Below are 252607 nucleotides of genomic sequence, written 5' to 3'. Positions count from 1 at the left end.
CTCTCTCTCTCCTCTCTCTCTCTCTCTCTCTCTCTCTCTCTCTCTCTCTCTCTCTCTCTCCTCTCTCTCTCTCTCTCTCCTCTCTCTCTCTCTCTCTCTCTCTCTCCCCCCCTCATTCTCTATCTCTCTCCCTCACTCTCTTTCTCTCTCTCTCTTTCTCTCTCTCATTCCATTTATCTGCCTCTCTCTCTCTCTCTCTCTCTTTGTCTCTCTCTCTCTCTCTTTGTCTCTCTCTCTCTCTCTCTCTCTCTCTCTCTCTCTCTCTCTCTCTTCTCTCTCTCTCTCTCTCTTTGTCTCTCTCTCCCTCACTCTCTCTCTCTCCCTCTCTCTCTCTCTCTCTCTCCCTCATTCTCTCTCTCTCTCTCTCTCCTCTCTCTCTCTCCCTCATTCTCTCTCTCTCCCTCTCTCTCTCTCTCTCTCTCTCTCTCTCTCTTCCCCCCTCATTCTCTATCTCTCTCCCTCACTCTCTTTCTCTCTCTCTCTTTCTCTCTCTCATTCCATTATCTGCCTCTCTCTCTCTCTGTCTCTCTCTCTCTCTCTCTCTCTCTCACTCTCTCCATCTCTCCCTCATTCCATCTCTCTCTCCCTCTCTCTCTCTCTCTCTCTCTCTCTCTCTCTCTCTCTCTTGCTCTCTCTCTCTTTTTCACACTCTCTACCTCCATCGTCTGAGCTGCTATCATTGCCATTGGAACACATTACTTAGACAGGTGGTGGGTCCATCCAGTGTGGTATAGTTCATCATTATCCCCCTGTAATGGCCCTATCCTCCAGGCTCAGTAATGGACAGTACGGTGAAGCCCATCCACTCATCTGAGGCTTGATGGTGATGTCACACCTGCACAGGTTGCACATAAAGCCAGTCATGGAGGAGCAGGAGCAGCATCTGGACTGCCTGGAGGTAGCTGCCTGACAACCTGTCTGTTTGTCTGTCTGTGTATCTGTCTGTGTGTAGATGAGCTGGTTAGTCTAGACATCCAGTATTATTGAGCTACAATGCTGTGAGTACTGAAGAGCAGGCATAACGGAATATTTCAAAGTAGTGTTCTTCTGCATTTTAGTGGTAGTGTGTGTGTGTGTGTGTGCGCGCGAAACACACACACACACACACACGAACGAACGCACGAAGGGTGGCCCCTTCTGTGTTCTGAGGCAATGGAGGTAAACACCTCTCCTCCCTTCCTCTGTCTCCCCTTCAACTCTCATCTCTGTGTGCACTGAATCGTAAAGCAGAAGTGTGTGTATGTGTGTGTGTGTGTGTGTGTGTGTGTGTGTGTGTGTGTATGTGTGTGTGTGTGTGTGTAGTGATCCTTGAAATAACACTTGGCCTCCCCTTCCCTTCGTCTTTCTCTTGCTTTTCCTTCTTGAAAATAATGTTAATTATTATGTTAATTAGTCAGGTGAACCTTTGGAGTTTAACCGACTATGTATTCATTCCTCTGGTTCGATTTCCTCACTGAATAGAAATAACAGGCGTAGAAAGGGATGGGGTGTTTGTCAATGATCGAAAGGATCAATAACAGGTGGATAAAAGTGTCACGGTGCTCACAAACACGGCACGGGCACGCGCACCACACACACACGCACACACACGCACACCACACACGGCACACCACACGCACAACATGCACACCACACACACACACACGCACACCACACACGGCACACCACACGCACAACATGCACACCACACACACCACACACACACACACACACACACACACACACACACACACACACACACACACACACACACACACACACACACACACACACACACACACACACACACACACCACGCACACACACACACACACACACAGGGTTGGGGATTAGACAAAAGGTGTGCACTCTTCGCAACAGTGATTTTCCCATCATCAACAATACACACCCACGCTCCTCTCTCTTCTCAGAAAGGGTAGAGAGGAAGAGAGAATGGATGTATATATAAATACATCTCACTATAACAGAGAGTTATAGTGAGAGAAAGAGAGAGACGGGGAGAAATGAACAGATGTGTGAAGTGAGCTGAAATAGCTCCTGAGAACATTTACTGTATTAAAACAAGGTCAGTACTGGGAGAGGGCTGGGTCAGTACTGTATAGACAGACTGTGTGTAGGAGAGGGCTGGGTCAGTACTGTATAAACAGACTGTGTGTAGGAGTGGGCTGGGTCAGTACTGTATAGACAGACTGTGTGTAGGAGTGGGCTGGGTCAGTACTGTATAGACAGACTCTGTGTAGGAGAGGGCTGGGTCAGTACTGTATAGACAGACTGTGTGTAGGAGTGGGCTGGGTCAGTACTGTATAGACAGACTGTGTGTAGGAGTGGACTGGGTCAGTACTGTATAGACAGACTGTGTGTAGGAGTGGACTGGGTCAGTACTGTATAGACAGACTCTGTGTAGGAGAGGGCTGGGTCAGTACTGTAAAGACAGACTGTGTGTAGGAGTGGGATGGGTCAGTACTGTATAGACAGACTGTGTGTAGGAGTGGGCTGGGTCAGTACTGTATAGACAGACTGTGTGTAGGAGTGGGCTGGGTCAGTACTGTATAGACAGACTGTGTGTAGGAGTGGGCTGGGTCAGTACTGTATAGACAGACTGTGTGTAGGAGTGGGCTGGGTCAGTACTGTATAGACAGGACTGTGTGTAGGAGTGGGCTGGGTCAGTACTGTATAGACAGACTGTGTGTAGGAGAGGGCTGGGTCAGTACTGTATAGACAGACTGTGTGTAGGAGTGGGCTGGGTCAGTACTGTATAGACAGACTGTGTGTAGGAGTGGGCTGGGTCAGTACTGTATAGACAGACTGTGTGTAGGAGTGGGCTGGGTCAGTACTGTATAGACAGACTGTGTGTAGGAGAGGGCTGGGTCAGTACTGTATAGACAGACTGTGTGTAGGAGTGGGCTGGGTCAGTACTGTATAGACAGACTGTGTGTAGGAGTGGGCTGGGTCAGTACTGTATAGACAGACTGTGTGTAGGAGTGGGCTGGGTCAGTACTGTATAGACAGACTGTGTGTAGGAGTGGGCTGGGTCAGTACTGTATAGACAGATGTGTGTAGGAGTGGGCTGGGTCAGTACTGTAGACAGACTGGTTAGGAGTGGCTGGGTCAGTACTGTATAGACAGACTGTGTAGGAGTGGCTGGGTCAGTACTGTATAGACAGACTGTGTGTAGGAGTGGGCTGGGTCAGTACTGTATAGACAGACTGTGTGTAGGAGTGGGCTGGGTCAGTACTGTATAGACAGACTGTGTGTAGGAGTGGGCTGGGTCAGTACTGTATAGACAGACTGTGTGTAGGAGAGGGCTGGGTCAGTACTGTATAGACAGACTGTGTGTAGGAGTGGGCTGGGTCAGTACTGTATAGACAGACTGTGTGTAGGAGTGGGCTGGGTCAGTACTGTATAGACAGAATGTGTGTAGGAGTGGCTGGGTCAGTACTGTAAAGACAGACTGTGTGTAGGAGTGGGCTGGGTCAGTACTGTATAGACAGACTGTGTGTAGGAGTGGGCTGGGTCAGTACTGTATAGACAGACTGTGTGTAGGAGAGGGCTGGGTCAGTACTGTATAGACAGACTGTGTGTAGGAGTGGGCTGGGTCAGTATGTATAGACAGACTGTGTGTAGGAGTGGGCTGGGTCAGTACTGTATAGACAGACTGTGTGTAGGAGTGGGCTGGGTCAGTACTGTATAGACAGACTGTGTGTAGGAGGGGCTGGGTTCAGTACTTGTATAGACAGACTGTGTGTAGGAGTGGCTGGGTCAGTACTGTATAGACAGACTGTGTGTAGGAGTGGGCTGGGTCAGTACTGTATAGACAGACTGTGTGTAGGAGTGGGGCTGGGTCAGTACTGTATAGACAGACTGTGTGTAGGAGTGGGCTGGGTCAGTACTGTATAGACAGACTGTGTGTAGGAGTGGGCTGGGTCAGTACTGTATAGACAGACTGTGTGTAGGAGTGGGCTGGGTCAGTACTGTATAGACAGACTGTGTGTAGGAGTGGGCTGGGTCAGTACTGTATAGACAGACTGTGGTAGGAGTGGGCTGGGTCAGTACTGTATAGACAGACTGTGTGTAGGAGTGGGCTGGGTCAGTACTGTATAGACAGACTGTGTGTAGGAGTGGGTTGGGTCAGTACTGTATAGACAGACTGTGTGTAGGAGAGGGCTGGGTCAGTACTGTATAGACAGACTGTGTGTAGGAGTGGGCTGGGTCAGTACTGTATAGACAGACTGTGTGTAGGAGTGGGCTGGGTCAGTACTGTATAGACAGACTGTGTGTAGGAGTGGGCTGGGTCAGTACTGTATAGACAGACTGTGTGTAGGAGTGGGCTGGGTCAGTACTGTATAGACAGACTGTGTGTAGGAGTGGGCTGGGTCAGTACTGTATAGACAGACTGTGTGTAGGAGTGGGCTGGGTCAGTACTGTATAGACAGACTGTGTGTAGGAGTGGGCTGGGTCAGTACTGTATAGACAGACTGTGTGTAGGAGTGGGCTGGTCAGTACTGTATAGACCGACTGTGTGTAGGAGTGGGCTGGGTCAGTACTGTATAGACAGACTGTGTGTAGGAGAGGGCTGGGTCAGTACTGTATAGACAGACTGTGTGTAGGAGTGGACTGGGTCAGTACTGTATAGACAGACTGTGTGTAGGAGTGGGCTGGGTCAGTACTGTATAGACAGACTGTGTGTAGGAGTGGGCTGGGTCAGTACTGTATAGACAGACTGTGTGTAGGAGAGGGCTGGGTCAGTACTGTATAGACAGACTGTGTGTAGGAGTGGGCTGGGTCAGTACTGTATAGACAGACTGTGTGTAGGAGAGGGCTGGGTCAGTACTGTATAGACAGACTGTGTGTAGGAGTGGGCTGGGTCAGTACTGTATAGACAGACTGTGTGTAGGAGTGGGCTGGGTCAGTACTGTATAGACAGACTGTGTGTAGGAGTGGGCTGGGTCAGTACTGTATAGACAGACTGTATGTAGGAGTGGACTGGGTCAGTACTGCATAGACAGACTGTGTGTAGGAGTGGACTGGGTCAGTACTGTATAGACAGACTGTGTGTAGGAGTGGACTGGGCCAGTACTGTATAAACAGACTGTGTAGGAGTGGACTTGGTCAGTACTGTATAGACAGACTGTGTATTACCACTGAGAGGATGGAAGGTGAGAGGAAAGATATGACGGGCATGAAGGAAGAGCTCAAGGACTTTCTGAACAGAGGAGTCGGCTAGTAAATCTCTTAATTAGGACGTGTTGTGTGTGAGCAAAGGATCGGAAAGAGAGGAGAGGAGAGGAGAGGAGAGGAGAGGAGAGGAGAGGAGAGGAGAGGAGAGGAGAGGAGAGGAGAGGAGAGGAGAGGAGAGGAGAGGAGAGGAGAGGAGAGGAGAGGAGAGGAGAGGAGAGGAGAGGAGAGGAGAGGAGAAAATGAGGAGTGTGTCAGTACTGTATAGACAAACCTTGTAGACATTTGGGTAGAGATTTGGGCATTGGTGAGGAAACTTAGTGATTAGATGTCTCTTAGCAGTTTTAAGAGTGTCTTTAGCAGTATGAGGTTATTTTATGGGTGTATGTGGAGGGGAGGTGAGGTGCTGATTTTTGTCTGACTCTTTCCTGCTATTCCCTGAGTTTGATGACAGCTTCATGCCCTGTTGATCTACAATCTACAACCTGCTACCATGGGGTGTTCCAGAGGTAGGGGATCGCCTGAGGGATAGGGGTGGGGAGGAAAACACTGGTGGGGGAGGGTGTATGTGTGTGGAGGGGGTGGGGGGGGGGGGTCAGTGAGGGCTGATGGAGGATGCAATTGAGACTGAAAGAGTGAGAGAAAGAGGAGAGAGCAAGTGATTGACAAGCTTTTAAGTGAAGGAGTGAAAATACCCAAAAGCACCCGATGATGCATGAAGATGTTATTCAATCAGAACTCACAGAACACGGGAGAAAGCAACATAAAGTCCCTGTTGGGTTGGGGAGAGGAGGTGGGTGGAGCGGAAGGGAACACGATTTAGAAAAGTGCTCTTAAAGGACAGTGGCAAAGTAGAGATGGGAATACAAAAGAAGAGCAGGATGGATAGAAACATAGCAGCTATTTCAGTGCACTTCATACATACAGTAAATCCAACTGAGGAAGAAACAGAACAGTTTACAGTTGAGTTACATAGAGGAAGGTAGAGAACAGAGAAAGCAGATGGACGAGTGACAGTGTGAGGGGGAGGCAGTAAGATAAAGCAGGAGGTTTGTTTTTCGGAGGAGTCAGAAGGCTACTTCCCTATGGTCATATACTGTAGTTCAGATGAATGTTCCCCTGTCACGTCCCAGGCCACCACCTCTCAAACACACTGTCCCAGTTACATACAGTATATCACCTCCAGCCCACTCACAACACTAATGAGACTGTGACAAATTATTGTAGAGGAACTCCCTCCCTCCCTCCCTCCCTCTCTTTCTCACCCTCCATTTCTCTCACTCGCTTCCCCCCTTTCTCTCTCTCTCCTTCTCTCACCCCCCTACCTCCATGTCTCTCTCTCCTTTCTCTCACCCCCCTACCCCCATGTCTCTCTCTCCTTTCTCTCACCCCCCTACCCCCATGTCTCTCTCTCCTTTCTCTCACCCCTACCCCCATGTCTCTCTCTCCTTTCTCTCACCCCCTTCCTCCATCTCTCTCTCTCCTTTCTCTCACCCCCCTTACCCCATGTCTCTCACTCCTTTCTCTCACCCCCCCTACCCCCATGTCTCTATCTCCTTTCTCTCACCCCCCTTCGGTCCATCTCTCTCTATCCTTTCTCTCACCCCCCTACCCCCACTGTCTCTCTCTCCTTTCTCTTCACCCCCTACCCCCATGTCTCTCTCTCCTTTCTCTCACCCCCCTCCCCCAATGTTCTCTCTTCGTCCTTTCTCTCACCCCCTACCACCAATGTTCTCTCTCTCCTTTCGTCTCACCCCCTTCCTCCATTCTCTCTCTCTCCTTTTTCTCTCACCCACCCTACCCCCCATGTTCTCACTCCTTTCTCTCACCACCCCTACCCCCCATGTCCTCTTCTCTCCCTTTCTCTCACCCCCCTTCCTCCATCTCTCCTCTCTCCTTTCTCTCACCCCCCCCTACCCCCATGTCTCTCTCTCCTTTCTCTCACCCCCTACCCCCATCTCTCTCTCTCCTTTCTCTCACCCCCCTACCCCATGTCTCTCTCTCCTTTCTCTCACCCCCCTACCCCCATGTCTCTCTCTCTCTCTATGTGGTAGTGACTCAGTGCTCTAGCTGCAAGCTGCAAGCTGGATTAGCCCTTGGCTCTGCTGTCGGCTGCTCCAGAATCTTACAGCTTCAGCCTCGGACAGCAGGATAGTTCAAGAGGAGAGGGATGGGTGGAGGGAGGGAGGGAGCTTTAAGCATTTCTCTGGTCTTCTGCTTGAGGAAGTTTGGGAACAAGATGCACCGTCTTTCCTCTCAAAGCAATATCCTTAGCTATTCTATTTACTCCAAAAATTGTGCCAATGCTATTCTGAAGCGCATAGTTGGGAGAGGAACATTTCCCCTCCCCTCCCCAACAGTAGAACATGGTTGTTTCCCCAGAGAGAAAGCCCTCACATGGGTCTAATGGTCAGCCTGGCTCCCTGTCGACTCCCAGGGTACACAGCCAATCAGATCACCCTGAGGAAACGTCAGGAAATGTCAGGTTCTGTGGGGTACTGTGGTAAATGTTAGAGTCCTCCATGTGAGACTGAAACGCTAGCGTGTCTGCCTCAAAGGCCATACCATCCAGTTTAGGTCCATTATACTGTAGGAAGTGAGGGAGGGAGGGAAACAAGATAGAGACAGACAGACAGAGATAGAGAATGACAGATACATAAGACAGTTGAATTACTGAAGCTGAAATGCGACACTATATAAAGAACATTTGTAATCTTTGAGTGTATGAGTGTGTGATGGGTGTGAGTGTGTGTGCGCATGTGCGTGTGTGTGTGTGTGTGGCCAGAATACTCAATACGATTCCCAGACATCAGTAAAAGCGTGTAAGCAGTCAAAACTAATCAGCACTTCACAGTATTCATTTCAACTTCTATCTGCTTGCCTGATTGATTGTGAGAGCTTTAATTTTGTGGAGGGAAGAATGGAGGTGAGGTGACTGCTGCACCCTGCTGTAGTAAGCCTCTGTGCAATTATTCATTTCTCCCACCTAGACAGAGTACTCTCCTCCATTTAGGAACAGACTGATAGATCAGAAGTAGGCTGCGATGGCTACAGGGCAGTTCAGGGACTGCTTTCTGTTTGACTCGGTAGCATCAAGTATGATTTATATTGACCTTTCAACAAAAGGATATGGTATTAACTAAGGGTGTGGTATTAACTAAGGGTATGGTATTAACTAAGGGTATGGTATTAACTAAGGGTGTGGTATTAACTAAGGGTATGGTATTAACTAAGGGTATGGTATTAACTAAGGGTGTGGTATTAACTAAGGGTATGGTATTAACTAAGGGTATGGTATTAACTAAGGGTGTGGTATTAACTAAGGGTATGGTATTAACTAAGGGTATGGTGTTAATTAAGGGTATGGTATTAACTAAGGGTGTGGTATTAACTAAGGGTGTGGTATTAACTAAGGGTATGGTATTAACTAAGGGTGTGGTATTAACTAAGGGTATGGTATTAACTAAGGGTATGGTATTAACTACGGGTATGGTATTAACTAAGGGTATGGTATTAACTAAGGGTATGGTATTAACTAAGGTTATGGTATTAACTAAGGGTATGGTATTAACTAAGGGTATGGTATTAACTAAGGGTGTGGTATTAACTACAGGTATGGTATTAACTAAGGGTATGGTGTTAATTAAGGGTATGGTATTAACTAAGGGTGTGGTATTAACTAAGGGTGTGGTATTAACTAAGGGTATGGTATTAACTAAGGGTGTGGTATTAACTAAGGGTATGGTATTAACTAAGGGTGTGGTATTAACTAAGGGTATGGTATTAACTAAGGGTGTGGTATTAACTAAGGGTATGGTATTAACTAAGGGTGTGGTATTAACTAAGGGTATGGTGTTAACTAAGGGTATGGTATTAACTAAGGGTATGGTATTAACTAAGGGTGTGGTATTAACTACGGGTATGGTATTAACTAAGGGTATGGTGTTAATTAAGGGTATGGTATTAACTAAGGGTGTGTTATTAACTAAGGGTGTGGTATTAACTAAGGGTATGGTATTAACTAAGGGTGTGGTATTAACTAAGGGTATGGTATTAACTAAGGGTATGGTATTAACTACGGGTATGGTATTAACTAAGGGTATGGTATTAACTAAGGGTGTGGTATTAACTAAGGGTATGGTATTAACTAAGGGTGTGGTATTAACTAAGGGTATGGTATTAACTAAGGGTATGGTATTAACTAAGGGTGTGGTATTAACTAAGGGTATGGTATTAACTAAGGGTGTGGTATTAACTAAGGGTATGGTGTTAACTAAGGGTATGGTATTAACTAAGGGTATGGTGTTAATTAAGGGTATGGTATTAACTAAGGGTGTGGTATTAACTAAGGGTATGGTATTAACTAAGGGTATGGTATTAACTAAGGGTGTGGTATTAACTAAGGGTATGGTATTAACTAAGGGTATGGTATTAACTACGGGTATGGTATTAACTACGGGTATGGTATTAACTAAGGGTATGGTATTAACTAAGGGTATGGTATTAACTAAGGGTATGGTATTAACTAAGGGTATGGTATTAACTAAGGGTGTGGTATTAACTAAGGGTATGGTATTAACTAAGGGTATAGTATTAACTAAGGGTGTGGTATTAACTAAGGGTATGGTATTAACTAAGGGTATGGTGTTAATTAAGGGTATGGTATTAACTAAGGGTGTGGTATTAACTAAGGGTATGGTATTAACTAAGGGTGTGGTATTAACTAAGGGTATGGTATTAACTACGGGTATGGTATTAACTACGGGTATGGTATTAACTAAGGGTATGGTATTAACTAAGGGTATGGTATTAACTAAGGGTATGGTATTAACTAAGGGTATGGTATTAACTAAGGGTGTGGTATTAACTAAGGGTATGGTATTAACTAAGGGTGTGGTATTAACTACGGGTGTGGTATTAACTAAGGGTATAGTATTAACTAAGGGTATGGTATTAACTAAGGGTATGGTGTTAATTAAGGGCATGGTATTAACTACGGGTGTGGTATTAACTAAGGGTATAGTATTAACTAAGGGTATGGTATTAACTAAGGGTATGGTATTAACTAAGGGTATAGTATTAACTAAGGGTATGGTATTAACTAAGGGTATGGTATTAACTAAGGGTATAGTATTAACTAAGGGTATGGTGTTAATTAAGGGCATGGTATTAACTACGGGTGTGGTATTAACTAAGGGTATAGTATTAACTAAGGGTATGGTATTAACTAAGGGTATGGTATTAACTAAGGGTATAGTATTAACTAAGGGTATGGTATTAACTAAGGGTATGGTGTTAACTAAGGGTATGGTGTTAACTAAGGGTATGGTATTAACTAAGGATATGGTATTAACTAAGGGTATGATATTAACTAAGGGTATGGTATTAACTAAGGGTATGGTAGTAACTAAGGGTTTGGTATTAACTAAGGGTATGGTATTAACTAAGGGTGTGGTATTAACTACGGGTATGGTATTAACTAAGGGTATGGTATTAACTAAGGGTATGGTATTAACTAAGGGTATGGTATTAACTAAGGGTATGGTATTAACTAAGGGTATAGTGTTAACTAGGGGTATGGTATTAACTAAGGGTATGGTATTAACTAAGGGTATGGTATTAACTAAGGGTATGGTATTAACTAAGGGCATGGTATTAACTAAGGTTGTGGTATTAACTACGGGTATGGTATTAACTAAGGGTATGGTATTAACTAAGGGTGTGGTATTAACTACGGGTGTGGTATTAACTACGGGTATGGTTTTAACTAAGGGTGTGGTATTAACTAAGGGTATGGTATTAACTAAGGGTATAGTATTAACTAAGGGTATAGTATTAACTAAGGGTATAGTATTAACTAAGGGTATGGTATTAACTAAGGGTATGGTATTAACTACGGGTGTGGTATTAACTAAGGGTATAGTATTAACTAAGGGTATGGTATTAACTAAGGGTATGGTGTTAATTAAGGGCATGGTATTAACTACGGGTGTGGTATTAACTAAGGGTATAGTATTAACTAAGGGTATGGTATTAACTAAGGGTATGGTATTAACTAAGGGTATAGTATTAACTAAGGGTATGGTATTAACTAAGGGTATGGTATTAACTAAGGGTATAGTATTAACTAAGGGTATGGTGTTAATTAAGGGCATGGTATTAACTACGGGTGTGGTATTAACTAAGGGTATAGTATTAACTAAGGGTATGGTATTAACTAAGGGTATGGTATTAACTAAGGGTATAGTATTAACTAAGGGTATGGTATTAACTAAGGGTATGGTGTTAACTAAGGGTATGGTGTTAACTAAGGGTGTGGTATTAACTAAGGGTATGGTATTAACTAAGGGTATGATATTAACTAAGGGTATGGTATTAACTAAGGGTATGGTAGTAACTAAGGGTTTGGTATTAACTAAGGGTATGGTATTAACTAAGGGTGTGGTATTAACTACGGGTATGGTATTAACTAAGGGTATGGTATTAACTAAGGGTATGGTATTAACTAAGGGTATGGTATTAACTAAGGGTATGGTATTAACTAAGGGTATAGTGTTAACTAGGGGTATGGTATTAACTAAGGGTATGGTATTAACTAAGGGTATGGTATTAACTAAGGGTATGGTATTAACTAAGGGCATGGTATTAACTAAGGTTGTGGTATTAACTACGGGTATGGTATTAACTAAGGGTATGGTATTAACTAAGGGTGTGGTATTAACTACGGGTGTGGTATTAACTACGGGTATGGTTTTAACTAAGGGTGTGGTATTAACTAAGGGTATGGTATTAACTAAGGGTATAGTATTAACTAAGGGTATGGTATTAACTAAGGGTATGGTGTTAACTAAGGGTATGGTGTTAACTAAGGGTGTGGTATTAACTAAGGGTATGGTATTAACTAAGGGTATGATATTAACTAAGGGTATGGTATTAACTAAGGGTATGGTATTAACTAAGGGTATGGTATTAACTAAGGGTGTGGTATTAACTACGGGTATGGTATTAACTAAGGGTATGGTATTAACTAAGGGTATGGTATTAACTAAGGGTATGGTATTAACTAAGGGTATGGTATTAACTAAGGGTATAGTGTTAACTAGGGGTATGGTATTAACTAAGGGTATGGTATTAACTAAGGGTATGGTATTAACTAAGGGTATGGTATTAACTAAGGGCATGGTATTAACTAAGGTTGTGGTATTAACTACGGGTATGGTATTAACTAAGGGTATGGTATTAACTAAGGGTGTGGTATTAACTACGGGTGTGGTATTAACTACGGGTATGGTTTTAACTAAGGGTGTGGTATTAACTAAGGGTATGGTATTAACTAAGGGTATAGTATTAACTAAGGGTATAGTATTAACTAAGGGTATAGTATTAACTAAGGGTATGGTATTAACTAAGGGTATGGTGTTAATTAAGGGCATGGTATTAACTAAGGGTATGGTATTAACTAAGGGTATAGTATTAACTAAGGGTATGGTATTAACTAAGGGTATAGTATTAACTAAGGGTATGGTATTAACTAAGGGTATGGTATTAATTAAGGGTATGGTATTAATTAAGGGTATGGTATTAACTAAGGGTATGGTATTAATTAAGGGTATGGTATTAATTAAGGGTATGGTATTAACTAAGGGTATGGTATTAATTACGGGTATGGTATTAATTAAGGGTATGGTATTAACTAAGCGTGTGGTATTAACTAAGGGTATGGTATAAACTAAGGGTATGGTATTATCTAAGGGTATGGTGTTAATTAAGGGTATGATGTTAATGAATGTATGGTGTTAATTAAGGGTATGGTATTAACTAAGGGTATGGTATTAAGTAAGGGTATGATATTAACTAAGGGCATGGTATTAACTAAGGGTGCTAAGGGTATGGTATTAACTAAGGGTATGGTATTAACTAAGTGAAGGACAAATGTACAGTCATGTGTTTGTCGGATTGAAGTAACAGGTGCATGTGTCACACCCTGACCATAGTTTGCTTTGTATGTTTCTATGTTTTGGTTGGTCAGGGTGTGATCTGTTTGGGCATTCTATGTTAATTGTCTAGTTTGTCTAGTTCTATGTTTGGCCTGATATGGTTCTCAATCAGAGGCAGGTGTTCGTCATTGTCTCTGATTGGGAACCATATTTAGGTAGCCTGTTTGGTGTTGGGTTTTGTGGGTGATTGTTCCTGTCTTTGTGTTTGCACCAGATAGGGCTGTTTTGAGTTCTCACATTTCATTGTTTTGTAGTTTATTCATGTATAGTTTTTCCGTTATTAAACAAACATGAATCATCATCACGCCGCATTTTGGTCCGCCTCTCCTTCAACTAAAGAGAACCGTTACAGCATGACAGAAAGGACCATATTGACAATTCGATTGTTCCACAATGTTGCTGGTAGTTCTGTTGTAGTTGTGTTGTGTCAAATCAAATTAAAATCGATGTTATTTGTCACATGCATTGTAGGCAACAGGTGTAGACTAACAGTGAATGGCTTACATATGGGTCCTGCCCAACAATGCAGAGAGAAAAAAATAACACGAGAAATAACTACACAATGAGTAACGATAACTTGGTTATATACACAGGTACCAGTACCGAGTTGATGTGCAGGGGCACGATGTAATTGAGGTAGATATGTATTATGTTGTTGTAGTGGTAGTTGAGGTAGATATGTATTATGTTGCTGTAGTGGGAGTTGAGGTAGATATGTATTATGTTGAGGTAGATATGTATTATGTTGAGGTAGATATGTATTATGTTGAGGTAGATATGTATTATGTTGAGGTAGATATGTATTATGTTGCTGTAGTGGTAGTTGAGGTAGATATGTATTATGTTGAGGTAGATATGTATTATGTTGAGGTAGATATGTATTATGTTGAGGTAAATATGTATTATGTTGCTGTAGTGGGAGTTGAGGTAGATATGTATTATGTTGCTGTAGTGGTAGTTGAGGTAGATATGTATTATGTTGCTGTAGTGGGAGTTGAGGTAGATATGTATTATGTTGAGGTAGATATGTATTATGTTGAGGTAGATATGTATTATGTTGAGGTAGATATGTATTATGTTGAGGTAGATATGTATTATGTTGAGGTAGATATGTATTATGTTGAGGTAGATGTGTATTATGTTGAGGTAGATATGTATTATGTTGAGGTAGATATGTATTATGTTGCTGTAGTGGTAGTTGAGGTAGATATGTATTATGTTGAGGTAGATATGTATTATGTTGAGGTAGATATGTATTATGTTGAGGTAGATATGTATTATGTTGAGGTAGATATGTATTATGTTGAGGTAGATATGTATTATGTTGAGGTAGATATGTATTATGTTGAGGTAAATATGTATTATGTTGCTGTAGTGGGAGTTGAGGTAGATATGTATTATGTTGCTGTAGTGGTAGTTGAGGTAGATATGTATTATGTTGCTGTAGTGGTAGTTGAGGTAGATATGTATTATGTTGAGGTAGATATGTATTATGCTGCTGTAGTGGGAGTTGAGGTAGATAGTATTATGTTGCTGTAGTGGGAGTTGAGGTAGATATGTATTATGTTGCTGTAGTGGGAGTTGAGGTAGATATGTATTATGTTGAGGTAGATATGTATTATGTTGAGGTAGATATGTATTATGTTGAGGTAGATATGTATTATGTTGAGGTAGATATGTATTATGTTGCTGTAGTGGTAGTTGAGGTAGATATGTATTATGTTGAGGTAGATATGTATTATGTTGAGGTAGATATGTATTATGTTGAGGTAGATATGTATTATGTTGCTGTAGTGGTAGTTGAGGTAGATATGTATTATGTTGAGGTAGATATGTATTATGCTGCTGTAGTGGGAGTTGAGGTAGATATGTATTATGTTGCTGTAGTGGTAGTTGAGGTAGATATGTATTATGTTGCTGTAGTGGGAGTTGAGGTAGATATGTATTATGTTGCTGTAGTGGTAGTTGAGGTAGATATGTATTATGTTGCTGTAGTGGGAGTTGAGGTAGATATGTATTATGCTGCTGTAGTGGTAGTTGAGGTAGATATGTATTATTCTGCTGTAGAGGGAGTTGTGTCTTGTGTTGGTAGTGTCAGCATGAGGTTATCAAACTCGTCATCACTTGTCCTCTCTTAGCCAACTGGCTGCTCTCCCCGTCCCACATCACCACAGAAACCCACGCGCCCATCTGTGAGTCTGCCGCACCCCTTCTTCCTCCCACACGTCACCGGTCCCACCGGGCTCCCCCAAACACACGCACAGAGAGAGAGAGAGATGGAGTGATAGAAATAGGAAAGGAAGGACGACAGGAAGAAGGATAACCTACAGTACATAACGGACCTTGGAGCGTCTGTCCAAGCTGCCGAGCCTAATGCGCTAATACAACAACGCCTATGTGCCAAGATCAATGCCCCACCGATCAATGAACGGAACAAACTGTGTCTAAACACACACACACAGACAGAGCGGTGTGGCTCAGATTACAGCCTGCCGTTAGCGTCCAGGCTAATGTACTGGATACAAGGAGTAATGATCGGGCCCGGGGGGCAGCAAGGGGGCGAGAGCACTGAGCCCAGGGAATGATGGACAGCAAGGGAGAGCCAATGATGGTGCTCTGTCAGACAGGCACGTTCTGGTATTGGCTTCTCTTGGGTCTTTTAAGGACACAAGAAGGTCAGGGAGGGAGGGGGGGGTACATTCCAATGCGTAAAGGAAAAGTGCTTCTACAACTCTGCCTCTAATGTCTCTACCCAACTAGTTGGAAGTTCCAGTTTGCTACCAAGAGCGGTTGAACACCTGCCCATTCTAAAGTGTGTCAGTGAGAGAGAGAGAGGGAGGGAGGGAGGGAGGGAGAGAGGGAGAGAGGGAGAGAGGGAGGGAGGGAGGGAGGGAGGTAGGGAGGGAGGGAGGGAGGGAGGGAGGGAGGGAGGGAGGGAGGGAGGGAGGGAGGGAGGGAGGGAGGGAGGGAGGGAGGGAGGGAGGGAGGGAGGGAAAAGAGAATGAAAGATGAAAGGCAGTGGGTGGGACTGCTGTTTTGCAGGAGTTTACAGACCGCTGCAGCCCATTTTGAGCATGTCTCTGGGGATGCTGGAAGAGGCAATTACAGAGACGCCCCACTAGGGACTGTAGTTTTCTACGGCTGCTCCTCCCTCCATCCCACTGTGTTGCTCCCTCTGCACAGCTCTGCCATGCAGACACAAACAATCCTCTTTCATGCTCAGAAATACATCTCTTTCTCTCGAACAATTCTCTCTGTTTTTGAAATTCTTTCGAGATTTCTCCTCCAGTAAATTTTGAAGCGCTACAGTACCCCCGGGTTAGCATTCCATCTAGCTTGCCTTTATGAACCAGGATATAACCTCCATTCCTTCAGACACCGTCGAGAGCAACATTCAGTTCCTCCTCCAGTCCCGTATTCCTTCCTCTCAGGGTAAATCCTGCTTTTGACGGACGACAGGAATCATGTTTTAGCACATGACAGTGCCAACATCATGACACAGTGCTAAGGCAGGTTCAGCCTGCCTTGTGTAATCTGCCTCCCCTGACACACCTCAACCTGTCAGCATGTATGTCCCGAATGCATACTGCATACTGGGTGTGTGTAGCAGCGTAATGTGCATATTGTGTGTGTGTGTGTGTGTCTCTGAGCCTTCAGTATGCTGGGACATGATGACTGGAGAGTGGGGGGGGGGGCAAACTGCAGACAGCTGTTGGAACAGCTGACCCATTGCCAAGGCAACCAATCTACAGACAATATCGCCATTCACTCACCTCCCCTAGCAGCTAAGGACTTTCTGACTGATTGAATGTTTGATTCCTATTATTGTTCTTTTAATTGACCTTATTCTTCGAGGTGATTTTCTCATCTTTTAATTAAAAAAGTTCTGGCAAACACCATTCCAATTATGCATGCAGACCGACTGGAGGAGTCATTACTGTAGGGGAAAATATCTGTCTTTATTTAGTGTGATTAGAGAGAAAATCAGCATTTATTTTCTGTACATTCTGTCCTTTGAAGGTTGACGGTAGGGAGGTTGACTAATTCATCACAGTAGCATGAAGACCAGACATTTAACCACATATGTTTTAGCTAACAGTTGGGGGGGAATAAAGATGGTCTAATCCAGGGGTTTTCATATTTCTCCTCAGGGACCCCTAGACAGTATTTGAACCATTCCACAGCTAGCACACCTGATTCAAATGGTCAACTAATCATTAAAAACCCTTGAGTAGGTGAATCAGGTGATGTAGTTCAGTACCACGACAAAAGTGTGAGTCCCCGAGGAGAGGTTTGAGAACCACAGTCCTTATCATTGCCCAGGTTTATTAGATTATTTGTCTGGAAGACTTCCTTGTAGCTCACTCACCAACCCTTTCCCTACCTGACTCGTTATGTATCTTGTTTGCTTCCTCCCTTCTCTCTCCATCACCTCATTCCTTTGAAAAGATGCTCCTCTCTGTGAACCACCTGACATCTCCCCTCACATCCATGAGCCCCAGCTGGCGCTCTGTTTGAAGTGCTGATCACTATGTTCCAGGTTACCGTCACCACTTGGTCCACCTGCCACACACACACCTCAGCCACCTGTCACATAACGTGCCTAAGGTACCTCAGAGACCAGACTGTCTTTTCCATCGCTCTTACTTTCTCTCGTTTTCCTTGTCTTCAAATGGTCTTTATCTCTCCCTCTTCACCTTTGGACACCTGCAATGTATTGGTGATACGCACTCTTTCCTTGACAGACTGACAAGGTGAATCCAGGTGAAAGCTACTATCCTTATTCATGTCACCTGTTAAATCCACTTCAATCAGTGTAGATGAAGTGGAGGAGACAGGTTAAAGAAGGATTTTTTTAGCCTTGAGGCATTGAGACATGGATTGTGTGTGTGTGCCATTTAGAGGGTGAATGGGCAAGAATAAAGGTTTAAGTGCCTTTGAACGGGGTATAGTAGTAGCTGCCAGGCGTTCTGTGTGTGACGCTCACACTCAAACCAGGCTCACGCTCAACAGTTTTCTGTGTGTATCAAGAATGGTCCACTGCCCAAAGGACATCCAGCCAACTTGACACAACTGTGGGAGTCAAGAGGGGCCAGCATCCCTGTGGAACGCTTTAAACACCTTGTAGAGTCCATGCCCGACTGAATTGAGGTTGTTCTGAGGGCAAAAAGTGGTGCAACGCAATATTAGGAAGGTGTTCCTAATTTATTGTACTCAGTGTATTTTAATATCACATTAACTACGTTTAATTATATAAAACGGTCTGTTCTCGTGGAAGAAAAAACCCTACACGCTAAAGGTGTGTTGTGTTGCCTGTTGCATTTGTTTCCTGGGCCTGTCTCTAATGAGAGATGAGCAGGACAGCAGGTGGTCTAGTCAGCATTGTAAGGCACAGTAAACCGCCTGGAATTACCCCTACTAACCAGCTGCTTTAACCTGCATTAGATATCATTACACCATCATTAGAACAGCCTCAACCATGATCCAATCTCAACAGCACAAAACAAACGGCCTACGGCTCGTTAGTGTGAGTCTTACTCCAATCAAATGAAATAATAATCGTGTTTACGCCATTATTCATGCTCAGTGCCTAATTAGTCAAATATAAGGCAGACACGCTACTCAGTTAGAAAACAATTAAGGTAGAGCTGTGTTTCCAATATGGCGGAGGATCCTGACTGAGAGAGAGAGACAGCTAGCGGTGGCTGCTAGGTTTGGCTTTACTTTAGCAGTGGTACCCCTGTTTGGATGGTTGTCTTGTAAAACAAGCTCAAATTGGGTCGATTCTTCTGCATGGCTGGCTGTCAGGCTCTAGTCTAAATGCAAAGGGATGTGCCGTAGCAATTTGTTTGACCTGGCAGAACGCGGAGGACTTCTAGAGCTGGGAGTTGGAGGGGGAAGAAAGTAGCGGGTCGCTATCACCCAAAATAACTGTGTTTCTGTCTTTGGGATGTTGGAGACAGCTGTGGGTTTGCGGTACAGTTGTATAACAGCTCTGGGTGCTGCAGTAACTGGATACAGACCGGCTATAGGTCAAACTGCCTGTCTGTCAGCAGCATCTGTCAGCAGCAACAGGGATAAAAGTATGGGGTTTTCTCTCTCTCTTCCTTTCACATCTTCCTTTATTTCAACCAACAACCTTTTCTGTTTTCTGCTTTAGTCAAACTTGTTGAGGCCCCATTCCTCCTACTGCTCTTCAGTGAGGGAAGGGAGGCTCGCTAGCTGTGAAGTGCTTCCAGCAGAATTAGACTGACTACTTTACTCCTGGGTGCATTTGACGGCACGTAGCACTTGGAAACAGGGAGGCTGCGACATGAATGGTATTTTTGTTCCGTACTGTATTTACCTTGGAACTTCTCTTCTGGGAAGGCCTCTCTATGGAACCGTGCCCATATTAGGATGTTCTCTCATCAGGCTGATGCTGTCACTGCTCTTAGCTGGCCTCTGCTCTGGCTGCTGTGGAGGAGATAAACAGGCTGTTAACAGACGCTGCTCTGCTGCTCTGACCTTCTCCTAATGGACCAGGATCTGATATATGCTTCTCAGCCCTAAATAGACGAAGGAGGTAATGAGAGCGAAATCACACACACACTCGCGCAGACATGTACAGATGCACACACCCCAGCCGTCTCCCCCTTTGCTCTCGTCTCCCCCAACATGACAATATTAAGGAGGCTTCCAATTGCGATGTGATTTATAACTCCCCCTCCACCCCCGTGGCCTCCACACTGTGCCAGTCTGTGTCTGTGTCTGTGCTGGTGCCTGTGCCCGTGTTTGTCTGTTCCTGTGCTGGTGCCGGTATCTGTGCCGGTGCCGGTGTCTGTGTCTGTGTCTGTGTCTGTGTCTGTGTTGGTGCCTGTGCCTGTGTCTGTGTCTGTTCCTGTGCTGGTGCCGGTGTCTGTGTCTGTTCCTGTGCTGGTGCCAGTGTCTGTGCTTGTGCCCGTGTCTGTGTCTGTTCCTGTGCTGGTGCCGGTGTCTGTGCCTGTGCCCGTGTCTGTGTCTGTTCAGGTGCTGGTGCCGGTATCTGTGCCTGTGCCTGTGCCCGTGTCTGTGTTTGTTCCTGTGCCGGTGCCTGTGTCTGTTCCTGTGCCGGTGCCGGTGTCTGTGCCAGTGTCTGTGTCTGTGCCTGTGCCTGTGTCTGTTCCTGTGCTGGTGCCGGTGTCTGTGTCTGTGCCTGTGTCTGTGCCCGTGGCTGTGTCTGTTCCGGTGCTGGTGCCGGTGTCTGTGCCGGTGCCTGTGCCTGTGTCTGTGCCTGTGCCCGTGCCCGTGCCTGTGCCTGTGCCCGTGCCCGTGCCTGTGCCTGTGCCCGTGCCTGTATCTGTGTCTGTGCCTGTGCCCGTGCCTGTATCTGTGTCTGTGCCCCCTCACACTCATAATAACCACCTCACTCAACTCCTGAATATGCAGTCACAGCCCAGAGATGGAGTGCTTCTTAAATCCTCCGTTTATGACTATATATCTTCATATTTTTGTCAAGTGTTCATCCAAGGTCTTTAATTAAAACTCTGTTACATGGCCTAACGCATTTAACATGCCCCGTCTGAGAGTTAAAGTGTGTGTAATAATGTATGTGTAACACATTAAAAGCTCATTACCTGGTCTTGAATGCTTGCCTGCCATAGTGTCAGCAGGTACAGGCTATAAGAAGGGACAGCATTGTTGCTTTGTGGTCTGTACTGTAGTAGGGCTTGCTACCAGTATCGCCCCCTATCTGATGGATTAGGAACAACACCTGACTCCCTGATATGATTCCTCCTCATGGTGTGTGTGTGTGTGTGTGTGTGTGTGTGTGTGTGTGTGTGTGTGTGTGTGTGTGTGTGTGTGTGTGTGTGTGTGTGTGTGTGTGTGAGCATACCACCATTATGCCCTTGAAGTGATTGTGAATACAGTGCAATGTGAAAAGATAAATGCCGTGTGACTGTGGTTAGGAATAGCATAGCGTTTATGTGTGTGTGTGTGTGTGTACAGATGACACAGCTGGCTGGTCCTGATAGGGCCTGTGTGTGCCCACCTGCCTCCACCAAGGCTGTTTATTTTTCATAAACGGCGATTTTCTCCTCCCTCCTCCCTCCCCCAGAAAACCCTCACCATCCTCTAGCTCGCTCTCTCACCCCCCCCTCTCTCCCTCTCTCTCTCTCTCTCACCCCCCCCACTCTCTCTCTCACCCCCCCCCCTCCCCTGTCTCGCTCTCTCTCTCTCTCTCCCTCTCTCTCTCTCTCTCACCCCCCCCTCTCTCCCTCTCTCTCTCTCTCTCTCTCTCACCCCCCCTCTCTCCCTCTCTCTCTCTCTTTCTCCCTCTCTCCCTCTCTCTCTCTCTCACCCCCCCCCTCTCTCCCTCTCTCTCTCTCTCTCACCCCCCCCCCCCCCACTCTCTCTCTCACCCCCCCCCCCTCCCCTGTCTCTCTCTCTCTCTCTCACCCCCCTCTCTCCCGCTCTCTCTCTGACACCAAATTACCTTGTTTGCTCAACCGAGGTAATGATTTCATTATAATTAACAGCTGCTTGTCAGGGCCTTTTTGTGCTTTGTTTGGTCAGAATAAATGAATATATTTATCCTGGAAGTGGGAGAGATGGTTTTCAGCTTTAATGCTTTGTTTTGTAGCTGGTTTCATAAGCAGAGTGCTGCTTCACTGACCCGATAGAGAGAACTCTAAACACACACAGGTGGATAGGGTTCTCTATATCTGCCTCACAATGGGTTGGATGAAATCAGTTGTATGATTAGTTAGTTGTTGGGTGTTTGTGTGTGTTTGTCACGTTTGTTTTGTTTGGGAGTGTGTGGTTGCGTGCGTGTTTGTGTGTTTGTGTGTGTTTGTGTGTTTGTGTGTGTTTGTGTGTGTATGTGTGTGTATATGTGTGTGTACTGCAGCCCTAGCCCATTGTAATGAAGAGGTAATAACTCATGTGCAGTGTGTCTCTGGGGGAGAGGAGAGGCTGTGGCTAACTGACAGGAGGGGGAAATTAGAGAGATCGATCAGCTACACATCTATCAGGCCAGGTAAAGACTGCATAATTACCCTGTCGCCATTCCTCTAGGGATGCTATGTATCTGTCATGGATATTTGTGTGTGTGTGTGACTGTCAGCTAACCAAGCACCTAACAGAGGCTCAATCACTTTGCGTGTGCTTTGCATGCTTGTCAAGGCAGTGACCAGTGGGGCAGGTAGCAGCAGGCCAGCTAGATCATTAGAATGCCCAATGATATGCCCTCTCTCTCTCTCTCTCTCTCTCTCTCTCTGTCTCTCTCACCTCTCTCTCTCTCTCTCTCTCTCTCTCTCAAATTCAAATTTCAAATTCAAGCTGCTTTATGTCTCTCTCTGTCTCTCTCTCTCTCTCTCTCTCTCTCTCTGTCTCTCTCTGTCTCTCTCACCTCTCTGTCTCTCTCACCTCTCTCGCCCTCTCTCTCGCACCTCTCTCGCTCTCTCACCTCTCTGTCTCTCTCTGTCTCTCTCTGTCTCTCTCACCTCTCTCTCTCTCTCTGTCTCTCTCTGTCTCTCTCACCTCTCTGTCTCTCTCACCTCTCTCTCCCTCTCTCTCGCACCTCTCTCGCTCTCTCACCTCTCTGTCTCTCTCTGTCTCTCTCTCTCACCTCTCTCTCTCTCTCTCTCTCACCTCTCTCTTTCTCTCTCTCTCTCTCTCTCTGTCTCTCTCTGTCTCTCTCACCTCTCTGTCTCTCTCACCTCTCTCTCCCTCTCTCTCGCACCTCTCTCGCTCTCTCACCTCTCTGTCTCTCTCTGTCTCTCTCTCTCACCTCTCTCTCTCTCACCTCTCTCTTTCTCTCTCTCTCTCTCTCTCTCTCTCTCTCTCTCTCTCTCTCTCTCTCTCTCTCTGTCTCTCTCTCACCTCTCTCTCTCTCACCTCTCTCTCTCTCGCTCTCTCTCTCTGTCTCTCTCTGTCTCTCTCTTTCTTTCTCTCTCTCTCTCTGTCTCTCTCTCTCTCACCTCTCTCTCTCACACCTCTCTCTCGCTCTCTCCCTCTGTCTCTCTCTCACTCATCAACATGTTATATCTAGAAAGCAGCAGGGTGCCTCTCACTCATTTGCATATACGGTTACTGCAGCGCTTCACAGTTCTAAATGGATACTGACGTGTGTGTGTGTGTGTGTGTGTGTGTTAGTGTGCACACACATATGTATGCACATTCGAGCAAGCTGCTGCTGTGTGTGCATTTTAACACATAGGATTTTGTGATCTTGTATGTGTGCACTGAACACTTCCTCATTACCATACGCTGCAGAAATCTTCATCCTCCCTCTCTCCCAGCCTGGGGTGTGTGTGCGTGTGCGTGTGCATGTGTGTGCGTGTGTGTGTGTGTGCGTGTGCGCGTGTGTGTGTGTATGCGTACGTGCTCAGCATCAACCCCTGTGTAGATCAGAGGTACAGCCCCCTTGATGCAGGAGATTAATCTCCTTTCAACAAGTGGCTCGACGGCTGCACGGGGTCCATCTCTCTCAATACATCAATTTAAATTCCCCTCCACATAATGATGCAGTATTACTACCCATATACCAATCTCTGATACAGTATTACAGCACTAACCCAGTATACCTTTTTCTGTGATGAACTGTGATGAACTGTGATGAACAGTATATATTGAAATATAATCAGGTGCTGGAACTTAGTGTCACTGTCTTATTTGAAGTCAACGGCAGTAGTAGTAATTGTGGTGGATGGCCTGGCCGGTAGGAACCTATTAGATAAGAGGATCTCCGTCCCTGTCACAACTGCTGCTGTGATGGTGGCGCCTGTTGTTAATGTGATGACATGATGAGAAAGATCTCTCTCTCCCTCCCTCTGTCGAACACACATACACTCACTCCCGCCTCAGTTGGATACACACTAACTGATTGTAGTTACAGCAGACGCTGTGAGACACACCCAGGGAGCCTGTAGCTCTCTCTAATTGTCTCTGTACAGGCCGTTGTGTGTTAACCGGCGCTCTGTCGGATCCGCACTACTGCAGCCATTCTAATTTGACTTCTTCCACACGATTCCCCCCCCCCTGCCGCCGGGACAGCTGAGTGAATTTGAAGGGCGGGACGGGGGAGAGAGGATGATGATAGAGGAGAGAAAGGCTCTAGATTAATTAAAGAGGCGAAGTGTTGCCTTCACCTGTGGGGACCAGCAGATTGGGCCTGTCTGTCTGTGTGAGTTGGGCTTCACTCGCTTTAAATCACTCCCATCTTATTATCATGTCCAGCACTGAGTCTGTCTGACACACCCGGGCCTGACTTAGACTGCTCTACTGTTGACCTTCTACTGAGGCATGTCACTTTCTCTCTCTCTCTGTCTCTCTCTCTCTCTCTGTCTGTCTGTCTCTCTCTCTCTCTCTCTCTCTCTCTCTCTCTGTCTCTGTCTCTATCGTTTCCTTTCACTCATATCAGAGCTCGGCGGAGTCTCAACTCTCAGCACTCACAGCTGACCTTAATGGAGAGAGAACAAGTTGAATCAGCCATTACCCATTCACATCATCAGAGAGTGTGTGTTTATGTGTGTTACAACTACATCTGTAACTACATCTGGTATCTTAATTGTATGTAAATGTATGTATTTATAAGTGTGTGTGCGTGTGTGAGCCTGCGTGCGTGCGTGCGCGCGCGTGTGTGTGTGCGTGCGTGCGCGTGTGTATGTGTGCGTGCGCGTGTGCGTGTGCGTGTGCGTGTGCGTGTGTGTGTGTGTGTGTGTGTGTGTGTGCGTTCGTCAATCACAGTAAATGTCCTCTACAGAGCAATAGAGTGTGGAGTGTTCTTGTTACCCAGTCAGTTGATGGCTCCCTGTTGATGTATAGTAATTATACAGCGGGGAAGGTACTTGTGGCAGTGGTATAACAGAGAGGCTGCACACACACACTCAAACACACTCACACACACACACACACACACACTCAAACACACTCACACATACACACACACACACTCAAACACACACACACACTCACTCAAACACACACACACTCACACACACACACACACACACACACACACACACACACACACACACACACACACACACACACACACACACACACACACACACACACACACACACACTCAAACACACACACACACACTCACTCAAACACACACACACACTCACTCAAACACACACACACACACACTCACTCAAACACACACACACACACACACACACACACTCACTCAAACACACACACACACACACACACTCACTCAAACACACACTCCCTCACTTAAACACACTCACACATACACACACACACACACTCACTCAAACACACACACACACACACACAGACAAACACACTCACACATAAGTATCTGCGCAATAGATGTTGCCCATAGCTGTCAACTTCTTCTATTGTGACCAGCAGACAGGGCCTGATTAGTACATTTGATCTTACTTGATTCTGTTTCCCATCTTCTTCCCATCGTCTTGTGTAAACTGCTCCCTGAGGAGTGGACCTGTGAGTAATGGCAGCCAGCGGCTGTGGGCCTGATTGGATATTTTCCTGCAGCCTGCAGTCAAATGGATGTGCCAGATTTGCAGTGTGCTGTTTTCCTTTACTTTTCACTGAACAGGGATTGTGCCTGTCATCTTGTTCCTCCTCTCTGGTTTAGTGGTTGTTACTCGCCCTGTGTTGCCATGGTGACATTGAATCTCCCAGTGGAGCAGTGACAGACCCACAGTAAATTAGCCTGTCCACTGGGACCCACTGGTGTCAGACTGGGGTCAGACTGGGTCTGGATCTAGCTTCCCCCTCCCCCTCTCCATCTCTCCATTTCCTCCTCAGTGGCATATATTCATGAATTCCAAGGGAAGCCAGGCTTCCCCCCCAAAAAAATGTACTAACAAAAAAAAACATTAAATAATGTTTATTTCGTCTCTCTTTGTTTCATAATTTTCCTTCAATTCACAAGAGGCTGAATGTATCTCACTGGAGGAAGCATCCGAGCAAGCGAAACAGCGCCCCTCTGTCTCTGTATGTGAAGCTCATCTATCTGATGTTTTCTGGTCAAAAAGAGTATGACATTGTTGCTGCCCGTAGCATTGAATGCAAGGGAAGCCAGCGCGCATTTGGCCTCCCTTAATCTTTTTTTTTTTTTTTTTTACAATAGTAGCCAATAAGCGTTGAGGTAAACTGAGTGAGCTTAACTGTGAATGGTCCTGGTGCACCAAAAAAAGTGTCAAGAGAAGCCATTTTGGATTTGGCATCACACATATCTGTCACGTTCTGACCTTTATTTCCTTTGTTTTGCCGTTATTTAGTATGGTCAGGGCGTGAGTTGGGGTGGGCAGTCTATGTTTGTTTTTCTATGATTTTGGGATTTCTATGTTTCGGCCTAGTATGGTTCTCAATCCGAGGCAGGTGTCGTTAGTTGTCTCTGATTGAGAATCATACTTAGGTAGCCTGGGTACCACTGTTTGTTTGTGGGTGTTTGTTTCCGTGTCTGTGTTTGTCGCCACACGGTACTGTTTCGGTTTGTTCACGTTTATTGTTTTTGTATTCATAGTGTTCAGTTTATGTTTTTAAATAAACAACCATGGACACTTACCACACCGCATCTTGGTCCGATCCTTGCTACACCTCTTCAGACGAAGAGGAAGAAATCAGCCGTTACAATATCATCCAAAATACCATGACCATCACAGCCCTATCATCTCCCCCTATCCATCTCCCTCTCCTTCTTCTCCTCTACATCTCCCCGTCCTAATTTCCCGTCTCCTTCTCCCCCTCTCCCCTCTCCATCTCCCCCTCTCCATCTCCCCCTTGCCATCTCCCCCTCCCCATCTCCCCCTCTCCATCTCCCCCTATCCATCTCCCTCTCCTTCTTCTCCTCTACATCTCCCCGTCCTAATTTCCCGTCTCCTTCTCCCCCTCTCCCCTCTCCATCTCCCCCTCTCCATCTCCCCCTTGCCATCTCCCCCTCCCCATCTCCCCCTCTCCATCTCCCCCTATCCATCTCCCTCTCCTTCTTCTCCTCTACATCTCCCCGTCCTAATTTCCCCTCTCCTTCTCCCCCTCTCCCCTCTCCATCTCCCCCTCTCCATCTCCCCCTCGCCATCTCCCCCTCCTCATCTTCTCCTCTCCATCTCCCCCTTACATCTGTATATAGACAGACAGGTCAGCAGGCAAGGCCAACCCAGCTCTGGAGAACATGATGCCTTCTGTTGATGTGAGACTAGCCAGGTTCCCTCCTCCTCCCCACCTCTCTGTCTCCACTTGTTTAATATCCTCAAATACAGGCTTCCTTCCTCCTCGACATCCATTTAAAATCACCCCTCCCCCTTTCTCTTCATTACTCTCTCTCTCTCCTCAGTGGCCAAACCATATGCTCATTATGAGCTCCCCGGATGCTCCATCCCTGGTGCAGTGGTGCCTGGCAGTTCAGCGGGAAGGCTGGGGAGAGATGCCCCCTTAAGGTGTGTGCCGCTGGGGCAGGCAGCTGTGGTGTAAGAAGTGGTGGTGGTGCAGGGGTTGAATAGAGGCCTCTGTATAAGTAACACATCCCAGGGTTCTTTGAGCAACACTGAGGCTCTGCCAGATTCCGTATTACTGCATACAGCTCCAGAAAAAAGCCCTGCTGCCTGTCAGAAAAGATAGTTCATCCAATACATGAACAATGATGTTTGAGTATTGCTCTGTGTGATCTTACATTCCTTTTCTCTGAGCCTCAGGCGTCTCAACTTGCCTACCGCAGCTGAATCTGTTTGTTTTGCCAGTTGAATGCTCTTGAACGTACCCTCTCTCTTCTGAGGAAAAGCAGGCGCCTCATTGGCTCAGTTCAGAGGTCAGCTCTTTGCTATCTTTGCGACCAATCCACCATCACTCTCTCTCCAGGAGCGTTACTTTACTTGGCATTATGTGACTTTGCAGTAGACTCACTCAATCCATTACGTCTGACAAGCCACGCACAAGATGAAGTACTGTTCTGCAGCCGTCCTCTCCATGATGCCTCTTTTATGGGGTTTTAAATGGTGACGCCCCTGCGTGGGTCTTGCACTGATTGTTTTGCTTGTCATGGTCATTGTTTGCAAGCTCATGTGGAAATATATTGGCTGTGACAAATAAAGACGAATAACCTGTCTTCCTGTTTCTATTATTATCCTCCTCCTTCCCACTGAACTAGTTAGTAGATCTCTAGTAGATAGTCATATCACTGAATGACTAGTTAGTAGATCTCTAGTAGATAGTCATATCACTGAATGACTAGTTAGTAGATCTCTAGTAGATAGTCATATCACTGAATGACTAGTTAGTAGATCTCTAGTAGATAGTCATATCACTGAATGACTAGTTAGTAGATCTCTAGTAGATAGCCAGGTAACTGAATGACTAGTTAGTCGATCTCTAGTAGATAGTCATATCACTGAATGACTAGTTAGTAGATCTCTAGTAGATAGTCATGTAAACTGAATGACTAGTTAGTAGATCTCTAGTAGACAGTCATATCACTGAATGACTAGTTAGTAGATCTCTAGTAGATAGTCATATCACTGAATGACTAGTTAGTAGATCTCTAGTAGATAGTCATATCACTGAATGACTAGTTAGTAGATCTCTAGTAGATAGCCAGATAACTGAATGACTTGTTAGTAGATCTCTAGTAGATAGTCATGTAAACTGAATGACTAGTTAGTAGATCTCTAGTAGACAGTCATATCACTGAATGACTAGTTAGTAGATCTCTAGTAGATAGCCAGATAACTGAATGACTAGTTAGTAGATCTCTAGTAGATAGTAATGTAAACTGAATGACTAGTTAGTAGATCTCTAGTAGACAGTCATATCACTGAATGACTAGTTAGTAGATCTCTAGTAGATAGTCATATCACTGAATGACTAGTTAGTAGATCTCTAGTAGATAGTCATATCACTGAATGACTAGTTAGTAGATCTCTAGTAGATAGTCATGTAAACTGAATGACTAGTTAGTAGATCTCTAGTAGACAGTCATATCACTGAATGACTAGTTAGTAGATCTCTAGTAGATAGTCATATCACTGAATGACTAGTTAGTAGATCTCTAGTAGATAGCCAGATAACTGAATGACTAGTTAGTAGATCTCTAGTAGATAGCCAGATAACTGAATGACTAGTTAGTAGATCTCTAGTAGATAGTCATGTAAACGGAATGACTAGTTAGTAGATCTCTAGTAGATAGCCAGATAACTGAATGACTAGTTAGTAGATCTCTAGTAGATAGTCATATCACTGAATGACTAGTTAGTAGATCTCTAGTAGATAGTCATGTAAACGGAATGACTAGTTAGTAGATCTCTAGTAGATAGCCAGGTAACTGAATGACTAGTTAGTATATCTCTAGTACATAGTCACATCACTGAATGACTAGTTAGTAGATCTCTAGTAGATAGCCATGTAAACTGAATGACTAGTTAGTAGATCTCTAGTAGATAGCCAGGTAACTGAATGTTAAGGGAATTTTTATCAATAATTACTAATTATGTATACATTTCAATCAGGACTGACTAATCAGAATACTATTATGTTACTGTATATGTACTAATCAGAATACTATTATGTTACTGTATATGTATGGATTTTCTTTTAATCCTAGTACTGAATATAATGTGTGTAAATATAATCAAGAATTAGAACAATGACTGTCTGTACCATGGTAGAAATGAATGAACTTATAGCCAGACTGGCTAGAATGCTTATCTACACCAGCTGTCCTAAGCTCAAGTCATATATCATCTTAATAGGGAAGACGATGTGAGAAACATACAGCCTTTGTATTAGAGCGGAGATGGTACGGGTTGGTGCTGAAACTAATGACGTCATTTTCAGTTTATAAACTGTGGTAAAATGTGTAAGGGGCAGTACTCTCGTGAATAAAATCTGCTGTTTGACTTTAAGACTGGGCTCTGTCCATTACTATAAAATAAGGGTCTTACAAATCCTTATGAATTGACAGAGTGTTTAATTTTAATTGGGTGTTAAAACATAGAGCAATTTAATTCCTGCAACACTGAATGACTAGTTAGTAGATCTCTAGTAGATAGCCAGGTAACTGAATGACTAGTTAGTAGATCTCTAGTAGATAGCCAGGTAACTGAATGACTAGTTAGTAGATCTCTAGTAGATAGCCAGGTAACTGAATGACTAGTTAGTAGATCTCTAGTAGATAGCCAGGTAACTGAATGACTAGTTAGTAGATCTCTAGTAGATAGCCAGGTAAACTGAATGACTAGTTAGTAGATCTCTAGTAGATAGCCAGGTAAACTGAATGACTAGTAAGTAGATCTCTAGTAGATAGCCAGGTAACTGAATGACTAGTTAGTAGATCTCTAGTAGATAGCCAGGTAACTGAATGACTAGTTAGTAGATCTCTAGTAGATAGCCAGGTAAACTGAATGACTAGTTAGTAGATCTCTAGTAGATAGCTAAGGTAAACTGAATGACTAGTTAGTAGATCTCTAGTAGATAGCCGTGTCACTGAATGACTAGTTAGTAGATCTCTAGTATGGTTTGTATTGATGCCTTGCAGCCTTTTCATCCTTGACCATTACAAAAGCTATAACAGTTGTATCTCTCCCAAAATAATAGATTCCTAAACTCTAGTGGATGTGTGATGAGTGAGTGAACGATTGAGTGTCTGAGTGATGGTGATTATATTGATGTACTACTGTATATTCAGCTCATTTGGTTGTTCAGGGCCCTGGCTAATCAGCCCGTTAATATGGCTGACTGTGGCTGATGCTCAGGCACATCATTATGCTTCTCTAGGGGGCCCCGCCTGACCAGCCATTAGAATGCATATGGGGCTCCTTAGTCAGGGCCAGGACACAATAAGCCTCCATCTAATGAAGTGTACACCACAGATCTGGGGGGCTAAATGGACACATCCAGCAGTATGTACTGTAGTAACTATCTCCGCCAGAGTGCTCAATACTAATGCTGTTACCCAAGTAGTCAGTCCATTTAGCCTCACCCCTGCCCAGCCCCAGTCTATCGGTGCTCCCTAACACAGCGCTATGGAAGGGGACGAGTATTTAAAGAGATCATTAGAATCAGTGTGCTGTGGTACCGTGGTACCTGAAATTATCAGGTGAAGAGAGAGGGGTGTGGTTATGGTTGTGAAAAGGTTGATTCCAGGAGAGGAGAGGTTGTACAGTTTGTCTACTTGATGACATGGGATCACATAGTCATATTAACACCTGAACAGCCCATATGGCCCGGCCTCCCTCCCTTTCTCCCCTCCCCCTTCCTCTCTCTTGTCTCTTCTCTTCAAGTGGTTGTCTATCCATAGACTGTGTGTCCTTTGATCCTCAGGTGGCCCTACCTGTCGTATACAGCCTTGGCAGCTCCCTCCCTCCCTCCCTCCCTCCCTCCCTCCCTCCCTCCCTCCCTCCCTCCCTCCCTCCCTCCCTCCCTCCCTCCCTCCCTCCCTCCCTCCCTCCCTCCCTCCCTCCCTCCCTCCCTCCCTCCCTCCCTCTCTGTCTCTCTCTCTGTCTCTCTCTCTCTCTCTCTCTCTCTCTCTCTCTCTCTCTCTCTCTCTCTCTCTCTCTCTCTCTCTCTCTCTTCCCCCCCCAAGCTCTATGTGGTAATTATCAGTTGATTTGATACCTCTACCTTGAGGAGCCCCACGCTGCTCTGCTCCCTTCATCCCTCCCTCAGCTCAGCTACATCAAAATGACCCTGGTGAGGCTTTAATGTGCAGATGCTCCACTTCATTCAGCTCAATTAAGCCTGACTACTTTTCACAGTTTTTTTTTTCTTCTGTGCCTTTAGTTTAATCAATGTTTTTTTTCTTCCCTAACTGCTTTTGAATTATTTATTTTTGTACCTGTTTTGAATTGAATGATTCTAATTAGATCCTGCCAACTGTTGTATTTAAAAGTGTTTGGGTATCTGAACCATTTGGGTAATGATGGATGTTGTATAATACCATCTATTAGCCTGCTGCTAGTGGAATATAAATGTTAATATCAAACCATGAGGATTTATAACAACCTTTATAAATGCATACACATACAGTCGAAGTCGGTAGTTTACATACACCTTAGCCAAATACATTTAAACTCAGTTTTTCACAATTCCTGACAATTAATGCTAGTAAAAATTCCCTGTCTTAGGCCAGTTAGGATCACCACTTTATTTTAAGAATGTGAAATGTAGCATTGCCTTTAAATTGTTTAACTTGGGTCAAATGTTTCAGGTAGCCTTCCACAAGCCTCCCACAATAAGTTGGGTGAATTATTGCTCATTCCTCCTGACGGAGCTGGTGTAACTGAGTCAGGTTTGTAGGCCTCCTTGCTCGCACACACTTTTTCAGTTCTGCCCACACATTTTCTATGGGATTGAGGTCAGGGCTCTGTGACGGCCACTCCAATACCTTGACTTTGTTGTCCTTAAGCCATTTTGCCACAACTTTGGACGGATGCTTGGGGTCATTGTCCATTAGGAAGACCAATTTGCAACCAAGCTTTAACTTCAAGACTGATGTCTTGAGATGTTGCTTCAATATATCCACATAATTTTCCTACCTCATGAAGCCATCTATATTGTGAAGTGCACCAATCCCTCCTGCAGCAAAACACCCCCACAACATGATGCTGCCACATCCATGCTTCACAGATGGGATGGTGTTCTTCGGCTTGCAAGCCTCCCCTTCCTCCAAACATAACGATGGTCAATATGGCCAAACAGTTCTATTTTTGTTTCATCAGACCAGAGGACATTTCTCCAAGAAGTACGATCTTTGTCCCCATGTGCAATTGCAAACCGTAGTCTGGCTTTTTTATGGTGGTTTTGGAGCAGTGGCTTCTTCCTTGCTGAGCAGCCTTTCAGCTTATGTCGATATAGGACTCGTTTTACTGTGGATATAGATACTTTTGTACCTGTTTCCTCCAGCATCTTCACAAGGTCCTTTGCTGTTGTTCTGGGATTGATTTGCACTTTTCGAACAACAGTACGGTCATCTCTAGGAGACAGAACGCGTCTCCTTCCTGAGCGGTATGATGGCTGTGTGGTCCCATGGTGTTTATACTTGCGTACTATTGTTTGTACAGATAAACGTGGTACCTTCAGAGGCATTTTACAATTTATTTTCTGAGGTCTTGGCTGATTTCTTTTGATTTTCCCATGATGTCAAGCAGAGAGACACTGAGTTTGAAGGTAGGCTTTGAAATACATCCACAGGTACACCTCCAATTGAATCAAATGATGTCAATTAGCCTATCAGAAGCTTCTAAAGCCATGACATAATTTTCTGGAATTTTCCAAGCTGTTTAAAGGCACAGTCAGCTTAGTGTATGTAAACTTCTGACCCACTGGAATTGTGATACAGTGAATTATAAGTGAAATAATCTGTCTGTAAACATTTGCTGGAAATAATTACTTGTGTCATGCACAAAGTAGATGTCCTAACCGACTTGCCAAAACTATAGATTGTTAACAAGAAATGTGTAGAGTGGTTGAAAAACAAGCTTTAATGACTCCAACCTAAGTGTGTGTAAACTTCCGACTTCAACTGTACGTATTTCATTCATAATCCATTACACAGGTGGTACATGGACAGTGGGACTGTGTCAAAGGTATGTGTGTGTTTATGTTTGTGTATGGTCTGTGCACACACAGATTAACCTTGGGCATGTTTCTTCTTTTAGCCAACGCTGGGGCCTGTTATCCAAAACAAGGTAACTGAGTGGGCGAATGGCACCCCTGTTGTTCTCATGCTTTAAGCTCATTGATCCCCACTGTCACCCATTTTGTGTGTCACCGACCCCCCCCCCCCCCACAGGGAGTGGTGCAGCTGCCTCCCCAATTTTGTAGAGGTAATTTTTCTCTCTCTGTGTCTTCAGAAAGCAATGAAAGGCACTTCAGATGACAAATAGGAGCAGAGAAATGGAATATCCTACAGAGAAAACTCTGCTCCATTCTTTTCTTTGATCTATTGCAGGAGCATCCCCCCCTCTAAAGTTGAGATCAATAATCCTGCAGGGAGACGCTTTTCTCTCTTCCGTTCTGTTCTGTTCTGTTCGGTTTTGTTCCGTCTTGGTGACAATGAGTCTAACATCCCATCCCACTCTTTCTCTCTCTCTCTCGTTCCTTCTCTCTGTCTCTCTGTCTCCTTTATCACTTTCCTCTCCTCTGTGTTCATCTCTCTGTGGACGTCTGTGTGTCTGACTGCCTCTGTCTGTGTCTCTGGATGTTTGTGTGCATTCATCTCCACATCTGTCTCTGCCTGCCTGTCCTGTGTGTGGCGATCCACTTTCCACCTGACCTGCTACCCCCACCCTCCCTCTATCCCTCCTTCCGTCCATCTCAGATCCCTCAGAGCGTGGTGGCGGTCACATGATCTCGACGGATGACCTGGAGTACCCGCGGGAGTACCGGACGCTGGGGAACGGGACGCGGCGTTTCTCCAACGTGGGTCTGGTGCACACCTCGGAGCACCGCCACACAGTCATCGCAGCCCAGAGCCTGGAGGCCCTTACCAACCTGCACAAGGTGGACATGGAGCGCAAGAGGGATGCCTTCATGGACCACCTGAAGAACAAGTACCCGCCCCAGCTGCAGCACCCCGGGCATCAGCACCACAACCCCCCCTCGCCCTCACCCTCCCATGGCAGCATGAGGCAGCCTGACAGAGAGCGAGCCGCGCGCGAACAGGTAAACACTACCTACGGGTACTTACATGAATATAGTGTATTGGCATACACACACACGCACACACACGCACACGCACGCACTTGCACGCACGCACGCGCACACGCACACGCACACGCACACGCACACACACACACACACACACACACACACACACACACACACACACACACACACACACACACACACACACACACACACACACACACACACACACACACATAGACACACACACACACACAGAGAGAGAGAGAGAGATTTGTCTGATGGCCCAGCATCACCTTGTTAGCAGTGTTTAACAGGCTGTCACAGCCCAGTGTGTATGTTTGTCTGGACTGACAAAGTTTAGTCACCCAGCCTGTAGACCTCCTCATAGAGGGGCAGGGCGGCCCCACTGGAGCATGAAGCTGACACACAATACACTCTCACCTAAGTAGCAACATGGGAATGCTCTCTCTCTCCTCTCTCTCTCTCTCTCTCTCTCTCTCTCTCTCTCTCTCTCTCTCTCTCCTCTCTCTCTCTCTCTCTCTCTCTCTCTTCTATCCTCTCTATCCCCCCTCTCTCTCTCTCTCTCTCTCTCTCTCCCTCTCTCTCTCTGTCTGTGTGCATAAAGAGGCAAAGCCAAAGTAATCACAAGAGCATTGGGAGAATGGGAGGGAGAGAGAGAGAAAAGGGGAGGGTGGGTGAGAGAAAGGTGGAGTCCATGGTTGCCACAGCAACCTCTCCCTAATATGGAAAGAGATGATATCACATTGCAAAGGTCAGGCTGGAGAGAGGTAGGGATAGAACAAGAGAGAGAGAGAGAGAGTGAGAGAGAGTGAGAGAGTGAGAGACACGGTTACAAATCCTAAGTCGCCAGGATATCGTCATCAGGGCACAGGGGAGAGAGCAGCAAAGTCTGGAATTCCTTGTCATCTACTGGTTGTGCATGCGATCGTCTGGGTGAAACATGGACAGGGGGGAGGAGGGGGACAGACAGAGAGAGAAAGAGGGGAGCAGCAGAGGAACCAGTCAACCAGCCTGCTAGTCAATTAGCCAGCGCCAGCGGGAGGGAGACAGCCACCCATCTGCGAAGGAGTTAATCGCCTGGTGTTGTAATGAATTAAATAAAAGAGTTTCCGCCGCATGTGCCGGAGAGAGAGAGGGAGGGGAGGGGAGAAAGAGAGAGCCAGAGGGAGGGAGAGTGACAAAGCGGTATGAGGATCCTCTGCACCTGACGGAGGGAAGGGACAGCCTGGTGTGACTGGAGAGCAGAGAGGACAGGAGGTGAGAGCAGGGGGAGGACGGGGGGTGTTTAGTGAGGGAAGAGTGTGTTTAGGTCTGGGGCAGGGCTGGTCTATGTTTGTTGTGGTTGTTGTGGGGACAGGCTCCATATGTTTGGCTGGTGTAAGGCAGGCATTGTGGTAGAGTGTATGTATGTGTATGTGTACAGGTGTGTGGGTACATGTGAATAATAGTGAGAGATTGAGGAATAGAGCGAGAGAGACTGACTGAGTGAGAGAATGACGGAATGAGAGGGGGGGTGGAGGAGGGGTGTAGGAAGGAGAGGAAAGGAGAGAGACACAGGCAGACCTGGCAGACCTGCTTTGCATGCAGGTCAGGCAGTGCGGCGCTCCAGTCTGTGAGTGTGAGTGTGTGTGCGTGTGTGTGTGTGTGTTTACGCTGGACAGTGAGGCAGGGATGCTGTTGGGGTTGTGGTGTATGTGTGTGTGTGTGTGTTTCTTTTTGAGTTGGTGTGTGTATGCTGTGGCGGTGGAGAGGGAGGGGAGAGGGAGGATGAAGGGTTAACAGCATACATTTAACCCCAGGTTCCTCACCTCTAATTATGCATGGAGGTGCAGGCAGATCTGTGACCTGAAACACATTGGGTAGTAAATATGTAACGCAGCAGGAGTATGTATTACATGGGGGGTTAAAGATGTTTCAGCTTAGTACTAGGGATGCTGGTGGAGTTATACTGTATGTATTAGCTAGTATGGTAGACTGGTGTGTGGTGACGATAAATCTGGAGCTGAGGAGGTGGATGCAGAGTGTTGACTCGCCTGGATATGCTGAGAGGGGTTTGGCACAGAGTAGGATCTTTTGGGGGGTTCATTTATTTTCAATTAGTATACTGTATATAAAGGTTATGATTGGTCAGAAACTATACTTCTAGGTAAACAAAACGGCTTTGTATTACTGAACGCGTAGTGTTGTCGCTACCTTAGAATCCACTGACCTGTGCTATCTATCACACGGTAGCAGTATTCACGACTCAAAGGCCAATCTGTAGGATGGCCAATCACGATGCAGTTCAAACATTTCACTTTGAAAAACGATTTTCATAGTTAAATGAATGTCGCTCATCTATTCTAAATTGCTACGCGGGGTGAGAGACAGATGGGGAGAGGATAAAGTAACAATCAGTTGCAAATGAACTCTTACTGATGTCCATAATAAAAATATGATGAGGCGATATCGAAAGGAAACACTGAGAAAGAAAAACTAGCCGACGATGATAAATCAAATGAAGAAAACCTAGGCTACCTGTCATTTTGTCTTACCCTCACGCGGTGGATATATGGCAGCAGGGAAACCGGTCACTCCGGTAAATTATCTGGAAATTGCCTGCAGATAAGAACAAGGCACTAGAACAAGAGTTTAGATGTGGGATCAAAATTCATGAATTGCCGCCATCTTTTTAATTTACATATGATCGTGAGGTGTTTCCAGACCGTTGGAAGCCTGGCCTGGTTTATAACACACCATGGTTATTATGTTTTAATGGAACTTCCCCTGGTCTAGACTAGCATGTGTCACAGTAGAGAGGGGCAAAGGGAGGGGGGGTTCATTTTCAATTAGTATACTGTATATAAAGGTTATGATTGGTCAGAAACTATACTTCTAGGTAAACAAAACGGCTTTGTATTACTGAACGCGTAGTGTTGTCGCTACCTTAGAATCCACTGACCTGTGCTATCTATCACACGGTAGCAGTATTCATGACTCAAAGGCCAATCTGTAGGATGGCCAATCACGGTGCAGTTCAAGCAACAACAGGGGCTGAAGTGGTGGAGAAAGAGAGTCTGTTTACTCTGACCGTAGATCTGTAAACAAGACTCATTACACCACAGTCCACAGAACAGGCACATGCCCAATAAACATTCACACATTACTAGTCTGTGAGGGGGAAAAATCATTCGAGAGTTATTCACTTGTAGAAATGCTCCCGCTGAGCCTCTGTCTGTCTGTCAGTTCCAGGGTTGTCAGGGGCAACCTTATAGAGCCCAGGCAGGCTAGACTGAATGACTGACTGACTGACACATGAGCAGGTAGAATCTAACCCAGCCCATCCTCAGTGAATAGAGCCTACCTCCTATTCCAGTCATGACCTACTTTCCACATGGACACACACACATTTCCATCCTGCCGACACACACAAAGGCACAAAGCTTTGGTTCACCTGACCTCCAACACAAAACCAGTAGAATAGACTAGAAGTCACTTACAGAACAGAGAGAAATGAGAGAGGCCAAGAGAGAGGAGTTTAACTCAATGTGTTCTCTAGTAGACTTTAGTGACATCTCAACATTCTCTTATAGAGATGTGTTTTCATGTTAGTAACATTCAGCTCCCCAGTAAAGGAAGCAGAGGGTTTGGGCCGATTCCCATTTATTTTGCGTCAGTGTAAGCAACACTCTGTCTTCCTGAATCTGATCGTTCTAGCCAGTTCTGACACTGCTAGAAATTACAATGAACTCGATCCCAACATTTAATTTCAGCTCATGCCCCATCCATCCTGCAATGTAGAGAAAAGGTGAACTGATCAGGGAGGCTCATCTGCATATATAATCAGCAGCCACCTATGTGGTTCAGAGAACCAGAGAAAGTTCCAGACTGTTGCTGTAGTTGTTTAGCCTGGTTCCAAGCATGTGTGCGCTGTATAGCTGATTCCTGTCACAAACAGGTCTGGTAACAGGCTAGTTGCTGTTGCCATGGCAAGGCATTTTGCCCCTGTCCTGTGGGCGTACATTGTCCCTCTCTCCGGGTTCTACAGGGAAAACAGAGAACCGTATACAGTGGACAGAACACGGTGATACAGGGTCAGTCTGAAGCTGTGGGTATAGGTGTTGCCATGGCAGGGAGTCATGGCGGTGCCACCCGGTGCCCTGTGGTGGTATATTGCCACTCTCTCCAGGTCATCACTTTAGTCTGGACCGGATCATTAAAAATTCAGCTCCATTGATCAGCATGGGGTGTAGAGGTAGCTACTATTGTATCAGTGTGCCTGCCTGCCCTGTACACCAGGCTGCCTCCTTAATCTATAGCTTGGCCCTGCAGGACTGGTTAACACGGTGTCAATGAGAGAGATAGAGGGAGGAACACCTTAGGCTTAGAGAGACTGGCATCGTGTAGGTCAGGCAGGATTCCCACCAGCCATAACCAGCTCTCCAGCTAGCTAGCTGCCTCGGTTTTCATAGTTAAATGAATGTCGCTCATCTATTCTAAATTGCTACGCTGGGTGAGAGACAGATGGGGAGAGGATAAAGTAACAATCAGTTGCAAATGAACTCTTACTGATGTCCATAATAAAATATGATGAGGCGATATCGAAAGGAAACACTGAGAAAGAAAAACTAGCCGACCATGATAAATCAAATGAAGAAAACCTAGGCTACCTGTCATTTTGTCTTACCCTCACGCCGGTGGATATATGGCAGCAGGGAAAGCGGTCACTCTGGTAAATTAACTGGAAATTGCCTGCAGATAAGAATAAGGAACTAGAATAAGAGTTTAGATTTGGGATCAAAATTCATGAATTGTCACCATCTTTTTAATTTACATATGATTGTGAGGTGTTTCCAGGCCGTTGGGAGCCTGGCCTGGTTTATAACACACCATGGTTATTATGTTTTAATGGAACTTCCCCTGTCACAGTAGAGAGGGCAAAGGGAGGGAGAGGAGGACAAAAAGAGAGGAGGGAGAGGCAAAGAGGTAGTGGGTTAGGTAGAGAATATCAGATGGATAGAGACAGAGGCAGGTGGAGTGAGGGAGCAAAAAGGAAGAGAAAAGGAGGAAGAGATGGGGCCTGTCTGCAGATGGATGATGGAGAAGTCTGGGAGACAGGCCAACATCTGAACGACTGACAGAGTGGCCTGTTTCATTCAATTTAACTTCTTTCATTTAATCCTGTCAAAAGGCACAGCCTGTAACTAGTTCCTACTTGGTTTGAGTTGCAACACTATGTTCACAAACAGATCCCTCCCTCACCCTCTCCTGCCCACATCCACATGCTAAGAACATTGTAACCTTCTTGTTGTATTAACCATTCCCTTAATGGTCTGTCAATATTCCCTGTGTCGGCTCTGACGGAGGATAATGACATGATGCTTGGGATAGTGCGTGTTTGTGTGTGTTTGTGTCTGTATGTCTGTGCTCGGTATGTGTGTGTGTGGGGAGTGGGCTAGGTAGTGTGTATCTAGCATGTTTTGGTCTGGGAATGGTGCCACTTCTAAGAGCATTTGATGCTGGTGTGTCACTGTCAAGGGCCTTTGGGTTACCTATTTCAGCCACTCTCTCTACCTCTCCTCTTCTGTCCATCTCTTTCAACATCGCTCCCTCTGTCTCTTTTTCTCTCTCTCCCTCACCCAGCATGAAATTTCTCAGAGAGTTGCTTTTATTGTTAGCTGTCAGATACTTGAGAGTAAATGTCTAACACCTTCTCTCTTTACTTTTCTCTCTCCCCAGCAACAACCCAACTACTGGAGCTTTAAGGTCAGTGCTGTAAGTGACAGTGTCGCTGTGTCAGTTTGGTTTCTCCATCCAATGTGGTGTGTTCTTGTTGTGTGTATTTTTGTCTTTGTGTGTGTGTGTGTGTGTGTGCGCGTGTGTGCGTGTGTGTGTGTGTTTGTGTGTGTGTGTGTGCATGTGTGTGTGTGTGTGTGTGTGCGTGTGTGTGCGTGTGTGTGTGTGTGTGTGTGTGTGTGTGTGTGTGTGTGTGTGTGTGTGTGTGTGTGTGTGTGTGTGTGTGTGTGTGTGTGTGCGCGTGTGTGTGCGCGTGTGTGTGCGCGTGTGTGTGTGTGTGTGTGTGCGCGTGTGTGTGTGTGTGTGTTTGTGTGTGTTTGTGTGTGTGCGCGTGTGTGTGTGTGTGTGTGTGTTTGTGTGTGTGTGTGTGTGCGCGCGCGTGTGTGTGTGTGTGTGTACCACCCCAGGCTACTATGACACGGTGGCACATTGCTCTCTCTGCCTGGTTTCCGTGCCCGTCGCACCGCTGGCACACAGACTCTCAGTTGGCATCTCTCTAGTCTCAGGCGGCAGCAGCAGCTTAAAGGCTTCAAGCTCCGTTTAATCTGCAGGAAACGATTCTCCCAGGATTACTGCCACCTCAGTCAGTCAGCTAGCGCCTAGCGCTAATGGCTAACATCCATGTGACCTTGCTAGAGTATTACTCAGGCTAACTGAGACGTTAAGAAGAAATTACAGTGCCTTGTTGCATTGTGGAAATGTTACTTTGACATTTCTCAGACGTCCTTCGATATTACTGACAGGCTTTGAGGTAACTTTGCGGATACATCCGTGAGGGTTAGATATTCTGTAATTAGGAGAAATGTACAGTAATATGGCATGTATTATTTCTGCTCTGTCTTGCCTGCGGATACATCCGTGAGGGTATATCTGTCTTGCCTGCGGATACATCCGTGAGGGTATAGCTGTCTTGCCTGAGGATACATCCGTGAGGGTATATCTGTCTTGCCTGAGGATACATCCGTGAGGGTATATCTGTCCTGCCTGCGGATACATCCGTGAGGGTATATCTGTCTTGCCTGCGGATACATCCGTGAGGGTATATCTGTCTTGCCTGAGGATACATCCGTGAGGGTATATCTGTCTTGCCTGCGGATACATCCGTGAGGGTATATCTGTCTTGCCTGCGGATACATCCGTGAGGGTATATCTGTCTTGCCTGAGGATACATCCGTGAGGGTATATCTGTCTTGCCTGAGGATACAGCCGTAAGGGTATATCTGTCTTGCCTGCGGATACATCCGTGAGGGTATATCTGTCTTGCCTGAGGATACATCCGTGAGGGTATATCTGTCTTGCCTGTGGATACATCCATGAGGGTATATCTGTCTTGTGTGCGACACAGAGGTACATGGAGTAGATGGAGTTTATGTGTAAGTGTCATGCTGTGGATCTATGTGAGCTGGCATGGTTCACGGTGTGTTGAGGGTTATGTTTCATAGATGTTGTCCGGAGGCTGCTGAGGCACAGCATGGATCTACACAGAGAGGCTTACAGGAAGTATTGCCATCTGTGTGGGTAGAGGCCTCTCCTGAGGTTTACGCTTCCCTGAAATATCATCCGGACAGGGTGGAAATGCAACCAGATATCAATATCCAGATCCCTGACCCATCTACCCCAGAGCTATGTAATTATTACGAGGAGCGTAATAATGTCCAAAAAGCTTTAAAAAACCCTTCTCAAGTGGTTTTCTTGGATTGACTGCCTGCAGCAACTGAACAGTCATCAAATCGCTGTCACAATATTCGATTTTCTCTTCATTTTTCTACTTCCATGACTTTGTGGAAATTTTATTTTCACGCCCTTGATCAAGTGCTGGCCTAATAACGCTTGCCCACTTTTCCAGCGCTCCTCCACCTAAATGACATCACGGTGTCTAAATCTGGAGATTAATATAATTAAAAGCCTACTGAATGAGTCACATTCTCAACAGGCTGAATTAGACCGAATTAAAGTGAAGGAGGAGAACAGGTGATAAGAAGAAGAGGTAGAATCCAGCCCGATGGAGATGATTCTGCTGTATGTATCAGACCTGGGTTCAAATACAATTTCAAAACAAATCTTCAGATAACCTTTTTTAAACATTAAATTTAATTTAAATCAAGCAGTTGAATATTGGAATGCATTTGGAAATACATTTGGAAAGTATTTGAAAATGCTCAAATACACTGACACAAATACACTCCCATGCGTTTAACCCAGGTATTGGAACATATTATTTCTCAAGTAAAGGTACTTGTTTGGGCAGTGTATTTGAAAATACTCAAATACACAGAAAAAAACTATTTGAATAACAAATACTCAAACACACATGCATTTGAACCCAGATCTGGTATGTATATATTCTACTGGCCTGGCCCCTTTTCTATTTTTCCTCGGCAAAGAAGACTACCAGCCATCTCAGGTGTCATCCCCCCTCCCCAGAGTACGCCATTTTCTTCACTCTCCTGCCTAGCGAGCAGATCGCATCAGCGAACAATCCAGCTCAATTTGGCAGAGCAATTTCTTCCATGCATTGACGACTCCCCATATTATGAAGAGACTGAGCTCGGCCAAGGAGAGAGAGGGGGGAGGGGGGCTGAGAGATAGACGGCGTGAGTGAAAGCCAGAGATAGAGGGAAAGAGTAAGTGAGGAGTAAGAGGGAGGGAGACGGATTTATTAAGGGGGTTAATTTTTGTTTCCAATTTTTGCGGAACAGCCGTAGGCTTGCTTGTTTTCCAGGCTCTTCTCTCCCTGTTAGGTGAAATAGCACAATGTGTGGGGAGAGAGCGAGTGTGTGTGAGAGCAGGGCTGTACAAACAGACATAGATTGCAGCAGGAGAAGGAGTAGAGGGGTGTAGAGGGGTGCTCGGCTGCTTTGAGAGCTGTCCAGAAACAGAGGTGTTGACATAGAGAGACACAGACAGCCGGAATGAGAAGCTACTTTTGAGACGGATGAAAAACTGATGACACTTGAGGGGTGTGAGGGACAGAGTGGGAAAGGAAGGGGAAAGATGGCACAGAGAGAGAGAGAGAGAGAGAGAGAGAGAGAGAGAGAGAGAGAGAGAGAGAGAGAGAGAGAGAGAGAGAGAGAGAGAGAGAGAGAGAGAGAGAGAGAGAGAGAGAGAGAGAGAGAGAGAGAGAGAGAGAGAGAGAGAGAGAGAGAGAGAGAGAGAGAGAGAGAGAGAGAGAGAGAGAGAGAGAGAGAGAGAGAGAGAGAGAGAGAGAGAGAGAGAGAGAGAGAGATGGGGAGGGGAGAGAGAGATGGGGAGGGAGGGAGGGAGGGAGGGAAAGAAGAAGGACATACACTGAGAATACAAAACATTAAGAACATCTACTCTTTCCATGACATAGAATGATCAGGTGAATCCAGTTGAAAGCTATGATCCCTTAATTTCACTTGTTAAATCCACTTCAGTCAGTGTAGATGAAGGGGAGGAGACAGGTTTAAGAAGGATTTTTAATCCTTGAGACAATTGAGACATGGAGTGTGTCTAAGTGCCACTCAGAGGGTAAATGTGCAAGACAAAAAAGTGCCTTTGAACAGGGTATGGTAGTAGGTGCCAAGCGCACTGGTTTGTGTCGAGAACTGCAACGCTGCTGGGTTTTTCCACTATCAACAGTTTCCCTTGAGTATCAAGAATGGTCCACCACCCAAAGCACATACAGTCAAATTGACACACCTGTGAGAAGCATTGAAGTCAACATGGGCCAGCATCCCTGTGGATCCCTTTTAACACCTTGTAGAGTCCATGCCCCAATGAATTGAGGCTGTTCTGAGGGCAACTCAATATTAGTAAGGTGTTCCTAATGTTTGGTATACTCAGTGTATGAAAAAGGAAAGGTGACTGAAAGGTGGTTGAAAAGTCCAGAGAATATGAGGACAGAAGAAGAGAGAGGTGTGAGGAGTGTGATGTAAGTCAGTTAAAACCACCTAAGATTGATGTCCGTGCCCTCGCCGACATCTAATTTGCATAAAATAAAAATAAAAATAGACATTACAAAAATCTGTTTAAGCTAGAGATATCTGTTTATTTTTGCATTGGATGTGTCTCAATCCACTGCATCCGCCTATGTAACACGTCCGCATCTGTGGTGAACGGTGACAGAGCTGGAGCGGTGTTGATCAGACCATGAGACATCCCGAAAATTGGTCTTCTCACTCAATCATTTGTTTTGCTCGACAACCCCCGTAAGCGTATTGGGGCTCGTCTAAAGTCGGTACAGCCCATCTGCCAACTTCTGTCTGTAGCATCCCAACAGTAATGACCCCTCTGTGGAAAGGTGAGACTCTCGCAAACACGTACATGTTGGTCATTTCCCTCTACGACGCCCACGGGCCCCACAAGACTTGTCTGAATGTCCCCTGGTACCCGTTGAAAAAATGTATAGAAGTACTTATGAAGACTGTTTAGTGCCAAAAATAATATGTTAGATACATGTGAAAAAATATATATTTTATAATAATGTTTCCTGATCTTTCTTATATCTCTCAGATATAGGACCTACACTTCAGAACAATCTTCCTTTAGATTTGTTTGTACACTGTAATGCAATGTACAGTATGGGCTAATAGCAGTAATGCCAAATAAAAATGTTCAACAAATAAAACATTTTGATATTTTTTTGATACATCAAAGCGTCTTAAAATTCAATGTATGACCTTCTTACAACAATTCCATATAGCTTAGTAACACATCCTTTACACTGACCTTAAACGTGACCCACTCTGGGAATGTACTCTGGACGTTTCTGACTTGTGGACAACTACAAACACCTAGGTGTCTGGTTAGACTGTAAACTCTCCTTCCAGACTCACATTAAGCATCTCCAATCCAAAATTAAATCTAGAATTAGCTTCCTATTTCGCAACAAAGCATCCTTCACTCATGCTGCCAAACATACCCTCGTAAAACTGACTCTCCTACCGATCCTTGACTTCGGCGATGTCATTTACAAAATAGCCTCCAACACTCTACTCAGTAAATTGGATGCAGTCTATCACAGTGCCATTTGTTTTGTCACCAAAGCCCCATATACCACCCACCACTGCGACCTGTATGCTCTCGTTGGCTGGCTCTTGCTTCATATTCATCGCCAAACCCACTGGCTCCAGGTCATCTATAAGTCTTTGCTAGGTAAAGCCCCGCCTTATCTCAGCTCACTGGTCACCATAGCAGCACCCACCCGTAGCACGTGCTCCAGCAGGTATATTTCATTGGTCACCCCCAAAGCCAATTCCTCATTTGGCCGCCTTTCCTTACAGTTCTCTGCTGCCAATGACTGGAACGAATTGCAAAAATCACTGAAGCTGGAGACTCATATCTCCCTCACTAACTTTAAGCGCCAGCTGTCAGAGCAGCTCACAGATCACTGCACCTGCACATAGCCCATCTGTAAATAGCCCATCCAACTACCTCATCCCCATATTGTTATTTTATTTTATTTATGTTTTGCTCCTTTGCAACCCAGTATCTCTACTTGCACATTCATCTTCTGCACATCTATCACTCCAGTGTTTAATTGCTAAATTGTAATTATTTCACCACCGTGGCCTATTTATTGCCTTATCTTACCTCATTTACACACAGTATATAGACTTTTTTTCTCCTGTGTTATTGACTGTATGTTTATTTATTCCATGTGTAACTCTGTTCTTGATTTGTGTCGCACTGCTTTGCTTTATCTTGGCAGGTCGCAGAACTTGTTCTCAACTAGCCTACCTGGTTAAATGAAGGTGAAATAAAAAATAGAAAAAATGTATAAGAGACAAAATAAGAGAAACGGAGAGGGAGGGAGAGAGAGAGAAAAGCGGGAGAGATTGGGTTTGTTGTGGGATTTAAAGCAGTTCATAGTCCTAGGTATGTTGGAGCCCGCTATGTCCTCCTTTCCGTTCAATTATATTTCCTGTAAGATCATCTTGTTTTCTTCCTCTGTGGTATTATAAAATTGTGGGCCCCTCACAGTAACTGAGCGCTATTGAAAAAGCCTGGATTGACAACATAGGGTGATAGGGAGAGGGAAGGGGGCGATGAAAAGGTGCAGAGAAGAGTGGAAGAGGTGCAATCACTGTTTTCCTCTGAAGAGAGTGAGCGTGTATAGCATTACTGATCTCCCAGCAGATGGTGAGTGATTTTATCTGCCCATGATAACGCGCAGGAGGAAATGGTTCTAGGAACGCTCCTCGTGTTCTATTCCACTGGGCACCTTCTGGTTGAATCAACGTTGTTTCCACGCCATTTCAATGGAATTACAGTGAACCAAAGTGGAATAGACGTTGAATTGATGTTTGTGCCCAGTGGGATATCACTTTGACACCTTTACATAAAGTATCTACCGCAACAACACCAAGTCGATATGGTTTCTTTCCTCCAACACATGGAGAGAACATATTTTGTTCCACTGGGGGAATCTACCTTTGTTTCTTAAGTGTTTACTGTTTCTCCAAGCTACTATAGAATGACTCACACCTGTTTTTCCAACAACAGTCAAAGTGAAAGATTCTCATTAGGTGAGTTGCTGGAGTTTGTTGACAGATCTCTCCTGTGTGTGCGAGAGAGACGGAGCTAGTTTCCCTCTCTTCACTTCGTCCTGAGTTCTGTTTGATATTTTGCATGGTCTCCCCGGTTCGGTGTGATTTGTTGAAAAGATCCTCTGTTATGTAGACACACAAACTCCAGGGACTAGTGCTAGCTCGACGTCAGCTCGCTGACATGTTGGAGACACTAGAGGCCTCCTTTGATTATTGGTGTGATTAGAGATGTGGCTCACTCCTCTATAGGATATGTATATTTTAGCTCTGCTGTGCTGAGTCAAGCTGATGGCTGTGTTTTATCCATCTGCGCTCTGGCTTTGTTTAGCCCTGGAGCTCTGCTTGGCTCACTGGAGCTGGTGTTTGTGTCTGTTGTGTGTTCTGTGTGTACAATATATGTGCTGCTGTGTGGTACTATGGACTGGGTTGTTGTGCTCCCTGCTCAGTGTGGTCGTTGCTTAGATAAATGACCCCATTAGAAAGCACAGTGGGGGCGATCGTTCAGAGCCACCCTCTCCCTGGGTGCTCAGACACTGTCTGCCTGCCCACCAAATCAAATCAAATCACATATGATTTGTCGCACACACATATTTATCGCAGGTGTAGCGAAACGCTTATCTTCCTAGCTCAAACAGTGCAGTCATTTAAGTGCCACAACTCTGTTTTGGGGCTGTGTGTGTGACTACACTGTGTAAATGTTTGTGGTTGCAGTATGAACAGTGTGTGTGTGTGTGTGTGTGTGTGTGTGTGTGTGTGTGTGTGTGTGTGTGTGTGTGTGTGTGTGTGTGTGTGTGTGTGTGTGTGTGTGTGTGTGTGTGTTTGTGTGTGTGTGTGTGTGTGTGTGTGAGTGCATGTGTGCGTGCATGTGTGTGTCTGTGAGTTTGTATGTGTGTCACAGGAGGTTGGTGGCACTAATTGGGGAGGACAGGCTCGTAGTAAAGGCTGGAGTGGAATGGTATCTAATACATCAAACACATGGTTTCCATGTGCTTGATGCCATTCCATTTGCGCCGTTCCATCATTATGAGCCATCCTCCCCTCAACAGCCTCCTGTGGTGTGTGTGCATGCATGTTGCGTGTATTTGTGAATGACCCCAAAGCGAGCACTGCTGGGAGTCAATGAGAACAGCACTCTGTGAGGCTGCGTCTCGCCTTCCTAAATACAAAATGAATGAGAGCCTCGGAAACAAACATGCTGAATTCTTATTAAACCAGAATGAGGGATGAAACAACAGAAAGAGCAGAGGAGAAGTTGTTTTCTACTAGCGAGAGGCGCAGGCACTGTACTGTAATGTAACGTGGGCTCGATGTGTCTGGCTGGCTATGCAATCCTAACAGTCGTCAGCGAGCATTCTGGGAGCTCATTAACGGAGTCTGGGAGCTGGAGGAGACCCGGCGGTGGGGATAGGGGAGCCAGTTCACTGAACAGAACACAGCAGCCTACCAGAACACAGTCTAGTAGCAGCTGCAGCAGAGCAGCTGAGGAAGAAGAGATGCTGCCTGGGCCCAGGCCAGGTCCAGGCCAGTAGAATAAACCCAGAGTGACAGCCCTGATCTGGATCTACATGGCCTTGTCTAATCCAGACAGCCCTGGCCTGCACTCATTTAAGGTTGGCCAGAGGCCAGCAGGGCCCCAACCAATAGGGAGAGGATGCAGGTGTAGGGGGAGAGAGAACTTTACATAAGCGTTTAAACATTAAAACAGGTCTCAATGCCCACCAGGTTATTTTGTATCTTCCCCATTCCTACCTACTGGTCCTCAGTGGATCCTTAGTTCTGAAGGTGTTGTGTTCTGGACCTCTGCCTTGCTGTATCCCTCTGCTGTCAGCATTGGTGAACCAACAGGCACCGTTACATGATTCCATCCCACCCAATCAGAAAGAGGAAAGATGGCATCAGTTGTATGAATGTTGGTCCTGACATGCTGATACATTATGCCAATCTTAATTGTGTTTGTTTGTCTTATAGTCTGTTTATTGTTTGTTACCTCTTTCACGTTTCTCCGTACTCCTCTCTGTCAAATCCATTCTTTCTGCCTCTCTCTCGCTCTCCTCTCGCCAAACAAACTCTCTCACTTTCTCTCCTCCAGAGTCGTAGCCCACGTCACTCCCAGTCCACCCAGTCTGGGCTAGCTGACCAGGCCGCTAAGCTGTCCTTTGCCTCGGCTGAGTCTCTGGCTGAGACCATGTCTGAGGCTGACATCCCCCTGGGGTTCAGCCGAACCGACCGCTTCCGCCAGAGTCTGCCCCTGTCCCGCTCGGCCAGCCAGAACAAGCTGCGCTCCCCAGGTGAGACCCAACCACCACACTGGAGCTGGACATGACCCAGACAGTACAGAAACTATACATGATGTGTACATGATCACGTCTTAACCTTTACCAACTACTGCTACAGTAAGACTGTGCAGAGAATATACATTACATCAGTGGAGGCTCCTCAGTGGAGGAAGGGGAGGACCATCCTCCTCAGTGAATTCCACAAAAATAAAAAAGAGTGAAACTTTAAAACAGTTATACTTTTTAGATAAACCTATAGTAAATATATTCACATGTCACCAAATAATTGATTAAGACATACTGTTTTGCAATGAAGATCTACTGTAACCTCAACAGCACTCTGTAGGGTATCACCATTGACTTCAATACAAAACCTAGGAGGCTCACGGTTCTCACCCTCTTCCATTGACTTACACAGTAATCCGGAGGACGTCCTCCAACCTATCAGAGCTCTTGCATCATGAACTGGCATGTTGTCCACCCAATCAAAGGATCAGAGAATGAATCTAGTACTGAAAGCATAAGCTAAAGCTAGCTAGCACTGCAGTGCTTAAAATGTGGTGAGTAACTGACTCAAAGAGATAGAAAGAAAATAGTTGAACAGTTTTGAACAAATTAATTTCTTAAAATATTAAGGAGAAGCAAGAGAGATGCTGTTGAATTTTTTGCCTGGTAACAAACAGCTGATGTGTTGTGCACTGAAGCCCACAAGCGAATGGAAAAGGTGAGAGGACAGCACGTAGATGCGAGAAGGAATTAACAAGCAAAGTGATCAAGCTGTTTACATGTGGCTGATATGCAAGTGAACTGTTTTTGCGTGTGATCAGGGGTGTATTCATTCTGCCGATTCCGTTGAAAAACATTTCTTAAAAGGAATCAATATGGAACGAAATGGGGATAAACATACCTGAATTTGTCCAATAGGAACTCATGATGGGTATAGGCCAAATTAAAGTATCATGTAGTAGCCTAAATCTATTGATGTTACATTGAGCTGGGTGAATGAGAATATGAATGACAGTCATCCAATATGCTGTCATAGAAATAAGGCCATGCTCATAAAATAAATGAACATCCTCCCTCATCTTAAACGTCACCGACTGCCACTGCATGACATATACATGACCATGTAGCAGCCTTTACCAGCTACATAGCTGAGGCAACATTTTCCTCATCCCAAAGCTTTTGTGGACTTCAACTTACTCATCTAATCAGAACGGCTTCATGCCATTTTCATATTAACATTTACCTAGTTTATCTGCTATCTTATCAAACCTTATCCACTTACATAGTAAATAATTATTCCCATTCCCAATTCCTTTCGCGTTTTGCGGTTTATTTGCATTCACTATTCCATATGAATTATTGCGAAGTGATTGAATCGTGATTACATTTGCATGTTTTGTAGCCATTTCAGAAGCGTAAGTTATGCACTACTGGCTGGGTGTTTTATCAGGCACCAATCACACAGCTCCTGGGTTAGTCATGTAACCTACAGCCTGGTGTCTCTTCGCACCCTCAGATGAGTGTGATGATTCTCTGCCTGCCTGCCCTGTGGTGCGTTACTGCTTACACAACACTGGATCATCCACACCTCACTTTACATATCTGGGACACGACAACCATATACAGCCATACACTGCACTGCATTTCATTATTAGCACAGGGATCATATGTTCATAGACATGAAGTTATGATTCAAATCCTGACCTATTATTCATTTATTTCTGCTACAGAGTCATATTGAGTGAATTCAGCATTGGGACAGCTTTACAGTGTGGACTACAGTATCATAAGTCTGAACTCAGTGTTGGGACAGCTTTACAGTGTGGACTACAGTATCATAAGTGTGAATTCAGTGTGGGGACAGCTTTACAGTGTGGACTACAGTGTCATACCTGTGAACTCAGTGTTGGGACAGCTTTACAGTGTGGACTACAGTGTCATACCTGTGAACTCAGTGTTGGGACAGCTTTACAGTGTGGACTACAGTATCATAAGTGTGAACTCAGTGCTGGGACAGCTTTACAGTGTGGACTACAGTGTCATACCTGTGAACTCAGTGTTGGGACAGCTTTACAGTGTGGACTACAGTATCATAAATGTGAACTCAGTGTTGGGACAGCTTTACAGTGTGGACTACAGTGTCATACCTGTTAACTCAGTGTTGGGACAGCTTTACAGTGTGGACTACAGTATCATAAGTGTGAACTCAGTGTTGGGACAGCTTTACAGTGTGGACTACAGTGTCATACCTGTGAACTCAGTGTTGGGACAGCTTTACAGTGTGGACTACAGTATCATAAGTGTGAACTCAGTGTTGGGACAGCTTTACAGTGTGGACTACAGTATCATAAGTGTGAACTCAGTGTTGGGACAGCTTTACAGTGTGGACTACAGTGTCATACCTGTTAACTCAGTGTTGGGACAGCTTTACAGTGTGGACTACAGTATCATAAGTGTGAACTCAGTGTTGGGACAGCTTTACAGTGTGGACTACAGTGTCATACCTGTGAACTCAGTGTTGGGACAGCTTTACAGTGTGGACTACAGTGTCATACCTGTGAACTCAGTGTTGGGACATGTTTACAGTGTGGACTACAGTATCATAAGTGTGAACTCAGTGTTGGGACAGCTTTACAGTGTGGACTACAGTATCATAACTGTCAACTCAGTGTCGGGACAGCTTTACAGTGTGGACTCCAGTATCATAAGTGTGAACTCAGCATTGAGACAGCTTTACAGTGTGGACTACAGTATCATAAGTGTGAACTCAGTGTTGGGACAGCTTTACAGTGTGGACTACACTATCATAAGTGTGAACTCAGTGTTGGGACAGCTTAACAGTGTGGACTACAGTATCATCAATGTGAACTCAATGTTGGGACAGCTTTACAGTGTGGACTACAGTATCATAAGTGTGAACTCAGTGTTGGGACAGCTTTACAGTGTGGACTACAGTGTCATACCTGTGAACTCAGTGTTGAGACAGCTTTACAGTGTGGACTGAAGTGTCATACCTGTTAACTCAGTGTTGGGACAGCTTTACAGTGTGGACTACAGTATCATAAGTGTGAACTCATCGTTGGGACAGATTTACAGTGTGGACTACAGTATCATAAGTGTGAACTCATCGTTGGGACAGCTTTACAGTGTGGACTACAGTATCATAAGTGTGAATTCAGTGTTGGGACAGCTTTACAGTGTGGACTACAGTATCATAACTGTCAACTCAGTGTCGGGACAGCTTTACAGTGTGGACTCCAGTATCATAACTGTCAACTCAGCATTGAGACAGCTTTGCAGTGTGGACTACAGTATCATAAGTGTGAACTCAGTGTTGGGACAGCTTACAGTGTGGACTACAGTATCATAAGTGTGAACTCAGTGTTGGGACAGCTTTGCAGTGTGGACTACAGTATCATAAGTGTGAACTCAGTGTTGGGACAGCTTTACAGTGTGGACTACAGTATCATAAGTGTGAACTCAGTGTTGGGACAGCTTTACAGTGTGGACAACAGTATCATAAGTGTGAACTCATCGTTGGGACAGCTTTACAGTGTGGACTAGAGTGTCATACCTGTGAACTCAGTGTTGGGACAGCTTTACAGTGTGGACTACAGTGTCATACCTGTGAACTCAGTGTTGGGACAGCTTTACAGTGTGGACTACACTATCATAAGTGTGAACTCAGTGTTGGGACAGCTTTACAGTGTGGACTACAGTATCATAAGTGTGAACTCAGTGTTGCGACAGCTTTACAGTGTGGACTATAGTATCATAACTGTCAACTCAGTGTCGGGACAGCTTTACAGTGTGGACTACAGTATCATAAGTGTGAACTCAGGGCTGGGACAGCTTTACAGTGTGGACTACAGTATCATAAGTGTGAACTCATCGTTGGGACAGCTTTACAGTGTGGACTACAGTATCATAAGTGTGAACTCATCGTTGGGACAGCTTTACAGTGTGGACTACAGTAAAATAAGTGTGAACTCAGTGTTGGGACAGCTTTACAGTGTGGACTACAGTATCATAAGTGTGAACTCAGTGTTGGGACAGCTTTACAGTGTGGACTACAGTGTCATACCTGTTAACTCAGTGTTGGGACAGCTTTACAGTGTGGACTACAGTATCATAAGTGTGAACTCAGTGTTGGGACAGCTTTACAGTGTGGACTACAGTGTCATAAGTGTGAACTCAGTGTTGGGACAGCTTTACAGTGTGGACTACAGTGTCATACCTGTGAACTCAGTGTTGGGACAGCTTTACAGTGTGGACTACAGTGTCATACCTGTTAACTCAGTGTTGGGACAGGTTTACCGTGTGGACTACAGTATCATAAGTATGAACTCAGTGTTGGGACAGCTTTACAGTGTGGACTACAGTATCATAACTGTCAACTCAGTGTCGGGACAGCATTACAGTGTGGACTCCAGTATCATAAGTGTGAACACAGTGTTGGGACAGCTTTACAGTGTGGACTACAGTGTCATACCTGTGAACTCAGTGTTGGGACAGCTTTACAGTGTGGACTACAGTATCATAAGTGTGAACTCAGTGTTGGGACAGCTTTACAGTGTGGACTACAGTATCATAACTGTCAACTCAGTGTCGGGACAGCATTACAGTGTGGACTCCAGTATCATAAGTGTGAACTCAGCATTGAGACAGCTTTACAGTGTGGACTACAGTATCATAAGTGTGAACTCAGTATTGGGACAGCTTTACAGTGTGGACTACACTATCATAAGTGTGAACACAGTGTTGGGACAGCTTTACAGTGTGGACTACAGTGTCATACCTCTGAACTCAGTGTTGAGACAGCTTTACAGTGTGGACTACAGTGTCATACCTGTTAACTCAGTGTTGAGACAGCTTTACAGTGTGGACTACAGTATCATAAGTGTGAACACAGTGTTGGGACAGCTTTACAGTGTGGACTACAGTGTCATACCTGTGAACTCAGTGTTGGGACAGCTTTACAGTGTGGACTACAGTATCATAAGTGTGAACTCAGTGTTGGGACAGCTTTACAGTGTGGACTACACTGTGTCATACCTGTGAACTCAGTGTTGGGACAGCTTTACAGTGTGGACTACAGTATCATACGTGTGAACTCAGTGTTGGGACAGCTTTACAGTGTGGACTACAGTGTCATACCTGTGAACTCAGTGTTGAGACAGCTTTACAGTGTGGACTACAGTGTCATACCTGTTAACTCAGTGTTGGGACAGCTTTACAGTGTGGACTACAGTATCATAAGTGTGAACTCAGTGTTGGGACAGCTTTACAGTGTGGACTACAGTGTCATAAGTGTGAACTCAGTGTTGGGACAGCTTTACAGTGTGGACTACAGTGTCATACCTGTGAACTCAGTGTTGGGACAGCTTTACAGTGTGGACTACAGTGTCATACCTGTTAACTCAGTGTTGGGACAGGTTTACCGTGTGGACTACAGTATCATAAGTATGAACTCAGTGTTGGGACAGCTTTACAGTGTGGACTACAGTATCATAACTGTCAACTCAGTGTCGGGACAGCATTACAGTGTGGACTCCAGTATCATAAGTGTGAACTCAGCATTGAGACAGCTTTACAGTGTGGACTACAGTATCATAAGTGTGAACTCAGTATTGGGACAGCTTTACAGTGTGGACTACACTATCACAAGTGTGAACACAGTGTTGGGACAGCTTTACAGTGTGGACTACAGTGTCATACCTGTGAACTCAGTGTTGAGACAGCTTTACAGTGTGGACTACAGTGTCATACCTGTTAACTCAGTGTTGAGACAGCTTTACAGTGTGGACTACAGTATCATAAGTGTGAACACAGTGTTGGGACAGCTTTACAGTGTGGACTACAGTGTCATACCTGTGAACTCAGTGTTGGGACAGCTTTACAGTGTGGACTACAGTATCATAAGTGTGAACTCAGTGTTGGGACAGCTTTACAGTGTGGACTACAGTATCATAACTGTCAACTCAGTGTCGGGACAGCATTACAGTGTGGACTCCAGTATCATAAGTGTGAACTCAGCATTGAGACAGCTTTACAGTGTGGACTACAGTATCATAAGTGTGAACTCAGTATTGGGACAGCTTTACAGTGTGGACTACACTATCATAAGTGTGAACACAGTGTTGGGACAGCTTTACAGTGTGGACTACAGTGTCATACCTCTGAACTCAGTGTTGAGACAGCTTTACAGTGTGGACTACAGTGTCATACCTGTTAACTCAGTGTTGAGACAGCTTTACAGTGTGGACTACAGTATCATAAGTGTGAACACAGTGTTGGGACAGCTTTACAGTGTGGACTACAGTGTCATACCTGTGAACTCAGTGTTGGGACAGCTTTACAGTGTGGACTACAGTATCATAAGTGTGAACTCAGTGTTGGGACAGCTTTACAGTGTGGACTACACTGTGTCATACCTGTGAACTCAGTGTTGGGACAGCTTTACAGTGTGGACTACAGTATCATACGTGTGAACTCAGTGTTGGGACAGCTTTACAGTGTGGACTACAGTGTCATACCTGTGAACTCAGTGTTGAGACAGCTTTACAGTGTGGACTACAGTGTCATACCTGTTAACTCAGTGTTGGGACAGCTTTACAGTGTGGACTACAGTATCATAAGTGTGAACTCAGTGTTGGGACAGCTTTACAGTGTGGACTACAGTGTCTTACCTGTGAACTCAGTGTTGGGACAGCTTTACAGTGTGGACTACAGTATCATAAGTGTGAACTCAGTGTTGGGACAGCTTTACAGTGTGGACTACAGTGTCATACCTGTGATCTCAGTGTTGGGACAGCTTTACAGTGTGGACTACAGTATCATAAGTGTGAACTCAGTGTTGGGACAGCTTTACAGTGTGGAATACAGTGTCATACCTGTGAACTCAGTGTTGGGACAGCTTTACAGTGTGGACTACAGTATCATAAGTGTGAACTCAGTGTTGGGACAGCTTTACAGTGTGGACTACAGTGTCATACCTGTGAACTCAGTGTTGGGACAGCTTTACAGTGTGGACTACAGTGTCATACCTGTTAACTCAGTGTTGGGACCGCTTTACAGTGTGGACTACAGTGTCATAAGTGTGAACTCCGTGTTGGGACAGCTTTACAGTGTGGACTACAGTATCATAACTGTCAACTCAGCATTGAGACAGCTTTGCAGTGTGGACTACAGTATCATAAGTTTGAACTCAGTGTTGGGACAGCTTTACAGTGTGGACTACAGTATCATAAGTGTGAACTCAGTGTTGGGACAGCAATACAGTGTGGACAACAGTATCATAAGTGTGAACTCAGGGTTGGGACAGCTTTACAGTGTGGACTACAGTATCATAAGTGTGAACTCATCGTTGGGACAGATTTACAGTGTGGACTACAGTATCATAAGTGTGAACTCATAGTTAGGACAGCTTTACAGTGTGGACTACAGTATCATAAGTGTGAACTCATCGTTGGGACAGCTTTACAGTGTGGACTACAGTATCATAAGTGTGAATTCAGTGTTGGGACAGCTTTACAGTGTGGACTACAGTGTCATACCTGTGAACTCAGTGTTGGGACAGCTTTACAGTGTGGACTACAGTGTCATACCTGTGAACTCAGTGTTGGGACAGCTTTACAGTGTGGACTACAGTATCATAAGTGTGAACTCATCGTTGGGACAGCTTTACAGTGTGGACTACAGTATCATAAGTGTGAACTCATCGTTGGGACAGCTTTACAGTGTGGACTACAGTAAAATAAGTGTGAACTCAGTGTTGGGACAGGTTTACAGTGTGGACTACAGTATCATAAGTGTGAACTCATCGTTGGGACAGCTTTACAGTGTGGACTACAGTAAAATAAGTGTGAACTCAGTGTTGGGACAGGTTTACAGTGTGGACTACAGTATCATAAGTATGAACTCAGTGTTGGGACAGCTTTACAGTGTGGACTACAGTATCATAACTGTCAACTCAGTGTCGGGACAGCATTACAGTGTGGACTCCAGTATCATAAGTGTGAACTCAGCATTGAGACAGCTTTACAGTGTGGACTACAGTATCATAAGTGTGAACTCAGTATTGGGACAGCTTTACAGTGTGGACTACACTATCATAAGTGTGAACACAGTGTTGGGACAGCTTTACAGTGTGGACTACAGTGTCATACCTGTGAACTCAGTGTTGAGACAGCTTTACAGTGTGGACTACAGTGTCATACCTGTTAACTCAGTGTTGGGACAGCTTTACAGTGTGGACTACAGTATCATAAGTGTGAACACAGTGTTGGGACAGCTTTACAGTGTGGACTACAGTGGCATACCTGTGAACTCAGTGTTGGGACAGCTTTACAGTGTGGACTACAGTATCATAAGTGTGAACTCAGTGTTGGGACAGCTTTACAGTGTGGACTACAGTGTCATACCTGTGAACTCAGTGTTGAGACAGCTTTACAGTGTGGACTACAGTGTCATACCTGTTAACTCAGTGTTGGGACAGCTTTACAGTGTGGACTACAGTATCATAAGTGTGAACTCAGTGTTGGGACAGCTTTACAGTGTGGACTACAGTGTCATACCTGTGAACTCAGTGTTGAGACAGCTTTACAGTGTGGACTACAGTGTCATACCTGTTAACTCAGTGTTGGGACAGCTTTACAGTGTGGACTACAGTATCATAAGTGTGAACTCAGTGTTGGGACAGCTTTACAGTGTGGACTACAGTGTCATACCTGTGAACTCAGTGTTGGGACAGCTTTACAGTGTGGACTACAGTATCATAAGTGTGAACTCAGTGTTGGGACAGCTTTACAGTGTGGACTACAGTGTCATACCTGTGAACTCAGTGTTGGGACAGCTTTACAGTGTGGACTACAGTGTCATACCTGTGAACTCAGTGTTGGGACAGCTTTACAGTGTGGACTACAGTGTCATACCTGTTAACTCAGTGTTGGGACCGCTTTACAGTGTGGACTACAGTGTCATAAGTGTGAACTCCGTGTTGGGACAGCTTTACAGTGTGGACTACAGTATCATAACTGTCAACTCAGCATTGAGACAGCTTTGCAGTGTGGACTACAGTATCATAAGTGTGAACTCAGTGTTGGGACAGCTTTACAGTGTGGACTACAGTATCATAAGTGTGAACTCAGTGTTGGGACAGCTTTACAGTGTGGACAACAGTATCATAAGTGTGAACTCAGGGTTGGGACAGCTTTACAGTGTGGACTACAGTATCATAAGTGTGAACTCATCGTTGGGACAGATTTACAGTGTGGACTACAGTATCATAAGTGTGAACTCATAGTTAGGACAGCTTTACAGTGTGGACTACAGTATCATAAGTATGAACTCATCGTTGGGACAGCTTTACAGTGTGGACTACAGTATCATACGTTTGAATTCAGTGTTGGGACAGCTTTACAGTGTGGACTACAGTGTCATACCTGTGAACTCAGTGTTGGGACAGCTTTACAGTGTGGACTACAGTGTCATACCTGTGAACTCAGTGTTGGGACAGCTTTACAGTGTGGACTACAGTATCATAAGTGTGAACTCAGTGTTGGGACAGCTTTACAGTGTGGACTACAGTATCATAAGTGTGAACTCATCGTTGGGACAGCTTTACAGTGTGGACTACAGTAAATTAAGTGTGAACTCAGTGTTGGGACAGCTTTACAGTGTGGACTACAGTATCATAAGTGTGAACTCAGTGTTGGGACAGCTTTACAGTGTGGACTACAGTGTCATACCTGTTAACTCAGTGTTGGGACAGCTTTACAGTGTGGACTACAGTATCATAAGTGTGAACTCAGTGTTGGGACAGCTTTACAGTGTGGACTACAGTGTCATAAGTGTGAACTCAGTGTTGGGACAGCTTTACAGTGTGGACTACAGTGTCATACCTGTGAACTCAGTGTTGGGACAGCTTTACAGTGTGGACTACAGTGTCATACCTGTTAACTCAGTGTTGGGACAGGTTTACAGTGTGGACTACAGTATCATAAGTATGAACTCAGTGTTGGGACAGCTTTACAGTGTGGACTACAGTATCATAACTGTCAACTCAGTGTCGGGACAGCATTACAGTGTGGACTCCAGTATCATAAGTGTGAACTCAGCATTGAGACAGCTTTACAGTGTGGACTACAGTATCATAAGTGTGAACTCAGTATTGGGACAGCTTTACAGTGTGGACTACAGTATCATCAATGTGAACTCAGTGTTGGGACAGCTTTACAGTGTGGACTACAGTATCATACCTGTGAACTCAGTGTTGAGACAGCTTTACAGTGTGGACTACAGTGTCATACCTGTTAACTCAGTGTTGGGACAGCTTTACAGTGTGGACTACAGTATCATAAGTGTGAACTCAGTGTTGGGACAGCTTTGCAGTGTGGACTACAGTGTCATACCTGTGAACTCAGTGTTGGGACAGCTTTACAGTGTGGACTACAGTGTCATACCTGTTAACTCAGTGTTGGGACAGCTTTACAGTGTGGACTACAGTATCATAAGTGTGAACTCAGTGTTGGGACAGCTTTGCAGTGTGGACTACAGTGTCATACCTGTGAACTCAGTGTTGGGACAGCTTTACAGTGTGGACTACAGTGTCATACCTGTTAACTCAGTGTTGGGACAGGTTTACAGTGTGGACTCCAGTATCATAAGTGTGAACTCAGCATTGAGACAGCTTTACAGTGTGGACTACAGTATCATAAGTGTGAACTCAGTGTTGGGACAGCTTTACAGTGTGGACTACACTATCATAAGTGTGAACTCAGTGTTGGGACAGCTTTACAGTGTGGACTACAGTATCATCAATGTGAACTCAGTGTTGGGACAGCTTTACAGTGTGGACTACAGTATCATAACTGTCAACTCAGTGTCGGGACAGCATTACAGTGTGGACTCCAGTATCATAAGTGTGAACTCAGCATTGAGACAGCTTTACAGTGTGGACTACAGTATCATAAGTGTGAACTCAGTGTTGGGACAGCTTTACAGTGTGGACTACACTATCATAAGTGTGAACTCAGTGTTGGGACAGCTTTTCAGTGTGGACTACAGTATCATCAATGTGAACTCAGTGTTGGGACAGCTTTACAGTGTGGACTACAGTATCATAAGTGTGAACTCAGTGTTGGGACAGCTTTACAGTGTGGACTACAGTGTCATACCTGTTAACTCAGTGTTGGGACAGCTTTACAGTGTGGACTACAGTATCATAAGTGTGAACACAGTGTTGGGACAGCTTTACAGTGTGGACTACAGTGTCATACCTGTGAACTCAGTGTTGGGACAGCTTTACAGTGTGGACTACAGTATCATAAGTGTGAACTCAGTGTTGGGACAGCTTTACAGTGTGGACTACAGTGTCATACCTGTGAACTCAGTGTTGGGACAGCTTTACAGTGTGGACTACAGTGTCCTACCTGTGAACTCAGTGTTGAGACAGCTTTACAGTGTGGACTACAGTGTCATACCTGTTAACTCAGTGTTGGGACAGCTTTACAGTGTGGACTACAGTATCATAAGTGTGAACTCAGTGTTGGGACAGCTTTACAGTGTGGAATACAGTGTCATACCTGTGAACTCAGTGTTGGGACAGCTTTACAGTGTGGACTACAGTATCATAAGTGTGAACTCAGTGTTGGGACAGCTTTACAGTGTGGACTACAGTGTCATACCTGTGAACTCAGTGTTGGGACAGCTTTACAGTGTGGACTACAGTGTCATACCTGTTAACTCAGTGTTGGGAACGCTTTACAGTGTGGACTACAGTGTCATAAGTGTGAACTCCGTGTTGGGACAGCTTTACAGTGTGGACTACAGTATCATAACTGTCAACTCAGCATTGAGACAGCTTTGCAGTGTGGACTACAGTATCATAAGTGTGAACTCAGTGTTGGGACAGCTTTACAGTGTGGACTACAGTATAAGTGTGAACTCAGTGTTGGGACAGCTTTACAGTGTGGACTACAGTGTCATACCTGTGAACTCAGGGTTGGGACAGCTTTACAGTGTGGACTACAGTATCATAAGTGTGAACTCATCGTTGGGACAGATTTACAGTGTGGACTACAGTATCATAAGTGTGAACTCAGCATTGAGACAGCTTTACAGTGTGGACTACAGTATCATAAGTGTGAACTCAGTATTGGGACAGCTTTACAGTGTGGACTACACTATCATAAGTGTGAACTCAGTGTTGGGACTGCTTTACAGTGTGGACTACAGTATCATCAATGTGAACTCAGTGTTGGGACAGCTTTACAGTGTGGAATACAGTGTCATACCTGTGAACTCAGTGTTGGGACAGCTTTACAGTGTGGACTACAGTATCATAAGTGTGAACTCAGTGTTGGGACAGCTTTACAGTGTGGACTACAGTGTCATACCTGTGAACTCAGTGTTGGGACAGCTTTACAGTGTGGACTACAGTGTCATACCTGTTAACTCAGTGTTGGGAACGCTTTACAGTGTGGACTACAGTGTCATAAGTGTGAACTCCGTGTTGGGACAGCTTTACAGTGTGGACTACAGTATCATAACTGTCAACTCAGCATTGAGACAGCTTTGCAGTGTGGACTACAGTATCATAAGTGTGAACTCAGTGTTGGGACAGCTTTACAGTGTGGACTACAGTATAAGTGTGAACTCAGTGTTGGGACAGCTTTACAGTGTGGACTACAGTGTCATACCTGTGAACTCAGGGTTGGGACAGCTTTACAGTGTGGACTACAGTATCATAAGTGTGAACTCATCGTTGGGACAGATTTACAGTGTGGACTACAGTATCATAAGTGTGAACTCAGCATTGAGACAGCTTTACAGTGTGGACTACAGTATCATAAGTGTGAACTCAGTATTGGGACAGCTTTACAGTGTGGACTACACTATCATAAGTGTGAACTCAGTGTTGGGACAGCTTTACAGTGTGGACTACAGTATCATCAATGTGAACTCAGTGTTGGGACAGCTTTACAGTGTGGACTACAGTATCATACCTGTGAACTCAGTGTTGAGACAGCTTTACAGTGTGGACTACAGTGTCATACCTGTTAACTCAGTGTTGGGACAGCTTTACAGTGTGGACTACAGTATCATAAGTGTGAACTCAGTGTTGGGACAGCTTTGCAGTGTGGACTACAGTGTCATACCTGTGAACTCAGTGTTGGGACAGCTTTACAGTGTGGACTACAGTGTCATACCTGTTAACTCAGTGTTGGGACAGGTTTACAGTGTGGACTCCAGTATCATAAGTGTGAACTCAGCATTGAGACAGCTTTACAGTGTGGACTACAGTATCATAAGTGTGAACTCAGTGTTGGGACAGCTTTACAGTGTGGACTACAGTATAAGTGTGAACTCAGTGTTGGGACAGCTTTACAGTGTGGACTACAGTGTCATACCTGTGAACTCAGGGTTGGGACAGCTTTACAGTGTGGACTACAGTATCATAAGTGTGAACTCATCGTTGGGACAGATTTACAGTGTGGACTACAGTATCATAAGTGTGAACTCATAGTTAGGACAGCTTTACAGTGTGGACTACAGTATCATAAGTGTGAACTCATCGTTGGGACAGCTTTACAGTGTGGATGGATCAGTCTTATAAACATTGGTGGGTGTAGGCAATGCTAAGCACGCAGGGAGAAACAGAGCGCTGTAAAAGCAGTGACAGTGACGGATGATGAGCCCTGTGGAAGAGGACTTTATGCAGTGCTTTAGAACAGTGGCACTCTCTCTCCCACCTCCTCCTCCTCTGTTTATCAACCAGACCTTCCCTTTATTTCTCTCTCCTTTTCCTTTGACTTTCGTCACCCCTTCCTCTATTGTTCTATTATCTCCTGCGCAACCTTCATCCTTGACTTTAAATCCTCTCTCTGTGGCCTAGTGTGGTCAACACATCTACGCTGTCAGTATAGGTTCAAATCCGGCCTGCTGCCCTTTGACCCAGCCTCTCTCTACCTTTTCCCCACTGTCATAATCTCTCTCTAGCTGTTCAGTAAATTTAGAAAATATCTTAAAAATATATGATCAATTCTCTCCCCCTCTCTCTTCATCACTTTCCTTCTCCAGGCGTGCTGTTCCTGCAGTTTGGGGATGAGACGCGGCGGGTGCACATCACCCACGAGCTGAGCAGCCTGGACACGCTGCACGCCCTCATCGTGCACATGTTCCCCCAGAAGCTGACGGCGGGGATGCTCAAGTCCTCCAACACGGCCATCCTGATCAAGGACGAGGCGCGCAACGTCTTCTACGAGCTGGAGGACATCCGGGACATCCAGGACCGCAGCATCATCAAGATCTACCGCAAGGAGCCCATCTACGCCTCCTACCCCGCAACACACCTGGTCAACGGGGACTTGAGGGTGAGACAGGGAGGGGTGAGAAGGGTGAGGGGGGGGGGGTGGAGCTGGGCTGGGCGTCTGATAGGGAGATAGGTGGATGGAGGGCTCTGGATTCTACTATAAATACTGATACTGTCACACTACTGTTGGGCGTTGACCTTTGAAGGTGCAACAGCTCTTTTGTGTTTATGTTGCAACAGTAAGTTTGACAGGTTGTGGAGGCGTATAGGTTATTTCTCCAGATATTCCTGCTGCGCAGTACTTTTATCTTCAAGAGCACCATATGCTGCCTGGACACTAAATAACAATGTTTCCCAGGGAGATGAGCTTGTTTCACCCCCTGTGCATGTCTCTGTTTTGGTTGAGTTCAAGGAACCTTGAAGTTGTCCTGTTTTCAGTCCCTTCCATCTGTAATAGTCACACTACATTGCGGATGAATCAGCCATTACCTATGCAAATAATTAGAGAGAGTGTGTGTGTGTGTGTGTGTGTGTGTGTGTGTGTGTGTGTGTGTGTGTGTGTGTGGGGGGGGGGGGGGGTCTCTGTCTGTGCGTATGAGTGTGTTTTTGTGAGTGCGTGCATACTAAAATCCCTAAATTGTGTATGGAGGAACACCAAAATATCCCAGATGAACTAGATTCAATTAAATCATAGAGAGTTCTTATTTCCAGGAGGGTAAAGCCAGGCCTTTGAAGAACATTCAAGTTGCTGGCTCTTTGCTGGCTCTTTGTTCTATGACTGTGTGTGTGAACTGCACACCCCCTCCTAGTTCAGTGCTGTGCTGGGGACTACCCTGCATGTTAACTAACATCTTGACATTGAACTGCTCCCGGGTGTACATTTTTGGGTTTGGATAGTTGGTTTTAACTGTGTTTTCAGGGTTTTATGTAAGTATGTGTCCCGACACACTGTGTGTGTGTGTGTGTGTGTGTGTGTGTGTGTGTGTGTGTGTGTGTGTGTGTGTGTGTGTGTGTGTGTGTGTGTGTGTGTGTGTTTGTTTGTGTTTGTGTGTATGATGCCCTCCCTCTGCAATGGCTCTTATACACGGTCCTGTCCATCATCACTTTACAGTATACTGTATGGGAAGATTAGGAGAAAGGAAAGAGGATATTTAAAAAAGGATGAGGAGGCAAAGACACAGGGATGACTAGAGGAAGGAGAGTAGGAGAGGTTGAGGAAAGAAACAGGTGAGAGATAATTACTGTAGATTGAGGAAAGACATAAACAGGAGAGAAAGGTAATTACTGTAGATTGAGGAAAGACAAACAGGAGAGAGAGGTATTTACTGTAGATTGAGGAAAGACAAACAGGAGAGAAAGGTAATTACTGCAGATTGAGGAAAGACAAACAGGAGAGAAAGGTAATTACTGTAGATTGAGGAAAGACAAACAGGAGAGAAAGGTAATTACTGCAGATTGAGGAAAGATAAACAGGAGAGAAAGGTAATTACTGTAGATTGAGGAAAGACAAACAGGAGAGAAAGGTAATTACTGTAGATTGAGGAAAGACACAAATAGGAGAGAGAGGTAATTACTGTAGGTTGAGGAAAGATAAACAGGAGAGAAAGGTAATTACTGTAGATTGAGGAAAGACAAACAGGAGAGAAAGGTAATTACTGTAGGTTGAGGAAAGACACAAACAGGAGAGAGAGGTAATTACTGTAGGTTGAGGAGACATAAACAGGAGAGAGAGAGGTAATTACTGTAGGTTGAGGAAAGACAAACAGGAGAGAGAGATAATTACTGTAGGTTGAGGAAAGATAAACAGGAGAGAGAGGTAATTACTGTAGGTTGAGGAGATATAAACAGGAGAGAGAGGTAATTACTGTAGGTTGTGGAAAGACAAACAGGAGAGAGAGGTAATTACTGTAGGTTGAGGAAAGACAAACAGGAGAGAGAGATAATTACTGTAGGTTGTGGAAAGACATAAACAGGAGAGAGAGGAATTAGTGGGAGATGCAGAGTAAAAATGAGGCAGAATATAAAAGTTTGGTGGAGGAGGTGGAGGAGAGAAGAAAGAACCTGTGGTGGATGAGGAAATTCCTCACATTCATTCCAATGAACCAGGAGTGGTTTAGTCTCCTGCTTTCTCTCACTTCTCTTCAATAGAGAAGAAATGGATATGTGCAGATATGGAGAAGTGCTTAATACCAGCTCTTTGTAATCCAGTGGGTTTAGTTGGGCTGGTTAAAAGGAGCTCAGAGGTTCTCTTAGACGAGTGGAAGGAGAAGAAAGAAACAATAAGGCTGGACTAGGCCCCTTTTTTAAGCTCTTTCATTTTCAGTTATTACACTCTAAGGTGACAGTCAATATATGTAGGTAATCCCATATCCTATAAGCCTTACTGTACTCTTGGATAGAGCCATTACTATAGACTTCAATCACACGTGTTGATTGTGTGCTGGTATTTGATGTGGGCTTGCGATGATGAGCCCAGGCTGCCACAGACTGTCCAATGTCAGTTTGATTTCCTATCCTCTGATTGTCAGCCTGGCACAGAGGGGGAGCACAGCGTTTTCATCCACTGGTATCCATGGTAACCTACCCTCCACCCCCGTCCCTGATGTCGTTTCAGAGGGATCTGGTGTACACATCCCGAGAGTCCTCCCCCACCCGCCGCCTCAACACCCTGCCCTCCTCCTCCGCCTCTCCCCCATCCGGCTCCCCATCCCGCTCCCGTCTGTCTTACAGCGGGGGTCGGCCCCCCTCCTTTGCCGGGCCGGGTAGTCACCCCCAGCTACAACAACACTCCCAGCACCAGCAGCACCCCCAGCAGCACCAGCCCCAGCACTCCCACCACCCTGGAGCCGGCTCCCACCACGGGGGCCCCAACGCCGGCCTGTCCTCCTCCCCTAGCGCCATCCTGGAGCGCCGCGACGTCAAGCCCGACGAGGAAGTTTCTGGGAAGAACATGATGCTGGTGAAGGAGGGGCTGTATGCCGACCCCTACAGCCTGGTACACGAGGGCCGCCTCAGTATCGCCTCCACACAGTCGCTGGCTGCCATCGGAGACCCCTTCGGCTTCCCCGTGTCTGGTGGGCTGTATCGCCGCGGCTCTGTGCGCTCCCTCAGCACATACTCTGCTGCCGCCCTGCAGGGGGAGCTGGAGGACGCCCTGTACAAGCCTGGAGGTCCCCTATACTCCGACTCCTATTCCTCAGCCACACTGGGCATGGGCTTCCGCATGCCCCCCTCCTCCCCCCAGAAGATCCCTGATATGCAGCTGAGGGACAGGGGGGACTCGTACTCTAGCTCCCCCAGCCGAGCCTCTCCGGTCAGGCAGACCTTCCGCAAGGACTCAGCCTCCTCTTCCGTGTTTGTGGAGAGCCCCAAGTCCAGGCCCAGTTCCAGCTCTGACCCTCTGGTCCTGCAGGCCGGGCCAGGAGGGGACGGGAGCAGGTTTGCGCCCGGATACAGCTCCCCACTCCCTGGAGAGACTTCTGAGTCCAGGTGAGTATGTGTGTGTGTGTATGTGTGGTTTGATATTTCATGCTTCCTCTACACAGTACGTGTTTCACTAGGTGTTTTCTAGTGTATACTAGTATGTTTTGACATTACTGTGGGATGTGTGGGTGCACCAGCTTCCATGTTTGTGTGTGTGTGAGTGAACCTAACTGACCAGCGTGTGTTAACCTACTGGCTTTCTCCAGGGAGCGTCTGGATCGTCTGGATCGTATGGAGGCCATGGAGAAACAGATAGCCAGTCTGACAGGCCTGGTTCAGAGTGTACTGACCAAAGCACCCGACAGTGACAGCACGTAAGACCCCCTTAAGAGCCCAAACACACAGAGCCATTCACAGACGTACAGTTGAAGTCGGAAGTTTACATACACCTTAGCCAAATACATTTAAACTCAGTTTTTCACAATTCCAGACATTTAATCCTAGTAAAAAAATCCCTGTTTTAGGTCAGTTAGGATCACCACTTTTTTAAAGAATGAATTATAGTAGAGGGATTCTATAGTAGAATTATAGTAGAGGGAATTATTTATTTCAGCTTTCGTTTGTTTCATCACATTCCCAGTGGGTCAGAAATTGACATACTATCAATTAGTATTTGGTAGCATTGCCTTTAAATTGTTTAACTTGGGTCAAACGTTTCTGGTAGCCTTCCACAAGCCTCCCACAATAAGTTGGGTGAATTTTGGCCCATTCCTCCTGACAGAGCTGGTGTAACTGAGTCAGGTTTGTAGGCCTCCTTGCTCGCACATGCTTTTTCAGTTCTGCCCACAAATTTTCTATGGGATTGAGGTCAAGGATTGTAATACCTTGACCTTGTTGTCCTTAAGCCATTTTTCCACAACTTGGAAGTATGCTTTGGGGTCAATGTTAATTAAGAAGACTCATTTGCGACCAAGCTATAACTTCCTGACTGATGTCTTGAGATGTTGCTTCAATATATCTACATCATTTTCCTTCCTCATGATGCCATTTATTTTGTGAATTGCACCAGTCCCTCCTGCAGCAAAGCACCCTCACAACATGATGCGGCCACCCCCGTGCTTCACGGTTGGGATGGTGTTCTTCGGCTTGCAAGCCTCCCCCTTTTTCCTCAAAGCATAACAATGGTCATTATGGCCAAACAGTTCTATTTTTGTTTCATCAGACCAGAAAACATTTCTCCAAAAAAGTATGATCTTCGTCCCCGTGTGCAGTTGCAAACGGTAGTCTGGCTTTTTATGGCGGTTTTGGAGCAGTGGCTTCTTCTTTGCTGAGCGGCCTTTCAGATTATGTCAATATAGGGCTCGTTTTACTGTGGATATAGATACTTTTGTACCTGTTTCCTCCAGCATCTTCACAAGGTCCTTTGCTGTTGTTCTGGGATTGATTTGCACTTCGCACCAAAGTACGTTCATGTCTAGGAGACAGAACGTGTCTCCTTCCTGAGCGGTATGATGGCTGCGTGGTACCAAGGTGTTTATACATGCGTACTATTGTTTGTACAGATGAACGTGGTACCTTCAGGCGTTTGGAAATTGCTCCCAAGGATGAACCAGACTTGTGGAGGTCTACAATTTGTTTTCTGAGGTCTTGGCTGATTTATTTAGATTTTCCCAAGATGTCATGCAAAGAGGCACTGAGTTTGAAGGTAGGCCTTGACATACATCCAAAGGTACACCTCCAATTGACTCAAATTATGTCAATTAGCCTATCTGAAGTTTCTTAAGCCATACCATCATTTTCTGGAATTTTCCAAGCTGTTTAAAGGCCCAGTCAACATAGTGTATGTGAATTTCTGACCCACTGGAATTGTGATGCAGTGAATTATAAGTGAAATAATCTGTCTGTAAACAATTGTTGGGAAAATTACTTGTGTCATGCACAAAGTAGATGTCCTAACCGACTTGCCAAAACTATAGTTTGTTACCAAGAAATGTGTGGAGTGGTTGAAAAACAAGTTTTAATGACTCCAACCTAAGTGTATGTAAACTTCCGACTTCAGCTGTATATACTACTAGAGCAGTAGACCATGACAGGACGAATGGACAGAAATACATGACTGGTCTCAGGATACTATATCGTTGTTTAACAGACCAGAATACGTTCAAGTACATTATTGCAGTATAGTAGTACTGTACATGATTATAGTACAGGTGTTTGCATTAGCACTGTAATTGGCTGGTAATAATGACCTTGCCCTGTGGACAGTATAAAGCAATCTGTAGTATAAGTAGATCATGCGTAAGTATAGTACAGGTGTTGGCATTAGCACTGTAATTGCCTTGCCCTGTGGCCCTGGTTGATCCTCAGATGCGGCCTACTGCGTCTCTGCATGATGGCGGGCTGCCCTCCGGACCAGGGCTCGGAGTTCTCACGGCCCTTCCCTTTCTCTTCCAGCGAGAAGACCGAATCCAACAGCGACGGCTCCGCCACTGGAAGTGAGTACCACGCCTAAAGTTCTAGCTTAAACTAGATTGAGGTGAATTGAGTTTTAGTTTGATCTTGTAGTCAGACTGCGTCCAGTCCTGCTAACCATTTACAATAGTTCAGGTTGAGCTTAGTTTTCAGGTCCATTTACCCACTGGGCCAGGCCTAGACCAGTTATTTAACAGATAAGATGGCTACTGGTCTTTAAACCACAACAGACATAGAATGACATCTCCCTCAACTCGCAACCTAGACACAAACCCATCCCTCTGTCCCTGCTTCCTCTAATATCTCTCTCTTACTCTCACATTTCCTTCCCTTTCTTCTTCTGTTGTATTTCTCTTTTCTCTCACTCCCTCTCTCACTCCCTCTCTCACTCCCTCTCTCTCTCCCTCTCTCACTCCCTCTCTCTCTCCCTCTCTCACTCCCTCTCTCACTCCCTCTCTCACTCCCTCTCTCTCTCCATATCTCTTTCTTCCCCTGTTCCTCGTGCCTCTGTTTAGCATGAGTGAGTCTGCATAGACTTGCTGTTCAATGGCCAGACCTTCAAAGGGCCAGCGAAAGGACACGACTGCCTTTGATGCCTCTCCTTGACATGAAATAACACCAGAAAATAAAGCTGTTAAATTAGCCGTTTTTCTCTCAGCAATAGTCGATAGAGGAAGAGTCCAGGGGTCCTCATTTGCCTCTGGCAATGTAAACCTTGAAGATTACTCCCAGTTTTCCTCCACTCTCTCTTCTCTCTCTTTATCTTTGGTAACTGGCTCACTGCTTCTGTGTTACAGCTGGACGGCTGAAGCGGAAAGGTAGTTTCACTCTTCTTCCCTTCCCTTCTCCTCTTCTCTTCTATCTCTCCTCTCATCTCTCTGCCCCTGGGTGGGTGTCTGGTGTTGTCACAGCTCCGATATTGGTGGTGGTGTGTCTCTTCTCTTATGTACCCTTTGGTTGTCTATAATCCTCTCTACCCCCCCTCCCTGTCTCTGGTTTTGTGTTGTTGGGTCCTTCTGGGTCTGTCTGGATGTTCATACATCTGAGATTCAGAAGGATATTCTCCTCGCACCATCAATATACTCTCTCTGTTCGTTTTCAGTCTACCTCTGTCCAGGAACTGAGCTGGGATCCTTTACCTGTGCTCCCAAGACTGCATGTGGAAGTGTGTGTGTGTGTGTGTGTATATGTGTGTGTGTGCGTGCATCTATCTGCTGTTGTGTGTCAGATGTCTTTATACATACAGCATTGTAATTAACCCAGTTTCCTCTAACTTCCTCATAACCTGTGTTCTGTCCTGTGATTGTCAGCTCTGACGCCGTCGGCCCCGCTGGCTCTGATGCCCCCCCCTCCCTCCGGAGACAGCCAGGTCACCACCGTCACCCGGCTGCAGATGCAGCTTCACCTCCACGACCTGCAGCAGAACGCCACCGACCTGCGCAAACAGCTCTCCCAGCTCCGCAAGATGCAGGTGAAAACGACCGAGCCTACTCTCAATGCATCTATTAGTACGACTGTTTACACAAACGCGCAGGCACACAGGCACACACACACACACACACACACACACACACACACACACACACACACACACACACACACACACACACACACACACACACAATAATGAACAAGATGTCTTATTCTACGACACATTTAGGTCATAGTATGCTTTGCGAGACAATGGAAGATTAAAGTTGTCGTATGTGTTGGTACTAAGAGTTTGAAGCTGTAGTCGTTAAGACCCGAGCCTAGTGGATATCCCTGTGAAGATGGACGCAGCATCAGATAATGGAAAGAAATGAAACCATTCAACGTTTTCCCTGTGACTCTCTGCGGTACCATGGTTACAGGCTGAGGAGAGAAGAGAATGGTCCTGTGATTTAACCCTCTGTGTGTGTGTGGGGGGGGGGGGGGGGGTCTAATGTGATGTGCTCTAACACATCAGATCAGTGGGGAAAATAAATTAAGAAGTGTAGAGGATATGGCGTATGTGATTTAGGGACAGCGCAGGGCCGTTTAACAGTCTGCCCTGTCTGTCTCTTCCTTTAGAGAGAGTTTATGAAACATAACAGTGGACACAGTCAGTGGTCCAGTCCACTTCATGCATCGTTAAGCTCTCCCTAGGGCCCAGCTCAATGGCTCATGACTCCTGGGTTTTGTAGTTTTATAGCCTGTGATTTCCTCAACATACTGGTGCGCACAGAGAGGCACAGCAGCAGGTACCTGCACCAACTCTCTTCTGATGAGGAACTGGGTTTAAGTGGTGGGATTTATTGTTGGAGAAAGAATACACTGAGCATACAAAACATTATGAATACTTGAACTTTACACAACATAGACTGACCAGGTGAATCCAGGTGAAGGCTATGATCCCTTATTCATGTCACCTGTTAAATCCACTTCAATCAGTGTAGATGAACGGGGAGGAGACAAGTTAAATAAGGATGTTTAAGCCTTGAGACGATTGATACATGGATTGTGTGTCTGTGCCATTCAGAGGGTCAACAGAGGGGCAAGACAAAAGAAGTGCCTTTGAACGGGGCATTGTAGTACTGTAGGTGCCAGGTTTTTCACGCTCAACAGTTTCCCATGTGTATCAACAAAGGTCCACCACCCAAAGGACATCCAGCCAACTTGACACAACTGTGGGAACTATTGGAGTCAACATGGGCCAGCATCCCTGTGGAACACTTTCAACACCTTGTAGAGTCCATGCCCTGATGAATTGAGGCTGTTCTGAGGGGGAAAAAAAACAGATGGAGAGGAGTCAAGTGGTAAATGGAGCCAAATGCAGCACAGTGGGACTAAATAGTAGTAATAATCTCAGTCATTTACCTGTGTGGGAGCCCAAGCCTGACTCCTAACCTCTGACCCGCCCCGTTGCCCATGGAGACGGACCCAGGCCTGAATAATACATGATGCTCATGAATTATGTAGAGCGAGAGAGAGAAGGGAGAGGGTGAACGTGGTAGAGGTAGCGTAATGCAGAGAAAGAAACAGAAAGAGAGTAGAAATGTTTTCATTGTGAGAAGTAATGCTGCAGAGCACATTGTTTATACTGTTGTTCAGTTTGATTCCCTGGAACATAAAAGAAATCCATGATTAACTAACTTCCCTTGCTAAGCGGGTGCTTTCATCTCAGTAGTGGTTGTATTGCATACATTCTGACAGATTGCATTCATAGTTCTGGATGTGTCTTGAATTTTGATTGAGTGCTTTGCAGTAGGATTTAGAGGTCCCTGCTAGTGCAATTCACTAACTGCAAACCCTGTTGTTGTCTGCTGTGTGTGTGAACCTTATTTTCCTCTGAGTGAGAAACACACACACACACACACACACACACACACACACACACACACACACACACACACACACACACACACACACACACACACACACACACAGAGCTGTGATGGGTTCCATCATCAACTAATGACATTCTGTGACAGGTTGGCTCAGAATATCTAATATTATAATATTTTAGAACTAGAAATCACAAAAATAAAAGCTAAAGCAATGAAACCAATATAATGAAACAATGAATTTAGGAGAAGTTGTTGCATGTCTGCATTACCCACCGGACACGCAGGACACATGCTCAGGGGCCCTGATTGGGGTCCCATTGATTTTGTTTTAATGTTTAAGCATGAGAACACAGAATAAGCCATTGGACAGAGTAGAATTGCAGGAAATTAGCTTTTTTGATATGCTAATAGCACAACTGCTTGATAATATGGTATGCTAATAGCACAACTGCCTGATAATATGGTATGCTAATAGCACAACTGCCTGATAATATGGTATGCTAATAGCACAACTGCCTGATAATATGGTATGCTAATAGCACAACTGCCTGATAGTATGGTATGCTAATATAACAACTGCCTGATAGTATGGTATGCTAATATAACAACTGCTTGATAATATGGTATGCTAATAGCACAACTACCTGATAATATGGTATGCTAATAGCACAACTGCCTGATAATATGGTATGCTAATAGCACAACTACCTGATAATATGGTATGCTAATAGCACAACTACCTGATAATATGGTATGCTAATAGCACAACTACCTGATAATATGGTATGCTAATAGCACAACTGCCTGATAATATGGTATGCTAATAGCACAACTACCTGATAATATGGTATGCTAATAGCACAACTACCTGATAATATGGTATGCTAATAGCACAACTACCTGATAATATGGTATGCTAATAGCACAACTACCTGATAATATGGTATGCTAATAGCACAACTGCCTGATAATATGGTATGCTAATAGCAGGATGTTGTCACTGTGATTCCTTTGCTATCTTGACCTCTACAAACTACTTACTGCTCTGGGCAGGACCACCGTAGGTGTGTGATACCAGATTCAGAGGGAGGCTTATTGTATTGCAGCAGATGTGCACCATTAATGATCTGCAGAATTCTCTACTGTTTTACCTCAGACACCTGTAACCTCTATTACCTACACAATTTGGATACACTGATTTCTGCTACAAGGGCTATCATTCAGAACACTATTAGTTACACAATATAATCTTGTTTAACCATTCAGTATTGTGTGTGTGTGTGTGTGTGTGTGTGTGTGTGTGTGTGTGTGTGTGTGTGTGTGTGTGTGTGTGTGTGTGTGTGTGTGTGTGTGTGCGTGTGTGGTTGTGTCTGTTTGTGTGTGCGCGTGTGTGTGGTTGTGTGTGCGCGTGTGTGCGTGTGTGGTTGTGTCTGTTTGTGTGTGTGTGTGTGTGTGTGTGTGTGTGGTTGTGTGTGTTTGTGTGTGTGTGTGTGGTTGTGTGTGTTTGTGTGTGCGTGTGTGGTTGTGTCTGTTTGTGTGCGTGCGTGTGCGTGCGTGTGTGGTTGTGTCTGTTTGTGTGTGTGTGTGTGTGTGTTTGTGTGTGGTTGTGTGTGTTTGTGTGTGCGTGTGTGGTTGTGTCTGTTTGTGTGTGCGCGTGTGTGTGGTTGTGTGTGCGCGTGTGTGCGTGTGTGGTTGTGTCTGTTTGTGTGTGTGTGTGTGTGTGTGTGTGGTTGTGTGTGTTTGTGTGTGTGTGTGTGGTTGTGTGTGTTTGTGTGTGTGCGTGTGTGTGTGTGTGTGTGCGTAGCTCCAGAACCAGGATAGTGTGAAGACGCTGCTGAAAAGAACGGAGAAGGAGCTGAACGTGCGTGTGAGTGACGCTCTGAGGAAGCAGGAGGACCCTCTGCAGCGACAGCGCCTCCTGGTGGAAGAGGAGAGACTCAAGTACCTCAACGAGGAGGAGTTTATCATCCAGCAGCTCCAGTCAGTACTCACCTGGTCACGGAATCATTCCTTCCTTAAGATCCGTTTGTTGAATGACTGGTTAACTGACTGACTGACTGATTGACAAAATCTATTCACATGATTATTATTATTGTTATTATTTGTAGGTCATTAAGATCATTGAGGTTCTAAGGAGGTCCTATGATAATAAGATGGTTGTACTAAGGCAGTAATACAGGCCTTCCTACTGGTAACACAAACAATCCCCATGCGTTACCCAGACACTGCCTGGTTTAGCAGAGTGTGTAACTTTATATGAGTGGACATTGTTGAATGAATCATTTGCCTCGTTAGATCATCGCTGTTAATCTAGGCTTGTTATTAACCGTTGCTAATAGCCATTTTATTTCATTTAAATATTCATACCATTTTGATTGGCCGTATGGCTTCAGGCTGATTTACTTGACATCGTTAAGTTGGATTTTCATTAGTGGTTTAGCTTCGTCAGCATGTGTGTGTGTGTGTGTGTGTGTGTGCCAGCGTTTGTATGTACATGTGTGTGTCCAGACTGTGTGTATGTCTCTCCATCGGTCTTGTGGTTCTCTCGCTTCGACACACACACCACAGTGTTCTCAGTGGAACATTACAGGCTTCATAACATGAAGGTTTTTATGTTAACTGTGAAGGCCTTGTGTTGACACGTCTCTCCTGTGTTGTCTCTCCAGTGACCTGGAGAAGTCAGTGGAGGATATCCAGAAGGGTTCGTCTGTCAATCACAAACTGGTGACGGTTCAGGAGCTGGAGGAGAAGGCTTCGCTTCTGAGGAAACTAGGAGAGACACTCACAGAGCTCAAGAGTAAGTCACTCACTGATACACTGATCACTCACAGACACACTAACAGGGTCTCATCACAGGAGTCTGAGTCTGTTAACAGCTCGTAATAATGGAACAAATAAAACGCCTGCCAACCATGTGTTTGATGTATTTGATGCCATTCCACTAATTCCGTTCCAGCCATTACCACGAGCCTGTTCTCCCCTATTAAGAGGACACCAACCTCCTGTGGGTCTGATACACTTATCACTCACAGACACACTGACACGGTCTGATACACTGATCACTCACAGACACACTGACATGGTCTGATACACTGATCACTCACAGACACACTGACACGGTCTGATACACTGATCACTCACAGACACACTGACACGGTCTGATACACTGATCACTCACAGACACACTGACACGGTCTGATACACTGATCACTCACAGACACACTGACACGGTCTGATACACTGATCACTCACAGATACACTGACACGGTCTGATACACTGATCACTCACAGACACACTGACACGGTCTGATACACTGATCACTCACAGACACACTGACACGGTCTGATACACTGATCACTCACAGACACACTGACATGGTCTGATACACTGATCACTCACAGGCACACTGACATGGTCTCATACACTCATCACTCACAGACACACTGTAGGCACTGACTTAGATAGTCAATCACAGACACACATCACAATCACCGCTCTCAGAATCAGACTCCCGTTGTAACTTCTGAGATGTGAATATGTAGTGTCCTCTCTCTCATTGTCTCCCTCCAGACCAGTTCCCCAGTCTGCAGAGTAAGATGTAGTGTCCTCTCTCTCTCATTGTCTCCCTCCAGACCAGTTCCCCAGTCTGCAGAGTAAGATGTAGTGTCCTCTCTCTCTCATTGTCTCCCTCCAGACCAGTTCCCCAGTCTGCAGAGTAAGATGTAGTGTCCTCTCTCTCATTATCTCCCTCCAGACCAGTTCCCCAGTCTGCAGAGTAAGATGTAGTGTCCTCTCTCTCTCATTGTCTCCCTCCAGACCAGTTCCCCAGTCTGCAGAGTAAGATGTAGTGTCCTCTCTCTCTCATTGTCTCCCTCCAGACCAGTTCCCCAGTCTGCAGAGTAAGATGTAGTGTCCTCTCTCTCTCCCTGTCTCCCTCCAGACCAGTTCCCCAGTCTGCAGAGTAAGATGTAGTGACCTCTCTCTCTCATTGTCTCCCTCCAGACCAGTTCCCCAGTCTGCAGAGTAAGATGTAGTGTCCTCTCTCTCTCATTGTCTCCCTCCAGACCAGTTCCCCAGTCTGCAGAGTAAGATGTAGTGTCCTCTCTCTCTCCCTGTCTCCCTCCAGACCAGTTCCCCAGTCTGCAGAGTAAGATGTAGTGTCCTCTCTCTCTCATTGTCTCCCTCCAGACCAGTTCCCCAGTCTGCAGAGTAAGATGTAGTGTCCTCTCTCTCTCATTGTCTCCCTCCAGACCAGTTCCCCAGTCTGCAGAGTAAGATGTAGTGTCCTCTCTCTCTCATTGTCTCCCTCCAGACCAGTTCCCCAGTCTGCAGAGTAAGATGTAGTGTCCTCTCTCTCTCATTGTCTCCCTCCAGACCAGTTCCCCAGTCTGCAGAGTAAGATGTAGTGTCCTCTCTCTCATTGTCTCCCTCCAGACCAGTTCCCCAGTCTGCAGAGTAAGATGTAGTGTCCTCTCTCTCTCATTGTCTCCCTCCAGACCAGTTCCCCAGTCTGCAGAGTAAGATGTAGTGTCCCCTCTCTCATTGTCTCCCTCCAGACCAGTTCCCCAGTCTGCAGAGTAAGATGTAGTGTCCTCTCTCTCTCATTGTCTCCCTCCAGACCAGTTCCCCAGTCTGCAGAGTAAGATGTAGTGTCCTCTCTCTCATTGTCTCCCTCCAGACCAGTTCCCCAGTCTGCAGAGTAAGATGTAGTGTCCTCTCTCTCTCATTGTCTCCCTCCAGACCAGTTCCCCAGTCTGCAGAGTAAGATGTAGTGTCCTCTCTCTCATTGTCTCCCTCCAGACCAGTTCCCCAGTCTGCAGAGTAAGATGTAGTGTCCTCTCTCTCTCATTGTCTCCCTCCAGACCAGTTCCCCAGTCTGCAGAGTAAGATGTAGTGTCCTCTCTCTCTCCCTGTCTCCCTCCAGACCAGTTCCCCAGTCTGCAGAGTAAGATGTAGTGACCACTCTCTCTCATTGTCTCCCTCCAGACCAGTTCCCCAGTCTGCAGAGTAAGATGTAGTGTCCTCTCTCTCTCATTGTCTCCATCCAGACCAGTTCCCCAGTCTGCAGAGTAAGATGTAGTGTCCTCTCTCTCTCCCTGTCTCCCTCCAGACCAGTTCCCCAGTCTGCAGAGTAAGATGTAGTGTCCTCTCTCTCTCATTGTCTCCCTCCAGACCAGTTCCCCAGTCTGCAGAGTAAGATGTAGTGTCCTCTCTCTCTCATTGTCTCCCTCCAGACCAGTTCCCCAGTCTGCAGAGTAAGATGTAGTGTCCTCTCTCTCTCATTGTCTCCCTCCAGACCAGTTCCCCAGTCTGCAGAGTAAGATGTAGTGTCCTCTCTCTCATTGTCTCCCTCCAGACCAGTTCCCCAGTCTGCAGAGTAAGATGTAGTGTCCTCTCTCTCTCATTGTCTCCCTCCAGACCAGTTCCCCAGTCTGCAGAGTAAGATGTAGTGTCCTCTCTCTCTCATTGTCTCCCTCCAGACCAGTTCCCCCAGTCTGCAGAGTAAGATGTAGTGTCCTCTCTCTCATTATCTCCCTCCAGACCAGTTCCCCAGTCTGCAGAGTAAGATGTAGTGTCCTCTCTCTCTCATTGTCTCCCTCCAGACCAGTTCCCCAGTCTGCAGAGTAAGATGTAGTGTCCTCTCTCTCTCCCTGTCTCCCTCCAGACCAGTTCCCCAGTCTGCAGAGTAAGATGTAGTGACCTCTCTCTCTCATTGTCTCCCTCCAGACCAGTTCCCCAGTCTGCAGAGTAAGATGTAGTGTCCTCTCTCTCTCATTGTCTCCCTCCAGACCAGTTCCCAGTCTGCAGAGTAAGATGTAGTGTCCTCTCTCTCTCCCTGTCTCCCTCCAGACCAGTTCCCCAGTCTGCAGAGTAAGATGTAGTGTCCTCTCTCTCTCATTGTCTCCCTCCAGACCAGTTCCCCAGTCTGCAGAGTAAGATGTAGTGTCCTCTCTCTCTCATTGTCTCCCTCCAGACCAGTTCCCCAGTCTGCAGAGTAAGATGTAGTGTCCTCTCTCTCTCATTGTCTCCCTCCAGACCAGTTCCCCAGTCTGCAGAGTAAGATGTAGTGTCCTCTCTCTCTCATTGTCTCCCTCCAGACCAGTTCCCCAGTCTGCAGAGTAAGATGTAGTGTCCTCTCTCTCATTGTCTCCCTCCAGACCAGTTCCCCAGTCTGCAGAGTAAGATGTAGTGTCCTCTCTCTCTCATTGTCTCCCTCCAGACCAGTTCCCCAGTCTGCAGAGTAAGATGTAGTGTCCCCTCTCTCATTGTCTCCCTCCAGACCAGTTCCCCAGTCTGCAGAGTAAGATGTAGTGTCCTCTCTCTCTCATTGTCTCCCTCCAGACCAGTTCCCCAGTCTGCAGAGTAAGATGTAGTGTCCTCTCTCTCATTGTCTCCCTCCAGACCAGTTCCCCAGTCTGCAGAGTAAGATGTAGTGTCCTCTCTCTCTCATTGTCTCCCTCCAGACCAGTTCCCCAGTCTGCAGAGTAAGATGTAGTGTCCTCTCTCTCATTGTCTCCCTCCAGACCAGTTCCCCAGTCTGCAGAGTAAGATGTAGTGTCCTCTCTCTCTCATTGTCTCCCTCCAGACCAGTTCCCCAGTCTGCAGAGTAAGATGTAGTGTCCTCTCTCTCTCCCTGTCTCCCTCCAGACCAGTTCCCCAGTCTGCAGAGTAAGATGTAGTGACCTCTCTCTCTCATTGTCTCCCTCCAGACCAGTTCCCCAGTCTGCAGAGTAAGATGTAGTGTCCTCCTCTCTCTCATTGTCTCCCTCCAGACCAGTTCCCCAGTCTGCAGAGTAAGATGTAGTGTCCTCTCTCTCTCCCTGTCTCCCTCCAGACCAGTTCCCCAGTCTGCAGAGTAAGATGTAGTGTCCTCTCTCTCTCATTGTCTCCATCCAGACCAGTTCCCCAGTCTGCAGAGTAAGATGTAGTGTCCCTCTCTCTCTCATTGTCTCCCTCCAGACCAGTTCCCCAGTCTGCAGAGTAAGATGTAGTGTCCTCTCTCTCTCATTGTCTCCCTCCAGACCAGTTCCCCAGTCTGCAGAGTAAGATGTAGTGTCCTCTCTCTCTCATTGTCTCCCTCCAGACCAGTTCCCCCAGTCTGCAGAGTAAGATGTAGTGTCCTCTCTCTCTCATTGTCTCCCTCCAGACCAGTTCCCAGTCTGCAGAGTAAGATGTAGTGTCCTCTCTCTCTCATTGTCTCCCTCCAGACCAGTTCCCCAGTCTGCAGAGTAAGATGTAGTGTCCTCTCTCTCATTATCTCCCTCCAGACCAGTTCCCCAGTCTGCAGAGTAAGATGTAGTGTCCTCTCTCTCTCATTGTCTCCCTCCAGACCAGTTCCCCAGTCTGCAGAGTAAGATGTAGTGTCCTCTCTCTCTCCCTGTCTCCCTCCAGACAGTTCCCCAGTCTGCAGAGTAAGATGTAGTGACCTCTCTCTCTCATTGTCTCCCTCCAGACCAGTTCCCCAGTCTGCAGAGTAAGATGTAGTGTCCTCTCTCTCTCATTGTCTCCCTCCAGACCAGTTCCCCAGTCTGCAGAGTAAGATGTAGTGTCCTCTCTCTCTCATTGTCTCCCTCCAGACCAGTTCCCCAGTCTGCAGAGTAAGATGTAGTGTCCTCTCTCTCTCATTGTCTCCCTCCAGACCAGTTCCCCAGTCTGCAGAGTAAGATGTAGTGTCCTCTCTCTTCTCATTGTCTCCCTCCAGACCAGTTCCCCAGTCTGCAGAGTAAGATGTAGTGTCCTCTCTCTCATTTGTCCTCCCTCCAGACCAGTTCCCCTAGTCTGGCAGAGTAAGATGTAGTGTCCTCTCTCTCTCATGTGTCTCCCTCCAGACCAGTCCCCAGTCTGCAGAGTAAGATGTAGTGTCCTCTCTCTCCTCATTGTCTCCCTCCAGACCAGTTCCCCAGTCTGCAGAGTAAGATGTTAGTGTCCTCTCTCTCTCATTGTCTCCCTCCAGACCAGTTCCCCAGTCTGGCAGAGTAAGATGTAGTGTCCTCTCTCTCATTGTCTCCCTCCAGACCAGTTCCCCAGTCTGCAGAGTAAGATGTAGTGTCCTCTCTCTCTCCATGTGCTCCCCTCCAGACCAGTTCCCCAGTCTGCAGAGTAAGATGTGAGTGTCCTCTCTCTCTCATTGTCTCCCTCCAGACCAGTTCCCCAGTCTGCAGAGTAAGATGTAGTGTCCTCTCTCTCTCATTGTCTCCCTCCAGACCAGTTCCCAGTCTGCAGAGTAAATGTAGTGTCCTCTCTCTCTCATTGTCTCCCTCCAGACCAGTTCCCCAGTCTGCAGAGTAAGATGTAGTGTCCTCTCTCTCTCATTGTCTCCCTCCAGACCAGTTCCCCAGTCTGCAGAGTAAGATGTAGTGTCCCTCTCTCTCATTGTCTCCATCCAGGACCAGTTCCCCAGTCTTGCAGAGTAAGATGTAGTGTCCTCTCTCTCTCATTGTCTCCCTCCAGACCAGTTCCCCAGTCCTGCAGAGTAAGATGTAGTGTCCTCATTCTCTCTCATGTCTCCTCCAGACCAGTTCCCCAGTCTGCAGAGTAAGATGTAGTGACCTCTCTCTATCCTGTCTCCCTCAGACCAGTTCCCAGTCTGCAGAGTAAGAGTAGTGTCCTCTCTCTCTCATTGTCTCCCTCCAAGACCAGTTCCCCAGTCTGCCGAGTAAGATGTAGTGTCCTCTCTCTCTCATTGTCTCCCTCCAGACCCAGTTCCCCATTCTGCAGAAGGTAAGATGTAGTGTCCCTCTCTCTCTCATGTCTCCCTCCAGACCAGTTCCCCAGTCTGCAGAGTAAGATGTAGTGTCCTCTCTCTCATTGTCTCCCTCCAGACCAGTTCCCCAGTCTGCAGAGTAAGATGTAGTGTCCTCTCTCTCTCATTGTCTCCCTCCAGACCAGTTCCCCAGTCTGCAGAGTAAGATGTAGTGTCCTCTCTCTCTCATTGTCTCCCTCCAGACCAGTTCCCCAGTCTGCAGAGTAAGATGTAGTGTCCTCTCTCTCTCATTGTCTCCCTCCAGACCAGTTCCCCAGTCTGCAGAGTAAGATGTAGTGTCCTCTCTCTCTCATTGTCTCCCTCCAGACCAGTTCCCCAGTCTGCAGAGTAAGATGTAGTGTCCTCTCTCTCTCATTGTCTCCCTCCAGACCAGTTCCCCAGTCTGCAGAGTAAGATGTAGTGTCCTCTCTCTCTCATTGTCTCCCTCCAGACCAGTTCCCCAGTCTGCAGAGTAAGATGTAGTGTCCTCTCTCTCTCATTGTCTCCCTCCAGACCAGTTCCCCAGTCTGCAGAGTAAGATGTAGTGTCCTCTCTCTCTCATTGTCTCCCTCCAGACCAGTTCCCCAGTCTGCAGAGTAAGATGTAGTGTCCCTCTCTCTCTCATTGTCTCCCTCCAGACCAGTTCCCCAGTCCTGCAGAGTAAGATGTAGTGTCCTCTCTCTCTCATTGTCTCCCTCCAGACCAGTTCCCCAGTCTGCAGAGTAAGATGTAGTGTCCTCTCTCTCTCATTGTCTCCCTCCAGACCAGTTCCCCAGTCTGCAGAGTAAGATGTAGTGTCCTCTCTCTCTCATTGTCTCCCTCCAGACCAGTTCCCCAGTCTGCAGAGTAAGATGTAGTGTCCTCTCTCTCTCATTGTCTCCCTCCGACCAGTTCCCCAGTCTGCAGAGTAAGATGTAGTGTCCTCTCTCTCTCATTGTCTCCCTCCAGACCAGTTCCCAGTCTGCAGAGTAAGATGTAGTGTCCTCCTCTCTCATTGTCTCCCTCCAGACCAGTTCCCCAGTCTGCAGAGTAAGATGTAGTGTCCTCTCTCTCTCATTGTCTCCCTCCAGACCAGTTCCCCAGTCTGCAGAGTAAGATGTAGTGTCCTCTCTCTCTCATTGTCTCCCTCCAGACCAGTTCCCCAGTCTGCAGAGTAAGAGTAGTGTCCTCTCTCTCTCATTGTCTCCCTCCAGACCAGTTCCCCAGTCTGCAGAGTAAGATGTAGTGTCCTCTCTCTCTCATTGTCTCCCTCCAGACCAGTTCCCCAGTCTGCAGAGTAAGATGTAGTGTCCTCTCTCTCTCATTGTCTCCCTCCAGACCAGTTCCCCAGTCTGCAGAGTAAGATGTAGTGTCCTCTCTCTCTCATTGTCTCCCTCCAGACCAGTTCCCCAGTCTGCAGAGTAAGATGTAGTGTCCTCTCTCTCTCATTGTCTCCCTCCAGACCAGTTCCCCAGTCTGCAGAGTAAGATGTAGTGTCCTCTCTCTCTCATTGTCTCCCTCCAGACCAGTTCCCCAGTCTGCAGAGTAAGATGTAGTGTCCTCTCCTCTCTCATTGTCTCCCTCCAGACCAGTTCCCCAGTCTGCAGAGTAAGATGTAGTGTCCTCTCTCTCTCATTGTCTCCCTCCAGACCAGTTCCCCAGTCTGCAGAGTAAGATGTAGTGTCCTCTCTCTCTCTCCCTGTCTCCCTCCAGACCAGTTCCCCCAGTCTGCAGAGTAAGATGTAGTGTCCTCTCTCTCTCATTGTCTCCCTCCAGACAGTTCCCCAGTCTGCAGAGTAGATGTAGTGTCCTCTCTCTCTCATTGTCTCCCTCCAGACCAGTTCCCCAGTCTGCAGAGTAAGATGTAGTGTCCTCTCTCTCATCATTGTCTCCCTCCAGACCAGTTCCCAGTCTGCAGAGTAAGATGTAGTGTCCTCTCTCTCTCATTGTCTCCCTCCAGACCAGTTCCCCAGTCTGCAGAGTAAGATGTAGTGTCCTCTCTCTCTCATTGTCTCCCTCCAGACCAGTTCCCCAGTCTGCAGAGTAAGATGTAGTGTCCTCTCTCTCTCATTGTCTCCTCCAGACCAGTTCCCCAGTCTGCAGAGTAAGATTGTAGTGTCCCCTCTCTCATTGTCTCCCTCCAGACCATTTCCCCAGTCTGCAGAGTAAGAGGTAGTGTCTCCTCTCCTCTCTCATTGTCTCCCTCCAGACCAGTTCTCCCAGTCTGCAGAGTAAGATGTAGTGTCCTCTCTCTCCTTGTCTCCCTCCAGACCAGTTCCCCCAGTCTGCCAGAGTAGATGTCGTGTCCTCTCTCTCTTCATTGTCTCCCTCCAGACATTTCCCAGGTCTGCAGAGTAAGATGTAGTGTCCTCTCTCTCATTGTCTCCCTCCAGACCAGTTCCCCAGTCTGCAGAGTAAGATGTAGTGTCCTCTCTCTCTCATTGTCTCCCTCCAGACCAGTTCCCCAGTCTGCAGAGTAAGATGTAGTGTCCTCTCTCCTCCTGTCTCCCTCCAGACACAGTTCCCCAGTCTGCAGAGTAAGATGTAGTGGACCTCTCTCTCTCATTGTCTCCTCCAGACCAGTTCCCCAGTCTGCAGAGTAAGATGTAGTGTCCTCTCTCTCTCATTGTCTCCCTCCAGACCAGTCCCAGTCTGCAGAGTAAGATGTAGTGTCCTCTCTCTCTCATTGTCTCCCTCCAGACCAGTTCCCCAGTCTGCAGAGTAAGATGTAGTGTCCTCTCTTCTCATTGTCTCCCTCCAGACCAGTTTCCCCAGTCTGCAGAGTTAAGATGTAGTGTCCTCTCTCTCTCATTGTCTCCCTCCAGACCAGTTCCCCAGTCTTGCAGAGTAAGATGTAGTGTCCTCTCTCTCTCATTGTCTCCCTCCAGACCAGTTCCCCAGTCTGCAGAGTAAGATGTAGTGTCCCTCTCTCTCTCATTGTCTCCCTCCAGACCAGTTCCCCAGTCTGCAGAGTAAGATGTAGTGTCCTCTCTCTCTCATTGTCTCCCTCCAGACCAGTTCCCCAGTCTGCAGAGTAAGATGTAGTGTCCCTCTCGTCTCTCATTGTCTCCCTCCAGACCAGTTCCCCCAGTCTGCAGAGTAAGATGTAGTGTCCTCTCTCTCTCATTGTCTCCCTCCAGACCAGTTCCCCAGTCTGCAGAGTAAGATGTAGTGTCCTCTCTCTCTCATTGTCTCCCTCCAGACCAGTTCCCCAGTCTGCAGAGTAAGATGTAGTGTCCTCTCTCTCTCATTGTCTCCCTCCAGACCAGTTCCCCAGTCTGCAGAGTAAGATGTAGTGTCCTCTCTCTCTCATTTGTCTCCCTCCAGACCAGTTCCCCAGTCTGCAGAGTAAGATGTAGTGTCCTCTCTCTCTCATTGTCTCCCTCCAGACCAGTTCCCCCAGTCTGCAGAGTAAGATGTAGTGTCCTCTCTCTCTCATTGTCCTCCCTCCAGACCAGTTCCCCAGTCTGCAGAGTAAGATGTAGTGTCCTCTCTCTCTCATTGTCTCCCTCCAGACCAGTTCCCCAGTCTGCAGAGTAAGATGTAGTGTCCTCTCTCTCTCATTGTCTCCCTCCAGACCAGTTCCCCAGTCTGCAGAGTAAGATGTAGTGTCCTCTCTCTCTCATTGTCTCCCTCCAGACCAGTTCCCCAGTCTGCAGAGTAAGATGTAGTGTCCTCTCTCTCTCATTGTCTCCCTCCGACCAGTTCCCCAGTCTGCAGAGTAAGATTGTAGTGTCCCCTCTCTCTCCCTATCTCCCTCCAGACCATGTTCCCAGTCTGCAGAGTAAGATGTAGGTCCCTCTCTCTCATTGTCTCCCTCCAGACCAGAGTTTCCCCCAGTCTGCAGAGTAGATGTAGCTGGCCTCTCCCTCCTCTCCCTCATTGTCTCCCTCCAGAACCCGTTTCCCCGTCTGCAGATAAGATGTCGTGTCCCTCTCTCTATCATTGTCCCCTCCAGACCAGTTCCCAGTCTGTCCAGAGTAAGAGGTATTTGTTCCCTCGTCTCTCATTGTCTCCCTCCAGACCAGTTCCACAGTCTGCAGAGTAAGATGTAGTGTCCCTCCTCTCTCTCATTGTCTCCCTCCAGACCTAGTTCCCACGTCCTGCCGAGTAGATGTAGTGTCCCCCTCCTCTCATTGTCACTCACTCCAGACCAGTTCCCCAGTCTGCAGAGTAAGATGAGTGTCCCCTCTACTTCCATGTCTCCCCTCCAGACCAGTCCCCAGTCGGCAGAGTAAGATGTAGTGTCCCTCTCTCTCTCCTGTCTCCCTCCAGACCAGTTCCCCAGTCTGCAGAGTAAGATGTAGTGTCCCTCTCTCTCCCTGTCTCCCTCCAGACCAGTTTCCCCAGTCTGCAGAGTAAGATGTAGTGTCCCTCTCTCTCCCTGTCTCCCTCCAGACCAGTTCCCCAGTCTGCAGAGTAAGATGTAGTGTCCCCTCTCTCTCCCTGTCCCCCTCCAGACCAGTTCCCCAGTCTGCAGAGTAAGATGTAGTGTCCCCTCTCTCTCCCTGTCCCCTCCAGACCAGTTCCCCAGTCTGCAGAGTAAGATGTAGTGTCCTCTCTCTCTCATTGTCTCCCTCCAGACCAGTTCCCCAGTCTGCCAGAGTAAGATGTAGTGTCCTCTCTCTCTCATTGTCTCCCTCCAGACCAGTTCCCCAGTCTGCCAGAGTAAGATGTAGTGTCCTCTCTCTCTCATTGTCTCCCTCCAGACCAGTTCCCAGTCTGCAGGATAAGATGTAGGTCCTCTCTCTCGTTGTCTCCCTCCAGACCAGTTCCCAGTCTGCAGAGTAGATGTAGTGTCCTCTCTCTCTCATTGTCTCCCTCCAGACCAGTTCCCCAGTCTGCAGAGTAAGATGTAGTGTCCTCTCTCTCTCCTGTCTCCCTCCAGACAGGTTCCCCAGTCTGCAGAGTAAGATGTAGTGTCCTCTCTCTCTCATTGTCTCCCTCCAGACCCAGTTCCCCAGTCTGCAGAGTAAGATGTAGTGTCCTCTCTCTCTCATTGTCTCCCTCCAGACAGTTCCCCAGTCTGCAGAGTAAGATGTAGTGTCCTCTCTCTCTCATTGTCTCCCTCCAGACCAGTTCCCCAGTCTGCAGAGTAAGATGTAGTGTCCCTCTCTCTCCATTGTCTCCCTCCAGACCAGTTCCCCAGTCTGCAGAGTAAGATGTAGTGTCCTCTCTCTCTCATTGTCTCCCTCCAGACCAGTTCCCCAGTCTGCAGAGTAAGATGTAGTGTCCTCTCTCTCTCATTGTCTCCCTCCAGACCAGTTCCCCAGTCTGCAGAGTAAGATGTAGTGTCCTCTCTCTCTCATTGTCTCCCTCCAGACCAGTTCCCCAGTCTGCAGAGTAAGATGTAGTGTCCTCTCTCTCTCATTGTCTCCCTCCAGACCAGTTCCCCAGTCTGCAGAGTAAGATGTAGTGTCCTCTCTCTCTCATTGTCTCCCTCCAGACCAGTTTCCCCAGTCTGCAGAGTAAGATGTAGTGTCCCTCTCTCTCTCATTGTCTCCCTCCAGACCAGTTCCCCCAGTCTGCAGAGTAAGATTAGTGTCCCCTCTCTCTCCCTGTCTCCCTCAGACCAGTTCCCCAGTCTGCAGAGTAAGATGTAGTGTCCCTCTCTCTCCCTGTCCCCCTCAGACCAGTTCCCCAGTCTGCAGAGTAAGATGTAGTGTCCCTCTCTCTCCCTGTCCCCCTCCAGACCAGTTCCCCAGTCTGCAGAGTAAGATGTAGTGTCCCTCTCTCTCCCTTGTCTCCCTCCAGACCAGTTCCCCAGTCTGCAGAGTAAGATGTAGTGTCCCCTCTCTCTCCATTGTCTCCCTCCAGACCAGTTCCCCAGTCTGCAGAGTAAGATGTAGTGTCCCTCTCTCTCTCCCTGTCTCCCTCCAGACCAGTTCCCCAGTCTGCAGAGTAAGATGTAGTGTCCCTCTCTCTCTCCTGTCTCCCCTCCAGACCAGTTCCCCAGTCTGCAGAGTAAGATGTAGTGTCCCCTCTCTCTCCTGTCCCCTCCAGACCAGTTCCCCAGTCTGCAGAGTAAGATGTAGTGTCCTCTCTCTCTCCCTGTCTCCCTCCAGACCAGTTCCCCCCAGTCTGCAGAGTAAGATGTAGTGTCCCTCTCTCTCTCATTGTCTCCCTCCAGACCAGTTCCCCAGTCTGCAGAGTAAGATGTAGTGTCCTCTCTCCTCTCATTGTCTCCCTCCAGACCAGTTCCCCAGTCTGCAGAGTAAGATGTAGTGTCCTCTCTCTCTCATTGTCTCCCTCCAGACCAGTTCCCCAGTCTGCAGAGTAAGATGTAGTGTCCTCTCTCTCTCATTGTCTCCCTCCAGACCAGTTCCCCAGTCTGCAGAGTAAGATGTAGTGTCCTCTCTCTCATTGTCTCCCTCCAGACCAGTTCCCCAGTCTGCAGAGTAAGATGTAGTGTCCTCTCTCTCTCATTGTCTCCCTCCAGACCAGTTCCCCAGTCTGCAGAGTAAGATGTAGTGTCCTCTCTCTCTCATTACTCCCTTCTTCCCCTCCAGACCAGTTCCCCAGTCTGCAGAGTAAGATGTAGTGTCCTCTCTCTCATTGTCTTCCCTCCAGACCAGTTCTCCCAGTCTGCCAGCAGTCGATGTAGTGTCCTCGTCTCTCTCTATTGTCTACCTCCAAGCTTCCCAAGTCTGAAGATGTAAGATGTAGGTCCTCTGCTCTCTCCCTGTCTCCCTCCCGACAGTTTCCCCAGTTGACAGAGTAAGATTGTAGTGACATCGCTCTCTCCCTGTCTCCTACCAGACCAGTTCCCCAGTCGCAGAGTAAGATGTAGGTGATCCTCATCTCCCTCACTGTCTCCTCCAGACACAGTTCCCCAGTCCTGCAGAGTAAGATGTAGTGATCCTCTGCTCTCTCCTTGTCTCCATCCAGACCAGTCCCCGATCTGCAGAGTAAGATGTATTGTCCTCTCTCTCTCATCGTCTCCCTCCAGACCAGTTCCCCAGTCTGCAGAGTAAGATGTAGTGTCCTCTCTCTCTCCCTGTCTCCCTCCAGGACCAGTGTCCCCAGTCCTGCAGAGTAAGATGTAGTGTCCTCTCTCTCTCATGTCTCGTCTCCCTCCAGACCCAGTTCCCCAGTCTGCAGAGTAAGATGTAGTGTCCTCTCCTCCTCTCATTGTCGCCCCTCCAGACCAGTTTCCCAGTCTGCAGAGTAAGAGTGTAGTGTCCTCTCTCTCTCATTGTCTCCTCCAGACCAGTTCCCCAGTCTGCAGAGTAAGATGTAGTGTCCTCTCTCTCTCATGTCCTCCCTCAGACCAGTTTCCCCCCAGTCTGCAGAGTAAGATGTGTAGGTCCTCCTCTCTCATTGTCTCCCTCCAGACCAGTCCCCAGTCTGCAGAGTAAGATGTAGTGTCCCTCTCTCTCTCATGTCTCCCTCCAGACCAGTTCCCCAGGTCTGCAGAGTAAAGATGTTAGTGTCCCCTCTCTCTCCTTGGTCTGCCTCCAGACCAGTTCCCCAGTCTTGCAGAGTAATATGTAGTGTCCATCTCTCTCCTGTCTGCCCTCCAGACCTGTTCCCCAGTCCTGCAGAAGTAAGATGTAGTTTCCCCTCTCTCTCCTGTGCCTCCCCTCCAGACCAGTTCCCCAGTTCTGCAGAGTAAGATGTAGGGTCCCCTCTATCTCCCTGTCCCCCCATCCAGGACCAGTACCTACCCCAGTCTGCAGAAGTAAAGAGTAGGTGTCCCCCTCTCTCTCCTCCCTGTCCCACTCCAGACCAGTTACCCCAGTCTGCATAGTAAGATGTAGTGTCCCCTCTCTCTCCCTTGTCTCCCTCCAGACCATGTCCCCCAGTCTGCAGAGTAAGATGTTAGTGTCCGCGCTCTCTCATCCGGTCCTCCCTCCAGACCAGTACCCCGTCTGCAGAGTAGATGTATGTTCCCCTCTCTCTCCCTATCTCCCTCCAGACCTGTTCCCCAGTCTGCAGAGTAAGATGTAGTGTCCCCTCTCTCTCCCTGTCTCCCTCCAGACCAGTTCCCCAGTCTGCAGAGTAAGATGTAGTGTCCCCTCTCTCTCCCTGTCCCCCTCCAAACCAGTTCCCCAGTCTGCAGAGTAAGATGTAGTGTCCCCTCTCTCTCCCTGTCCCCCTCCAGACCAGTTCCCCAGTCTGCAGAGTAAGATGTAGTGTCCCCTCTCTCTCCCTGTCTCCCTCCAGACCAGTACCCCAGTCTGCAGAGTAAGATGTAGTGTCCCCTCTCTCTCCCTATCTCCCTCCAGACCTGTTCCCCAGTCTGCAGAGTAAGATGTAGTGTCCCCTCTCTCTCCCTGTCTCCCTCCAGACCAGTTCCCCAGTCTGCAGAGTAAGATGTAGTGTCCCCCTCTCTCTCCCTGTCCCCCTCCAAACCAGTTCCCCAGTCTGCAGAGTAAGATGTAGTGTCCCCCTCTCTCTCCTTGTCTCCCTCCAGACCTGTTCCCCAGTCTGCAGAGTAAGATGTATTGTCCCTCTCTCTCCCTGTCCCCCTCCAGACCAGTTCCCCAGTCTGCAGAGTAAGATGTAGTGTCCCCTCTCTCTCCTTGTCTCCCTCCAGACCTGTTCCCCCAGTCTGCAGAGTAAGATGTAGTGTCCCCTCTCTCTCACCTGTCCTCCCTCCAGACCAGTTCCCCAGTCTGCAGAGTAAGATGTAGTGTCCCCTCTCTCTCCCTGTCCCCCTCCAGACCAGTTCCCCAGTCTGCAGAGTAAGATGTAGTGTCCCCTCTCTCTCCTTGTCTCCCTCCAGACCTGTTCCCCAGTCTGCAGAGTAAGATATAGTGTCCCCTCTCTCTCCCTGTCTCCCTCCAGACCAGTTCCCCAGTCTGCAGAGTAAGATGTAGTGTCCCCCTCTCTCCTTGTCTCCCTCCAGACCTGTTCCCCAGTCTGCAGAGTAAGATGTAGTGTCCCTCTCTCTTCTTCCCTTGTCTCCCCTCCAGACCAGTTCGCCCCAGTCTGCAGAGTAAGAGTGTAGTGTCCTCTCTCTCTCATTTGTCTCTCCCTCCAGACCAGTTCCCCAGTCTTCCAGAGTCAGTAAGATGTAGTGTTCCTCTCTTCTTCATTTGTCTCCCCTCAGACCATTCCCCACGTCCTGCCAGAGTAAGCATGTAGTGGTCCCCCTCTTCCAATTGTCTCCCTCCAGACCAGTTCCCCAGTCTGCAGAGTAAGATGTTAGTGTCCTTCTCTCTCATTGTCTCCCTCCAGACCAGTTCCCCAGTCTGCAGAGTAAGAGTAGTGTCCTCTCTCTCTCATTGTCTCCCTCCAGACCAGTTCCCCAGTCTGCAGAGTAAGATGTAGTGTCCTCTCTCTCTCCCTGTCTCCCTCCAGACCAGTTCCCCAGTCTGCAGAGTAAGATGTAGTGACCTCATCTCTCTCATTGTCTCCCTCCAGACCAGTTCCCCAGTCTGCAGAGTAAGATGTAGTGTCCTCTCTCTCTCATTGTCTCCCTCCAGACCAGTTCCCCAGTCTGCAGAGTAAGATGTAGTGTCCTCTCTCTCTCCCTGTCTCCCTCCAGACCAGTTCCCCAGTCTGCAGAGTAAGATGTAGTGTCCTCTCTCTCTCATTGTCTCCCTCCAGACCAGTTCCCCAGTCTGCAGAGTAAGATGTAGTGTCCTCTCTCTCTCATTGTCTCCCTCCAGACCAGTTCCCCAGTCTGCAGAGTAAGATGTAGTGTCCTCTCTCTCTCATTGTCTCCCTCCAGACCAGTTCCCCAGTCTGCAGAGTAAGATGTAGTGTCCTCTCTCTCTCATTGTCTCCCTCCAGACCAGTTCCCCAGTCTGCAGAGTAAGATGTAGTGTCCTCTCTCTCTCATTGTCTCCCTCCAGACCAGTTCCCCAGTCTGCAGAGTAAGATGTAGTGTCCCCTCTCTCTCCTTGTCTGCCTCCAGACCTGTTCCCCAGTCTGCAGAGTAAGATGTAGTGTCCCATCTCTCTCCCTGTCTCCCTCCAGACCAGTTCCCCAGTCTGCAGAGTAAGATGTAGTGTCCCCTCTCTCTCCCTGTCCCCCTCCAGACCAGTTCCCCAGTCTGCAGAGTAAGATGTAGTGTCCCCTCTATCTCCCTGTCCCCCTCCAGACCAGTACCCCAGTCTGCATAGTAAGATGTAGTGTCCCCTCTCTCTCCCTGTCCCCCTCCAGACCAGTTCCCCAGTCTGCAGAGTAAGATGTAGTGTCCCCTCTCTCTCCTTGTCTCCCTCCAGACCTGTTCCCCAGTCTGCAGAGTAAGATGTAGTGTCCCCTCTCTCTCCCTGTCTCCCTCCAGACCAGTACCCCAGTCTGCAGAGTAAGATGTAGTGTCCCCTCTCTCTCCCTATCTCCCTCCAGACCTGTTCCCCAGTCTGCAGAGTAAGATGTAGTGTCCCCTCTCTCTCCCTGTCTCCCTCCAGACCAGTTCCCCAGTCTGCAGAGTAAGATGTAGTGTCCCCTCTCTCTCCCTGTCCCCCTCCAAACCAGTTCCCCAGTCTGCAGAGTAAGATGTAGTGTCCCCTCTCTCTCCCTGTCCCCCTCCAGACCAGTTCCCCAGTCTGCAGAGTAAGATGTAGTGTCCCCTCTCTCTCCCTGTCTCCCTCCAGACCAGTACCCCAGTCTGCAGAGTAAGATGTAGTGTCCCCTCTCTCTCCCTATCTCCCTCCAGACCTGTTCCCCAGTCTGCAGAGTAAGATGTAGTGTCCCCTCTCTCTCCCTGTCTCCCTCCAGACCAGTTCCCCAGTCTGCAGAGTAAGATGTAGTGTCCCCTCTCTCTCCCTGTCCCCCTCCAAACCAGTTCCCCAGTCTGCAGAGTAAGATGTAGTGTCCCCTCTCTCTCCTTGTCTCCCTCCAGACCTGTTCCCCAGTCTGCAGAGTAAGATGTATTGTCCCCTCTCTCTCCCTGTCCCCCTCCAGACCAGTTCCCCAGTCTGCAGAGTAAGATGTAGTGTCCCCTCTCTCTCCTTGTCTCCCTCCAGACCTGTTCCCCAGTCTGCAGAGTAAGATGTAGTGTCCCCTCTCTCTCCCTGTCTCCCTCCAGACCAGTTCCCCAGTCTGCAGAGTAAGATGTAGTGTCCCCTCTCTCTCCCTGTCCCCCTCCAGACCAGTTCCCCAGTCTGCAGAGTAAGATGTAGTGTCCCCTCTCTCTCCTTGTCTCCCTCCAGACCTGTTCCCCAGTCTGCAGAGTAAGATATAGTGTCCCCTCTCTCTCCCTGTCTCCCTCCAGACCAGTTCCCCAGTCTGCAGAGTAAGATGTAGTGTCCCCCCTCTCTCCTTGTCTCCCTCCAGACCTGTTCCCCAGTCTGCAGAGTAAGATGTAGTGTCCCCTCTCTCTCCCTGTCTCCCTCCAGACCAGTTCCCCAGTCTGCAGAGTAAGATGTAGTGTCCTCTCTCTCTCATTGTCTCCCTCCAGATCAGTTCCCCAGTCTGCAGAGTAAGATGTAGTGTCCCCTCTCTCTCCCTGTCTCCCTCCAGACCAGTACCCCAGTCTGCAGAGTAAGATGTAGTGTCCCCTCTCTCTCCCTATCTCCCTCCAGATCAGTTCCCCAGTCTGCAGAGTAAGATGTAGTGTCCTCTCTCTCTCATTGTCTCCATCCAGACCAGTTCCCCAGTCTGCAGAGTAAGATGTAGTGTCCTCTCTCTCATTGTCTCCCTCCAGACCAGTTCCCCAGTCTGCAGAGTAAGATGTAGTGTCCTCTCTCTCTCATTGTCTCCCTCCAGACCTGTTCCCCAGTCTGCAGAGTAAGATGTAGTGTCCCCTCTCTCTCCCTGTCTCCCTCCAGACCAGTACCCCAGTCTGCAGAGTAAGATGTAGTGTCCCCTCTCTCTCCCTATCTCCCTCCAGACCTGTTCCCCAGTCTGCAGAGTAAGATGTAGTGTCCCCTCTCTCTCCCTGTCTCCCTCCAGACCAGTTCCCCAGTCTGCAGAGTAAGATGTAGTGTCCCCTCTCTCTCCCTGTCCCCCTCCAAACCAGTTCCCCAGTCTGCAGAGTAAGATGTAGTGTCCCCTCTCTCTCCCTGTCCCCCTCCAGACCAGTTCCCCAGTCTGCAGAGTAAGATGTATTGTCCCCTCTCTCTCCCTGTCCCCCTCCAGACCAGTTCCCCAGTCTGCAGAGTAAGATGTAGTGTCCCCTCTCTCTCCTTGTCTCCCTCCAGACCTGTTCCCCAGTCTGCAGAGTAAGATGTAGTGTCCCCTCTCTCTCCCTGTCTCCCTCCAGACCAGTTCCCCAGTCTGCAGAGTAAGATGTAGTGTCCCCTCTCTCTCCCTGTCCCCCTCCAGACCAGTTCCCCAGTCTGCAGAGTAAGATGTAGTGTCCCCTCTCTCTCCTTGTCTCCCTCCAGACCTGTTCCCCAGTCTGCAGAGTAAGATATAGTGTCCCCTCTCTCTCCCTGTCTCCCTCCAGACCAGTTCCCCAGTCTGCAGAATAAGATGTAGTGTCCCCTCTCTCTCCCTGTCCCCCTCCAGACCAGTTCCCCAGTCTGCAGAGTAAGATGTAGTGTCCCCTCTCTCTCCCTGTCCCCCTCCAGACCAGTTCCCCTGTCTGCAGAGTAAGATGTAGTGTCCCCTCTCTCTCCTTGTCTCCCTCCAGACCAGTTCCCCAGTCTGCAGAGTAAGATGTAGTGTCCCCTCTCTCTCCCTGTCCCCCTCCAGACCAGTTCCCCTAGTCTGCAGAGTAAGATGTAGTGTCCCCTCTCTCTCCCTGTCCCCCTCCAGACCAGTTCCCCAGTCTGCAGAGTAAGATGTAGTGTCCCCTCTCTCTCCTTGTCTCCCTCCAGACCTGTTCCCCAGTCTGCAGAGTAAGATGTATTGTCCCCTCTCTCTCCCTGTCCCCCTCCAGACCAGTTCCCCAGTCTGCAGAGTAAGATGTAGTGTCCCCTCTCTCTCCTTGTCTCCCTCCAGACCTGTTCCCCAGTCTGCAGAGTAAGATGTAGTGTCCCCTCTCTCTCCCTGTCTCCCTCCAGACCAGTTCCCCAGTCTGCAGAGTAAGATGTAGTGTCCCCTCTCTCTCCCTGTCCCCCTCCAAACCAGTTCCCCAGTCTGCAGAGTAAGATGTAGTGTCCCCTCTCTCTCCCTGTCCCCCTCCAGACCTGTTCCCCAGTCTGCAGAGTAAGATGTATTGTCCCCTCTCTCTCCCTGTCCCCCTCCAGACCAGTTCCCCAGTCTGCAGAGTAAGATGTAGTGTCCCCTCTCTCTCCTTGTCTCCCTCCAGACCTGTTCCCCAGTCTGCAGAGTAAGATGTAGTGTCCCCTCTCTCTCCCTGTCTCCCTCCAGACCAGTTCCCCAGTCTGCAGAGTAAGATGTAGTGTCCCCTCTCTCTCCCTGTCCCCCTCCAGACCAGTTCCCCAGTCTGCAGAGTAAGATGTAGTGTCCCCTCTCTCTCCTTGTCTCCCTCCAGACCTGTTCCCCAGTCTGCAGAGTAAGATATAGTGTCCTCTCTCTCTCCCTGTCTCCCTCCAGACCAGTTCCCCAGTCTGCAGAATAAGATGTAGTGTCCCCTCTCTCTCCCTGTCCCCCTCCAGACCAGTTCCCCAGTCTGCAGAGTAAGATGTAGTGTCCCCTCTCTCTCCCTGTCCCCCTCCAGACCAGTTCCCCTGTCTGCAGAGTAAGATGTAGTGTCCCCTCTCTCTCCTTGTCTCCCTCCAGACCAGTTCCCCAGTCTGCAGAGTAAGATGTAGTGTCCCCTCTCTCTCCCTGTCCCCCTCCAGACCAGTTCCCCAGTCTGCAGAGTAAGATGTAGTGTCCCCTCTCTCTCCCTGTCCCCCTCCAGACCAGTTCCCCAGTCTGCAGAGTAAGATGTAGTGTCCCCTCTCTCTCCTTGTCTCCCTCCAGACCTGTTCCCCAGTCTGCAGAGTAAGATGTATTGTCCCCTCTCTCTCCCTGTCCCCCTCCAGACCAGTTCCCCAGTCTGCAGAGTAAGATGTAGTGTCCCCTCTCTCTCCTTGTCTCCCTCCAGACCTGTTCCCCAGTCTGCAGAGTAAGATGTATTGTCCCCTCTCTCTCCCTGTCCCCCTCCAGACCAGTTCCCCAGTCTGCAGAGTAAGATGTAGTGTCCCCTCTCTCTCCCTGTCCCCCTCCAGACCAGTTCCCCAGTCTGCAGAGTAAGATGTAGTGTCCCCTCTCTCTCCCTGTCCCCCTCCAAACCAGTTCCCCCGTCTGCAGAGTAAGATGTAGTGTCCCCTCTCTCTCCCTGTCCCCCTCCAGACCAGTTCCCCAGTCTGCAGAGTAAGATGTATTGTCCCCTCTCTCTCCCTGTCTCCCTCCAGACCAGTTCCCCAGTCTGCAGAGTAAGATGTAGTGTCCTCTCTCTCTCCCTGTCTCCCTCCAGACCAGTTCCCCAGTCTGCAGAGTAAGATGTAGTGTCCCCTCTCTCTCCCTGTCCCCCTCCAGACCAGTTCCCCAGTCTGCAGAGTAAGATGTAGTGTCCCCTCTCTCTCCTTGTCTGCCTCCAGACCTGTTCCCCAGTCTGCAGAGTAAGATGTAGTGTCCCCTCTCTCTCCCTGTCTCCCTCCAGACCAGTTCCCCAGTCTGCAGAGTAAGATGTAGTGTCCCCTCTCTCTCCCTGTCCCCCTCCAGACCAGTTCCCCAGTCTGCAGAGTAAGATGTAGTGTCCCCTCTATCTCCCTGTCCCCCTCCAGACCAGTACCCCAGTCTGCATAGTAAGATGTAGTGTCCCCTCTCTCTCCCTGTCCCCCTCCAGACCAGTTCCCCAGTCTGCAGAGTAAGATGTAGTGTCCCCTCTCTCTCCCTGTCTCCCTCCAGACCAGTACCCCAGTCTGCAGAGTAAGATGTAGTGTCCCCTCTCTCTCCTTGTCTCCCTCCAGACCTGTTCCCCAGTCTGCAGAGTAAGATGTAGTGTCCCCTCTCTCTCCCTGTCTCCCTCCAGACCAGTTCCCCAGTCTGCAGAGTAAGATGTAGTGTCCCCTCTCTCTCCCTGTCCCCCTCCAAACCAGTTCCCCAGTCTGCAGAGTAAGATGTAGTGTCCCCTCTCTCTCCCTGTCCCCCTCCAGACCAGTTCCCCAGTCTGCAGAGTAAGATGTATTGTCCCCTCTCTCTCCCTGTCCCCCTCCAGACCAGTTCCCCAGTCTGCAGAGTAAGATGTAGTGTCCCCTCTCTCTCCTTGTCTCCCTCCAGACCTGTTCCCCAGTCTGCAGAGTAAGATGTAGTGTCCCCTCTCTCTCCCTGTCTCCCTCCAGACCAGTTCCCCAGTCTGCAGAGTAAGATGTAGTGTCCCCTCTCTCTCCCTGTCCCCCTCCAGACCAGTTCCCCAGTCTGCAGAGTAAGATGTAGTGTCCCCTCTCTCTCCTTGTCTCCCTCCAGACCTGTTCCCCAGTCTGCAGAGTAAGATGTAGTGTCCCCTCTCTCTCCCTGTCTCCCTCCAGACCAGTTCCCCAGTCTGCAGAGTAAAATGTAGTGTCCCCTCTCTCTCCCTGTCCCCCTCCAGACCAGTTCCCCAGTCTGCAGAGTAAGATGTAGTGTCCCCTCTCTCTCCTTGTCTCCCTCCAGACCTGTTCCCCAGTCTGCAGAGTAAGATGTAGTGTCCCCTCTCTCTCCCTGTCTCCCTCCAGACCAGTTCCCCAGTCTGCAGAGTAAGATGTAGTGTCCCCTCTCTCTCCCTGTCCCCCTCCAGACCAGTTCCCCAGTCTGCAGAGTAAGATGTAGTGTCCCCTCTATTTCCCTGTCCCCCTCCAGACCAGTACCCCAGTCTGCAGAGTAAGATGTAGTGTCCCCTCTCTCTCCCTGTCCCCCTCCAGACCAGTTCCCCAGTCTGCAGAGTAAGATGTAGTGTCCCCTCTCTCTCCCTGTCTCCCTCCAGACCAGTACCCCAGTCTGCAGAGTAAGATGTAGTGTCCCCTCTCTCTCCCTATCTCCCTCCAGACCTGTTCCCCAGTCTGCAGAGTAAGATGTAGTGTCCCCTCTCTCTCCCTGTCCCCCTCCAGACCAGTTCCCCAGTCTGCAGAGTAAGATGTAGTGTCCCCTCTCTCTCCCTGTCCCCCTCCAGACCAGTTCCCCAGTCTGCAGAGTAAGATGTAGTGTCCCCTCTCTCTCCTTGTCTCCCTCCAGACCAGTTCCCCAGTCTGCAGAGTAAGATGTAGTGTCCCCTCTCTCTCCCTGTCCCCCTCCAGACCAGTTCCCCAGTCTGCAGAGTAAGATGTAGTGTCCCCTCTCTCTCCCTGTCTCCCTCCAGACCAGTTCCCCAGTCTGCAGAGTAAGATGTAGTGTCCCCTCTCTCTCCCTGTCCCCCTCCAGACCAGTCCCCCAGTCTGCAGAGTAAGATGTAGTTTCCCCTCTCTCTCCTTGTCTCCCTCCAGACCTGTTCCCCAGTCTGCAGAGTAAGATGTAGTGTCCCCTCTCTCTCCCTGTCTCCCTCCAGACCAGTTCCCCAGTCTGCAGAGTAAGATGTAGTGTCCCCTCTCTGTCCCTGTCCCCCACCAGACAAGTTCCCCAGTCTGCAGAGTAAGATGTAGTGTCCCCTCTCTCTCCCTGTCCCCCTCAGACCAGTTCCCCAGTCTGCAGAGTAATATGTAGTGTCCCCTCTCTCTCCCTGTCTCCCTCCAGACCAGTTCCCCAGTCTGCAGAGTAAGATGTAGTGTCCCCTCTCTCTCCCTGTCTCCCTCCAGACCAGTTCCCCAGTCTGCAGAGTAAGATGTAGTGTCCCCTCTCTCTCCCTGTCCCCCTCCAGACCAGTTCCCCAGTCTGCAGAGTAAGATGTAGTGTCCCCTCTCTCTCCCTGTCTCCCTCCAGACCAGTTCCCCAGTCTGCAGAGTAAGATGTAGTGTCCCCTCTCTCTCCCTGTCTCCCTCCAGACCAGTTCCCCAGTCTGTAGAGTAAGATGTAGTGTCCCCTCTCTCTCCTTGTCCCCCTCCAGACCAGTTCCCCAGTCTGCAGAGTAAGATGTAGTGTCCCCTCTCTCTCCCTGTCTCCCTCCAGACCAGTTCCCCAGTCTGCAGAATAAGATGTAGTGTCCCCTCTCTCTCCCTGTCTCCCTCCAGACCAGTTCCCCAGTCTGCAGAGTAAGATGTAGTGTCCCCTCTATGTCCCTGTCCCCCACCAGACAAGTTCCCCAGTCTGCAGAGTAAGATGTAGTGTCCCCTCTCTCTCCCTGTCCCCCTCCAGACCAGTTCCCCAGTCTGCAGAGTAATATGTAGTGTCCCCTCTCTCTCCCTGTCTCCCTCCAGACCAGTTCCCCAGTCTGCAGAGTAAGATGTAGTGTCCCCTCTCTCTCCCTGTCTCCCTCCAGACCAGTTCCCCAGTCTGCAGAGTAAGATGTAGTGTCCCCTCTCTCTCCCTGTCCCCCTCCAGACCAGTTCCCCAGTCTGCAGAGTAAGATGTAGTGTCCCCTCTCTCTCCCTGTCTCCCTCCAGACCAGTTCCCCAGTCTGCAGAGTAAGATGTAGTGTCCCCTCTCTCTCCCTGTCCCCCTCCAGACCAGTTCCCCAGTCTGCAGAGTAAGATGTAGTGTCCCCTCTCTCTCCCTGTCCCCCTCCAAACCAGTTCCCCAGTCTGCAGAGTAAGATGTAGTTTCCCCTCTCTCTCCCTGTCCCCCTCCAGACCAGTTCCCCAGTCTGCAGAGTAAGATGTAGTGTCCCCTCTCTCTCCCTGTCTCCCTCCAGACCAGTTCCCCAGTCTGCAGAGTAAGATGTAGTGTCCCCTCTCTCTCCCTGTCCCCCTCCAGACCAGTTCCCCAGTCTGCAGAGTAAGATGTAGTGTCCCCTCTCTCTCCTTGTCTGCCTCCAGACCTGTTCCCCAGTCTGCAGAGTAAGATGTAGTGTCCCCTCTCTCTCCCTGTCCCCCTCCAGACCAGTTCCCCAGTCTGCAGAGTAAGATGTAGTGTCCCCTCTCTCTCCTTGTCTCCCTCCAGACCTGTTCCCCAGTCTGCAGAGTAAGATGTAGTGTCCCCTCTCTCTCCCTGTCTCCCTCCAGACCAGTTCCCCAGTCTGCAGAGTAAGATGTAGTGTCCCCTCTCTCTCCCTGTCCCCCTCCAGACCAGTTCCCCAGTCTGCAGAGTAAGATGTAGTGTCCCCTCTCTCTCCTTGTCTGCCTCCAGACCTGTTCCCCAGTCTGCAGAGTAAGATGTAGTGTCCCCTCTCTCTCCCTGTCCCCCTCCAGACCAGTTCCCCAGTCTGCAGAGTAAGATGTAGTGTCCCCTCTCTCTCCTTGTCTCCCTCCAGACCTGTTCCCCAGTCTGCAGAGTAAGATGTAGTGTCCCCTCTCTCTCCCTGTCTCCCTCCAGACCAGTTCCCCAGTCTGCAGAGTAAGATGTAGTGTCCCCTCTCTCTCCCTGTCCCCCTCCAGACCAGTTCCCCAGTCTGCAGAGTAAGATGTAGTGTCCCCTCTCTCTCCTTGTCTCCCTCCAGACCTGTTCCCCAGTCTGCAGAGTAAGATGTAGTGTCCCCTCTCTCTCCCTGTCTCCCTCCAGACCAGTTCCCCAGTCTGCAGAATAAGATGTAGTGTCCCCTCTCTCTCCCTGTCCCCCTCCAGACCAGTTCCCCAGTCTGCAGAGTAAGATGTAGTGTCCCCTCTCTCTCCCTGTCCCCCTCCAGACCAGTTCCCCAGTCTGCAGAGTAAGATGTAGTGTCCCCTCTCTCTCCTTGTCTCCCTCCAGACCAGTTCCCCAGTCTGCGGAGTAAGATGTAGTGTCCCCTCTCTCTCCCTGTCCCCCTCCAGACCAGTTCCCCAGTCTGCAGAGTAAGATGTAGTGTCCCCTCTCTCTCCCTGTCTCCCTCCAGACCAGTTCCCCAGTCTGCAGAGTAAGATGTAGTGTCCCCTCTCTCTCCTTGTCCCCCTCCAGACCAGTTCCCCAGTCTGCAGAGTAAGATGTAGTGTCCCCTCTCTCTCCTTGTCTCCCTCCAGACCTGTTCCCCAGTCTGCAGAGTAAGATGTAGTGTCCCCTCTCTCTCCCTGTCTCCCTCCAGACCAGTTCCCCAGTCTGCAGAGTAAGATGTAGTGTCCCCTCTCTCTCCCTTTCCCCCTCCAGACCAGTTCCCCAGTCTGCAGAGTAAGATGTAGTGTCCCCTCTATCTCCCTGTCCCCCTCCAGACCAGTACCCCAGTCTGCAGAGTAAGATGTAGTGTCCCCTCTCTCTCCCTGTCCCCCTCCAGACCAGTTCTCCAGTCTGCAGAGTAAGATGTAGTGTCCCCTCTCTCTCCCTGTCTCCCTCCAGACCAGTACCCCAGTCTGCAGAGTAAGATGTAGTGTCCCCTCTCTCTCCTTGTCTCCCTCCAGACCTGTTCCCCAGTCTGCAGAGTAAGATGTATTGTCCCTTCTCTCTCCCTGTCCCCCTCCAGACCAGTTCCCCAGTCTGCAGAGTAAGATGTAGTGTCCCCTCTCTCTCCTTGTCTCCCTCCAGACCTGTTCCCCAGTCTGCAGAGTAAGATGTAGTGTCCCCTCTCTCTCCCTGTCTCCCTCCAGACCAGTTCCCCAGTCTGCAGAGTAAGATGTAGTGTCCCCTCTCTCTCCTTGTCTCCCTCCAGACCTGTTCCCCAGTCTGCAGAGTAAGATGTATTGTCCCTTCTCTCTCCCTGTCCCCCTCCAGACCAGTTCCCCAGTCTGCAGAGTAAGATGTAGTGTCCCCTCTCTCTCCTTGTCTCCCTCCAGACCTGTTCCCCAGTCTGCAGAGTAAGATGTAGTGTCCCCTCTCTCTCCCTGTCTCCCTCCAGACCAGTTCCCCAGTCTGCAGAATAAGATGTAGTGTCCCCTCTCTCTCCCTGTCCCCCTCCAGACCAGTTCCCCAGTCTGCAGAGTAAGATGTAGTGTCCCCTCTCTCTCCCTGTCCCCCTCCAGACCAGTTCCCCAGTCTGCAGAGTAAGATGTAGTGTCCCCTCTCTCTACTTGTCTCCCTCCAGACCAGTTCCCCAGTCTGCAGAGTAAGATGTAGTGTCCCCTCTCTCTCCCTGTCCCCCTCCAGACCAGTTCCCCAGTCTGCAGAGTAAGATTTAGTGTCCCCTCTCTCTCCCTGTCTCCCTCCAGACCAGTTCCCCAGTCTGCAGAGTAAGATGTAGTGTCCCCTCTCTCTCCCTGTCCCCCTCCAGACCAGTTCCCCAGTCTGCAGAGTAAGATGTAGTGTCCCCTCTCTCTCCTTGTCTCCCTCCAGACCTATTCCCCAGTCTGCAGAGTAAGATGTAGTGTCCCCTCTCTCTCCCTGTCTCCCTCCAGACCAGTTCCCCAGTCTGCAGAGTAAGATGTAGTGTCCCCTCTATCTCCCTGTCCCCCTCCAGACCAGTACCCCAGTCTGCAGAGTAAGATGTAGTGTCCCCTCTCTCTCCCTGTCCCCCTCCAAACCAGTTCCCCAGTCTGCAGAGTAAGATGTAGTGTCCCCTCTCTCTCCCTGTCCCCCTCCAGACCAGTTCCCCAGTCTGCAGAGTAAGATGTATTGTCCCCTCTCTCTCCCTGTCCCCCTCCAGACCAGTTCCCCAGTCTGCAGAGTAAGATGTAGTGTCCCCTCTCTCTCCTTGTCTCCCTCCAGACCTGTTCCCCAGTCTGCAGAGTAAGATGTAGTGTCCCCTCTCTCTCCCTGTCTCCCTCCAGACCAGTTCCCCAGTCTGCAGAGTAAGATGTAGTGTCCCCTCTCTCTCCCTGTCCCCCTCCAGACCAGTTCACCAGTCTGCAGAGTAAGATGTAGTGTCCCCTCTCTCTCCCTTTCCCCCTCCAGACCAGTTCCCTAGTCTGCAGAGTAAGATGTAGTGTCCCCTCTCTCTCCTTGTCTCCCTCCAGACCTGTTCCCCAGTCTGCAGAGTAAGATGTAGTGTCCCCTCTCTCTCCCTGTCTCCCTCCAGACCAGTTCCCCAGTCTGCAGAATAAGATGTAGTGTCCCCTCTCTCTCCCTGTCCCCCTCCAGACCAGTTCCCCAGTCTGCAGAGTAAGATGTAGTGTCCCCTCTCTCTCCCTGTCCCCCTCCAGACCAGTTCCCCAGTCTGCAGAGTAAGATGTAGTGTCCCCTCTCCCTCCTTGTCTCCCTCCAGACCAGTTCCCCAGTCTGCAGAGTAAGATGTAGTGTCCCCTCTCTCTCCCTGTCTCCCTCCAGACCAGTTCCCCAGTCTGCAGTGTAAGGTGTAGTGTCCCCTCTCTCTCCCTGTCTCCTTCCAGACCAGTTCCCCAGTCTGCAGAGTAAGATGCGGGTGGTGTTGAGGGTGGAGGTGGAGGCTGTCAAGTTCCTGAAGGAGGAGCCACACAGACTGGACGCCCTGCTGAAACGCTGCAAGAGCGTCACTGACACACTGACCACTATGCGCAGGTATGACGCAACACACTGACCGCCATTGCGCAGGTACGACCCAACACACTGACCGCCATTGCGCAGGTACGACCCAACACACTGACCGCCATTGCGCAGGTACGACCCAACACACTGACCATCAGTGAAACATCGACACTGATCCAACATCACAGGTACATGAACAATGTTTAACTCAGAGCCTGCATTGTCTAGCCACAGCCCACCAGCACTGACCACATAACGGCCGATATACAGACGTTACTGGCATCGCCTGACACTGGCTGTGTTTGTGTGGTCAGGCAAGTGAACGAGGGCGTGTGGAAGAAGCAGGAGGACTTCCCCAAGCACAGCAGTGAGGACTTCCGTAAGAGTTCTGACTTTGACATGCCCACCAGCCCCCCTCTCAACCTCAGTGACCTGAGGGGCGGCAGCAGCCTGTCTAACTGGAGCCCCCACTCCAGCCACAGCCATAGTCACAGTCATGGTCATGGACCCAGCCACCCCTCCTCTGGCCCTCACAGGGACAATCATCCCCCTGTGCCTCACAAGGGCCGGGCCCTGGAAGAGCTGGCCAACCGCGCTGCCGCTGATAAGGCTGTGTCTGTGGAGGTTCGACTGGTAAGGAACCCTTCTGTTACTCCATTCTTGTGTTTAGTCTGTAGTTGTCCTAGTGTAACATTGGTATGATGATACGGTATGTATAGGTTTTGGAGGAGAGTGTGCGTAGGCATGAGTGAGTCTGCAAGTGTGGATGTCTGCACATGTGTGAGTGAGTGTCAGTGGATTCTGCTGAGGGGAGGACGGCTCATAATAAGAGCTGGAACGGAGCGAATGGAATGGTATCAAACACATGGAGACACATGTTTGATGTATTTTATACCATTCCACTGATTCTGCTCCAGTCATGACCACAAGCCCGTCCTCCCCAATTAAGGTGCCACCAACCTCCTGTGGTGAGTGTGTGTGTGTGTGTGTCTGCGTGTGTATACAATATCCCTCCCTGTGCTATATCTCTCTATGGTTCCCCCTCCCCAGGCAGCAGAGAGGGACTGGGAGGAGAAGCGGGCCAGTCTGACCCAGTACAGTGCTCAAGACATCAACCGTCTGCTGGAGGAGACCCAGGCTGAGCTGATGAAGGCCATCCCAGACCTGGACTTTGCCGCCAAGCAGATCAACAAGCCCTCCTCCAACACACCCTCCCAGTCTCAGACCCCCCAGAGTGGGGGAGGGACCACAGAGCACCGCCCTACCAAGCCCCAGCACGCCACACACAAGCTCTCGGGGAAGGAACCTGGCTCCAGACGTGGTTCTGGTAAGGATACATCAGACCTCTCCTCACCCAACAGAGGTAACAGTACTGCGTTGTTGTTTTTTTGATGTACTGATGGGAAGCAGTGTTTTGTCACATACTCAGCTCCTGAATGTGTCAGGGTTGGCTGTGGTGCCAGTATGAAGGTACTGTGTCCGGTATCTCTAACGGGTGCCCATGGTACTGCCCTGCCTGCCACAGATGCAGAGCAGCTGACAGTGACTCGCTATCGTACAGAGAAGCCCTCGAAGTCGCCCCCTCCCCCACCACCTCGACGCAGCTTCCCATCATCCCCGGCTGGCCTGATCACCCGCAGTGGAGAGACCCTTATCCCCGGCAAGAGCATGAAGGTGACAGAGCATGAGGCATGGATGTATATTCACACACACACGCACCTCCTGCCTAGTTTCTGATCTCCACTATGTATGTGTGTAAGTCGGAGGTGGAGGAGGCAGAAGCACAGAAGCCCTATGTGAAGCTGCGACGGACGGTGTCTGAAAACCTGCGTCCTGCGTCCACCCCTCCCACCATCGCCTCTGGAGACAAGGAGGAGGGAGAGGAGGACAAGATCGCTGCTGAACTGGAGGTACTGGTATACCAGCTTCGGAAATAGTGGATTAATAGTGTTTGCAGAGTTGATATAGTATTAGTAGAAGTGGTCCCTGAAGGATTTTAGGTAAGGGTGGACGGAATGGGAAATGTTGCTGAAAAACGGCACTTCCTCTGCTTCCCTAATTTTGCCCCTAATTTGGCCTAGAGCTTGTAGCTATATACACACACAAACACACACACACACACACTCACGACCGTTGTAGGCCTCATTAGCTGGCTGCTTGGTGTGTTAGAGAGGATGGTCAGGTCAAAGCAGCAGGTGCCATATGTCCTCCACACCCCAGGCCTCCTCATTGAGACAGAGAGTCCATTCACTGTGGGCCCAGATTACTGCTGATCACACAGCTTAATCACACACACACAGAGTGTCACCCAGAGCTCACAGACCAACCCAGCCTGGCCACGTGGACCCAAATGAAGTGTTGAGTTGTGTGTTTGTCTTTCTGATGCCCTGCTGGAAACAGTAAATTGGACTGATAATTCTTTTTTTTTACTGTCATTTTGATAGACCCGTTATAATAATTGATCTTGATATCATGGATAATTTATACTAATTTAACCATTATTTACATTATTTCAACCTCCCCTCCCTCCTACCCTTCCCCTGGCCAGCTGTTTCAGAGAACACCCCTCAGGCTCAGCCACCCCCCTCCCCTGTCCCTGCCCAGTGTCCCCCACAGCAGGACCAGCGTGCCCCCCTCCAGCCTTGACCTATGGCCCCCAGGGGCCCCGGGCACCAAGGTAACGCCCTCCCTGACCTCACGAGGGCTTGTGTGGACTGCTGCTTCCTGAGACTGCCCTCACCTTCCTCCTCGAACTAACACTTCCACCCTTCTATCCCCTCCCTGAAATACACACTCCCATGTTCCATCCCTGATCTCTACACCCCCTCCCAGAGTACACAGTCCCATCCTCACCTTTTATCTCTACCTGCAGAGTGCTCTCCACAGGGTCTCCTGTCAAACACAGCAGCTGGTCACCAGCACACAGAATGTACACTGACCGTATTCTGCTTGGTGCTGTAGGGAAAGTAAAGGAGTTTGTACTATTGTTTTAAATGTAGCCCTTTGGTCCAGCACTCCCCTTGTTCTACACTACCAGCACACACCCCTAAACACACTGTCTCCAGACGACACACACACCCTATACCAACACACACTCACTCCCTGATGGAGTGATCACTCTTCCTTACACACAAACACTCCTGTGACTAGTCACTCTCTGTGTTGGTTGCAGTGCTCTGAAGTGCATGGATGTGCGTGTGTGTGTTAGAGTGTGCCAGTGTGTGCGTGTGCGTGTGTGTGTGTGAGCAGTTGTGAAACTCTACACTGTGTCTACCAGCTGTCTAGAGCATCGTTGGACCGCTCTGGCCTACAGTGGAAGCAGGGCAGCTCAGACTGCACTGCCAGCATACTGGCATCACACTCACAGGTTAGTGTCCTAATGAACCAGTCAATTACCATTACACTGTTTAGAAAACAATCCTATTTTATCTTATTGAATGTATGTTGGACTATTACTTCTAATCACCCATTTTGTTTAACAGGCACAGAGCACGGCCCTTCCTGGTCCATCCTTCTCTCCTGTCCCCCGGATTGTGCTGACAGAGTGTGTGTCAGTTTCACTCTCTCCCTCAGAAGGCTTTGTCAGAGACTTGACACAGGACCATCAGATGTCCCCAACAGTGGACCAGTCCCAGAGCCAGACTGTTCCTCCCCAGACAGTCCCCCGGATCCAGGAGGTCTCTAAGGGGAAGGATCCCGTCAGCCAGCCCCAGAGGAAGCCCTCTCGGCGGGGGGAGCTGAGAATCCTGGACTCCTTTGAGAAGGAGGAAGAGAGGGAGGAGAGAGAAGAGCTGTCCTTGGTGCTGACTGAGCTGGGGGTGATGGTGATGTCACCCTCGGAGGCCCAGAAGCTCAGCAGGACCTGGGGAGAGGCTCTACAGACACTCACCATCCCACCTCAGCCTTTAGAGGAAAGCACGGAAACCCGTCTGTGTGGGGCTCCACTACTGGTACTCTTCAGGGAGACTGTGACGGTCAGAGAGGCCTACAGGAAGCTGCAGTTACTGCTGGGCAGGGAGGAAGACACAGGGTCAACCAAGGTGGACCCCAAGCCCAGAGCAGGATCTTCTCACTGCAGCCTGAGCAGCAGCCTCGGTACCCTGGGTTCCAGGATAACTCTCGCCCCTGAGCAGCAGGACTCTCTGAGAGAGGTTCTGAGAAGAGGGGTGGAGACAGGGGCCAGGAACCTGAAACTCCCTCACAGCACTGGAACAAAGAGCATTCTAGCCACCCTTCCAGAGCCCAGTCAGGACTCTGCAGAAGCAGCAGTGAAACCCAAAGGGTTTGCAGGTTGTAAGGAGAGCCAGGCCAGGGAAGAACAGGGACTGAACCCCTGGAAGCAGGGAGAGGACATTAGGAGCAGCACCTACAGCAGGCTGGACAGCCTGGATGAAACCATCCGTGAGCTGGAGAACACCCTGCTGGAGCTTAGTGGCCACCCCACCACAGTGCATCTCTCCAACCGCACACTCCCCACTGACACTTCCTTGTCAGAGGCTCCAGCCCCAGCCCAGATGCCTGGCACCAGCACCTCAGAGACCAAGAAGCCCCCAGTCCCACCCAAGCCCAAACCCTCCTACACTCCTGCCACGATGACCAAGGTCTATAACATGCACCCCTGCATAGACTCTGCTCTTTAGAGGGAATGCACTCACTTCTCTCTATCCTCTTCTGTCTTTTTGGCTTTAAGTGTTGGGGTTGCTGTTTCTGCTGAAGCTGAGGCTTTATCTCGTCTTCCTCCTATTGACTTCAGAGGGAATCTGACTGCACATAACACACCAACCTCACATGGAGTTATACCTCACACCTCCGTTGAACCACTCAACTTGCCAATTCCCACATAGAAGTAATCTGTCGTCTGCTCCCTGTGAAAACGGGTAGATTTTGTCAGTCCAAACAATGTTTTAAATCCTGAAGGCTTTAAATCTTTAATCTGTTCAACTCCAAGAGGCCTGCAGCAGATGCTCTCCTTCTCTGTACTGTGATTAGTTATGTGGGGCTACTGTCCACTTGGAGACGGGCTGTTCATTGTCTTTTCATTGATCCTCTGTTTCTACTCTGTAAACCAGGGCAAGTCCAATCTCTGCTGCAATAAACTGTCATTTCTCTTTCTCTCCCCTCTTGATTTCCCCCCTCTCTTCACGTCTTTGTCTTTGTCTTGTCTTTGTCCTTCGCTACTTCTCTCGTCTCTGTAATCAATTACCAGTTACCTGCATCCTACTATTATGGCTTTACCTTGAACTTTCTTTCGGCTTATCGACAAACTAAATGTTGAAACTTGTTTACAAATTGGTCTGAAACTGAATACAGACACACACTGTTGTTTTCATTATCCCATAGTAAATCATTAGCATAGGGCAGACCAGACCTCGGAGGGCTCATTGCATGCTGGGAGTCGGAGTTTGTCATTTCACCTTTAGGTCAACTCTCCTTGTAAAGCTCCCAAAATGAAATACATGGTTGAATAATGATGATAGATAGAGAGTTAGAGATAGACAGGCGAAGAGGTAGACTGTAGCATGGACCACCATGTTGTTTCAGTGTGTACATGGACTTTCATTCAGTCCAACTGCAGTGGAGTGCCAAGCTACAGTGGGGCTGACTGTCAGGGACTGTTTCTCCTCTCGGCCGTTCAGCTGGAGAAACAGCTTCCGTGGGCTTGACGTGGGGTTTCGTGTGGAGTTGCAGCGTTTTCACGCCTTGTTGCATCGCCCTTAGCACTGTAACCACCACTGCCTTTGACTGGGTCTCATTAGGCCAATCAGATCCTTCACCCAGGTTCCCTACTCTACCCCTGAATGATTCATATTAGCATACCATACTGGGCGCTCCGTCTCCTGTAATCATATGCACTGCCTTTCCTATTAGCCCATGTGCGTGTGTGGAGGAGGTTGGGGAGTAGATAGGATGTGTGTTGGAGTGAGTGAGTGCATATTTACTTTTTGCATATTAGAGGCAGAGAAAATGGTTGAGCCGACTACATCGTATGATGGAGCCCCTGGTGCAGCCACGCTACGCAAACACCACTTTGAATTTTCCATTTCCATATTCACCTGTTTGTCAGATCTTCTGCAGCCAGTGTGTAATGATGTATAGAAAGTCAGTGGGGCGGATAGCAGGGAGGTGTTTCAGCGAGGGCTAGAGTGAGGACCCTGATCTTAGGGCTTTCAGCAGCCGGCGGGGGTACTGGGTGAGAGCTTCTATTGAGTTGGTATATGTCTGATTAAAAGGAATGAAATGTAAATCTGTTCGTCCTCTGTGACACTAATACTCACATCTCTCCCCTCTTCTCCTCTCCTTGTCTCCTTCTCCAGGGAGGCAACAGCTCTTCAGCTGTGGGTAAAGTCCACTCCTCGGCTGCCTCTCGACTGAAGCACCTGCAGCAGAGCAGCACAGAGAAGACCAAAACTGGCAAGAGGGAAGACTTCCTCAAGGGCCAGCAGCAGGTACTGTATTCTAGTGAGACTGATCATCTACTACTGACTGCCCCTACCTAACTGACCCCACACCTCAATCTTCTGCACAAGGTAGCCTATTCCACTGTTGTACTAGTGTACCTCCATATCTTGGTGTGACTTCTTAGTCCATAGACTGTCGATGGATTAGCCAGAGCCACTAGTACTACTAGGGTCCTGTTTGATAAAGGGGATATAGATAGTGTATGGAATAGATAGTGTAGTGCACCAGGGCATCTGAAGGTTTTGGAGGATGTTGGGTTATAAGTTGGGAGATGCAAGGGGACCCAGGGGAGACGGGGAAATGGAACTGATCAGCCGTGTCAGAACAAAGTCATGCTGAGAGAGAACTTTCTTCTCTGGTGCAGGCAGGAGTCATGTCAATGAAATAAGCTTTAATGTCAATGTTACTTGAAAAATACCAGAGCACTGAAGTGCACCTAAACCCCCTCTACATGCTAAAAATACTTTGATTGGGAATTCAGAGAGGGAGCCATTCATGTGAATCAAGAGAGAGAGGTGTGTGTGTGTGTGTGTGTGTGTGTGTGTGTGTGTGTGTGTGTGTGTGTGTGTGTGTGTGTGTGTGTGTGTGTGTGTGTGTGTGTGTGTGTGTGTGTGTGTGTGTGTGTGTGTGTGTGTGTGTGTGTGTGTGTGTGTGTGTGTGAGTGAGAGAGTTTTAAAAATTATTTTTAAATCATCTTTATTGGGTCTGGGAGTCCACAACACAATAAATTCTAATACAAAACCATAGTTACACATCAATTAAAAGCACAACTCCAAATCCTCCTCCACAGTAACTAAACACAACAGCCTCTGAATACCCCATATACTCATAAACAGATCAATATTGTTGACAAGTTTATAATAGGCAAACTCAACCCTCAGTCTCGCTGCCAACATTCCCTCCAGCATTCCCACCACATCCACAGACCCCTGTCCCCGAATACTGTTCTTTCGGGTCTTCCATATCTCTAATTTTGCAGCCCCTAACACAAAATTAAGCAACACAACTACACCCTTTTGACTATACCTGTACTTTGGCCCCAATATATACAGTTGGGAAGGGACCAGCTAGAACCGTCACTGTACAACAGTCTCTGAGCTGCTTGAAGCCGGAAAGCCATGATCCTAGAGGAAATCTCCACCAGGCCTTGGCCACCCTCGTGCAGTGGCAGGTACAGGGCTGCAGCTTTAATCCAGTGTTGTCCAGACCAGCAGAAATTTACAAGGGTCCTCTGAAGCTCTTGTACCAGACCCTTTGGTGGCTGCAACATCATTAGTCTGTGCCACAGGGTAGAGGCAGCAAGATTATTAGCTACCAGGACCCGTCCCCTATAAGACAGCTGGGGCAGCACCCATTTACATCTTGACAGTCTGGCACACACTTTCTCCACTACACCCTCCCAGTTCTTTTTCTGAAAGACATCGGAGCCTAGAAAAAAAACCCAAAGTCTTCATCCCATCTCTGCCCCACTGAAGCCCCCTGGTAACCGTGGAGTGGACCCCATCTGAAGATGACCTGTCCACAGAGCTTCACTCTTTCCCCAATTGACTCTAGCTGAGGAGGCCCCCTCATACACCTTTAAAGTGTTTGAGAGAACCTTAACATCCCCCCCTGTAATAAAAACTGTCACGTCATCTGCATACGCAGACAGTGCGACCCTTTCATTACACCTGGCACAGAGAAACCAGTAAGCTTCGCTCTTAAATAACAAAGCATTGGTTCAATCACCAGACTAAATAAATTCCCTGAAATTGGGCATCCCTGCCTGATGCCCCTTTGGACAGGGATGGTGCAACTCAAACCACCCCCCACCTTCACCATACACGAGGCCCCAGCATACAGTAAATTCATCCAAGACAAAAAAACATCCCCAAACCCAAAGGCTTTCATCGTTTTAAACAAGTACTGTGGTCCACACGATCAAAAGCCCTCTCCTGATCCAAAGAAAGTAAACCCACATTTACATCAGACAGTTTACAAATGTCTAAAACATCTCTTATCAGAAACAAGTTATCAACGATAGAGCGATCAGGTACACAGTAGGACTGGTCCTTGTGGACCAACAATCCCAGATACTCTTTCAACCAGTTTGAGAGACATTAAGAAACAATTTTGTATTCTGCGCACAGCAAAGCAACAGGTTTCCAATTTTTAATGAGAGCCAAATCCCCCTTTTTGTCAACAGTGAAAGCACCACACGTTGACAGGATACAGGAAGAGAACCCTCATGAAAGGATTCACACACCACTTCATAAAAATCCTCTACAATAGACCCCCAAAAGTGCTTATGAAACTCAGATGGTAAACCATCAATGCCTGGGGCTCGGCCTGTTGAGAGCTGCATAACTGCTGTGGACAGCTCTTGCAGTGTAATGTCAGAGTCCAATGCGACTCTCTGCTCAGGTCCCAATTGAGGAAGACCGTGTAACAACTGTTCAGTACACAGAGAGTCACAATCCTCCGACTTATAGAGGGCCGAGTAGAAATCCACGGCATGTTGATGCATTTCACTGTCATCCGTGGTCACCTTCCCACCAGGGAGACGAAGGCAGACCATCTGTTTACGTTGCAATGTCGACTGTCCTAGTTAATTTTTTTAAGCGCTAGGAGAATCCATATCCTTGAGGGAAGCGAAACGAGACCTAATCAAGGCACCCTTCACTCTTTCATGCAGAAACGACCTCGGTTCATGTCTCTTGTCCTGTAAGTTCATGACTAGTCCAGGGTCGTTCTGAGTGAACAGCTTCAATTCAATAGACTTGATGGCCTGTTCAAGGGCCTTGATTGGTGGGAGGCCTTCCCAACCTCCCACCATCGTCTCAAGGAATCAAAATTCCCTTTTGTAACCCTCCATTATTCCCAAAACAACACAAACCTTTCACAAAACATGACATCATGTAACAATTTAACATTAAAATACCAGTAAGGTGATGACCTTCATGAACAGGACAAGTGAATATCAACAGTAACAATATGATGATCAGAGAAACCCACAGTAGTAATGGCACACCTTCCAACCCTACTACAGTAGTGTTCAGATACATACAACCTGTCTAACCTTCCAACCCTACAACAGTATTGCTCAGATACTTACAACCTGTCTAACCTTGCTGCACTGACACGACCTTCATTAACTTTTAGCCATGTGTACTGCTTAACTTTTGCATTCCTTACTCTCCACACAGAAGAAAGCTCAAACTCAGTTAATAGTCCAGACAGGCAAGTGGCTGACCGCAGGTGAGGTTCTTCAGCGGTGCGATCAACTGTACAGTTCCAGTTCCCCCCTAAAACCATACACCCCTCTTGGTCACACTGTCTTAAGGTTTCCTTTATTTGATCAAATACAGCAATACGCTCTGTACTCTTATTAGGAGCATAAACATAAAAAAGAAAAAAGAAAAAGAAAAACATAACATCCACCTTGACAGTCACTCCTAAACCTGAGGAAAACAAGATTGCCACCCCAGCACTGAAATTAGCACCATGACTGAGTATATGCTGCCCCTCCCACCACATACCCCAGTCAACCTCATTTCCCTCATCACTATGTGTCTCCTGTAGGAAAACTACATGAAGCCTTTTCTGTTTTATTACTTCTAATACCCAAGCCCTCTTATTCCTGTCCCTTCCCCCATTCATATTGAGAGAGCCTACCCTTAGTGCCTCCATATAGAAAAGAGAAAAGAAAAGCAGAAGAAACCACAGAGAAACCAACGAGAAAAAATACACCCTATGAAGCATGATCATCATCATTATTTTAATCTTCTCTTATTAACCTGACCACGTTTCCCACCACCTTTTGCTGCTGTGACAGCAGTAACAAATTTCCTCAAGCGAAACAGCTTCTTCTCACTCAATTGGTCTAACCCCACTGTCTTCTGTAACATCACAGCTGACCTCACAAATTTATCAACGTCAAAATAATCTGCCAATTTGACAGATTTCCCAAAAGTCTGATCCAGAAACCCATTTACCTCCTCTAGATCGTAAATTGAGTCCTCACCAGCTGCTATCATATCAAAAGAGATATCCATATCCTTCTCCTGATCCTCAGCTGAGACCACAGACAACTGACTCCCCTCTACCACACCCCTTTCAACACTCCCCACTTGCACCTCATCATTCGTACCAGGCATCTCCTCCACTACCTGGGAGACTAGCCCCACCTGAACCTCATTACTCATAGTGGGCATCTCCTCCACTACCTGGGAGCCTAGCCCCACATGAACCCCAGCACTCGTAGTGGGCATCTCCTCCACTACCTGGGAGACTAGCCCCACCTGAACCTCATTACTCATAGTGGACATCTCCTCCACTACCTGGGAGCCTAGCTCCACATGAACCACAGCACTCGTAGTGGGCATCTCCTCCACTACCTGGGAGCCTAGCTCCACATGAACTCCTTCCTGTACCCCATTACTCATAGTGGGCATCTCCTCCACTACCTGGGAGCCTAGCTCCACATGAACCCCCTCCTGTACCCCATTACTCATAGTGGGCATCTCCTCCACTCCCTGGGAGCCTAGCTCCACATGAACCCCCTCCTTTACCCCAGCACTCGTACTGGGCACCTGCTCACTAATCTGAGGAACTGGCTCTTCAGATACATCCTTAACTTCTACAACAATATTTTTCTGCTGCATAACATTTCCCTCTAATACAAGTTGCAACTCCGGATAACTTGTTCCTCAGCAACTGGTGCTTGTGGCTGTTCTACCGCTATCGATGACCACCTGCGCCCCTCCCTCTGCCTTCTCCCTTTTCGGGCAAACATGTCGCTTATGACCAACATCCCCACACTCAAAACACCGTTGACTACCCGTACTAACATAAGCCATATACATTCTATTGTCATACTTGATTTTAAACGATAACTCCAAAGTCTGCTCCGGTGAGTCCAAAAACATAAACACCTGTCGCCGAAATGACATAACCTGTTTCAACACCGGGTGTTTGCAACCCAACGGGACAACCTTAATTGAACTGGCGAACTTCCCAAAGCGCAATAACTCGCGCTCCAATAGCTCATTTGGAATAAACGGTGGTACATTTGAAATCGTTACCCTTGTTGACAGAGAAAAAAAGTGGTGTTACTTGAATAAACATTCCTTTAAGAAGTACACCATGCTCAACCATACAATCAACCAGACACTCTTCTTTAAGAAGTACACCATGCTCAACCATACAATCAACCAGACACTCTTCTTTAAGAAGTACACCATGCTCAACCATCCGATCAACCAGACACTCTTCTTTAAGAAGTACACCATGCTCAACCATCCGATCAACCAGACACTCTTCTTTAAGAAGTACACCATGCTCAACCATCCGATCAACCAGACACTCTTCTTTAAGAAGTACACCATGCTCAACCATCCGATCAACCAGACACTCTTCTTTAAGAAGTACACCATGCTCAACCATCCGATCAACCAGACACTCTTCTTTAAGAAGTACACCATGCTCAACCATCTGATCAACCAGACACTCTTCTTTAAGAAATACCACCGCGCCAAAATCAGGGTAATTTCGATACGAAAAACAAAATACTTAATTCTACCACAACAAAAATAATAACCTTAATCATGCACAGAAGAAAACCAAAAAATGCCACCAAGAAATAGCAAACCGAAAGAAAGTTGTGAATATCTAACTCTCCACAACACACGACTCCTTCACTCAAACAATTCCCAGCATGTACCAACCACTCCCAGCATGCAGAGAGAGAGAGAAGCCAATTAAGCCATTTGAATTGAAGAGAGAGAGCGCGTATGAGAGAGAGAGAGAGAGAGAGAGGGCTGGGCAGAGAAAGATGTAGGGAGAGACCGAGAGAGAGATGCATATATAATATATAGAGAGAATGTGTTATGAGACTGGGCTGACTAGTAGCTATGTAGGTAAACATCTCCCAATGTAGGCTGAGGCAAATCAGTAACCAGTTGTGTCAGTGCAATCACTGATTATTCAATATGAAGAGCTCAGTGCTTCCCCCAGTGTGCTCCCTTCAGCTGTCACTCGCTTTCTCTCTCTTCCTGCGTTTTATTCATCACTCCTTCCTTACTGCCCAATCTTTTTCATCCTTATTATTTATTGTTCTTTCAATTTGGCTGTCTCTCTTTTCCCACCTGTCTTTCTCTCTCTCCCCCTGTGTCTCTCTTTTCCCACCTTTATCTTTCTCTCTCTCCCCCTGTGTCTCTCTTTTCCCACCTTTATCTTTCTCTCTCTCCCCCTGTGTCTCTCTTTTCCCACCTGTCTTTCTCTCTCCCCCCCTGTGTCTCTCTTTTCCCACCTGTCTTTCTCTCTCCCCCTGTGTCTCTCTTTTCCCACCTGTCTTTCTCTCTCTCCCCCTGTGTCTCTTTTTCCACCTCTGTCTTTCTCTCTCTCCCCCTGTGTCTCTCTTTTCCCACCTGTCTTTCTCTCTCTCCCTGTGTGTCTCTTGTTCCCTCCCTCTTCTTCCCTGTTTTTGGAAAGCTGTAGGGGTGGAGTGGCCTCCTTCCAGCCCACATTATTTCAGTATGAGGACACAGGATCTCAGCGTGCTCCCTTTGTCCACAGACTGTTGCAAATAATTACACTGAAAATAGGCTGTGTGAAAACACTATCCCCTCGCCCAAAGGAAAGACACCCAAAACAATCTCTCTCAGAGTCGGCACCAGGCCATAAGTTAAGATAGCACCAACAACAACAGTAACAAAGACATTACTAAACCCATACTCAATGACTGACAGTAGGCTGTTTGTATTGACATAACATGCCATGGATGTCGGTCTTATCTCATTACTCCACCTCAAGTTATAAGTTAGTTTCCCCACTCTCATAGAGTTATAAGTTAGTTTCCCCACTCTCATAGAGTTATAAGTTAGTAGCCCCACTCCCATAGAGTTGTAAGTTAGTAGCCCTACTCCCATAGAGTTGTAAGTTAGTTTCCCCACCCCCATAGAGTTGTAAGTTAGTAGCCCTACTCCCATAGAGTTGTAAGTTAGTTTCCCCACTCCCATTGAGTTGTAAGTTAGTAGCCCTACTCCCATAGAGTTGTAAGTTAGTAGCCCTACTCCCATAGAGTTGTAAGTTAGTAGCCCTACTCCTATAGAGTTGTAAGTTAGTAGCCCCACTCCTATAGAGTTGTAAGTTAGTAGCCCCACTCCTATAGAGTTGTAAGTTAGAGTTAGTAGCCCCACTCCTATAGAGTTGTAAGTTAGTAGCCCCACTCCTATAGAGTTGTAAATTAGTAGCCCCACTCCTATAGAGTTGTAAGTTAGTAGCCCACTCCTATAGAGTTGTAAGTTAGTAGCCCCACCCCCATTGAGTTGTAAGTTAGTAGCCCCACTCCCATAGAGTTGTAAGTTAGTTTCCCCACTCCCATAGAGTTGTAAGTTAGTAGCCCCACTCCCATAGAGTTATAAGTTAGTAGCCCCACCCCCATAGAGTTGTAAGTTAGTTTCCCCACCCCCATAGAGTTGTAAGTTAGTAGCCCCACCCCATAGAGTTGTAAGTTAGTAGCCCCACTCCCATAGAGTTGTAAGTTAGTAGCCCCACTCCCATAGAGTTGTAAGTTAGTTTCCCCACCCCCATAGAGTTGTAAGTTAGTAGCCCCACCCCCATAGAGTTGTAAGTTAGTAGCCCCACTCCCATAGAGTTGTAAGTTAGTAGCCCCACCCCCATAGAGTTGTAATTTAGTTTCCCCACTCTCATAGAGTTGTAAGTTAGTAGCCCCACCCCCATAGAGTTGTAATTTAGTTTCCCCACTCTCATAGAGTTGTAATTTAGTTTCCCCACTCCTATAGAGTTGTAAGTTAGTAGCCCCACCCCCATAGAGTTGTAATTTAGTTTCCCCACTCTCATAGAGTTGTAATTTAGTTTCCCCACTCCTATAGAGTTGTAATTTAGTTTCCCCACTCTCATAGAGTTGTAAGTTAGTTTCCCCACTCCCATTGAGTTGTAAGTTAGTCGCCCCACTCCTATAGAGTTATAAGTTAGTAGCCCCACTCCTATAGAGTTGTAAGTTAGTTTCCCCACCCCCATAGAGTTGTAAGTTAGTAGCCCCACCCCCATAGAGTTGTAAGTTAGTTTCTCCACTCTCATAGAGTTGTGAGTTAGTAGCCCCACTCTCTACTGATGGTGTTGTTTTGACTCACACCCACCCAGACATGCCCACCATGGGTGTCATTTCTACTGGAGCCACAGCTGAAGGTAAAGAGATCTCTTCTCCCCAGAGATGACCCCTGACCCCAAACTCTTACATTGACCCTCTCTCTCTCTGGTCATCACGCTTTCCTTTAATCTTCCTATCCTTTCTCTGTTTGTCTCTTTTCTGCTTATATCCTCAGTGGTGTTATGAATTGACGTTATCGGTGGTGCGAAAGCTTTCATATTTGCGTTATCTGTCTGTACTGTGTGTGTGTGTGTGTGTGTGTGTGTGTGTGTGTGTGTGTGTGTGTGTGTGTGTGTGTGTGTGTGTGTGTGTGTGTGTGTGTGTGTGTGTGTGTGTGTGTGTGAGACTGAACAGTGCATTGTGAGATGATACTCAGTGCCGTTGTGCCGCTTGTTATTAGGCACTGCTACAGTACCAGGAGACGTCAGAGCCATCCAGGCATGAGAGGATTTTTTAAATCACTGAGCTGTTATAAGAACAGACAGTTCAAAGCCACCATTTCGGTTCGTTGGCCTTGGCGCAGATCAAGGAGGCCATGACAATGTGAATCCTTTTCATACCACAATCCTCGATTTCCATTTCCCATTTCGCTTCTTATTACTTCTGGCTGTGAAGCAGGCTAGTGTGTGTGGGGGGGGGGGGGGGGACGACGACGACGACGACAGTCCCACGACACAGTCTTTTGGCAGGCAGCTCTGAGCTTCTGGAGATGAGAGGAGGCTATCTTACTGCACTAACAGAGCGGAATAAATGTTGCGGTAGACAGGCTTGAGAGAGAGGAGAGAGAGGGTGTCCTCAGGCAGAAGGAACAGCCCCTCTCTCTGGGAGCAGACAGCAGCAGCCAACAGAGCAGGTTAAAGCCTCACAGGCCACATAACACGCACCTGCTGTCCGACCAACCACACAGACCAAATCCCCTCTGTCTCCACACTAACACCCTCCAACCAATCAACATGCAGGGCAGAGTAGAAACCTCTCAGAAATAGTGGGTTGCCTTGTGGAAGAGAACTTTTGACATATTTATGTACAAGAGTTATTCAAGAGCAAATGATTTGCAATCCTGGTTTTAATCAAAGTCACCTCTAAATAAACAATGGCCTTTGATATAAAACCTGGTATTTCTCTCTCCCAGTGTCTGTCTGACTGATGATACAGAGTTGGGATAGTCACATCAGACTCTTCCTCTTCCTCTTATCCCCCAGCCACAAGCACTGATGACACCTGTGCCAGCATTCAGTCTCTCTCATAGAGGAAGGCTGGAGGCGAGTGTCAGTGCCAGGGCATGGGCAGGAGACAGGCAGTGCCAAACGCTAACAGAGCTATGCCAGAGCACGGGTGTGTGAGGTTCCCCTACTCTGTGATCAGTCCTACTTCGGAAACCAGTGGTTTCCCGGCATAGCTCTGTTAGCGTTTGGCACTGCCTGTCTCCTGCCCATGCCCTGGCACTGACACTCGCCTCCAGCCTTCCTCTATGAGAGAGACTGAATGCTGGCACACTGCATTTACAGAGAATACACCCCCTATACGGTATAATGTGTACAGCGTTACCACAATGTCTCACTGCCAACACAGTGTCATCTACTGGTGTACTCTAGCATCACACAAAGGGGAAAATGCGTGATGCTGTTCATTTAATGTGTTTTGCATTTTTAATGACTCGGACAGCCATTAAAAAAACGGTCAAAACCGTAACGGACAACAGCAGTGTAACCCCTGTACACTTCTGTTACATTTTCACTTCAGACTGTTGGTATCATAATACAAAAAAAAGAATGTATTGTCTCATTCTGTGTATTTGGCGCTCTTGGCTAGCATCAACATTAGCTGATACTAACCTGAATTTCCTGTGTTTGTCTCTTGTTCTCATCTCACCCCTCCTCCCTCACCCCCCACCTCTCACCCCTCATCCCTCACCCCACCCTGCCTGTGCCTCTCAACACCACCTGTTCCTGGGGTGCCACCACCACCTCACCCACCACCCTGTCACCTGTGTGATCCTCCTGGGCCATCCTGTACCACCCGGCCCGCCCCTCCACCTGCGCCTCTGTGACCTCTGACCCTGCACAGTGAGGGACCAGCCCGTGCCTGTCCTCTCGAGACTCCTCCTCAGCACCAACCACCTGACTACAGAGCTGCATCTGACCCCCACCCCATCCCCTGCTACTCCTAGTCCATGCCCTTAAGCCCCCCTACCCTCTGTTGGCTTAACCTGGGTATTAGCAGTCTCTGACTCCTGTACCCTCTCATGTCCTACATTGACCCCACAATGCACAAGATATCTACCACTCTCCCCTTGGTGTGTTTGCGTGTGTGTTCTGTATGTTTGTGTGTGCGCATGTCTGTGTGAATGGAAGGGTGCTGTCGGGGACCACTACCAACTATATGACTGTACTCTCTTTTTTCATTTCTCTTTTTCCCCCTGAAACCTTTCCAATTTTCCCCAATTCTCCATGTTCCTCCTCCTGTTCCTCCTCTTCCTGGTCTGTCCCTGGGTCTGACCCATAGGCCCATGGGAACAGCAGCAGCAGTATTGAGCCCCTCCTGTCAGGCACCAAAGCTGCCAGTTTCTCCGGCCGCCTGTCCTCCTCCAGTTCGGCCTCGACTGTGTTCGCCCCGGGTCTGAGGAAGTATCCACAGGAGGGGGCGCTGTCTTCCCTGACAGTCTCCTCCAGCCAGGCCAAAGCACTGCTGGCCAGCCTGTCAGCCTCCAGCCTGTCAGCCGCCAGCCTATCAGCCTCCAGCCTGAGCGCCGAGGCCCTGCTCCTCTCCTCCACCTTCCGCCAACACCGCCTCCTCCGCGAGCAGCAGCGCGCCTCCTCCCTGCCCCTGCCCAACGGCCGCTCCTCCAACTCCACCACCACCTCAACCACCACCTCCTCTTCCTCCTCCTCCACCTCCCCCACCTCCACCACCTCCACCCCCTCCTCCTCGCCCTCCTCCCCAACCCCCCTGACCTCCCTCAACCTCTCCTCCATGGGGCTCAAGCCCAGCGGCCGCAGCCTGCAGTACTCCGGCTCCAACAGCTACAAGGAACGTGGCAGCAAGACCCTGCCTAAACCTGTCTCCCCTAGCAACTCACAGTGAAGTACAAGAGGGTGGTTGAGAGGAGGAGGAGGTGGAGGAAGAGGAGGAGCGCAATCAAAGCACCATCACATGCCAAAAATGAAGAGGAAAACAAACACACTAGCCCCGCCCTCTACCCTAGCCCTCAATTCCAAGAGTCACATGCAGCAACACATATTAGTGGGGAGTTCCCCAGAGTTGACTTTCTGAGTGTCACTTTGCTGCCCTTGGTCTCAGTCCAGAAGCCAGAATCTTCACATATCTATAATTATACAGTACAAGAGTTGATGGTGGTTCCTCTCTGGCTCTCCCACTCAGTAGTACTGACAGTTCCCCAGACCCCCAGAGAGAGAGCTCAAAGATGGACCTCGGCCTCCACTCCCTCCCACTGCCTTGTCTAGTCTGGTCTGATCCGGCCTAGTCTGGTCTGGTCCGGTCTGGTCTGGTCTGGGTGGACAGAAAAACAGTGCCAGTACATTATGAACCCTCAGTTTATCATCGCACCATTTGCCAAATCTTACTGGATGGAACCTAAGTGGAGTAGATGTGATATCTAGACTGTGACTTATATTATACAAAGTAGAGTTGCAATAATCAACGAGTACAGTACAGTAGCCGTGTGTGTTCAGAGCTATAGCAGTCTTATTCCATCACCTGGCACAATGTGAATCTGTAGAGAAAAACAAAGCTAAACCAAGGTGGTGGTTTCCATTCTGAGACCGTTTTCTGTTTGTTCCTTTCTTTATTTCAGACTTATTGCATCGCCTGTGTAGAAGTCGAAACTGGTGCTATAGTTCTCCCTGTTTTGTAAAGAGTTTACATGAATGAAACGGCTCCCATTCAATGTGACTGTACATTCCACTGTTTATCTAATGCTACATCCCTGGAGTGGCTTAAGGTTTCTTCTCTCCGGCATCTGATTCCGTTCTTACCCTCGTTCTCTATGGCCCCACTATTAACACAGCAGTTTGGCAATGGAAGAAAAGGCCAGGGAGCTGCTTTTGTTGAGGTCCTCTGGTTTGAGAGTCTGCGCACAATTGTATCGCCCACAATAGCACATTATAGGAACAGTAATGTGATGTTACAGTAGATCAGTTATTTAACGACTGAACTGGTGCAATGAAGAAGGGGGAAAAATAAAATATATTTAAACATTGAAATTGATCGTTAAAGAATGTAGAATGTGTAGACATGAATGTTGCACGACAATCAGGACGTATCCACAGTGGACGGGTTTTGCCTTGGACTGGAGTTCCCTGCTGCAGTGATTACACTCTGAACTCAACACACGCTCGCGTGACCAGGCACCGGCATACAGCAGTAGATGCACGCACAGTCTCCGACACGCCGGTGAGACGGAGATCCGCCAAACTGCTTATGAAAAGCACAGTCTCCAGTTGTTTTGAGTCAGAACTCTTGACTAGATTGCCCATTTCTCTATTTCATGACTGTGGAACCACTGATCATGAATTAACCCACACCGGTTTGATAATGCAGTCCTCTAGGTAGTGATCGATTTGAATGGTTAAAAGGAACCGAATGTTCGAGAGAGAGAAACGACGGCACAAATGAATTCCATTTCAATTCAATTCCCGGAGATGTGGACCAGCTGATTATTATTTAGCTGATAATTTACAAGACATGCGGCACAATGACTTTCATTTTGGCCTGTGTGTATTTTCAGCATTTGCTCGAGACAAAACCCACAATGAGTTTATCTGGACCTCCCCCGACACAGAAGCGGGCTTAGCCCACAGCTGTTGGTTTTGCAGTAGTAAGGTTGCCACTGGAAATGGCTGCTTTTGTTCTGTGATATATGTTACGGAGAATAATTCGGTTCATGTACGAAGGCAGCTCCAGGGTATATGAGTGTTCTCCCCATAAACCGGAGTGCTTACGCAGATCACTGGCTCCATTCCTCGCAGCTGACTTAAGAGCTTGGAAGTGTTATAAGGATAGAAACACACTTTCATCAAAGACGTGTCGATGGTTTCCCTGCTGTTAATCTTACGCCAGCAAACACTCTGAAGCTCTCTTTCTTCTGTGATGCGTCACCAAGGCGACCTAGGGGGTTATGGCCGTGTGTAGTCCTCGTTCATTCTTCAACTGTTCAGGAGACAAGTGCGTGAAATCGATTCTTTGTGGCATTGAGATGAAAACAATTGCTTGTGAAAGAGGCCGGTGTCAAGTGCAGACAGCTTGAGGTGGGGAGATTGGTTGTGGTTTTCATGTTTGAAGGCTAGTGTAATAACAAAGTGCTTTAACTCTTCTCTACTGGGTTCATGAGGTGTAAAAGGGCTGGTTAGACAGGTTTATCTGGACATCAATGTTTGACACCCTTTTGAATTTAAGAAGGCTATTATTTTTTGCAACTTGCTATCTGTGCTGTCCTTTGGGGGAGATGTGTCTATGAATCAAACCCTTCTTGGAAGAGGTTCCCACTGGACCTGTATGTCTGACTGCCATGGTACTGTTATAATTGCACAAAATGATCGATGTTGCAATTTCCCCATGAGAGAACAGAGTGGACCTATCTGCTGGAACCCTCTGGAACTTTGGTTTCATTGGAGACTCACCAAAATACTGTTCTTGTAGGCTTATTGCAGTACAGATCATGTGCACGTTTGTGTTTTTCAGGCCGAGGAACCTTGGTATGATGGCCCAAATCACATCAGCGGCTCCGACAACACATGGTTGTAAAGATCAGAACAAAGGGGTACATTTTGGCCCACACACACACCAGAGTGTGTCAGAATGTGGCCGTGGCATCGCAATAAGCACACCCTCTGTTCTGTCAGTGAGGAAACGGCAAGCTCACGGCGCAGCGAGTTAGTTAAGCCTCACGCTGGCTGCACTGTAGCGATGCAGGACTCAAGCCCTGGGTTTTATGAAGTGAAAGCCAAATGAAAGAAATTCACTTACTCATTCAACTCCACACTCAAATCCGTAACTCCCAGCGATGCTTTTGCGTCTGGCAGGGTGATGGGGAGGAAGTGCGGGAGGTCTTCACACTTCACTGCTTTTACACAGGAAAGTCCAAGATGAGAACCCCAAGACTGCGTGACAATGCTTTTTTGAGTCACCATAGCACGAGTGTTATTGGACAGGAGATTTCAATATGGCTGAGTCTTGGAGGGGTTTATTGGTCATGGGGATGAGGAGAGGAGAGTGGAAGCACTCGTAGTGAAAGCCCCTGGCAATCAGAGAGAGAGTTCATTGCAAACTTGAAATGAAAAGTAAAATAATTATACATATATAAATATATATTCGTTAAGATGTTTGTGTATGATATTAATATAATTGTGAAGAAAGTGTGACACATAGGTCTGGATTCAATTATTATAATGTACAATTTAAATCATCCTCTTTTGGGGATTTATATGAGTAGGCATTTTGTACAGTTTTCAATTCTTCAAGAGAGATAATGTAGTTCACATTAGCAAATTATTTATTCATAAGCAGAACATTTTTATATTGATTTGAAAATATTTATCTGTATAGAAGACAGGACAGGTATGTAATATACAGTGGAGCTCATTTTTAATTCTGGGATATTTTTATTAGCACTATTTTTAACAGTTGTGTGAGTTTCCTCTTTTGTTGGCCTGCTGGCCCATGCTACTGGTATGTTAAGGGAGAGGTTGCCCCTGAGCTGGTCCAGTACAATGTCTGCTCCCAGGCCTCCACTAGCTAACATTCATTTTGAGGTAAGAGGAGCTGTTCCTAGACCTGTTCTTAGGGGCGTGCCTTTTCTTTGTAACTTCTGTTGGTTTACTTAGTCCTCTTCTATTCTCTGTCCTAGTCTTTGTATTACATAGCGCTCCCTATACCTGACTGATGTGTTCTTCACCCTTGGCTAAAATGAATAGCCCATACTAGAAACCCCTATACTGGTATTACATCAGCATGGCCCAAAGTTATTAACGGAGAAGGATCTCAGCATTGAAACGTCATTTAGGTTTCAATGACAAACCAAGAGCCAGTAACGTGGATAGATATTGAACATTAGCTTTTTCTTCATCATCATAATCTTTGTCTATTGAGACGTGTTTGGTTCTGTTTTTAATAAATGAAAGAGACATATGTCTATTGTTTGACCTGCTGTCTGTGGTGTGTACAGAACTGTATGAGGTTCTGACATGAATGTGTGGATGTTCCAAAATCTTGGCATCGAGAAGAAAACAAAACAAAATGATATGTAAATAGACTGAGTAATTCCTAGAAAGTTCAACAAAATATTATGTCCAAAATGATGTTATATTCATTCAAAGATGATGGATTACAAAGGTATATTATAAAACAATGCATGAAATATCGTCAAGCAATCGCACGGTGCAGTTGAAAAGTGTTGTCTACATGTTTTCTTAAAAAACAGAGCGAGATAGAAAAAGCGGTGTACCACTTTCAAGGTTCACAACGGTAGAGAACCAGACCTTTTTACTTTGGATCTTTCTGTGACACAGGCATGCTCAGTCTCACTGTGATCAGTGATGCTACGGTGATGATGGCTAAGAGTGAGGAGTGTTCCCAACAATCCAGAACGATCCAGGGACGCTTCAACGCACCTTCACCAGAAAAACACACCAATTACGATCTCCCACTTGTAGAGTAGCGTGACATAATCAACAATACGAGAAAAAAAATTAGATCTATATAAATACCTACTGATACTGGACATTCTCATTTATCAATGCGGATGCCATGATATTCTGTGAGAAATGTGATTTTTCTTTTTTTTTCTGTGAGAAGACTGGCAGTTGAACCTGCTTCCTTTTGTACATACTTGCTGTGGTTGTGTGTCTAATAAAGTGCAGCTCTCTTGTGCAGTCGGAGTCCGGGTTTCGCTTTGTCGTAGACAGTAAGTTGATCTTCTCTCCCTTTTGGGATTGATAACGTATCATGCCAGTAGGTGGAGGCTCTGCGACGGGTCCAGCGACAGCCCTCGGATGGGTCATTGTAGTATTGTTAACTGGGTATGGAATGCTCTCACCGCTCATCTTCCCTGGGGCTAGGAGGATGTCTCATTTGCCTACATAACGTGGACACTCCGATGTGATTACAGGGCAGATAGACTTTCTAATGGCTTGGCAGGTCACGGACCCACTCTGGGGTAAGCAAGTACTTGAGTCATGAATTTAGAGTAATGCAGTAATGTGAATCTTGTTTTTTTTTATTTAAAAAAATGTACTCATTCAAAGATGAACGGGAAAACAAAACATTCAAAGTTATTTTAAAAAGCTAAATGGATAAAAACGCACCAATGTATTTCTATGTTACACATTTGCTCATGACGTATAGCTTAAACTCTGTTCTATTTACAGAGTCAATTCATACTGTTGTTTAAATGTGTATTGTTAGGTAAAAGGCCATATAATCTTCAGTGCTAATGTAGGTGTATTGTGTATGTATAGTACAGGTATGTATTTGTGTTCTGTGTATGCACACACTTTGACATTGAGTGTGTACAGTCATCTCAGTGGAGTTGTGGGGTCTCGGGGCTGGGGTTGTTCAGGTGTCGTGACGCTGTGCTGGTCTCCGTCCATCTGTTGCTCTGAACGGTGAGTTCCTCAGGTCTGGGACAAAGCACATAGACACAACCACTGGGACTTAGCAAGGGATATCGATCTCCGATTGTACCGGGGGAAAAGTGTGGTAACGCTTCATGATTTACATACATATGAAGCATTCATGTATTTATATAGTGCCGTATAGCCCACTTATAATGTGCTATGGCATTGACTATAAGCGTTCTTAACTCTGTTTTATAGATCAAACTACAATGTAAGACTATAGTGCATAATGTATTCTACCCGTAGTGGTTTGTCATACCTGTGATGATGTCCTCCAGGGCCCCATCCTTCACCTGAGGCTTCACCTGCCTCTTCTTCAGCTCCGCAATCAGGTCCATCTTGGGCATCATGGGAGACTGGCAGGGGTCAAAGGGTAAAGCTGACACACTGGCATATGTAGTATGGACCACCCTAGAATGACTAGTCACTGGTCGATCAGTCATAAGGGGAAGCTACAAAACGACAGTACTCCACCTCCTTTTATAACTGGCTGCATGGAATGTAGAGACTGTGGTGGATTGAGTTGGTATGGGTCTATAGTCTGTTGTCCTACCTTGTGTCCTGCAGCCTCTTTCTTTCTAGGGGAGGGAGACTCTGCTTGGTTCTCACTGCTCTGGGCCTCCAGTCTCTTCTTCTGTTCATTATCCTTCTCTGCTTGCTGTGTGGGACACACACAAAATCCGGTCATTAGAGGCCCAATGCAGCCGTTTAATCTCAATATCAAATCATTTCTGAGCAACAATTAAGTACCTTGCTTTGATTTGTTTTCAATTCAAACAAAAATAGCTTCTTAGCTAAATGCTATTCCTCATGCAAGAATTGTGCTAGGACTGTCTAGACATGGTCTGAGAGAGGGCCCTAACTGGAGCAGCCTAATAGGAGGAATGTATAACCTGAAAACTAGCTGTTATTGGCAGAAAGGAGGGCAAACTTTCTTTGTTATTGGTCTATTAACTTACCAGGTGGTCCGAAAATAACACCCCACCCAGCCAAACAGCTCTTACACCAAAAGTGCATTATCAGAATTTTCACAATTTCACAGTATTATTCAAACCTCATAGTGTGGAAATATATATAAAACAGGAAAATCACGTTTTTGACTGCACTGCTCCTTTAACAAACATGCATATAAATACAAAATGCACCCACGATAGACACAAGTTAAACATAATGAGCTCTTTCCTTATCCTTTCCCATTACGGGGGCACCACCTCACCTTATAGGCCTTCATGAAGCGGACAAACGGAGGGAAAAACATGGAGGGTTGTGTGGTCTTGGGGTTCTCTCCAAAATACTCCACCACCGAGCCATACGCCTCCTAGTGGAGGAGGTGAGAGAGGAAGAGGAGGAGAGATGATGCTCACATTAAAATATGCATTGAACATCTTCTGTGGAATTATGTGTGTTGGATGTGTCTATTAAGTTCAAATGTTATGGAATTCCAACCTGAGCGGTCTTGCTGTCTTTGAGTAATGAGTCCAGTAATTCACTGTTTGTCTTGACAAAGTCCTTCAGCACTGTGTTGTCTTCCTGCACCAGGAACTCCTTCTTGGTCACTTCCATTCCCCTCTCCAGAGAGCGGATATCCTGAAGAATACTGTCCAGAGACACTGAAACACACAAACACAGGAGAGAAATAGGGGGTCAGATATTCTCACTATGAAAGGCTGCATTTTTTAAAAGCTGTGTGTGTGTGTGTGTGTGTGTGTGTGTGTGTGTGTGTGTGTGTGTGTGTGTGTGTGTGTGTGTGTGTGTGTGTGTGTGTGTGTGTGTGTGTGTGCAACCGTTGATTGCATTCCCGTACCTAGGCCAGCCTTGTCCACAAAGTGCAGCTCAGTGTGGAAGTTGTTGAGCTCGGGGTATTTCTCCTGGACGATGCTGGAGATGAAGTGTAGCAGGGTCTGGGACCGGTCAGTAGACTTGGTGTCCAGCAGCTGACAGGACAGAGACAAAGCGAGGAACAGATGGAGTCATCTCCCAACGATGGACTGGCCTGCCTGTCACGATACCATAGCGCCCTCAACAGTCCAAAACCTTGCTTTAGCTAATAGCGACTTATTTATCGTTATAGAGTTTAAGCCATCCTATTTCAAGCCAGTTAATCTCTACCTTAGTGATGATTATATTAATGTTAAACAAGGGAAACAATTTTGCCTCAAGAGCAGAGGGGTACTCACCAGGTCCAGACTCTGCAGGCGGAACCCATAGGCTGCACCCCTCTTACTGCTGTTCATGTAGTTCCCAAAGGCTAGGATGATCTGGAGAGGAGGAGCCAGATGCAGAATGTGTTACATAGACAGTGCAGGCCTGTTTAAAGAAGCTCTCTGATTGGAGGTTAGCAGCGACGGACAGGGATGCCCTCCACTCACCTCTAACATCTTCTTCAGCTTGGCCGAGGACTTAATGGACATGGATGCTGTGATCATGGAGTTCAGTTGCTGTAGGTGAGATTATGAATGACTACAGTATCAGATTCTGAAGAAAGTCATTGTCATACAGATACAATTTCATTGTCTCTCCTGAGCAACTGACTTACCGGCTGCAGACGTTTGACACTCTCGGGGAAGTTGCCCATGAAGGTGAGGGTGCTGATTCGCTGGGCCAGACGGGGGATCTTCCCAAAGCGCATCATGAAGCGGTCCTCCTCTGCCAGATCATCCAGCGGACGGCCCTCCTTCTCATAGTTCTGGAGGAGCTTCAGCTCGTAGTCTGACGGGACAAACCTCTCCAGCAGCTCCAGGAAGTCCAGCCCCAACGCCTGCTGGTCATACCTGGAGAGGAGGAGGGAAAGAGGAGGGAGGGAGGGAGAGAAGTAAGATAGTAAGGAAGGGACAAAAGAAGAGTGTTGGGGAAGGTGGGATGAGGAGAAAGAGAACCAAGGGATTAAAGAGAACAAAAAAGGCATAGAGAAATAAGTTCCATACGTCTCTATAGCTGTGCAGATGTCTGCGGGGCTCCGGCCTCCCTTGCGTAGCGTGATGGCCAGGTTCTTGGCCTTGTTGCCCTCGATCAGGTTGACCTTGCTGGGGGCCTTCTGGGCCACCTTGACCTTAAGAGTGGACAGAGCTGCTGGAGGACCCTGGGCCTTGGTCTTAAACTGCTCCTCAAACGCCTCCATGTTCAGCTCCTGACACAACACACATAGAGATGGTTAGAGAGGGAGGGTAAGGAGGGGAGAGAGAGAAAGGGGGAGAGAGAGGAGGGAGGGTAAGGAGGAAGAGATTTATAGAGAGAGAGAGAGAGAGAGAGGAGTAGAAAGAGGGTCAGGAAGAGGGGAGGAGAGGAAAGAGTGGAAAAAGGGGGTCAGAGGGAAGGTGAGAGAAGGGAGAATGGAAGAGTAGAGTTCAGTCAGCACTAGTATCTGTGTGGAGGTTTGGTCTTACCCCTAAGACCTGCTCGTCGTCCAGCTCGTGGAAGACCGTGCCAGTCACCTGGTTGGGCTTCAGGGCCTGCCAGTTGAGCAAAGGCATCCGGAACTTAGTCTGGATGGGTTTCCTGCTTTTACCTCCTGAGTGAAAGAGAGAGAGTAGGAGAGAGAATCAATCACAGTTGTCAATCACCAGTGCACTCATTTTACCCTTCAGCAAATTAGACGTATACAAATTCATGAGATTGACTGACAATCTGATTAGCATAGAGCTCTCTCCTATTTGACCTCTCACACCCTAATCTCTCCTCTATATTCATGATCTCCCCTCTCAATTTTCTAATCTCTGCTGTAGATCGCTACTGGAGCGGAATAGGTGGAATGGTATCAAATACATCAAGCACATGGTTTCCACATGTTTGATGCCATTCCATTCGCTCAGTTCCAGACATTATTATGAGCCGTCCTCTCCTCGGCAGCCTCCACTGATATACACATGTAACTGCCAGAATAATGGAAACACTTAAGATACAAAGTATATTGAATTCAGCAATGAACTTACTATTATGCTTATGGTCATATATAAAAATGCTGGGCAGGCCATTATTTTGGCCATTATTTTGGCTACCATGGCTATGCCCTCATATGATGACAATGCCCCTATCTACAGGGCACGAATGGTCACTGAATTGTGTTGATGAACAATGCAAATCATATGCCATGGGCTTTTCAGTCTCAGATCTCAACCCAATTAGACACTTATGGGAGATTCTGAAGTGGCTTCTAAGACAGCATTTTCCACCACATTAACAAAACGCGAAATTATGGAATTCCTCGTGGAAGAATGGAGTCGCATCCCTAATAGAGTTCCAGACACTTGTAGAATTTATTCCAAAGTGCATTGAAGCTGTTCTGGACCTATTAAGACACTTGATGTTGGTGTTTCCTTCATTTTGGCAGCTACCTGTATATCTCTAATGAAAAGAGTCACCTTACCGGCTTGGCTGTCTCCAGAAGGCGGAACTCCTGGTGGGGGCGGAGGACCAGCGCCGGGTGGAGGAGGAGGTGGGGGCGGACCTCCACTGGGAGGAGGGGGAGGTGGGCCACCAGAGCCATGTGGGGGAGGAGGAGGTGGTGGAGGGGGTGGGGGAGCAGGTCCACCAGGCCCAGGAGGTGGAGGGGGAGGAGGAGGGGGGACAGAAGAGATGGCTGAGGAGGGAGTGGCATCAGGGACGTCTAGGCCAGGGGCAGTGGGACCAGTGGAGCTGAGCAGGGGCTCAGAGGCTGGGGCGGGGGCGTACTCGATGATGGTGACAGGCACCACCTGGAGGTCTAGGGCCCCAGAGGGGGTGCGTCCCAGGCGGATCAGCCCTCGGTCCTGCAGCTCCTGCACCTTGAGTTCCAGCTCAGAGGAGGGCTGGCTTAGACGCTCTCTGTCCCGGTCCCTCTCCTGGCTCATCTCCCTCTCCCTCTCTCTCTGCTGCAGAGAACTGACCTGGGAACAGGAGTCCCTCAGGCTCTCCTGTCAGTCGCACACACAAAGGCAAGGAAAAGTTATTATCACAAAACCACACACATACCTTTCTGTCTGATACACTATATTGCAAACAGTCCACAGTTCATTGTACAGTGCAGACCTTGAGCAGCTCTGTCTCCTTGGTGGCTTGGAGGAGCTGTTTCTCCAGTTCAGCCATCCTCTCTGCAGACTGGCTCTCAATCTCCTCTAGCCTGGTACTCAGCTACAAAAACACAACACGACACAACATGCCAACACAACATGACAACACAACATTCGGAGGTCACAGACAGAGTCATAGAGTAATTGCTGGCCTTTTTTAGATGTGTGATTTGAATGAATCAGACTGTGTGTGTACAGTATGTACCACTGACCTGTGAGTTGTGCTCCCGCAGTTCGTCCACATGATCCAGCACCCCGCCCCTGTTCTCTGCATCCTCCAGCAGAGCCCCCACATCAAACACGTTGTCCAGGTAGGCCTGAATCTGAACCTGCAGCTTCTCACTCTCTGTCAGCTTCAGAGACTGACACACACACACACACGACCATCGTTATCCTGGCGGTTTCATTTCCGTTTGAAGGAGTTGGTTTTGCGGTTGTGACGGTTCCATTTCCAACAATGAGACGAGAAGGATAAATGGAGCGTTTACCTCTAGGTACTGGTCCAGTCCGTGGTGAGTGAACTCATATTGCAGGTGCACACGGAAGTTCATATTCTCCACCGAATGCACCACAATGTTAATGAACTGCATGCAGGCCACCTGACGAGAGGGATCATCATATTTGATCTTTAACCTTTCAGAACTACATTGTGAGTAAAATGCAAAACACATCAGCCAAGGAGACATAAAGCCGTTTTGTGTCCACGTACCATGAAGTCAATGTTGCTGTCATCGTTGCTAAAGTACTCCATCAGTTTCTCAAAACGGTTCTTCTCTCCGCTCACCTGAGGGAAAGGACGTTCCTGGTTTCAGTAACACAGTCAACAGATGTCCACACGAGTGTGTACGTTTCACTACTTGGTGAAGTGTGTGTGTTTTGTATTCATAGAAAGCTGATCAAATTGGTCCACTTCTGCTTTAAACATTTCTAACATTAAATCTATTGTTGGTCGTGATGGTCACCAACATGGAGAGTCTATGTCGATATCAGTTGAATAATTTCAGACTACATAACAGTTGTATAAAAGGGGCCCTTCAGTATGGTGAGGACTGGTTACGCACTCACAACATGATGTCTTCGTGTGAGTGTGTGTTTTAGAGTTCTAAGTGTGCTTGGTGTGACTAAGACAGGGTGTGTCGTGTATCAGTCGTGAGATTACTTAGAAGAGAATAATCTTGGTCCCGAGAACACACGAATGAGTAGACTAAGGTGAGATTATACAGTACATATTGGTAAAGTAAAGTCTGCCATAGTGTGGCTAAGATTGGTAAATTCCTTCACCTCCTTGAGGTTGTCGAAGGCGGCAAGAATGATGTCATGACCATCCCTCACAAGACACACAGCAGCCAACAGCTCCAACACCAGGGCTTTGGTTCTGTAGAGACCAGGAATATAATACCACATCACACACACACACATCACACACACATACACAAGCATGCACACATGCACACACAGGTGTTCATACCTGGGGTTCTTGTTGTTGAGACTGAGAGTGATCTCGTTGACACAGCGTGGGTGAGTCATAACTTGGTTGAAGCCCGACTGAAAAAGTGATAATTAGCATTGGAATTTCACAATTTCACACTCCATATCACAGTCATGCCCACACACCACACAACACACACACACACACCTGGTAGTTCATGATGGCACGCAGACACATGATGCACACATGGACGTCGTCCCTCTGACTGGCCAATCGAGAGATCTTCTGAGTTTTCCTACTCTGGGCCAGAGAGGTTATTCTGCTTAGGAGATATTGAGAGGATGGAGGAGATGGTGGTCCCTGGTCAGAAGGTCCCACTTTGCAGTAGAATATTTTTTGGTGAGATTTATCCTGTGGCCTCTAAGGCTTGCTGGGTGAGACTCGGATCTCATAACGGCTGATGGTTCTTACCGTACGGTCAGGGCGCGGGCTGCTCTGGTCATGCCGTGTGTAGGGGAGCTTCCTGCACTCGTATTCAGGTCCTCCATGGACCTCTCCGCTGGCTTCCCTCTCTCTGACAGTGTTCCCCCATTCTCAGCACCCTCCAAGTCAAACCTATTGACACATTCCCAAATACACAAACATATAGTCACGTATAGATAATCAAACATTAAATCTACAGGACCAGTCAAAAGTGTGGACACACCTACTCATTCAAGGGCTTTTCTTTATTTTTACTATTTTCTCCATTGTAGAATAATAGTGAAGATATCATAACTATGAAATAACACAAATGGAAACACCCTTTGCCTTGATGACAGCTTTGCACAGTCTTGGCATTCTCTCAACCAGCTTCATGAGGTAGTCACCTGGAATGCATTTCAATGAACAGGTGTGCCTTGTTAAAAGTTAATTTGTGGAATTTCTTTCCTCAATGCGTTTGAGCCAATCAGTTGTGTTGTGACAAGGTAGGGATGGTATACAGAAGATAGCACAATTGGGTAAAATACCAAGTCCATATTATGGCAAGAACAGCTCAAATAAGCAAATAGAAATGACAGTCCAGCATTACTTTAAGACATGAAGGTCAGTCATTACAGAAAATGTCAAGAACTTTTCTTCAAGTGCAGTCGCAAAAACCATCAAGCGCTATGATGAAATTGGTTCTCATGAGGACTGCCACAGGAAAGGAAGACCCAGAGTTACCTCTGCTGCAGAGGATAAGTTCATTAGAGTTAACTGCACCTCAGATTGCAGCCCAAATAACAGACACATCTCAACATTAACTAGTCAGAGGAGACTCCGTGAATCAGGTCATCATGGTCGAATTGCATCAAATAAACCACTACTAAAGGACAACAATAAGAAGAAGAGACTTGCTTGGGCCAAGAAACACGAGCAATGGACATTAGACTGGTGAAAATCTGTCCTTCGGTCTGATGACTTCAAATTTGCGATTTTTGGTTCCAACCGCCATGTTTTTGTGAGACGCAGAGTAGGTGAATGGATGATCTCCGCATGTGTGGTTCCCACCGTGAAGCATGGAGGAGGAGGTGTGGAGGTGTGATGGTGCTTTGCTGGTGACACTGTCTGTGATTTATTTAGAATTCAAGGTACACTTGAACTGCATGGCTAACACAGCATTCTGCAACGATGCACTATCCCATCTTGTTTGAGCTTAGTGGGACAATCATTTGTTTTTCAACAGGACAATGACTTAAAACACACCTCCAGGCTGTGTAAGGGCTATTTGACCAAGAAGGAGAGTGAGGGTGCTGCATCAGATGACCTGGCCCCCACAATCACCCAATCTCAACCCAATTGAGATGGTTTGGGATGAGTTGGACCGCAGAGTGAAGGAAAAGTAGTCAACAAGTGCTCAGCATATGTGAGAACTCCTCCAAGACTGTTGGAAAAGCATTCCTCGTGAAGCTGGTTGAGAGAATGCCAAGAGTGTGCAAAGCTGTCATCAAGGCAAAGGGTGACTACTTTGAAGAATCTAAAATATATTTTGATTGGTTTAACACTTTTTTGGTTACTACATGACTACATATGTGTTATTTCATCGTTTTGATGTCTTAACTATTATTCTACAATGTAGAAAATAGTAAAAATAAAGAAAAACCCTTGAATGGGTAGGTGTATCCAAACTTTTGACTGGTACTGTATGTCTCATTGATACTGTACGGGATTGTGTTAAGACAGAAGGGGAGAATGCAGGGATACTCACGAAGCGTCACACTGGGCGTAGGACAGGTAATCCACCAGTACATCCAAACCCTGGTTCTCCTCATTCAGAAACTCCTGGGCCCAGCTATAGAGAGAGAAAGAGAATTAGAACCCGATAGTACTTTAATACTTTTAAGGACACTTGAGTCAGTCGTACTGACTGATGGGATAACTATGGGACCAGTCCTGGTCAAACCTAACATAGCAGGCGTAAAAGAAAAGCCTGAAACTAGATCCCCTACATACTGGTCTTGACGAGAAGAAGAAAGAAAAAAAACTGTCAGGGGAGGTTCTCATCTGCACTGTTCAACCAATCCAGTAAATGTGGAGGAGGAGTTAAGATAGAGTGTCGCCTTATTAACGTCCGAAAGCGGAAGTTGCGTCACAGGCTCTCTTTCCATTTCCCATGAAAACCAGAACATCTGTTTGTTGGGGACTCGGCAGAGGCTTATCCTGGTCCAGTCACTCACCCAATATGATTAGTGCGGAGGGAGATCTCCAGCTCTCTCAATACCTGGGTGGACTCCTGGACCCGCCTCTTGAACTGAAATAGGCCAAAACCATACAAAGAAGCTCTATGAATGAAGGAAACGCACAAACCTTTATATCAGTAGTTCAGAAGTTGTTCTAATGAGACTGGCCTTATATTACTGGCTTAATGGCTTTGTCATAAAATGCAAAGACATACTACTACTGTAGATGTAATATTGTTATCCCATTGTTCCAAAACACGCATTACTTCTTAAAATCCCTGGCTACGGTGAGAATGACTAGAAGCTCTATGTACGTGAGCGGGGGGTACTGAACACCCACCCTGCGGGTCACTCCTCCTTGGTCCTGATAGAAGCTCTTGATCTTGGTCAGATAGGTAGAGGGAGGGTTCTTCACCTGGAACCGCTCCTGACCACACAGAATGGAGGGAGGAAGGAGAAGGGGATTAGGGGAGGAGGGGGTGTGAGAAGACAAATGACAACGAGCACCGCAAACCACTCTGTTACCATGCCAAACTGCTGAAGGGAAACGTGCTTACCACAGGAACCCATCAGAGGTGTCGTGTTTTGCTAGAAGACTTTATGACCTTTTTGCACTCTAACCTACATTACATATCGGCAACCGGACAACAGCAATACACATTCATTTTTCTTCACGGTTATATCCGTATGCTGTGTCTTTAGAACACTTCATCTCAGATACAATCAGGGGTTACTCTTTATTTTAACGGTTGGTAATAAACCATTTATAAGGCATTTACAAAAAGATTACACACCATTTATGGTTAGGGTTAGGTATGGGTTAGGGTTAAATAGTGCTCGCTTTAGATTAGGGACTGCAAAAATACCTTACTCATGATTAGTAAATGGTTTATAAATGTGGGAGTAATGATTAATAAATGGTTTATTATGGACCGTTGAAATAAAGCATTACCCAATCATGTAGAACTGCGTATGTACTAGTGCATGAACCAATCACCCCATGTAAGGCTCCCAACAAGAGGTAATGTTCTTACCTGATCACAGATCAGCTCCCACTTCTTGTCATTGTCATACTGACTCAACAGTTTCAGCTTGTCTGGAGGCAAGTTCATATAGCTCTGAGAATAGAATAAGGTGCACTTCAAAAACCTACATCAATAATGACATGAAACTGTTACTGTGACTACAACGGGGGCCTTTGGGGATCTTGTTTTTAAATTAACTCTGAGCGGTCTACAATGGCATGTTACTCAGTAGACTTACATTAAGCAGTGCCTGCATAATAATATAATCTTAAATAAGACTTTTCTTTCAATTCTTTCTTCACTGCCAACCTGCCAATGCTCTTGTGCACATTGTCATAACGCTTCCTGTTCATGCCATGCTGTTCAAATGTGATCAGAAACCACAGATGTCCCCACCAGAGGTATTAGTGAATGCTATCATCATCCTACACCAAGGAGATGACTCACTGTTTACATGTATTGCTGGTAACTAATGGAAACCATTTGTGAGCATGTATCAGGTCTAGTCATGAGCATTTTCAAACACATACAGATAATGCTTCTCCATTCATCATTGAACGTAGCGGGCCTATACAGTAGTCGTTTAGCCAGGATCTGTTTGAGTGAGTTGGAAGTGGATTTAACCTGATTGATTCAATAGTTATTAGTCGGTATGACAGGTGAACCACGTGGCACCTTCTAAAAGGTGAAGCTGATTCAACTCTGTCATGCCTATTGATTAACATGGGAAAATAAAAAATATATTGTAAGCATCATTCTCATGTGACACGACACACACAATTACCCCATAGATGTTGCCGGCCAAACTAACCGCTAATGAAAGTTGTTTATTTAAGGCATCTAAGACGAGCGATGTTTAAGTTGAGGCAGTCTTGGGCCTACTAAGAAAGGGTGTGGACTGTGGTTAGATACGCAGAATTGAATGTTCTCAAGCGACAGTTTGTGGCTTCCTCTTTACACTTTAACAAACCCTTGAGGTTTGACATGTGTGCCCCAGTTAACGTGGGCTTTGCTGGGGACATAGCTATAGGGTTTGGGTGGGGTACAGTATGGGAGGGACCGATGGTAGATTATGAAGGACAAAGACTAGCAACAGAAAACGAAATGTACTCAATGTGTATGTGAATATTTGCTGTACATACACATGAGGTTGCTCATACACACATACCCACTCAGAAAGACATATAGTCTTGTACACATTAACGCACGCGCACACACATTTTTGAGTATGTGTCGTTCCATTTGAGGCCGATTGGATGTACTGCCAAATTCTGTATAACGACGTTGGAGGCGGCTTATGGTAGAGAAATTAACATTAAATTATTTGACAACAACTCTGTTGGACATTCATGCAGTCAGCATGCCAATTACACCCTCCCTCATAACTTGTGGCATTGTGTTGTGTGACAAAACTGCACTTTTTAGAGTGGCATTTTGTTGTCACCAGCACAAGGTGCACCTGTGTAATGATCATGCTGTTTAATCAGCTTCTTGATATGCCACATCTGTCAGGTGGATGGATTATCTTGGCAAAGGAGAAATGCGCACTAACTGCTTGCAACCCAACTTCTTACAAGTTCTGTTAAATCCAGCGATATAAAAGGGATCTCTATTGCTGACAGAGATATTATCATCAGTCAACTTACAGATGACACCACCCTTTTTTTGAAAGATGCTGACCAGATTCCTAGAGCAGTCGATGTGATCAATATTTTTTCCAAAGCATCTGGTCTTTGCCTAAACCTTAATAAGTGTGAATTGTTTGCTGTTAACGACCGTGTGATACCCTCTATATGCAATATTCCAGTCAAGGAAGAAGTAACATACCTTTGGATTACCATATCTAAGGATCAACAGGAAAGATGCTCATAAAATTTCATACCTATTATGGAAAAAAACAAAAAGAAGTTGAACCATTGGTTGCAGAGGGATTTATCCTTGAAAGGTTGAGAATTGCTTTCTAAAGCTGAAGGTATCTCCAGACTTACGTATGCAGCCCAGTCCCGACATCTTGACAACAAAATAGGTAAAGCTGTTGACCAGATGCTTTTCAACTTCGTCTGGAAAAATCGTACACATTATATTAGGAAATATGTCGTTATGAACACATATGAATATGGTGGTGTCAATTTCTTTGATTTTCCTACTTTGAATAATAGTGATAAATTGGGCAACACATTTCTTAAAGAATTCTTAAGGAATTTCATCCCTCATTATATCTTCTCCCATTTTGGTGGCTTCAATTTTATGTTACTTTGTAACTATAACATTGATAAGATTCCTACAAAATGTGTATTCTTCCCGTGGTCGTTAATATATAAACATCATTTTTCATCGCATAGGTATTTCATTTGGAACAATAGGATATTTTTTTAAAGAACTGGTTTAATAACAGAAACAGACATTTGCATCCTGCAGCACAAACTCCAAAAAGTTCTGGGACACTGTAAAGTCCGTGGAGAATAAGAGCACCTCCTCCCACCTGCCCACTGCACTGAGGCTAGGAAAGACTGTCACCACCGATAAATCCACGATAATTGAGAATTTCAATAAGCATTTTTCTATGGCTGGCCATGCTTTCCACCTGGCCCTACCCTGGTCAACAGCTCTGCACCCCCCACAGCAACTTGCCCAAGCCTCCCCCATTTCTCCTTCACCCAAATCCAGATAGCTGATGTTCTGGAAGAGCTGCAAAATCTGGACCCCTACAAATCAGCAGGACTAGACAATCGGGACCCTCTATTTCTAAAATGATCAGCCGAAATTGTTGCAACCCCAATTACTAGCCTGTTCAACCTCTCTTTTGTATCGTCTGAGATCCCCAAATATTGGAAAGCTGCCGCGGTCATCCCCCTCTTCAAAGGGGGAGATACTCTAGACCCAAACTGCTACAGACCTATATCTATCCTACCCTGCCTTTCTAAGGTCTTCGAAAGCCACGTTAACAATCAGATCACCGACCATTTCGAATCCCACCGTACCATCTCCACTATGCAATCTGGTTTACGAGCTGGTCATGGGTGCACCTCAGCCACGCTCAAGGTCCTAAACGATATCATAACCTCCATCGATAAGAGACAATAGTGTGCAGCTGTATTCATAGACCTGGCCAAGGCTTTCGACTCTGTCAATCACCACATTCTTATCGGCAGACTCAACAGCCTTGGTTCCTCAAATGACTACCTCGCATGGTTCACCAACTACTTCTCAGACAGAGTTCAGTGTGTCAAATCGAAAAGCCTGTTGTCCGGACCTCTGGCAGTCTCTATGGGGGTGCCACAGGGTTCAATTCTCGGGCCGACTCTTTTCTCTGTATACATCAATGATGTCGCTCTTGCTGCTGGTGATTCTCTGATCTACCCCTACACAAACGATACCATTCTGTATACTTCTGGCCCTTCTTTGGACACTGGGTTAACTAACCTCCAGAAGAGATTCAATGCCATACAACTCTCCTTCCATGGCCTCCAACTGCTCTTAAATGCAAGTAAGAATAAATGCATGCTCTTCAACCAATCGCTACCAGCACCTGCCCGCCATTCCAACATCACTACTCTGGACGGTTCTGACTTAGAATATGTGGACAACTACAAATACCTAGGTGTCTGGTTAGACTGTAAACTCTCCTTCCAGAGTCACATTAAGCATCTCCAATCCAAAATGTAATCTAGAATCGGCTTCCTATTTTGCAACAAAGCATCCTTCACTCATGCTGCCAAATATACCCTCGTAAAACTGACTATCCTACCGATCCTTGACTTCAGCAATGTCATTTACAAAATAGCCTCCAACACTCTACTCAGCAAATTGGATGCAGTCTATCACAGTGCCATCCGTTTTGTCACCAAAGCCCCATATACTACCCACCACTGCGACCTGTATGCTCTCGTTGGCTGGCCCTAGCTTCATATTTGTTGCCAAACCCACTGGCTCCAGGTCATCTATAAGTCTTTGCTAGGTAAAGCCCCACCTTATCTCAGCTTACTGGTCACCATAGCAGCACCCACCCATAGCATACCCTCCAGCAGGTATATTTTACTGGTCATCCCCAAAGCCAACACCTACTTTGGCCACCTTTCCTTCCAGTTCTCTACTGCCAATGACTGGAACGAATTGCAAAAATCACTGAAGCTGGAGACTCATATCTCCCTCACTAACTTTAAGCACCAGCTGTCAGAGCAGCTCACAGATCACTGCACCTGTACATAGCCCATCTGTAAATAGCCCATCCAACTACCTCATCCCCATACTGTTATTATTATTTTTTGCTTCTTTGCACCCCATTATCTCTACTTGCACATTCATCTTCTGCACATCTATCACTCCAGTTTTTAATTGCTAAATTGTAATTATTTTGCCACTATGGCCTATTTATTGCCTTACCTCCCTTATTTTATCTCATTTGCACACACTGTATATAGACTTTTTTTCTATTGTGTTATTGACTGTATGTTTGTTTATTCCATGTGTAACTCTGTGTTGTTGTATGTGTCGCACTGCTTTGCTTTATTTTGGCCAGGTTGCAGTTGTAAATGAGAACTTGTCCTCAACTGGCCTACCTGGTTAAATAAAGGTGAAATTAAAAATAAAAAAAATCATATCCTGCTGGTGAGTCAACTTTTTAATGCAGAAGGACCGTTACTCAATTATGAGGATTTTTTTTCTCATTACAACATCCCTGTTACACCTAGAGAGTTCACCATAGTCTTTGATGCTATTCCATCTGGAACTCTTATGTTGTTTAGAGGTGTAACCAGATCTCACCTTGACCTACCCTCGCTTAATCCAGTTGACTCTCCAATGGGAACAATGTGTTTCTCCTTGCTCCCTCAGAACAACAGATCTATACGTGCTTTATTTCAAAGGGATATTGTATCCATTCCTTATTTCACAACTTACTGGAATACATTTGTCAATAATAGCTGTTAGAAAAAAGTCTGGTTATTACCACACAAATTCCTGCTTGGAATTTCTCCCTGGTCTCTCCCTGTGAATGGAACTTATAGATTTAAATGAATGATTAGAATATTCCACCCTGAAATCATATAATTGTATGAAATTGAGTAGTCAGTAAAAGTATATATCTGTGAGAGTAGTTAGGGTAAAACAATATATCTGTACAATATGTCTTTATAGTATCTTAAACACAGACTGTCTGAGCAAAATTCGAACCTGACTAGAGATTTGGGAGAGGACAGCGAGTACGTCTCAAGGTCCCAAGGTCTCCCTAATCTCTGTCGGCTGGGTAGTGAGACAGTATGTGCGTAGGACACCTTCTGTTTGTGTGTGAAAGTATGTGTGTAAGAGACAGTATAAAATGAATGGTTTTGTACAACGAACCATCATTTATTTTGGAATTGTCTACATGTAAAGAAATTATGGCAAGACATTCATAGTTTATAATTGTTTATATTCTTGATTACTTTTTTTTTTTTTAATTATGGGAGAATGTGCTGCTCGGTTTCCTGAACTATAATCAAATTTCATATTCATGAATGTAAATTCACTAATAAAACAAAACACACTCCTCCGTGTTTTCTATAAGGAATTCGAGCAGTACATTAAGACCATTCTACATTCTTCTAATAAGAAAGCTGTAAAAACAATCAATTTGTTTGTATGTTTTAAGGTCTTTGTATAATATATCATTTGTTGTTATACCTAGCATATGTTATCATTGTCTGTTTGTATACTTCTTGTATGTATACTGATTTTTCTGCCATAAAAATTAATAAAAAAGACATGCTCACTAACAGGAATGTAAACAAATTTGTGCACAAAATATGAGAGAAATAAGCTTTTAGTGCGTATTTCTGGGATCTTTTATTTCAGCCCATGAGAAATGGGACCAAAACTTTACATGTTGCGTTTATGTTTTTGTTCAGTATAAAAATGCTTTCATTTTCGCATATGTTGTATCTTAGATCCTATTTTACATAATCTGAGGTGTTTGTGTCGTGCCCGCCATTGGTTGAGGCACAGCATACTCTTAAATATGTTTATAATCACTCATAAAAATAAATCAAGAAATTATTAAATAGTTACAATCCCTGTTTGTAAGCTTTTAAATGATTTCAAATGCAACTGTTTATCTTTTCCAGTGAGGAAGACATGGATTTCTCATGGTAGGGTGGGGTATGCAAAATGGGTCAACTTTGAGCTCTTCCATCTCCTAAATGTTTTGGCACTCACCACTTCTACCATAGGAAAATATGTATAGAAAGTTTAGTTGAAATCAACAGGGGTGTGGTCAAAAGTAATTGAAATCAAATAGAACGACCCATATCTCAATTTAGGGACCCTATACGGGTACCACAGTATGAGTAATAATACCCATAAAAATTATCAGTCAAACAAGGAAATGGTTCCAATCGTTTTTACACTATTCATTTTTCCCATAGGGGATTTTAGAAACAGTTTAATGCTAATTAGCTGCTAATTGGGCTATCATACAGAACTACAAATGCCATGATGGTCTGGACGAGACCGCCAAATCGAGGCAAAGGTAAGAATCTCTGGATTAACTATCTAATGTTAGCTACATTTTCAAATGAATAAATAGCCTACATTTCGTTAAATTGATAATTATTTGAATTCTCTTGTGCAAGTTTTAAATTGACACAATAATTGTTCGCAAAAGTGTCAGCTAGAGATGAAGTGCAGGAGCTTGCTGGGATTTGTAGTCTTGCATGATGTCTACTTTGATGCTAATTAGCATTTTCTGATCTGAGAGTAAATAGAGCCGAATATATTGATAAAAGTCCCCTTGTCCGAGAGAGATTTACATGGTTATCAAAACGTCACGTCAGGGTAAACCTACACGAAACACAGCCCTTATTTTGAGTGTTTCTAAAATTCCCTATGAGAAAAATGAATGATGGAAAAATTATTTTGCTGTTTGATCCCTAGGTTTTATGGGTATTATGACACTTCCGCTGTGGGGCTCTATTTAGAACCCGAGGGGAAGTCCTGTTCTCAGTTTCAACAGGTTGTTCCATTCTTACTGTCACCCTGAGCCCGGACACTCCTCTCAAAAAAGAAACAGTATTACCTAATATCTCCTCTCACACATTGCCACATACCTAAACATATCTGCTTGTGTGAGTGCTCTAAGTGCCGCATTAGGTCTGTTTGAAATCTAGACTAGAGAATGTAGCATTTACTGTTTGAAAGAAAGAGGAAGTCAGGTCATGCGCTGAAAGAGCAGGCTGGTAGAGAGGACAGTGGGCAGGAAATGGCTTAGGCTAAATAAGTGTCTGTACCACAGACATATTAGCTAATAGTTATCACACTGCACAGACAGCCTACATGCATCAGACATAAAAGGTGTATGCATGAAAAGATAGTTTTACTGCCAGGATGCCACGTCTTTCGTGTGTCTTCCATATCTAGTGCCTAAATGTGGGATTCAAACTGCTTGCGCTACTCATGATTTACTAATAGTTTCTACAGATAAGGCCTCGTTCCCCTGAGATGACCTGCTTCTTCTGTAGAAACAGCCGTGCTTCTAGTATTGGATTGATAGCATTATGTTGTCCTCCATAGGTGTTAAATGATGGGAAAGGACATGTTGAAATATTTGAGAAACATTTGCCTTCCTGTCTTAGTCTGTTGTCTCTTTCGTGCAAACTCTATTGCTCAATCCAGCACTGTGCCCTTATGGTGTCTCCGGTTCATCTATGAGGGAGGACTGCAGTCGAAGGTCTATGAGATCATTTGAACACAGGCTGAGCAGAGAGGCCGATTTCAAAATATCTAAAAGAGGATGTGAGCTTTTGGATGGGATTGAGGCCAACAAAATGTCAGCTCTCTTTACTAACATGACTGGCTGCAGTGAGAGAGACAGCATTGTTTTTTAACAGGAACAAGCATTACCTTGACAGAATAATTCAAACGTGAAGCTGAATCTATTTTCTCTCAGACATTTGGCACCCAGCATATTTTAAGTGAGTGATTTCACCTGTTCCTTTAGATATCAGTGCAATACATACAGTAGGTGTGTGATGCATCTAAAGTCCTGTGTGATTGTGTCTGTATTTCTGCGTGTTGGTATGCATGATGTTTCTCCCCTCCTGTCCTGCCACTCACCAGAACCACACTGAAGCGCTCCTCCAGCTCGTCCTCTGGGGGCACAGGCAGCTTGGGGGGAGCAGGCTGCTTCTTCTGCAGGGTCGGGGTGGGGTCACTCAGGCCCGTTCCTGACCCCACAGAGTGCTTGGCCTCCCTGCCATCTGCCTGTTCTATTCCCCCCGCCACATTCCCCATCACCAACCTGAACAGGTAATCCAGGGGAAAGGTTAAAAAAAAACTATTTTATCTGGAAGTGCTAATAGGCCTGACTCCAAAACAGACTGAAACTTCAACGCAGATGTCTGCAAACCTGTCCACACTGAAAAAAGTAGCTAGTTAGTTCCAATGTAGGGCAGTCCAATGAATTTCCCCCCAAAAAGAGAAGGTGAATAAAAAACGGGTCTTGGAGTCCTTGGTCCTTCAACGTCTCTAGGAGATTAGGCGGGTGGATAGAACAGTCACTGGCCTACTGCAATTGTCTTGGTCCTGAGGTGAGGATGTTTGATGGAGCAACATCTTTCCTCCTAATCCCGTATCTCCTCCACTGTCCTCACTCTCTGCTGGACAACAGGTGTTACTAGGGAAAAAAATCGGAACAAGTTGAAACCTGAAAAGTGGCGCCTGTTGAAGCAAGATGGTGTTTTTACTATTTAATTGTTCATAGTTCCTACAGTGAGCTCATCACAGACAGGCGGGGCACGGGTGTTACAGGAAGGAGAGGGGAGTTTGACGCAGTCGTTGCAACAGAGGCAGAAACCGCATAACGAGAAAAAGCAGAAGAGTAACTTCCTGCTGCGTGTGAGAGAAACAAAACTACAAGGGGGTGGAGAGAGGAGACTGAGGGAGAAGCAGAGAGGGTGTGGTTGGAGAAGATGGACAAGAGAGTAAAGTGGAGGGGTGGAAAAAAGAAGGGATAACGGAAGACTACTACGTAGGTGTATTGGGCCCATAGTCATATGAGCTAGGAAGTAACTACACATATCTGTGTAGTTGGTCTGTGCATGCGAAATGGTAGAGGGTGGATTAAGTAAGGTGTTTTTATCATTACTTTCCATTGTTAGGAAACCACTACCAGAACATAGCTTGTGGGAATGTGAGTGCAGTTGCTTTTTACGCAGTGTACCCTCAAAGAACATTCCAAGAGCGCTACCCTGTGTCAGATATTCACATTGCTACCCCTAGTGAAGTCAAGGCAAAATTGCCCATGTTGTTACCATGTGGTGGTGAATCAATTGCTGACAATCAGAACACCAACAAGGTCTTAGTAGACACTTTCTACCAGACCTAATTGATTAATGTCACTGACTGGCCACTCACCAGTGTTGCAGAGCAAAATCAGTTACTGGTAAAAAAAAAAAAAAAAACGGCAGCAAGCCTACTTCCAGATATGAGGAGCCTATGACTGCGTTCAGACAGGCAGCCCAATTCTGATATTTTGGCCAATTACATCAGATTTTCATCACATCAGATATTTTTCAGGGCTGATCTGATTGGTCCAATTAGTGAAAGCAATATCAGAATTGGCCTGCCTGTGTAAACGCAGCCATATGCCGCGTTCAGAAAACGGGAAATTCTCCGACTTCCGACATGAGTACGTTCAAAACAACTGGGAACTCTGAGAGAAAAAAAATCTCCGAGTGGGAAAATCGATTTGAACGGTCATCCAATACGGAAATCCAACTTTGGAACCCGGGCATCTTTCTATATATTCGACTTTCCGACCCTAAGATCACTGACATCATGATTTGACCGAGTTCCCCGTTGTTTTGAACGCGGCAATAGATCCCTATGTCCTATAAACATGCTCACGTTCTTGAATTTATTTGAGGCCGTATGTCATACTGTGTGAACCAGCAGAGGGCGTAGTTCCCGTTCTCTAAATTGTTTTTCCACCGCATGACGCTCTCGAACAGCTGCTGATTCCAAGATGACGGATCCTACAGCATCGCCGGAGGATCACTGGAACAAAGTAAGTTTGCTAGTTTAGACAAATGAGACGTGAGGACAAATACGCGGTGTATGACACTGCCATATGTTCGTAGCAAGAATACAGTGTTTGTAATTTGTTACACTTTGCGTGTGTTAGCTAGCTAACAGGTAGCTAGCTAGGTACTAGCGCTTTTGTTTGACTCTTTTCAAGCTTCTTCCCCTTTCGTTACGGTTCTGTTTTGGTCAACTGCTGGCTAGTTGGCCAGCTTGTAGCTTAGTCCTAGTGGACCAGACGGGGGAATTTGTCTGGATTGACAGTGTTTAATTCTGCAAATGGTACTCCCATTATATATCCACAGTTAAGTTACTAAATAAACTTTACAAAACGCTGTTGGTGTGTACAGTTTACGTACACGTCACGATGTACATGTACGCAACGCATGTTTGCAGAGGTTGTGTACATGTTTTTGTCAAGAATACTTGCCCTATTTCAGCCTTGTCTGCACTGGCCGCGTAGGGGCTACTAGTAACTAGCTGCCACCTAGCAGTGGTGTAAACATACTTTAAAGTACTACTTAAGTAGTTTTGGGGGGGCATCTGTACTTGACAACTTTTTTACTTTACTACATCCATAAAGAAAGTAATGTACTTTGTACTCCATACATCTTTTCTGACACCCAAAAGTACAAGTTACATTTTGAATGCTTAGCAGAACAGAAAATTGTGAAATTGACGCACGTATCAGGAGAACATCCTTGTTTATCCCTACTGTATCCGATCTGGCGGACTCACTAAACACACATGCCTCATTTGTAAAGATGTCTGAGTGTTTGCGTTTGGCCCTGACTATCAGTAAAGAACATGGTGCGGTCTAGTTAGCTAAATATGAGGAATTTTGAAATCATTTATCATTTTACTTTTGATACTTAAGTATATTCAAAACTGTATAATTTTAGACATTCTGCTTACATGAATCAAATCAGTGGTGTATTCATTCCGCTGATTATGTTTCTTAAACAGAAGCAAACGAAACTGGGAGGAACCTACCTGTATTTGACCAATAAAAACTCGTTTTAGTTGCAGAACATAACTGTTTGGACAAATGATTACACCCCAGGACTACTGTCAATGGATTATGTTTTATGCATATTGCTGTGTTTGTCTGGGGATTCGATTAAAGTGAAAGTTGATTGAATCAGTTTCTGAACCGGTGCCCTGTGCAAAGTCCACGGCGAAGTCTAGAATCCTACTCTACTTTTCAGCTAATCGGAACTAGGAAACTCGAAAATGTCTGAATTGCTAACTTGTTGAACGCGGCACGTTTTGAACTAAAACCAGGTAGCAAGTCTGACATTATCGAGTTTCCTAATTCAGACTAGCACGTGAATGCGGCAGAAGTCGGCTGAAAAGTATAGAAGGATTCTGTTTCCACATGCAAAAGTGATTGCTTTTGATTTAAATAAAAATCATTTTATCTGCCTTCCCAATAAAAACTAGTTTGACAATTCGAACATATTTGAAAATAATTTATAGGAAAGAGAATTATGTTTCTGGACAATGCATCAATGCTGCCTTGTTGACATGACCAAGCAGCACAGATTACTGTTCCATTTGAGAAGGGAGCTCCTTCACTGCTTTTACCCGTTCATGTCACCGGTTCCCTGTGGTTCAGCATAATCGCATCTGCCCATTGAGTGAGACGGGAAAGAGCCTGTTCTCACCTCCTTATCCACTGTCTTATTCTCTCCTGTCAACACCTGCCATGACTGAACAGAACGACGGGTCTTTCAGTGACAACGGATTTGATCCCAGTGAGTAGTATCCTTTGTCCTAATTGTTCTACCAAAACGTACATTCTATAGCTAGTAGGCTACCAGTCCTGTGGGTAACTGTTGATTAGTAATTGAATGATGTCTGAGCTCTTCATGTTCTCCATTAAGGTTTCTTTGCTGAGAATGCAAGGAAGGATACTGTGGTCTCCAGGGCTAACAGCATTGGGTCCACAAGTGCCTCATCAGTACCAAATACAGGTACTGTGTTTGTCATTTATGTTTCGACAACATGTGTTAGGGAATATTTTTAATCGGCGACGTGGTGTGTGTACTGGATGACTAAACGGTTTGTGTATGTGAGGCAAAGCTGCATATTTTGTGTCCTGATTCAGAAACGACTATTTTATTCATTGTCTTACTCCCTACCCCAACTCTCACTCACACTCTATTCTTTCTTGTTTTTTTTCTATTGCATTTCCAAGTGACCTAGTTTGGTTGGGCGTTGTCCTGTGCTTTATTCTAGCTTGATGTCGGCCTTGAGCCCTAGGGAGGTAGACTGAAACACCTGCTCTTCCTCTCCTCACTGTAGATGATGAAGACAGTGACTACAGGCATGAGACCACATACAAGGAGTCCTACAAAGACCGGAGGAGACAGGCACACACACAGGCCGAGCAGAAACGACGGGATGCTATCAAGGTTTGGCCTCCGATGGGGAGCGGAACAACAGGAGTGTAGATCATTGGGAGGAGGGTAGTTGTGAGAAGGTTGAAAAATATAAAGGATTGGGAGACTCTGATCTCTTCCAATAAATTAAGAGGTTTCTTAGGTGTCCAAATGTAATACTTTTGTAAATTCTAAAATCTGTTTGTCGTGTATGTTTGACTCCACAGAAAGGTTATGATGATCTCCAGTCCATAGTGCCCACCTGCCAGCAGCAGTCTGAGTTTGCCGTGGGGACACAGAAGATCAGCAAGGCCACAGTGCTGCAGAAAAGTACAGTATTCTATATAGATCATTGTACTTCTCAACCAGAACTGTACATTTTATTACTGCAAATTGGCATTCCAGCCAGCCTTTTTATAATGTCAACATACTATAAATATTTATAAAGGATCCCACCCTAAGCTGCAGTTTTCCTCCCTGATAGAAATGCTTTAAGTCCAGAAATCCCTGACTGGTTGTTTCTGTGCCTCCTGCTGCAGCTATCGACTACATCCAGTTTCTGCACAAGGAGAAGAAGAAGCAGGAGGAGGACATGTCTATGCTGAGAAAGGAAGTGATGGCACTGAAGATCATGAAAACGTTAGTCGCCAGCCCAATAAATCTGTTACTACAGTGTGATACTGTAAAGTGTCAAAGCAGAGAGGGAGAGCTGCAGGGTGAATATTAAAGATATTAGCTGTGATAGATTAAATATGTATAAGTTAGGTTTCATTTACCTGATAACTCATGCATGTGGGTTCATGGTGGATCGCATAGGCTATTTCAGGTCAGGCCTGGCAGACGGGCCTTATCAGAGGGGGAAATGCCTCAGCCCACGCTCTGCTCCAGCAGAGATAAGTCCAGGAGAGCAGTCAACGGGGTTGGTTTTACCCAAACAACAATTGGGACATGACCCTCAGAGCGTTTTACTGCGGAGGGAGGCCCCTCATACAGGAACATCTGAATGGCTTGAACTGCTGTCTAATCCATTTATTTTCCTGAAGAGACACAGAAGCCTCATTTTATAAGTTTTGAATTGTGCAGTCATTTATGTTATTATTTGACAGCATCAGGGTTCTATGCTGACCACATTTTTTTTCTTTTTTTTTTTACAAGGAGCACGTGTGCGCCTAAGTTGAAAAATGTAAGTGCACACAGAAATTTTAAGAGCATAATGAAAAATGAGGTTTTAAAGCTAAAATCCTACATTTTTCTAGGTGCACTGGTGTGCCTAAATTAGATTACATTTATGTGCATATGCGAGTAAAATGGTCGCACTGTAGAGCCTTGAATATGTGCTATCATAGTTGTGTAAATATATTAGCACGGTCAGTAGCTAGGTTTCCATCCATTTCATGCAAATAAACTATGCACATTTTCCCACCAGAGATGTTTTTCCACCATATAAACTTGTTGCGGATAAAAGGCTGTGCGTGATGACGTAGTGCACATACAAACACCTTTGAGGTAAAATTCCGATTGAACTGAATAGAAAATACAAGTTAAATGGGTTTCCATCACATTTTCAACTCTACTGATGGGTTTCTCCAAATAAATTGTTAGTGAGGTTCCACTCAGGTATTGGCAGTGGTCTCTAGCCAACAGCTCGCAGATACAGTGAGGGTTTAGCCTTCATGGCAGCTTTGTCAAACGGCAGCTGGATATTAATTGGAAAGGAGCATCAGGCTCATCAACTTGCACTTTCACCACCCTGTGAAGTTCATTAATCTGTAGTGTAATAAACGGCATACTTTCCCAATGCGTTATAGTGGGACGACCACACGTCATCGCGTGACAAGTTTACTTCGATATGATGGTTATTATATTGATGTTTGCTCATTAAAAGCTTTTCCACTGACATAATCAATTTTAGACACAAAGATCCCACCTTGTCTGGCGTATTGTGTTTTGTCTGCATTTTGGAAAGCTTACCGACACTTTCTGTTTCAATCAAGCCTGTCGTGACTTAAAAAAAACTTTTTTATCCGACATGTACTTTACACACATAAAAAGTTGGATGGAAACCTGGTTAGAAATGGTCAGCTGTAGTTGAACAGGTTACTTAAACAATAAGGCCTGAGGAGGTGTGGCACAGTGCCTGGATCCAGCCCTTCGTGGTATACAGTGTCTTCAGAAAGTACTTGTACCCTTTGATTTATTCCATAGTTTGTTGTGTTAGAACCTGAATTCAAGATGGATTAAATTATATAGTACCAGTCAAGTTTGGACACACCTACTTATTTAAGGATAATAGTGGAGACATCAAAACTATGAGAAAGCAGTAACCAAAAAAGTGTTAAACAAATCTAAATATTATTTAGATTCCTCAAAGTAGCCATATGCTGAGCACTTGTTGGCTGCTTTTGCTTATCTCTGCGGTCCAACTCATCCCGAACCGTCTCAATTGGGTTGAGGTTGGGTGATTGTGGAGGCCATGTCATCTGATGCAGCACTCCATCACTCTCCTTCTTGGTCAAATAGCCCTTCCACAGCCTGGAGGTGTGTTGGGTCATTGTCCTGTTGAAAAACAAGTGATAGTCCACCAACGCAAACCAGATGGGATGGTGTATCGCTGCAGAATGCTGTGGTAGCCATGCTGGTTAAGTGTGCCTTGAATTCTAAATAAATCAGTGTCACCAGCAAAGCACCATCACACCGGCTCCTCCATGGTGGGAATCACACATTGCGGAGGTTAACCGTTCACCTACTCTGTGTCTCACAAACCAAAAATCTCAAATTTGGACTCATCAGACAAAGGACAGATTTCCACCGGTCTAATGTCCATTGCTCATGTTTCTTGGCCCAAGCAAGTCTCTTCTTATTGGTGTCCTTTAGCAGTGGTTTCTTTCCAGCAATTTGATCATGAAGGCCTGATTCACGCAGTCTCCTCTGAACAGTTGTGTCTGTCACTTGAACTCGGAAGCATTTATTTGGGCTGCAATGTCTGAGGCTGGTAAGTCTCTAATGAACTTATTCTCTGCAGCAGTGGTTACTCTGTGTCTTCCTTTCCTGTGGCGGTCCTCATGAGAGAGCGTTTTATCATAGCGCTTGATGGTTTTTGCGACTGCACCTGGAACTTTCTTAAAATTGTCCGTATTGACTGACCTTCATGTCTTAAAGTAATGATGGACTGTTGTTTCTCTTTTCTTATTTGAGCTGTTCTTGCCATAATATGGACTTGGTCTTTTACCCAATAGGGCTATCTTCTGTATACCACCCCTATCTTGTCACAACACAACTGATTGGCTCAAATCTATTAACAAGGGGAAAAAATCCACAAATTCACTTTTAGCAAGGCAACCTGTTTTTAATTGAAATGCATTCCAGGTGACTACCTCATGAAGTTGGTTGAGAGAATGCAAAGCTGTCAAGACAAAGGGTGGCTACTTTGAAGAATGTCAAATATAAAATATATTTTTATTTGTTTAAAACGTTTTTGGTTACTACATGATTCCATATGTGTAATTTCATAGTTTTGATGTCTTCACTATTATTCTACAATGTAGAAAACACTTAAAACCCAGGAAGGAGTAGGTGTGTGTGTGTGTGTGTGTATATATATATATATATATATATATATATTTAAAAAATTCACCCATCTAAACACAGTACCCTAAAACAGCAAAGCGAAAAAAAAATTGTTGAAGGTTTAGCAAATTTATTGAAAATTAAATACAGACATGTCTAATTTACTTAAGTATTCACACCCCTGAGACAATATGTTAGAATCACCTTTGGCAGCTATTACAGCTGTGAGTCTTTCTGGGTAAGTCTCTAAACAGCTTTGCACACCTGGATTGTACAATATTTGCACTGTCTAATTGGTTGTTAATCATTATCTATATCATTATCATTATCTATATCAATTTAATCTATTTTAAATTCAGGCTGTAACACAACAAAATTGAAGTCATGGTGAAGTATCATAACTTTCTGAAAGCACTGTATTGGCTGCATGCCATAAACCACTAAGGTGCCTTATTGCTATTATAAACCGGTCAACAACATGAATATAGCAAGAAATATTTATTGCGTCAAACCCATGGTATATTGTCATATATACACACGGCTGGAATTCTGTTTCAGCCAATTAGCATCCAGTACCCAAACTACCCGGTTTATAATATGTGTTTAACCTGTGTGTTGTAGGAACTATGAGCACATAGTGAAGGCCCACCAGAACAACCCTCAGCAGGGGGAGGAGCAGGTGTCGGACCATGTCAAGTTCAGCGTGTTTCAGAGCATCATGGACTCCCTGTTCCAGTCCTTCAGCAGGTCTGTGTCTGTGGCCAGCTTCCAGGAGCTGTCCGCCTGCGTCTTCAGCTGGATCGAGGAGCACTGCAAGCCTCAGGTAGGACACTCAATATACGGTACTGCTGGGGGATTCTCGCTGCTGGTGGATGGATGACGCACCAAATCATGTAAGGTTTTATTTAAGGTAATGGTCTTTATGTGATAATCATGGCATTTTGGTGTATTTTCTACTCAAGGATGGTATTTTGGACTTCCGTCTGACTCCAACAGGTCAAAACTATCACCACTGTAGGCTATAATTGACATGCCAGCCACCCTGTCTTGCTCTGAGGATGGATGACTGACTATGTTGAGTTGACAGCTGTGTAAGGTAATCCATATTTGTCCTCTTTTCCTTCCCAGTCATTGCGTGAGTTTGTGGTGGGAGTTCTCCGGCAGCTCAACAGCCAGCTGTATTAATGCAGCCAAGGTGTAAACTCAGGACAGGAATCTCCCCTCAGGGATGGAGCCGGGGCCTACCCTGGGTTCTCAGGGTCTGGTAGAGACCTCACATATCAGTCTATCGTGTTCCCTCCTGGCCTGCAGTATTTAAGTTGTTAACGCTTACTCAACTCACCACCAGTCTGCAGCAGGGTTGGGTGTTTCCTGTCTAGTCAGGTCAAATCCAGCCCAGCATTGTCTGTGGTTTTAGACATCAGGGTTTTTTATTGCGTTCCCTAATGTTTACATTCACCACAAATCAGGGGTTGGAACCACTTTTTTTTATTTTTTATTGTTCCATTCCAAACCTGTTTTTTGTTTTGTTCCAGTGTTCAAATCAGCATAAAGCTCTGAACGGGTCAAATCAAATCCAAGAGTTGTGAGTTAAAATATTCTATTCAAACAAGTTGTGATGGTATGAGAATTGTTAAATGTTCATCATTGATTGCTGTTGTGTCCATGCTGTGACAGAATCAAGCATATCTGTAAGTCTGTTACTGCAGCTTTTTGCCTTTTCATCTTTATTGGCAAAAAAAGATACGGTAGAATAGTGATTCATAAATAGTTCTGTATTAAAACAGAATCTCTGGCCAGGATTCAATCAGATTAGTGGTAAATGCATAGCTGATCATTACTTTTGTTTAGGTGGTGTTGGAGGTGTAACGGCGTTTTATTAAATGTATTTAACTGACTTGCCTAGTTTAATAAAAGTTAAGAACAAATGATTATTTACGATGAAGGTGTTAGAGCTGTCAAATCTACAAGAAGCTCCTGGCGTTGCCATTGGATGCAGCACCAAGTCACATTCGTAGAAATCTCTTGCAGAAGTGTTACAAATTATAACAGTGAACTGTGAGAAATCCCGATGTAATTTCTATGTAGCCGACACTTTCTTGTTCTGAACTTGTAAGGTGGCTGGGATATAAGGACGGGTGTGGTTTCATGACAACGACCACAAGAGCAGCCGCTTAACAATTTGACAGCTTCAACAGTTACACCACCTAAACAAAAGCAATGTGTTTGTCGGCTGATGCAGGTTGCTGCAGATCTGATTGAATCCTGGCCTCAAACAGTCAATCATGTAAAAATGTAATGTGAAGAATTTGGTGATTGATTTTGACAATGTGCTCAGGAGAACTTGTACCAAATGTTTCAGGACCTTCTGGTAAACCTAACCGATGTGAATGTTTAATCAGTGTAATCACCAGACTTTAAAAAGGGATTTTATACGACAAGTCTTTGTGCTGGCATCAATAAATCAGGTCTACTGTTACGTTTTTTTTGTTGCTGATTTGGACAAGAATTTGATGAAAGTATTTCATATGAATGATTTTTAATTGCAAAATAAACTAAAGTATACACCTGCACAAGGTATTTTATTACAAAACATTACAAATTTACAAATTGTAATTAGTTACTCCTGAAATGAGTTTTGATGGCATAATACTCCCTCAGAATTGACATTCAAGTCAAAAGTAAACAAAGATCCTCCAACATTGTCAGGTACTTGGCATAGCAACTTTACAGTCCTCATCAGTCTCCACACCAACTTCTTCCTAAACAGAACACAAAGATGCTGACATCTCAGGTTGACAAATAGAGTTAACATTTGTCTGCCTCATGGTGATGAACAATATCTCGTTTCCCAAATAAAAACAATAGAATTGATGTGTAGAACTGTCACTGTAGAGCTGTATGTTTTGCAGAGCATCTTACCAGAAATTGCTTCTTGGTCTTGGGGTATCCCTCCAAAATGGAACCCATCATATCAGATGCCTGAGAGGAACAGAGACAGAATCTGACTATTTGTTCTGGTTTCCTTCTCTGGCACGAATACTCTTATGGCTTTGATCAAGTAAGGGCTCTATTCAATCCAAATTGCGGAAGTACAGCGCGTAAGGCAATGTTCCTGCGTTTAGCGGAGACTGCATTCACGGTAAATGGTGCATGTCTGCTTGATCGGGAATGACCTTTACATTTTATCACACAATCTGTAAATCTTCAGCAATACAGCTGGAATAGAGCCCTAAAATAAATAAATCACCAGTCTCTTCCTCTTCTTCCACTCTTTCACGTAGAGATGTCTCTCCTTGTAAACCTGAAGGAAAGACGCATGAGCACAGTATATGGGGGGGGGGGGGAGTGTTTTGTATTTGAACCCAGGTCTGATTGTGACCCATACCATCTCCTTCTGCTCTGGTGTGACATGATTGGTCGCCGACTTGATCTTCTCCAGGTGCTCCCTGTAACCAGAACACTCTGCTTTCAGCTCCTTGATCTCTGACATCATTTCCTCTGTGGTCAGGGAGCTGTTGAGCTCCTTCAGCTCTGCAATCAGAGATAAGAGTATGTCAGATTGTCCAGTGTGTGGGTAGGGTGCTGATAGGGCCAAAGAGGGGAGCCCTACCTGTGTCCAGCTGTCTGCAGCCCTGAGAGATAGCCTGCACCTGTGTGCTGAGGTCAGAGATGTGACTGTCGATGGCCTTCAGATCTGCCTCACTCACCTCTGCAAACTGGGCCTGTTGGCAGTCAAATATATTCTGGTAGTTACTTTTACCGGTTAGTTTTTTAATTGCTTTGGTGCAATTTTCACAACTCTTAGTTCAAAACAGATCATCAGAGGCAGTTAACACATTTTCAATTGACTATAACACATATCAGTCACTTTTTCATCAAACTTCACACTGCTTTACTACAATTGTATTGGCCAATACAGAACTGTAATAGCCATAATATATACGTTTACATAGACACTTATCCAAAGTGACAAAACTCCACACATTTTGGTATGTGTCCCCAGTGGGAATCGAACCCACAACTCTGCTGTTAGTGCCACGCGCTTATGAACTGAGCCACGTACAGGACCACTACAATACTTAAGTACAAAACTATGAAATACTTGATTATACTTAATACAACACAGGTGGAAGATGTATGCTTACCATCCCCATGTGAGAACCACCCTCATTCAGGCCATGGATGAGGCATGCAATGATTTAAATCCAGACCTACAGTACCAGTCTAAGGTTTGGACACACCTTCTCATTCAAGGGTTTTTCTGAATTTTTACTATTTTCTACAATGTGGAATAATAGTGAAGACATCACAACTATGAAATAACACATATGGAATCAAATAGTAACCAAATAATATATTTTATGAGATTCTTCAAAGTAGCCACCCTTTGCCTTGACAGCTTTGCACACTTGGCATCATCAACCAGCTTCATGAGGTAGTCACCTGGAATGCATTTCAATTAACAGGTGTGCCTTTTAAATATAATTTGTGGAATTTCTTTCATTCTTAATGAGTTTTAGCCAGTGGTGTTGTGACAAGGTAGGTAGGTATACAGGGTATACAGAAGATAGGCCTATTTGGTAAAAGACCAAGTCCATATAATGGCAAGGACAGCTAAAATAAGCAAAGAGAAATGACAGTCCATCATTACGTTAAGACAGGAAGGTCAGTCAATATAGAACATTTCAAGAACTTGGAAAGTTTCTTCAAGTGCAGTCGCAAAAACCAAAAGGCGCTACGATGAAACTGGCTCTCATGAGGACCGTCACAGGAAAGGAAGACCCAGTTACCTCTGCTGCAAGAGGATAAGTTCATGAGTAAACTGCACCTCAGATTGCAGCCCAAATAAATGCTTCACAGAGGCCAAATAACAGACATCTCAACATCAACTGTTCAGAGGAGACCGCATGAATCAGGCCTTCATGGTCGAATTGCTGCAAAGAAACCACTACTAAAGGACACCAATAAGAAGACTTGCTTGGGCCAAGAAACACAAGAAATTGACATTAGACCAGTGGAAATCTGTCCTTTGGTCTGATGAGTCCAAATGTGAGATCTTTGGTTCCAACCGCTGTGTCTTTGTGAGACGCAGAGTAGGTGAATGGATGATCTCCACATGTGTGGTTCCCACCATGATGCAGGTGTGGAGGTGCTTTGCTTTTGACACCATCTGTAATTTATTTAGTATTCAAGGCACACTTAACCAGCATGGCTACCACAGAATTCTGCAGTGATATGTCATCCCATCTGGTTTGCTCTGAGTGGGGCTATGATTTGTTTTTCAATAGGACAATGACCTCCAGGCTGTGTAAGGGCTATTTGACCAAGAAAGAGTTTGATAGAGTGCTGCATCAGATGACCTGGCCTCCACAATCACCCGACCTCAGCCCAATTGAGATGGTTTGGAATGAGTTGGACTGCAGAGTGAAGAAAAAACAGCCAAAAAGTGCTCAGCGTGGGAACTCCTTCAAGACTGTTGGAAAATCATTCCTCATGAAACTGGTTGAGAGAATGCCAAGAGTGTGCAAAGCTGTCATCAAGGCAAAGGGTAGCTACTTTGAAGAAACTCAAATATGTTTAACACTTTTTTGGTTACTACCTGATTCAATGTGTTGTTTCATAGTTTGTAGAAAATACTAAAAATAAAGAAAATCGCTTGAATAAGTAGGTGTGTTCAAACTTTGGACTGGTACTGTATGTGAGGTTTGGATAGAAAATTATCAATTTTTATGGGTAGTACAAGTGTATTGCCTAATGTGAAAACAGTGTACTGTAATTTACAGTACTGTAGCATACTACATTCAAAGGGCAATTTTGAAACATCTTACATTTTCTGCCATTGGAGTATGTTAAAATAAGAAAATATGTTGTGTTTTGGTGATCAAACCAATGTACTAATTTCACAGTAAACTTATGTTGGATCAATGGTTGTGTGGTGAAAGAGGTCTCCAAACAAAATGAATGAAGGGTATTGAATGGAAGACTGGAAAACAGTTGAGTTTTTTTTTTTTTTTTTTTTTTTTTTTTTACAAATTCCCCACATACTTGTGAAAATAGCACCAAAGAGAGAGAAAAAAACGAATTACCAAAACAGAAAAGATTCAGATCAGCAGTGGCTACATATTTCCATCAACATATACAGTACGCATTAACGTGCTGCTCTGATACTCAGCCTGGATCACCTGATCAGCAAAGTAGATCTTTTGCTTCCCATAGGTTTTCTCTTTGATCTTCCCTTCCAGTGCCAACTGTTCCATGGCTTTAACCACAGCCTACCAGGATAGGAATGAGTAATCAAATATACATTTGAATTTATACATGCTGAAAATCGTATCACTGGCTCAGAACAGTTTAGCCTTTCTCACCGTCTTTCCCAGGCCGTGCTGCTTCTGTAAATTGTTAAAGACATCTTGGGCACTGTAAGGGCGGTTCTTCTCGTTCAGGTAAGCAAATATGACTGTTAAACCTGACAATAAAAACACAAAACAGTGACCTGTATAACTTCTAGCTGTTGTATGGATTTATCAGTGCAGATCAGTATGCTAGGTTGCTGTACTGGTTCTAACTTGGCTAACGTTAGCTAAATCGGTTAGGAAAACCGTCTGTCGTGTTTGGCAACATACCAGACGCAATCAATGTAGCAACCAGGTAAAATAAAAATATGAAAACTCATACCTCCGTTGTCTTTTTTGCTCATTTTCTTTATTCTGTGAGCTATAAGCTATCGCTAACTAACTTGTGCTAGCTAGCGGTGCAATAACTATTTATCTATCTTGAGTTTCGCGCGCCGTGATGCATTGTGGGTGTCCAGGCTTTACATACGTCATATCAAAACAAAAGCTTGTTTTCGTCACCCTCCGCCTCTGTGCAACACAGCCCTGGGACAGCTTGAGTATGTATGGACTCTCGAGTAGTGCATGAAATAAGCGCCAGCAGCCAGCCAAATGTCGGCAAAAAGGAGTCCCAAGTGAAAACGTATTATTATTTTTAATCTACCAGCAACACTGGCAAGTGGACCAAAAGGATGTCAAAATTGTGTTTTTGGATCTGTGGAATATTGCATTGTTTATAAATAACAAAATAAAAATTTAATCCAGACTTCATATTTAATAAGATTTGCACATCAAAACCAATGTCAGAGAGAGAAAAAAAAAAAATGAACACATTTATAGAACATAATACTAAGGATGAAGAATTGCCTGGCCGTCTTCATGAACCAATACTGCAACAAGCCCTATTTAAACTAAAGTTTTCCAAAACAAGTCATGTACATTCACTCTTTTTGATTAAAATCCCAAACCTTTTCAGATCAGACAGATTGTTTTCTGGGCCATGTCAATGAACAGGGGATCTAGAAGTTCTATTGTAGGTAATCCCACAGTCATGATTTTCTATACAACACAAATAGCGTTATTGGGCAATTTGTCATATATATATATATATATATATATAAAAAACAGCATCGTCTCTTTCTGATTGTTTGATCCAGCTACGTCAGCAAAACCCACCTGTGGGTCATTTCAGTTTCATTGACCAAGAATTAGATTTATTAGATTGTGTCCATGAAAAGACAAAAGCAGCAGGAGCTTGTTTGCCCATCGCAGGTTAATCATGCTGACCTGCACACACACACAAAAAAAAAAGGCTAACATTTACTGCACCCTAGTTTTTAAAAGACAAGCATATTACATATTCACACTTTAAAAAAAGGCTAATCGGGTTGAGTTTTGTATACCAGCATTTTGTTCACCCATCAATGTAAACATGTTTTCCTGATGATTTTCTTAAGACGTTTACAAAATGTGGTTCATGCATGAGTTTAGAGGTTAAACTAAAAGGTTTATATTCTGTACTTCTTACATATGCATGTCTATTCTACAGATTCTCCTCTGAGAAGGATCGGCAAAAATGAGTGAAGATGGTGATAGGGATTGGGAATGCCACGGGAGAAGGGATACAGGGCGCAGGTTAACTTGATAAAGTTACTTATTGTGATGACAAAGACAAAAATATCTAAATAGCCCATGACTGCTCATTCAAGACACATGGAGAACACAGGAGGCAACCCCACGTTCACGGATCTACCCAGAAGTACAGCAAACAAAACAGGACCAATGGTTTGGGAAGAAACATTCAGGGGGGGGACAGTAAAACACAACTGAAATGCCAATCCCCTTTCTTTAAAACAATGATTTCAGACTCTAAACAAATTAATGTCTCAATCAAGAATGATCAAAAAAAAAAAAAAAAATCACCATTAATATTTACTTGCTTTCTAATAGAGAATGAGTGTCTTAAAATTAAAGCAGTGGTTTTTACTAAAAGAGTACTAGTCAGATATTGCTAAAACTATTCAAAACAAGGTCATTGCAGTTGTAAAACTTCACTAATCAACAGGAATGTCATACTTGGTCCCATATTAAATAGCCCTGTGTGTCTAGCATTTTAGGAAATGTGTATACTACCTAGTGGTCGACTTAAAAAAAAAAAACGTATTACTCACTCGGGCATACTGGATGACAGGACAGAGAAGTGGTTCTGTAATGCTGTTTCAAAAACAGATGGATTTTTTTTACATTGCGTTTCCTATTGCTCAGCCTGCAAAAGAAGACTTTCTGGATGATGGTGGCTTACACATACAAGCTACAGACTAAAGGAAGACATTGAAAAGTGAGATAGAAATCAGAAGTACTTCACAGTGATATCAACTGAGGCCAATCAGGAGCCTGGCTGCTGGATCCTACAATTAAATGACTCACACATACACGCAGTCAGAACAATCCATAAACATTCCAATCACTCAATCACACACAAATACTTAGTTTGATTGTTATGCACAGGTAGAGGCGCCTCACTGTGGTTTCCCCAGTAGGTTGGAGAGGAAGCTGGAGCCCTGTCCCCCACCCTGCCCTGCTCCCCGTCCTCCTGCACCCCCAAAGGAATCCATCTGGTTCAGCTCCGACTGGTCCAGCATCTCAAAGTCCTCTCCGTCCAAGTCCGTGTCCAGCTCCGAGCTAGACTGCTTGCGGTAGCCCCTATGGGCCCCTGCTCTGGGCCCCACCCTCTCTCTGCGGGCGGCAGGGGGACGAGGCTGCATGGCACCAGCCAATGCCACCTGAATCATGTTGCTAGCGATGATTCCAGCCAGGTCACCTCCGAGGAAGTCAGAAGCAGGGGGGAGGCCGCCGAAGGAGAGCTCCTCGTCCAGGTCGTCCTGGTCAGAGTCCAGGTGGGATTCCACATCCAGCAGCTCGGCCGTGGTTCGGGGGCCAGTCCGCCCAGACCGAAGACCCAGGCTGGGCAGCCCGATGCAGGAGTCGTCGTCGTCGTCCATCAGGGTGGCGTCTGGGTTGATGGAGGGGAAGTCATTGAGGTCTCGTGCAAACGACTCCTCATTGTCACTGTGTCTATCAAAATCTGAGGGTGAACGGAGAAGGGGTTCAAGATGTTAGAATGTCATTTGTAATTTAAAAACACAGACAATCACCCTGCACAACATGTCTTACCAGAGTAGGCAGTCATGCCACAATACAGAACACAGTGCAGTGCCTTATGACATGCCATACAGGCTCTAATCTTAGCTACAATTCACAGATACGCATCGGTCCCTGATTCAAATGTTTAACATACGACCCAGCTGTACCCAGCTTCATGCACTGACCTGCGCAAGCACAGCAGTCTGTTCGTGATCTTGCACATCTGCGCAGCACCTTCAGCATTCAAAAGCTAAAATGGCTTGCGCGATATTAGGCTTCGTTAGTTGAGTGACAACCTATGTAATTTGCTATGTTATTGTTATCTATGCAATGTTGAAAATTGTGTTTTACCGGAATAAAAGCTCACTAAACTTCAAAAAAGGTCAAAACCATTAGATTTTGAGATGGGGGTGAAATCCAAAGTTGTGTTCATTGGCTATGTCATAGCCAATTTGTAAACAATAAATATTGGCACATTACTAAAAAATGAAAAGTTAATTAGTGAGTGACAGTGATTTCAGAAGCAAAGTGGGGGATTAAACAGAGGCTATATTCTCCCCTCCCCCCCTATAATTTGAGTGTGGGGTAGTAGATGACCAGTCTCCCTTATGGCTCAGATGTCTACATAGTATACACCATAAACATACAGTTGCGATTTTAGCAAATTGGTTTTAGCACATACCCGCTCGACTGTCGACCAGGCTAGTGATTGCTTTGCAATTCTTGAAGTTAGCCACTGATTCCTTCCAAACCACTCATTGTTGTGTAATGTTTATGTCCAATGGCCAAGGAGCACCGATACATTTTATCTATACATTTCTCTATATCCATCATGACATGGATATTGAAAAGGATTTGCCAGTAGATGGTCGACTTGACTCATGCTGATGACTGCTAGCTTGCTAGCTACGATTTTGAAAGTAGGGTGTTGACATGATCAGTCCAATCAAAGTTACTGTAGATATAATGTGATTTTATCTGTGGCAAATGACCTTGAGCCTTCTTGGATAGGCATTTCTAAAGTAACTATGGCAGCACCCAAGGGTCTTGAATGTTCGAGCTCTACCCGTAGAGTTTGCGGTGACGTAGTGTCCCCATGAGTGATAGAACACTGAGCCAATCACATTACCAACCCCTACGCTCTGTATTTTCCACTGGCTGCACTGAGCTAGGCTGAAACACCTGCATTTTGGAGCTGCCTTACTCAAGAAAGACAAAAAGATACCATGCTTGCATGTGGCTTTATTAACGAAACGATTGTTTGCAAACTGATATGTGACACGTATTAATGCCAAAATAACATGTAAAACATGCACACACAAAAAAGCTGGTGGGGCTCATGATTTAGAAAGGCACACACCTATCTATACAAGGTCTCACAGTTGACAGTGCATGTCAGAGTAAAAACCAAGCCATGAGGTCGAAAGAACTGTGCGTAGAGCTCCGAGACAGGATTTTGTTGAGGCAAAGATCTGGGGACGGGTACCAAAACATTTCTGCAGCATTGAAGGTCCCCAAGAACAGTGGCCTCCATCATTCTTAAATGGAAGAAGTTTAGAAGCACCAAGACTCTTCCTAGAGCTGGCCACCCGGCCAAACTGAGCAATCGGTGGAGAAGGGCATTGATCAGATAGGTGACCAAGCAGGCCTTTATGGTAGAGTGGCCCGACAGAAGCCACTCCTTGGTAAAAGGCACATGACAGCCCCCTTGGAGTTTGCCAAAAGGTACCTAAAGGACTCTTGAACCATGTGAATCAAGATTATCTGGTTTGATGAAAGTCTTTGGTGTGAAAACCAAACGTCACGTCGGTAGGAAACCTGGCACCATCCTTACGGTGAAGCATGGTGGTGGCAGCATCATGCTGTGGGGATGTTCTTCAGCGGCAGGGACTGGGAGACTAGTCAGGATTGGGGGAAAGATGAACGGAACAAAGTAGAGAGAGAACCTTGATAAAAACCTGCACAGGAGCTCTCAGGACCTCAGACTGGGGCGAAGATTCACCTTCCAACAGGACAAGAACCCTAAGCACACAGCCAAGACAACACAGGAATGGCTTCGGGACAATCTTTTGCTTTGTCATTATGAGGTATTGTGTATAGATTGATGAGGGGAAAAACCTATGATACATTTTAGAATAAGGCAGTAACGTAACAAAATCAAGGGGTCTGAATACTTTTCGAATGCACTGTACACACACACCAGCTCAGACAGATCAAGCCCAGAAAGGCCCAGCTCATGATCTCCATCAGCAGCTGATTTTAAATTAGAATGGAAAATGTATGTTTGCATCGAACTGCAGCAATTCGTTCTCTAATCAAAAACAAAGTGTCAAACTAAAATGTATCGTTCCTGTATCATAGCCCATGTATCTAGATACGTATCCAATCATCTTGAAAGGGAAAGATGCACATCCCTATTAGCTACATTGGATCTGGCTCTAATTCTCGTGACTCCAGAGTATGTGTGCCTGGAGGTGCAGACTCAGCGGGTGGGTGCGTACTGTACCTTCTGAGCCCTCTGTGAGAGGAGTCTGGCCACGGGACAGATTAAAGGTCCCATTGTCTGTGTACGAGACCTCAGCGTCAGAGTGCTCAGAGTCCGTCATCGCAAGTTCTTTGGCCACTATAGCATCGTCAAACTGAAAGAAAGGAAAGACATTGAACCGTGTTAGTCATTCATAATATAGTAGGTTTCCTTGAATGTAGTCCATATGTCACAGATGATGTGGCCTGATATAAATATCATATCTCTAAAGGGGTCAGGTTATTGTAAAGACCAGCTGCAGTCTTAAGCTACATATACCACTCCTGGCCATCTAACTGAGTAATAACCAACACAGGAAACAAGTAGGCCCATTTCAATAACCATAACAGTCAGATAGATGACAACGTGACTATGCTTTTGGACTGCATGTGAAATACATCAGGTGAATTACCGTCGGGCAGAATGCAGCAAGCTCCTCCTCACTGTCACTGGCATCACCGGATGCTGCACCTCGAATTGGCTTGCGGAGGACTGCAGAGCAAACATGCAAACACAGGCCACAGGTTACAATGACTGAGTTACTCCCTTGATCCAGTCAAGGTAGAAGGAGATACAGTTTGCATGGACAAACCTAAACCAGTGTATCAATGCCAATGCAACTAACAGACACACTGTACTCACACTGGTTGTCGATGGGCTTTGACATCATATACCCGCGAACGCTGAAGTCCAGCCACTGCAGGGCCGGCTCCAGCTTCTTGCACACACGCTGCCACACTCGGTGGTACGCTGCCAGGGGGCACAGCAGAACAACCAGCACTGGGACAAGAGAGAATGGCTTAATGTTAGTGGAAACATCACTGGGCATAAACAAACAAAAAAAAGACAAAAGAACTATGGCTGCATTCATCTGTGCTATTAGTTAGGCTCTCGCTCACCCAATCCCCAGCCTCCGAGCTACTCTCCTCAGCCCAGACACACCCATGGGCTTCAGCCCAACTAATCTCGCCATTCAACGGAGAGCGGAAGCTCTAGCAGCCAAGAGATTATGAAGTACGTCAGAGGGTCCTGGCAAGGCTTCCCTGATCTTGGCTCTCCGGTAGATCGGTCGCTCTACATTGGTTAGAGGTGTTGGGATTAGGCATGTCTCAGCCTGACCTCCCGCCATTCCTGCTTCCCCTCTTCCTGAATCCCCCCTGCCTGCCTCAGCCCAGCCAGGAGGTAATCACCTCACAGACAGAACCCTGGTGCCGGGGACACGGATCTGGTTTCACCAGCAATGCATTTTTAACAAAGGCAGCCAGCTTCCCACCATTAGGGAGCTCTGATTGGGGATGGTGTTTGGGAAACAGGAGGGTGGGGTATGTGGGTTGTCTCGCACTGTACTCACCTGCAGAGTAAGAGAGCACCAGTCCAGGAATGTACCGTCCAACCATGACCAGACAGGTCAAGAGGGCACAGGTCAGGAGGCAGAACTAGACACAACAGAGTTCAACTTACTGATTCAGAGTCAAGTTACTGATTAGTTGTATGTTCACAGTAGGCTGAGAGTAGACAAGACATTGTATTAGGGTTTATATAGGAAACCCTCCATACTAGTACAAGGGGAGTGCCAAGGCCTCACCTTGCCAGGGTTGTGGCGTTTGAACTGCACCAGGCTGGATGTGAAGGCCAGCCCAGAGACCCAGACCTCAGCAATGTGGTGACACAGCTCTGGAACACTGAGCACCCCTGGCTGCACCAGGCCCCAGCTGCAAGATAGAAGTACAACAACATCAGTGACATCCTCTGTCGGTGACCACTGCCAGAGTGTGACGATAGGATACAAATTGTATATTTTTAAGAAGTAGGCCTACCTTTCATTTTCAGACTCATCAGGTTTTTTAACTGTGGGAAGAGACAGAAAATGCACTTAACACCCGCATTTAGCAACAATCCACATCACTACATGCACTACACTTGAACACTCTACACCACATGAGTTTAAATGAGGACTGGCATGACAAAGGATATCATTCATTATACAGGGTCTAATGAATAGTACAGACCAGGGCCAGTAGGGACTGGATCTAAGAACCAAGTCAGGTGTAATTAGCACAGTTGGGCAGAGGTACTCAGCAGGGACAGACCAAGACACAGTGGGGCATGAGGCGTTGGGTGCAGAATAAGGCAGACTACCCAGAAATAAATGTACTTTATCCTCCTCACCTCTGATCTCAGGCCAGATCTTGTTCCTCCAGCTGTCAACGCAGATGAATACAACCAGGCCAGAGGACAGCAGGAAGAGCAGGCGCAGCGAGGTCAGGGCAAAGAACCTGGAACAGAACACTAAGATCAGCTTCAGAACAGCTGACGTTTCCTTTTGTTTAAGATGTCACAAACACACGCCGTGTACTCCCGTGCAAGTGGCAGTTACGCACAGACTCGGGTTTCTGTGTGTGGTGCCTCGGTTACTGACAAAGGTGGGTCGCTGACTGAATGTGACGGAAAAGGCTGACAAATACTGTGGTGATAGTTTGTGTGTACATGTGACTTTGATCTCTACTTTGAATACAGGCGTTTCCTGCGTTTGTCACCTCCTGAGTAAAATGTTGTCAGACTGACAGCAGACAATCTAGACATTAGTTCAAATGAAGACATAAGTTTAGAACTGCATTCACTTCAAGCTCACCAAGAGGCAAACATACTCTTTCCCATTTACAGGCCAGCATTGTAAATAAGATTTTGTAATATCTACATGCAGACCACCATAGTCCCTGTGCCAAAGAACGTTAAGGTAACCTGTCTATGACTATCGCCCCATAGAGCTCACAATCTGTACCCATTAAATGATTTTAAAAGGCTGGTCATGGCTCACATCAACACAATCATCCCAGACACATCCGCCACACAACCTCAACACGGGGGTCCCTCAGGGGTGCGTGCTTAGTCACCTCCTGTACTCCCTGTTCAACCATTACTGTGTGGCCGCACACGACTCCAACACCCTCATTACGTTTGCTGATGACACGATGGTGGTAGGCCTGATCACCGACGACGATGAGACCGCCTATAGGGAGCAGGTCAGAGAACTGGCAGTGTGGTACCAGGACAACAACCTCTCAACGTCAGCAAGTCAAAGGAGCTAATCGTGGACGACAAGAAACGGAGAACCGAGCACACCCCCATTCACATCGAAGGGGCTGTAGTGGACCGGGTTGAGAGCTTCAAGTTCCTCAGTGTTCAAATCACAAAGGATCTATCATGATCCAAACAGACCAACACAGTCATGAAGAGGGCACAACAATGATTTGGCATGGGCCCTCAAATCCTCAAAATGTTCTACAGCTGCACCATTGAAAGCATCTTGACTGGCTGCATCACCGGTTAGTATGGCAATTGCTTGGCATCCGACCGTTAGGTGCTACAGAGTGTAGTGCAAACGACCCAGTACATCACTGGGGCCGAGCTCCCTACCATCCAGGACCTCTATACCAGGCGGTGTCAGAGGAAGGCCTTAAAAATTGTCAAAGACTCCAGCCACCCAAGTGATAGACTGCTATCGCACGGCAAGTGGTACCGATGGACCAAGTCTGGAACCAACAGGACCCTGAACAGCTTCTACCCACAAGCCATAAGACTGCTAAATAGTTAGTCCGGATAGCCATTTGGTTATCTGCACTGACCCTTTTTGCACTAAGTTTTTGACTCATCACATACGCTGCTGTTACTGTTTACTCCCTGCCACTTTATTCCTAGTTATATGTACATATCTACCTAAATTACCTGCACATCGACTCTGTACTGGGACCCCTTGTGCATAGCCAAGTTATCGTTACTCATTGCGTATCTATTATTACTTTTCTATTGTTTATCTTTTTTTTGTCTCTGCATTGTTGGGAAGGGCCCATAAGTACACACCTGTTGTTTACAAAGCATGTAACAAAAAAAATGGTATTTGTTCTTAATTGATCTGTCTGGTAAAATAAAAGGTAAAAATTAAATCAAGCCTAGAGTAGCCTACAGATTGGTTTCAAAAGCGGTGTTGGAATTCAGGACTATGTAATCTAGCTATGCAAACAGCTGGCCCCAAAATAGATAACTAGATGGCAGCTATTACACGTGGCTCCATTGCCACTTGGTTTAACACATCTAAAAAGACATTTAGTGGCCACAATAACAGCAGAGTGAAATGTTGCTGATAGCCTACATCATTAAATATTAGAGAACTATTGGCTGATAAGAAGCTGTATGCCATGCATTATTAGTAGTACTGAGATAGATAACACATTCAGAAGGAAACAAAACCCTGACCCCCATTTCTTAGGGACCTCTGTTTAAAGTAAAAAGTACACACATACCCATTGGTAATCATGTCTATTGATTGTGTGCAAACTAAAGCACACAACAGAATTATCCAATTCCTATACCACACACCAGTACTGGTACTGTTAGGGTGGGCTTACTTCCTGTACACTTCTCACCCAAAATACACGTGACTTGTGTCATTTCATGCATTACGATGTATCACTCTGGGCCTATATAGACTATTTGTTCACCACAGCTGGCTGACTTCTTGACATCGATTGATTGGGGACATGGTGGCTGTTTGCAATGGCACATTGGATATTGACTCTGTAATACAAAGTACATCGCCTCTGTAGGGGGACATAGCCTTATATGACTTTTACTATCATCACATCACTAATTAATTTCACAGATTCTGTTTTACACTCCTTGTAGACATTTGACATATAGGCTTAACTAGAGTAGTTGCAGATTCAACATACTAGGCCTATTTCCATTGAAAGATAATGTCAACCCCCAGAGTAGATAGTGTTTCTAATGCCACCTACAGAAGCACAGTGGTGCTTGGTGGTCTATTAATAGCAGCTCTGGTGAGCCATCTGTCTCATCTTAAATTGATGGGAGACGTTTTCGTTGTGCAAAAGCTTCTGATGGTACAGTAGATATGATTACTGTACATGGATATGATTTATGTAAGGCATGAATTATACATTGTACAAATATGCTTGTCATTACTGTATACCATTTATAATTTCTCTAAAACTTACCAGAACACAACGTTGACCACTGTGAAGAGTAGCACACTCTGAAACGGCCTTTCCCACACCAGAACAGACTGTAGGTAGGTCAACACCGGCTCGTAAGGTCCGAGTCTCTTCTGAAGCGAGGCTTTAACAACGCGGACCTGGCCATCTCTTTCGCTGGAGCATGGTCGACTTCTCAGGCCAAGAGTCGAGCCCTGTTTTCCTGAACACTCTCCCATTGCATTTTCCAGTCCTTCCGTATGCGCCATCTCTCACGTTAAATGTTGATTATTAAATAACCCTGTAAAATAACACCTCGGTATAAATATGGAGCCAACTAAAGAAAGTGTCGTGTCCCAGATCGTGTCTTCCACTTCAGAACAACCGAAACCGCTTTTAGCCGACTAGAAGACGATAGCTGACTTATCTTGTCACTCTCAAACAAAGCTACAGTAACTGTCAAAAGTCCCTGCCAGAACAAACACGTCAGTTAACAAAAATACGCTAACATTCCTGTATCTAGTCAAATTTTCCACGCAGTGTCGTTTCACCTGGCTAAGTATTTTGTTAGCTAACTAGCCAAAAAGCTAGCTGTATTTGGCAAGCTAGCTATGTGCTAAATGAATACTAATAATAGCTGTAGCTAACGTTAGCTAGCAAAGCAACTGTACGATGCTATCGATATCTTTACCAACTATGACTAGAACATATATCAATTATTTGTAAAATAGCACACAAAAGGGACACCTACTATGACACTATTGCAGAAAATTATGTGGTATTGACAATATGGCGTTGCCCTAAACCTAGCTAATTGAAACACTTTTTTTACAAAAAAATAATCGTTGTCAACTGGCTCACCAATCAGAAGCAACAGCACTACTTGTCGTTTATTGTGGATTTAGCTGTGGACAGACAGGTTGCGGACCAAAGTATGTGAATGACATTTCAATAACCTATATTGAGGTCATATATAAATCAGTCAATTGTTTAAAATATCCTGTATTTACACTTTACTATCAGACATCACACTATACAGCAGTTGCAATGAAATCATGCATGCAGTATGCCTCATATTCTATAATTACAGCTAGATCTTCATGAATGAATGAGTTATAACTGAAGTTGCTTTTAAAATACATTTGAAAATAGCTCAAATCATTTCGATACAATTTAGAAGATGTATAGAAAACCCAAATGGAGCAGTTTGTATTCTGCAACAATTCAGATGCCACGTAAATGAAGAAGTTGTATTATTACGAGTAACGTCATAAGGATAATAATGTCAGTGCAGTTTTTGTTCGTACCGGAAGCAAACGGAACGAAGTGGGCGGGACCTACCTGAATTTATCCAATAAACTCTCGTTTCGTTTCGCAATTGTTTGGACTAATGATTACACCCGTAATCCCCTGTTGAAAACTCATAATTCCCCTAAATGTGGGGAACTGCTCATCGTAAATAACATACATATGTATTATTTGATGAGGTTTAACGGAGGTTGGCATCCAATAAATGTTGCATTACCGCCACCTACTAGAAGGGAGTAAAACCCCACTAAACCTTGCTTGAGAATCAATTTTAAAAAAGAAACAAACAAATACCGTTACCATCTAACCAAACACTAAAAAATCCACCACCCTACTACGCTATTTAAATCTATATAGTCCTACCTCAGGCCAACAGTCTGAAAGGACTGGACACCACCACTCAACACATCCTGTAACTCTTCTGACGTCAAGCCTGGTACACCCAAATACCTCTCTGTGCCACCATAACCTTACTTTTCTGCGACTTACGTTCCATCCCTCCAGTACAGTTGATAACCATTGCAATAAAAGCTAAAAATGCAATCTTACTGAAACATATCACATATTGGTATTTCCCTCTGTACTGGTACAGATCTACTAGTAACAACACTACTCATCTCAGGATCCATCCCCGTTGACCCCATCTTCCTAAACTTTCTTCACTGCCTCAGCATACGAGGCAGTGTCCTCTACACTACCCTGGAAACCTCAACCTGCCTTTCTCACATCAGACATTTCTGATCTCCAGTCCCATGGGCACCCCTAAAATTAACACATACCACTACTTTCCCCAATGTTACACATTCCTTTCCCTCATGTCCTTCTGCATAATTCTCACACCTAGGAACCTCACTCCTACAACATGCCCATAAGCTTGACACCTGTAACAACGAAATGGATTTCGGCACAAAAGCTCGTACAGGATAACATATCCTAACATCACTTTGTCGGGCAAAGACTCAACATCAAAACTCAAAAGAACAGACAACGGCTCTACTGTTTCACCACTCACGCCACCCGGTCTGATTCGCACCAAACAAACATCCCCTTCAGTTGGTCAACTTTCACATTTACCGCTACTTTAGTAATCACTCCTTTCAATTGAGCCCTTCAATTGAGCCCTTTTATTGAGAGTAAAACAATTCACATCTCTTGTCCCCATTCATTTAACACCGAGCACTTGCTCCCTCTGACCAACAGAAACACAAACAATTATCAACAGACCACTTTTGGTTACTCTCACCGATTCCACAGCAACCAACTCTGTTTTCACCCACACTGAAACCACAAATTGATCAGCCAAACCGCAAGGCTCCACTTTTTCCAAAAATTGCCCTCCTACCGTCACAGACTCTTCTTTATCCTGACCTTCCGTCACGCAGTGTTGACAATTTAGCGACTTTGTCGCTATATTTAGCGATTATTCAGACCCTTCTAGCAACAAATCTAGCGACTTTTCTGGTGTTATTGGAGACTCTGACGTGAAAGCACGTGTCGTTCTTACTCTTCTCAACGAGAAGCGGGTGCTGCCGTGGGCCCCACCCCAGTCCCTAAGCACTCACAGGCGGCCCAGTCCTCGCGTGGCAGTCCCTCCAAGCTGCAGTCAGAGCAGGAGATGTTCACCCCTCCGCGTCCAGACTGCAAATGAATCGCGCATGCGGGATCTTTGTCTAAAATAAATCACTGCACAAAAATAAATCACTGCATTTGATTCACACAGCCTCAGTCACTTACTCACCTAGTCCACTGTGTGTGTGCCTCTCTGTGACAGAAGCTAAACATCTAGCTGGCTAGCTCATCATGTCTCAGTCTAAACTGTACACTCAAAAATACAGAAAGGAGTGGGAATCAAACCCTGAATTCAAAAGCTGGTTGAAGCCTTTTATTGGAGATGATACACGGGCATACTGCCTGTATTGGAAGGCTGATTTCTACGCCAAACTTAGTGACGTAAAAAAACACATGACAACTCAAAAACATACTCAAAGGGCAAAGCCTTATAACAGTTCCACTACTGGTGTTCTAGCACCTTCTAGCACCATACTTTCTGAAAAAGTTGGTTGCAGATGTGGGTGACCACACATTCAGCCTCCTCCTCGATGAGTCCACCGATGTCAGTGTTTCTATGTACCTGGGGGTTGTGATAAGGTACTTTAGTGACACCAAGCAGACAGTTGTATCAACATTTCTGGGGCTTGTTGAGTTGGAGGGAGAAGATGCCAAATCTATATCCCGTGCTGTTGTGGCTTTCCTCGAGTAGTGTTGTCTTAAAAAAGAGAAACTCCTGGGGATAGGGACTGACAATGCCTCTGTTATGACAGGGATTAACAGTGGGGTCCATAAATAAAGTGCTGAAGGAGGAGTATGGCCTCAAATATCTGGTTCTGCAGCTTGCTGTAAGTCAAGCATCCAATGACACCATCCCCCGTAGTGTGGAATACTTGGTATGAGAGACTTATAACTGTTTTTCAGTGTCTCCAAAGCACAGGGAGGCCTACAAGGTCATATATGAGACAATCAACTTTGGGGAGAAACCTTTACAGATAACCAAGGTTACTTCCCTGCGGAGATAGATAACATTGTTCAGCAATGGCGTGCCATCCATCTTAGTAAATGGAATGAGACAAAAAAAAAAAACACACTGGGCTTCTGGAGTGAGATTTGGAAGTTCAGGGATGCAGCTGATATCAACCCGTTTCAAGAACTTGCCATGGCTGCTGTGTCTGTGTTATCCTTGCCACACTCGAATACTGAAGTCCAGAGAGTATTCAGCCAGATGAGTGTGGTAAAAAACAAACTTAGAAATCGGATGTCCTTGCAGACCCTTAACTCCATCCTGTACATTCAATATGGACTGAAGCTGTCTGGTGAGGGTTGCTATGAGCACCAGCTGCCTGATAATGTTTTGCAGCTTTTTGGCACATCAGCTGTTTACTCATTTAAGTCAGCTCCCTCAGCTGCTGAACCTGGATTAGAGAGCCTTGACCAAAATGACGATGACCCACTCTTTCTGTGAGCCAGCACAGCCTGTGTGTGTGTGGAGGGGGGTCTGGAAAAAAAACAATTAACCTGAATTTGGGCCAGACTAGTTACCATAATTTTCATTCATTGCCATTGACAGTTTTTTCTATTGTCTCTTTTTGGTCCATTTAGATTGTTAATGTAGATTGTATACACATTTTTTTTATTGAAATGTTATGGTAAAAAATTGTCATATTTTACTGTGACTTGTTGTAGGCTCCTAAATTGACCAGAAGGTTAAAAACCAAACCAAATTAAGAAAACTAAACAAAAAATAAAAATAAAATAAAAACCTAAGTAACTCCGCCAGAGTCTCTTTTGGGTCACTTTTACCAGTCCCAAGCCCAGATAAAGGAGGAGGGTTGGAATTGTGACATTAAAAAAAATAAAAAAATTGACAGAAGAAAGTTCATTTGTAGTTCTAAACATATTTAGGGTGTTTTTTACTCACTTTTTGTCTCTCCCATGACGTTATTCCTCTCTCCTACAGCGTCCATCACAATTACATGCACACGGACAATTAGGCAAATTGGGCGATGACGTCATTTAGAGACTTCTAGCGACTTTTAGGACAGCCAATAGCTACTTTCCTTACTGAGGAGTTGACAACACTGCTTCCGTGCAAGCCCGGACTCCGAGAACTTCACCACACCTACCCCTCTCTGCGTCCTGCACAATGTCTGCGTAACATTGATGTTTCACTCTGGTCACACATAATGAAATAGCCTAATTTAAATACGATTTTAGAGATATGTAATTATTCCAGACAATTTCGAAAAAGTCAATTATTTCTTTAATTGTAGTAAATAATAATGTACTTCTATTCACAGCCATTTTTCCAAACTATTTTACTCAACTCCTACTATTTGTTGAATGCAGCCCTAAAATGTGAGCATGCAGGATTTGATAGAAGTTATTAGGGCTCTTTAAAAAAAAATCTTAGTAGTACAGGATTAGATAGGATGTTTTAGTTTCTCTTAATGTTTGGTTCTTTATTCATTATTCTCTGAACTGTGATTGACTACACAATCCAGTACAGTAGGTAGCGGCATGCCCCTAAAACGTATGTTTGCGGAACGCCGTAATATTATAGAAGAAGAAGAAGAAGAAGGATGTGAGCCTGCGCATTGTCGCAAATGCCGTTTGGCGTTGTGACTCCATTTATGCGGTATTTCGTGTTGTTTCCAAGCGGGAAGTAGCAATCAGGTCAGTAAGATTAATACAGTGGTCGGTTAGACAGCAGTCTCTCCGATTATAAACTTCGCTGGTAGGGGATCTACTAAAAGAGGAATATGCCCCGAGAAATCATAACACTTCAACTTGGCCAATGTGGAAACCAAAGTACGGTGAAGTCTTTCCTTTGCTACAAATGATTAGCTAGCTAGCACATATACCTAACGCTAACCAACAGCTACGCTAGTAGTAAAATAACAACTACTGGACATGCATGGGTTTAGTGTTGTAATTAAATGCATCTTATTTCCTCTCTATTGCAGTTGGTTTTGAGTTTTGGAAACAACTCTGTGCAGAGCATGGCATCAGTCCGGAGGGGATTGTGGAGGAGTTCGCCACAGAGGGCACTGACAGGAAGGATGTCTTCTTCTATCAGGTACAGAACATCATTAGCTGGCTAGATCAGTGGGTCAGGTTCCTATCCCGGATATAGACTTATGAGGAGACAGTGCATCTAGGCATCGCATCTTATCACCTTGTTGTATTCTTCTCAACCGTATTGGAGAAGTTCGAAGGTCCTTCCCCTCAAACCGTCTTCTCCAATGTGTTTTGAGAAGGAAACAAGGAGCAAGGATGTGAGGAATCAAGAAAATATTAGCTGAGAAAGGGCGATAGACTAGAGGGAATCCTCGCCTCTCTGTCTTGGTCCTGATGTGGGCTAGGCAGGTTGCCAGATTTGGCTTCAAACTAAAGTACAGTACATGACAGTTATCCACTGACTACACAGACAGGGCAAGTTTAAAGGTAAAAAATACATCTTCCAATGGTGGTGGAGTGGCAATCTTTACCAAGGTACACCTTCAGTGCTCTGTTGTCTCCTCCAAGTCTGTCCCCAAACAATTTGATTTGCTGTTTTTTAGCGGTAAACTTTCAAATAGCTCTTTGTTGACTGTTGCTGGGTGTTATCGTCCTCCATCAGCACCGGCCTTTACCCTACCTGCACCCTACCTGCCCGAAGCTCTCTCCTGGCCTCTTACACTATAAGTCTGAATTTGTCCTGCTAGGTGACCTAAACTGGGCCATGCTTAAACCACCTGACCAAGTCCTAAAGCAATCTGATTCCCTAAATCTTTCTCAGATTATTACCAATCTCACAAGATATGACTCCAAACACCTAGAAAAGGCTACTCTCCTTAATGTTATCCTCACAAATAATCCTGATAGGTATCATTCTGATGTTTTCTGTAATGACCTTAGTGATCACTGTTTTACAGCCTGTGTTTGTAATGGCTGCTCAGTGAAACGACCTGTCCTGATTTCTCATAGAAGCTTGCTAAAAAATAAATAATGCGCAAGCCATCCGACATGACCTGGCCTCTGTAAATTGGTATAGAATCTGCTTGATTCCCCTCTGTCGAAGATGCTTGGACCTTCTTTTTTGATATTTTCAGTGGTATTGTTAACAAACATTCACCTATAAAGAAAATGAGAATTAGAAACCGGTTCAGCCCTTGGTTTGACCGTGATCTTGTAGAGTTACTCCACCTTAAGAATTCCATTTGGCGAAAGCCTCGGCATACTCATACTCAGACTGACTGGCTCTTGTTCAGGCAAATGAGAAATAAGTGCACTCGGGCTATCCGGAAGGATATGAGTTACTTTAAGCAGATGTTCTCTCTCTTTGGGTCTAACCCCAAGAACTTCTGGAATATGGTTAAAGACCAGGAGAATAAACCCTCTTCCTCACAGCTGCCCATGTCCCTTAATGTTGATGTGGTTGTTACTGACAAGGAGCACACGGCTAAGCTTTTTAATCACTTCATTAAGTCAGGATTCCTATTTAACTCAGTCATGCCTCCTTGCCCGTTGAACATTTCCTCATTTCCAAACACTTCTAATGCGAGTAGCCCCGATGCTCCGCCCTAATTTCCCCCTGCAGGCGGTCACGGAGTCCGAGGTGCTATAAAGGAGCTCCTAAAACTTCACCCCCAAAACACATCTGGGTCAGATGGTTTAGACCCTTTCTTCTTTAAGGTTGCTGCCCCTTTCATCGCCAAGCCTATCTCTGACATTTGTAACGTGTCTCTCCTCTCTGGGGAGGTTCCCATTGCTTGGAAGGCAGCCACGGTGTGTCCTTTTATTTAAAGGGGGAGATCAAGCTGATCCTAACTGTTATAGGCACATTTCTATTTTGCCCTGTTTATCAAAAGTGTTGGAAAAACTTGTCAATAATCAACTGACTGGTTTTCTTGATCAAATCAAAGTTTATTTGTGTGCCGAATACAACAGGTAGACCTTACAGTGAAATACTTACTTACAGGCTCTAACCAATGGTGCGGGGGAAAAAAGGTGTGTGTGTAGGTAAGTAAGTAAAGAAAGACATTTGAAAAAAGAGTAGCAAAGCTATATACAGACACCTGTTAGTCAGGCTTATTGAGGTAGTATGTACATGTAGGTATCGTTAAAGTGATTATGCATATATGATGAACAGAGAGTAGCAGAAGCGTAAAAAGAGGGGTTGGCAGGTGGTGGGACACAATGCAGATAGCCCGGTTAGCCAATGTGTGTACATGTAGGTATCGTTAAAGTGACTGTGCATATAAGATAAACAGAGAGTAGCATCAGCGTAAAAGAGGTGTTGGGGGGGGGGGGGGAACACAATGCAAATAGTCCGGGTAACAATTTGGTTACCTGTTCAGGGGTCTTATGGCTTGGGGGTAAAAGCTATTGAGAAGCCTTTTTGTCCTAGACTTGACACTCCGGTACCGCTTGCCATGCGGTAGTAGAGATAACAGTCTATGACTGGGGTGGCTGGGGTCTTTGACAATTTTTAGGGCCTTCCTCTGACACCGCCTGGTGTAGAGGTCCTGGATGGCAGGCAGCTTTGCCCCAGTGATGTACTGGGTCGTACGCACTACCCTCTGAAGTGCCATGCGGTCGGAGGCCGAGCAATTGCCGTACCAGGCAGTGATGCAACCGGTCACGATGCTCTCGATGTTGCAGCTGTAGAACCTTTTGAGGATCTCAGGACCCATGCCAAATCTTTTTAGTTTCCTGAGGGGGAATAGGCTTTGTCGTGCCCTCTTCACGACTGTTTTGGTGTGTTTGAACCAATCTAGTTAGTTGTTGATGTGGACACCAAGGAATTTGAAGCTCTCAACCTGCTCCACTACAGCCCCGTCGATGAGAATGGGGACGTGCTCGGTGCTCCTTTTCCTGTAGTCCACAATCCTCTCCTTAGTCTTGGTTAAGTTGAGGGATAGGTTGTTATTCTGGCACCACCTGGCCAGGTCTCTGACCTCCTCCCTATAGGCGGTCTCGTCGGTGATCAGGCCTACCACTGTTGTGTTGTCTGCAAACTTAATGATGGTGTTGGAGTCGTGCCTGTCCATGCAGTCGTGGGTGAACAGGGAGTACAGGAGGGGACTGAGCACGCACCCCTGGGGAGCTCCAGTGTTGAGGATCAGTGTGGCAGATGTGTTGCTACCTACCCTCACCACCTTGGGGTGGCCTGTCAGGAAGTCCAGGATCCAGTTGCAGAGGGAAGTGTTTAGTCCCAGGTTCCTTAGCTTGGTGATGAGCTTTGAGGGTACTATGGTGTTGAACGCTGAGCTGTAGTCAATGAACAGCATTCTCACATAGGTTTTCCTTTTGTCCTGGTGGGAAAGGGCAGTGTGGAGTGCAATAGACATTGCATCATCTGTGGATCTGTTTGGGCGGTATGCAAATTGGAGAGGGTCTAGGGTTTCTGGGATAATGGTGTTGATGTGAGCCATGACCAGCCTTTCAAAGCATTTCATGGCTACGGACGTGAGTGCTACGGGTCTGTAGTCATTTAGGCAGGTTGCCTTTGTGTTCTTGGGCACAGGGACTATGGTGGTCTGCTTGAAGCATGTTGGTATTACAGACTCAATCAGGGACATGTTGAAAATATCAGTAAAGACACCTGCCATTTGGTCAGCACATGCCCGGAGCACACGTCCTGGTAATCCGTCTGGCCCCGCAGCCTTGTGTATGTTGACCTGTTTAAAGGTCTTACTCACGTCGGCTACGGAGAGCGTGATCACACAGTCATCCGAAACAGCTGATACTCTCATGCATGCCTCAGTGTTGCTTGCCTCGAAGCGAGCATAGAAGTGATTTAGCTCGTCTGGTAGGCTCGTGTCACTGGGCAGTTCATGGCTGTGCTTCCCTTTGTAGTCTGTAATAGTTTGCAAGCCCTGCCACATCCAACGAGCGTCGGAGTCGGTGTACTATGATTCGATCTTAGCCCTGTATTAACGCTTTGCCTGTTTGATGGTTTGTCGCAGGGCATAGCGGGATTTCTTGTAAGCCTCCGGGTTAGAGTCTCACATCTTGAAAGCGGCAGCTTTTCCCTTTAGCTCAGTGCGAATGTTGCCTGTAATCCATGGCTTCTGGTTGGGGTATGTACGTACAGTCACTGTGCGGACGACGTCCTCAATGCACTTATTGATAAAGCCAGTGACTGATGTGGTGTATTCCTCAATGTCATCGGAAGAATCCCGGAACATGTTCCAGTCTGTGATAGCAAAATAGTCCTGTAGTTTAGCATCTGCTTCATCTGACCATTTTTTTATAGACCAAGTCACTGGTGCTTCCTGCTTTAATTTTTGCTTGTAAGCAGGAATCAGGAGGATAGAGTTGTGGTCGGATTTACCAAATGGAGGGCGAGGGAGAGCTTTGTACGCGTCTCTGTATGTGGAGTACAGGTGATCTAGAATTTTTTTTTTCCCCTCTGGTTGCACATTTAACATGTTGATAGAAATTTGGTAGAACTGATTTGAGTTTCCCTGCATTAAAGTCTCCGGTCACTAGGAGCGCCGCCTCTGGTTGAGTGGTTTCCTGTTTGCTTATTTCCTTATACAGCTGACTGAGTGTGGTCTTAGTGCCAGAATCTGTCTGTGGTGGTAAATAACAGCCACGAAAAGTAGGCAAGTAGTGTGGCCTGCAATTTATCATAATATACTCTACTTCAGGCGAGCAAAATCTAGATACTTCCTTAGATTTCGTGCATCAGCTGTTGTTTACAAATATGCACAGACCCCCCCTCGTCTTACTGGATTGTGCTGTTCTATCCTGCCGGTGCAGTGTGTATCCCGCTAGCTGAATATCCATGTCCTCATTCAGCCACGATTCTGTGAAGCATAGGATATTATGTTTTTTGATGTCCCGTTGGTAGGATGTTCGTGATCGTACCTCGTCTAGTTTATTGTCCAACGATTGCACGTTGGCGAGTAATATTGACGGTAACGGCAGCTTTCCTAGTTGCCTTCTGCGGGTCCGGACGAGGCATCCGGCTCTTCGTCCTCTGCGTCACTTCCTTTTGCGAATAATTGGAATGTCTGCCAAGTGGGGTGTTTGGAGAATATCGTGTGAGTCCTGCTAATCCGAGGTGAGTAATCGCTGTCCTGATATCCAGAAGCTCTTTTCTTCCATAAGATACGGTTGCAGAAACAATATGTACAAAATCATTTTCAAATATCGCGAAAAAAAACACATAATAACACAATTGGTTAGGAGACCGTAAAACGGCGTCCATCTCCTCCAGCGCCATTTTGTCTATAGTATTCTCTCTGGTATGCAATCTGGCTTCCGCTCAGGTTATGGATGTCACTCCAACCTTAAAGGCCCTCTGATGTCACCATTGCCCTTGATTCTAAGCAATGTTGTCCTGCTATTTTTATTGACTTGGCCAAAGCTTTTGATATGGTAGACCATTCCATTCTTGTAGGCCGGCTAAGGAGTATTGGTGTCTCTGAGGGGTCTTTGGCCTGGTTTGCTAACTACCTGTCTCAAAGAATGCAGTGTTTAAAGTCAGAACATATGTTGTCTCAGCCACTTCCTGTCACCAAGGGAGTACCCCAAAGGTCAATCCTAGGCCCCACGCTCTTTTCAATTTACACCAACAACATAGCTCAGGCAGTAGGAAGCTCTCTAATCCATTTATATGCAGATAATAGTCTTATATGCAGATGATAGTCTCAGTTGGCCCCTCCCTGGATTTTGTGTTAAACGCTCTACAACAAAGCTTTCTCTGCCCTTAACCTTGTTATGAACACCTCCAAAACGAAGGTCATGCGGTAAGAAGAATGCCCCTCTCCCCACAGGTGTGATTACTACCTCCTGAGGGTTTAGAGCTTGAGGTAGTCACCTCATACAAGTACTTGGGAGGGAGTATGGCTAGACGGTACACTGTCCTTCTCTCAGCACATATCAAAGCTGCAGGCTAAGGTTAAATCTAGACTTGGTTTCCTCTATCGTAATCGCTTCTCTTTCACCACAGCTGCCAAACTAACCCTGATTCAGATGACCATCCTACCCATGCTAGATTACAGAGATGTAATTTATAGATGTTCTTTACCATTCGGCCATCAGATTTGCCACCAATGCTCCTTATAGGACACATCACTGCACTTTATACTCCTCTATAAACGGGTCATCTCTGTATACCTATCGCAAGACCCACTGGTTGATGCTTATTCTACTGCAGCCGCCATTCTTCACATACAACACCCGTTCTGCCAGTCACGTTCTGTTAAAGGTCCCCAAAGCACACACATCCCTGGGTTGCTCCTCTTTTCAGTTCGCTGCAGATGGCGACTGGAACGACCTGCAACAAACACTCAATCATGGACACTCTTACTGACAGTTGTGGCTGCTTCGCATGATGTATTGTTGTCTCTACCTTCTTGCCCTTTGTGCTGTTGTCTGTGCCCAATAAATGTTTGTACCATGTTTTGTGCTGCTACCATGTTTGGCTGCTGCCATGTTGTGTTGCCACCATGCTGTGTTGTCATGTGTTGCTGCCATGTTGTGTTGCCACCATGCTGTGTTGTCATGTGTTGCTGCCATGTTGTGTTGCCACCATGCTGTGTTGTCATGTGTTGCCGCCATGCTGTGTTGTCATGTGTTGCCGCCATGCTGTGTTGTCATGTGTTGCTGCCATGCTGTGTTGTTGTCTTAGGTCTTTACGTGTCTCTTGTCGTGATGTGTGTGTTTTGTCCTATATTATTATTTTATATATATTTTTAATTCCTCGTCCCGCATGATACCTTTTGGTAGGCCGTCGTTGTAAATAAAGATGTGTTCTTAACTTGCCTAGTTAAATCAAATCAAATATGCGGTGCAGCAGCTGCTGTATTGATGGCAAACTAAATAGACATGCATCACAGACTGTACCATTATTCCCCACTAGATGGAGCAGTCTAATAATTTATGGCAGTCAGCATTCACCATTTTTCTGCGATCAAATCACATTTTATTGGTCACATACACATATTTAGCGGGTGCAGCGAGTTGTTTGTGTTCCTAGCTCCAACACAAAGGTAAAATAATGGAATTAAGAATGATATAAATATTAGATTGAGCAATGTCGGAGTGGCATTGACTAAAATACAGTAAAGTATATACATATGAGATGAGTAAACATTATTAAAGTGGCCAGTGATTCCATGTCTATGTATATAGGGCAGCAGCCTTTAATGTGCAGGGTTGTGTAATCAGGTGGAAGCCGGCTAGGGATGGCTAATTTAACAGTCTGATGGCCTTAAGATCGATGTTTGTCAGTATCTCGGTCCCAGCTTTGATGCACCTGTACTGACCTCGCCTTCTGGATGATAGCCGGGTGAACAGGCCGTGGCTCGGGTGGTTGATGTCCTTGATGCTCTTTTTGGCCTTCCTGTGACATCGGGTCCTGTAGGTAGTCACCAGACTACAATTATTATTGTGTATGCTTGCTTTCTGTGCATCAAGTAGGAGTAAGCCCTACCTCTCTCTCTATATGGTCCACAGGCAGACGATGAACATTACATCCCCCGTGCTGTTTTGTTGGATCTGGAGCCCAGGGTGATCCACTCTATCCTCAACTCCCCCTACGCCAACCTGTACAACCCAGAGAACATCTACCTGTCGGAGCACGGAGGAGGTGCAGGGAACAACTGGGCCAGCGGCTTCTCACAGGTGACTATGTGGACCATGTTGTTGGTTGTAGCTGGGCCAGAGGCTAAAGGATACGGTCCATTTAGAGAACAAAGCTTTAGCCTTGAGGCTATATTTAGTAGAAGTTTGGCTATGTTATTATTCAACTTTTTTTGTAACTACGTTCACCCAAATAACAATCTGGAATAATGCATGTCTTGTCGTTTGCAGGGTGAGAAAATCCATGAGGAGATCTTTGATATCATAGACAGAGAGGCGGACGGCAGCGACAGCTTGGAGGCAAGCCCACTCTTTCTCAGTCTCTGATTGGTCCACAGAACGTATGGGGTGAATGCTAAGGAGTCAGCAGGCCTGAGTTTGGAAGCATACACACACTGCACTGACTGCATATCTTGCCTCACGTGAGGTTAACTTTGGAGGGAGAACCTGAAAATGGGAGGGGACTATCCAGAGTGAAACACTTCCTGATTCTCTCCATATGTAACTGACTGACATGTGAAAGGAATATAGGTTTTTCACTTATTTTTTTTCTCTTTCCCTTCAGTTGTGCTGTGGTGGAAAGCAGGCTTTCTTTGGCGACTTATAATTGGTAACTTAATAGAGAGTACACCATAAAATGGGAGCCACACATGTCATCTTAAAACTAGTAAATGCTGTTATTTCAAGCCTTTAAAAAAAAACATTTTCCTCCCAAGGTTTCCTCCCTTAAAACAACATGACTTTCCCCATAGAAGTCTGTGTAATTTCTGTTGCCCCTACTCTTTATGACCCAACATTATTATTTAGTGTGTGTGTGGAGGGGGTGTGTGAGAGAGAGATAGGGCGTGGCATGCCGTGTTGGGTGGTAATAGCTGGACTGGAGTAGAAGACAGGTATTACATGGCTGTCTAGGCGAAGGAGAGAGCCTATTTGTGGGCTTGGCCTGCCCTCCCATCTCCAGGCTGGGTGGAGAGTGGGAGGCATAAACACAGGTCGTATATACTGGCACAGTACAATAAATACTACTACTTAACCTGATAGATGTAATCTAAAATGTAGATTTCTGCCTAAATAGACATACTCAAAAGTAATTATTTATCATGAAAGAGCCATAAACGACTAGTAATGCTGTATACTCCAAGAAAGATAATCTCACCTTTCTGGTATAAATAGTTATATGTTTCTGAGGTGTAGTCATTTTTTGAGGTAACAAGCTCAAGTACATAGTAAAAATATGATGAAAATATGAAATATACACTGAGTATACTAAACATTAGGAACCTTCCTAATATTGAGTTGCCCTCAGAACAGCCTCGATTTGTCAGGGCATGGACTCTACAAGATATTGGAAGCGTTCCACAGGGATGCTGCATGTCCTTTGGGTGGTGGACCATTCTTGATCTACACGGGAAACTGCTGAGCATGAAAAACCCAGCAGTGTTCTTGACACAAACCGGTGAGCCTGGCACCTACTACCATACCCTTTTCAAAGACACTTACATGTTTTGTCTTTCCCATTCACTCTCAGATTGTGTGTGTGTGCCATTCAATGTCTCAAGGCTTAAAAATCGTTCTTTAACCTGTCTCCTCCCCTTCATCCACACTGATTGATTGAAGTGGATTTAACAAGTGACATCAATAATGGATCATAGCTTTCACCTGGATTCACCTGGTCAGTCTATGTCACGGAAAGAGCAGGTGTTCTTCATGTTTTGGACACTTGGTGTATGTGATGGAGTTCCTATTCAACAAAAGTTGATGAATCGGGCTCGAAATGACTGACGTGATTTCTAAATATAGTAACAATCAAATTATAAATCGACTAACTAGGATTTTACTTTCCTTATACCTGTAAAATAGATTTGATAATATTTAGTAATAGTACAACATTACTAACAACATGGTTATTATAGAACTAGACAGATAATATTCTGCCCTGCGTCCTCTGAGCAACGCACAGACGCCACTCAAATGCCTGCCGACTCCATTACACCTTCATCAGCAGTGGGCACTAACTGATTTAGTCCGCCTGTGGCCAAGAGAAAGTGGTTTGTTTCTACCAAGAGAAAGTGGTTTGTTTCTACCAAGAGAAAGTGGTTTGTTTCTACCAAGAGAAAGTGGTTTGTTTCTACCAAGAGAAAGTGGTTTCAATTCTACAAAATGCTTTTGTATTGTATTTTCATGTCGGGAGTTTTAAATCCCTGTGTGACCATCACAACGAGATGAAACCCACATCAATTGAAGCGTATGGGTATCAGCTGTCAGGAAATATGTGAGGGGTAGTGACGCACTGAGCCAGAGGAAATGACTCATTTGTCTGGATAGGCCCAAACATTGGAGACGTTTTTAATCTTTTCACCCAGAGCAGTGGAATTAAAGAATTAAGATGGTTCTGTTTCTCTGTTGCAGGGTTTTGTCCTTTGTCACTCCATCGCTGGGGGAACCGGGTCCGGGCTGGGATCCTACCTGCTGGAGAGGCTCAATGACAGGTCTAAACACACATACACACACACACACACACACACACACACACACACACACACACACACACACACACACAGGGAGGCTGAATTTCCACATCGAGATGAGGTGGTCTCTCCTTCTGTTTGACTGCTGTAAAGTTAGTAGGTTTATAATTTATGGAGTAGAAACACTCTCCTAATTGTAACCATGATTGTCCCAGCCTCCATTGGAGAGGTAATATTCTCTCCCTGGGGGCAGCTTTTAGTTTTCCACTGTTGGATGTTTTTCTGTGACCTGGTATGTGCTACTTTTCTATTTTCTTCCTGTGTGTGTTGGCCAGGTACCCTAAGAAGCTGGTGCAGACCTACTCTGTGTTTCCTAACCAGGATGAGATGAGTGACGTGGTGGTGCAGCCCTACAACTCACTGCTCACACTCAAGAGGCTCACCCAGAACGCAGACTGTGTGGTGAGCAAGAAATACACACATCTGCAGACACACACATTCACACACACACACACCCTCTCTCATCTGTGCTTTTTGCCTTCAGCTGGCTACCGTTGGGGTAATAGACAAAAGGTTCTTTCCTGGAATTAAATCCATGCACATAAACTCTGATGTTGAATGGTAATTTTTTTGAGAACGTCCCCTTGTGCTGTTTAAAATGTGATTTTTTTAAAAAGAAGGAAAAAAACAGGTTCCAGTTCCACACTGTCTTGTTGTTCTGTTTCTTCATCCCCCTAAACACCACAGGATGGGGACGGACAAGCCTTACCCCCCCCCCCCCCCCACACACACTCTCAACATGCTCCGTGTGGTGTCAAAAGCCATAACTGTCGCTCTGCCTCATGCAATCTCCACGGCCAAGTCTTCGAGAGAGGGAGGAAGTTGAACTAGGAGCCACAGTGCCTGTATATCATGAATCATTTTTTATGACCATCGCTGCCCCTGGCTGCTGGTGTGTATGACTGGTAATGAGGCGGTGTTGGTGGACATTTACATCTCTGGATGATTACATCTTTGCTGCCTGGGATGGATGATTGTATTAGTTCCCGAGATGCTCTGACGGCCTAATGTTTCTCCTCTCCAATATCTACTTCCTCCTGCAGGAGTTTACGTAAAGGCCTCTACACAGGCTTATTGGGTTAGGCCCCACAGCTAATAGAATCTATGTGGAGAAGAATTGGTTCCCCTGTTAGTGACGCACAGTGTTTGCCTCAATGCTTCAGTCTTCACACAGCAGCACACTGTCTACTCTGCTTTACCCATCAAGACTGACTGGAGGATTGGCTCAAAGCCCACTGTTAACTAGTCTCTACCACACAGCATCTCTCTCTTGCTTCTCTTTCCCCTAATTCTAAAGTCAAACCTCCCCATTGACATATCCACAGAAAGACAGCAATCTTCTAACCTCACATCTACACATCCCTCTCATTCTGTTTCTCTTTTTGACTTGTGTGTGTCAGGTGGTACTGGACAACACTGCTCTGAACCGCATCGCCACCGACAGGCTGCACATCCAGAACCCCTCCTTCTCCCAGATCAACCAGCTGGTGAGTGATTGACACCTGCCACTCAGGTGCAAGCTCCACCTCCTTCCCTAATGGTGTTCTCAATATCCAGGTTCTAGATCACCAGACTCCTGAGAGGAGAAAGTGTTTCTATACAGAGGTGTCTTGATAGCCTGGTCCCAGATCTGTTTGTGCTGTCTTGCCAAGTCAGTAATACGGCACAAACTGAACTGGGACCAGGCTACTGTTTATAGCCTACTGACTGTGACCCAGAAATTATTAGGCAAGTACAGAGAGTGTATGGGTGAAGTAAACCTCACACTGTTAGCCAGAATGTCCTGAGGATTGAACAAACTAGTTAGACTAGTTACTCCTCACACTTTAACTGTCAAACTGGATCTCACACTCCCTAGCAATTATTTTTGAATGAACACCCAGTGGTTGTCAAAAAAACAACTTGTGGTCAAATATGTCTATATCCCTAGGGCTGTGGCGGTCATGGGATTTGGATGACTAAATGGCCACACAAATGAACGCGGGCACCGTAATAACTGGTCAAATGTTATGTTATTTTTTAATTTTTTTTAATTCCTCTGTGGTCCTGACTGCATGTGCTGCCAAAGAAATAGAATAAATAGAACAATCGCCCCCATTCAAGTCAAGGGTGGCATAATGGGTGGACTGGCAGCTATTGCGAGTGTACCCTTAGGAACAAAGGAGGAAGTAAAAGCAGGAAGTGTACCTGTCAAAATGGGCTGTGATTTGTTGATTCAACTCAACTGACGTTACAAAAAATACATTCCATTGTATGAGCCACATCATTTGAAGGAACATTGCCATGGAAATTATTGTAAGTGTACCCATGAGTTTACCAGTCAAATTGCCAGGGTCAGAGGTGCCATGTCTGTTCTATTCGTTATATTTCTATGTTTGCCACTGCAGGGAGGGGGACACTGTCTAGGCAACTCCTTGCTTGTTTCAGCAAGGAAGAGCAGTTTCATCACGTTAAGATTCCATGTTACTGCAGAAACAGACTATATCTCACGATTGCCCGGCAATTCTGTCTTCAGTCAGCTGTTCATTCCACCCCCAAATAATATTTAAACGGTTATGCCAGTTATTTATTTTCATGATGGTCTTCATCTGTAATCGTGGTTTATACAGTAATTGTGGCAGCCCTATATACCCCTCTCTATATACCCCTCTCTATATACCCCTCTCTATATACCCCTCCCTATATACCCCTCCCTCGTCTAACCATACAATCTCATATAGCATGTCTTCTTTTTAAACATTAAATACTGTCAAAACTCTAACAGCCCCAAGTGATTTTAATTTTGGAAATCTGTTCCAAAGTATTCTCATGCATAATAGAGACATACTATATATGTGATTGTATACAAATGTAAATAAGGTTTGAAACTATTATATTTTAGTCAAATATTATATCTATTTGGGTTTCTTGCAGTCAATTTGCAGTCTACAAATGATTTGTAATTATTTTCCGTCTCCCTTACCATCCACTCATGAAAAAATTGTCCCACGGCTGAATCTAGGTGATGATCCCTGTCATATAGGCTGCATTTCATATGACCACTCCTGGTGATTGCCCGACCAGAAATTGACAAGATTACGGAAATAAAAACATCCACGAGTAATTATGACGACTAAAGGTTCTTTCTCTCCACAGGTTTCCACCATCATGTCAGCCAGCACAACCACCCTGCGTTACCCTGGATACATGAACAACGACCTGATTGGTCTGATCGCCTCTCTCATCCCCACGCCCCGCCTTCACTTCCTGATGACTGGCTACACACCGCTCACCACTGACCAATCGGTAAGTAGTTCTCAGTGACCGCGTAGTACGTCTTGGCGCTTTCAAGACAGCTGGGAACTCTGAAAAAAATCATGAAGTCAGTGATCTTCAGGTCTGAAAGTTGGAGCTCTTTAAAGATGCCAGAGTTTCTGACTTGGAATTGCGAGGTGGATGACCGTTCAAATAAATTAAACCCAGTTGGCGCTCATTTCTTTCCTGAGTTACCAGGTTTTTTTTAACACACTGAAGTCTTTGTCAAATGTATTTGTATTATTATTCTTCTGCATGCTACTCCTGTCAGAGGAACGCCCTAAAAATAAATAGTCAGACTCCAGCCACCCTAGTTGTAGACTGTTCTCTCTGCTACCACACGGCAAGTGGTACCGGTGCGCCAAGTCTAGGTCCATGAGGCTTCTAAAGAGCTTCTACCCCCAAGCTATAAGACTCCTGAACATCTAATCAAATGGCTACCCAGACTATTTGCATTGCCCCCCACCCCCCTCTTTTATGCTGCTGCTACTCTGTTATTATCTATACATAGCCACTTTAATAACTCTACATGTACATACTACCTCAACTAACCGGTGCCCCCTCCACATTGACTCTGTACCGGTACCCCCTGTATATAGCCTCCACATTGACTCTGTACCGGTACACTCTGTATATAGCCTCCACATTGACTCTGTACCGGTACCCTCTGTATATAGCCTCCACATTGACTCTGTACCGGTACCCCCTGTATATAGCCTCCACATTGACTCTGTACCGGTACCCCGTGTATATAGCCTCCACATTGACTCTGTACCGGTACCCTCTGTATATAGCCTCCACATTGACTCTGTACCGGTACCCCCTGTATATAGCCTCCACATTGACTCTGTACCGGTACCCCCTGTATATAGCCTCCACATTGACTCTGTACCGGTACCCCCTGTATATAGCCTCCACATTGACTCTGTACCAGTACCCCCTGTATATAGCCTCCACATTGACTCTGTACCGGTACCCCCTGTATATAGCCTCCACATTGACTCTGTATCGGTACCCCCTGTATATAGCCTCCACATTGACTCTGTATCGGTACACCCTGTATATAGCCTCCACATTGACTCTGTATCGGTACCCCCTGTATATAGCCTCCACATTGACTCTGTACCGGTACCCCCTGTATATAGCCTCCACATTGACTCTATATCGGTACCCCCTGTATATAGCCTCCACATTGACTCTGTATCGGTACCCCCTGTATATAGCCTCCACATTGACTCTATATCGGTACACCCTGTATAAAGCCTCCACATTGACTCTGTACCGGTACCCCCTGTATATAGCCTCCACATTGACTCTATATCGGTACACCCTGTATAAAGCCTCCACATTGACTCTATATCGGTACACCCTGTATAAAGCCTCGCTATTGTTATTTTACTGCTGCTCTTTAATTATTTGTTTTATTTCTTACACACAAAGTGTTTTTCTTTAATTACATTGTTAGTTAAGGGCTTGTAAAGTAAGCATTTCACTGTTGTATTCGGCGCATGTGACAAATGCAATTTGATGTGATTTGAACAGTAACTATTGAACCATTCAAGCTAGAGACACCAAACCAACTTTCACATGTTCAGGGTATCCTAACTTTTCATTTAGCTACTTGTTTAACTATAACCTGTCCCCAACATTACTACTGTGGACACTACCACTGCTATAACGTATTTCAAAACCATACATACTCCAAAACAAGCTAGCAAACACATCACATTTTCTTCAGGAAATGTACTTTTTCGATTTTACTGTTAGCCTAAAGAGTTGGTTTATTAGAACTACAGCTAGCTATTAGTAGGTCTAGATACAAACCTGTTGTACGTAGTTCAACTACCATCAAACTACTTTTAAAGAGCTGTCGTCACTAGATGCACCATCATATTTCTTTCCCCAAGTAATAGCCTAGAACTTTCTAATCGTTACATCATCATTCAACTAAAATCCAACTTAATTTACACTGAATGTTTTACAAAATTAAATTAATCTATTTATCTGAAACCCGGTTGCTTTGCTTTCCTAAAAGAGTGTTGTCCACATGCGCCTGCTTTTTGATCCCATATTCTGGACAGAACCATTTTGTCTGTTTCTTTTTAGTTTCACACTCAACAACTGTAGTTTAGACATTTTTGTGATCGAACTGCCCTACAATTCCAAGTAATAGACTACCATGTCAACTATATCAAAGTAATCAGACCAATTATTTTACTGCATTTAACTTTGACTATATTTAACTGCTTTGCTTTAAATAGTCAAGTTAACCTTTTTTAAACTACTACCCCTACCACAAAAATACTTTTTAAAGAGTTAAAGCCAGTCCCACCAATTGTACTAGTTTAGCTTTAATCTCTGTTCTTGAAAACGCCGATCTTGACTGAGTTATCCAAGTATCTGCCGATTCATCTTCTTTTAAAAACATTTGGTGAACAAAGCCTTCCTGTCATATATGATTATGCGTGTTTATACATGCCCTCTCCTTTGTTTCTCTCCCAGGTGGCCAGTGTGAGGAAGACCACCGTGCTGGATGTGATGCGGAGGCTGCTGCAGCCCAAGAATGTCATGGTGTCCACGGGCAGGGACAGACAGACCAACCACTGCTACATTGCCATCCTCAACATCATCCAGGGAGAGGTGGACCCCACCCAGGTGTGTGCGTGTGTATATTTTGAATGAGAATGTGTGCTAGCTCAGTGTTTTTTAATTTAAAAAATGATTTAAAAATATATATGTATGTGTGTTTAAAAAAAAAAAAGTTCTCTAATCAAAGAGAAGTCCTTAACTATGGACATTAAAAAATAAAGTTCTGTATTAGTTCATGAGCTGACTCCTCTGCTTATTCTGGATGTTATGAAGGAGATGGCTGAAGACCAAGTGGATATTGTAATGTCCTTGTGGTGCTGTGTGTTAAACATATTGGTCCAAATGTTTTAGCAATATCAATACTTTCCATAAGTTGATACAATCCTGTTTGTGTGAGTGCAGGTCCACAAGAGCCTGCAGAGGATCCGGGAGCGTAAGCTGGCCAGTTTCATCCCCTGGGGTCCAGCCAGCATCCAGGTGGCTTTGTCCAGGAAGTCCCCGTACCTACCTTCCGCCCACCGCGTTAGCGGCCTGATGATGGCCAATCACACCAGCATCTCCTGTGTAAGTTCCACCCCTCATTCTCATTACAGGTTCTAAAGGTTGGCTACTTGGGAGTAGGTTGGCTACTTGGGAGTAGGTTGGCTACTTGGGAGTAGGTTGGCTACTTGGGAGTAGGTTGGCTACTTGGGAGTAGGTTGGCTACTTGGGAGTAGGTTGGCTACTTGGGAGTAGGTTGGCTACTTGGGAGTAGGTTGGCTACTTGGGAGTAGGTTGGCTACCTGGGAGTAGGTTGGCTACCTGGGAGTTAGGTTGGCTACCCGGGAGTTAGGTTGGCTACCCGGGAGTTAGGTTGGCTACCCGGGAGTTAGGTTGGCTACCCGGGAGTTAGGTTGGCTACCCGGGAGTTAGGTTGGCTACCCGGGAGTTAGGTTGGCTACCCGGGAGTTAGGTTGGCTACCCGGGAGTTAGGTTGGCTACCCGGGAGTTAGGTTGGCTACCCGGGAGTTAGGTTGGCTACCCGGGAGTTAGGTTGGCTACCCGGGAGTTAGGTTGGCTACCCGGGAGTTAGGTTGGCTACCCGGGAGTAGGTTGGCTACCCGGGAGTAGGTTGGCTACTTGGGAGTAGGTTGGCTACCTGGGAGTAGGTTGGCTACCTGGGAGTAGGGTGCCTTGTGCAAAAATATTTTAAAATGTGACAAAACTATAATCCTTAGCTAACATTTCAATTGAAAAACACTTCATGGGTTGGTAATAAATGTCAAGAGTAATTTTTTGTATCCTCCTAACCCACAGTCAGTGACTGAGGGAATGGGCAGAAAGTGACTAATACGAGGTATATGTAATGTAATTATGTAATATATTCACTGCTACAAGTTCACTGGATGCCCTTTCTCTTCCTCTTTTGCAGCTGTTCGAGCGGACTTGCAAGCAGTACGACAAACTGCGAAAGCGCGAGGCCTTCCTGGAGCAGTTCCGCAAGGAGGACATCTTCAAGGAAAACTTTGACGAGCTGGACAACTCCCGCGAGGTGGTGCAGCAGCTCATCGACGAGTACAGTGCTGCCACGCGGCCCGACTACATCTCCTGGGGAACTCAGGAACAGTGAGGACAGATGGGATATACACCCCTGTCACATGACATGGGTCTGGTCCACCTCTACAGCCCAACCAGGGAAAGATGGGGCTGAGCTAGTTGCCTCCTGTGCCATCCCTATGGAGAAAAGTGTTCAAGTTCATCCCTACTGCTTTTCTTCCCTCTTCTGTCCTTAAGCTCTGTTTGGGAGTTAAACCAACGCTTCAATCTGTGTGCCTGTATCCAATCCCCACTGATGGTTATGAATAGTAGTGAATGACTAGTCTTCTCTGTCTCTCATGCAGGATTCCAAAACGACCCCTACCACTAGACACTTCATAGATAGTAGATCTGAAAGGATCAAATGGGTATCAGCTCCATCTTGTTCTCTGACAGGTGGAATGTATGATATTGTGCCCAGTGGGTTTGGGTTAGAGGTTGATTTGGAATTTTACGTCACTCTTTCTCTATCCTCTCTTCCTGTTCTTGTTGCCCGTCAGCAGAACTTGTAGCCTCGTTTGGCACTATTTTATACTGTATAGTACTACTCTGCTTTTGTGCTGTTCCTTTTGCAGTCACACCGACTAACATACCAGCCGGAGAAACACTCCAGCGTCCTTGAATGGGGACAGAATAACATGCCTGGTGTGACTTTGTCTTCGTACATTTCTGAGAAGTTTGTGTTTTGACACCAGAGCCCATGATAATCATAGGCCTCAGATCAGTTGCTGCTGTCCAGTATGTACTTAACCAAAACATCTGTTTTGTAAGTATGGCAATGGTCATTGTTATAAAATTTGATCTATTACATTGTTATTGCAGAGGACAGCCTACTTCTCTACTCTGGTGCCTGAGTGTAAATCCATACTTTCTCTTACTCTATGTGCATCAAGAAGCTTGTTAAATTGCATCGCATCTACAGTTTTCCTGTTTTTGTAGCCATCCAAATGTATATACTTTTCATGTTGAGCTTTGTTGTGAAATTATACAATTATTTAAAATATTCTTCATTGCCGTTGGTGGATTTAAGTATGAGTTGTATGCTGCTGTTCATATAAATAATTGTAATACTTTTAGGATATATTTGTTCATTACTGCATCATGAAGTACAATCAGTGACATGCAGTCCTTAGAAGTTAGTCTTTGAAGTGGGCATTTTCAGAATACTAAACTTTTCAAGGGTGCACAAAATAATGCTAGATAAAGCTTTACTACCCCCCCCCCCCCCCCCCATCAAATTATACTACGCTACTTCAGGCCTCATTACCAGAAAGAAATGCAGGCTCACTCAGCGATGCCCGCTCAGTCAAGCAGGTCACGTCCATTGTGTCAACCTAAGATGCTGACTATTCAGAAGGAGAGATTTTAGAAACCTGTCTGGTTGCTGGCACCAAAATCCATCCCCTCTGCCAGGCAGCTCTGGTTGAGAACCTAACTGTGGACTGTAACTAGGGCATCAATGAGAGTGGCTTTGTTTTTCAGGAATACTGAGCCTTAAAACAATAACAAACAGTATGGTACAATGGTGCTGCTTTTTAATGAATTACATAGTCCTTATAGTTTACTTATTGCACATCCAAGTTAGTTAAAAAACAATAGTGCAATTGACTATACACACATTACATACAGAAGGTACCATGCGGTGTACAAACAAGCTTTAAACAAAGCCAGCTTTAGGTTGGACTCGGTCTTCCTTTTCATAGTTACACGGAGGGAGGGATCTCTGAGACCGTGAGCGTAGCTGCCTGCAGCTGCAGTATAAAAAGCGACGGCTTGACTGGACAGTGACTGCCTGCATATCGTATGGGCAGGAGGCAGGGCTGGCTGTGCCATGGTGGGTCCTTCCTCCTGAGGAAGACCAAGTCTGGCTGCCAGGTATAAGGGGCAGGCGGGTTAGGGAAAATGAAAGCTCACCACAGCCAGGGTTCCTAATAGACTTCTGTATTACAACATAACTAAAACTTATATTGGTCTAAATGACGTTGGGGTGTAACATTTGAGGTGCAACTATCTAACGTCTGGGTATATTCTCTGGAGAAAGCTTACAGCAGAACTTATCTTTGGTCCATGCTCAAAACACAACTTTTTGGTTACTTTAATGAACTTGGACAAAGTCTACCAGCCAAGTAGTGAACACAGAAGGGCAATGTGCTGTGGGTTTGTGGCAATAAGGTAGCTTAGGGCTTTATTCAATCTGTCGCTGAAGTGTTACAGATGGTACGATAGAAATGTCATTTCCGATTGAGTAGACTCATGCAGCGTTTACCGTGAATGCAGTCTCCGCTAATGTGGGAACGTTACATTTCAATCACGCTGTAACGCTGAACTTCCACCATACAGATTGAATAGAGCCCTTAAGCTTTTATAGGATCACATGGCTGATCAGTACAGTGACCTAATGGATCTAGATGAGACATTAATGGGATCATTTCAAAGCCATACTAAAAAAAACTAAAAAACACAAAAACAGCTAGGTCCTCATTTAAGACATACAAAATGGATGAAATAAAAAGACTACACCAAACAATGTGTCACAAAGTGTGTACATAAATAATACTAAGAACGCATCAATAGTCAGGACAGCATTGGTTCTGTGTGTCGGCACAGCAGAGAAAAGACAGGGGTCTGCATTGTGGTTGTGATGGTCCATGTTACTGGCTGGGGGTTAGGTTAGTACATCAATTCTTCAGAGTGCAGACTTAAAACAGCTAATTTCCATCCACACCGAATATGTTCCCCACTGAAACAGAGACTGGGAAATAACAGTTCCACCCTTAAATTGTAGGTATAGGCCTAGATATAAGATCAAAATTGGATCACTTAACTATTAAAAATGAACAGACAAGACATTTAAAATGCTCCTATCAAGTATTAGCCAAGTGTTAGCCATAGTTTCATGTTGGGGTGATAGCTCGGGCAAGCAGCAAGTTGACAAGGGGGGGGGGGGGGGGGGGGATCAGAGTGTTTGGTAGAACCAACAGACAAGTCATAGCCCAAGATCCTATAGTTTCTGTTACACAGCATTAGGCTGGGTCCTTTATAACATCTCGTCCAATCAAAGTGTCCCATCCTGTAGTCTCGTCCAATCAACGTGTCCCATCCAGTAGTCTCTCCACCCAGCAGACAGTACCAGCAGGAGCAGTTCTGTCCATGACAGCCAGAGTGACTTACTGAGCTCCATCATCTGGTTCAAGTTCCAGTTCACATGGCTTGCTACATCGACAGTTCTAGGTAACGCAAGCCTGGCTGGGGTCTTTATGAAAACAGACCCTTTCAGAGTGTGTGTGTGCGAGAGAGAGGAGGTGAAAGTGTGGGTGTGAGTCAGTCAGTCTGATTCCACCCCCCCCTTTCTATTGCATGAGGGATATTCTAGGAAAGGGCGATAATCTTCTAGGAAAGGCAGAGCACGACATGTAGAACAACATAGCAGAGGCACGTTCACAGCGCTCCCTCAAGCAGTTTGTTCTCTGCTCTGCTCCGTGTCTCTTGGTGAGCGGTGTAACTGGTTGGGGAACTGTAGATGAACTCTTGTGTCTAGGCAACAGTGTGTCTCCCTGAAGTATGGCCCTGCGAGATCTAGGAGATAAGGAGCCACAGCTTCGGGTCCCGTGCCTCACGTTGTCGGGGTGCCGGATCTCCCATGTGAGAACAGAGGTTGTGTGGCAGGATGGGGGAGGTGGTGACACCTCATCAGCACCCACATTGGGTTCTGTGCGTTTCTAGCCTCACTTACAAAACAGGCTCCTCCCCTTCTCGCTCCTTCAGTTGGAACTCTCAGCGAGGTTTATTTTCACGGATGAGGAGTAAAAACAGCCCTCTCTTTGTTTTGGCTGTGGTGCTGTTCCCAGTGGAGGAGGTGGAGGAAGCAGGCGCAGGGTCCACTAGGCTGGGGCTGGGCTCCGAGGAGGCTGCGTGTGAGCTGAGGACAGGGGGAAGGGGCGCTCTTCACACGGGGTGCGAGGGCAGCTCCAGCAGGGTGGGGGTGGGTATCGGGGGGAGGTGGTGGAAGCCCACCTCGATGGCAGTGCCCTCTGTGATGCTCACCACGTCGTCGCCCCTCCCACGCTGGCGACGGATGGCACTGAAATAGGCATTCATCAGCTGCATGATCTCAGTCAGCTGTGTGTGAGAGAGAGAGAGAGAGAGAGAGAGAGAGAGACAGAGAGAGAGAGAGAGAACAGAGGCAGGGGGGAAGAGAGAGAGAACAGAGAAAGGTGGAGAGAGAGAAAGAGAGGGAGAGAGAGGGAGAGAGAGAGAGAGAGAGAACAGAGGCAGGGGGGAAGAGAGAGAGAACAGGTTGAGAGAGAGAAAGAGAGGGAGAGAGAGAGGGAGAGAGAGAACAGAGAAAGAACGAAAAAGTGAGATAGAACAGAAGGAGAGAGAGAGAGAGAGAGAACAGAGAATCAGACTGGTGACAGTGTGAGGAGTGGCTTTCTCAATGTCTGTGTCTGGCACCATCACGGGAGGGAGGGGATAGATGATGTCATCCAGCTGCTGCTGGAACAGACACAATCCTCCAGGGATGGTCAGAGCGTGATGTGCCTTGGCACATTCTGCAGCAGCACCAGCACTCACACCACTGGACTGAACTTCAGTAAGACACAACCCTAACAACAACAAAGGCAGATGGGTATTGCATTTCAACATATCATGTCTGTGTTTCAGCTGGGGTTTATATCTGTCCTTAAGGTCACAGCAAAATATTGCATTAGCTCATGATCATATGTTGTTGTGTTGGCCACCGGGTCCTAACCCCAATTTATCCAACTACCATCAGTGCATATCTGGCCTTACACCTTACCCCTAACACTAACTTCAACACGACCCCAGTCCAGTTGTCGGCACCAATTTTAACCCTTACTTCAGCTGCTAACTTTTCCTTAACCGTTGACTCCTAGCTTAACAATATCCCCCTTCAAACCAGCTCCTGGTGAACTCTGCCCAATCCACTTAAATCCTCTAAGTTTAATACAGAGCAATGTGAGCCCCATAGTTCAGAAAAGTATCACCCTCCTTTAGCTGGCCTCCAATTTGCCTGTTCTGCTGCCCCAATAAATAAATAAAAGCCACTCTTGTGCCCCGTGAGAGAGAGATCACAGAGAGGGCTTTGTTCCGCGTGGGAAGATGCAAGCAAATCTGCAGGATGAACGGATGATTTGTTCTCACAAAGAAAAAAATAATTAGCTGTTTGGGGAAATATCCAGGTTTCTGGGAAATGTTATGGGCTAATATTTTAGTCTAACACTGCAAAGAAAAAAACTCACCCCGCTTAGTATTTAATAACAGGAAGTAAGACTCTTGGTGGTTGATTCTGGTGGCAGAGAGAGGCAGGCTGTGTACTCTCGTTTAAATCGCGATTAATTACTGTTTTTGCACGTGGGTCAGGGAGCTGTGGGTGGAATAACATCATGAGCAGGCAGAGTGGCTGTTTCAATGACTGTGCACAACGCGTCACTGTGATCAGGAATAGAGGCCATTCACCAGGCACAATAAAGAGGCTCACTGCTGTGTGCGGCCCGAATGAGGAGAACAACTGGAGTCAATCAAAGACCTTTTCAGGTTTAATTCCACCTACAGACTCTGCTATGTGTCTATGAATGACAGATGTATCATTAGAACACACAATGCCTCCTGCTATGAGCTTTTGTTCGCCCACCTTGGTAGTTTCAAACAGCAGGTCTCGGTCGCCGGCGGTGATCTTGAAGGTGTTGCTGTCGGAGACGCCGTAGGAGCAGATCTGTCCGTAGGGGAAGGACTCCAGAGCCTCTGCCTCGCCCTGCCTGTACAGAGACACACACGTCGCTGCCACACCCAGCCACAGCTTCTGAGAGAAACTACCTGTCGAACTCTGGAGTGAGAGAGGGAGATAAAGAGAGAGAGAGAGAGAGAGAGAGAGAGAGAGAGAGAGGGAGATAAGAGAGAGAGAGAGAGGGAGATAAAGAGAGAGAGAGAGAGAGAGAGAGAGGGAGATAAAGAGAGAGAGAGAGAGAGAGGGAGATAAAGAGAGAGAGAGAGAGAGGGAGAGGGAGAGGGAGAGGGAGAGAAAGATAGAAAGAGAGAGGAAGAGGGAGAGAGAGGGCGAAAGAGGTCAGTACTATAATCTCTCTTTACGCTCAACTCACTTATCTGTGTAGACGGAGAAAGGAGTTATACTCACAATATAGAAGTCCACCTCATAGAGTGTGCAGCCAAAGCCAGACCACTGGCGTGCGATGGTGAGGTAGGCAGTCATACTGTCCCTCCTGCTGTACCCGGCCAGGCCCTTCCAGCACTCCACAATGGTGCTCATGATGGCCGCAGCCTCCTCCTTCAGACGGCTGCGTAGCCGCAGGTTCTGCTCCACCTTCTGCTTGTGGGCTGCAGTGGCCGTATGGTTCCACAACGCCCCTCCCAGGAGACCCCCGGGGAAGCGCTGGGGCAGCCCTGGCCCGGGGGCTGGGTGCCGGGGAGGAGGGCGGGGGGGGCACAGGGGGGCATGAGGAGCCGTGCCTCCACCATGTGGCCGGGGAAGAGCTCGTCCAGAGGGGGGCAGGGGGAGTGGGTGCTGAAGTCCCCGATCACAGACTGAAGCCGCAGGGCAGCCAGGGTCTGGAGGTCCTCCTCACAGGCTGGGAGCTGACCTCGCACCACCATCTCATGGCACTGCAGGGAGAGAGAGAGGGGGAGGGAAGAAGAGAGACATAGAGGAGGATAGAGAAAGAGAGCATGAGTGAGATTTAAGAAAATGAAGAGTGGAGAGTGGAGTGGAGGGGGGGGTTTAAAAGAGAGAGAAAAATAGAAAGGGGTAAAGAGATGGGGACAGTGTGTCAGTAATGCTCTCCTTCCATCCGTAATAGTTGTACCCCACCCTGTTTTACTCAGGCCCATAACTATTTTATAACTGTCCTCAGGAAGAATGTACTAATGGACTCTCAGCAGTGCAGCCTGGGCTCTCAGCAGTGCAGCCAATGGCCTTACTCATGTTTTAAAGCATTGTGTTAAATTACTATTGTGCATAGCAAGACTTTAACGACTGTTAAGTGAAACGTAACAACGCAGTGAAATACTAGGAATGAGTCACTGGCCAAAGCTATTAAAATGTCTCGTTATCATTATTGGAACAGCCACTAAAGTCTAATTTAACATTGACAATAACACAGGAAATAGAGGCGCCGATCTCCCCCCCTCTTTCACTCTCTCTCTCTCTCTCTCTCTCTCTCTCTCTCTCTCTGTGAGGTTTGTTACCTGTTCAAAGAGGAAGAGGTACTCGATACTGTCAACAGATATGGTGTCAGCATCCAGAAGGCAGTAGAGTTTGAAGCAAAGCCTCCACTGGGAGTCTGAGTCTGGCTCTTTGGCAGACAGGCTGGAGAGGGAGAGAGAGAGAGAGAGAGAGAGAGAGAGAGAGAGAGAGAGAGAGAGAGAGAGAGAGAGAGGGGGGAGAGAGAGGGAGAGAAAGGGAGAGAGAGAGAGAGGGAGAGGGAGAGAGAGGGGGGAGAGAAAGGGAGAGAGAGAGAGAGAGAGAGAGAGAGAGGAGAGGGGAGAGGGAGAGAGAGAGAGAGAGAGAGAGGGAGAGAGAGAGGGAGAGAGAGGAGGAGGAAGAACATAAGGGGTTAGCAGGGGTGACGGGTGGGAAACTACACGTGTGAGAAATTATACACACGTTCACACACACTTGCATGCATGAGAACTCCCCAACTGGCTGGCCAGGTCAATATCCCACCACCCCATTGCTTCCTGTCTGTGACATCACCATGTGCTGCAGTGGATGATGACTAACAGTGACTAGCTACATTTGGTATGTTTACCCTGTCACTCTAGCTCTGTAGACTGTAGACACACGCGCACCTCTTAGAACAACACTGAGCCCTTCTATTCCAGCTGAATTCACTCCTTATCTGCCACACTGAGACTTATCCTTACACAAGCACATGACATCGGTGTCACATTGAGTGTACAGTGGGTGCCCTGACTGCAGAGAGACAGACATGGTGACACAAGCGCACTACTTTCCCAGCATGGTGTCAGTTTGTGTTTGACAAATGAGACAGCAAGGTCAGCAGTTACCAGGGACTTGGTTCATTTACAGCATGAGAGCTGGACCACAGGAGAAGAAAAACACAAACGACACTATCTATCTGTAGAAACTAGGAGAATAGAAAAGTTCTGAACTTTTGTGAAACATTACAGCACAGTTGAGAAATATATGTCAATTAGAAATCAAAACGGGATGGTAAAATATACGTCGGTGTGTATATGTCGGTAAAATGTAACTAGTATGTATAAGCTGGAAGTAGAAGCCTAGGTGTTGTTGTTTATTAGTTTACTCTAATTTGGGGAGGGGTGGTAGGGTCAGGGGAAAATAATAATGATACAAATTAGAAATGATGCAGACAATTACATTGCACCCCCTAAAAACTAAATAAATCAAATTAAAATTAATCAAATTTAAAAAATTTAAATTACACTATCTATCGATCAAAGACTTCAGATTCCTCTGTCTGTTGTTCTACGGGACATAGCTTGGATTCTTGGCACATACATATAATAGATGAGTTCTCATTCAATTCTGGAGTAGGCCAACTTTTCTAACCTCGTATTGATGTCTGCCTGCCTGTCTGCCTGTCTGTCTGCCTGTTTGCGCAATATTTACTTTTCAAACCTGGTGAGGATGTCAGCGATGATGGTGCTGCCCCCTACAGCTCTCTCCCAGTGGGCGTTCTGCTCAAACAGGGAAAATGTGTTTCTGCTCTCCTTCAGACCCAGCTTCTCCAACATCCTCCTCACCACCTAGCAGAGGAGAGAGAGAGAGAGAGAGGGAGCGAGAGAGCGAGAGAGAGAGAGAGTGTGTCTTGAGGAGTACAGGCAGTTCCCAACTTGCTGGGTCTGGTAGGGAGTAGGGACAACACTTTACAGTGCAAGTCTCCACAAAGGTCAACTAGATTGGAGAGGGTGTTCGTAGATCTTGGTAGAGACAGAGATGATAGAGAGATGATAGAGAGGTCCCCCCTCACCTCGTTGGCGGTGGTGTGTGAGCTGATGTGGAGCTGACAGGAGCCTGGTCCTGGGTAGTGAACTGTACACAGCATCTCCTGTCTCCCCATCAGCACCTGGATCTCCTCCCAGGAGGGAACACATTCCCGACACCGTGTCTTCTCCAGAGCCTCCCCGATGAACGACGCATAGTTATCCATCTCAGACTCCGGAAATTGGCTCTGGATCCTGGACCGCGGGAGGGGAGAGAGGAGACATGGGAGTGAGCCGGGTGAGTGTGTGTGTGTATGACTAAAGGAAGCTCCACTACATTTCAAAAGGCAAACTGAAGCACGTCAGTGATTCAAATATTGATAAAGCGAGGCCTGTAAACCGTTATATTATTTGAACTGGATTTGCGTCATCCTTTCAGTTCAACACAAGCCATCTTTATTTTCTTTCGCGTTGCCAATACTGAGAAGTCAATGAGGCGAGGAACGACCAGTGTTCTCACTTTGGCTCTCAGAGACTTAAAAGGCTCTCCTCCCTCCATCCTTCAAAGAGAATGTAAAAAGGGAAAGAAAACATGTTTGACCTTCAGCAGAGCTCTTTACAGGAAAAGGTGTTTCCGCTCACGTGAACCAGAGTGACCTGCCACTTCCTCCCAGCGGAGTGGCCAGGGATGGTGAGGGGGGGGGGGGTCAATCTTCAATGGGCCCAAAATCTCCAACACACGCAAGAATGTCAGAGGTGTGAAAGATGACCTGACCGAGCCATGAGCTCACCCCAGCACAAACAGGGAAGGGTAGAAGTTGGGGAAGGAAGCAATTATACTACAGTGTCCATCCCAAAATATACAGCACAGAGAACAGAGAAGAGCTGGAGAGAGAAAGGGGGCGAACGAGTGGAGTCTCAGACACTCCAGACAGCCAAATGGAGAGAGAGAGAAGGCCCTCTCACTCCCCTCTCTGTTCCTCTGTCTCATTACGGGGCACAGGGTGGGTTTTGTCCTGCTGCTCAAACATAATTAGGAATGTTCCACTGAGGGAGGCTGTGCTGTGTGATCCCTTTCCGTCTGCCCCCACCCCCACCCGCCAGCCCAACCTCCTCTCCTCCACCCACGCAGGGCTCATGCCGACCCTTCTCCGACTGGGGACATTCCCTGGGGGTAGACACACCATGGGGGTAGAGGGGGAGGGGGGCTCAGTCTCTGGGCCCTCTGCCCAGTGTGCAGCTCCAGTTCTGTCCAGCTGTGGGGTCAGCCTCAACACTCTCTCACAGAGGTCTCAGGGAAACACTGACCCTATCTCTTTATAGCAGCGCTGCTGCATAACCCACCACCTTGTATTTAGGCTGACCCCGGAGGCTGCTAGCTAGCTATACTGTGAAAATACAACTGCCATACTTACCCATGCCAAACATCGGAAAGTATTCAGACCCCTTGACGTTTTCCACATTTTGTTAGGTTACAGCCTTCTTCTAAAAAGTATTAAATAGTATTATTTTCCTCGTTAATCTACACACAATACCACATAATGACAAAGCAAAAACAGGTTTTTAGAAATGTTTGCATATTTATTTAAAATAAAAAACAGAAATATGACATTTACATAAGTATTCAGACTCTTTATCTTTATCAGACCCTTTGTACTTTGTTGAAGCACCTTTGGCAGCGATTACAGCCTTGAGTCTTCTTGGGTATGACGTTACAAGCTTAGTACACCTGTATTTGGGGAGTTTCTCATTCTTCTCTGCAGATCCTCTCAAGCTCTGTCAGGTTGTCTCTTCAGAGATGTTTGATTGAGTTCAAGTCCGGGCTCTGGCTGGGCCACTCAAGGACATTCAGACAACTCCTGTGTTGTCTTGGCTGTGTGCTTAGGGTCGTTGTCCTGTTGGAAGGTGAACCTTCACCCCGGTCTGAGGTCCTCGAGCAGGTTTTCATCAAGGATCTCTCTGTACTTTTCTCCATTCATCTTTGCCTCGATCCTGACTAGTATCCCAGTACCTGCCACTGAAAAACATCCCCACAGCATGATGCTGCCACCACCGTGCTTCACTGTAGGGATGGTGGCAGGTTTCCTCCATAACATGACGCTTGGCATTCAGGCCAAAGAGTTCAATCTTGGTCTCATCAGACCAGAGAAACTTGTCTTTAGGTGCTTTTTGGCAAACTCCAAGCTGGCTGTTACATGCCTTTTACTGAGGAGTGGCTTCCGTCTGGCCACTCTACGATAAAGGCCTGATTGGTGGAGTGCTGCAGAGAAGGTTCTCCCATCTACACAGAGGAACTCTGGAGCTCTGTCAGAGGGACCATCGGGTTCTTGGTCACCTCCCTGACCAAGGCCCTTCTCCCCCGGTTGTTCAGTTTGGCCGGGCAGCCAACTCTAGGAAGAGTCCTGGCGGTTCCAAACTTCTTCCACTTACGAATGGTGTAGGCCACTGTTTTCTTGGAGACCTTCAATGTTGCTGAAATGTTTTGCTACCCCAGATCTGTACCTCGAACCAATCCAGTCTTGGAGCTCAATCAAGTTGTAGAAACATCTCAAGGATGATTAATGGAAACAGGTTGCACCTGAGCTCAATTTCGACTTTCATAGCAAAGGGTCTGAACACTTATGTAAAGAAGGTACTTCTGTTTTTTGTTTTTAATACATTTGCAAAAATATCTAAAAACCTGTTTTCGCTTTGTCATTATGGGGTATTGTGTGTAGATTGCTGAGGATTTTTTCAAGGGGTCTGAATACTTTCCCGACGGCACAGTACATACAACCCCTACCGTGAGAGACAGTGTGTTCTAGCTCTGAGTGGTGGATGCCTCAGTGTGTTGTATATTGCAACTGTTCCATTAGCTTTGGCCTGATACTGAGTCGCAATGTAAACATGGGCATCATATATAGTGCTTTATGACTTGCAGTCCAACAGAGGCTTCAGGCCAAAGATTAACACTGTTAATATAGCTTAGCATGTGGCTAATTCAGAGCTGCAAATCCACTCCTAAAACACTGGATCTGTCTGGGGTCGTGCAGTAACAACGTGAGGGCATATCACACTACTATATGTAACTGGTGGTTAGCAGGCTTGTCTCCTGTCTCCTCCCACGGTGGGTCCCCATGCTACTGGCACCCTTCTGGCCCACAGCCTGACCCCCATTTCTCCCTCGTACCGCAGCCCTATTCCCCCCTCACCTCTCCAAACATTTCTGTGACAGGGTACAGACACACCTGCCAACACCAAACACTTTCTATTGTTGGTGAAACCAGCTGATGCCTTAAAGTTTTCCGCAAGCTACGACAGAGCGAGGTGGATGGGTAGAGGAAGAATTACACCTCCTGTTGAGGGCGTTGTGTAATATGTTGTGTGTGTCACCTCTTGAGGTGGAAGCGCAGGTATTTAAGCACGGCGGGGCCGGGCAGGAAGGTGCAGCTCATGCAGGTGAGGAGCTGCCAGTAGCGGAGGTGTGCGGCGGTGTGGGGCTGCGGCGTGCAGCTGGTCTGCTTCACCAGCTGGCAGTAGACCTCGTCCCGGAGCGGCCGCAGGTCCAGACAGGTCTGCAGCACGCCCTGGATCAGAGGCACCGGGTCCCGCGCAGACTCCAGCTGCTGCAGACAGTTGAAGAGCTTCACCGCTTCCTCCCGCACCGTGGCATAGCCCTTACCACTGTGGTCTGTGGGGGGGGGGATTAGGAATTAGACCAGACTAGACCAGTCAGCATGTTTGAGAATAGATGATCCTGCTTCTGTGATGTCTATTGGTGGAACGACTAAGCTTTAGTGGCCGTCTCTCATCATGCCTTATCTAAGCTGTCTCACTCACCGGCCTTGACTTGGCACGCAGGCAGGTAGGACTAACTCAATGGTAAGTCTATATGTAAGTCTGTTACAGTGTATGATTACTGGGCATGTCAATGAGCATGTGACAGCATTACTCATATGTGAGTGGGTGTGTGTGTAACTGCTCGTGTTTTACTGCAGAGTTTACAGGCATGACACTGACCACAGGGACTGGTGGTAGCATGGTAGTAGTACTTACAGGTGTGTTCCAAGCTGCCGTAAGGGAAGGGCAACAGGGGGGCATACAGGGGGCTCTGGGTGTGCTTCAGGATGGGGTTGTGCTGGTAGATATTATCTACCACCTCAGGGTTAAACTTGTTCTCCTGGAGAAGAAAGACAGAGAGACAGACAGACAGTTAAAGAGAGAGAGAGAGTGACAGATGAGCTTCCTTGACATTCCAGCTGACCTGGGAGCAGCCCCAAGCACGGCTGCTATGAGAGAGAGTGTGTTGGGTAACAGGGGTGACTAGGGTCAGTGGGAGTCAGGCCATGGAGCAGGAGGACAGCTATGACCGCGTTTTAAACACCTGGGGACCCAACAAAACACACCGCCATCATTGACACTATTTACAGTTGAAGTCGGAAGTTTACATACACTTAGGTTGGAGTCATTAAAACTCGTTTTTCAACCACTCCACACATTTCTTGTTAACAAACTATAGTTTTGGCAAGTCGGTTAGGACATCTACTTTGTGCATGACACAAGTAATTTTTACAACAATTATTTACAGAGATTATTTCACTGTATCACAATCCAGTGGGTCAGAAGTTTACATAAACTAAGTTGACTGTGCCTTTAAACAGCTTGGAACATTCCAGAAAATGATGTCATGGCTTTAGAAGCTGATAGGCTAATTGACATCATTTGAGGAAATTGGAGGTGTATCTGTGGATGTATTTCAAGGTCTACCTTCAAACTCAGTGCCTCTTTGCTTGACATCATGGGAAAATCAAAAGAAATCAGCCAAGACCTCAGAAAATAAATTGTAAGTCTGGTTCATCCTTGGGAGCAATTTCCAAACGCCTGAAGGTACCACGTTCATCTGTACAAACAATAGTACGCAAGTATGAACACCATGGGACCATGAAGCCGTGGAAGGAGACACGTTCTGTCTCCTAGAGATGAACGTACTTTGGTGCAAAAAGTGAAAATCAATTCCAGAACAATTTTTTGGAGAAATGTCCTCTGGTCTGATGAAACAAAAATAAAAGTGTTTGGCCATAATGACCATCGTTATGTTTGGAGGAAAAAGGGGGAGGCTTGCAAGCTGAAGAACACCATCCCAACCGTGAAGCACGGGGATGGCAGCATCATGTTGTGGGGGTGCTTTGTTGCAGGAGGGACTGGTGCACTTCACAAAATAGATGGCGTCATGAGGACAGAAAATTATATGGATATATTGAAGCAACATCTCAAGACATCAGTCAGGAAGTTAAAGCTTGGTCGCAAATGGGTCTTCCAAATGGACAATGACCCCAAGCATACTTCCAAAGTTGTGGCAAAATGGCTTTAGGACAACAAAGTCAAGGTATTGGAGTGGCCATCACAAAGCCCTGACCTCGATCCCACAGAAAATGTGTGGGCAGAACTGAAAAAGTGTGTGCGAGCAAGGAGTCCTACAAACCTGACTCAATTACAGCAGCTCTGTCAGGAGGAATTTAAAGGCAATGCTAGCAAATACTAACTGAGTGTATGTAAACTTCTGAACAAGTGTGATGAAAGAAATAAAAGCTGAAATAAAAAATTCTCTCTACTATTACTCTGACATTTCACATCCTTAAAATAAAGTGGTGATCCGAATTGACCTAATACATTGAATGTTTACTAGGATTACATGTCCGGAATTGTGAAAAACTGAGTTTAAATGTATTTGGCTAAGGTGTATTTAAACTTCCGACTTCAACTGTACATGTCTGTGGTATCTCGCTACAGATGCTACTCTCATTGACAGAAACACATTTTACATAACATTTGAGTCATTTAGCAGACGCTCTAATGCAGAGTGATTTACAGGAGCTCTAATCCAGAGTGATTTACAGGAGCTCTAATCCAGAGTGATTTACAGGAGCTCTAATCCAGAGTGATTTACAGGAGCTCTAATCCAGAGTGATTTACAGGAGCTCTAATCCAGAGTGATTTACAGGAGCTCTAATCCAGAGTGATTTACAGGAGCTCTAATCCAGAGTGATTTACAGGAGCTCTAATCCAGAGTGATTTACAGGAGCTCTAATCCAGAGTGATTTACAGGAGCAATTAGGGTTAAGTGCTTTGCTCAAGGGCACAGACAGATTTTTCACAGAGTCAGCTCGAGGATTCAAACCAGCGAACTTTTGACCAGCGACTGGCCCAACCTCTTAACCGCTAGGCTTCTTGCCGCCCTACGCAGATGGCATCTACTACTGCAATCCTTGCCTGCACCTGTTGACCATTAGTAATGTTGCCACTGCTCTCGCTCCTTCCCCCAATACACCCTCCTTTGTGTGGCAAAGTTGATACATTCCTCTGAAATGTTTTGGTCTATCTGAACTGGGACCATGTGGAACACTGGCAGACTGTCTATTGGACAGACACATACAGCCTACATACACAACACATTACCATAGGCGAACATACAGTGCCTGTAGAGTGCTCAACACTGGGAAACACATTGCAGTCTATGTAGAGGTCGCAAGAGGACAACGGGATTCATTTATAATCTACAGGATTCCGACAGAACATCCATCCTCATTATGTCCTAAAAACGGACATGTTCCCTTGTCCTTCTCACTCTCCCCCCCCCTCCCCCGCCTCACTACCTCTCCCTGTCCCTCTGTCCCACTTTCACACGAAACAGAGACTGGAGGTCCAAGGCTGAAATGGTCATCTCTCTTCACCTCCATGTCTGGTGGGACACACATCTACACTCAGAGATAAGCACTTCTCTCACACAAAGAACTCCTCTATTCATTCTCTCCCTCTCCCTCTCTCCCTCCCTTCCTCCCTCTCCCTCGCTCCCTCGCTCCCTCCCTCCCTCCCTCCCCCTCTCCTGTAGTGTCAGTTCTGTTCAGTAGAGTTCTCCAGCCTTCAGTGGGATTCAGCTAGGCTTTGTGTTAAGTGTGAGAAAGAGTGTTGTGGAAGAGGTGGAGGAGGATTGGAAAGGGGGAGGAAGAGAAGACAGGGGCAACTCTTTAAAAAGCGGGCCCCTCTCTTCCTCCTTCCGTGACCCGGCCTCCCGTTGGCTGAGCAGGGGCCCGGCAGGGCAGATGGAAGGAGACAGATTAAACTCTCTAGACCAGATCACAGACTCTCGCTGGGAGATTAGGGACCCTCGCAGTGAGATTAGGGACCCTAGAGGCCAAATTGGGGAGTGCTTATCTGTGCCTCGTCACCCATCCGTCTGCTGTATGAGATTCCAGCATGCTCTGCTTGCTAGCAACCACTCCTCTACAAATCTGGGTGTTCACATGCACCCACACACACACACACACACACACACACACACACACACACACACACACACACACACACACACACACACACACACACACACACACACACACACACACACACAGGGCTACTTTAAACACCTTCTCATGTGATAAGAGTTCAGGCGGAAGTCAAGTGATCGAAGGCACATTTACAAGAATACACACACAACAACACACAAACTCAGAATAGCAAACAAGCAGAGACTAAACACCACTGGGTGAATTCCAAAGTGATGGCAGAGCGTGGTCTGGATTCTTCTCTTAGACTTTGTCTTTGTGATGAATGAAATCATACTTAAAAAATGAAAGAACTTGCTGTGCCTCATTCAACTGTTTAAGTGAGGCATGTTTCTGTGGGCACACACACGTACACACCCCAGGACCAGGTCCAAATATGAGGCTTTGCCTTGCACACCCTCTTCATCCACCCTTTTGCCTCTAAAAATGACACGTTCCTTAAAATAGCGCAGAACATTCCAGTGGAACTTTTACGGGGTGCCTCCTCTCCTCTCACAGCTTGGCGGAATAAGATAATTCCCTGAAAGCAGCAGCAACGACAGTTGGAGGACACTTTGGACTCGCAGCCCAGTCTGGTCGCGCGGTTGCCGTGGTGACAGAGCGGAGGTATAATGTCCGTTGTGTTGCTGCGGTCCGTGTTTGGTGACCCTTGTCATCGGCAGCTTGGCAGTGGTCTAGTCTGGGGCGGGCAGCGAGATGCTGTGAAGCAGTGTGTGTGTGTGTGTGTGCGTGTGTGTGTGTGCATATGTGTGTGTCTCACCTCGATATCTCGGATCAGGAGCTGAGTGGGCGTCTCCACGGGGGCTTTTGTGTCGATGACCTTCTGGACAGCGCAGGCCCAGTGCACAGCCTCGTTGAAGTGCTTGGTGTACAGCCTGTAGCAGTGCTTACGCCCATACACTGTGATGCTCCAGTACCCTGAAACACACACACACACACAGGCACAGGGAAGTCAGTCATCAGTGTATCGTGTACTGAAAGCATGAGTAAACATGAAAAAACAGAAACTGAACTTTCAAAGAACAATATAGCTATAGAGAGCAGAATCGAAGGCCTATACTTATATAATAACTGTGGTTTCAGAAAATAAGGAAGCCTGCTCCACTCTCCCTCTCATGTGGTCTGAACATGGGACATTCCACATATCTGGTGTGACTCCTGCTTCCTCACTTCCTCTCTGGGTTTCACGGAGGTCAGCGATCATCCCGGGAGGGTCCCCCAACTTTGTTAGCCACTGAGCCCAACCGAAACGACTAAAACCAAGTCAGGACAGAGGTGTGTCCTCTCCTGGCACAACACCTGGCCTAACCTCCTGTAAGAACTGAGAAAGTGCTACAGGAAGTGTGGACCCATGGGCCAATCATACCCTGAGTTTGTTACCATGTGATCTCCTGCTAGCTACGTGACTTGGCATACTGATTTTTCTTTGTTTCGATTGGTCAATTGAGGCTAAAAGCCAAGTGAGGCTAAATAGTGTGTGTGTGTGTGTGACCCCATTCATAGCTATTTCACAAGTGAGAGATAGAGAGGTGGAAGGAGATACTGGGCCTAAAAGGGGACTAGTATTGTATTGTATGGTAAAGCCATTAGGTCCATACCACTCTGCTGGGATAGACTTACTCAGAGGCTGATAGAGGAACACAGACAGAACACACAGCCACCAGTGAGCTGTACTTAGACTAAGGGCAGGACAAAACCGAGTACACACTTCTCTGCAGGAAAGTCCCAGAGCAGATTTAGGGAATGTTTGGGTTAGCTTTTTTTTCTCCTGGAGGTTTTAAGTGGTTGTCTAAAGTCAGCAGGCGAAGGTACAATCCCCTCCATACAGTCACAGAGGGCCTTGTGTGTGTGTGTGTGTGTGTGTGTGTGTGTGTGTGTGTGTGTGTGTGTGGTGTGTCTTCACACAACAATAGCATTTCACCTGTATTTCCTTTCCGATTCCTGTCATTCAGGGTGTTAAATGGTAAAGGGTCATTCTGGTGCTGATGACTCAGAAGGTTCCAGACAAACACAAGTTGTGGAGAGAAAAGTGGACTGGGTTTTCCAGACTTCCTCTGGGTGTACTGGGCTCACAGGAACTGAGAGGAGACCGTAAATCCTCACATTATGACCGCTTTGAGATCTTTACCAATATTTGATCATTGAACCGCTTAAGGATAGGGGACCAATATGGAACTCATTATCTGGGGCTTAGTTATCCAAAGAGGGAATTCTGGATATACACGCCGGTGCATGCTCATGTGTCTCTGTGTGTGTGCGTGAGTGGCACTCACCCGTCTCCTTGAAGGTCTGTTTGTCTGGCCAGATGACAGAGCAGAGGTTGGTGAGCACCAGTGTTCCCAGTCTGCGGGCTCCTCTCTCTGAGCTGCTGTAGTAGTCTAAGGAGTCCAGGCTCAGTACAAACCAGTAGCACCTCTGCTTGATCCAGCTTCCACACACCTCCCGGAACAGCCAGCCTACACACACACACACACACACACACACACACACACACACACACACACACACACACACACACACACACACACACAATGAATGTGGGAGAAAGATCAAAAAGGTAGCCAAAAAAAGATCTGCACATGATAGACTGTGTGTGTATGTGTGTGTTTGCACATGTGTGTGTGTGTGTGTGTGTAAGTGTGCGTGTGTGTGTGTGCGTGTGGTGTGTGTGTGTGTGTGTCTTATTTGGTTGAATTTAAGGGTTAATTGGTTTGGGCTGAACATAATCACTAAGAGGTTGAACCCATCGGACATAAAATATGTCTGTAACATGCAGAACAGGTTAAAAATAACGGCAGCTAATGGTATAGTCAGACATTAAGGCCTGTGTGCCTGCCACCAGGATAATTACAGCTGTAAAAAACACACAAAGAAGAAAGCGGGAGGTTGGAGAACAGTCGCTGGTGGTGGAGATGCAGGAAGAGAACTGGTGGACTGATCTGTCATTAACGCCCAGAGAAGGAGGCAGGGAGAGAGAAAGAAAGAAAGGCTGATACATTCTCCTGGCTCCCTTCACCATTCCACCCCTGTCACATAACCATGGTCCTCAGAACTGGGTGGTGTTCAGTAGGCATAGAACGAGACAAAACGGTGTGAAACTGACCTGAATTTGTAAAAATAAAAATGGTAATTTTCCATTTCATAACTGTTTGTGTTTGGTCTCTACTGAACAGGATCCTGGTCTGCAGTGTCCAGCTTTACATGAAGGGGATGTACACTACATGGCCAAAAGTATGTGGACACCAGCCCGTCGAACATCTCATTCCAAAATCTTGGGCATTAATACGGAGTTGGTCCCCCCTTTGCTGCTATACCAGCCTCCCCTCTTCTGTGAAGGCTTTCCACTAGATGTTGGAGCATTGCTACGGGGACTTGCTTCCATTCAGCCACAAAAGCATTAGTGAGGTCAGGTACTGATGTTGGGCAATTAGGCCTGGCTCACAGTCGGTGTTCCAATTCATCCCAAAGGTCAGGGCCCTGTACCACTTCGTGGCTGAGCCATTGTTTCTCCTAGACGTTCCTATGACAGTGCCACGTTGAAAGTCACTGAGCTCTTCAGTGAGGCCATTCTACTGCCAATGTTTGTCTATGGAGATTGCATGGCGGTGTGCTCGATTTGATACACCAGTCAGTAATGGGTGTGGCTGAAATAGCCAAATCCACTAATTTGAAGGGGTGTCCACATACTTTTGTATATATAGTCTACTACCCGTGTCCAGAAGGGAAAGTGGCTGTAGTGTTACCAAACACCAGCCATGCAGCAACCCACAGAGTGTGTCCCAAACGACACACTGTTCCCTGTATAGTACACTACCTTTGACCAGGGGACCATGGGGCTCTGGTCAAAAGTAGTGCACTATATAGAGAATAGGGTGGCATTTGGGACACAGAATATGTGTGCAAACTGTTCCTTCTAAATATTTAATCTCACAGAGCTGAGGGTAAATAAACCGGGTTTGGCCAAGCTCTGGCCAGGGGCTGCCCAGAGAGAGAGAGGAAGAGGGAGCAAGGGATGGATAGGGGTGGCGGTGAGAGGGAGGGGTAAAACATGAGAGAGCAGTCAGAGTTCACAGTGAGGGGTGATGGATAGGCTGGCAGAGGGCCCTGGCTGGTCACCTGGCCCAAAGCTGGAGCAGGGCGCTATGGTGAGGGCGGGGGCAGGGTTATGTGGCTGTGCCATCCGTTGAGTGTGTGTGTGTGTGTGTGTGTGTGTGTGTGTGTGTGTGCGTGAGTTTATGGGAACAGCAGTGCCATGTTCATTGGGCTAACTTCATAGAACAGCTCTGACGACCGAGCCAGCGTCACAGCTTCCTCTGTGGTTAGCAAGCTGCATGCCACCTGTCAGCTCTCCCTCGCTTTCCCTACAGCTCTTTTCTCTTCGCTCAGTCTCTCCCTCTTTCATCTCTCCCCCGGCACCAACTCCCCTTTTTCCTATGGTAAAGTGGTTTTCCCTACATGCAGAGCCCCCATTGCTACCATCCCCCATGTTACAACCCATAGACCCGGAGGGGGGCAGTCGAAGTGGGAGTCTACACACGTCTCATTCTGTTTCCCCTTTCCCTAGTGGCAGCCTGGAACACACCATAAACCCACCCAATACAGTCCCCAGGTACTTAACACCACATCAACAGGAGCATAAAAACCAACATGAAATGGATAAATAAAAAACGATGAGGTAAGACAGGACAGGATTGGGTGGGTGGATGATTGGGTTGGGGGTAGGGGGGTGGAGGGGTGTGGGTGGACTGGTTAGCGGAGAGCTGGGAGGCAGGTCGTCTGTCAGTCACACAGGATGTCCTGCAGCTGCTCTTTTTGAGACAGTGGGATAGAGAGACGGCCTACTTTGGATGGAAAGAGGGAGGAGAGAAAGAGAGAGAGAGAGAGAGAGTGAGAGAAGTAGAGAAAGAGAAGGAAAGGCAATGAGTGGGAGAGAGAGAAAGGGTGAAACAAGAGTCCCGGTCAGGACCCCCTGCCTACCCCTCCCCTCCCCCCCACGGCCCTCCATCTGGATCCCATCTCCCTGGCCTGCTAATGCGTCCCCTGGGGGGCCACGGCTCGCCCTTAATTTGTTTCATTTGTGACCCCAGACCCCTAACGCTGGCCCTGCCCCTTGAAACACAGACTGAGCAAACACCGGAGTCTGTCTCCCTCTGGTTCTGTTCTGTCCTTCTATCTCTGTGTGTACCTTCTGTTTGTTCTGGAGATTTGGAGGAGATTAAAAAGCATCTGATAACAAACAGTCATCCATAAGGGAGCAGAGCTTTAATGAGCTTCAACACTAGGATTATGGGCTGAACTGAATTAGACAGAGATCCAAACAGAAAGGGAAACGATTGCAATTGAGTAGACTGAATCACTTTCCAAATGACTGGAGTACTAAGTGATATGTAGCTAAAAATGAACAAACAGAGGAATGTAATTTAAGCTCGTCACTGCATTCTGTCTAGGAGTTTCTCACTCCCTCGCTACGTCAATCTCTCTCTCTCTCTACCTTTTCCCCTCTGTCTGTCTCTCTCTCTCTGTCTAAGGCACGGTTGATGGCCTATTTTAGACTGCGAGGCGACACTTGGCCCCAGTTGCCTGAGGATGTCCCATTGTAAACCACACCAAACCACACCAAACAGCTAGGGACACCCTAGCACCAGGACATTTGATATATCCATGCACACAACAAGGGCATGAACAGAGCAAGGCCTTCACATGTCCTGGAGCGTCAGTGGTGCTGGAGATGGTGGTGGCTGGTGGGGAAGACGGCCCGACTGAAGAGAAGAAATGCCAAGGCACACAGCCACCCCAGGGGCCCAGGGGAAGTATCCGTCCTCCGATTGGGAAGGAATGCACCCCCCCCCCCCCCCCCCCCCCCCCCCCCCAACCCCATCGCCTGCCCCTCTGCCCGGTCTCAGACGTCGGAACAGAGGGAGGAGGGGTGCAGCCAGCCAGTCGGCCAGGGGTGCTGCATGGTAACTGCTGTCCGAATTAGCCGATCAGGCTGCCGCCATCCCAAAGAGGACGTAACTTATCCAAGCGCTGGCATTTTACTGCAACCGTTTCGGTAGCAGGAAAAGCACACATGAATAGCCTGTGAGATCACACCTCAAAAAGCGTCAGGCTCGCAAGGCTCTTAATGCCGCTGATGGTCATCATTACATGATTACTGGGGGTAGTGTGTTGTGTGTGTGTGTGTGTGTGTGTGTGTGTGTGTGTGTGTGAGGGCTTAGCTGTGGACAGTGAAGTGTACAGTACAGTAGTACAGTATGGTCTACTTATTCAGCGATAACACCGCAAACATGCACAGAGCTCAAGCTCGGCTAACACTCTCGGATGAGTGAACGTCATCATCCCACAGACTGTTATTACTGTACATGCAAATCACTGGGACTGGAACACATCAGCTACACAAAGAGAAAGGAGAGAGAGAGAGAATAGAGGGATGGTGTAGAAGTGTGTCGGGCAGGCAGGCTCACCTTTGACAAGCAGCTCGGGGTCTTCTTCCAGGCCCATCTTGCTCTTCTCTATGATCAGACTCTTCATCTCATCAGGAACCTCTGACAGACTGTGTCTGGGTGAGACAGAGAGAGAGAGAGATGTGGTAAATAGCAGCATCATACACTCCCACAGTGAAGGCACCCCCCCGATACCCTATTGGCTCTGTGTCGAGGGGAGGAGGGTAACCCCACACAACGTCTGCCAGCCCTAAGCCTCTCTGACACCCTAAGTGAGAGAGGAGAGGGGGACAAGTTGAAGTGCTGTGAATATCGTTCCCTCCACCCCTCCTCCACAGCTGCATGCATACCACGCCACCGTGGACAGCTCGTCTCTCTTTAATTGGTTTGGCTGGCGGGCACAGCGGAGTGGAGAGAAGAGGAGGACTGATTCAAAGCCAGCCAGCCAGGCAGTCCCAGGCCAGAGAAAGAGTGAGGACTGACTCAAAGCCAGCCAGCCAGGCAGTCCCAGGCCAGAGAAAGAGAGAGGACTGACTCAAAGCCAGCCAGCCAGGCAGTCCCAGGTCAGAGAGAGAGAGAGGACTTACTCAAAGCCAGCCAGCCAGGCAGTCCCAGGCCAGAGAAAGAGAGAGGACTGACTCAAAGCCAGCCAGCCAGGCAGTCCCAGGCCAGAGAGAGAGAGAGAGAGTTCAAAGGGTTACACTGTTGTCAGCTAATCGAAAACCCATAACAAACATCAAAAACATCTGGGAATCATGGGGAAACTGTTGTGAAATGCTCTCTCTCCTCTCTCTCTCTCTCTTTCTCAAGGGCCACTGTCAAAGAAGCCTTGTAAAAAGAAAATCCACCACATGCAGTCATGGTGGTGGCGAGGACCTTGGACTGCAAAGTGACATTCGTTTCAGACATTTGGCCAGGCAATGTTTTGGACGACTGAGAGCTCAGCTTGTTATCTCTGGTCAAGGCCCATTTCCAGCCCATTCAATTGTTTATAAGGTTTATCTATGCTCATTTATTTATCTAATTACTAGTTTATTTTCTCTATTTCCTGCGTCAAACTAGCGTGTGAGGTATGAAGGGACAAACCCTCCTTCCTTCCCCTGAAAACACCAGGCAGGAAATGAGTTTTGGCAGGCGGCCATCCCTCCACCATGTACAGTCTCAGATAGCGTTTCTCTGGGCTGTGATTATTGATCAGATGATTGTGGAAGGTTATTCCTTATGGAAGTCAGACCTAATCAATAAGTCTGAACATACCCTATCCTGCTCAACTCAGACTGTTCATCTACAATACATGACATCTGTTCAAAGTATCTCACTATCCCAACATCCACTAGTTGACCCTTGTGTCAATACGTTTGCCTGTTTCAGACTGTACAGTAGTTGGAAAATATGTGTGTGTATCAGTCTCTAATTTAGGCTGATGCTCAGACACACAGGGAAACCCTACAGGAAAACCACATTGGCCCTTACAGAGTGTATGACTGATTCGGCCGGGGAAACTTCAGAGAGACACCAGAGGGCCAGAGCCCTGTCCTACTACAGCCAGTCTACCTCTGCAGCGAAGCCCAACAGCGGCGGCAGCATTCAAACAGTAACGTCATCTGGGACCTTTCCAGTGTATCGTCGCATATCCCTCTTCTCTTAAATACGTAAAAATACATCCGGAAATCTGAGGACGGCTCTTTTGGAGTCCGCGAATAACCCCTTGCTGCAGAAACAGATGCAGACAGACCTATATGCAGTCATTTAAATGGAGAACTCAATGCACTGATGGGGAATTTGGATCTATAGAAAACTGCAATGCTGTCAGCTAGGGGATAGCGTGTTGGTATGTGGAGGACTTGATATCAAAGCCGAGGATCATTTTGTGATGTTGTCTGAGCGGGGGCACACGTACAAACTCTGGAGAGCACCAGTATAAACCAGCCCTGGATTGGTGCCTCTATAGTTTGGGCCTTGCTCAAGGGTACAAAAGCAATGTTAGCTATGTTCCTCGCAGAACTTAAACCAGAAATCTTCTAGCCGTGAAATGGGTCAAGTTCCTACCTAAAGCTATCGGCTACTTTATGTACAGTATGCACCAGGGTTTTCCCATTTTAGTTTAGCAGCCATTCGAGAAATTTACCACACACATATGCATTGGGTGTTGGGTGTGTAAACCCACTATGAGCGTCCACCCACGGTGCTCAAAAAGTCCCCACATTTAGATTATGGTAATTCCTCTTAACAAAACATGTAACTCCTGTAATGAAGTAGCCAATAAAATGACATTTTCAAACATTTGCCAAAATGCAATTTGCGGGAAAAAGGGAAAACACCATTCTAAATAGCGCATCTGACGCAAGCGGTATATGACAGAGATTCAAAGAGCGTGAATCTAAAGACACAACGACTAAGATGTGTTGTTAATACTGTATGACTAGGATGGTGCGTTTGACTTCTGGACAATGGAAGAAAGTTGATATGAAAACCAATAGAACAGGAGAGAAACGGCAGCTTGCGTGGCAAAAGGCCTAGCTGATTGAGTAGCGGCTGTCAGTGAAAAGCATCTAAAAATACCTTATGTGTGAACCTAATGTGTAGTGAGTTTTACTTAAAATGTTGAGACAAGAACAAGGGGAGGGGTGTGTGGCGAAGATAGCCTATAGGCCGTCTCTCTCCAAAATGCATGCTCTCAACTCTCCAGAATCTTGCGCATTCATTATTTCTTGTGAACTGTATGCTTTAAGATTGTTTATTGTTATCAATTCCCCATTACATACAGTTGAAGCCGGAAGCTTTAACTTCCTGACTGATGTCTTGAGATGTTGCTTCGATATATCCACATCATTTCCTTTCCTCATGATGCCATCTATTTTGTGAATGCACCAGCCCCTGCTGCAGCAAAGCACCCCCGTGCTTCACCGTTGGGATGGTGTTCTTCGGCTTGCAAGCCTCCTCCTTTTTCCTCCAAACATAACGATGGTCATTATGGCCAAACAGTAATATTTTGGTTTCATCAGACCAGAGGACATTTCTCCAAAAAGTACCATCTCCATGTGCAGCTGCAAACCGTAGTCTGGCTTTTTTTTATGGCGGTTTTGGAGCAGTGGCTTCCTCTTTACTGAGCGGCCTTTCAGCTTATGTTGATATAGGACTCGTTTTACCGTGGATATAGATACTTTTGTACCTGTTTCCTCCAGCATCACAAGGTCCTTTGCTGTTGTTCTGGGATTGATTTGCACTTTTCGCACCAAAGTACGTTAATCTCTAGGAGACAGAACGCGTCTCCTTCCTGAGCGGTATGATGGCTGTGTGGTCCCATGGTGTTTATACTTGCGTACTATTGTTTGTACAGTTGAACGTGGTACCTTCAGGCATTTGGAAATTGCTCCCAAGGAAGAACCAGACTTGTGGAGGTCTACAATTGTTTTTCTGAGGTCTTGGCTGATTTCTTTTGATTTTCCCAGGATGTCAAGCAAAGAGGCACTGAGTTTGAAGGTAGGCCTTGAAATACATCTACAGGTACACCTCCAATTGACTCAAATGATGTCAATTAGCTTATCAGAAGCTTCTAAAGCCATGACATCATTTGTATTACTAATTAGGCCTACAATAATTTACCGTTCTCATTCTCGGTGTGTAAATGTTGTTGAGAAGCAAGTTTTGGTTTTATTTCATAACCATCATTTACGAGTTGTCCCTTTTTTTCATTGTCTTTTGTTTGGAGTGCTCCATGTGAGCGATGAGCACGGTTCTTGTTAATGTTGAGGGAGCTCACATGTCTGAGCAAGCATAGAATTAGCCTACCTGGCCTGCTGTGCAAGTGCCCATTTGGGGATGTATGATTTCTGCTTGTCTTAGTCATCGCCTTCACCACTAATAAGCTCATCTTCTCAGTAATATTTTCTTCACCTCACACAGTAAGTCAACGAAGTCCGTTGTTTTAACATCCATTGCAAATGACAGACTAATAGTTCCTCACAAAAATCTCCCCCTCGATAATCACCAAGCCTCGGTGTGAAAGAGCAAAATATAATAATCTGATGATCCCATATATCCAGCGGAAACGTCATAAAATACTTATCCTTTCCCTTGCGCAAAAACAGCTGTCTGTCCCGAGCTCACTGGTGCCTAAACTCTGAGTTCTGAATAGGCTAGTTGATACAATGTTGCACGTTAGGGCCGATCCAGTTGATTGATTTGATACAATGTTGCACTTCACAAGCAACAGCTCAAGTCAAGACAAATAGAAAGGAAGGCAGACAGGCTGAGAAGAGAAGTTAATGTTATTGAATTTTCATCAGTATATTTTCTACTGTTTTTATGTATGTTTACTTTGTTGACAATGTAAGTTATAGGTCAACAGCTGCATTGGCCATTTCGGAGTTCCATGCGCTCATTTAGGCTATTTAGCCGCCAATGATCACTGTGTCACATGGCAGAGGCTGGTCCTCTCGCATTAGTTGAATTTTACATTTGTATAATTATCCACGTGGCAACAATTTTGAGAACCGCAAACATTATTATTGAAATGAAACTGTTCCATCAAGATGCACATATGAAAATCAGAACTGACCAACAGATTGGTAGAAATTGTAGGATAAATTGTAGGCTTATGCTTCCTCAAACTTTAAACCTATAAAGTCTTTATGAAATAATTGCCTCCACCTTTCTACGGTCAGATTTTCAAGCAAGGTAAGACATGCCTCATAATATGAAGCAAAACACTCAGGTTTCAAACAATGAAATATCTTTTCAAAATGCATACTACCTCCAGCTCACATTGTAAAGTGGTGGGTAGCCTTCCTACCATTGTTTTTTCACCAGGTTCATTTGGCCAGCCAAATGTATATTTATCTGCTTAAATTTGTTTTATTACAGCCAAAAGCCCGCAATTACCGGCTAATGGAAACCCAGGTATGCACATGACAACCCTGAGGAGCAATATTGTGTGGGATGATAACCCTAACCACTAACCAGATGTAGAAAATGACACATTTCAGAACAAGCATGAGGCAGGATTCAAGAGAGATCATTTGAAAGATTTGAGTGGAGGGAAACGAGGGAAAAGTGGAGGGAAACAGGATAAAGAAAGGAGAGGGAGGGCCGGGCTAAAACCCTCCGGTTGACCTTTTATTCTGTCTCTGTTCAAACAAGCCTGACCTTCAGCTTCAATGGGCCCTCAGCGAATCAGAAGGCCTATCTGGGTCCACAGGCCTTCAGCTAACGTCTAACACACAATCTGCCTTTGTGACTTACTGTAGACACAGGCTTCACCAAAAGTCACGTCAAAGACAAAACCATACGGGAAGACACTGGGGCTTGATCTAACTTTGAAGTCCATATGCTATAGGTTTGGGAGTTAGGCTACTTTGTGTCGAGGAAAAGAAGTCGGGTGGGTGGGTGTGAGTCTATGATATTTTGGTAAGCTGATCCAGAGGGGGCTGTCCAACACACTTCTGTTAGAAGTTCAAACAAGAGGATGAAGAACTGAGCATGTCGAGAACCAGACCAGCAGAAAAACTGTTCAAGAGTCTGTCAGAGAACAGAGAGACAACAGGCCTAGGCTTTGTGTCATGCTACCTTGAATAATTCTTCATCAAGCGTCTATTGACGCACTCATGCATCAATCTAATTAACATAATACATCTGTCAGTTTAAGCTAGAGATATCTATTTCATCATATATATATATATATATATATATATATATATATTACATGGGCTGCATCTCAATCCGCCTATGTCGCCCTTCTGCATCTGAGGTGAAATGTAGCAGAGATACAGCGCTGTTTGTCAGACCAGGAGACATCCCGAAAATCGGTCTCATCACAAAAACGGACTAATATGACCACTCTATGGAAAGATGAGACGCTCACTAACAGTGTTTTTGCTCGACGACCCCCACAAGCGTCTAGACTTGTCTGAAGGTAACCTGTTACCGGTTTTTAAAAATGAATGGAAGTATGGAGGTAGTTTTGTGCCAACAAAAAAAAGGGGTTAAATGTAAAAAAATATATACAGTAGCAGTCATAAGTTTGGACACACCAACTCATTCAAGGGTTTTTCTTTCTTTTCCCAATTTTTTTTTACATTGTAGAATAATAGTGAAGATATCAAAACTATGAAATAACACATAGAATCATGTAGTAACTGAAAAAAGTGTTAAAATATATTTTACATTTGAGATTCTTGAAAGTAGTCACCCTTTACCTTGATGACAGCTTTGCAAAATCTTAGCATTCTCTCAACCAGCTTCATGAGGTAGTCACCTGGAATTCATTTCAATTAACAGGTGTGCCTTGTTAAAAGTTTATTTGTGGAATTTCTTTCCTTCTTAATGCGTTTGAGCCAATCAGTTGTGTTGTGACAAGATAGGGGTGGTATACAGACGATAGCCCTATTGGGTAAAATACCAAGTCCATATTATGGCAAGAACAGCTCAAATAAGCAAAGAGAAACGACAGTCCATCATTACTTTAAGACATGAAGGTCAGTCAATCTGGAAAACTTCACAAACTTTGAACGTTTCTTCAATTGCAGTCGCAAAAACCATCAAGCACTATTATGAAACTGGCTCTCATGAGGACTCCAACAGGAAAGGAAGACCCAGAGCTACCTCTGCTACAGAGGACAAGTTCATTAGAGTTACCAGCCTCAGAAATTGCAGCCCAAATAAATGCTTCACAGAGTTCAAGTAACAGAACATCTTAACATCAACTGTTCAGAGGAGACTGTGTGAATCAGGTCTTCATGGTTGAATTGCTACAAAGAAATCCCTACTAAAGGACACCAATAAGAAGAGGAGACTTGCTTGGGCCAAGAAACACAGGCAATGGACATTAGACCGGTGGAAATCTGTCCATTGGTCTGATGAGTCCAAATGTGTGATTTTTGGTTCCAAACGCTTTTTGAGACGCAGAGTAGGTGAACGGATGATCGCCGCATGTGTGGTTCCCACCGTGAAGCATGGAGGAGGTGTGATGGTGTGGGGGTGCTTTGTTGGTGACACTGTCTGTGATTTATTTAGAATTCAAGGCACACTTAACCAGCATGGCTACTACAGCATTCTGCAGCGCTATGCCATCCCATCTGGTTTGCTCTTAGTGGGACAATCATTTGTTTTTCAACAGGACAATGACCCAACACACCTACAGGCTGTGTAAGTGCTATTTGACCAAGAAGGAGAGTGATGGAGTGCTGCTTTAGATGACATGGCCTTCACAATCACCTGACCTCAACCCAATTGAGATGGTTTGGGATGAGTTGGATCGCAGAGTGAAGGAAAAGCAGCCAACAAGTGCTCAGCATATGTGGGGACTCCTTCAAGACTGTTGGAAAAGCATTCCAGGTCAAGCTGGTTGAGAAAATGCCAAATGTGGAAAGCTGTCATCAAGATAAAGGGTGGCTACTTTGAAGAATCTCAAATATAAAATATTTTTTGATTTGTTTAACACTTTTTTGGTTACTACATGATTCCATATGTGTTATTTCATAGTTTTGATGTCTTCACTATTATTCTAAAAATAGTAAAAAGAAATAAAAACCATTGAATAAGTAGGTGTGTCCAAACTTTTGAGTGGTACTGTATATATTTCCTGAGCTTTCTTTTATCTCCTAGATATAGGACAGACACTTCAAAACCTTATTCTTTCTGATTAAGTTTTTTGAGTGTCTGTTTTGCCATTTATGAATGCATTATTCAATGCGTTTCTATAGTGGTAGCCAAATTCTAGAATACTTTTACATTTTTTAAATATACAGTATCTACAAGGGTCCTAAAATTCCAAATCAAATAGCTAAATGATCCATGGTATGACCGTCTTAAAACAATTTCATATGTTTGCTTAGTAGAACCCCCTTCCCCAAAGGCTTAGACTTTAGAGGTTTTAACAGGCAAATCTGCGCCCAGCTGCCCACACAGGCCCAAAGTAATGCTTAAACTCTGCTAATTGAGTAAAGAGGGGCTTGTGAATGAGTGCTGTAAAACAACTAGTTTGGAGTTTGGGGGTGTAGCTGTAGTGCAGCTGGGGTCACATGTTGGCACTCTGACAGATGAGGCTCTGGGGTTTCCACAGCTGTCCAGTAGCCCCCCCCCCTTCTCCCCCCTTCTCCCCCCGCCCCCGTATTCCCAGAAGCCCCGGCTGAGGCCGTGACAGAGGGGCCTTGAGTGCTGACTTCCTGTGGAGGCCAGGAAACAATTTTACACAGGGATTAGACGACTTGGAGGGAGAGCAGACCAACAGAACCCCCCCACCTCCCCACCACACACACACACACACACACTACACTACACCCCCCTGGAGAGACCATGACACAGTCAGGGAGGGATGAAGCTGGGAGAAGAGACAAGACACTCCCATATTAACCTGCTGTTTCAGGTTTGTGTTTAATATTCAAACGTTTCAATTGATCTGTTGTGAGTAAGCAATCTATGGTCTGACGTGTAAGTCACCACTTCAGCGTTGTCCCGAGGAGGTTTTTGTGTTTGAGATGTCAGGAATTTGGTGAGAGAAGGAAAAATACCCTTGTGGTGCTTTGTTTACGGAAGTGTAAGGGAACACATGGAAAAGTCCTGCAGCTCAGATGGCATATATCTCCTTCTCCCTAAATCTCTCCCTCTCTCTTTCTTTTTCTCCCCCTCTTCACTCCGGTCTTTCCACTGTAGGCCTAACACCAGCACGCTAAGCAAAACCATCTGTTTGCCCCACATAAACGGGAAGCTAGCTAACAAAGAAAGAGAGAGAGGCGGAAGTAGAAAGAGTAGGAGAGGGGGAGTGCCAGAGGGAGAGAGAGAGGGGGAAGTAGAAAGAGTAGGAGAGGGGGAGTGCCAGAGGGAGAGAGAGAGAGGGGGAAGTAGAAAGAGTAGGAGAGAGGGAGTGCCAGAGGGAGAGAGAGACAGGGGGAAGTAGAAAGAGTAGGAGAGGGGGAGTGCCAGAGGGAGAGAGAGAGAGGGGGAAGTAGAAAGAGTAGGAGAGGGGGAGTGCCAGAGGGAGAGAGAGAGAGGGGGAAGTAGAAAGAGTAGGAGAGGGGGAGTGCCAGAGGGAGAGAGAGAGAGGGGGAAGTAGAAAGAGTAGGAGAGGGGGAGTGCCAGAGGGAGAGAGAGAGAGGTGGAAGTAGAAAGAGTAGGAGAGGGGGAGTGCCAGAGGGAGAGAGAGAGAGGGGGAAGTAGAAAGAGTAGGAGAGAGGGAGTGCCAGAGGGAGAGAGAGACAGGGGGAAGTAGAAAGAGTAGGAGAGGGGGAGTGCCAGAGGGAGAGAGAGAGAGGGGGAAGTAGAAAGAGTAGGAGAGGGGGAGTGCCAGAGGGAGAGAGAGAGAGGGGGAAGTAGAAAGAGTAGGAGAGGGGGAGTGCCAGAGGGAGAGAGAGAGAGAGAGAGGCGGAAGTAGAAAGAGTAGGAGAGGGGGAGTGCCAGAGGGAGAGAGAGAGAGGGGGAAGTAGAAAGAGTAGGAGAGGGGGAGTGCCAGAGGGAGAGAGAGAGAGGGGGAAGTAGAAAGAGTAGGAGAGGGGGAGTGCCAGAGGGAGAGAGAGAGAGAGGCGAAAGTAGAAAGAGTAGGAGAGGGGGAGTGCCAGAGGGAGAGAGAGAGAGGGGGAAGTAGAAAGAGTAGGAGAGGGGGAGTGCCAGAGGGAGAGAGAGAGAGGGGGAAGTAGAAAGAGTAGGAGAGGGGGAGTGCCAGAGGGAGAGAGAGAGAGAGGCGGAAGTAGAAAGAGTAGGAGAGGGGGAGTGCCAGAGGGAGAGAGAGAGAGAGACTGAGGGAGATGGAAATTAATAATTATCTTTTGGGTGAATACAAATATACACATGCCCCATTTACTGTACTTATGATAGACAATTTAACTGTACACAAATCTTATCAAATCAAAAATAAAATACAATTGTATTTGTCACATGCTCCATGCTACAGGTGTAAACCTTACAGTGAAACGCTTACTTACAAGCCCTTAACCAAAAATGCAGTTAAAGAAATAGAGCTAAGAAAAAAAAGTACAAAAAAAAAGTACAAAAATAAATAAATAATAATAATAACAATACAGATGCTATATACAGGGGGACCAGTACCGAGTCAATGTGCGGGGGTACAGGTTAGTTTAAGTAATTTGTACATGTAGGTAGGGGTAAAGTGACTATGCATTGCATTGATAATAAACAGCGAGTAACAGCAGTGTAAAAAGAAAGGGGGGGGTCAATGTAAATAGTCCGGGTGGCCATTTGATTAATTGTTCAGCAGTCTTATGGCTTGGGGGGTAGAAGATGTTTAGAAGCCTTTTGGACCTAGACTTGGCGCTCCGGTACTGCTTGCCGTGCGGTAGAAGAGAGAACAGCCTATGACCAGGGTGACTGGAGTCTGACAATTTTTCGGGACTGGGCCGTACGCACTACCCTCTGTAGCGCCTTATGGTCGGAGGCCGAGCAGTTGCCATACCAGGCGGTGATGCAACCGGTCAGGATGCTCTCGATTGTGCAGCTATAGAACCTTTTGAGGATCTGGGGACCCATGACAAATCTTTTCAGTCTTCTGAGGGGGAATAGGTGTTTCTTCACGACGGTCTTGGTGTATTTGGACCATGATAATTTGCTGGTGATGTGGACACCAAGGAACTTGAAACTCTCAACCCGCTCCACTACAGCCTGTCGATGTGAATGGGGGCATGTTTGGCCCTCCTTTTCCTGTAGTCCACAATCAGCTCCTTTGTCTTGCTCATGTTGAGGGAGAGGTTGTTGTCCTGGCAGCACACTGCCAGGTCTCTGACCTCCTCCCTATAGGCGGGCACTATGGTATTGAACGCTGAGCTGTAGTCAATGAACAGCATTCTCACATAGGTGTTCCTTTTGTCCTGGTGGGAAAGGGCAGTGTGGAGTGCGATCGAGATTGCGTCATCTGTGGATCTGTATGTGAATTGGAGTGGATCTAGGGTTTCCGAGATGATGATGTTGATGTGAGCCAGCCTTTCAAAGCACTTCATGGCTACCGACGTGAGTGTCAATGGGCGGTAATCATTTCGGCAGGCTACCTTCGCTTTTTTGGGCATAGGGACTATCTCTGTGCATTTGTGTGTCCGTGTGCAAATACTTGGTGTGTGTGTGTGTGTGTGTGTGTGTGTGTGTGTGTGCGCGCGTGTGTGTGTGTGTTGTCTCATGTGTCTGAGTAAGAGAAGGCTGACAAATCAAACAGTCTGACTGCTCAATATTCTAATTTATCCATGATTATCACCCCCACTGGGCTCTCTCTCGCCTCCTCTCTGCGTGGCCTAGTTTCAATCTCACGCTCACGCTCACTTTCACAATCCCTCAACAGGGAAGGGAAATAAAGCATCTGACCAGATCCAGCTGACAAGGCATCCTCATTTCTGACCAGAGTGGACAAAATACATCTCTGTTATGCTTCATATTGATGGAAGACACATGAACACACATGGAAGTGCAGAGAGGCCATATGAATAGAAAAAGTACCATCTCGTTATGTTGAGATCGTTACTTATCTGATGATTACGGCACAAGTTGTTTTGCCGAGATCAGAAGATCATTCTCTCATGATCATGATATAACAAAAAATGTTTTGTCGAGATCACGAGATAAACTCTATAAATAGGAGTGGACGTATTGATGCTAGATTGACAGTATGGCGGAGGAGGCAGAGCCCACGGTGGATCAGCGCATATGTTTTTATTGATTGCTACACTAAAGTATGGTACATTTTGTGCTATTATTCTTTCATTTTTGTTTGGAGCTCATTATCAGCTGATAAATTAGAATAGTAACAAGCTAAATGTTCCTTAACGTGAGCTAAGAGCTCATGGGGCATCTAAGCCCTGAACAATGCCTGACAGGCAAACATGTCTCCCGCATGTGAGCAACAACGCAGCTAACTTGGCTAGTCTTATGAGCGAGCGAGCTAGTTAGCTATAGGTGAAGTCGGAAGTTTACATATACTAGTTTTTCAACCACTACACAAATTTCTTGTTAATACAAACTATAGTTTTGGCAAGTCGGTTAGGACAATTCACTCTATCACAATTCCAGTGGGTCCAAATTTTACATACACTAAGTTGACTGTGCCTTTAAACAGCTTGGAAAATTCCCGAAAATAATGTCATGGCTTTAGAAGCTTCTGATAGGCTAATTGACATCATTTGAGGCAATTGGAGGTGTACCTGTGGATGTATTTCAAGGCCTAACTTCAAACTCAGTGCCTCTTTGCTTTACATCATGGGAAAATCAAATATTGTAGACCTCCACAAGTCTGGTTCAACCTTGGGAGCAATTTCAAATGCCTGAAGGTACCACGTTCATCTGTACAAACAATAGTACGCAAGTATAAACACCATGGGACCCCGCAGCCGTCATACCGCTCAGGAAGGAGATGCGTTCTGTCTCCTAGAGATGAACGTACTTTGGTGCGAAAAGTGCAAATCAATCCCAGAACAACAGCAAAGGACCTTGTGAAGACGCTGGAGGAAACAGGTACAAAAGTATCTAAATCCACAGTAAAACGAGTCCTATATCAACATAACCTGAAAGGCCGCTCAGCAAAGAAGAAGCCACTGCTCCAAAACCGCCATAAAAAAGCCAGACTATAGTCTGCAACAGCAAATGGGGACAAAGATCGTACTTTTTAGAGAAATGTCCTCTGGTCTGATGAGACAAAAATAGAACTGTTTGGTCATAATGACCATTGTTATGTTAGGAGGAAAAGGGTTTGAAGCAACATCTCAAGACATCAGTCAGGAAGTTAAAGCTTGGTCGCAAATGGGTCTTCCATATGGACAATGACCCCAAGCATACTTCCAAAGTTGTTGCAAAATGGCTTAAGGACAACAAAGTCAAGGTATTGGAGTGGCCATCACAAAGTCCTGACCTCAATCCTACAGAAGATTTGTGGACAGAACTGAAAAAGCGTGTGCGAGCAAGGAGGCCTACAAACCTGACTCAGTTACAGCAGCTTTGTCAGGAGGAATGGGCCAAAATTCACCAAACTTATTGTGGGAAGCTTGTGGAAGGCTACTCGAAATGTTTGACCCAAGTTAAACAATTTAAAGGCAATGCTACCAATTACTAATTGAGTGTATGTAAACTTCTGACCCACTGGGAATGTGATGAAAGAAATAAAAGCTGAAATAAATAATTCTCTCTACTATTTTTCTGACATTTCACATTCTTAAAATAAAGTGGTGATCGTAACTGACCTATGACAGGGAATTTTTACTAGGATTAAATGTCAGGAATTGTGAAAAACTGAGTTTAAATGTGTTTGGCTAAGGTGTATGTAAACTTCCGACTTCAACTGTAGGTAGTCTTGTTAGCTAGCTAGCTTGTTATTTATGCTGGTTGTTAGCTAGCATAACTGATATGTGTATAATTGTAAGGGACACTTATGGATAATATTTACATTTACAGAGTGGGTGAGCTCCATTCTTGACAGGCTGATCAAATTCAATAGCAGCCTCAGAGGCTGGGCTCCTGAGTGGCACAGTGGTCTAAGGCACTGCATCTCAGTGCTTGAGGTGTTACTACAGACACCCTGTTCAAATCCAGGCTGTATCGTAACTGGCTGTGATTGGGAGTCCCATATGGCGGTGCACAATTGGCCCAGCACTGTCTGTATTTGGCCGGTGGAGGCCGTCATTGTAAATAATACCTTTTTTTTAACCGACTTGCCTAGTTAAATAAAGGTAACAAAAACAAAAAAAGAGGCTGTCTGCAAGGAGCCTTACATATGAAACATCTTACAACGCAGCATTTTGATTTATCAGCCTCTGAGGCTGCTATTGAATCTGATCAGCCTGACAGGAATAGAGCCCACCCCTGGATCAGATAAGCATCTATCTATAAAGCACTTTGACAGCTAATCTGCCTGCAAGGAGCCTTGCCTATGAAACAGCCTACAAGGCACCCAACTTATTTCTAAGCCTCTGAGGCTGAAATTGAATCTGATCAGCCAGTCAGATTAGTTAGTCTAGCTAACAATAGCAACTAACAAGACTACCTAGCTAACTAGCTAGCCAACAAGACTACCTAGCTAACTCACAAGACAAGACAAGTTAGCGGTGTTGTTGCTTGCATGCGATTGACTGTGGTCTTGGGGGTGGCACGCAGCCTGGGAAACAGTGCAGCCTGTCAGGCATCGACGAGCGCATTGTGATCAACGCAGTCACAGGGCTCCTTGATGAGGTGGTTGTCGTGAACAAATGAATGCGTGGTACTTTTGATTATCTCGTGATCTCGAAAAACCTTTTGTTATGTCGAGATTAGGAGAAAAATAAGTTGTGATCTCGACCTAAGAAGGAATTCATTTTTTTCATTCATATGTCCTCTCTGGACTAAATATATGAGGGATTGGCCTTTCAAAGTCTGACTTGAGTCTACCAGTCAGTCAGACTCACGGTGGCCAGAGTAGCTGAGCTGATGAGTAATTGATTTTGGTTGAGATCAAATTAAAGCAATGAGACGTTAATTAAAGTTGTAAAAACACAGTGTCCTTGCTCTGAGGCTTGGAGGACCGTGGTCAGAGCCAGACTGCTGTTATGTTCAGACAGACATGCTTCAGAATACAAAGTACGCCTTCCTGAACATGGCTTGCATCCCAAATGGCACTTTATTCTTTATTGTAGTGCACTGCTTTTGACCATGGCCCATAGGACTTTGTTGAAAAGTAGTGCACTATATAGGGAATACGGTGCCATTTGGGATATATCCATGGTTGCCCGATCAAAGCCCTCTCATGCAGGGTTATGTTACATCAGTCGCTGAGTAACCAGCCCAGGAAATGACATGGGAGTTGAGATTTGTGATCCGAGGGGTCAAACGTCCAGATACGGCTAACTGGGGGCGTAAAAACAGCTTAATCGCACAACACACACGGCTATGATGAGCTCAACCAGGAGGTCAACGTCCAGCTTTAAACCATGGCTCATATACAGAGGTGAAAGCTATGTAAGTTACCCAGACTTCATTAGACATCTGAACAAACACACAAGCAACTGTCATATAACACAGAGGCTTCTTAGACAAACACCGGTCTCTGGGGAAACCTTCAAATACAACACATACTGTAGGTAGGTAATGAGCAATCACAGACCACAGTCTCATTGTGGAATCTGTGGAGGGAGGGAAGAGGCCCATATTTCTCTCAAGTCCCCATCCTATCCTCCTCCCATCCCCCTCTCCGTCTCCAGTGTGCCTGGCTGGGCCTCTGTCTGAGCTGAGACGGAGGGGGCTGGTGGGAAAATGGGAATGTGGTGATTAAGAGTGGGCCTATATGACCTCCCAGCTCTAAAAATACACTGTTTACTCAAGACCACTGCCAAGGAATTCTGGACTAGGCAGAGGGGAGTGCATAAATGTGTTTTGGGGGGGAACCGGAGAGAGAGGACAGGAAGTGTGTCTGTGTGTGAGGGCATGTGTGTGTGAGGGCATGCGTGTGTGTGAGGGCATGTGTGTGTGTGTATGTGTGAGGGTGTGTGTGTGTGGTGTGTGTGTGGGGGGGGGGGGGGGTACGTGACTTTGACAATGTGCGTGTGAAGGAAGGGAATGTCTTGAAAGGAGGAAAACAATGCATTTCAGGAGCACTGACACACACAGGAGATTACCACACAGATCACATCCAAGGACTTCTTGGAACACACACACACACACACACACACACACACACACATACATACACTTCCAAAGACCGTTGTAAACACTGTCTCTTTCAGTCTCTTCCAGCCATCATTGTCTGGCATCCCACACCAAGAGTCATGCTCTTGACAGAGAGTGTGTTTCATAGAATGGAGAATAAAGAGAGGGACAGAGAGAAAGAAACCGAGAGAGGGGGGGGGGGGAGTTAGCGAGAGCTTCCCTCAGTGGTCCCACTGTGTTCTGCCTCCTGTGTGTCTCCTACCCTCCCACTCCTCTGTCTGTCCCTGGGCTGTCAACGAGGGGCTCGGTTGAGGCGGGAGAGGGAAAGAGTTGGGAGAAAATAGAGATGATGTGAGACAGATATGGATGCATGGGAGCGAGAGGCTCCTGTCCTGTTTGAGGGGCAGGCAGTAGGCCATGAAGGCATTTCATAAAGGCACCAGCCAGACTGTATGGGTTGGGGTTGTATGACAGGCCTCTGTTAGACATCATGGCCCTGACTGCTGCTGACACTGAGCTTGGCACCACATGCTGGAATGAGGGGACGACTACGGTCTGTCTACTGACTGCCTACTGACTGCCTACTGTCGGTCTGCTGATGGTCTACTGACGGTCTACTGTCGGTCTTCTGACTGCCTACTGACTGTCTACTGACTGTCTACTGACGGTCTACTGTCGGTCTTCTGACTGTCTACTGTCGGTCTGCTGTCGGTCTGCTGACGGTCTACTGTCGGTCTACTGTCGGTCTTCTGACTGTCTACTGACTGTCTACTGTCGGTCTACTGTCGGTCTACTGACTGCCTACTGTCGGTCTACTCTCGGTCTACTGACTGTCTACTGACTGCCTACTGTCGGTCTACTCTCGGTCTACTGACTGTCTACTGACTGCCTACTGTCGGTCTACTGTCGGTCTACTGACTGTCTACTGTCTACTGTCGGTCTACTGACTGTCTACTGTCTACTGTCGGTCTACTGTCTGTCTATTGTCGGTCTACTCTGTACCAGACAGGCACCATGGGTGAGCTGCCACTCTGGGTTAGTAGGTCAACGCAATGGGAAACTAACACACAACACCTAACCTAAAATGGACATATGTTGCCCATATGGGCATATGCCAGCCCTCCCATCCGATCCCACACCTGTCTCCTCTCTCTCTCTCTCTGCAGTATCACATCTTAATCAACCTAGCTAACCAGAGGCTTTTGTTCACTAGACACTGTGGACGTGAATACACATGTAACTACGCCCACTGAGCTGCTCAGGAGAAGCTCTCTATCCGCAGAACAGAACGTGAAGCCTGCAGGGCTCATAATGAGCAATAACGACTACATGACATGACTAATCATGTTCAAATGAAGGTGCTATAAAGGTTAGTGCACACAGACGGAGGTGTGGGATGACCTGCTGGAACTTATACTCTCCTATTCCGAATGGACAGAAATCTACGAAGATCACTTTCAGAATAGCACAAACTCTCAACATCCCTTCAATATTGCAGTGCTTTTCAATACAGATCTACTCTGCTTAGCCTGCATTCACTTGTGACTGAATTTCATGCCTTGAATTGTCTAACTTGACTCTAAATGGGCCCCTAAAAAATGAATTAAACTGGTCTAATCTATGCCAATATATCTGAGATAAATGTGACTATACGTCAGTGTCTCCTCCCTGCTTTGTAATGGGCCATTAGAAAGGTGTGGCCAGTGGCCATGTAATGGTTATGTAGCACAGCATCTAATTCTTAGTGTGATGATTATAGTCAGTCAGTTATTTGACACACTCCCTCTAGCACCAACAGTAAATCACCTGTGTGACAGCTCTGAGGCCTATCGCTCTTCTCTGCCCTGTGGAGGTGGCAGCACACACACACACACACACACACACACACACGCTTGTGCCAGCCTCGCCCCTCTAGGGTGTGTCCCTGAAGTGAGATTGAGTCACCTCGCTCACCCTGTCCTCCCTCCCTTGCTCCCTCAGGAGGCTGCATGTCCCGTCTGACTTGAGGCTTCAGAGAGCCTCAGCTCACCGCTCCCTCAACGCCCCCACCCTCAGCCCTCCTCCCTTTCCTGTTTGAGTTGTCCTCTTGAAGCGAGTTGTGACATTATCAGACATGTATACTGTTCATCAGCTACGTTATATAATTCTAGGACTTTTCACCACGCCGTCTGTGCTCTGAGAGGACTGAGACTTAGATTGCCTGGGAGTGAGGTGGGAGAGAGGAGGGGGTAGATAAGGATATGATGCCTGACTGATAGTGTGATGCAGGCCTGAGATCACTCATCTCCCCCTCAACCACCACCATCCCACACTCACGTCATGTCTTGGCTCCCGAGTGGCACAAGGGGTCTAAGGCACTGCATCACAGTGCTAGAGGCATCATCAGGCTGTATCATAACCGGCTGTGATTGGGAGTCCCATAGAGCGGTGCACAATTGGCCCAGCGTTGTCAGAGTTAGGATATGGCTGGAGTAGGCCGGCATTGTAAATAAGAAATTTGTTCTTAACTGACATGCCTTGTTAAATAAATAAGAAATTGATGTGTGTGTGTGTGTGTGTGTGTGTGTGTGTGTGTGTGTGTGTGTGTGTGTGTGTGTGTGTGTGTGTGTGTGTGTGTGTGTGTGTGTGTGTGTGTGTGTGTGTGTGAGATCTTGCACCCCGGTGTGAGAGTCCCGCTGACACATGGCCTGCGAATCTGGTAGTGGTATTGGCGCATCCTACAGATATAGAATCTTAATTTGATCACCCTGTTGTAGGAGAACTTGTAGTGTATTTGAGGTTTAAAAGGCTTCTGAAGTTTGTGATTTTCCCTTACAAAAAATGTATCAAACCCTACAAAAATGACCATTAATTCACATTTCTTGTCGCTGCAGGATAACTTTTATGTTGTAGCAAATTGGCTCAAATTAAGATCCTACGTGTACTTCTGCATGTGTGTGTGTGCATGTGTGGTCAGGCATACTATGAGTCTTGTGGTGAGAAACCCCATGACCCAAGCTCTGTAGAGGGAAGTAAAAGATAAAAAGATTGAGTACTAATGATGTCCGTGCTTGGTGACACATCACGTACACAGAATCATACATGAACATCAAGAGCTATAGAGGAACTGGCTTCCTAAAAGCAGCACAACGTGTGTTCACTCACTCACACACACACATCCACGAACACACACACAAACAACTTACCCGTTTGTCCCATTGGCTGTGCGAGTCGGCTGAGAGAGAGTCACCTCAAGTGGACCCTGTGAAAAAAGCAACAAACAAAAAAAACACTTAACCCAGCTAGCACATTTGGTTCCTTGAATGTCGTGGACACGTACGTTTTTGGTTTCCCATTGGTTCTGGGAATGAAGCCATACGTTTCCTGACCGGTAAAACATTCTGAGAACGAAAGTGAACATTTCGCCTGTTCTGGGAACATTCATATTTTGGTTGAAGGGAGGTTCTGAGAACGTTTTACTATGGTTCCCTGAACGTTTCCTGAGAGGTTTTATTAATGTTCTGAGAATGGAAATTATAGGTTATTTGAAGGCAATAAAAATAAGGTTCTGTGAACATGTTTCAACAAGACTTTTAATAACACTGTTAGCTTAGTTGAACTGTTTTGAACTCCAAGCACAAAATCAAAATGTATTTGCTTAGGCATTAATCATGTAAACACATGTATTCTTTTATTGTGGCACATCAGTGAGATTTGAATCTATGACCTTCTGTTCTGTATCCATGGAATTAGTCCACTGGGCCACCAGGATGGAGCTAGCATGCCATGTATTTTAACTCATTCAAAGCTGTTCATTTGAGTCTATTCAAACAGACTCCATTTCAAAGGAAACAAGCACTGATTAAGATCCGGTGTGGCCAATTAGTAGGCGCAACCCACACAGCTGAACAAGCTTAACAAGACAGAGGATAGAGATAGTTTTGTTGATGCTACAGAACATTGTTATTTTTTAAATAACATTCTTAAAAAGTTCTCTGGACGTTACAAAACATTTCTTGTGGTTTTTATGGATCTTATTTGTATGTTCTCTGATCTATTTGAGAACATGACTTTAAATAGAACCATGATTCCTCATGTAGGAAACGTTATGCTGAAACTACTGAAAGTCCCAGAGAAGAATGTTGTTTCTTAACATACTCAGAACAATGTAAGCACATGACTTTAAATAGAATCATGAGGAAGCCTATAGGAAACGGTATGCTGAAGTACTGAAATTCTCACAGAAGAACGTTGTTTCTTAATGTTCTCTGAACTATTTGAGAATATTCTCAATTGTTAAACCAGTTGGAGAACGTTCCTAGAATATTACCAACATTTTTATTAAATGTAACCATGTTTGAACTTTTAGGAAACATTCTGTTCAAGTAGTGTAAATGAGCTTTGAATGTTCCAAAGCCAAACAACTATCCTGCACCATTCCAAAAAGGTTTTGGAAAGGTAGTATGTAAAATAACCATAGGACCAACACCCTCTCACCAATATCTAAGAAACGTATGGTTCTCATAACGTTATGTGCTAGCTGGGAAGAGTCTGCATCCTGATTACAACATACATGTGTAATGAGGGGTGATCTGAGAGAGCTATGGGCCCATCAGTTCAAGGTAGATAACCCTGTGGAGATTTGATGTAGGCTAGTTAATGTGGTATGACAGTTAGCATGGTAGGTTCCCAGGTAGGTTCCCAGGCAGTCTAGATGGGGTGATTTCACCCCTGAAGGTTTGCCCCCCAGCCAACCCTGTGTGTTAAAGTATAGCATTCTGCCTGCCTTTCCTGGCAGCCACACCAGGCACATAGCTGCTCTGTTCTTGTAATGGTTGGCTTTCACATGCAAGGGTGAGATGGTTGGGAGAAATATGGCATTCAAAACAGGCTCATTTAACATAAGAACCAGGACCAGAGGATTATTTTGTGCTTTAGCTCAACACACACCCCCACGCCCTTTTATTCACATCCAGTCGTTTCTGTGAAAAAGGCAACTAACATCAAATATTTGTGGTCGGTCGCACTCCTATCTCACATAGCTGTATGTGTCTTTATTGGTTTATTACTGTTATATAAACACACAAATGAGACAATGATATATTCAAGTCCCATAAGACTAATGTTGGTACAGTGTCAAAATAAACCAACAGAAATAAATCACTATTTTTCTTAGCAAACACTTCTAGCCAGAGCACTTGAACCTTTAGGTCACTAGACCAACCAAGGCTGTAACACAGTATAGCCTACCCTCACATACTGCTGGCACTCCTCTTTCAGAGAGAGAGAGTGAGACAGAGTGAGTGAGTGAGTGAGTGAGTGAGTGAGTGAGTGAGTGAGTGAGTGAGTGAGAGAGAGAGAGAGAGAGAGAGAGAGAGAGAGAGAGAGAGAGAGAGAGAAAGAGAGAGAGAGAGAGAGAGAGACCAGACCAGGGAGACAAACAGACTAGGCCCATAAATGAGGGTGTAGAGACAGACTCCTGTTTCTACTTTAACTGCACTGATGATTAAGCAGAGGGCTTTTTTTCATTTCCTGGAAAATCACAACGAGGGGCCAACATCATTTCCCTGTACAGTACTTTTCCTCTTAAACAGCCATCTATCCCCACCCCTCTCTCTGCTGCACACTGAGAGATGTGTCAACTGAATACCCGGAGCTCCTGCTAGCAGTCAAGTTGGAACAGTGAACTTTTTATTCTGGATGCCCTGCAGCCAGGGGCTGGAAAGGAGATTTACCTTTTACTGCGTATGGGACCTTGGAAAACCTCATCAGAGCTAGCCTGTGATCCAGTCGGCCCGTGTCCGTGGTGCGCTGTGTGTTTCTGTGGCCTGTGATGTTGTCTCTGAGGAGTCACAGCCTTGAGGGAGGCCCTGCAGCGGCCCGGCCCGGGGTTCCGGCCTACCTGAAACACTATCCAGGTCAGCTCTGGGCCCCTCGCTGTTCAAACACCACATGTTACTGCTGGGTCTGCTAAGTTTAGGACTCAGCCTCTGCAAAGTGCTTCAGAAAGTTTTTTTTTTTAAGTGAAAAGAAAAATCCAACTACTAATGTACAGTACGCGCTCTGTATGAGGGTAGACGCCGGGCGGAGGGCCGGAGGTCAAATGAAAGGATAAGAAGAAGGTGTGAGTAATGTGATTGAGTTCAAGTTTAAACCAGGGAGAGGTACTGCAAACGTCAGACGAGCCCGATAGGAATGACTGAATGGTGTCGAAAAGCAATTTGTGAATGAGGCTCGGGCGGGCTGTGGCCCTCCCCTGCTCCTGGCTCTGCTTGGCCCTCGTCGACCCTCAACCAACTGGCCAAGTCCCGTTCCCTAGACATTCTGCTCACACCAGACACAGCCTGAGCCTGCCATGTCTGACTGAGAGAAAACTGGTGATGGAAATGATTGCCAATTGCCATATGGGAAGTCTGCTTATAAATCCAATAAATAAATCCTCCCCAGTCTTATTGTGAGTAGGTACTCTCTACGAAAAGAACACTGTCACTGAACATTATCTCCCCTGTCTGTTTATCTAGGCCAGAGATTCCCAGACTTTTTCGCTCACACTTATTTCCTGCAATTCTACACATTTTGTCATGGGGTGCAGAGAAAATGTTGCAGTTTTAAAGCTAATTTTCTTGCAATTCTGTACATTTTGCCTTGTCTAATGTGTATTCATGTGACATTTGAATGACTCAAACATTACAACAAAATCTATGGGCTAGTTTATCTGGACAAGTGATAAATATCTCTCTAATGTATACAATGACTGATATGACAAGAGGAAAACTGATGATGCACTACCCAATTTCAAAATCTCACTTTGTGCATTCCACTATTACAACTTTCAAGAGTATGTTGAAAGCCCCTGCCGATCCCTCGCCCCCGGTTTGGGAACCACTGATCTAAGCTACCTCTTTAAATGCATAGTCCCAAAGATGATAGAAGGAGAAAAGAAGGAGGGAACGGCGTGCTTTTCAGAAGTCTGGAGGAGTCGATCTCGAATGGAGAGAGTAGACAGAGTGGAAGAGAGGGCAGGCAGGGGATGATTCATCCGGACTGGAGCCGGGGCTAGGGAAGGAGGGAGAGAGAGATGCCGTGATGTATTCGTTCCGTGGCTCACTTCCGCTCTCCTCTGGCACCACCACCACACCCTCCTCCCTCCTCCCCCTGCCTGGCCCTGCAGCTCTCCTGGGAGGCTGAGTAACCAGGATGAAATGCTCGGGCTCTGCCAACGTCAGCCTGAGGACCAGATGTGTGGCCTGAAGGTGGTGAGGCCGCGACGCAACGGAAACCAAATATAAACCAGTGTACCGTAACACCTCTGAAGACTCTTTTCTAATAAAGAGGGAGGAGGGGAGGGCAGAGGCATCGCAGTTAGCCGGTTAACGGGACCCACTTTCAGGCAAGCCAGGACTGGACCTGTTTCTTCCTGGTAATGCTGGCAGCTGTTGTAGACGGGCACAATGCCCGGTGGCAAACATAGCTAGGCCTAACTTCATATTGCATCTAGCAGAATGCTGAGATTTAAGTGGAAACATGGAAGGGAGAGAGAATGACGGATGTCCTCTCCTAAAATTAGTGCCCTGGCTAACTCAACACTGGAGGCATTCATCTCAGCCTGCCTGACTGTTTGGGCAGCTGTTGGGAGAGCAATTTCTTTGAATCCGGATTGTAAACATGCATGGGAAAGGTTCTGAACTGGCCTAGGCAGGGACCGCTCTGCCAGCCAAGCCTGCACAAGCGTCACAACTGAGTCATGCCTCCAACCTCAGCTGGAGCACAGGCCGGGCACAAAGCATCACTCCATAGTTTCAGTATTATGGCTGTTACGCTTCACAACCCTTCTTGGCACCGCAGAGGACAACGTTGACGTAGTAGATGGTGGTGGTGGTGAAGATGTTTGGTGGATGTATCTGGAGAAGAGGGGAGACTCGTCAATCCTCCACCAGGCCTGTGGGTAGCTGTGGTCACCCCTGGCAGCAGCAGGGACCATTTAGCTAACAAGCTTTTAGAGAGAAAATGTTCCAACACACACGCACAGGGAGGGCTGGGAGGTCTGACCTACTGCCTCAAAGTGCGGCTTGTCAAACGCTGGACGTAACTGAGGCTACTGTGTAAACAGTGGAACTTCCCTGTAGGGCTTTCCCAGGACCAGGACTCATCTACGACACCCACCTTCCGACCCCACCCCCAAAACCACCATTGACACCATGGAAAGCTAAATATTACAGTTCACAAATCCTTTGATTTTCCTTGGGATGGACGGCCTTTGGAGTCTGTGCTGTAATGGTGCATACCACCCTGCATACCACTGCTAGCTTGCTTCTGAAGCTAAGCAGGGTTGGTCCTGGTCAGTCCCTGGATGGGAGACCAGATGCTGCTGGAAGTGGTGTTGGAGGGCCAGTAGGAGGCACTCTTTCCTCTGGTCTAAAAAAAAATTGCCCAATGCCCCAGGGCAGTGATTGGGGACATTGCCCTGTGTAGGGTGCTGTCTTTCAGATGGGACATTAAACAGGTGTCCTGACTCTCTGAGGTCATTAAAGATCCCATGGCACTTATTGTAAGAGTAGGGGTGTTAACCCCGGTGTCCTGGCTAAATTCCCAATCTGACCCTCAAACCATCACGGTCACCTAATAATCCCCAGTTTACAATTGGCTCATTCATCCCCCTCCTCTCCCCTGTAACTATTCTCCAGGTTGTTGCTGCAAATGAGAATGTCTTCTCAGTCAACTTACCTGGTAAAATAATGGATAATTTAAAAAAAAATCTTAGTCTGGGTCAGCTGAGGTCTAATGGTTGGCTCAGCAGGTAGTATTGACTGGTCGTATCTATATCCAGCACACATCAGTGAGAAGGGTCAGGCCGGGAGGAAACAGGATTAGCAGTAGACAAGAAATCAATAATCAATATTTTCTCGGGAGTTGTGTCCGGTTGTAGTTAAGGAGCTGATACAATCTCAAGTGGGAGGTGAGGCCTACTGTTTGTAGGAAAGGGTATGAACACACAATAACCTAAGTCACTGGAAGCAAACCAAAGCCAGTGGTTTGAACAATAGGCCTAACCCTCATCACCACTCATTCACATAGCCTATGCTGTAGTCCACATGATACAACATGGACGGCCACACAATGAATGTGAAATCAGATCATTTTTGACAGGGATGTTCTTTTGAGGTTACTCTCTTTTGTTCTCTTTTGGGAAAGGAAGAGTGCAGCACACTATTGGGTAAATCCATATGAACTCATTTCAAAAGCTTACAAACAGAGTTGTCAAACTATTTCATAATTTCTTGCCAAAAATGTTTTGAATAGAAATGTATATATATATATATTTTTTAAATCTTTCACGTCAATTATCTAAAAACGTGTAAACTCCGATTGTGTTCATACGTTGTAGCTTAGACCCTACTTCAGATCCTCTGAGGTGTTCGTGTTGTGCCGCCGTCGGTTGAGACACAACATGCTGTTGAATACAGGGTGGGTCAAATCAAATCAAAGTTTATTTGCCACGTGCGCCGAATACAACAGGTGTAGACCTTACAGTGAAATGCTTATTTACAAGCTCTAACCAATGGTGTGAGAAAAAAAAGGTATGTGTGTGTGTGTGTGTAGGTAAGTAAAGAAATAAAACAACAGTAAAAAGACATTTGAAAATAAGAGTTTTAAGGGCTATATACAAACACCTGTTAGTCAGGCTTATTGAGGTAGTATGTACATGTAGGTATCGTTAAAGTGACTATGCATATATGATGAACAGAGAGTAGCAGAAGCGTAAAAAGAGGGGTTGGCGGGTGGTGGGACACAATGCAGATAGCCCGGTTAGCCAATGTGAGGGAGCACTGGTTGGTCGGGCCAATTTAGGTAGTATGTACATGAATGTATAGTTAAAGTAACTACGCATATAAGATTAACAGAGAGTAGCAGAGGGGTTGGGACGGGGGGGCACACAATGCAAATAGTCCGGGTAAACATTTGGTTACCTGTTCAGGAGTCTTATGGCTTGGGGGTAAAAACTGTCCTAGACTTGACACTCCGGTACCGCTTGCCATGCGGTCGTAGAGAGAACAGTCTATGACTGGGGTGGCTGGGGTCTTTGACCATTTTTAGAGCCTTCCTCTGACACCGCCTGGTGTAGAGGTCCTGGGTGGCAGGCAGCTTTGCCCCAGTGATGTACTGGGTCGTACGCACTACCCTCTGAAGTGCCATGCGGTCGGAGGCCGAGCAATTGCCGTACCAGGCAGTGATGCAACCGGTCAGGATGCTCTCGATGTTGCAGCTGTAGAACCTTTTGAGGATCTCAGGACCCATGCCAAATCTTTTTAGTTTCCTGAGGGGGAATAGGCTTTGTCGTGCCCTCTTCACGACTGTCTTGGTGTGTTTGAACCAATCTAGTTAGTTGTTGATGTGGACACCAAGGAATTTGAAGCTCTCAACCTGCTCCTCTACAGCCCCGTCGATGAGAATGGGGACGTGCTCGGTGCTCCTTTTCCTGTAGTCCACAAATCATCTCCTTAGTCTTGGTTACGTTGAGGGATAGGTTGTTATTATGGCACCACCCGGCCAGGTCTCTGACCTCCTCCCTATAATCTGTCTCGTCGTTGTCATTTCAATCATAGAAAACAAATCTGAGAATGGACCTATCCCTTCAGACTAGCTGTAGCTGGTACACCATTAAAATGGCAATTCAATGGCAATTTTAAGTTTTAATTACTATCTCAAAGATGGCCGCCGGTCAACACACCGTCAAATGTCAAGTGGTCATGTCTATAATATTATCTATCCTTCAATGATTTCAATAGATTTCCTATGGAGGATTGACAGTAGCCTAAAATGTAAAACAACATATCCCATTCAAGTCAACATTCTCTGATATGTGGACCTCCAACTATCTTTGTGGTATTATTTGAAAGTCTAAATGTCTATTTGATTCTCATTTTTTATCAGATAAAACATGACACCCACCTGTATTCAAGAGCATGTTGTGTCTCAACCGATGACAGGCACAACACAAAAACCTTAGATTATGTCAAATAGGGTCTAAGCTACAACATATGCAAATATGTAATCATTTTTTAAAATGATAAACAGTTTGACAACCCTGTTCTTAAGCTTCTAAATGATATCAATCTCCAGCGTTTATCTTTTCCAGTGATGAAGACATGTCTCATGGTATAGTGGGGTATGCAAAAATAGGTCCACTTTGAGCACCTTTATCTCTTGAAGGTTTTGGTATTCAGGTCCAAAAAGTCACTTTCTGAGCAACGGGCAAATAAGTATGGAAGGTTTAGTTCAAATCAAAAGGGGTGCTGTCAAAAAGTGAGTGAACTCAAATGGATTTAACCCACTGTAAGTCACAAAGGGGTAATGACAGAGAGAAGACATGATTGAGGGGCTAAGAGGGGTGGAGACAGTTTTTGGACCTGGATATGCATGGCTAGGTTTGATGGGGGGGTTATGCTATATGGTGGGAGGTTGAGCACAGGAGGTTGGAGGCACCTTAATTGGGGAGGACAGGGTTGTGGTAATGGCTGGAGCGGAATCAGTGGAATGGTATCAAACACATCAAAAATGGGTTCCATGTGATTAATGCCATTCCATTAGCTCCTTTCCAGCCGTTATTGTGGGCCGTCCTCTCCTCAGCAGCCTCCACTGGGATGGAGTGGGTCTTACTCTAAACCCATCAAGCGTCCTTAACCGAGACATACTACAATAACCCTGCATTGATTGAGGAAATGGACCATGGACAGAGTTTTTTTTTAGCTATCACTGCCAGACAGATGGTGCATAATGATCACGACATGGGATGTTTGCCAAGAACAACTCTCCAGTACTGACACCTCTCTGGATCCCCCTGAGCACCAGATGTTCCTCTTATCTCCGGACCAGACCAGTCTGTTAGTGCCATTGGACTGATGGGAAGAGACCTGCCTATCCATCGCAACTCAAGACCATTTCCATAAAAAAGTATCTCCCTCCAGTTTCTAAAGTATACGTGTGTAACAGCTGGCAGACAGGACAGATGATAGGAATGGATATAGACCATCTATCTTCAGAGGTGTACAGGAGGGGAGAGTGGACTATTTCGGCTGGATGGGTGTTTCATGTTCTTGTTGTGGAAGAAGACATGCTGCCCAAGTCAAGCTAAGCACTGCAAGCAATACAGAAAATATGACTGAAAGCTTAACATGAAGAAATATTGAATTAGGCCTACAACTAGAGGGCTTGTTATGCTGCGGTCAGTAATACTGACTTTGACAATGAATTCTAGGTAAAGCTCCTTTTTAATGGACATGTGAGGAGGGTACAGTACGTTGTGTACTAGATTGACGTGAAGAGGTTACCTCAATACAGGGTAACAATGACCCCTCACAAGTGGGCGGACAATGCTGAACTCTCTGTGCCCGATTAGAAGACTGACATTACGGAGAAGACAAGGCCACCGTCTTGTTTGCCATACAGTGGACGGAGGCCACAGGATCGATTCCATTCAACAGTAGGCTTTTTGGTTGCATCACACTGTGTGAGATTACTCAATGTTGCCCAGGCTTCAAAGAACAGGCCAAACACACATTCTGTCTGTCTGCGTGCCCTGTATCCATGACAGTGGAACTGTATTTAATTGTGATGGAGGGAGCAGGTCACATGAATGACCTGACACACTCCCTGTATCCTGGAAAATGAATCAGTCAGGTCAGCATGATGGTAGTAGTACCACTTCAAAAGTGTAAATATGGGCTCTGTAACAAAGCTGATCTAACACAACCTCTAGTCTAGGCCTATCTTTGTGCACATAGGCCTGCTCCTTCCTGCCTATGTCTGCATGTCAACATTTTAATCCATCTTGGATAGGATTCTAAAGGGGAACATGGTTCTTTTTTTTGCATGGATAGACCTTGCCCCGGCCCAACTCCACATCATTTTCCTGCTGCTGAATCCATAGCCAGCCGTGAGTGTATTCATGAGCTGGTGTTCAGGGCAAAAATCAGGAAGGTGGGTAACTAGGGTGACAAGGAGTTGTGTAGCCAGCTATACCTCTCTGTGGTGAGGAATGAAATTGGTTCATCGACTTATAGCTGCCACTTGTGTGTTGCCCTTCAAAGCAAGCTGCGCCATTATTTATGCTGGCTATGTAGGTTATGCTTAGTTATAACTATGTTATAACTCAGCTCACTGGTCACCATAACAACACCCACCCGTAGCACGCGCTCCAGCAGGTATATCTCACTGGTCATCCCCAAATCCAACACCACCTTTGGCCGCCTTTCCTTCCAGTTCTCTGCTGCCAATGACTGGAACAAATTGCAAAAATCGCTGAAGTTGGAGACATATTTCCCTCACTAACTTTAAGCATCAGCTGTCAGAGCAGCTCACAGATCGCTGCAGCTCTACACAGCCCATCTGTAAATAGCCCAACCAACTACCTATCTCATCCTCATATTGTTTTTATGAACTTTTTTTTGCTCTTTTGCACACCAGTATTTCTACTTGTACATCATCATCTGTACATCTATCACTCCAATGTTCATTTGCTAAATTGTAATTACTTCGCTACTATGGCCTATTTATTGCCTTACCTCCTTACTCCATTTGCACACACTGTATATAGATGTTTCTATTGCTATTGACTGTACTTTGTTAATCCCACGTGTAACTCTGTGTTGTTGTTTTTTGTCACACTGCGTTGCTTTAACAAAGCAGTGTAACATGTAGATGTGTCATAGTAAGCAATCATATTCAAATACAATTTCTACTTTGTGTACTCTCAAACGTGTTCCATACATGTGAAATACTTTTTATAAACATGTAGCGTCAGCCATTGTGGTGTGTTATTATAAATTGGTATGTCCCCCTATGTAGCACAATCCCATCTGACTGACATATTGGCTGTTCTTTAGGAGTCATGAAGATGAGAATAATACATAGGCTGTGCATAGATGCGTATGACAGGTCTTAACAACGACGTATAACTGCATCATAGGGGAGGAGGGGGCAGACAAATCATATTAACATGGGAATACTAATAATGCATGCAGATAAGGTTACTTACACGTCCGTTGCAAGTCAGATCCTCCTTGTTGCGCAACTCAAAAGATTCTTCCTCCTCTTTCTCCCCATAGTCCCGTCCGAGCAAATTGAAACCCTGCCTGCAGCACAGAAACCAACAAAATCCTTGCACAGGCATTCAAATCGGGTCAAGTCAGGTGTTTTCGACTATTCTTGTCGTAAAGTCAACATTCAACGTCTGGCTTCTGGGGTTACGCGTGTACGTCTCACAGTACGTAACTAAATCCAGAGTCGCGTGAGGATAACATCCAAGTTGAACAGCTTCTCTCCATAGACTTCCAGAGGGAATATGACAAACAGACACATACGCCAAAAGAACTGTCCAACACTAGCCTATAGAAGGAACATAGAAGCTATCGAAGAGTTCAACCTGGTGAAAATGAGTCTGAAAGTTATGTCAAATCTGTCCTTCCAAAAGTCTAGTTGCTGCCTTGTCCCGAGACTTTGCACGTATCTGAAGTCGTTGCGCAAGTTATGACAAGCTAACTAAAATACCAATGTATCTACTTTGAAGCCTAAATACCACTACTGGCTGACAAAACCATGAATATTGTAAATAAAAGACATATAAAGAAATCAATATGAGGAGCGAAATTCGTGTTGCCTGCTACTATTCACATACTACAGTGTTGTAGCTAAACTAAAGGGTAGGCAGGCGATTATGACTTACTTGACTTGAGTTTGAACAAAAGCGTGCCAGAGATCAGCCAGCCTTGAATGGGCGGGTCGAGCCGTCCCCTCATGTCGAATGCGAAATATAACTGGCTTGGACTATAACACGAATAGAAAAGGCACGCCTATCTTACACGCCCCCTCTTCCAACGGACGATTGCGTCACATGCCTCTTTGATGACCTACGACTTTAGCATCCTTGCCCATCATTCTTGAGAAAATATGTTTTCTTACCACATGTCTACTTCATGTTTGTGTGAAGGCTACTGTAAATACTGTGTTGGTAGGCCTAAGCCAGTACTTGTGTAAATGTGTATTTACATGCTGTTTTTTCTGGTTGATTTAGCATGTGTGTTGTGCGTGTGAGTGTGTGAGTGTGTGTGCTTGCCTAATGGTGATGTTAATACAGGCATTTGCCCTCAGAAACACAAGAAATGCCTCAATAGGAAGCAGATGAACTCTCTCTCCCTTTATTCTCTATTCCAGTAAACTCCCTTCAATGACCTCACGGGCAGTTATGGTGATCACTGATCACTAATAGACAGAGCTCTTCTTCCCAAATGTTAACAGAGAAAAGCCTGTCTGTGACTTTGTTTGGGTTTGCACCACAAGAAAGCATTTTTCTCTACTTGTGATATCAGATTGAACTCATGTGTGTGTTACTTTGTGGTTGGAACTTCTTAATAATGACCACCAGATTTGATCAGAGTATATCTAGATGTGTTTTTAGCCAATATAAATTTAGCAAATTATATTTGTTGTTCTGTTCCAGAGTGAATATTGATAAGTAATTACCATACAATATAGCTTTGACACTAGACTAGACTAGTGTATGAAATTTGCTTTGAGAGCAATTCAGGAGAACTAGAAAATAACCAACACCTCAAAACTTCTATCCACATTCCCCTGACTTACATAGGCCTACAACCTCTTAAAATAGTCCACACGCACACAAAGAAGGCACGACATTACCTCTTCCCCCTCAGGACGTTGAAAATATTTGACACGGGACCTCAAATCCTCAAAAAGAGCATCTTGACTGGCTGCATTATTGCTTGGTATGGCAACTGCATCGCCCTCGATCGCATGGTGCAAGAGAGGCTGGTGTGGAGAGCCGAGTATATCACTCCCTGCCATTCAGGACCTCTATATCAGGCGGTGTGAAAGGAAGGAGAATTGTTAAAGACCCCAGCCACCCAAAGCCATAGACTGTTCTCTCTGCTTCCGCACGGCAAGCAGTTCCAGAGAAACAATTCTGACACCAACAGGCTCCTGAACAGCTTCTATCCCCAAGGTGTAAGACTGCAAAATAGCTATAAGACTGCAAAATAGCTATAAGACTGCAAAATAGCTATAAGACTGCAAAATAGCTATAAGACTGCAAAATAGCTAACAAAATGGCTACACAGACTTTCTGCATTGACCCTTTAATTTTTATTTTTGCACAGACTCTATGCACACTCACAGGACTCTACACACTCACTCACACCCACTCACACTGAGACACACACACACACACACACACACAAACACACACATAACACGCACACACATTCATATTAACTCTACACACATGCACACACACTCACATACAATCCTTAAATAAGCTGTTGCTACTCTGTTTATCATATATCCTGATGCCTAGTCACCTTACCCCTATACATATCTACCTCTACCACTCCAGTATCCCTGCACACTGAAAATATGGTATTGGCACTGACCATGGAACTGACCCTGTATATAACTACTGACCCTGGAACTGACCCTGTATATAGCTACTGACCCTGGAACTGACCCTGTATATAGCTACTGACCCTGGAACTGACCCTGTATATAGCTACTGACCCTGGAACTGACCCCGTATATAATTACTGACCCTGGAACTGACCCTGTATACAGCCTACTGACCCTGGAACTAACCCTGTATACAGCCTACTGACCCTGGAACTGACCCTGTATATAGCTACTGACCCCGTAACTGACCCTGTATATAGCTACTGACCCCGTAACTGACCCTGTATATAGCTACTGACCCCGTAACTGACCCTGTATATATCTACTGACCCAGGAACTGACCCTGTATATAGCTACTGACCCCGGAACTGACCCTGTCTATAGCTACTGACCCAGGAACTGACCCTGTATATAGCTACTGACCCCGTCTATAGCTACTGACCCTGGAACTGACCCTGTATATAGCTACTGACCCTGTCTATAGCTACTGACCCTGTATATAGCTACTGACCCTGTATATAGCTACTGACCCTTGAACTGACCCTGTATATAGCTACTGACCCTGGAACTGACCCTGTCTATAGCCACTGACCCAGGAACTGACCCTGTATATAGCTACTGACCCCGTCTATAGCTACTGACCCTGGAACTGACCCTGTATATAGCTACTGACCCTGTCTATAGCTACTGACCCTGTATATAGCTACTGACCCTTGAACTGACCCTGTATATAGCTACTGACCCTGGAACTGACCCTGTCTATAGCTACTGACCCTGGAACTGACCCTGTATATAGCTATTGACCCTGGAACTGACCCTGTCTATAGCTACTGACCCTGTATATAGCTACTGACCCTGTATATAGCTATTGACCTTGGAACTGACCCTGTCTATAGCTACTGACCCTGAAACTGACACTGTCTATAGCCACAGACCCAGGAACTGACCCTGTATATAGCTACTGACCCTGGAACTGACGCTGTATATAGCTACTGACCCTGGAACTGACCCTGTATATAGCTACTGACCCTGGAACTGACCCTGTATATAGCTACTGACCCTGGAACTGACCCTGTCTATAGCTACTGACCCTGGAACTGACCCTGTATATAGCTACTGACCCTGGAACTGACCCTGTCTATAGCTACTGACCCTGTATATAGCTACTGACCCTGTATATAGCTATTGACCTTGGAACAGACCCTGTCTATAGCTACTGACCCTGGAACTGACCCTGTCTATAGCCACTGACCCAGGAACTGACCCTGTATATAGCTTACTTACTTTTTCCTGTTCTTCTTATTTATATTTCTCATGTGTTTATGTCCTACTTTACTTCAATTGATAGTATTAGGGACATATTGATTACTGCGTTGCTGGGAAAGAGGTTGTAAGAAAGGCATTTCACTGTATTTGTGTCAATAAAACTCTTTCTACACTACAACACTCCACTGCTGTCCAACCCAAACTCTAACTCTTATACTGTCCTTCTGACGTCCTCAAACACACACACACACACACACTCCCCAATCCCCCCCACCTTCCCCTCTTCCACTTTGCTGAGCACTATGTAAAGATGCCGTGGTAGAAGGCAGAGTGACTGGTACTAAATCCAGACACGTGATATCTCTCTAGACCCCTCGGCGCTCACTCTCATTTCTCCCTTAATATCCCTTCATTTCCCCTGCGCTGCTTGGAGTAAACTCCCCCGTGCATTCATGCTCAGCCGGCCTTAACTCATTCTTGACTGTAGGGACATTCAGTAGGGATCACTGTGTTCTGCAGACTACTAGTTTGTCTGAGGATCATTCCCTACTGGTTGTGTACGTGCCGCTCTTGGCTCAATCCCTTTAGCATTTCCAAAGCACATGCGTGCACATGTCTGCATGTATACACACACAAGCGCACGCACACTTGCACGCACACACACGTGCGCGCGAACAGACACACACACACGCATACTACTGTCTCCCCCTATGGTCTGTGAACCCCCCACCTCGTCTGTGCCCCATAGTGCTGTGAGGGAGGAACTCTCATTATTGTGTGCAGCACAGCAGCTCAATAAAAGCCTATGGATGTCCCTGTTCTGCCCGAGTGCCAGCTCCACGATGCAGAGTGTCATGTACCATAAGCTCTCTGCCTGCCTCCCTCCCTCAGCCCCGCAGGCCACCCCAGCCCCAGCACTATAAGGGGGAGAGGAGAGGAGCTGCTCACTGTTTTACATTAACTGTACCATGACACAGGCAGAGCGAGAGAGTGTGGGTGGGGAGGGGGGGGGGGGGGGGGGGGCTGAGGTGCGGGCGTGAAGTTTTTGTTCTGTTTATAGTGAGTATGTATGTGAGTGTATGGATGTGTTTTTATCTGAGTATGGAGAGTTTCCCAGCAGCTCTCCTCAGTAATTCTCCCCTTGTCTTGAGTGAACGGCCCTCCCCCACCTCCCCTCTATCTGTATCCATTCTCAGTTCTCTCTCACTCTCTCCCTCTGGGCCAGATCCTCCCCCATCTCCCAAAACAATACCCAGAGGCCCAGCTCCCACAGACCTGCAGAAACATATGTTTTATTTTTAGAGCTCGCTCAGCCCACGCCAACGCAATAAAACAGAAAAAAGAAAGGCCTCTCCCTCCATACGGTTTCTAAGAGTTGAAGTTTCACAGAAAGTGAATGGCTGTTATTATGATTACCATCATAGATCAAGAGAATTCATAGTCAGCGTGTCAGATTAGTTTGACTTTGTTTGCTGAAGGAAGGAGCACCCAAAATATTCAATATTCCTCTTTCTCTGTTTGCATCACTGTGCGCCAACACTCTCACCCAGCCCCCCTCTTTCTTTCTCTCGCTTGCCCCATCTCTCCCCTTCCCCCTTCTGTCTTCCTCTCCCCCTGCTCTCCTCCTTCAGGCCCCCCTCTCTCCTGCCTCTCAGTTTCCCTCAGTAGAGATATGATGCTCCATTAACGCATGCACACACCCACTCACTCAGGCAGGCTAACCTGATACGGGGGGGGGGGCTCTGTTATGATGGGGTGGTGGTCCTGCTTGGTTGGTATGTATGGGATTGGGATAGACACTGTTATCCCTGGAAAAAGACCATAGGTGTGTAGGAGAGATTGCTCTAGTATTTGTAGTCATTGTTGGGGAGGAGGTCCACACAGGGAGACGGACTAAAGCCATAAACATATCACTTACTCTTGTTTCCACTCCTTCTCCCACCCACTCACTTACTCTCTCTCTCCTGGTGGGGTATTAATCAAATATTTCCCCCAAGCCTTTCTGTTGGCTGATCGCACCCATTTCCTGTCTTCCTACCGCTCCGCTCCTCTCTTCTCCTCTCCACGGCCGCCCCAGCCCGTTTGTTGACATTGGTGGTTTGGTGTTTCCAAGGGAGACGTTTTGTAGGATAGACCCAAGTCACACATGTCAGGCTGATGGGAGACAGAGCAGAGCAGGCCCTGTTGTTCACAGTCTCTCTTTGCACCAATCCATTTACATGTAGGATTACTGCACACGTCTTATGGGGGTGTACTTGACTGATTATTAACATTGACGTTTCCGTGAAGCTTTGAAAGTCAGTGTCAGTTAGTGGACCCTACGGTCTTGTCAGAGATTGGAGCAGTTGATAGGTTGGGATTGGAGAGGGGTAGACCTACTTATTTATTGATGCAAAATTGTGGTATTTACTTAAAGGTGCAGAAGTTAAATAAAGTTGGATCCATCTAGATTTTCAACAGCAAACAATACATGGCCAATAACTGAAGCTACGACTGGTCGACGCTGTGAAAGGAGGGAAGGGGGTTCCTTTGGAAGGAGATCTGTCTTTGAAGAGCTGGCTACAACCACCATCTTACAGATGCAGTCCCAGTGTTCAAAGGTCAGGGGTCATCTCATTCCTCTGAAATAGGGATTTAGACTATCTACTTTACCCTATTGACCTCTCAACCCAGTCTCCTACAGGATTTCCTGAGTCCCCACTGGGTCAAGCGTTGAACTTAACCCCCCAACTCATCTTTCCACCCCTCACCCTACTTCTGTTAGGTATGGTGGAGGTTTACACTGAGGCTACAGTTCGTTGGTGAATAGAGGGATGTTGCGCTATTGGCCCATATGTACTGGATAGTGGAGCCCTTTAACTACAGTACCTGACCGGAAGTTCCCTCTGAGGAATAGCCTGCTGTATTTAACTAGGCAAGTCAGTTAAGAACCAATTCTTATTTAGAATGACGGCCTACACCGGCCAAACCCGGAAGACGCTGGGCCAATTGCGTGCTGCACTATGGGACTCCCAATCACGGCCGGGTTGTGATACAGCCTGGATTTGAACCATGGTGTCTGTAGTGACGCCTCAAGCACTGAGATGTAGTGCCTTAGACCGCTGCGCCACCCAATATAATGTGACAGAAATGCCATGTAATGGGAAAAAATAGAATTAAAGGAATGACGATGTGGAGTGTGAGTGTAATCCCTGTATGTTGTGTGTGTATGTGCATGTGTAACGCCTGCTTGTGCGTGTGTGTGTTTACAGCAGGTCTCCCTGGTCAGCCTGAGGGGTCATGTTAACTAGCAGTGGAGGATCATGGGGTTTTGAACCATCGCCGCGGGCACATCTGTTCCCAGAGAGAAAGGGAGCCAGTGGCGGAGCAGAGGGACCGGTGTCAGGGCCAGGGCGAGAAGGGGAAACCTTCCCAGTTTAAACTTCTGACCCCCTCGCCCAAGTTAACCCACAACCCCTCTCTGGCTCCAGTACAGTATTAATACCCCTAGCACTACCATCCTGTTACACTGATCACACCTGCCTGTCACACTAGTACACCCCTCAATCTGGACTGGAAGAGACTTTGTGTTAAACTGTGTTACTGGTACACTGCTAGCGTTGTGTTGAGAGATGGGAGTTTACTGCGTGAGGAATGTTTTGCTTTAAAGAGCCTCTTCTGTTTAAGCAGGCCACTGTGGTGTATGTCCACAGGAGGACAGGAGCTGAATTGACTGGCTGTGTGCGTATTGACTGAGCATACACAAACTAACCGAGCGTTTTGCTACCTCACCCTCTGGACAATAAAACAAGGGACAGTTTAGAACATACAATAGAAATCTCTGGCCCCACCCTCCGCTCCTTCAGTCAGAGTAGGGAACATTTAAGACTTTTCCCTGTGTTCTGTTGAACTCTTTTAGGAGTCTGGAGACATTGATTTATCTCCTTTTAAACGATATTCTCCCAAAAAATAAAAAAGCTAATCTGAGTTTACAAAACATGTTAT

At 46.1% G+C, this 252607-nt stretch overlaps 7 protein-coding genes across 18 annotated transcripts; 3 read left to right on the top strand and 4 right to left on the bottom strand.

Annotated features, from left to right (window-relative positions):
- The first annotated feature begins 33756 nt into the window (after positions 1–33756).
- On the top strand, positions 33757–125240 carry srcin1a (SRC kinase signaling inhibitor 1a). 6 transcript variants are annotated; one of them, XM_031827344.1, is made up of 21 exons: positions 33757–33811; positions 34444–34787; positions 40512–40538; positions 49170–49368; positions 63445–63737; positions 66291–67165; positions 67366–67473; positions 69467–69594; positions 70369–70389; positions 70882–71042; positions 74684–74859; positions 75546–75676; positions 102626–102773; positions 103055–103373; positions 103791–104067; positions 104266–104414; positions 104501–104650; positions 106018–106107; positions 106223–107341; positions 109055–109186; positions 119419–125240. In XM_031827344.1, exons 1-21 carry the CDS (start codon positions 33766–33768, stop codon positions 119419–119421), a joined length of 4896 nt encoding a protein of 1631 aa, XP_031683204.1. In that variant the 5' UTR covers positions 33757–33765; the 3' UTR covers positions 119422–125240. The 6 variants fall into 6 exon arrangements, with proteins under 6 accessions (XP_031683204.1, XP_031683207.1, XP_031683203.1 ...); XM_031827347.1 differs by having other exon boundaries at positions 40512–40547; positions 69554–69594; XM_031827343.1 differs by having other exon boundaries at positions 40512–40547.
- Positions 125241–125563: 323 nt separating this feature from the next.
- On the bottom strand, positions 125564–144969 carry LOC109891927 (formin-like protein 1). Its single transcript, XM_031827350.1, has 25 exons — positions 144274–144969; positions 136195–136278; positions 135501–135587; positions 135158–135231; positions 134689–134772; positions 132930–133073; positions 132666–132777; positions 132498–132574; positions 132311–132404; positions 131739–131813; positions 131518–131628; positions 131242–131391; positions 130989–131090; positions 130348–130873; positions 129368–129492; positions 128909–129111; positions 128521–128755; positions 128354–128422; positions 128162–128242; positions 127789–127918; positions 127431–127594; positions 127201–127302; positions 126538–126642; positions 126244–126340; positions 125564–125987 (listed from the first exon to the last, which is right to left on the bottom strand). Exons 1-25 carry the CDS (start codon positions 144448–144450, stop codon positions 125923–125925), a joined length of 3273 nt encoding a protein of 1090 aa, XP_031683210.1. The 5' UTR covers positions 144451–144969; the 3' UTR covers positions 125564–125922.
- Positions 144970–145825: 856 nt separating this feature from the next.
- LOC109893338 (max-like protein X) lies at positions 145826–154762 on the top strand. Of its 2 annotated transcripts, none has more exons than XM_020486523.2 (8): positions 145826–146224; positions 147959–147995; positions 148125–148214; positions 148546–148655; positions 148850–148952; positions 149162–149261; positions 152811–153012; positions 153318–154762. In XM_020486523.2, exons 1-8 carry the CDS (start codon positions 146183–146185, stop codon positions 153372–153374), a joined length of 741 nt encoding a protein of 246 aa, XP_020342112.1. In that variant the 5' UTR covers positions 145826–146182; the 3' UTR covers positions 153375–154762. The 2 variants fall into 2 exon arrangements, with proteins under 2 accessions (XP_020342112.1, XP_031683202.1); XM_031827342.1 differs by having other exon boundaries at positions 145914–146224; positions 147857–147995; positions 153318–154672.
- psmc3ip (PSMC3 interacting protein) lies at positions 154554–159017 on the bottom strand. Of its 2 annotated transcripts, none has more exons than XM_020486524.2 (8): positions 158868–159017; positions 158558–158658; positions 158375–158464; positions 155803–155914; positions 155578–155723; positions 155440–155493; positions 155112–155171; positions 154554–154947 (listed from the first exon to the last, which is right to left on the bottom strand). In XM_020486524.2, the coding sequence occupies exons 1-8, from the start codon at positions 158887–158889 to the stop codon at positions 154810–154812; spliced, it is 723 nt and encodes a 240-aa protein (XP_020342113.1). In that variant the 5' UTR covers positions 158890–159017; the 3' UTR covers positions 154554–154809. The 2 variants fall into 2 exon arrangements, with proteins under 2 accessions (XP_020342113.1, XP_020342114.1); XM_020486525.2 differs by having other exon boundaries at positions 154717–154951; positions 158868–158991.
- A 262-nt stretch (positions 159018–159279) lies between these two features.
- LOC109893337 (reticulophagy regulator 3-like) lies at positions 159280–172153 on the bottom strand. Of its 4 annotated transcripts, none has more exons than XM_020486517.2 (10): positions 172054–172153; positions 169208–169484; positions 166362–166468; positions 166010–166040; positions 165778–165904; positions 165544–165628; positions 164835–164972; positions 164605–164684; positions 164175–164307; positions 159280–161609 (listed from the first exon to the last, which is right to left on the bottom strand). In XM_020486517.2, exons 2-10 carry the CDS (start codon positions 169450–169452, stop codon positions 161044–161046), a joined length of 1512 nt encoding a protein of 503 aa, XP_020342106.1. In that variant the 5' UTR covers positions 169453–169484; positions 172054–172153; the 3' UTR covers positions 159280–161043. The 4 variants fall into 4 exon arrangements, with proteins under 4 accessions (XP_020342106.1, XP_020342108.1, XP_020342110.1 ...); XM_020486519.2 differs by having other exon boundaries at positions 171996–172137; XM_020486521.2 differs by lacking the exon at positions 172054–172153 and adding an exon at positions 170045–171866.
- Positions 172154–174588: 2435 nt separating this feature from the next.
- On the top strand, positions 174589–193688 carry LOC109893336 (tubulin gamma-1 chain). Its single transcript, XM_020486516.2, has 11 exons — positions 174589–174853; positions 175009–175121; positions 182498–182665; positions 182855–182923; positions 185033–185112; positions 185427–185553; positions 186552–186638; positions 188287–188436; positions 190948–191100; positions 191437–191598; positions 192446–193688. The coding sequence occupies exons 1-11, from the start codon at positions 174805–174807 to the stop codon at positions 192641–192643; spliced, it is 1356 nt and encodes a 451-aa protein (XP_020342105.1). The 5' UTR covers positions 174589–174804; the 3' UTR covers positions 192644–193688.
- A 434-nt stretch (positions 193689–194122) lies between these two features.
- On the bottom strand, positions 194123–245621 carry LOC109891926 (pleckstrin homology domain-containing family H member 3). 2 transcript variants are annotated; one of them, XM_031827339.1, is made up of 13 exons: positions 244935–245621; positions 234106–234161; positions 215342–215436; positions 211151–211333; positions 209638–209795; positions 205591–205714; positions 204928–205225; positions 201603–201810; positions 201242–201378; positions 199834–199954; positions 198767–199251; positions 198266–198457; positions 194123–196728 (listed from the first exon to the last, which is right to left on the bottom strand). In XM_031827339.1, the coding sequence occupies exons 1-11, from the start codon at positions 245067–245069 to the stop codon at positions 198919–198921; spliced, it is 1848 nt and encodes a 615-aa protein (XP_031683199.1). In that variant the 5' UTR covers positions 245070–245621; the 3' UTR covers positions 194123–196728; positions 198266–198457; positions 198767–198918. The 2 variants fall into 2 exon arrangements, with proteins under 2 accessions (XP_031683199.1, XP_031683200.1); XM_031827340.1 differs by having other exon boundaries at positions 201251–201378.
- Between the last annotated feature and the right edge of the window lie 6986 nt (positions 245622–252607).

This window comes from Oncorhynchus kisutch, linkage group LG6, assembly GCF_002021735.2.
Source record: "Oncorhynchus kisutch isolate 150728-3 linkage group LG6, Okis_V2, whole genome shotgun sequence".
Taxonomy (NCBI): domain Eukaryota; kingdom Metazoa; phylum Chordata; class Actinopteri; order Salmoniformes; family Salmonidae; genus Oncorhynchus; species Oncorhynchus kisutch.
Note: the sequence above shows the minus strand (reverse complement) of the source record. Positions and strands in the feature narration are given on the sequence as shown.

What these genes read in the sequence shown, in the direction of transcription:
- srcin1a (XM_031827343.1), top strand. Translation starts at nt 33,766, where the DNA reads ATGTTTCTTCTTTTAGCCAACGCTGGGGCCTGTTATCCAAAACAAG. An exon ending in GGCCTGTTATCCAAAACAAG is followed by an intron (nt 33,812 to 34,443) that starts GTAACTGAGTGG and finishes CGTCCATCTCAG; the next exon opens with ATCCCTCAGAGCGTGGTGGC. An exon ending in TGTCTGTGGAGGTTCGACTG is followed by an intron (nt 103,374 to 103,790) that starts GTAAGGAACCCT and finishes CCCCCTCCCCAG; the next exon opens with GCAGCAGAGAGGGACTGGGA.
- LOC109891927 (XM_031827350.1), bottom strand. Translation starts at nt 144,450, where the DNA reads ATGGGGAATGTGGCGGGGGGAATAGAACAGGCAGATGGCAGGGAGGCC. An exon ending in AAGGAGGAGTGACCCGCAGG is followed by an intron (nt 135,232 to 135,500) that starts GTGGGTGTTCAG and finishes GGCCTATTTCAG; the next exon opens with TTCAAGAGGCGGGTCCAGGA. An exon ending in TTCTGGAGACAGCCAAGCCG is followed by an intron (nt 129,493 to 130,347) that starts GTAAGGTGACTC and finishes TCTTTCACTCAG; the next exon opens with GAGGTAAAAGCAGGAAACCC.
- LOC109893338 (XM_031827342.1), top strand. Translation starts at nt 146,183, where the DNA reads ATGACGGATCCTACAGCATCGCCGGAGGATCACTGGAACAAA. An exon ending in CTCATCAGTACCAAATACAG is followed by an intron (nt 148,215 to 148,545) that starts GTACTGTGTTTG and finishes TCCTCACTGTAG; the next exon opens with ATGATGAAGACAGTGACTAC. An exon ending in AGGAGCACTGCAAGCCTCAG is followed by an intron (nt 153,013 to 153,317) that starts GTAGGACACTCA and finishes TTTCCTTCCCAG; the next exon opens with TCATTGCGTGAGTTTGTGGT.
- psmc3ip (XM_020486524.2), bottom strand. Translation starts at nt 158,889, where the DNA reads ATGAGCAAAAAAGACAACGGAG. An exon ending in CACCAGAGCAGAAGGAGATG is followed by an intron (nt 155,494 to 155,577) that starts GTATGGGTCACA and finishes TCTTTCCTTCAG; the next exon opens with GTTTACAAGGAGAGACATCT. An exon ending in AGACCAAGAAGCAATTTCTG is followed by an intron (nt 154,948 to 155,111) that starts GTAAGATGCTCT and finishes CTGTTTAGGAAG; the next exon opens with AAGTTGGTGTGGAGACTGAT.
- LOC109893337 (XM_020486517.2), bottom strand. Translation starts at nt 169,452, where the DNA reads ATGGCGCATACGGAAGGACTGGAAAATGCAATGGGAGAGTGTTCAGGA. An exon ending in AAAGCCCATCGACAACCAGT is followed by an intron (nt 164,685 to 164,834) that starts GTGAGTACAGTG and finishes TTTGCTCTGCAG; the next exon opens with TCCTCCGCAAGCCAATTCGA. An exon ending in TTGCTGCATTCTGCCCGACG is followed by an intron (nt 164,308 to 164,604) that starts GTAATTCACCTG and finishes CCTTTCTTTCAG; the next exon opens with TTTGACGATGCTATAGTGGC.
- LOC109893336 (XM_020486516.2), top strand. Translation starts at nt 174,805, where the DNA reads ATGCCCCGAGAAATCATAACACTTCAACTTGGCCAATGTGGAAACCAA. An exon ending in CTGGAGAGGCTCAATGACAG is followed by an intron (nt 185,113 to 185,426) that starts GTCTAAACACAC and finishes TGTGTTGGCCAG; the next exon opens with GTACCCTAAGAAGCTGGTGC. An exon ending in TCTCCCAGATCAACCAGCTG is followed by an intron (nt 186,639 to 188,286) that starts GTGAGTGATTGA and finishes TTCTCTCCACAG; the next exon opens with GTTTCCACCATCATGTCAGC.
- LOC109891926 (XM_031827339.1), bottom strand. Translation starts at nt 245,069, where the DNA reads ATGCCTGTGCAAGGATTTTGTTGGTTTCTGTGCTGCAGGCAGGGTTTC. An exon ending in CTGCGCTTCCACCTCAAGAG is followed by an intron (nt 201,811 to 204,927) that starts GTGACACACACA and finishes CCCGCGGTCCAG; the next exon opens with GATCCAGAGCCAATTTCCGG. An exon ending in ATCCTCACCAGGTTTGAAAA is followed by an intron (nt 199,955 to 201,241) that starts GTAAATATTGCG and finishes CTCCCTCTCCAG; the next exon opens with CCTGTCTGCCAAAGAGCCAG.